Source organism: Lissotriton vulgaris, chromosome 1_2 (genome assembly GCF_964263255.1).
Source record: "Lissotriton vulgaris chromosome 1_2, aLisVul1.2, whole genome shotgun sequence".
NCBI classification, from domain to species: domain Eukaryota; kingdom Metazoa; phylum Chordata; class Amphibia; order Caudata; family Salamandridae; genus Lissotriton; species Lissotriton vulgaris.
In genome coordinates, this window is record NC_141686.1 from 328,179,663 (window position 1) to 328,468,020 (window position 288,358).

General features: G+C 47.3%; 1 protein-coding gene and 2 pseudogenes across 1 annotated transcript; 1 reads left to right on the forward strand and 2 right to left on the reverse strand.

Moving 5' to 3' along the window:
* The first annotated feature begins 72,630 nt into the window (after window positions 1-72,630).
* LOC147736649 (collagen alpha-1(XII) chain-like) lies at window positions 72,631-217,697 on the forward strand. Its single transcript, XM_086953797.1, has 6 exons — window positions 72,631-72,676; window positions 74,206-74,301; window positions 79,820-80,011; window positions 82,461-82,463; window positions 124,851-124,994; window positions 217,084-217,697. Exons 1-6 carry the CDS (start codon window positions 72,631-72,633, stop codon window positions 217,695-217,697), a joined length of 1,095 nt encoding a protein of 364 aa, XP_086809923.1.
* On the reverse strand, window positions 166,389-171,212 carry LOC147736650 (28S ribosomal RNA; annotated as a pseudogene).
* LOC147736651 (18S ribosomal RNA) lies at window positions 172,708-173,436 on the reverse strand (annotated as a pseudogene; the record flags this gene model as incomplete).
* Window positions 217,698-288,358: the final 70,661 nt, after the last annotated feature.

Genomic DNA, 288,358 nt, shown 5'->3' on the forward strand with positions numbered 1-288,358 from the left:
AGGTAACCTTAATTCATCAACAGTAGGTGGCTTCACTTATCTTAAGCACAAGCCACGCATATATCTGAAATGTATCATTTTGTTTATTGATGCTAACTGTACTTGTTTGGAATCCATTTTGATGCAAGTAAGCTGAATGTTTTTCCAGGCCTGAGTAACATGAATCTCACTTCATTAAGTGTGTTCCCAGTGCCTCCTTTTTTCTCTCCTCTGCAGGTGTCTTATCATTGCATCCATTAACTGCTAAGCCTTTTTTTGTCTTTTAGGTTTAGTTCACGTTCAGGCCTCCATAACATTTTTCACATAGGCGATGTAGGAAACTGGGTTTTTGTAGCAGTAGTCCCCTCACTTCTGTGCCTGGTTTTTGATGCGACTTTGACTGCAGTGCGCTGGATCCCTGCTTACCAGGTTCCCAGTGCCAGTGTTCTTTATCTAAGATATGTACCTTTTGTTTCCTATTTGGCACAACTTCAGTGCACCTTGTAAGTCCCTAGTTGATGGTACCCCTGGTGCCTAGGGCATTGGCATTGAAGAGACACACCAAGGGCTGGAGTATGAATGTTCCCACTGTAGGGTCCCCTCACCAAGGCCCCTCACTCTTCCATTGCAGCCTGCGTGCCTTTGGTGCAGACAAAACCGTAGAGTCGACACGGCATACATCCCTGTGTGCCATGTCCACAGAGGCTGCATGGGATATGGGTAAGACAACTCTCTCGCAGGCCTTAGCCCTAATGCAGAGAGCACCATATCCTATGAGGACATATCTGCATGAGCAGATATACCCCTGTAATATCCATGTTAATTCCTGGATATTGTAAGTAAACAGGAAAGCCATAGTGAGTGCATGGGCTGGACACTCATCAAGACAAGTTCCCCAGCTCCATAATGACGCCACTGAATTCTGTGATGTTTGGTGCCAACTATCTTGTTATAATAAACTGATTCCAGTGTCAGATTTATATAATTTTGTGTGAACAGGACACCTTAGAGGGGTCCCCTGAAACTTACCAACCCACTAGTGTGCGCCTGACTAGTCCCCACCAGCCTGCCATCTCTACATATGTTTGAAGTTTAAAATATTTATACAGCGCTCTGTGGCCAAACGGCTTCCTGGCGCTAGGAGATTGAGACAGTACCAACAGAGCAAGAGACCTGGGAGCAATTAGGATGGGAAAGCGGAGGAGAACAGGTGTGTTTTAAGGGCCTTACGGAAGTGCAGGTAAATACGGATAGACCTAATGGTCAAAGGGAGACTGTTCCAGAAGCGGGGGGCAAGGATGGAAAATCTAGTGCCACCTACTCTGGATTTACAAAAACGGGGGACAGTTAAGAGTGCTTGACTAGAGGAACGGAGGTTGCGGGAGGGGAGATAGTGAGTGATCATGGAATTGATAAAGGCGGGGGGCCGTGCGAGCATGAGCCATGAATACCATGCAACCCATCTTGAAGAGAGTCCTCTGCAAGATGGGAAGCCAATGGAGGGATCTCAGTAAGGGAGTGATATGACAGAATTTGGGAAGCCTATAGATAAGGTGGGCCGCCTGGTTCTGGAGTGACTGGAGACGCCGCAACTCGTAGGCGGGATGCCCACGTAGAGGCAGTTCCCATAGTCCACCCGTGAGAGAACCATGGCCAAAACGATAATTTGCAGTGCATCAAAAGAAAAAAAGCGCGAGATCTTTCTAATGATCCTGAGGGATAAAAAACAGGATGAGACGGTAGAGCTGACCTGGGGGCGGGGGGAGACTTCCTGACTGATTTTAATTCCCAGGGTTCTAACCGAGGCAGAAGGAACCGGGGGTGGGCCAAAGGTGGAAGGCCAGAAGGCAGAGGTCCAAGGACTCGAAGAGCCGACAGTCAGGACCAACTCTGTCTTGTCCGGATTAAGTTTTAAATGATTGTAATTCATCCAGTCAGCAATAAAGTTCAATGTGGTATGGAGTTTGAGGGTCGGGTCAGAGTCATGAGAGAGGTAAAAAACTAACTGAAGGTCATCAGCGTAATTGTATACGGAGACCTTCATGTTTAACAGAGAAACAATAAGTGGGTAAATGTAAAGGTTAAAAAGGAGAGGGGAGACGGAAGAACCTTGGGGAACCCCACATGGCACAGGGCAAGGGGGGGCAGAAAAACTGGAGAGACGAACTGCCTGTGTCCGACCTTGAAGAAAAGAGGCAATCCAAGAGAAGGCAGAGCCCCAAATGCCCGCTGCCATGACACGGTTGAGAAGGATGGAGTGGCCGACCGTGTCAAAAGCAGCGGACAGATCAAGGAGCACCAAGGCTTGGGGAGCATGTTGCTTACCCCTTGAGGTGAGAGTCTTGTGCTCCTGTGGATCAGAAACAAAGCCGGCTCTTGGCAAAGGTGCTTCACACCTCCACTCTGCAGGTACAGCATGGTAAGGCGGCGAGCCCAAAGGCTTCCCGTCCTCTGTTATGCGACCACTGGCAACTCCGGCTAGTGGAGTTGCCTGGCCCCCTGTCCATGCCCCACTTTTTGGTGGCAAGAAAGGTGGGTAAAATAGTGCAAACAAGAGGTCTGTCCATTCCCAGCTGGTGTCACCTCTAAGGTGCGCTGAACTGAAATTAACCCCCTATTTCACTTCCCTCCATCTTGAATTGAGGGCAAATAGCCAACCAGGATCAGAGAAGTGCCCACCCTCCATGTGGGGGTGAACACTTAGAGAGTGTAGTCCCCCTTAAGATTGGCTACTACCTGGCACTCCCTGTGAATGCCCCTAAGAAGAGCCGGAAACCAAGAAGTCGCACAAGCAGAGAAGCCTGCAGAGAACCACTGACTTGGTCCCAGCCCTACCGGCTTGTCTGCAGCCCTCGGTGATCCTGCACCAAAAGACGACTCCTCCTCAGCCCAGCATTTTCCAAAGCCCTATAGGACTGCCTGCCTTAGATTACGATCAAGATCTCCCCAGAACAGCAGATCTGTTCAAAAGTAACCATCTTCAAGCAAAGACTCTGAGACCTGAAGAACAACAAAACTCTCCTCCTCGTTCCACCTCTGCACCCAATGCTTCCGGTCCGAGTCCAAGTGACTCATTGATCCCAGTGAGGTTCCCCAGTGCTCCAGAGCCTGAGTCCACCCTGGGTTGACCCCTTTCGGACACCTCGATATGCCAAAAGACACCCCAGCGCCCATCAGCCCCAGGCCTTGGTGAAAAAGACCAAAAGTGTCTATACATCCCGAGCATCGCAACATACCTTTACAGTTATTGGTTTCTTCCGACCGGCCTCCTGGGCTGAGCTTGCAGACCTTTTCCGAATTGGCCTTTCTCCATTGCTTAACACTGGGGACCCAACGCTGTGTTGGCACCTGGCACCAGGACGACCCTATGCCACCAGTGGTGTAGTGTTGGTGCTGCTTTGGGCCCCATCCACTGCTTTCTTCAACCACTGGAGACTGCCCCCTCAAAGTTCTGCTACATACCTGTTAGCAGTCTCTGTCCAATTGCCTCATTCTTCATGAAGTTGTATAGGGCGCCCAACATCATATTTGCACCCTGCACACGGTGACCACTCTGCCATTGGTGGTGTAGTGTTGGTGCTGATCTCAACCTTGCCCAATACTGACCTTAACTCCCACAGACTGGTCTTGTAAGTCCATGCTACCTATAACGATGCTGAATGATTTCTTCTCTCCTGGGTTAACATTGCAAAATCTGAAAATTCTATGTCGGGACCGGAGGCTCCGATTATGCTTCTCATTTCTTTACTGATGAAATCTCAGCAGCCAATCAGATAACAGTAAAAGAAATAAACTCTACGATACCCATGAACACACCCTGGGTATCACATGACAACCATAGAGAATCCCCTATAAAAGGTTGATAAGAGAATACCATATCCTCTTTCTTTGCTGCTCCTCAGCCCGTTAAGTGCTTTACCATTGCACTTACATTATTTCATGCTTTGTTTGCATTGTGTTGCTGTTCCGTTATTGCTTGCTTTGTTTGCTCTTTGCTTCGTTGTTCGCTGTGTGGCGCTTGCAGCTCATTACGCGTGTTTCATTTAGACGCTCCAGTTCTCTGATTTCCTTTCCTTTTGGGAGCATGTGTCACCTCTATGGTTTCGGTGCTTTGCGCCCACGCTTATTTATATGTTGAGGAGTGGGAGTGCGGGGCAGGTGGACGCACGTATTGTTAGCTCGTTGTCCTCTTTCTATTGCGCTCAGGCGGTCGATACAGCGCATGCCCAGCGGGCATTTTCTTTATATTTTTTGCTGGTATTACGATTTCTTTAGAGCGGGAGCAGCGCTGTTTATGCTCTTTTGCCCACTAACCTGTCACAGCATTAGTTTTCGTCCAAATGTCCCCCATTACGAGTTTGGGCAGAATAATTGTGCATAGGCATTGCCTAGAGTGGTTCTTGACAAGCTCTCCCTCCACGATTAATTTGAATTTTTTTGCAGTTACTTTGTATCTGTGTTGTTGGCTTGCCTGGGATATATCCACTCACCCTTATCTTGCCTTCTGGCAATACACTTGGTTGCAGTGTTTGCACTTCCTCCTGTGGGCATTATTTACACTTCTAGTGTTACTATGGGTCAATATTATGATGAGGAAGGTTATTACTATGATGAAGGGGCCTCTGGGTTCATGGAACAAGAGTTGGTTGTTGCACTTGATGTGGGTGTCCAACATTCTGTTAATAAAGCGCTGGTTTGCGCTATTGAGCCTTTAAAATTCCATCTGTGCTCGTATGCTTTGGAGCAGGGCTGGCTACCTAATTCTTCTGGTCGTTCTCCCTCGACCGCTGCCAAGGTTGCAAATACTCATAATTCTGACTTTGCTAAGTTAGCCAAGGCTCTCTCTAATGACCATTCCTATCTTCATTCTTCCAAAGATACTCCGGTCTCACATTCTCGCCAGACAGACGATGGGGTCACTTCTTCTGGCACGTCTTTGGACCATGAAGCTTCTCCTCCTCCTGCTAAGAAGGCTTGTAAATAGCATTTTGTTGATGCACTTGCACATCCACAGCTCCTTACTTTGGATCATACAGAAATTGTGCACCCCAATTCGTCTTCCTGGCTCCCGTCTGCGGAGGTAGCGGATTATGTCCAGTCCCATATTCGACAACCTTTTACCAAAGATGTGAGGACGCGTCTGCGTTTTGAATGTCGTCAGCCAGATCTAGCTGATAAATTGGCGGAAACCCCTGAGGTGACTTACCTCAAGAAGTACGCTAAATACCCCAAAAAGGGCATTGATAGAGCATGGCGTTCTTGTCAGGACAAGTTGTAAGACTTGTTTGGTCTCCTGACAAAAATTTTGGAGCTGGTTTTCGGGCTAAGGAGTCCGCCTCTGCCATTGACCCAGATGAGTTGATTCGGTGGGCTCAAAGAGCCATCTGTCAATTGGGTGACGCCAATTGTGCCATGTCGTGTGAATGCAGATGATCTATTCTATTGAAGTTGGACCCAAAGGTAGCGGAATTGTCCTCTTCTCAGTCTTGGCTCAGGATTTACTGTTTGGTCAACCTTTTCTTAAAGAACTGACCAAATTTGTTGCGAATTTCAGTGGTCTAGATAAAGCGGAATCCTTCCTTCGACAAGCTTTTTGCCCAGTTTTTGGACGGGCCGGACGATATAGGGGATGATCATTCGGCCGTGGTTTTAACCAGGATGCCCAGAGTGGCTGTCAGTCCCATAGTAAAGGTTATCACGACTCCGGATATAACAACAACTCCTCCTATCCCACTCGCAGAGCATGCAACAAGCTCAGGAAAGGACGTTATGGTGGAAATCAAGGAGGACATCACGATTTCTCAACTTCAGGTGAGCTTGATCGCAGCTTCAGAAGTTTTGTTGGGGGGCAGAATTCAATTTTTTCTCCCCAGTTGACAACAGATTTAGAGCGATGCATGGATGTTAGACACTGTGAAGGGTTACAAGATAGAGTTCTTCAGTTTTCCCATTCAGACTCTACCTCCATCGCCCCTAGTTTTTTCCCATCAGGATCAGGCTGTCATTTCCATGGAAATAGATTCTCTTCTGCAAAAAGGGACCCTAATTCGACCCATCCGTCATCCTCAGGGCTTCAGCAGCAACATCTTTCTGGTTCAAAAGAAAGGGGGTGGGTCCAGACTACTTCTCAACCTCAGGGACTTCAATGGCCTGGACGTTTGTCGACACTTCAAGATGGAGGGCATCCATCTTCTTCAGGACCTTCTTCAGGAAGGGGACTGGATGGTCCGTCTAGATCTGAAGGATGCGTATCTGTCAGTTCCCATTTACGGTCCTCATCGTCGGTTTCTGCAATTCCAATGGGAGGTAGTTTGGTTCGAGTACAAGGTTCTCCCTTTCAGCCTCTCGTCGCCACCTTTGTGCTTCACGAACCTTCTGAGGCCTGTTGTGGAGTTCATCGAATAATTTATTTGGACGACATGCTCATCATGGCTCGTTGCCCTCGTCTGTTAATGAATCATTTGGCGTGGTCAATAGATCTTTCACAGTCTCTCGGATTTCTAGTGAATCCACAGAAGTCAGTTTTTGTCCTGTCTCAATCGATGGAGTTCCTGGGCTTTCTGATCAATTCCCTCTGTAGCCAGCTCCTTTCCTAATCAGAAGATCAGATCTATCAAGAGGGAATTGGGATTGATTTTCCACAAACAGATTGTATCATTGAGATCCGTGACCTGGATAGTCGGCCTGATAGTTTCCTCGATCCAAGCAATATTCCTGGGTCCTCTCCACTACCGAGCACTTCAGCGACTCAAAATCTGCCATCTCCAGAAAGACCTAAAATATTCTGATCAGATTCCTCTCTCGGAGGAGGCGAGGTGGGAGATGTTGTGGTGGTTAGAACACATGGAAGCTTGGAATGGTCGAGCCCTGTTGGGAGTGTCTCCGGAAGTCGTGATAGAGTTCGATGCCAGTCGGTGGGGATGGGAAGCCCGTTCCGGTCAGGTAACTACATGGGGCCGGTGGTCCCAGGACAAATTGTCTCTCCGTATCAATTGCTGGGGCTCCTAGGAGGGTCATTTGCGATTTGTTGTCTTTCACCACACACGATGAATTGTTGCATTCTTCTTCACATGGACAATGTGTCAGCGGAACGGCATATGAGCAAATTAGGGTGGACAAAATCCAAGATTTTAGCAGAAATCGCCAAGGATTTCGGGCACTTTTTTCTTCAGTGGAAAATCACAGTGATTGCGGAGTATCTTCAGGGGTGCAACAATCTGATTGCCGAATGGAATTCTCATCATCTCAGAGATTTCAGAGATTGGAAGCTTCATCCTCGTGTATTCAGGTCTCTAAATCAACTTTGGTGTCTGTGCCAGATCGATCTATTTGCCTGTTGACTGAAAAGGCAACTTCCAATTTTTTTCAGTTGGCGCCCGGATCTGGAAGCTCTGGCCACGGACGCATTTCAGCAGGACTAGCCGTCACAACTGTGTTTTGCCTTTCCCCCATTTGGATGGTTCCCAGGGTCCTAGCACGCACAAAGCATTATCAGTTAGAATTGATTCTGATCACTCCTCTTTGGAGGGCTCAGGCTTGGTTCCGGGTTCTTCTGGAGATGCTTCGTGCAGTGCTGCTCCTTGTTCCCCAAAGCTGGAATCTGTTGCTGGACACTGTCAACAACCTGCATCCATTGAAAGAATCGGGTCAACTCCTTCTAGTTGCCTGGTGGGTTTCGGGGATCGCTAGAAAATCCCAGGCCTTTCTCGAGACTCTACGAGAATTATCAGAGATGCTTGGTCTCCCAACCCATACAAACGTTATTCTACAGCCTGGAAACAATGGTGTAATTGGTGCGATCAATGGGAGGTGGATCCCGGTACAGTGGATGTCTCTGTGATTGTGAATTTTCTTGCATCCCTTGCTTCTTCCGGTCTTGCCTATAGAACAGTTAATAATGTTGGATCTGCCATTTCTGCAGGCCATATTACAGTTAATGACAAACCTGCTGGTGAGCATCCCTTAGTCTGCACGCTACTCAGGGGTATCAGGTTGGTAAAATCTCCTTGCCCTAAATACGTTGAATTATGGGATGTTTCTACTGTTTTACGATTCTTGGAGGCTGGGCCCTCCAATAAATATCTATCACACAAACAACTTTCTGCAAAATTAACCTTGTTATTATGTTTGGTTTCTTGTAAGCGCGTTTCTGATGTCTGTGCGCTGGATCTTGCAGGTCGTAGATTTTCACCAGAAGGTGTCGCTTTTGCTATCTCCAGACGCATTAAGTGTAATACTGCCTATATTACTTATACGAGTTTTCCTAATAATCCTAAACTTTGTGTGGTGCAATTTGTTAAGGATTATGAGGTAAATACTGCTGAATTTTCAACGGATAAGAGGGGTCAGTTGTTGATTGCTCTGCAAAAACTTTTTTGGCCAGTGACCCCGGCTACATTATCAAGATGCACAAAAACGAAATGGAAGGTGCACACAATTAGAGTCAATAGAAAATGGTGTATTAAAGTATCTTCTTCTTTATTTAATAGTATTCATCAGAAATTAGGCACAGCCAACGCGTTTCGTTCCATTTGCCTTTTAGGAACTTTGTCAGAGCTGTAAAAAGTTACAAACATATATATACATAAATATACATTTAAAATGACACATATAAACAGAAAAATAATCACAATAGACTAAATACAACTGGCCCAAATACACAGACTAACAGAACTTACTATTTACAAAACACTAGAGACAATATCAAACGGCAAAATTACAGATTTTAAAATACAGCAGCTCCACTAACTGTATAAAGTTTATAAAAAAGTGTTTAAAGCACTTATGTGAAGAGACCTTTATACAGAATTATTTACAAACATTTTCAGCAAGGGAGGGCTGAAGTGGATTGTTGTTAACAGCAATAAAGTCTCTGTTCATGAAAGACAAGTTTAGTAAGTAATCTTTAGAAAAGGGATATGCTTTTTGGAGAAAGGAAGATCACCTTACCAAGTTTACTTGTTTAGGATTCATCTAAAGGTATTAGTGTGATTCACAGTTTGTAAATCAGAACACAATGGCTTTTACGTAATTCAACGTTTGTAAATCAGAACTCAGTGGCTATTGCGTATCAAAAACGATCGGTTTGGATGGCATAGATGGCGCAAAGAAATCTCAACTATTCAGTAAGTGTTGTAAACTTACCGAGTTAGTGTAGTTAGAGCTGTCACCAACTTACCGAATGGGAGGGCAATCTTGAACATGCATCTAAAATTATGATGCAGATACTAATAAAGCATGCACGGGAGAAAGGAGACAAGTTACGGGACGATATTTGAAGCTCTCATGTTAGAAATTAATGGGATGGAACAGAAAGACCTAATTGAAAAAAACTTTGATATTCTGAAAAAGGTTATTAGTGAACATCAGGTATACCTAAAAGAGAAAAAATTAAGAAAGATACGCAGAGATGATAGGGATTACCAAGATGGACTAATATATACATTTGCCAAGAAATTTGACAACTCACAGGGCAATGATGACAAGAAAAGACAACGCGAAGAAAGGGCTGATAATGACGATGTGAGATCAGGAAGCAGTATAACTTCTGCATCTTCATGTAGCACAGCTTCCAATACAACACGGGATATCCCTTTAGCCGAGGGGGCCACTTCTTTTCAGAAGGAGTTGGCCAATTTACGTATCAGCAACAGGCTTCAGCAGAAGAGGGACGTAGCAAACCCCCAAAGAGACCAGGTAAAACAAGGAGGGGCGGCAGGAGGGGCAAGGGCAGGTACAGGAAAGAACCAGGTGAACTACACCACAAACAAACCCAATACTGGAACCAGACCAAAACAGTAAATGCTACCTGTACTGATATGTCTACCGATGATACTGACTGTAATTTGGACCTGAAGGTTATCAATCTGTCTAATAAAATAGTAAACAATGATGAAATCTCAGTGTTAAGTAAAGGCCTCAATTTCTGTCCCACTCAGGGTGGGGACCTGACTGATGTACATGTGGATCTGTATAAATTTACCAGAATACTTAAGCTTAGAGATTTTTTCTCTCGTCAGATGCCTAAGACAAATGTTAATATGGGAGGCGAAGGGGCAGGTTCACATACAGTTTCTGACATCAGAAATATACAGCTTTTACTTAACCTTGATGATGAGGAGACATACGACATGGCATCCATAATGAATGAACTAGGTATTCAACAGGATCTCAACACGGATAGCAATCTCAAACCTAGATCCAAATTTATCCCCTCCTATAACTATCATCCCAGTATTGATATTTTTCAGGAGCAAGTCATGAATGATCTATACAAACTAGAAACTAATGAGAAACGGTATTTCCCTTCCAATCATAATATCCCTGCTAGAGAAAGACTTGCCCTAAAAGGATTGAGTACAGATAATACAATTGTCATCAAAGAAGCCGACAAGGGCGGAAACGTGGTGGTGATGAACCACCATGATTATATGTCCGAAATCCAGAGACAATTAGACGATACCACCTGTTACCAACGCATTCCTGGTAATCCTGTAAATCGAATTGGCTGCATGATTACAGCTAAACTCACTGAATGGCGTGAAATTTGCCTGATAAATGAGAATGAATTTAGATATCTAAAGGTTGATAAACCCAGATATCCATGCATATACATCTTACCAAAGATTCACAAGGGGGGCATCTTTCCACCAGGACGCCCTATAATCTCTGGAATTGGCTCAGTAACTGAAAAACTTTCTGAATTTGTCGACTTGAATTTGCAAAAATATGTCACCAATCTCCCCTCTTATATCAGGGACAGCAAGGATATTCTGACGAAGTTTAATGGTTTACAATGGTCTAAAGAACTCTCCTTTGTTACTTTTGATGTAGAGAGCTTACATACATGCATCCAGAACCATCTTGGCATAACTGCTGTACGATCCTTCTTGGACAAAGAAAGAGCGGAGCTACATGATTACAACGAAATGCTCTTAGAAATGATCAACATTATACTTAACAACAATTACTTTTTGCACGACGGCACCTGGTACCATCAAACCTGTGGGACTGCCATGGGTTCAAAATTTGCGCCGTCGTACGCTTGTCTCTTCATGGGATGGTATGAGCGGGAACATGCATGGGGTAGATGTGCCTCCCCCTGGACCAAACACATAGTGTTCTGGGGGCGGTACATAGACGACATTATAGTCCTATGGTCAGGAACAGATGAACAACTGAAGTCCTTTCACTCATCCCTGAATGACAACAATTGTAATGTCAAACTGACAATGAAACAAGGAAAAAATGACATCGATTTTTTAGACATCCACTTTTACATTAAGGATAATGTCGTCCAAAGTACACTTTTCAGGAAGGAAACGGCTTGCAACGCTGTGTTGAGGGCAGAAAGTGAACATCCACAGTCTGTGCTCAATATTATCCCCTACGGGGAAATGGTAAGAATACGCAGAAACTGTAGTCAGGATGACACCTTTACCAATAACATACAGGAAGCTAGCAATAGATTCCTGAAGAGGGGTTACAAAAAGAACATTGTGCACACCTCAGCCGCAAGAGCAACCAGTCTGAACAGAGAAGATACCCTGTGCATAAGACAAAAAGATTCCAAACCCGTCTCAGAACGAAACTGCCCAGTAAGATTTGTCACTCAATATAATACCAATAGTAACAAGATATATAATATTCTCAAAAAGAACTGGGCCATTCTTAGAGGCATCCCGGGACTTTCAGATGTAATCAGTGACAACCCAAGAATAACTTACCGCAAAGGGAGATCCTTACGAGATACTCTTTGCAAGAGCTATGTGACAAATGTCAGACAGACATGGTTTCCACCAAAACCTGATGGCTTCTTTAATTGTGGCTCATGTAACGTATGTCCTTTTGGCCGCAACAAGACTCTTGAATTCACTTTCAATCTGTCCAAAATGTATAGGATTGATGAATTCATAAACTGCAATACACTAAATGTGATATACGTGTTGGGTTGCAGGTGCGAAAGCATATATGTTGGCAGTACAGTCCGTCCGTTAAAGGTTAGGATTCAAGAACACCGTAGGGCCATAATCAATAAGGATGTCCGATATCCCGTCAGTGCACATTACCATGATAAACATCCAGATGATCTGACCTTTTGGTTCCATGGAATTGACCATATTCCACAGGATAGTCGGGGAGGAGATAGAGAGCTAATACTCCGACAGAGGGAAGCAAAATGGATATGCCACTTGAGGGCCGTACAGATGGGGCATAACACTGACAGGGAACTTCATTATTTTTTAAACTGAATTTGAATATCTCCAAGTAAAAAAGTCTCAGATGCACCTGTAATGCGTATCAGTAATATGATAACGCATCTGAACTATATTTATCAGCAGTGTTTCCTTAATGGGTTTTGGTAGGTATTTACCTGTCTTTCACTCATCCAAAAAGGAATCTGTTGTATATAGACCCATTATGTTTACGAAGATGGTGTCTGTTTTTTCCTATTTCATTTTTTATGGGTTCTGTTCTACATAAACCAATTATGGACTACAAAAATATTCCGGATGTTCACAAATCATGTTACTAATTGAGATAACTACATGTTGCAATTCAAACTATTCTCATATTACTTATGATCTAGTTATTATAAAGTAACCCCGGGACTACCTATGATATTAAACATGGCATGATGTACGAATTTGTATATTCGACTTGCTGGGGTGGGCATTGACTAATGTGAGAGGCCTGAACCCCTGCCTACTAAAAGCTTACCCATTAACTTACTCATTGGCTTATTTAGCCGGTGTTCCATACTTTTGTGGCTTAAGTAGATAAACCAACCCCCACTTGTTTACAATCCCAAGAGAGCAATACTCTCCAGATGCCAGAACACTCAATTTATTTGTATTACATATGCCAAATAACCTTGCTATTCTGTTTGCAAATACAGAGATTGTCTTATATATATTAAGTCTTCTCTAATATATCTACTGGTTGTATCACATTACTAATTTTATCTTATCACTTCATCGATATTTCCTACAATAATGTGGCTTATAAATCAGGAGTCCTACACAGTCGAATTAGAATTTGAATCTTTTTCGTTTATTTCTTATTAATTCGCATTCTGTGGTGCGGTATATATTTGGAAGTAACAAGTGACTCTTATCCAATAAGGCGGGCCCAGCACGGAGCTAATATGCATTACATCACCAATTTAATCTTTCTATCTATACTCTTTATAATGGCGCAGGTTTTTGAACCAGTGGCTAACTCGATCACATTAAATTTCAAAGTTCTTCGATCTATAGCATTCTGCCTCTTTTCCAAGAATGGCGCGACCCTTATCTTAGAAGCCACACTGGGCCCTAACATGTGATAAGTACCTAAGGGGCGGGCGCGATACGGAGGTGGGAGGGATCACCTCTGTTTACTTCCGCATATTAAGCCCGATGGTGACCAGGTGTTCACTTCGGGACGCCACTCGTAACGGGACTGCGGAGCACGAGCACCCTACTACAGGTAGGAATTCTACGGGCTGAAAATGGAGGGTCACAACTTTGTCAGCACAGTATTCCATTTTAATTGGCTGTTCGCTGTATTGCGATGTAAAAACGCTATATGGTTGAATGGGTGGATTGCGGCTAATTACGTGATATTCTACCGGACAGCAAGTATCTTTTTAGAATATGGGATGGAGTGCTCATTATAATCGCATTTCTGTCTCTGGTCTTAGGTGCTCTGTGGTTATTGCCACGAACACCGAACTACATTGCGGACTGGTGGCGGTTACGTCTACATATCTCCTCCACCTCGGAGAACGACATTGCGGGGATCAAAGGGATTTTCTTGACGGGAACCACTAGGTACTAACTCTGATATAACTTGTGTTTTCAAAATGTTAGTTATTCTAGGCAGTCAATATATGGTCACAGAGACATATTGGTTTCTCTGCTCGCAATATTTGAATTGATGTGCAGTATCCTGGAAATTGAGAAAAGCCTACCCCTTGATTTTGATCATGCAAAGGGAATATGTGTTAAAGACTTATGTGGTTTGACATACTTAATATAGCCCTGGTATATTGTGAATAACAAATTGGCTGAGTAAATGTTGGTTCCACAAATAATTTCGCCCTAATAGTCTGTCGCAATAACTATTGAGAAATTCATTTCGCCCCCTTAGGCTGTCGCAATAACTATTGAGAAATTCATATACAGCCGGTACTAGGCCTCCTTGAATGCAAGTATACTTGGTTATTTGTTTGTTTATAATCATCCAGTGGGACTTATAATGGTCCTGCCTTGTTCCTTGGACCTTTTTATATTTCATATTATATATTTTGTTATTTTTCTACGTTATAGAATTTCTGTGGAATAAAGATTCAACCTTATACATCACCTGATCGTGAACTTGACTCTAGGTAAGGATCTTATATTTGGGATCTTGCCATACATACGTGAGACTAATGAGTATAATTTATTAACCACACCACTAGTATACACTGGTGGAATAGTACTAAATATACAAGTATGGTGAAAATTTACCCCATGTGGGGACATTTTTTTGTCAAAGTTAAAAGTACAATAGATGAGGTGTCGTACAATACTGTAAAAAACTCAGTTTCTCACTGGTCTGGTTGTGGTTGTATCTTTAAAATGTCTTGTTCTTCCTCATTACTTATTGTGGATTCTTATTCACTTACCTCTCTCTACACAGTTTTGGTGAACTTCGAATATGACCTTAAGATACCAGTTGGAATAACCCAAGCTTGCCCAGTGTGGGCATCATCTTCACAAGCCTAAAGGTATACTTATAGATGCGGTATGCTATGCAAACTAGGACAGAAAATGGGATCTATGTAATATTTTTCTCATTTCCCTTTTATATCATGCCATGCTAGGAACATGCACCTATAAACTTCTGACCGCCTTCGGGTACAATAGAGCCCTCAACATTTACCCGACTGTATATTATTAACAATTGCTAACAGTATATTTCTCCAAAATATTTAAAGCGATGATCTTATTATATATTCTTTTTTTACTTCATAAATTTGAACTACGCTTGTGTTCCACTTTAGGTTATGTGACTCTGACCCGCAATTGGTAGTCGCCACTGATCTTCACTTCTCTGTCCAAAATTGGTGACAGCTCTAACTACACTAACTCAGTAAGTTTACAACACTTACTGAATAGTTGAGATTTCTTTGCGCCATCTATGCCATCCAAACCGATGGTTTTTGATACGCAATAGCCACTGAGTTCTGATTTACAAACGGTGAATTACGTAAAAGCCATTGTGTTCTGATTTACAAACTGTGAATCACACTAATACCTTTAGATGAATCCTAAACAAGTAAACTTGGTAATGTGATCTTCCTTTCTCCAAAAAGCATATCCCTTTTCTAAAGATTACTTACTAAACTTGTCTTTCATGAACAGATACTTTATTGCTGTTAACAACAATCCACTTCAGCCCTCCCTTGCTGAAAATGTTTGTAAATAATTCTGTATAAAGGTCTCTTCACATAAGTGCTTTAAACACTTTTTTATAAACTTTATGCAGTTAGTGGAGCTGCTGTATTTTAAAATCTGTAATTTTGCCGTTTGATATAGTCTCTAATCTTTTGTAAATAGTAAGTTCTGTTAGTCTGTGTATTTGGGCCAGTTGTATTTAGTCTATTGTGATTATTTTTCTGTTTATAAGTGTCATTTTAAATGTATATTTATGTATATATATGTTTGTAACTTTTTACAGCCCTGACGAAGTTCCTAAAAGGCAAATGGAACGAAACGCGTTGGCTGTGCCTATGTCTGATGAATACTATTAAATAAAGAAGAAGATACTTTAATACACCATTTTCTATTGACTCTAATTGTGTGCACCTTCCATTTCGTTTTTGTGTATCTCTGACCTATACACCTAACGGTAGCAGGTGTAGGAAGAAGTTTGCACCATCCAGAATCAGGAACTAAAGGATCCGTAGTGCCTGACCTGGTCATCTGCCTTGGTCTTTTGAAATTTTACATTATCAAGATGGGTGAGATGGCTCATGGGTGAGGCAGGAATAGATGTTACAAAATTTGGTGCACATTCATCTCGTGGAGCTACGGCTTCCAAGGCTTTTTCTATGGGGGTTAGTTTACTAGACATTATGAATGCAGCTGATTGGTCTTCTGATTCTATGTTTAAGACATTTTATTATAAACCGAGTGTGGATATTGCATCTGTAGTGGTGGCGCAGCTTTGAACAAGCATAATCGGAGCCCCCGGTCCTGACATAGAATTAAACATTTGCGAACATACGTGACAAGAATTTTCAATTCTATTAACCCCTTAAGTGATTTCTGATGTCTGTACGCTGGATCTTGCAGGTCGTAGATTTTCACCAGAAGTATTCGCTTTTGCTATCTCCAAACGCACTAAGTGTAATACTGCCTCTATTACTTATCCGAGTTTTCCTAATAATCCTAAACTTTGTGTGGTGCAATGTATTAAGGATTATGAGGTAAGTACTGCTGAATTTCGACAGGATGTGAGGGGTCAGTTGTTGATTGCTCTGCAAAAACCTTTTCGCCCAGTGACCCCGGCTACATTATCAAGATGGGTGAGATGGCTCATGGGTGAGGCAGGAATAGATGTTACAACATTTGGTGCACATTCATCTCATGGAGCTACGGCTTCCAAGGCTTTTTCCATTGGGGTTGGTTTACTAGACATCATGAATGCAGCTGATTGGTCTTCTGATTCTATGTTTAAGACATTTTATTATAAACCGATTGTGGATATTGCATCTGTAGTGGCGGGGCTACTTTAAACAAGCATAACAAGTGGAGAAGTGTGGCTCAATGGTTAGAGCGGCAGACCCTGATGCAGAGGTCTAGCCCGGGACCAGGGTTCAATACCCCGCCTCGGCGGGTCTTGGGCTCAAAATTCCACGGACCTGATAATTCTCGCCTCGGTGCCTATTCCAATCATGGAGTCCCACTCTGCAACTCTGGGCAATAGCTTGCTTAATCTCCACAACGGCCCTCACAACGCTAAGGATGCCTGGCCTCCACCTTGGGGGTGCCCAGGAGTGGAGGCCTCACAGGGAAAGCCAGGATGGGTTCCACAGCGGTATTCGTACAAGCGCCTTGAGACCCTTGCGGGTGAGTAGTGCGCTATACAAGTATCAATTTACATAATCAAGCCTCCGGTCCTGACATAGAATTAAACATTTGCGAACATACGTGACAAGAATTTTCAATTCTATTAAGGACATGGAGGCGAGTATTATCCCACCCATTTCTGTATTATATATATGGTTGTTTACATTATCTGCCTTAACTGCATATGTATATTTTGTACTATATGTATATAGCCGAGATACCCGCCACCCCCTCTCAACACAATCCCCAAAAGGAGTGAAACCGGAAACAGTTCTTGAAGTTTTTGGAAGTGGGATGGAGTGACCATCCCGGCCGTATTTATTAAAACAAAATTAAAACATTAAACGTTTCATGTTATGTACAATTTCATTACCATATTGCGATGTTTGGCTAACCTTAACAGATTCTCTAATACAGAGGTTCTCCTAGCCGAACTAGCAACCTACAAAACATTTCTTGACATATTGAAATTGTACAACCTAACGTTTAAGGGCCAACGGCAAGGTCATAACCGGTGTCAAGATCCCTAACCGGACTTACCCCTCCCACTTGGGATGGGCGACAGCACGGAGGCGTACCTCAAGTGCAACTACTACCAATTTCCCTTGACTTGACGGGGGCACCTAAAACTCGACGCCAGTTAAAGGTCGTTCGAATACTCGTGTGAGGTATCTAGAAGGTATCGTGGCCCTTATCCCAACCCCACACAACTTACCGCATCTGCCGTCGCAGATGTCACTGGCCCCGGGAAATTCCCCAGGAGGGGGCTGTAACCCCTCCTACAAAGGAAGGGGCCTTGACCGCCTTTCCTTTACTTCCGGCGACCCATCCTTAGAAGGGACCGCCTCCCCATTGAGGGGCCAATGGCCACCTCTCCCGAGCGCTCCCATCCGTGTTGGGTGACGCCCACTCATAGGGATCTACTAATTAGTGCTCACCGATCATGACCTTACCGCCTACCAAAATAAATACGACAGTGCAAATTAACCTAAGGATACATTGGCCACTATGACCGAAAGAGCATACATCAAAATTCGACACTAACTGAATATCTTTAATGGCAAACATACTCAAAACGAACATTCTTTATTAACTCAAAATCAACATGGCACTACAACCTGGAAACGAAAACAAAACAAAATTAATCAACTTTATTATACACAACTGGCTGTCTTCAGGGGCTGGTGGGTGGGTCAAAATTGGCTCTTCGTTCTGTCCCGAGCTCACGTGCAGCGAGGAGGTGCAGCTTCAGAGCACAAGAACAAGAGGATGTCTTCTGGTCTTGCGTCCCTTTTTATCCGTCTTCAGGGCGGGCGTATACCCGCCCCTGCCTGCCCCTGAGGGCGTGGCTGGCTGCGTCGGTGTCTAGGCCAGCCCACTCTAGGGCGGGAACGAGCGCGCCCCAGCTACGCCGCTTCGGGCATACCAGCTGAGGCGCGCCTCCCGCCCAAAAATGGCTTCCCGGGGGGATCGAGGCACTCGGCCATAAGTTCGGGGGGACCGATTCGGTCGCCCCTTTCCATATAGCCGAGATACCCGCCACCCCCTCTCAACACAATCCCCAAAAGGAGTGAAACCGGAAACAGTTCTTGAAGTTTTTGGAAGTGGGATGGAGTGACCATCCCGGCCGTATTTATTAAAACAAAATTAAAACATTAAACGTTTCATGTTATGTACAATTTCATTACCATATTGCGATGTTTGGCTAACCTTAACAGATTCTCTAATACAGAGGTTCTCCTAGCCGAACTAGCAACCTACAAAACATTTCTTGACATATTGAAATTGTACAACCTAACGTTTAAGGGCCAACGGCAAGGTCATAACCGGTGTCAAGATCCCTAACCGGACTTACCCCTCCCACTTGGGATGGGCGACAGCACGGAGGCGTACCTCAAGTGCAACTACTACCAATTTCCCTTGACTTGACCGGGGCACCTAAAACTCGACGCCAGTTAAAGGTCGTTCGAATACTCGTGTGAGGTATCTAGAAGGTATCGTGGCCCTTATCCCAACCCCACACAACTTACCGCATCTGCCGTCGCAGATGTCACTGGCCCCGGGAAATTCCCCAGGAGGGGGCTGTAACCCCTCCTACAAAGGAAGGGGCCTTGACCGCCTTTCCTTTACTTCCGGCGACCCATCCTTAGAAGGGACCGCCTCCCCATTGAGGGGCCAATGGCCACCTCTCCCGAGCGCTCCCATCCGTGTTGGGTGACGCCCACTCATAGGGATCTACTAATTAGTGCTCACCGATCATGACCTTACCGCCACAGGCCCGGATAGTTGACCGGCTATCCGGGCCCCCCACCAAAACTCCTAGCTAAAGGTCAGGTTCCAACGTTTTTAACCATGCTAAGAAGTCTCCTATGAGTAACTCATTTCCCACCCGAGACAAATGCACACCATCCCCCATATACATACTGTCATCATTAATACAACCGTGCGAGATAGAATGCAATGTCCTGGAACGGAACAACCTACTCATTTTGTTATTAAGTTTCCTAACAGAATGGTTCAAAGCAGGGATCGAAATAGCCCCCCGCCACACTTTTCGTGGGATCATATGAGACCACGCAATTATGCACCCCGGAACTTTCCTCGCCAACCAACTTACGGTGGAAAGCATTGCCTCCAGGAGAAGTCGTCTACCGGTGGTGACCAAATCATTGCCCCCTAAATGTACTATGACTATAGACGGCGGTGACCTCATCCGCCCTAACAAACCCTCAAAGTAAGCTTGAAACTGGTCAATACAGAGACCGCCCCTTCCGTAGAAGGACATCCTGTACCCGTATTCCCCAGCTACGTGAATCATGTCACCTGCTTTGAATACGTCTGCGGCACGCCTCACGTATGAGTGGCCCACGACCCACACCTCCTTTCTCACAGCCGGTGATGTCTGACCGCTGGCCCGGTGTTGGGTCGACTGCATAGTCCGCCCCGCCTCGCAGGCTTGCGTAACTGAAAACCAAACAAAAGACAAGAAGCGTGAGTACATTGTTACAGCTTCACAACATGTGCAACCGCACATACCTCTTATAACAATTGGAGGACCAACGCCCCACTCGTTTTACTTGTTCCACATTAAGACCCCTGGCTGCAGCTTCAGTGGCAGCCCCTATCCGAAAGGAGTGGGTCCCAAACTCACCCGGGTCCAAGCCTGCTGCGGTAATTGACATCGCGAGCACCCGCTGAAACTGAAACTTTGTCAGTGGGGTGGCGTCCGCGTGTCTCAACATTGTCCCCCCCCATGATGCCACCCTTTGTGCTAGGTAATCCTCTAAACACCTCACCGGACACATGGAGGACCCTGGAATCCTGCGAATGACTATGCAGTCTCCCACCCCACTTTGATCGGTTTTTGACTTGACAAAGGATACCGTCATAGTCTCACCCCTGATCTGAACGTGTTCCCGGCACAAACCCCCCGCCACATCCCGCTTGCTCCTTGCCACCAGCTCACTTATCCTCATAGCCCCGTGAAATGCAAGCGTAAAAGCGGCTCGGAACAAACAGGCCTCGAACTGAGACGAGCATATGTCGGGGAGTGTGGCCAGCAACTGGGACAACCTATCCAGACCTATCGGGCGCCTCTCATCTACTCTGCGACCCTCAAGGCGTTGCCACCCACGCAGCGCTTTCTGTACAGAAAAAGACGCTGTCGGGTCCTGGATATTATGAGCCCTGGCAACAAAGGAGATGGCAGCACGATGCCTCTGGGCTGTAGCCACCGACTTCCCAGCCTTACGCAAGGACATCAGAAAATGTACTACCCAATCCTCATGCCCCCAAAGTCCCCCTCTCTCAGTCCCCAAAAAGGCCAAATAAGCCCGAAACGCCCCTTCGTATGCCTTCCTCGTCCTTGGTGCTAGACTCTCTCCCACGAGGTAACGAAGTTCGGGGCACCGAGAGACCAGAGAGCTTCGGGAAAGGGTGCTGGCTCGGGGTCCGCTGAGGGAAGGAAACCCGAGAAAGCCTGCATTTGAAAACGAGACAGTGCATCAGCAGCCTGATTCATGACCCCCGGGACATGTTTTGCTCTGAATACCACGTTCAGTTGCATACACAGTAAGACAATTTCTTTAAGCAGCCTCAAAATCATTTTACAACGTGCTGCCTGACTATTAATGCATTCTACAACGGTCATATTGTCAGACCAGAATATGACAGAATGATTTTTGAAACCATCGGGCCAGGATCTGAGGGCCACCAAAATAGGAAACAGCTCAAGGAAAGCAATATTACTCGTCAGCCCCTCATCGTACCACCATGTTGGCCACTTTTGTGCCGACCATTTTGTTCCGAATATGGCGCCGAAACCCATGCTTCCCGCTGAATCCGTCCATAGACCCAGCTCCTCAGAGGACAAGGCCGGTTTGTTCCAGACGACTCGACCATTGAAATCCGCCAAGAATGCTAACCAAATACGCATGTCTTGGCGGACCTCGGCCGATAACCTCGTGCGATGGTGACCCTCTTTTAGGCCGACCATCGCCTGTGCAATCGAACGGGAGAAGGGGCGGGCCATCGGGATCACCCTTAAGGCAAAATTCAACTTCCCCACCAATTGCTGCAATTGATGCAGCGTAACTTTAGATGCAGTGATACACATTTGCAGGGCTGTCTTGAATTTCGATACTTTGGAAGCTGGTAAACGAAAACAACCCTCACTAGAGTCCAACTCGATCCCGAGGAACTCGAGGCAAGTCGTGGGACCCACAGTTTTACCTGGTGCTAACGGCACGCCAAATTGATTCATTAAAACACAAAATTCAGTCAAGGCCCGGGCACATTCATCATCCCCAGCGGCCCCAAGGAACAGAAAATCATCAAGGTAATGCATCACATTCCGAAAACCTGTTTTCTTCGTGTAAACCCATTGCAGAAAACTACTGAATTTCTCGAAATAAGCACAAGATATCGAGCACCCCATTGGCATACACCTGTCCATGTAATACAAACCTTGAAACATGAATCCCAACAAACGTTGATCATCCGGGTATACCGGGAGCAAACGGAACGCTGACTCGATATCTGATTTCGCCATCAGCGTCCCGGGCCCCAGGCGATTCAAAATGGCTACGGCCTCATCGAATGATGCGTACCGCACCGAACACATTTCTGGATTAATTGCATCGTTTACAGAAAGGCCATGAGGGGCTGATAAATTGTGAATCAATCGAAACTCCCCCGGGTCCTTCTTGGGGACCACCCCTAAAGGAGAACAAACAAAGTTCGGTACCGGGGGGACAGGAAACGGGCCGGCAACCCGACCTCGGGCAACCTCTTTCCGGATCTTATCCTGTACTACAGTAGTATGCTGCAAGACGGAAAGTTGATTTTTGCACGACCCGACACCCTGAAAGCTACCCACCGGGATGCGGAAACCATATGAAAAACCGTTTCGTAGCACCCCAGCAGAAGTACGATCTGGGTATTCGCTGAGCCAGGGAATCATCGCCAGGGTATCAATCGGGGTTGGTAAAGGCGCCCCTCGGACTACATTAGACCTGTTTAGCGCCTCCTCTACCCCCATTTTCACCCGATTTGGCTCTGCACGAGGACTCAGGATGGGGTGCCCCACAACCACTACATTCGTGTTTGAACTTACAAGACCCCGGGGGCCTAGTACATTTGCTTCTGTTGAAATTGAAACAGAACCCCCTCTTCCCTGTATTGCCGGCGGGTCTCGGGTAATCGTCTGTACCCGTACCCGACCGAAAGGGCGTCCCCCCATTTTGGCGGGAGGACTCACTAACAGCACTCCCTACCAATGGCACTTTCAACATTCCCGACTCTTTCATCCTATTCCATGTTAAAGAATCGTAACAGTCCCAGGTTAAACTTTTGTTATGCTCCATTGCTTTCCTGAAAAGGTTGTCATAACAGAACCATTGGTTACCTTGGTGTGATGTCGAGTACCCCATAATTCGTGACTGATATACTGGAAATTCAGGGAGCAAATCAGGCCTACGTTCCCCTAAAATTGCCGTGAAAATTCCCCAAGCATTACCCCAGTTACCAATATTTTCATTCACTTTAAAGGCGGCCATTTTTGCGCGCCAAACACTCGGATGCATCAGATCCTTTTGACCCTTAACAGTTTCGACCTCATAGTGATCAACGAGCAGGGAGAAAATGTTAACGTATTCCCCCGCCCAAATCTTTTCCTTTATTGGCAAAGGAACATGTTGCCCCAATCTTTCTCTACGAGAGGGTGTCGACTCATCCCTTGCAATCGGCAATGGCCGCTTACCTGCACCGGACGCTGCTTCCGTCCCTCGTGGCTTGTCTATCGCCGCCTCCGGCGCGGGCACCTTGGCTGTATCCCGTTTCTCGCGCAACTGCTTTATGAGAGCTTGCGCTTCGGTAGCCATGGCGCCCCCATTACTGTCCCCCAACCATGCTGCTAACTGTGCCGCCAACTCGGGAGGCATATCTCCGGCAGACGTCGGGGTAACTATCACGGGAATCGGATTCCCCTCATCCGGTACCGGGGCCGGTACCGGGGCTGGCGCCTCGAGCGGAGAACAGGGAACCGGGACGTCTCCCTCGACCGGCCCCCTTCTCGGCCTCTTTGGCTTCCCTCCGGCCGGTGGACGCCCCGATCCCTCCTCGCCGTCTCGCTCCGCCAACCGCTTCTTAATTTCGGACATATCCTTCATGAGTGCCCGAACCAACTGGTCAGTCGACATTCTCTTTGCTCCTTTCTTGGGCATCCTTTCGACGAAGTATCTAAAAGACAAAGAGAGAGATTAAAACGCTCAAAATTGGCTCTTCGTTCTGTCCCGAGCTCACGTGCAGCGAGGAGGTGCAGCTTCAGAGCACAAGAACAAGAGGATGTCTTCTGGTCTTGCGTCCCTTTTTATCCGTCTTCAGGGCGGGCGTATACCCGCCCCTGCCTGCCCCTGAGGGCGTGGCTGGCTGCGTCGGTGTCTAGGCCAGCCCACTCTAGGGCGGGAACGAGCGCGCCCCAGCTACGCCGCTTCGGGCATACCAGCTGAGGCGCGCCTCCCGCCCAAAAATGGCTTCCCGGGGGGATCGAGGCACTCGGCCATAAGTTCGGGGGGACCGATTCGGTCGCCCCTTTCCATATTCCTTGTTTTTCACTCCCTTTTTACTGTACTTTATGCCATGTCAGAATGGTGTATTGCAACTCTATTTTCCTTTTCAGGTTCTGATCCCCAATGAGGGTCGTTGCTCTTTCTCCATGTGCTCTCTTATGGATACCTACAGGTTATGTTTTTTTCTGAAGATGCATGCATCAAGTCTTCTGTTTCCAGCCCGTTGGACTGCTGCTTTCAGTGCTCAGACTTCTTTTCTTTCCACGTTCTTCACAATTGTTGGACTGGTTTCCTCACTTTAACTGTTATGCTTACCAAAGAAAGAGGATATGATATTCTCCTATGGACCTTTTATAGGGGATTCTCTATGGTTGTCATGTGATACCCAGTGTGTGTTTATGGGTACTGTAGTGTTTATTTATTTTACTGTTATCTGATTGGCTGCTGAGATTTCTTCAGTAAAGAAATGAGAAGCATAATCCTCGCCTCTGGGTCCTTAATGGAATTACTTGTCACGTATGTCCGCAAATTTTGAATTGTCCACTTTGTATATTGAAAAGTATTTCTATTTCAAAATGTATTTACCTAAGACAATATTTTGTGATTCTGCAAAAACAAATATAACCAAGTATTTTTATAAATTGGCCTTGGAATTAGTAATTGAGTGAATGTCTCATTTATTGCCACCGTGTGTACAACAAATGCCTAAAACTACCCCTGATAAGCCTAACTTGGATTCCACTGAACTCTCTGCACACTATACCTGTATAGTACAAAGAGAGACAGCTTCCTACACTGGTGGCGCAGCAGTGGGATATACAACTTTGTGGTTGCTGAACCACTCTGACAATAAATTATCACAGGAATAAATCCCAAAATTGTCTTTAGGGAAATTTCATTTTTGCAAATTGACTGTTTTTGCAAATGTTAATATAATTGTCAGGGCCCTGATTAGGTCCCTTTTAGTACAACTGTTTTAAAAGTCCAAACTTAACTGTAGTTAGGAAAGTGTTGTTAGGCTCTTTTTCTTCTTTTAAAAAGGTTCCCAATCTAGCAGTACCTCAGAGGAACTGGTACAGGTGAATGAACCCGACTTCACACCTCACCACCTAAACATGAAACAGCTTGGAGGCTTTTGGAAAACCTACAGCCTCAAGACTGGATGAAAGCCTACCAAATCCCAGATCCAGGAGCTTTTGGCAGAGTATGACAAAGAGCATCGAGACGAAGACTCTGATTCCACAGAGGATCAACATACAGTAAACGGAAGTGATGGACAAAACCACAAGCCAGAGAAACACTTTCAGATGAAGAGCTTGTTCTGGAAAGACTAGCCAGGAGGGCAACAATAGAAGGACAACTCCTAGCTCTAGAGCGAGAGAGAAAAGAGTTGTGCCGAGGGCCCATCTCTGGTGGCAGCACAATAATAACTAGGGAGAAAGTAGATTCTTTTGACCTCAAAATCCCCAAAGGGATTATTCCAAAATTCTTTGAGGGTGATGATATCACCAAGAGGTTCATTGATTTTGAGAGGGCCTTTCTTAGCAGACAGGTCCACAGAAATGTGTGGGGTGCTATCCTGTGGAGAATGTTCTCAGGGAGGGCAGGGTTAGACTCCTAACACTGAAAGAGAAAAAGTCTGAATCAGATGATATCATGAAGGGTACCCTGATAGAGGCCTTTGGATTCACCACTGAAGAGAAGAGAATCCGGTTCAGGGAGGCTTGAAAATACCCAGAGCCAGGACTTGGTGGATTTTGTAGACTACTCTGTGAAATCACTAGCAAGTTGGTTAGCTGTGAACAATGTACATGACTTTGAAAGTTTTTATAATTCGATAATGAAGGAGCGTCTTTTAAGTATGTGTTACCAAGAGAAGTTGCATCAATTCCTAGTAGACCTGGGGCCAATCTCTCCCCAAGGGTTGGGGAAAAAGGCTGATCATTGGGTTAGAACCAGAGGGCCCAAAACTAGAGATAGTGGGGGTGACCAAAAGAAAGAGACCAATAAGACATCCCCAGAAGAGAGAGAGGATCACTCTTAAAAAAATAAAAGTAAGGAGGCCCCGTGTTAGATTAGGCCCATTGCTACGCGTATAACGCCATGTACAAGTTAACATTCGCTACAAAATTTTCTGTTCTCCTCCATTTTGTATGATGATCAAAACTAATCCTTTTGCTTTTTTCGAGAAATGCCCTTAGCTAAGTTTAGTTTCTGCAATAATGAACAGTTAGTACCAGTACATAGCATTCCCACCAGATAGAGGCCCCCTTCCCCTGTCTGGTACTTTGATCATAGCACAGGGTGAAACAGCCTGGGATTGGGCTGAGTTGTGCAAGAAATGGGAGCAAAAACATTTTTTGTGAGTCTTTCACTTTTTATCTGCAGCTGATTGCAAAATTCCAATGTGGGTTTGTTCTTGACTAAACATTTATTTATTTATTTATTTATTTAAACTTGTATTGCGCGCAGCTACCCTCAATGTGTTTCCCGGCGCCAGGGATAGATAAAAGAAAGAAAACCAGCAAAAGGCCCAAACCAGAACAAACAGTGAAGAGAGATCAATTAAACAGAAGGGTCTTCAGTTTTTTTCGAAAAGGAAGGAGATCAGTCTCGGCTTTCAGAGCCGACGGAAGAGCATTCCACATCTTTGGACCAAGATAAGAAAACGAGCGGCCGCCCATTTTGGCCAATTTAATTCTGGGGACCAGGAAATCGCCACTAGTGGAAGATCTTAAAGTGCGACCAGGCTTGTAGACTTGAACCAGGTTCTGCAGGTATTTAGGAGCAGAACCCTGCCGGATTTTAAAAAGAAGGCATAAGGTTTTAAATTTTACACAGTTTGGGACCTTAAGCCAATGAAGGTCACGCAGAGCCTGAGCTGCGGAAGATCTCTGGGGTACATTACACAGTAAACGAGTTGACGAGTTTTGCACCACCTGAAGCTTATTTATTGTGGCCTTATCGGCCCCAAGATAAAGCACATTCCCATAGTCAATGCGGGAGATCACAAGAGCCTGGATGACAGTTCTCTGAGTGGAGCAAGGCAGCATCCATAGGATCTTCTGCAACCATCTTAAGGTGGAGAAACAGATTGCAGCGACCTTTGTTACCTGCTGTCTCATAGAGAGCCTATCGTCGATGAGGAAACCGAGGTTGCGGGCTACGGGGGCTGGATTCGGCAGAGGACCCATATCACAGGGCCAATGCCGAGGGCCCCACAGATCTTTATTCTTGCCCAAGATAACAACCTCGGTCTTGTCGCCGTTGAGCTTGAACAGATGGTCGTGCATCCAAGCAGCAACGTGTGACAGGCCAGATTTCAAGGCAGAGACCTCATGGCCCTCACTGCTGGAGAGAGAGAACACAATCTGCGTGTCGTCGGCATACGAATAGATTGTCAAACCGGCGTCCTCCACGATGGTAGCAAGGGGTCTGATATAGATGTTAAACAGCAAAAGGCTGAGAATCGACCCCTGGGGGACGCCGTATGCCGATGAATAGACAGCAGATTCAGCTTCTGTCGAAAACTCCTGAAAGGTGCGCCCACCTAAAAAGGAGGCAATCCAGGCCAGAGCAGATCCAGCAACACCAAAGGAGCGGAGAGAGTCAAGAAGAATGGAATGAGACACGGTATCGAACGCTGCACTCAAATCCAAAAGGATGAGTGCAAAGGTCTCCCTGCGATCGATACCGTGCCGAAGCCTCTCCGTTACCCCGAGGAGTGCGGATTCAGTGGAATAATGAGCGCGAAACCCGGATTGGGACGCATAAAGATATCCCACGTTCTCGACAAACGAGTTAAGCTGGGTGTTCACATGTCGTTCCAAAATTTTAGAACATACAGGCAGCAGGGATATGGGCCTAAAATTGGCTAAGTTAGTGATGTCCGCGCCGGTCTTTTTCAACAAGGGAACGACCATGGCATGCTTCCACTCCTGTGCCAGAAGTCTCATTAGGACTCTCCGTGGCTCAAGGTCCAACAGTTTTAAGATTTTCATAGGCACAGGGTCCCGAGGGGAGCCTGACCTAATACTGTTCAGGCACGATAAAAAGGTGATGTCATCAAACAAAAGCCAATCGTTGATGAGCATTGAAGGGAAGGAAAGAGGACTGCTAGAGGTAGCCGCTGGTAAGGGATCAGCAGATGGCGGAGGGGTAATCAAGGATTCATGAATACGCTCCACCTTAGAAATAAAGAAATCTGCAATAGCATCACACTGTGGTTTATCCAGAGCCGGAGGAGAAGGTACTGTATCTGCTCCCGTTAGCCTCCTCACCACTGCAAAAAGTGTCCGCGGACAGTTCTGTGCCTGAGTAATCGTAGATGCCGTGAAGGTGGCCTTGGCCAATTTACAGTTAACGTGATAGCTCTTTAGTGCTTCTTTATAAGCTGCCTTACTAGGGGTTGAATAGGAGAGCCTCCATTTTCTTTCCAAGGTCTTGCACTTGGCTTGTTGTAATTTTAACTCTTCAGAGAACCAAGGTGCGGGAGGATGAAGGGATCTGTGGTTGTTAGATATAGGAGGAAGGAATGCAGTTACAGCATCCATTAACCACTGGGAGACTACAGCATTAGATTCTGGTCCAGATTTTTCCAGAATCGGAATAGATTCAGTAAGATGTTGATTGAATGCCACCATATTAAGCTTGTCCCACCGATAGGAAGGCTTGCTCTTACCAACACAGGGCTTAGCATTGGTTAAGGAGAGAGGTAACATAAAGTGTACCGCAAAATGGTCAGACCATTCTAGTTGGCGGGCCCTTTGGGAACAGTCATAAGGTAAATTAGAAATGATTGGATCTAACAAGTGGCCGGCCGAATGAGTAGCCCCAGAGTTGCGAAGTAAAAGATTGAAAACTTCAAGGTCAGACAATAACGACTGACTGAGAGTACCTTCGGCATCTTCAAGATTGATGTTAAGGTCACCAAGAATGGTGAAATTAGCCGTTTTTAGTAGTACAGGGGATATAATATCGGCCAATGACGATATCCAAGGGCCAGCATTGCCCGGAGGGCGGTATATCAAAAGACCGGAAAGCGTTAGTTGAGGGCCAATCCTTAGTTTAAATAGAGCGGCCTCACATCCAGGAAGGGAAAATGACTCCAACTTGCATTGGTAGATAGTTTTAAAAATAATAGCAATCCCCCCCACCCTTCCCGGAAGCCCTGTCCTGACGTACCATCACGTAGTTGTTAGGAACGGCTATGGCAATGTCAGGTCCAGAGCTTTCGTGGAGCCAGGTCTCAGTCAGAAACAATGCGTCTGGCGACTCTTCATTTATAAAATCAAACAAATTGAATTTATTTTTGGGAAGCGATCTACAATTAATACTCCAAAATTGGAGAGGAGGGGAAGTCTTAAGTTTCTTAGTGGCCTTCCTTTTGCCCCTGTAATGTGCCTTGGTAGTTTGTGTCTTAGAGAGCATCATTTTACCGGTAGAAAAGCCACAACCTGCACAGGTAAAATAATGAGTAGGCAAAGTACAGGAGGTACAGGAGACGGGTAGGCAGGATCGCATAGAAGTTAAAGCAAGAGCAGAATACGTCAGACGATTGGGAGACAGGTTGTGAGTTAACCAACCTTAGCTGGAGTGCGAGATGTCGATGAGCAGCCCGTCCTGCAGCCCGTCCTCAGCGCGGACGGGCGCAGACGGGCTGGACTCTGGCATGACTCCGGCAGTGATCCGGCGTTCCTGATGCACGTGACCGCTGCGCGTCAGCATGATCTCCTTATGAGGGGTCGAGCGTCCTTGGGCACTAGAGCGAGCACTGCCCGACCGGCGTGCTTCCTCACCTAAGATAGCCGCCAAACAATTGTATAATGTATCCATACTTGTTATTGTTCAGTTCCCTCTTTAGCACTCTTTTGAGTCTATACAGTTGTGGCCCGACTCTGAGCGTATCTGAATAAACAATTATTGGTATATATTTTCCACGGTCACTCCTACTCTTCAGGCTGAGAGGTGGTCGGTGGTACCCGGGAGGCCCTAAACGGGTCACTTCCTTCAGTTGGCACCCAAACAGGGACTCCTTTGGGGTTATGACCCATCCCTTTTCCACAGGTGGAGGGGAGGACGAGCACATCATTAGGTCAGAATGAAGGCTCAGGGATCCCTGCACGAAGAACTTGATACTGGCTGCAGCTGCCTATGTCCCACCGGAGGGTTACTGATACATCCGTGCGTGGTTTGAAGGATAGAGATATGACCACATTTAAAGAGCGTGATGGAGTAAGGACTCGTAGAAAAGAGACTTGCTCAGAACCAATCCGCTCCTTTAAATCACTAACAAATTATTAAATTTGTTTTGTGTAAAACTAATGCGCACCACACCAATACACAGGTTAGTGAAGCTTGCTTATGTATTTACTAACGATAATTACATGAACGAAGGACTAATATGGCTCTAAAATGGGAAAATGTTTACTGTGCATGCGTCAATTGCCTCTACGCAGTATGAGGAGCTTTCGCTTGGAGGAAAATTGTTGCTTTTGAGCAGAAGATACTAAAATGGAGTTGTGAAGACTCGCGTGCATGACATCTACTGGCTTGAACTAAATCGAGTGTTTTTTACTAAAGCTAACATGGGGAACAGCTTAATAAATAAACTGGTATAGAATAGAGGTGGGTGGTGTACAGTGAAACCATTTATTTTTAAAAGTAACATCTGTCTTTCTGACTTCATCACTAGTGCGTATTTGGGCCTGTCATGAATAACTGAAGTAAGTTGAGTCATGTGACGACGGCACATGGGCCCTGAAAGCTAACCTGGAATGATGATTCGGATGTTAAATGAAAGCCAAGGTCCCAAAGTGTCCTAGCTTGCGAATGGACGGTGAAAGTTCAACGACGCAGAATTGCATTCAGACTGTATACAATTTTGTTGCAAATAGAACATGAATGTGGCTGTGAAATAAAATTATGAATAAAAATTAAGGGGATGGGTTTGTGAACAATGGTTTAACTGGATTAAATACCATGTAAGCATGGTGTGAGGATCTCCCCCCTTGCCTGACCAATCAGATTTAGTATTTTTACGCTATTGAAACATTAATGGGTGGAACATGTAGAATGAAAGGTATAAATGAGATTGCTTCAGTTAATTAGTTAGCGTGATTTGGGATGCTGTTGCTGTGGGAGGTGCTGTTGCTGGGAAAGATGCTGTGTGATGCTGATGAAGAATCGAATGCAGAACCTTCTATCCTAATTTAATTGGGTTAGACAGAAGATCGTGGAAGAACCTCGAGGAGGAAGAGAGTGTCAGAGAGGAATGCGACGCAACCGTCGGTATTCTATAGAGGTCAACTATCCTGTCCTGAATCGTGTACTGAAGTCTTTGTCGACTGACCTATCCCAGGGGACCCTTACCTGCCCTTTGACCAGGGGGTGGGTCTTCACACCATTCTTGGTAACTATAACATTCTTGTTATTAGTAGATGTTCTTGTCTCTCTCTATACTCTTTTTTTCCTTAGACATCGTTCATTGAATAAGTCTGTGGTATATTTGTTTGATGATTTAATTGAATTTTCTCTCCTATGAATGATGGTGACTGCGCTGTGTGTTTGAAATGGTTCACATGCATTTAATTTAGATAAGATTTAAATCTGAGTCTGTGGTTATTTACATTGAAATAAAAGTATCATTATTTTATGTCATTTTCACCATCAACTAGTTCAACTAATGGTCCATTGACCAGAAATAAGAATGTTTTGATCTGTGATAGGTTAGTTAGGAGTTTAAATTAACTAATCTTGAACACTGTGGGAATTTATAAACTTGACCCCAGCGGATTTAAGCACTGTGAGTTTATGTGCCCAGGTGAGTATACGGTAGTGGAGTATCTGTTGTTGTTGTACCGTTGGATCCGTTTTCTGGTAGCATAGCTATGGTTATTATTGGCTAGTTTGGTTATTGTTAGATCTGGTGGTCTCTAGTTGGCAATGGTATTCACCTTTGTCCAAATAGGGACCCTTACTTCTAAGTCAGGATAAGGGGATTACACTCCTTAATAACCCCTTGGTAGTTTGGCACGAGCAGACAGGCTTATCTCAGAGGTAGTGTGTTAAGCATTTGTGAATATACACAGTAATACAGTGAAAACACTACAGATGGACACAGGTTTTATAAAAATAGGTATTCTTTATATAGACTTAACGCAAGACCACAAACAACAAACATCCACAATACTACACTTAAGAGTGCTTTAAGATGATAAAATGCTGCTTAGTTCAAGTTGATGATCAATGCGACACAGTTCTCAACAAAGTACATGGATGCGCAATGCCAAGTAAACAAAAGTCTCGCAAAAGGGAAGAGGCGTCGTTTCCGTGATCTGGGGGAGATGAGGCGTCGTGCCTCAATGATTGTGCAGAGTAGGGGATGCGTCGTGATCCTTACTGGTGCTGGGTTTATGCGTAGATTCTCGGCCTGCGGGCCCGTTGTGGTCCACAAGATGGCGCCTTGATGCGATGATCCGGTTGCGATGTGAGAAGATGGCACCCTTGAGGCGGCGATGCGATGCCGATGCGTAGACTCCCTGGCAGCCTTGTGACGACTCTGTACTTTGGAGCCGCGACAGGCCCTGCAACACGCTTCTCCGATGATGCGATGGCGACTCTCTCAATGGCGTCACGCTTCTCTGGTGATGGGACAGCAGGCAGCTTTCAGGACGACACACTTCTCTGGTGGTGCGATGATTTCAGCTGTGGCGGTGACACACTTCTTCTTGTTGCGTCGCACTTCCAGCTCCCAGCGACACGCAAATGCCTGGAGTTAAGAATTCCCAGCAAGGAAATTCCGAGTGGAGCTGGAGATTAAGGGCCAGATGTAGGAGGCCATTTACCGACCGGTAAATGGGTATTTGGTATGTAGGGGGCATTTTTACAGATTCGGTAAATTTACTGAATCAGTAAATTTACCGAATCTGTAAAATACTGAATCAGTATTTTTACCGATTCAGTAACGGCCAGATGTAGGTGGGACTCTTCAGAGTCCCTAAGGCCTTACAGAATCAGTATTTTATCACCCAATCCAATTGGGTGGTAAAATACTGATTCCAGGTGTGCATGCACACGTGTGCATGCACACCTAGCCATGTGACAGACAGACATGCCCTTAGGGCATGTCTGTGTGCCACATGGAAAACATGCCCGTCTTTGGGGTGCTAGAGGGTTTCAAAGTGACACCCCTTGCACCCTTGCTAAAATCGGTATTTACCGATTCTGTAATTACAGAATCGGTAATGCCTATTGATTCCTATGGGCTTCAAGGCCCATAGGAATCAATGGGCAATACCGATTCGGTATTTACAGAATTGGTAAATACCGAATCTTAACAATTCGGTATTTACAGATTCTGTAATACCTACATCTCCCCCCTTCATAATTACCGACTCTTAAATACCGAATCGGTAAAATTCGGTATTTAAGAGTCGGTAAATATGAATTACCTACATCTGGCCCATAGTCTTTTGTCCCTGAGACTTCAGCAGGAGGCAAGCACAGTTCAAGCCCTTGGAGAATATTCTGTAAATTATGAAAGTCCTTACAAATTTCCTTCTCCTTTCCATGGCAATGAAGCAACCATTGCAGGCCAACCCAGCAAACAGCGCACTGGCAGAGGGACAGTAAAACTCCTACAGCTTCCTTGGTTTTTCTCCTTGGCAAAAGGTTTCTTGTTCCAGAAGTGATCTAAAGTTCTTGGGACTGGGTCCCAATATTTATACCCCCAAATCCCCAAATCCTTTGTTCTCTGAAGACAGAAAGGCCTCTGCCTAGTCCAAACCAGTTCCTGAGCACTTTGTTTACATGACTCCTTCCTTCCTTTCACTGTGCAGGGCAGAGACATCCGACACCCCACGGGAGGTGGAGCCAGCTCAGGGGAGGGAAGGCACAGCTCTCGAGCACTTTGTTGACAAGATTCCTTCTCTCCTTTCACAGGGAAAAGACATCAGACAAGCCACAGGAGGTGGAGCCAGCATTATAGAGGGAAGGCCCAGCCCTATTCAGGTCCCAGATGCAAATCCCATCTAGATGCAGATCTCTCTATTCATCATCGGGCTGCCACAGCCTGTCTCCTGGAATCCCCCAGCCCTGTCACTCATAAACCCAGACAAGGAATACACAATCTAGCAGAGGCAGGCCTGGACAGTAAGGCAAGAAAATGCCTACTTTCTAAAAGTGGTATTTTCAAACGCAGAATATTAAAACCAACTTTACTAAAATATGTAATTTATCATTCTGAGTTCAGGTATATTAAATTCGAATTTCTACCATGTGCCCTGAGTCAGTTAGGATTATAAGAATTTAATAATCTAACTGCCCATTCCACCCTATAGAGAACAGGTAGGCTTGCAATAGTGAAACACAAACATGGCTGTAATTCACTATTAGGACATGCCACACACTTCAGAGTATGTCCTACCTTATACTTACAGTGCACCCTGCCCTTGGGCCTATCATAGGGGTGTCTGATGTGAAGAAAAGGGAAGGTTTAGGGACTGACAAGTGGGAGCACTTGCCCAGTCAGTATGAAAGTACCAGGCTGCACACAGGGCTTGCAATGGCAGGCCTGAGACACACTTTACAAGCTGCTTCTGTGGGTGGCACCACCAGTGCTGCAACCCCACCAGCAGCATTTGATTTACAAGCCCTGGGCACACATGGAGCACTGTACTAGGTGCTGACAGGTAAATCAAATAACCCAATCATGGAATCACCAATTGGTACATCAATTTAACATAGGGAGCACTTGCACTGTGGCACTGATTAGCAGTGGCACAGTTCCCCAAAAATATAACCAGCAAAAACAGAGGAGGCAATGCATCAAAAATGGAAGAGAGACTCACACCAATGATGCCACGTTTGACAGTGATAAATTTTGATTATTGATCATTGATTTATGTTTAACAAAAGAGTTAGCGTCTTGTTTTATGTAGTCCGGAAAACCCGGGGAAAGGAATAGCGGGTGGTGACAGTAGCCACACTGCAGTGAGGTTACTCGTCTGTTGGAATAATACTGAGAAGCTACACAAGGACTGGCAGTATTAAACTAGGGAGTGTTTCATATAGAAGTCGGTGTGAATGACAGCAGAGAGTTCGCTGGTGAAACGTTGGTCTTATTTCCTAGCAAGGGTAACGCTGAAGGGTTAGCAGGTTCTTCAAAGCTTGAATGAAGAGGAAACAGAGGTCTTTTACTCGCAGTGGAAGAGGAGCAATTCTGGGAATCCAGAAAAAGTTGAATTAGTGGAACAGACAGAGTAGTGAATGTTTTTACATTGTTACTAATGGATTTTTTTTTAAAGAAAAGTAAAGAAATAAGTTTTAGTATTCACTTGTGAAGTGACGGGAGGGTCAGTCGCCGGAGTGTGCTGATGTCACAGAGAGCCATGCTGGGATTGGTTGAAACAGCGTGCGTGAGACAGTAGCAGATTGCAAAGGAGGGGTCAGTAGTAAGGAGTAAAACTGATGTCACAAAAGGCTGCACTGCCATTGGTCAGACAATGAGCGTGAGCCTGATTTGATTAGATAGAAGCCTTGTTAGCATTGATTAAGAAGAAATTGTACGTTGGGTTATGATTTGATTGCTGGTGTGAGTCGCACAGATAGGAGAGTTCAATGTTTCACAGAATATTCTTTCATATATCGTTCATCAAGAATGTATGGAGAAAAGGGAATAATGTTGCAAATAAAATAAATTAAGAATTTCTTTAAGAAAGATAAGCCTGTATTGACTAGAGCGGGAATTCCTATTCCGCCACCAAAAACACCTGCTTCACTTATGACGATGGAAAGAGGATATCATACTTGTGTATGGTTGGAGAATTGGATGGAAAGTACAAACGGTGATAGAGTTCTAGCTTTTCCAGAACATGGTACGGTTAATGGGAGAATTCTTAAGAATTTGAGAATGAGAATGAATGATTTAGAAACGAGACCTAGGTTAACTCAGTACGAGGCTTTGGAAGAGTGGGAGTCATTTGAACGGGAGAAATGCAGAGGTGGAAAATATAGACAATTTTTTCCAGATATTTAGAAGTCACGCAAAGGTCAGATGAAGCAATGGAGAAGAGCTATGGTATCAGAAGGTTTATGCCCAGTATTAATGGCTGAGGGACAGTCAGGAAGCAAGTGTAAGGAGAAAACAAAACACATGGATTTGACAGGCTATGGAGAATTAGGTGATGAATTGTTGGAGGATATCTTAACTAAAAACCCTCCACCGTATCAAGAAGGACCCAGTAGAGTTACCCCAAGTGCAATGGTAATGGGAACACCTTTAATTCCCCATATTTTAGATGATACATCAGTTAATACGGTGTTTCTAGATAAAGAAAGAGAAGCATTGAATAAAACTAATGAGGAAATGGTACAGAAAATAAGTCAATTGAATTTAAATACTGAAGCTTTGACAGAACCAGTGACTATAGGTCCTGTTTTCCCATTATATGGAGATGAAGTGAGTTGCCCAAAACCTCAAGCTGTAGCAATTCTTTTGAATAATCCCAGAAAAGAGATAGTAATATCTGATGATGAAGCTAGTGAGTATGATTCAGTCATTTCCTTAATGGATCTTCCGATAAAGGAACCTTTAATTGAAACCTCCGAAAAGAATTACACCTGTAAATTCGAAAGAGAAAAGGTCTGTGCTACCTTTAGGAACCAGAAGCTCGACACCGGTCACTCCAGAAGATTTAGAAAGATGGCACAGGGAATAGAACAACAAAGCTCAACACCAAAGATTTTATATATTTACAGATTGAAAGTGGAGCTTGGAAAAGCTTCATTTTATGTGTGCCGCGCTTCATACTTATTTGGTGCTTAAGCAAGCTCATTAAGAAGCAGAAAAGCGATTTTAAATGCAATTTTAAAACACTTCCGTTTTTTTTTCACTAAAGTGTCTATTATTGTTTAATTGATCCCGTATCTTACCAGGACCATTGCCCACACACTTGCACTGCAATTGTGCCCCCACCGCTCTTTTAGCGGGCCGAGTTGACCGGTGAATCCTCGTGTAGCCGCCATCTTGGGTGTAGTTGGGGAGGTCTGCCTGTGACATACCGCTGAGCGCTCTAGTGCTCAGGCGGCCAAGTCAGGTGAGCCCTATTTAAGATGAGCACTTTGCGTGAGTCAGTCTTGGGAAAGCTTAATTTTATGTGTGCCGCGCTTCATACTTATTTGGTGCTTAAGCGAGCTCATTAATAAGCAGAAACGCGATTTTAAAATACTTCCGTTTTTTTTCACTATGTGTCTAATATTGTTTAATTGATCCCGTATCTTACCAGGACCATTGCCCACACACTTGCACTGCAATTGTGCCCCCACCGCTCTTTTAGCGGGCTGAGTTGACTGGTGAATCCTCGTGTAGCCGCCATCTTGGGGGTAGTTGGGGAGGTCTGCCTGTGACATAACATCTTAGTGGACCGGTTGGTGGCCGCAGGAATAGGAGGGACAGTCTTGGGTTGGCTCAGGAACTTTTTAAACAACAGATGCCAAATTACAGTTTGGGGAAAATTCCAGTCGGAAGCTAAGGTCATCAGCTACGGGGTCCCTCAGGGCTCGAGGTTAAGCCCTGTTCTTTTTAATCTATATATGGTACCCCTGATTGAGCTAATTGCATCATTTCATATTAGTACAATATCATATGCAGATGACACTCAGCTCATTCTGGTACTGGATGGGGAACTGCCTGGGGCGGAGGAAAACCTGAAAAATTGCCTAACAGCTACATTTAAATGGATGACTGAGAACCATCTCAAATGCAATTCCGGCAAGACGGAGATCTTGCCTTTCGGAAATCAAAATCTGTTTACCCCGAAAAACTGGTGGCCGGACGATGCTGAAGCCCCCCCCCGGATACCATCTTGTCTGCTCGAAACCTGGGCATTAAATTTGATGACCAACTGTGCTTTAAACAGCAAGCGGTGGCAGTAGCTGGTATGTGTTTCCACATAATTAAATCTCTGAGGAAGTTTTTTGATCTTCTTCCTCTGTCAGCCAGAAAATCAGTCGCAGTTGCCTTAATAACCTCGAGGCTGGATTACTGTAATAGCCTATATGCTGGAGTCAATAAGTCTGTACTCCATAGGCTACAGATGGTCCAACATGCTGCTGCCCGGCTGGTGCTACGTTGGCCCTGTAAGTCATCTGCGTCAGCTGCGCTTAAAGCGCTGCATTGGCTACCAATTGGCAAAAGGATCCTATTTAAGATCTTGCTGATCACATTTAGAGCCTTCCAACAGCAAGGGCCTAAATATCTGTGTAACGGTTTTAAACGGTACCATCCCACCTGTTGCCTGCGGTCTGCTAGTCAGAACCTGCTCATAATCCCCAGATTCAGACTGGCTACCAAAGGAGGAAAATCTCTCTTCGTTCTGGGTGCTAGGGCCTGGAACAAGCTTCCACCCTACCTTAGGTCATTGTCCCACGAACTCAGTTTAGGAAAGCTTTAAAAACTTGGGTGTTTTCTCTAACAGATGTGGCCTGCAGAGCATTGGTGTAAAGTGTAAAGCATTCTCCATCGAGTTGATCTCTTTCCCTCAACCTTGTCATCTGGTTGTCTGAGCACCAAGATACTCCTTGGAGTGATAGGTGCGCTATAAAAGTGTCCTTTACATTTACATTTACAGAAATGATAGCTGTAAATGTAGGAATATAAAGGTTAAATCTTTACAATGATGAGTAGTTGTTATTTGTATGTAGGAGTATAACCAGAAATAGAAAACGTGTTTCATGAGAGATTGACAGAGCTTGCTTCAGAGATTAGGGTCGATATAGGGAGATCAACATTATTACAGAAACCATATCGAGTGGAGTTTACTGACAAGGATTTGGAGAATATGAATACGTCTGGTAAAAGACTACAGATAAAAGAGTTAATGAACATTTTGCAGAAATGGGGAGACATTGACAAGTGGAGGACTAGGTGGACAAGAAAGAAGGAGGAAGCACAAGCAAAGGAAGCATCATCTGCATTCTTACTAAAAGAATCAGAAAAAGCAGAGAGATTGTGTCTCATGAGAGAGGTTCCTGGAGGTGGGTATGTTCATGTTCCATGGAACAGACAGGATATTTTGTTATTTACAAAGGATTCTCCTAGGTTGAGAGAAAAACCTGTTGATTGGAATAAACAGTTTGAAAGATTTGTGAAAGTTTTGAAGGTTCTGTTGAAAGACTTGGATAGTTTGTTTGATATTGTGGTACCTGCTGACTTATGGACAGAATGTAAGATCACAGTTGATTGGCCAAGTGAGAATGTGAAGAATTGGCTTGGTAGTTTAGTCTGCCCTGTTCCCATGATGCACTGGGCCAGGGACAGACTGATTTGCATATAGCCAGGTTCTGAGCTGGGATGGTGCAGTGAGCTAAATAACGGTGATGGATCAAGCCCTGATCTTTGGACTGGGTAAGAGTGGTCTGCTTAATTCAGACACTCTGTTCATCACCACCCCCTTTTCTGAATCGTCTTTGGCCACTATAGGTGTGGCAGGGTATACTCAGACATGAGTCCCTTGCTCACTGCACCATCAGGATTCAAGCAAGCCGGGCCGACGACGGCTGAAATGCCAGAAACCGGTCCCCGGAAGCTCGTCTCCTTTCTGGTGAAGAATTGGCTTGGTAGTTTAGTCTGCCCGGTTCCCATGAGGCACTGGGCCAGGGACAGACTGATTTGCATATAGCCAGGTTCTGAGCTGGGATGGAGCAGTGAGCTAAATAACGGTGATGGATCAAGCCCTGATCTTTGGACTGGGTAAGAGTGGTCTGCTTAATTCAGACACTCTGTTCATCACCACCCCCTTTTCTGAATCGTCTTTGGCCACTATAGGTGTGGCAGGGTATACTCAGACATGAGTACCTTGCTCACTGCACCATCAGGATTCAAGCAAGCCGGGCCGACGACGGCTGAAATGCCAGAAACCGGTCCCCGGAAGCTCGTCTCCTTTCTGGTGAAGAATTGGCTTGGTAGTTTAGTCTGCCCTGTTCCCATGATGCACTGGGCCAGGGACAGACTGATTTGCATATAGCCAGGTTCTGAGCTGGGATGGTGCAGTGAGCTAAATAACGGTGATGGATCAAGCCCTGATCTTTGGACTGGGTAAGAGTGGTCTGCTTAATTCAGACACTCTGTTCATCACCACCCCCTTTTCTGAATCATCTTTGGCCACTATAGGTGTGGCAGGGTATACTCAGACATGAGTCCCATGCTCACTGCACCATCAGGATTCAAGCAAGCCGGGCCGACGACGGCTGAAATGCCAGAAACCGGTCCCGGGAAGCTCGTCTCCTTTCTGGTGAAGAATTGGCTTGTTAGTTTAGTCTGCCCTGTTCCCATGATGCACTGGGCCAGGGACAGACTGATTTGCATATAGCCAGGTTCTGAGCTGGGATGGTGCAGTGAGCTAAATAACGGTGATGGATAAAGCCCTGATCTTTGGACTGGGTAAGAGTGGTCTGCTTAATTCAGACACTCTGTTCATCACCACCCCCTTTTCTGAATCGTCTTTGGCCACTATAGGTGTGGCAGGGTATACTCAGACATGAGTCCCTTGCTCACTGCACCATCAGAATTCAAGCAAGCCGGGCCGACGACGGCTGAAATGCCAGAAACTGGTCCCCGGAAGCTCGTCTCCTTTCTGGTGAAGAATTGGCTTGGTAGTTTAGTCTGCCCTGTTCCCATGATGCACTGGGCCAGGGACAGTTTGATTTGCATATAGCCAGGTTCTGAGCTGGGATGGTGCAGTGAGCTAAATAACAGTGATGGATCAAGCCCTGATCTTTGGACTGGGTAAGAGTGGTCTGCTTAATTCAGACACTCTGTTCATCACCACCCCCTTTTCTGAATCGTCTTTGGCCACTATAGGTGTGGCAGGGTATACTCAGACATGAGTCCCTTGCTCACTGCACCATCAGGATTCAAGCAAGCCGGGCCGACGACGGCTGAAATGCCAGAAACCGGTCCCCGGAAGCTCGTCTCCTTTCTGGTGAAGAATTGGCTTGGTTGTTTCGTCTGCCCTGTTCCCATGATGCAGTGGGCCAGGGACAGACTGATTTGCATATAGCCAGGTTCTGAGCTGGGATGGTGCAGTGAGCTAAATAATGGTGATGGATCAAGCCCTGATCTTTGGACTGGGTAAGAGTGGTCTGCTTAATTCAGACACTCTGTTCATCACCACCCCATTTTCTGAATCGTCTTTGGCCACTATAGGTGTGGCAGGGTATACTCAGACATGAGTCCCTTGCTCACTGCACCATCAGGATTCAAGCAAGCCGGGCCGACGACGGCTGAAATGCCAGAAACCGGTCCCCGGAAGCTCATCTCCTTTCTGGTGAAGAATTGGCTTGGTTGTTTAGTCTGCCCTGTTCCCATGATGCAGTGGGCCAGGGGCAGACTGATTTGCATATAGCCAGGTTCTGAGCTGGGATGGTGCAGTGAGCTAAATAATGGTGATGGATCAAGCCCTGATCTTTGGACTGGGTAAGAGTGGTCTGCTTAATTCAGACACTCTGTTCATCACCACCCCATTTTCTGAATCTTCTTTGGCCACTATAGGTGTGGCAGGGTATACTCAGACATGAGTCCCTTGCTCACTGCACCATCAGGATGCAAGCAAGCCGGGCCGACGACGGCTGAAATGCCAGAAACCGGTCCCCTGAAGCTCGTCTCCTTTCTGGTGAAGAATTGGCTTGGTAGTTTAGTCTGCCCTGTTCCCATGATGCACTGGGCCAGGGACAGACTGATTTGCATATAGCCAGGTTCTGAGCTGGGATGGTGCAGTGAGCTAAATAACGGTGATGGATCAAGCCCTGATCTTTGGACTGGGTAAGAGTGGTCTGCTCAATTCAGACACTCTGTTCATCACCACCCTCTATTTTGAATTGTCTTTGGCCACTATAGGTGTGGCAGGGTATACTCAGACATGAGTCCCTTGCTCACTGCACCATCAGGATTCAAGCAAGCCGGACCGACGACGGCTGAAATGCCAGAAACCGGTCCCCGGAAGCTCGTCTCCTTTCTATTGAAGAATTGGCTTGGTAGTTTAGTCTGCCCTGTTCCCATGATGCACTGGGCCAGGGACAGACTGATTTGCATATAGCCAGGTTCTGAGCTGGGATGGTGCAGTGAGCTAAATAACGGTGATGGATCAAGCCCTGATCTTTGGACTGGGTAAGAGTGGTCTGCTTAATTCAGACACTGTGTTCATCACCACCCCCTTTTCTGAATCATCTTTTGCCACTATAGGTGTGGCAGGGTATACTCAGACATGAGTCCCTTGCTCACTGCACCATCAGGATTCAAGCAAGCCGGGCCGACGACGGCTGAAATGCCAGAAACTGGTCCCCGGAAGCTCGCCTCCTTTCTGGTGAAGAATTGGCTTGGTAGTTTAGTCTGCCCTGTTCCCATGATGCACTGGGCCATGGACAGACTGATTTGCAAATAGCCAGGTTCTGAGCTGGGATGGTGCAGTGAGCTAAATAACGGTAATGGATCAAGCCCTGATCTTTGGACTGGGTAAGAGTGGTCTGCTTAATTGAGACACTCTGTTCATCACCACCCCCTTTTCTAAATCGTCTTTGGCCACTATAGGTGTGGCAGGGTATACTCAGACATGAGTCCCTTGCTCACTGCACCATCAGGATTCAAGCAAGCCGGGCCGACGACGGCTGAAATGCCAGAAACCGGTCCCCGGAAGCTCGTCTCCTTTCTGGTGAAGAATTGGCTTGGTAGTTTAGTCTGCCCTGTTCCCATGATGCACTGGGCCAGGGACAGACTGATTTGCATATAGCCAGGTTCTGAGCTGGGATGGTGCAGTGAGCTAAATAACGGTGATGGATCAAGCCCTGATTTTTGGACTGGGTAAGAGTGGTCTGCCTAATTCAGACAATCTGTTCATCACCACCCCCTTTTCTGAATCATCTTTGGCCACTATAGGTGTGGCAGGGTATACTCAGACATGAGTCCCTTGCTCACTGCACCATCAGGATTCAAGCAAGCCGGGCCGACGACGGCTGAAATGCCAGAAACCGGTCCCCGGAAGCTCGTCTCCTTTCTGGTGAAGAATTGGCTTGTTAGTTCAGTGTGCCCTGTTCCCATGATGCACTGGGCCAGGGACAGACAGATTTGCATATAGCCAGGTTCTGAGCTGGGATGGTGCAGTGAGCTAAATAATGGTGATGGATAAAGCCCTGATCTTTGGACAGGATAAGAGTGGTCTGCTTAATTCAGACACTCTGTTCATCACCACCCCCTTTTCTGAATCGTCTTTGGCCACTATAGGTGTGGCAGGGTACACTCAGACATGAGTCCCTTGCTCACTGCACCATCAGGATTCAAGCAAGCCGGGCCGACGACGGCTGAAATGCCAGAAACTGGTCCCCGGAAGCTCGTCTCCTTTCTGGTGAAGAATTGGCTTGGTAGTAAGTTTAGTCTGCCCTGTTCCCATGATGCACTGGGCCAGAGACAGTATGATTTGCATATAGCCAGGTTCTGAGCTGGGATGGTGCAGTGAGCTAAATAACGGTGATGGATCAAGCCCTGATCTTTGGACTGGGTAAGAATGGTCTGCTTAATTCAGACACTCTGTTCATCACCACCCCCTTTTCTGAATCGTCTTTGGCCACTATAGGTGTGGCAGGGTATACTCAGACATGAGTCCCTTGCTCACTGCACCATCAGGATTCAAGCAAGCCGGGCCGACGACGGCTGAAATGCCAGAAACCGGTCCCCGGAAGCTCGTCTCCTTTCTGGTGAAGAATTGGCTTGGTAGTTTAGTCTGCCCTGTTCCCATGATGCACTGGGCCAGGGACAGACTGATTTGCATATAGCCAGGTTCTGAGCTGGGAAGGTGCAGTGAGCTAAATAACGGTGATGGATCAAGCCCTTATCTTTGGACTGGGTAAGAGTGGTCTGCTTAATTCAGATACTCTGTTCATCACCACCCCCTTTTCTGAATCGTCTTTGGCCACTATAGGTGTGGCAGGGTATACTCAGACATAAGTCCCTTGCTCACTGCACCATCAGGATTCAAGCAAGCCGGGCCTACGACGGCTGAAATGCCAGAAACCGGTCCCCGGAAGCTCGTCTCCTTTCTGGTGAAGAATTGGCTTGGTAGTTTAGTCTGCCCTGTTCCCATGATGCACTGGGCCAGGGACAGACTGATTTGCATATAGGCAGGTTCTGAGCTCGGATGGTGCAGTGAGCTAAATAACGGTGATGGATCAAGCCCTGATCTTTGGACTTGGTAAGAGTGGTCTGCTTAATTCAGACACTCTGTTCATCACCACCCCCTTTTCTGAATCATCTTTGGCCACTATAGGTGTGGCAGGGTATACTCAGACATGAGTCCCTTGCTCACTGCACCATCAGGATTCAAGCAAGCCGGGCGGACGACGGCTGAAATGCCAGAAACCGGTCCCCGGAAGCTCGTCTCCTTTCTGGTGAAGAATTGGCTTGGTAGTTTAGTCTGCCCTGTTCCCATGATGCACTGGGCCAGGGACAGACTGATTTGCATATAGCCAGGTTCTGAGCTGGGATGGTGCAGTGAGCTAAATAACGGTGATGGATCAAGCCCTGATTTTTGGACTGGGTAAGAGTGGTCTGCCTAATTCAGACACTATGTTCATCACCACCCCATTTTCTGAATCTTCTTTGGCCACTATAGGTGTGGCAGGGTATACTCAGACATGAGTCCCTTGCTCACTGCACCATCAGGATGCAAGCAAGCCGGGCCGACGACGGCTGAAATGCCAGAAACCGGTCCCCTGAAGCTCGTCTCCTTTCTGGTGAAGAATTGGCTTGGTAGTTTAGTCTGCCCTGTTCCCATGATGCACTGGGCCAGGGACAGACTGATTTGCATATAGCCAGGTTCTGAGCTGGGATGGTGCAGTGAGCTAAATAACGGTGATGGATCAAGCCCTGATCTTTGGACTGGGTAAGAGTGGTCTGCTCAATTCAGACACTCTGTTCATCACCACCCTCTATTTTGAATTGTCTTTGGCCACTATAGGTGTGGCAGGGTATACTCAGACATGAGTCCCTTGCTCACTGCACCATCAGGATTCAAGCAAGCCGGACCGACGACGGCTGAAATGCCAGAAACCGGTCCCCGGAAGCTCGTCTCCTTTCTATTGAAGAATTGGCTTGGTAGTTTAGTCTGCCCTGTTCCCATGATGCACTGGGCCAGGGACAGACTGATTTGCATATAGCCAGGTTCTGAGCTGGGATGGTGCAGTGAGCTAAATAACGGTGATGGATCAAGCCCTGATCTTTGGACTGGGTAAGAGTGGTCTGCTTAATTCAGACACTGTGTTCATCACCACCCCCTTTTCTGAATCATCTTTTGCCACTATAGGTGTGGCAGGGTATACTCAGACATGAGTCCCTTGCTCACTGCACCATCAGGATTCAAGCAAGCCGGGCCGACGACGGCTGAAATGCCAGAAACTGGTCCCCGGAAGCTCGCCTCCTTTCTGGTGAAGAATTGGCTTGGTAGTTTAGTCTGCCCTGTTCCCATGATGCACTGGGCCATGGACAGACTGATTTGCAAATAGCCAGGTTCTGAGCTGGGATGGTGCAGTGAGCTAAATAACGGTAATGGATCAAGCCCTGATCTTTGGACTGGGTAAGAGTGGTCTGCTTAATTGAGACACTCTGTTCATCACCACCCCCTTTTCTGAATCGTCTTTGGCCACTATAGGTGTGGCAGGGTATACTCAGACATGAGTCCCTTGCTCACTGCACCATCAGGATTCAAGCAAGCCGGGCCGACGACGGCTGAAATGCCAGAAACCGGTCCCCGGAAGCTCGTCTCCTTTCTGGTGAAGAATTGGCTTGGTAGTTTAGTCTGCCCTGTTCCCATGATGCACTGGGCCAGGGACAGACTGATTTGCATATAGCCAGGTTCTGAGCTGGGATGGTGCAGTGAGCTAAATAACGGTGATGGATCAAGCCCTGATTTTTGGACTGGGTAAGAGTGGTCTGCCTAATTCAGACAATCTGTTCATCACCACCCCCTTTTCTGAATCATCTTTGGCCACTATAGGTGTGGCAGGGTATACTCAGACATGAGTCCCTTGCTCACTGCACCATCAGGATTCAAGCAAGCCGGGCCGACGACGGCTGAAATGCCAGAAACCGGTCCCCGGAAGCTCGTCTCCTTTCTGGTGAAGAATTGGCTTGTTAGTTCAGTGTGCCCTGTTCCCATGATGCACTGGGCCAGGGACAGACAGATTTGCATATAGCCAGGTTCTGAGCTGGGATGGTGCAGTGAGCTAAATAATGGTGATGGATAAAGCCCTGATCTTTGGACAGGATAAGAGTGGTCTGCTTAATTCAGATACTCTGTTCATCACCACCCCCTTTTCTGAATCGTCTTTGGCCACTATAGGTGTGGCAGGGTATACTCAGACATGAGTCCCTTGCTCACTGCACCATCAGGATTCAAGCAAGCCGGGCCGACGACGGCTGAAATGCCAGAAACTGGTCCCCGGAAGCTCGTCTCCTTTCTGGTGAAGAATTGGCTTGGTAGTAAGTTTAGTCTGCCCTGTTCCCATGATGCACTGGGCCAGAGACAGTATGATTTGCATATAGCCAGGTTCTGAGCTGGGATGGTGCAGTGAGCTAAATAACGGTGATGGATCAAGCCCTGATCTTTGGACTGGGTAAGAATGGTCTGCCTAATTCAGACACTCTGTTCATCACCACCCCCTTTTCTGAATCGTCTTTGGCCACTATAGGTGTGGCAGGGTATACTCAGACATGAGTCCCTTGCTCACTGCACCATCAGGATTCAAGCAAGCCGGGCCGACGACGGCTGAAATGCCAGAAACCGGTCCCCGGAAGCTCGTCTCCTTTCTGGTGAAGAATTGGCTTGGTAGTTTAGTCTGCCCTGTTCCCATGATGCACTGGGCCAGGGACAGACTGATTTGCATATAGCCAGGTTCTGAGCTGGGAAGGTGCAGTGAGCTAAATAACGGTGATGGATCAAGCCCTTATCTTTGGACTGGGTAAGAGTGGTCTGCTTAATTCAGATACTCTGTTCATCACCACCCCCTTTTCTGAATCGTCTTTGGCCACTATAGGTGTGGCAGGGTATACTCAGACATAAGTCCCTTGCTCACTGCACCATCAGGATTCAAGCAAGCCGGGCCTACGACGGCTGAAATGCCAGAAACCGGTCCCCGGAAGCTCGTCTCCTTTCTGGTGAAGAATTGGCTTGGTAGTTTAGTCTGCCCTGTTCCCATGATGCACTGGGCCAGGGACAGACTGATTTGCATATAGGCAGGTTCTGAGCTCGGATGGTGCAGTGAGCTAAATAACGGTGATGGATCAAGCCCTGATCTTTGGACTTGGTAAGAGTGGTCTGCTTAATTCAGACACTCTGTTCATCACCACCCCCTTTTCTGAATCATCTTTGGCCACTATAGGTGTGGCAGGGTATACTCAGACATGAGTCCCTTGCTCACTGCACCATCAGGATTCAAGCAAGCCGGGCGGACGACGGCTGAAATGCCAGAAACCGGTCCCCGGAAGCTCGTCTCCTTTCTGGTGAAGAATTGGCTTGGTAGTTTAGTCTGCCCTGTTCCCATGATGCACTGGGCCAGGGACAGACTGATTTGCATATAGCCAGGTTCTGAGCTGGGATGGTGCAGTGAGCTAAATAACGGTGATGGATCAAGCCCTGATTTTTGGACTGGGTAAGAGTGGTCTGCCTAATTCAGACAATCTGTTCATCACCACCCCCTTTTCTGAATCATCTTTGGCCACTATAGGTGTGGCAGGGTATACTCAGACATGAGTCCCTTGCTCACTGCACCATCAGGATTCAAGCAAGCCGGGCCGACGACGGCTGAAAAGCCAGAAACCGGTCCCCGGAAGCTCGTCTCCTTTCTGGTGAAGAATTGGCTTGTTAGTTCAGTGTGCCCTGTTCCCATGATGTACTGGGCCAGGGACAGACAGATTTGCATATTGCCAGGTTCTGAGCTGGGATGGTGCAGTGAGCTAAATAATGGTGATGGATAAAGCCCTGATCTTTGGACAGGATAAGAGTGGTCTGCTTAATTCAGACACTCTGTTCATCACCACCCCCTTTTCTGAATCGTTTTTGGCCACTATAGGTGTGGCAGGGTACACTCAGACATAAGTCCCTTGCTCACTGCACCATCAGGATTCAAGCAAGCCGGGCCGACGACGGCTGAAATGCCAGAAACTGGTCCCCGAAAGCTCGTCTCCTTTCTGGTGAAGAATTGGCTTGGTAGTAAGTTTAGTCTGCCCTGTTCCCATGATGCACTGGGCCAGAGACAGTATGATTTGCATATAGCCAGGTTCTGAGCTGGGATGGTGCAGTGAGCTAAATAACGGTGATGGATCAAGCCCTGATCTTTGGACTGGGTAAGAATGGTCTGCTTAATTCAGACACTCTGTTCATCACCACCCCCTTTTCTGAATCGTCTTTGGCCACTATAGGTGTGGCAGGGTATACTCAGACATGAGTCCCTTGCTCACTGCACCATCAGGATTCAAGCAAGCCGGGCCGACGACGGCTGAAAAGCCAGAAACCGGTCCCCGGAAGCTTGTCTCCTTTCTGGTGAAGAATTGGCTTGTTAGTTCAGTGTGCCCTGTTCCCATGATGTACTGGGCCAGGGACAGACAGATTTGCATATTGCCAGGTTCTGAGCTGGGATGGTGCAGTGAGCTAAATAATGGTGATGGATAAAGCCCTGATCTTTGGACAGGATAAGAGTGGTCTGCTTAATTCAGACACTCTGTTCATCACCACCCCCTTTTCTGAATCGTTTTTGGCCACTATAGGTGTGGCAGGGTACACTCAGACATAAGTCCCTTGCTCACTGCACCATCAGGATTCAAGCAAGCCGGGCCGACGACGGCTGAAATGCCAGAAACTGGTCCCCGAAAGCTCGTCTCCTTTCTGGTGAAGAATTGGCTTGGTAGTAAGTTTAGTCTGCCCTGTTCCCATGATGCACTGGGCCAGAGACAGTATGATTTGCATATAGCCAGGTTCTGAGCTGGGATGGTGCAGTGAGCTAAATAACGGTGATGGATCAAGCCCTGATCTTTGGACTGGGTAAGAATGGTCTGCTTAATTCAGACACTCTGTTCATCACCACCCCCTTTTCTGAATCGTCTTTGGCCACTATAGGTGTGGCAGGGTATACTCAGACATGAGTCCCTTGCTCACTGCACCATCAGGATTCAAGCAAGCCGGGCCGACGACGGCTGAAATGCCAGAAACCGGTCCCCGGAAGCTCGTCTCCTTTCTGGTGAAGAATTGGCTTGGTAGTTTAGTCTGCCCTGTTCCCATGATGCACTGGGCCAGGGACAGACTGATTTGCATATAGCCAGGTTCTGAGCTGGGAAGGTGCAGTGAGCTAAATAACGGTGATGGATCAAGCCCTTATCTTTGGACTGGGTAAGAGTGGTCTGCTTAATTCAGATACTCTGTTCATCACCACCCCCTTTTCTGAATCGTCTTTGGCCACTATAGGTGTGGCAGGGTATACTCAGACATAAGTCCCTTGCTCACTGCACCATCAGGATTCAAGCAAGCCGGGCCGACGACGGCTGAAATGCCAGAAACCGGTCCCCGGAAGCTCGTCTCCTTTCTGGTGAAGAATTGGCTTGGTAGTTTAGTCTGCCCTGTTCCCATGATGCACTGGGCCAGGGACAGACTGATTTGCATATAGCCAGGTTCTGAGCTGGGATGGTGCAGTGAGCTAAATAATGGTGATGGGTCAAGCCCTGATCTTTGGACTTGGTAAGAGTGGTCTGCTTAATTCAGACACTCTGTTCATCACCACCCCCTTTTCTGAATCATCTTTGGCCACTATAGGTGTGGCAGGGTATACTCAGACATGAGGCCCTTGCTCACTGCACCATCAGGATTCAAGCAAGCCGGGCCGACGACGGCTGAAATGCCAGAAACCGGTCCCCGGAAGCTCGTCTCCTTTCCGGTGAAGAATTGGCTTGTTAGTTTAGTCTTCCCTGTTCCCATGATGCACTGGGCCAGGGACAGACTGATTTGCATATGGCCAGGTTCTGAGCTGGGATGTTGCTGTGAGCTAAACAACGGTGATGGATCAAGCCCTGATCTTTGGACTGGGTAAGAGTGGTCTGCTCAATTCAGACACTCTGTTCATCACCACCCCTTTTTTTAATTGTCTTTGGCCACTATAGGTGTGGCAGGGTATACTCAGACATGAGTCCCTTGCTCACTGCACCATCAGGATTCAAGCAAGCCGAACCGACGACGGCTAAAATGCCAGAAACCGGTCCCCGGAAGCTTGTCTCCTTTCTATTGAAGACTTGGCTAGGTAGTTTAGTCTGCCCTGTTCCCATGATGCACTGGGCCAGGGACAGACTGATTTGCATATAGCCAGGTTCTGAGCTGGGATGGTGCAGTGAGCTAAATAACGGTGATGGATCAAGCCCTGATCTTTGGACTGGGTAAGAGTGGTCTGCTTAATTCAGACACTCTGTTCATCACCACCCCCTTTTCTGAATCGTCTTTGGCCACTATAGGTGTGGCAGGGTATACTCAGACATGAGTCCCTTGCTCACTGCACCATCAGGATTCAAGCAAGCCGGGCCGACGACAGCTGAAATGCCAGAAACCGGTCCCCGGAAGCTTGGTCTCCTTTCTGGTGAAAAATTGGCTTCGTAGTTTAGTCTGCCCTGTTCCCATGATGCACTGGGCCATGGACAGACTGATTTGCATATAGCCAGGTTCTGAGATGGGATGGTGCAGTGAGCTAAATAACGGTGATGGATCAAGCCCTGATCTTTGGACTGGGTAAGAGTGGTCTGCTTAATTCAGACACTCTGTTCATCACCACCCACTTTTCTGAATCGTCTTTGGCCACTATAGGTGTGGCAGGGTATACTCAGACATGAGTCCCTTGCTCACTGCACCATCAGGATTCAAGCAAGCCGGGCAGACGACTGCTGAAATGCCAGAAACCGGTCCCCGGAAGCTCGTCTCCTTTCTGGTGAAGAATTGGCTTGGTAGTTTAGTCTGCCCTGTTCCCATGATGCACTGGGCCAGGGACAGACTGATTTGCATATAGCCAGGTTCTGAGCTGTGATGGTGCAGTGAGCTAAATAACGGTGATGGATCAAGCCCTGATCTTTGAACTGGGTAAGAGTGGTCTGCTTAATTCAGACACTCTGTTCATCACCACCCCCTTTTCTGAATCGTCTTTGGCCACTATAGGTGTGGCAGGGTATACTCAGACATGAGTCCCTTGCTCACTGCACCATCAGGATTCAAGCAAGCCGGGCAGACTACGGCTGAAATGCCAGAAACCGGTCCCCGGAAGCTCGCCTCCTTTCTGGTGAAGAATTGGCTTGGTAGTTTAGTCTGCCCTGTTCCCATGATGCACTGGGCCAGGGACAGACTGATTTGCATATAGCCAGGTTCTGAGCTGTGAGGTAAATTGGAATTTTTATGGTCAATTGTGTCCCCTAACGTAGACCCCAACGGCTCCATGTACGTGCTTCAAGTACATGTAATTTCCCTCCATGACCAGATATGAAGACGCAAATACATTTGCGTCCAACGTTGACATGTCCTCTATCAGATCCACCCTGGATGGGTCGATAATTCTGTTCCTAAGTATGCCGTGTCACCGTCTTTACATGGTGCACTTTCACGTTTTCCTGGCTCTGTTGAGTTAGGCCCTGATTTCTGCCATCGAGCCCTTTCTGCCTTCTGCCTCAGAAAGCTACAGCCTGGATCTGCATCCGTGACCCTTGCCTTACTCCCTGCGCGGCGAGCGGTGCCCGGCTCGGCCTGCTTGCCTGCCAAGACAATTTAGCCTTCAAGTTATCTGCTCCGCTCCTCGACAATACATTCCTGTCTAGTGATTTAGGTAAACATCCCCCCAGCTGCAGAGCAAAGGGCCCGGCCTTTCTGTCTCCATGCAAGAAATTCATTGCTCCAGTTACCATGGTAGGCCCATGGCCCCTCGCATTACACACAGACACGTAGACACATATGCCCGCACTAGCAGTCAGTATAGAATAGCCTCTACCCGAAAGACCTTTCCTCCTAGATAATACAGTTCCTCAAACACAAGATATCAGATATGATTGGGTTTAGGTTGTTCTGACACGCCAGACATCTGTCTCCTCTTTTGGAACTATGTGTCAAGTCCCCTTCACCCTCCAGTTCCACGTCAATCACACGTTATGTTGCCTGCGCGCGCATCCAGCCATATATTTCTGCTGACACTGCAGGATTCCTCTATGAATCCACCCACTTGTGACACTTTCATTTGACGTTTCTAGCACACACCTCCGTGTACGCCCTCGTGCACGCCTTCTGTTACGCACATGTGTTCTTATCTCGTTTTCTTTCAGCTGTTACGCCTTCTGTATCCATCACCATTGTATGCATTAAGTATATATATTGTGCACTGTTAATAAAGCATTGTCTATCCCTTCCTGAACCTTTGTGGTGATGGAACATGATACCATGGTTCGAACCATTCCATTACATGGAATAAAACCCTTATAAACTCAGACTCCACGGACTCTGCCTCTCATTTTGATTGAGCTATTTTATTGAACTTATACCGCATAGAAATTCAGTATACGGTAAATCTTTATTTACCACATAATTTGGTGCCCGAATAGGAACCCCTCCCCAACCCCACGCGCCGGAGATGCTTCGCAGGTTCTGCCCCCGACTACAGCTGTGACGGACCCCATGCGCATCTGCAGGATTTCCTGTGTCTCCCTCAGGCCTACGGAGGTGACGGAGACTGCGGCCGACATCCAGACGAGGCGGTGAGGAGTGCGGAGGATCCCGACCAGAGCCCAGCCGAGAGAGCAGAGTCCGAGGTATCGAGAGGCCCACCAGTAGAGTCGAGGCGCATGCGTAGTGCGCAGCAGAAGCAGTGACGTCAGTCCAGTCCAGTCCAGTCGAGTTTCCGAGGCCTTCCGTTCCGTGCTTCCCGGTGAGTACCGTTGCTGGGGACGCATCTAGACGGGTGCATTTATTTGTATCCGGTCAAGACGGGTTTGGGTACACAGACCCGGTCTGCACTGTTTTAGCAGTGTATCTGTACTGTTTAGCAGTGCATCAAGTATACGGTGTTTGTTGTTCGTTTTAAAATGTTTCAATGTGTTTTAATGTCGTGGTATGAGTGATTGTTCGCATTTATTCCTACTGTGTTTATTGTGTATAGTGTCTAGATCGAGGCAGCAATGCCTTTATTTTCAAAATTACGTCAGATAGGAACTAGAAAAGGGATACTTGAGGAGGCTGTTCCCATCCCACCTAGGGACACTCCTGGTCATTTTATGTACCACAAGCACGGCTTAGATGCCGTATTATATCTCGACTTATGGGTGGATTACACCAAGGACTTGGCAGAGAATCAGAGATGGCCCGTTACAGGGACATGGGATGCCGAGTGCATCATGAGAGTAGAAGAAGCGTTGTGGAAGAAGAAAGCCAGACAGTCACAGAAAGATGCCATTGAATTATGGCGTAAAGAAGCACACAGACGGACAGAGAAAGCACTCAGGAAAGCAGAGAAAAGTAGAGAGGATTCTGAAAAAGCCAAAGAAAAAGAACTATTAGAGGAAGGAGAACGAGTTAGAATGGAACAACACGACAGACAGAGTAATGCCATTTTGACAGGACTGTATCCAGTCCTGGCCGAGGGCCTGCCCAAGGCGACCCCGGAAACCCCCCCGAAAGATCTGCCCCCTCCATTGGTTCCGACTAAATTACGTCATAAGACTGCAGCAGACATTTTCCTTTCTTCCTATTTAGACGATGTAGCTCCTGCTTACACCAATGTACCTGGCCATGTGCCACCTGCTAACAATAACCTACCACCTGATAATCATCAGCCCCCCGGTCCACAGCAGCAGACCCCTCCCGCACCCCTTCCTGCACCCGCACCCGTTGTTCCCCCCGGTATTCAACAACTGCATCCACTTAATCCTTTTGGGACTGGCACGGTCCAGGTTCCAACCCAGTTACAGCAGATACCGACCCTACAGCCAGGTTATGCCCAAGCCTCCGCCTCAGGAGGTGCTACAGGAGGTTATCGAACTCCACCACAGATACATCGAATGACAATGAGAGAATTTGCGATGGTTCGGACACCTAAAGGTGCCCCGGCCGAACAGCTTAGAAAAGAACTTACAGATTGCAGATATGACACAGTGCCTGGTAAAACAGGACCCATGTTGTTAGCGTCAGTACGTTTAAGACGTGTTACAGAGTATTTGCTATTACTACCAGAAATGCCAGAACATCTAGACAAAATGTATCATTTTATTAGAACAGGAGAAGGACTGGAGAGTGTGGGTGAAGCCATGTCACGCCAGAAAGTTGAGAACAAAGGTCTAATCATGCGGTTTTTGGTTAATTGTTTGATAAGAGAACAAGATCAGGCAGGTTTTCCACAAAGTGAGATGGATAGATTGACCAGATGGAGCCAGAATATTGCGGATGGTAAACATGATAGAGAGAAAAGTGTACATGCTATGGTTAGAAACATCCGTAAAGAAATAGTAGATATACATGCACGTCGAGAACCTGATGAGCCACTCGAATCAGACGACCCAACCTCCTCGCAGGAGGAGGATGATACAGAGGATCTAGCACAAACATCGTAAAAGTCAGATAAAAAGGTGATAGCATATGTAGGTAGAGAGAAACTTTCTAGACCACATCCTTTTGATAGGCCCTTCGATAGACCCATTCGTAAACAAGAGACGTTTGAAAACAAGAAACGTTACCTATGTCTGATACCAGAACGATGTACCCTCGAGCATGCATTCCAAATGACTGACAAAGTACTAAAAGAAAGGATAGGTTATCAAGAACTCAATACCCTACGTGATCAGGAACTAGCCCGGTCCGCAGTACAGTGGGCCGGAGATGACAGCATATATAAAGACGACTCAGTAGTGCAAACGTTTTTAAGTCTTACTCCAGAAGAACAGCGATTAGCTGGTATATACATGACCCAGCATCTCATTATACAGTATGAAAACCAAGCATCTGATCCAGGTCCGCTGTATAACTTATTGCAAGACTTACTCCTGAGACGATGGAGAGGTCTAGGTACCGATCTAAATGAAACGATTTTAGAACAACGTCACAAATATAGAACCTTCTTGACTCCACATCTTGTTCCACCCCCAGTCAGGCAATCATATAACTTTGACAAACAGAATCCCTTACGAGAAGTACACCCAGTCAGGAATACTGATGATACCCTTACACGTGTGTATGTATACACGCCCATCACTAAAATGGAATTATTGGAAATGAAGAAAATAGTGCCCAGCCATGATAAAGACCCTGCAGGTTTTCACCGTGAAATTAAAGACATGTTACTCATGGGAGATTACACCTATCCCGACATTATGAAAATATTGAAAGTATTATTGCCTGCCGGTATTTACGAGAAACTCAAAGAGAAAGAATGGGAGGTGGGAGACCAAAAGATTGATTGGGCTGCATTAGAAACCGAAGAAACTGGTCGAACCCCAGGTTTAGGTCTTGGGGATAAAACTAAAGCATTACCAGGATTGTTAGTACAGGTTTTGCCACGATTGTTAGCAACTAAAAAGGAGGACTGGGATGCTATCTCAGCCTGCAAACAGAAACCAGATGAAGACACTAGTGATTTTTATTCCCGATTTGAGAAATGTTTTATTATTAATAGTGGCCTGAAAGCAAGTAGCGAGTCATACCCACACCTTTTTGTATCCAAATTAGTCGAGAATTCATTGCCCCAGGTTAAGAACCGTGTACTGAAAGTCGAGAGCACATGGCAAGCTAATTCGCCTTCACAAATGTTACAAATGTTACAGTATCACCAGAACAGAATCAGGGAAGAACAACCCGTTCCACAGAGTGTTCAGCCTATGCAGGTTCCCCAACAGACCGTAGCGGTACCACAGCCACAGCCCATTGCCGCCACACAACATGCAACACAGCAGATGTACCAATATGCACAAACTGACTATCCCGATTATCAGCAATACACATGAAACAGCCTAGAGAGGGAGGTTGGCTTGCCTCTTATTGAGGTTCCTGTAGATCAAGAGGGTCCTTACGTACATAGTCAGGTATTAGGGAAGGATAGAAAGTTTTTGATTGACACAGGGGCAAGCAGGACGACAATTAGTCACGACGAGGTTCCAGGGGCACCCCTCTCAGGCTCACAGAATGTTTCCCTTGGATTTTCAGGAAAACCTATTGTTAATGAAGTGTCGAAACCAGTTCCCCTTGTAGTTGGTCCATTGTCCCGCACTACAGATTTATTGCTCACGAAATCATGTCCAGAAAACTTACTTGGAATTAAGACTCTGAAAGCTCTAGGAGCTGTAATTTGTTGTTCTCCGGAAGGAGTAAGGTTGTTCCTTCGTGATTTTAAGGGTCACTATGTGTTGAGAGATATTGACCCCAGGTTACAGAATGTTCCTGCACATTTATGGGCACAAGGCCCCACTGATGTAGGTTGTATGCACATTACTCCATATCGTGTCACACTCAAGCCAGGAGTAGTACTACCACGCATTCGACAATATAAGTTACCACCAGATGCTGTAGAGGCTTTACTGAAAATCATTGATGAGCTCATTGCACAAGGAGTGGTTGTAGAAACCGACTCCAATGTTTGTAATTCCCCTATCATTCCAATTCTTAAACGTACAGATCCAAATGCACCTCCAGTTTATCGATTAGTTATCGATTTACGGGAACTGAATAAATGCATTGTACCACAATATCCCGTGGTCCCCGACATTTCGTCTCTATTGACTGCTATTGATTCCGAAGCGACGTTCTTTACTGTAATAGATCTGAAGAACGCCTTCTTTAGTGTCCCCATTGATCCGGAAAGCCAATACCTTTTCGGATTCTGTTTAAATGGCCGAAGCTTCAAATTTGCACGCGCACCTCAAGGATTCACAAAAAGCCCCAGCATCTACAGTCAAGCCTTAAAACGACAACTAGACAGTATTCACATGCCACCCAACACTGCCCTACTTCAGTACGTCGATGATCTACTGATCACCGCCCGTAGCGAACCTGAATGTGAACAAGCGTCGCTGACAGTTTTGCTTTTCTTGGCGGACAAGGGACACAAGGTGTCTCCTTCGAAGCTACAATTCTGTGCTCAGCAAGTGGTGTACCTTGGGCACTTGCTGACCAAGTGGGGTAGGCGGACTCACTTCCTATTGCAGACAATGGATTCCACAATATGCATTCCTAGCTAAGCCACTCATACAGTTGACAACACAGGAGGCAGCGTCTTCGACTGTCCTCCCTTGGACTCAGGAACATACACAAGCCTTTGACGAATTAAAGAAAGCCTTATGTCAAGCACCAGTTTTAGCAACACCATGTTACAACAAGCCTTTTACACTTTTTGTCACAGAACGCGAAGGTACTGCGTTGTCAGTACTCACCCAGGATCAAGCAGGTTCACACAAACCGTGTGCTTATTTTTCTAGTACATTAGATCCAGTAGCCCAGGCTCTGCCTGCGTGCTTGAAATCTGTAGCAGCAACAGCTCTAGCGATTAGACAAAGTGATTCCATAGTATTAGGACACCAATTGACAGTACAAGTTCCACATGCCGTGGAAGTCCTTTTGAACAGAACACAGACTCAACATTTGACTATAGCACGACTGACAGGTTATGAATTGACATTGTTTCAGCCACACATAGAAATCAGGCGCTGCAATACATTGAATCCTGCTACACTTTTGCCATTAAGTGAGACAGACCCTTTAGCACATGATTGTGTTGAAGTCATTACCATTACGACGAAACCCAGACAAGACTTGACAGATATCGCATTACCAGATCCAGACCTGACACTTTATGTGGATGGTTCATGTATGAGAACAAGTACAGGAGAGTTAGTGGCCGCATATGCAGTCACGACGGAAACTGAAGTCATAGAAACACATCGTATTGACACCCTGTCAGCTCAAGCAGCAGAGCTCATCGCTCTGACCCAAGCCTGCATTCGAGCCAAGAATAAGAAAGCTAACATATACACAGATTCCCGTTATGCCTTCGGAGTTGTACACGACTTCGGAGTCCTCTGGCAAGAGAGAGGTTTCTTAACTTCTCACGGTGCCAAGATCCAGCACGGTCCCCTCATTCAAGCTCTGTTAGAAGCAATACATTTGCCTACAGCCATAGCCATCATGAAGTGCAAAGCACATACGAAAGTTACAGATACCATTTCCCAGGGTAATGACCTGGCAGATCGAACAGCCAAGCATACAGCTCAGACTCATACTCACACAACTGATATGACAAAGACAATAGTCCCGACACCGACACATTGCATGACAGTTAGGGATCCCGCCCTAGATGTAATTGACATACAGACACATGCTACACCAGAGGAAATCAAGAAATGGACTGAACTAGGAGGGATACAGACAGAACAGGGATGGATGACGAAGGGAAAAGCCACATGGTTTCTCCCTGACTCTATGGTTCAAGTTATCATTAACACAGCACATAGTCCTGCACATTTAGGAGAAAAGGCCATGCTAGACAGTATTCAAAACCTTTGGTTCAATAAGCATTTACGAGCAGCAGCAAAACAGAAAGTGCGTACTTGCATGATCTGTAGTCAGTTCAACCCAGGTAAAGGCATTCCCGTAGAGCAAGGTGGATTTCATCCTCCCGATCACCCTTTTGAAGTCCTCCAGATGGATTATATCCAGATGGAACGTTGTCGAGGATTCAAGTATGTCCTTGTGGTTGTATGTGCACTTTCCCGATGGACAGAAGCATATCCAGTTCCAGATTACACTGCTCCGACCACTGCCAAGCAGCTGGTACGTGAATTTTTCCCACGGTATGGTTTGCCCCGTATCGTGTACTCAGATAATGGTCAGCCATTCTCGTCCGAGCTTATGAAGCAGGTATCACTCCTGCTAGGATATCAGTGGAAGTTCCATTGTGTCCGACATCCCGAGGCAGCAGGTCTCGTAGAGAGACACAATCAGACCCTGAAAATGCGTCTCGCCAAGGTGTGTAAAGAGAAAGGCGTAGACTGGATAGTAGCTTTACTAGTTGCTCTTTTTTATATGAGAATGGTAGCCCATTCAAGAACAGGGCTATCCCCGTACGAGGTGGTCTTTGGCAGGCCGCCGAATATGTGGGGGACGCCTCTGCCTCGTAAGATCACAGATCTTGACTGTAATATGCTGACAGATTACCTTGCCTCCTTGATGTCTGCACTACAATCATGTCGTTCACAGGTAGCTGCAGCTTTTCCCGACAACACCGAGGTGAAGCCACACGAGATCGTCCCTGGAGACCTAGTGTTTATCCGGAATTTCGATAGGAGGAGTCCGCTGGAGCCCCGCTGGCAGGAGCCGAAGCTTGTTCTGTTGACCACAAGGACGGCAGTTAAGGTGGAGGGCCGCAAAGGCTGGCTCCACTCCAGTCACATCAAGAAATACCATGGACTTCCGCCAAAAACAGACTCCCAGCCCTGCCCCATTCCAGAGACTGATACTAAACTCCCCCTGTTAGAGAAAACTCCTCAGCAGGAGTACAAACTGAAATTGAGGTCTAGCAAGTCAGACAGTTTAATTGTTTAAGTCCTCCCCTAGGTGAAGCGGTTAGACAGGTTCCTGACATGTACCAGTTAGACCCCAATAGAGAGAGAGATAGACAGAAACAGATCAAGAAAGAGAAATATTGTAAATCTCTCCGCAGCCATTGTATTGTTACATTATTGATTATGTTTTTTCTGAGTCTTACGATTATTGCTACAAGTATATTATTACACATGTACTTTCCTATCTCCATACATGCACATTCTTCCTCAAATGACACTGTCGAGCATACTTTCAGTGAATTGCCCCCTCACGAGTTATCATACCGACTTGCGCTGCGCAACAATACTTTCATCAGTATGTTACATCATTCTCATCAGACTAGCAATGCTACCAATTGATGGATATGTGGCCGACTCCCTCCCTATCAGAAATACAAGGGAGTTCTGCCCCTCTTTCCGTACCCGTTTACACACAATGGTTCCTGTGGTGCATGGTTTAGTTTAATGAACTCTTTAAATTCTGATTCCATAGTTTACCAGGGCAATTGGGTATGGGGAAATCTGAACATAGTTATGCATAAAGCATGTTTCCCTGACAAGGAGGGTCTTCCACAAAGGACAGGGACCGATCTAGAAAACGAAGTGTATGGATTAGGTAATTTTACACTTAACCTCATGATTCTGAATGTCCAGTCCAATGCAAGACCAGACTTACCCGCTATGTCAGTATTACCAGTCAAAGGTGAATTATGTGTCAGAAAGAATAGTTCAGTACACCTAGGTCATAGTAAATGTACTACTGTGATTGAATTCAGTGATAAAGGCAAGTCTACATTCAAAGCTTCCCGTCATTCCTATTTCATTTGTGGTCATACAGCTTATGTCCGCTTACCTCTAGACTGGGATGGTACTTGTTACATTGCATTCCTTCTGCCACCTGTTTTCCTAGCCCCACCTGATTATCATAGGGACTCCCATCTAGTACACAATAGACCCAAGAGAGATCTCCCGATTGTCGACTATACTGAAACAGCATGGGAGCAATACACAGACTTTAATAAAGGTTTCTTTCCCTATTTAGGTACTGTCTCGAATAGTAAACTGATACGTAAATTAACCAGAACCCTTGAAGCAGTAGTGAATGAAACTACTTCCGCCCTAGGCAACCTAACAGAGGAACAGTCTGCTATGAGACTTGTTGTTCTTCAAAACTGTCTCGTTCTTGACGTCATCCTGGCCGATAGGGGTGGAGCTTGTAGGGTAATCGGATCGAGTTGCTGTGTTTTCATTCCAGAAAATGCACCATCAGTATATAGAGCCATAACCCGTCTCCATAAGATTGCAAGTCAGATACACCAGAACCCAGGCACCTGGACTTGGTCCGGTTGGCTCTGGAGCGTGTTATCAGCCTGGGGATGGAAAGTCCTATCCTTCCTCGGAATAGCCCTTCTCATAGTATTCAGTTGTTGCCTATGTTTACAGTGTGGGCCAACGATTTGCGGCTTGTGCGCCACATCATGTATTCCCCATCCCAGTCCACGTTCTAAATCCCGCCTGAAAAAGGAAGAGCAGATGATGTTATATGAACAAATAGATGGACTAATGAAGATTGATATATCATGAAGGGTCCGTAGGGGACAAGGAGGGAATGAGGTAAATTGGAATTTTTATGGTCAATTGTGTCCCCTAACGTAGACCCCAACGGCTCCATGTACGTGCTTCAAGTACATGTAATTTCCCTCCATGACCAGATATGAAGACGCAAATACATTTGCGTCCAACGTTGACATGTCCTCTATCAGATCCACCCTGGATGGGTCGATAATTCTGTTCCTAAGTATGCCGTGTCACCGTCTTTACATGGTGCACTTTCACGTTTTCCTGGCTCTGTTGAGTTAGGCCCTGATTTCTGCCATCGAGCCCTTTCTGCCTTCTGCCTCAGAAAGCTACAGCCTGGATCTGCATCCGTGACCCTTGCCTTACTCCCTGCGCGGCGAGCGGTGCCCGGCTCGGCCTGCTTGCCTGCCAAGACAATTTAGCCTTCAAGTTATCTGCTCCGCTCCTCGACAATACATTCCTGTCTAGTGATTTAGGTAAACATCCCCCCAGCTGCAGAGCAAAGGGCCCGGCCTTTCTGTCTCCGTGCAAGAAATTCATTGCTCCAGTTACCATGGTAGGCCCATGGCCCCTCGCATTACACGCAGACACGTAGACAAATATGCCCGCACTAGCAGTCAGTATAGAATAGCCTCTACCCGAAAGACCTTTCCTCCTAGATAATACAGTTCCTCAAACACAAGATATCAGATATGATTGGGTTTAGGTTGTTCTGACACGCCAGACTTCTGTCTCCTCTTTTGGAACTAAATGTCAAGTCCCATTCACCCTCCAGTTCCACGTCAATCACACGTCATGTTGCCTGCGCGCGCATCCAGCCATATATTTCTGCTGACACTGCAGGATTCCTCTATGAATCCACCCACTTGTGACACTTTCATGTGGCGTTTCTAGCACACACCTCCGTGTACGCCCTCGTGCACGCCTTCTGTTACGCACATGTGTTCTTATCTCGTTTTCTTTCAGCTGTTACGCCTTCTGTATCCATCACCATTGTATGCATTAACTATATATATTGTGCACTGTTAATAAAGCATTGTCTATCCCTTCCTGAACCTTCGTGGTGATGGAACATGATACCATGGTTCGAACCATTCCATTACATGGAATAAAACCCTTATAAACTCAGACTCCACGGACTCTGCCTCTCATTTTGATTGAGCTATTTTATTGAACTTATACCGCATAGAAATTCAGTATACGGTAAATCTTTATTTATCACAGGTGGGATGGTGAAGTGAGCTAAATAACAGTGATGGATCAAGCCCTGATCTTTGGACTGGGTAAGAGTGGTCTGCTTAATTCAGACACTCTGTTCATCACCACCCCCTTTTCTGAATCATCTTTGGCCACTATAGGTGTGGCAGGGTATACTCAGACATGAGTCCCTTGCTCACTGCACCATCAGGATTCAAGCAAGCCGGGCCGACGACGGCTGAAATGCCAGAAACCGGTCCCCGGAAGCTCGTCTCCTTTCTGGTGAAGAATTGGCTTGTTAGTTTAGTCTGCCCTGTTCCCATGATGCACTCGGCCAGGGACAGACTGATTTGCATATAGCCAGGTTCTGAGCTGGGATGGTGCAGTGAGCTAAATATTGGTGATGGATCAAGCCCTGATCTTTGGACTGGGTAAGAGTGGTCTGCTTAATTCAGACACTCTGTTCATCACCACCCCCTTTTTTGAATTGTCTTTGGCCACTATAGGTGTGGCAGGGTATACTCAGACATGAGTCCCTTGCTCACTGCACCATCAGGATTCAAGCAAGCCGGACCGACGACGGCTGAAATGCCAGAAACCGGTCCCCGGAAGCTCGTCTACTTTCTATTGAAGAATTGGCTTTGTAGTTTAGTCTGCCCTGTTCCCATGATGCACTGGGCCAGGGACAGACTGATTTGCATATAGCCAGGTTCTGAGCTGGGATGGTGCAGTGAGCTAAATAACGGCGATGGATCAAGCCCTGATCTTTGGACTGGGTAAGAGTGGTCAGCTTAATTCAGATACTCTGTTCATCACCACCCCCTTTTCTGAATCGTCTTTGGCCACTATAGGTGTGGCAGGGTATACTCAGACATGAGTCCCTTGCTCACTGCACCATCATGATTCAAGCAAGCCGGGCCGACGACGGCTGAAATGCCAGAAACCGGTCCCCGGAAGCTCGTCTCCTTTCTGGTGAAGAATTGGCTTGGTAGTTTAGTCTGCCCTGTTCCCATGATGCACTGGGCCAGGGACAGACTGATTTGCATATAGCCAGGTTCTGAGCTGGGATGGTGCAGTGAGCTAAATAACGGTGATGGATCAAGCCCTGATCTTTGGACTGGGTAAGAGTGGTCTGCTTAATTCAGACACTCTGCTCATCACCACCCCCTTTTCTGAATCGTCTTTTGCCACTATAGGTGTGGCAGGGTATACACAGACATGAGTCCCTTGCTCACTGCACCATCAGGATTCAAGCAAGCCGGGCCGACGACGGCTGAAATGCCAGAAACCGGTCCCCGGAAGCTCGTCTCCTTTCTGGTGAAGAATTGGCTTGGTAGTTTAGTCTGCCCTGTTCCCATGATGCACTGGGCCATGGACAGACTGATTTGCATATAGCCAGGTTCTGAGCTGGGATGGTGCAGTGAGCTAAATAACGGCGATGGATCAAGCCCTGATCTTTGGACTGGGTAAGAGTGGTCAGCTTAATTCAGATACTCTGTTCATCACCACCCCCTTTTCTGAATCGTCTTTGGCCACTATAGGTGTGGCAGGGTATACTCAGACATGAGTCCCTTGCTCACTGCATTATCAGGATTCGAGCAAGCCGGGCCGACGACGGCTGAAATGCCAGAAACCGGTCCCCCGAAGCTCGTCTCCTTTCTGGTGAAGAATTGGCTTGGTAGTTCAGTCTGCCCTGTTCCCATGATGCACTGGGCCAGGGACAGACTGATTTGCATATAGCCAGGTTCTGAGCTGGGATGGTGCAGTGAGCTAAATAACGGTGATGGATCAAGCCCTGATCTTTGGACTGGGTAAGAGTGGTCTGCTTAATTCAGACACTCTGTTCATCAGCACCCCCTTTTCTGAATCAAGTGAGGAGTACCCCAGAGACTTGAAGACAGGTGCATCATCAGAGTAGGTGATGAAGAAATATCACCAAGTAATTACTTTCCTGAAAGGGAAAATTCCTCCTAAAAAAAACTGATTGGGTAAAGATAGATAGAACAACTCAGGAGCCAAATAAGTCTGTACATGCATATGATGAACGGTCGTTACAAGTGCTTAAACAGTATAATGGTTTTGAGTCCATTGGAGATGAAGATATAAGACATTTTGTGTAATGGTTTGTGTATGGTTTGAAACGGGAGATTTGTCAGATGATTCAGCAGCACATGTTGTGCTGTCAAGGAAAAATGATCAACGACATTTTGAAATATGCCAAGTATTGCGGAGACGACATTGAGGAAAGGCATAGAAAGTTAAAATTATGTGGGCACAAGTGAAAGTGGCAGAATTGCAGGAGAATAAATTAAATGCCTAGACTGATAGTCAGGTGAAAGAGCAGAATCAGAATGATCAAGTAAGGAATGGTGATAGAGTGAGAGGAGGCGTGCGGAAAGCTTGGAAATTGGAGGAATGAGTGTAAGAATATTCAGCATAATAATGGGCAAAATCTAAATTTAAATCCACAGACGCAGAATGAAGTGATTTTTAATCAGCCGCAGCGGGTAGTTACTCCACAGTATCAGGTGCCCCAGCTCCCATGCCAATCTTTATGAACCATCAAAAACTACAGTGTGGACGCCGGATTCCCATTAGGAAGTGGTAAGAAAAATACTGTGGTTACACAATTTTTTTTACATAATGATAATGACAAGACGCACAATGTACAATGAAGGTGCCTGAGGGGGGATGAAGAGGAGTGTGTTCTTGGCGCATCCTTGCAGGTAGATCTGTCCGTTCCATTTATTGATGGGAAATTGGAAGTAGTATTTTGTTCATGCATAACAGTAATTAGGATAGTGTAGCTTACTTCTGAATTGTGCATGCCCGTCTGCAGTGTTAGTGTTCCATCTCTCATCAGGTGTGATTCCAGCTTCAAGGGGGAGCCTACGAGGACAAAAAACATTGAAAAAGACGGAAGAGGTATCAATAGCATATCACTCTTCACAGAGGGTCCAAGGTTGAAGGTTGTCACTCACTGTATTTTCTTCAGGATCATACTTTGCCAGTCCATGCTAGTACCTATAGAGAAACAATTGCGAAAAGGATTTAAAACATTTAAGTGATACAGACCTTATTATAAAGTCTGAATAGGAATGCTTACAATAATACATTAAAAAGCCTCTTTTAAAACAATTTCTAATTGTACAGTTGCACAACACTATTATTCATAAAAGTTTTTCACTTACGAAAAAAGGATAGTTATTAGGAGTAATCTAAATAACATATGAGAAAATCTTACTCAACTCAGCATAAGAGAATCATAAATAGAAGAGGAACAATAGCTTGTCTTATTAAGGGTATGTTCTTTCAAGAAGAGTAAAATACCTAGAATAATAAGCATGATAAGTTTGGAGATTATTTAAGTGTGAAGTAATATGTTCATTTGTTTTACAGTGTTCTAAAATATAAAACAACAAGCTCTAGAAGTAGAAGTAGAAAACACCTTAAGAAGAAGACCAGGCAGTCTCTTCTCTATCCCCATCCCCTTTCCCCTCTGGGAAATCCTTCACCCCCCTTTAGTTCTACTTAGGGGTGTGAAGAGGATGCCAGAGAGGGATTGGGAAAAGGCTTCATTCTGCTCATGTGAAGTTCTGATAGACTCTTGATACCTATAGAAACATTATCTATCAGTGGTGAAACCTTTCTCCCTTGAGAAGATGGCTGGGTTAGGAATGAGTGACATTGTCTACAGAAGTCTAAGCCCACACTTTTGCCTCTTGAAATAATAACAAATTTGCTGAGCCTTAGGTGTTGCAAGCTTGTATCTTTGATGAACCAAAAACCATGAATGATGGATATAAACTCTCTAAATTACTACATCAACTTGGACATTAAATCATATTTACACACCGCGTGCATTAAACTTTATTTGAAACATTGACTTAAAAGTCTGATAACTTCAAAACACTTCAATGCAAGCTCCCTCTTTCCGCTCTGTTTAGTGATCACTGCCGTGAACACACTTCAGCACCCTCCCATACTCTGCAGTAATCCCTGCAGTGCAAACCCCTCAGTGCCCTTACATACTCCGCAGTATAATCACTGTAGTGCACACCCCTTGAAGCCCTTACATACTCTAGAGTATAATCACTGCACTGCACACCCCTCAGCACCCTTGCATACTCTGCAGTATAATCATTGCAGTGCACACCCCTCGGCGCCCTTACATACTCTGCAGTATAATCACTGCAGTGCACACCCCTCGGCGCCCTTACATACTCTGCAGTATAATCACTGCAGTGCACACCCCTTGGAGCCTTTACATACTCTACAGTATAATCACTGCAGTGCACACCCCTCGGCGCCCTTACATACTCTGCAGTATAATCACTGCAGTGCACACCCATCGGCACCCTTACATACTCTGCAGTATAATCACTGCAGTGCACACCCCTCGGCGCCCTTACATACTCTGCAGTATAATCACTGCAGTGCACACCCCTTGGAGCCCTTACATACTCTGCAGTATAATCACTGCAGTGCACACCCATCGGCACCCTTACATACTCTGCAGTACAATCACTGCAGTGCACAACCCTCAGCACCCTTGCGTACTCTGCAGTATAATCACTGCAGTGCACACCCCTCAGCACCCTTGCGTACTCTGCAGTATAATCACTGCAGTGCACAACCCTCAGCACCCTTGCGTACTCTGCAGTATAATCACTGCAGTGCACAACCCTCAGCACCCTTGCGTATTCTGCAGTATAATCACTGCAGTGCACACCTCTTGGCGCCCTTACATACTCTGCAGTATAATCACTGCAGTGCACACCCCTTGCCGCCCTTACATACTCTGCAGTATAATAACAGCAGTGCACACCCCTTGGCGCCCTTACCTACTCTACAGTATAATCACTGCAGTGCACACCCCTTGGCGCCCTTACATACTCTGCAGTAATCACTGTAGTGCACACCCCTCGGCACTCCTACATACTCTACAGTATAATCACTGCAGTGCACACCCCTTGGCGCCCTTACATACTCTACAGTATAATCACTGCAGTGCACACCCCTTGGCGCCCGTACATACTCTACAGTATAATCACTGCAGTGCACACCCCTTGGCGCCCTTACATACTCTGCAGCATAATCACTGCTGTGCACACCCCTTGGCGCCCTTACATACTCTGCAGTATAATCACTGCAGTGCACACCCCTTGACACCCTTACATACTCTGCAGTATAATTACTGCAGTGCACACCCCTTGGCGCCCTTACATACTCTGCAGTATAATCACTGTAGTGCACACCCCTAGGTGCCCTTACATACTCTGCAGTAATCACTGTAGTGCACACCCCTCGGCACTCCTACATACTCTACAGTATAATCACTGCAGTGCACACCCCTTGGCGCCCTTACATACTCTGCAGTATAATAACTGCAGTACACACCCCTTGGTGCCCTTACCTACTCTACAGTATAATCACTGCAGTGCACACCCCTTGGCGCCCTTACATACTCTGCAGTATAATCACTGCAGTGCACACCCCTAGGTGCCCTTACATACTCTGCAGTAATCACTGTAGTGCACACCCCTCGGCACTCCTACATACTCTACAGTATAATCACTGCAGTGCACACCCCTTGGCGCCCTTACATACTCTACAGTATAATCACTGCAGTGCACACCCCTTGGCGCCCTTACATACTCTGCAGTATAATCACTGTAGTGCACATCCCTTGACACCCTTACATACTCTGCAGTATAATCACTGCAGTGCACACCACTTGGCGCCCTTGCATACACTGCAGTATAATCACTGTAGTGCACATCCCTTGACACCCTTACATACTCTACAGTATAATCACTGCAGTGCACACCCCTTGGCGCCCTTACATACTCTACAGTATAATCACTGCAGTGCACACCCCTTGGCGCCCTTACATACTCTGCAGTATAATCACTGTAGTGCACACCCCTCGGAGCCCTTACATACTCTGCAGTATTATCACTGCAGTGCACATCCCTCGGCGCTCTTACATACTCTGCAGTTTAATCACTGCAGTGCACATCCCTCGGCGCTCTTACATACTCTCCAGTATAATCACTGTAGTGCACACCCCTCGGAGCCCTTACATACTCTGCGGTATTATCACTGCAGTGCACATCCCTCGGCGCTCTTACATACTCTGCAGTTTAATCACTGCAGTGCACACCCCTTGGTGCCCTTACATACTCTACAGTATAATCACTGCAGTGCACACCCCTTGGCGCCCTTACATACTCTGCAGTATATTCACTGCAGTGCACACCACTTGGCGCCCTTACATACTCTGCAGTATAATCACTGCAGTGCACATCCCTCGGCGCTCTTACATACTCTGCAGTTTAATCACTGCAGTGCACATCCCTCGGCGCTCTTACATACTCTCCAGTATAATCACTGTATTGCATACCCCTTGGAGCCCTTACATACTCTGCAGTATGATCATTGCAGTGCACACCCCTCAGTGCTCTTACATACTCTGCAGTATAATTGCTGCAGTGCACAACCCTTGACACACTTACATACTCTGCAGTAATCGCTGTGGTGCACACCCCTCGGAGCCCTTACATACTCTGCAGTATAATCACTGCAGTGCACATCCCTCGGCGCTCTTACATACTCTCCAGTATAATCACTGTAGTGCACACCCCTTGCTGCCCTTACATACTCTGCAGTTTAATCACTGCAGTGCACATCCCTCGGCGCTCTTACATACTCTCCAGTATAATCACTGCGGTGCATGCCCCTCAGCACCCTTGCATACTCTACAGTATAATCACTGCAGTGCACACCCCTTGGAGCCCTTACATACTCTGCAGTATGATCATTGCAGTGCACACCCCTTGGCGCCTTAGCATTCTCTGCAGTATACTCACAGCAATGCACACCCCACGGTGCCCTTACATACTCTTTAGTAATCGCTGCAGTGCACACCCCTCAGCGCCCTTACATACTCTGCAGTATAATCACTGCAGTGTACATCCCTTGGCGCCCTTATTTCCGATGCAGTATAATCACTGAGGTGTACACCCCTCAGCACCCTTACATACTCTTTAATAATCACTGCTTTGTGCAAGGATGCTGAGGGGTGTGCATTGCAGAGTCATATACAGTAGTTTCTAAAGTTAAGAAACCATGGCGTACCACTCGCAGTCAGTGTCTTACATACTCTGCACTATAATCACTGCAGAGTATGTAAGTGTGCCAAGTGTGGTTCACTGCACTATTTTCTTAGCACAAAATGCATCCCTGCATCCAATTTTGGACGCAAGGGTGCATTATGTGCTAAGAAAATAGCGCCAAATGCCGGTCATGGAATTGAGCGGATTCTCATGGAATTTTAATGTAACTCAGTTGTATCCTGCAGAATTAATCTCTGCCAATTCCGCCAACTTCTATCTCTTAATTAAACTGACACAGTGAATGAACGTTATCACCTTTTTACTTAAAAAAATACTATTCTATATTTATAATCTTTTTATTATTTGTAGCACGCTTAAAGAAAATGAATTTGAGTTTGCCAATAAAATTATATAGAAAGGAACCAAGAGGCTCAAAGGTGGCTCATTTTTGCAGGTTCTCATCAATCATATAAGTCAGGAGCATAGAGGCAGGTTCTTTGAGGTGGTCTTCTTTACTCAAGGGGTGTGTTCTTTTTAAGGGTGGGATACTAGGGGAATGGATCAGAGTAAATTGTTCTGGTGGATCCAAAGAGTAAGAGGTAAGAGATTGGTCTGATCAGATCACTGGTGCGTTAGAGTGAGCCTGCCTGTGGGCGCGTCTGCTGAGAATGGCTTCAAGAGCAGCTCTTTGGTGAGGACCGACCAATGCTGAGTACGGTAGAAGGGATCTGACTTCATCTATGGACATCAATTAAGGGTCACAGCGACTGCACTAGCATGCTTGTGGTATCCTGCCCTTGATGCCTCTGTTTCAGGACCTTAAGGTGGCAGCAACTGAAAGTGAATGAGGACAATTAAACTTTATTATTCAGATATTAACATAAACACAAGGATCTTTATGTATGTCAGAAAATAACAAAACTCAAATACATTAGTCATACATCTAACATACAGGCGTATAGTTATTATATATCATCCAAGAACTGAACATTTGAATAGTTACAGAAATCACAGCACATAAGGTGCCCCCAGTTTTAATGGTGTGCAGACAAACATGTGTGAGCTGTATGATTCGTAGCTAATTTGAGTAATATACTTTCTAGATCAACTAGTAAACATATCCAAATCAACATATTGGCTTTAAAGGGCATGAGAGAGTCATGGGGCATATTTACAAGAAATGACGGAGAGGGAGCTGCAGCAAATCTTGCATCCCCACGGTCCGCCATTTCAAAAAGGCAGGGCTGTAAGTGTGGGCGTAGTTGGCGGAGTACCACTACATGTAATTCTGCGGAATTGATCAAAAACACCTTGAATTCCGCTCCACAACTCCATTCCGTCTCACCACAATTAATAAAACAGAAACCTCACATACCAGTGGTAAAGAGAAGCAACTCTAATATTATGAGCTAAAAATGCAAATAAATCATCTCACAAAAGTGAAAATGAGAAGGCAGCAAGCAGTGAGAGAGGTGATAATTTTGATTTCCTCACTAACCTAGGGAGAGAACCAAGCAGATGCCTTGAAAACAAAGAGCACATCTTGCTAAACGATTCAGTGGTGGCCCCATCCTCTTAGGACCACCCGAAGCACCGTTATGGGCAAACAATACAATTCCAACCAAAGGCCCTGCAAAGCATTACGGGACAATATTCTAGGGTGCAGTGCATATTATAGTATCCAATATCAAAACATTCCTCAAGGGGCAGGCTCTTAGGCTCAGCTGAGAGCTAATACTATAATATTCACTAAACTCTAGGACCTTGTCCCATAATGCTTTGCTGGGCCTTTGGTTGGCACTGTATTTTTGCCCATACCTTTGCTTGGGGCGGCCCTAGGAGGATGGGACAACAACCGAATTGTTCAGCATGATATACTCTTTGTGTTCAATGCATCTGCTTGCCCTCCCCTTAGGTAAGGGGTGACCCCAAAATTATCACCTCTCTTATTGCCTGATGTTTTTCAAAGTTCACTTTTGTGAATCAGTTATATGTTTTTTTGTAGCATGTAAAGATGAAGTTGATTTATCAAAGGGTTGTGGGTACAGTGGGTAACTCCATTGCGCAGCAGAGTGGGAATTATTGCATGAATTCCATGTTGTCAATGAAATGTGTAGATACCAAATCACTGCAACTTCCGCTAGTGGAGCGGAGTTCATTGCCCAGGGTTAATTTAAGGGTTTCTCATCTGCAGGAAGGAACACTTTCAAAGCAAAAACAAGGAGAAATAAAAGTATTTCTCCTCGTTGCGCCAATATAGCGCCTGTTTTTCAATGGCATTTGTTTTTGGCGCTGCCTCAGATTTACAGATCCTTGTACTTCTGGAGCAGCGTCAAAAGCAATGGTGTTGAGGTGGAAAGCCCAAAGCAACACCCATTGCACGCCCCTTTCACGCAGATACCTGTGTGAAAAGGTACCATGTTTACAAAGCGGTGTTAAGCCTCAAAAAGTGGCTTAATGCCTCTTTGTAAATATGGTGTAGGACATTGTGCCACTGGAACATCGGTGGAAGGGACATTCCGATGGTGTAATTCCTTTGTAAATATGTCCCATAGTGTTCCAAATTAGGTGAACGAGGATTAGCTCAGGGTCCTCACCAGTCTTTGGGGCATATTTACCTTTTTCTCTATTCACAGCACTTTCCCTTGCACAAATGCCTCTTTTCACTCTTTCTCTCTCTCCGTCCCTCCCTCTATGCCTCTCTCTCTCTCATTCTCTCCCCCACCCACCTCCCTCCTACGCACCACTGAGGATAGGTGTTGGTGATGCTGCTTCTTATCTTGACTCTCAGCATCTCTCCTTCTCAAACAAACTGCAGCAGTGACAAGATTGTATCTGATCCTCTGCACCTCCCTCCCCCACGGGAGGCACTTGCTAGGCCGTTTCCTGTGTCTGTTTTAGGTACAAACCACCTCTCTTCAAGCTCTTCTCTACACAGAGCCCTGTGGATTGCAGAGGATTAAATGGCTTCAACTAGTGCTCCGAGGAGGGGTGAACCTTCACCCTCAGGTAAGGCCGCCCTTTGAGATACTATGAGGATACAGCGTGACGGGGTCAGTTTTCCACTCACACTGGGATTTACTCAACAGTCATTGAATACACTGTGTTGTCTCTAACTGATAGTCAGTGTCTCATCTTGGCAGACACTGAGAGCAAAATCTCTAAATATGGCGCTCACTGAGACACACAGTCTAGTCATGGAGCTCACTGGGAGTCACTGACCATGAATGATGCACACTGATATTTACTGACTAGTCATGGATACACTGAACTGACCTGCTAGTGTTTTCGCACGCTGTTAGTCAGTGTCCCATCTTGGGAGTCACTGAGTCAAAGACTCTAATACTCGTTGAAACTCAGAAGCAAGTCATGGTGGACACTAGGAGTTACTGGGTACACCTGGTACACGCAGACAATCATGGTCAGGGTTTTGCACAAATAGAGTCACCGGCCAGACTGCAAACACGCTGAGAGTCAATGGTCAGTTTTGACACACATTGAAAATTGATAACTAGACCTGTCACACACAACAAATTGCTGTCTAGGTCAGCACACAATGAGAGCCAGTATTACACTTTTGTATACACCAGCAATCTGTGGTGGTCTTGGCAGATTCTGAAAGTCATTGACCAATGTTGGCACAGATGGGAGGCACTGGTTACCCTAGCGCACACTAAAGTACTCTAACAGTTGTGTTAAACGCTCAGTGTCTTGTCCTGGTACACACTCACTGCCATTGACTGGGCCTGACACACACACAGGGTCACTGACTAGTCCTGACACACACAGTGAGTAATTTACTGGACCTGGCACACACACAGAGTAACTTACTGGACCTGGCACACATACAGAGTCACTTACTGGACCTGGCAGACACAAAGAGTCACTTACTGGACATGACACACACACAGAGGCACTTACTGGACCTGGCACACACACAGAGTCACTTACTGGACCTGGCAGACACAAAGAGTCACTTACTGGACATGACACACACACAGAGGCACTTACTGGACCTGGCACACACACAGAGTAACTTACTGGACCTGGCAGACACAAAGAGTCACTTACTGGACATGACACACACACAGAGGCACTTACTGGACCTGGCACACACACAGAGTCACTTACTGGACCTGGCACACACACAGAGTAACTTACTGGACCTGGCAGACACAAAGAGTCACTTACTGGACATGACACACACACTGAGGCACTTACTGGACCGGGCACACACACAGAGTCACTTACTGGACATGACACACACACAGTCATTTACTGGACCTGGCACACACAGAGGCACTTGCTAGACCTGGCACACACAGAGGCACTTACTGGACCTGACACACACACAGAGTCACTTTCTGGACCTGGCGCACACACAGTGTCACTGACTGGACCTTGCACACACGCACAGTCACTGGCTAGTCCTGATATACAATCAAAGACACTTGTTATGACAGGGCCGTACACCTTCACTGATTTTGTACTTCAGGTATTGAAAGGTGAATAATAATCATGTATTATTTTATTTGCAGTTCTCTTAGAGCTCCGTCGCGTGAGGAGACAAGCTATTGCCCTGGGAGTGATGACAGCCGCGTGGACCTTCATAATCATTGTTCTTTACCGTCTAGGTAAGCAGCAGTGATCAGATCTTCATACACCGGACTGGTCTATGGCCCACCAACACAGCTACAAACATAGATAGTTTTGTTAGGAGCCGGTAGCAAGGATGTGGAATTGGATAATCTATTCCCATTCACAAACTAGGGATGTGCAGTTTCCCACCGACTGGTTTGCGAAAGGAAATGCAATTTTTTTTTACTGAGAGTTCAATTCATAGTATGACATACATATACAAAATAAAGTGCGTGGTGCTTGCAGTGCTCAAATTCGGTTGACATCATTACCACATACATAACTCATTCTAGATCACATCAAAACACATTGATTAAAAATACATAGAACAGGAATTAACAAAAAGGGAGTCGCAGTTTACACAATTTCCTTTAAAATTTCTCTTTTTTTTATCTTGCTTTTGCTGTAAACCAAATCACAGATTAATTTTATATGGAATTCCTGTGTTTCTCAAATGATGTAAGAGACCCTGATCTTAAAGTATATCGTCTCTCTAACTCTTTGACTTTATGGAGTTTAGCTCTCCAAGCTTGAAAGGGGGGTATAATATCGCTGCACCAATTTTGCAGAATTAAAGATCCTGCCTCTAGGGCTGAAATCAATAAACATTACTCTTGCATTTTTTTCATCGATATGTTTGGAGAGCATCCCAGGATAGAAATATAGTTATCAATAGTTAAAACTTGCCCTGTAGTCGTTCTGAGGTACTTCTCAATTTTTTCCCGTAGATGCTTGATCTTTGGGAAATCCCAGACCGTATGAGACCAAGTACCACCTCCCTTCCTGGAACAACAAAAACACCTCTCCTCAATCTGAGGGTGTATATTATGGAGAAGCGCAGGGGTCCTATATATTAACTATTTTGTGTAAAATTGCATTCTTCCAAAATTGGCGCCTCTGATTGTTGTTACATTAAGTTTATTCATTCTAATCCAAACTCCTCTAGAGATATGAAGGCATTCCTTTTTCTGCCATTCATCTTGAGCTTTTTCATAAACAATGGAGGATTTATTTTCATTGAAGATTTTCACCCAAGTGCTTACTGACCGCTTATCTGTTTTTTCTTGTAATGCTTCGCTTAATTCTGTTCTTATTTTTATCTCTCTAAGATCAATACTTTCTAAAAAATGCTTGATTTGGATATATGATAAATTGAGCATATCCCTGTAATAAAGTGCCCAATCTCTGAGTTAAGAAAGTCTCCTGCTTGTCTGTACCCCCATTCTTCTCCCATTTATTTAACACACCGGTTTTCAACAGACTGTCCTCCCTAATGTATAGGTCGGCCAGTCTTGTAGAACTATTTATCAAAGGGATATCATAACATTTTAACAATTGGGTTTTTTGTTTTAAAAGTCATTGGAGAACCCTGTACCGCACTTTCTTCAGGGTCTTTGTTATCCTCATTGGGTCTGTGATTTTATATTCATCTAACATTTTTGCCATAACTGGAGAGTTGAGCTGTGATTATTATGTGCAAACTTTGCGTGGAAGAACTCCCTTATGTTTGGGAGGGAGAGCCCTCCCTCCCCAGTTGAGTAGTTTAAAGTAGCTAGCACTGGTCTTGGTACCTTGTTGGACCTGGTGCTGCTTTGTAGAACTACCCGGCCTATTATTGATTTTTAGAAGTAGATTCTATTTTGCTACTAAATGTTTAACTTTTTGCACCAGGTCAAGATAGTTTAAATTATACAACTCCTCTACTCTTTCCGAAACGTGTATCCCCAGGTACCTCTTAGGTCGGGAGTAATATATTAGCCTAAAACTTGGTATTCGTGTATCAACCAAGGAATTATAAAGCAACATTTCTGTTTTGGCCCTATTTATTTTATAGCCACCTATCCCCTGAAAAAATCCCTAATATTTCCTTCTGGATACTCTCCATGGGTTTTAGAAATAAAACAATGTCATCGACGTATAGTTTTATATTGATCATGCCCTGTAGGGGAGCAGTATGTAATGCATTATGCCTAATGGCTATTGTCAGAGTTTCTATAAATAGGGCAAATAAAATTGGGGATAAGGGTCATCCTTGCCTTGTACCCCTACTTATTTCTGGAATTAATTGTTATTTGTGCCTGCGACCCCTTATATAAACTTCTACTTGAATAAAACTTTGTGGAAAGCCAAATTTATCAAGAAGAATTTTAAAAAGCCATACCTGTGCCGCTAAGTTGTTTTTATTAAAATAATCCAATGCTTCAATTAAAAATTTAAGGTTGGCTGATAGTTGTCTACCGGCCACAAAGCCACATTGGTCCATTTGGATCAAGGATCCCACAATTTTATTGAGCCTGTTTGGTGAGAAGCTTTGTAAAAATCTTATAGTCAACATTAAGAAGACTTATTGGCCTATAGGAGTTGATATTTTCCCTATTTTTATCCTTCTTCAGAATGATAACTACCACCGCTGTATGAAAGGAGGCCAGAGGTGAGCTCCCTTTTAGTATGTAGTTAGTTAGTTTAAGGAGTTGGACATTCAATATTAAGGGCGAACCTTTTGTATAGTTCTACTGGCAATCCATCCTCCCCAGACGCTTTGCAATTGGCTATTGAACTTATTGATGTTTCTAATTTTTCAATAGTGAATTCTGTTGTTATTGATCCTTTATGGTCTCTGCTCAAGGATGCAATTGATAATTTATCTAGAAAGCTTACAACATGGTCAGGCAGTGTGTGTTGGTCTATCTGATATATTTTCTCATAGTGTCTGAGAAAAGCCTCCCAATGTCCAAGGACCTGGATAAATGTTCTTTAGATTCCTCGTCTTTTAGGGATTCAATTCTGTTTGGGACCCGTTTCTCTTTTGCCTGCCATGCAAGTAATATCCCTGTATATTCGCTCTCCTCATATGTCTTTTGGAGGTGTGATATGTTAGCTGTATCACCTAGGTAGTAATAATACTCCTGCCTTTCTTGAAACAGCTCTTGTTTTGTTGCTGGGGTTTTAACTTTATTATACTCTCGTTTTGCTTGTACAAGCCTTAACTCAATCTGTAGGCTATTTTCCTTTATGACCCTTTCTTTGGGGATTTCTTTAGATGTAATTATCCCTCTTAGTGCAGCCTTAAAGGCGTCCCATACCATGCCTATCGAGGCGGTATCTGAATTGTTAATAAAAAAGCTACTAATTTCATTTACCTCTGGGCACCAGTGCTCTCTTTCTAAGTTGATTTTATTAAAATACCACCTCCTAGGCTTTTTTTAGGGCTCTGCCTCTGCTATTACCATTGTAACTAATACACGGTCTGAGAACACATGAGGGATCTAATTGATTGCTTTTCATCCGTTTGCCTACTATATCAGCTAGGATGTAGTCCATATGAAAACAAAAAAAAAACTAAAATATAAATACATTTTTAAAGATGACAATACCCTCTTAGTGTACCCACCCCCGAAAGGTAATGTAATTTGTGATTCAACGCATGTACAAAAAGTTGAATGGCTAATAGTACATTAGGTAGTAAAAGGACCTGTCTGATGAATATTAATTAGGAAGGTCACAATTTTCTATCACTTTCCTTAGCTGTCAATTCAGGGCCTAAGACCTGCCAGGAGATGCAGACCTCCCTTCTTGTATTTACATAGTGAAACACTTTTTCTTTAAAAAAAGGAGCCTTGTTTCATTAAAGGGGCTGGTGCTGCTTTAAAAAAATCTCATTTGAGAAGATCTCGGGGAGAGCAAGCGGTGGTCCCGTTGACCATTGCCTGTTCCCCCGTGATCGACTGACATGACTTTCAAAGGTCCCCTCAGAACCCTTTCCCCTTAGCAAAGCAGTTTTCACCTCCTTTGGGGTTTCTGGAACTGGTTAATGGTTTGTGACGGCATTTACAGTGAGAAACCATTGTGCGTACCATACCAAACTGTAGTTAGGAAGGAACACCCCTTGTACAGCCCTTCCTAATTGTGATTTGATATGTGTGGCAAAACCTATGCTGGTCCAACGGATTTAGTACATAGGAAATTGACATTTTGTGGTGACAAACCCTGTGATTATGTGAATTGTAGGGTTTGTGATCATAAAATGGCTTTGTATGTCTAACCCTGAATTGTGCTTCTGAACCATAGACTTGCAATAGCGCCCATCTGATTTCAGTATTTGAGTCCATTGCAAAGTTTCTGTTTCTGTTGTTTATAAGCCCTTATGTCTCTGAGGATTGGCTTCATAATCTGACTGTTATGTTCCAGATGTCTATGCATATAAATGAAATATGTGACATTGACTAGGCTTTTAATGTATGTATTTGGTATGTATATAGAGCTGACATAGCTGAAAGGCAGCAGAGCATTTAGAGTGTCAAAGCCAAAGATACAGCCGTCGTGTGACTGAAGAGTCAGCTGTTTATTAATAACAAATGCACACTGTACTGCATTGTGAGCTAAAGTTCTGTATAGAGTGGATATTTATTTTCTTTAAATTGGAGCACTTCTGGCTGTTATGGGATTGTTGTTCCATATTCTAGATGCATGGATGGAGAAGGCCTGTTGCCTTGTTGATTTTTCCATCTCTTCGTCTCCAGTCTGATAGTGTCCCTGGTGTAGGTCCACGGGAGATGGTTGGCTTACGAGCTAGATATGCGGGGTTACCATTCGTTAAGACTTTGTAGATGATACAGCTGGTTTTGATGATGCTACAGGGTGTGAGGTGCAATCAGTGGAGATCCATCAAGGTGGGGGTATTGGTCATAGTTCTTCAGGTCCATCATTGGCCATCCTGCTGCACTGCTGTGTGAAGAATGCTCTTAAGGAGAAGCTTGTGGAGTAGAGCATTGCTACCAAGCAGGTGAATGGTGGGTCTAAAGTTTCTTTCTCGTTAGTCTCAGTTAGTAGAAAGGGCTGGCCTCCGGACCTCTTCCTTTTCTTAGGAATGTGTTCCATGAAGGTGAGATCTGTGTCTAGAGTGAGATGGCATGAGGTGTAAATTTGTGTTTCAATCCATCCAGGTTCTTTGTCCTTGAGCCAGGCATGACTAGTTGTTGGATGTTGTTCTTGGGGAACAGCAGGATTTCTAGTTTGGTCAGATTGAACTTCAGGTAGGTGCTGTACATCCCGGTTTGAACGAAATACAAGAAACACATTAAGAATTGGGTGTTTGTCACAGGGGTGACCTTCAAATACAGCTGTGAGTCATGAGTGTAGTGGTGACCTTTCATGTTATCTGTGAGTAGAGCCAGAAGGGGTTCCCTGTTGGGGCTGAAGATGATGCAGGACAATATGAAACACTGAGGCACTCCACAGGTGAGCCACATCTTTGGGAACCATCAGGTGCCCATGTGAATGAACTCATGTCAGTTGGAAAGGCAGGCGGAGAACCAATGATCATGGTCATTCTCTTGTATTCTCTTTCTCACACATTACAATGATGGTGTAAAGTGCCTCTTAAGCGCTTGTTGTTATTACTAACAATGTAGACCTATGTAGGTCTTGCTGAAGAGTAGCTTTTCTTCTCGCTCACAGCTGTTTATTCTCCCATTCTGTACCCACTCTGTCTTTCCTGGTCCTTCTGTCTTGCAGTAGAGCGAGAAATATTTTACAATCCCAAAGCGAGGAGCTCTTCTGATCTCCAGTCTTATGCAAAGACCTGTGCTGGTCTTCAAAGAGCCTTTCAACATGAGGATCATTCATTCCAGACTTCTGTAGCCTCTCTTCTGAAACCCACTCAATGCCTCCGTCCAGCTGAAAAGGATCATATTCTATTTCAAAAAGGTATGTACTGGTAAAGTATCTGTAATGAGCTTTCATAACAAGGGAGGGATGTCGGTGTGCACCAGTGATGAGTGCATAACAAGGGAGGGATGTCAGTGTGCACCAGGGATGAGTGCATAACAAGGGAGGGATGTCAGTGTGCACCAGGGATGAGTACATAACAAGGGAGGGATGTCAGTGTGCACCAGGGACCAGTGCATAACAAGGGAGGGATGTCAGTGTGCACCAGGTATCAGTGTATAACAAGGGAGGGATGTCAGTGTGCACCAGGGATCAGTGCATAACAAGGGAGGGATGTCAGTGTGCACCAGGGATGAGTGCATTACAAGGGAGAGATGTCAGTGTGCACCAGGGATCAGTGCATAACAAGGGAGGGATGTCAGTGTGCACCAGGGATCCGTGCATAACAAGGTGGGGATGTCAGTGTGCACCAGGGATCAGTGCATAACAAGGGAGGGATGTCAGTGTGCACCAGGGATCAGTGCATAACAAGGGAGGGATGTCAGTGTGCACCAGCGATCAGTGCATTACAAGGTAGGGATGTCAGTGTGCACCAGGGATGAGTGCATTACAAGGGAGGGATGTCAGTGTGCACCAGGGATGAGTGCATTACAAGGGAGGGATGTCTGTGTGCACCAGGGATGAGTGCATTACAAGGGAGGGATGTCAGTGTGCACCAGGGATCAGTGCATAACAAGGGAGGGATGTCAGTGTGCACCAACGATCAGTGCATTACAAGGTAGGGATGTCAGTGTGCACCAGGGATGAGTGCATTACAAGGGAGGGATGTCAGTGTGCACCAGGGATCCGTGCATAACAAGGTAGGGATGTCAGTGTGCCCCAGGGATCAGTGCATTACAAGGGAGGGATGTCAGTGTGCACCAGGGATCAGTGCATCACAAGGAAGGGATGTCAGTGAGCACCAGGGACCAGTGAATAACAAGGGAGGGATGTCAGTGTGCACCAGGGATCAGTGCATTACAAGGGAGGGATGTCAGTGTGCACCAGGGATCAGTGCATTACAAGGAAGGGATGTCAGTGAGCACCAGGGACCAGTGAATAACAAGGGAGGGATGTCAGTGTGCACCAGGGATCAGTGCATAACAAGGGAGAGATGTCAGTGTGCCCAGGGATCAGTGGCTTATGAAGGTGTGAGGCGGAATCAGTAGAGCCGTGGGGTCATGGTAAGTTGGCTGCACACACAACACCAGAACCAGCCTGCAATGCAGAAGCATCATAATGAGATAATACTTTATATTATAGAAACTATAGAAATTCACAGAAAAGGGCAAAGGTTAAAGTGGAGATATAGGTAGGTCTTCTAATGATAACAAAAACTAATGTTAAAAAACTAAAAAACACTGATATTCACTAGATATACGTACCTGACATAACTATAACTTGCACCGCTATGATGCACTGCTTATGACGACATGTATAACATCACTGATGACATCTCCAATCCATGATGTATAAGTTACACTTGTGTCAGTGATGTATAACTGGTGAATTTCAGTGATTGGTTTTAAACGTCAGCTTTTTTATTATAGGAAGACTTGCAAATACCCCCATAGTATCCCTTATTTTTTCTGTTAATTTATATACTCCCATATCCTTGTACCCCTTAGTGCCCTCTGTAACACACGCAAAAAAAAAATACTTGTAAACCTAAACTTATTTATGTAGAATGTTTATAGAGTAAAATGTGTCTCATCAAAGCCCCTGTAGGCCAATATGAAGTCAGGAAATAAAGCGAGATCCTGAGAGCTGCCAACAAAGTGGAAGGTATTTAAAATCGATCCGATCTGAATGCTCCATAGATCTCAAACCCCTGTGCCTTGTTCGCTCTCCGTGCTCTCACCTGCCTTTGGCAGACCACCGGTCTAAAGGATTAAGGGCCAGCTGTACAAATGTTAGGAATGCCGTTTTCCAATTTGCGATTCTCTCAGTTCTCGCAAATAATAACTTGGGGCCTCATTTATGAAGGCGTTGCGCCACTGGTACGTCACTTTTTCCCATTTTAAAAGTGACGCACCGGCGGCGCAAGACCTTCATAAATAAGGCCCTTGGTGTTCCTAATGTATGAAAATCATTGAGTTTCATTTAGGGATTCCTTGTGGGTTGCAAATTGATCTACCTCATGCATATTAATGAGGGAGGTTGCAATTTGTGACCCATTAGGAATCACAGTCATCAGAGAGATGGTGGCCTGCAAGGGTTAGCAGACCACCATGTCTGCGATTGCTTTTTAATAAAGCAATTTTTTTAATGCACCCAGTCTTCCTTAAAGAAAAGCAAGATGCTTTTAAAAAGAAAAAGTGAACATTTGCAGGTTAATTGTTAAGAGTAGGCCATGGGACCACTGCCTGCTCTTAAAAAGCTCAAAGGGGAAAGGGTCCTATGGGGACCACTTCCAATTTGCAAATGGTTTACCACCTCCTTCAAGGAGCCGGTGAAATAGGAATGTTTTGCAACCGTAATTTACAAAACATTCATATATCCCTTTCAGACTCAGTATTTGGAAAGGACGATATAAACTTACCCTTCCAAATACCGAATTGCAAACACAAATTGGGATTTGGTAACTTGTTACGGAATCACAATTTGTGTAATTTTAATTTGTAAAATCATTTTTGCATTCAGAAATGGCTAAACCGTTCGTATCCGTTAGCATAAATGCTTTATATTCCTGTATTAGAGGCAAGTGGCTTTTATTTTAAAGGTAGGGTTGGAGGCGTTCCAGAATCAATGCCCAGAGATCTCCCACCAGTTGTTTCTTAATTCTGATAGTTCATGCTACTAATATGATTGTAGGGTCCAGGTACAAGTGAAGTGTCAGGCCACCTTTGTTAGCAGTGGGACCTTTCATCCTGGAGGACTTTTGGTTGGTAGAAATAGTCTTGATTTTGATCTGTAACTTCATAGAAAGCTAACGGAGTACCTTAATGGCTGCTGTTAGAAATTGGGTTCTTGGTTGACTGGGGTGAAATCCCGGGTAACAGTAACCACAATCCTACTCAGGGTAAGCCACAAACACACCCTAAATTAAACTGTGCTCACCCTCTGCTAGCTTGGCACAGAGCTGTCAGGCTTAACTTAGAGGCAGTGTGTAAGGTATTTGTGCAAAGCTTCAAACAGTAAAACTGTAAAAACACCACACAAAAAGATTCCACACAAAATTAGAAAGATCACTCTTAATTTAATAAATGAAAGAAGACCAAAACAATAAAAAATCAAAAGAGTAGAAGCATACCGTGAGAATACACCCCCCCTCTGTCCCCCCCCCACGGACCGGCTCCACTAGACCAGCCCCCCTAGCATTACCTGTTTCTGATGCTCACAATCATTTTCTTCTTTCCATATTGTCCCCCCAAAGTGATTGAAACGTCAGTGAGAGTTCTGCTCTGCCATTCATTGTTGGGGTGCAGTTTTCCCCATACTTGGTAAGCCTTCTTAGTTGGGCCTGGGGCTTTCGCCTCCACTTCGGTCCCCACGCTATAACTCTGGGCGTACGCTGAGTGTTACGTGTCTGTCTTGTCAGTGTGTGGTATCTTTGCATGAATCATGCTTAAACTAGTGCGTTCCACACCCACAATATAAGGGCGTTGACGGCCTCAGCATGCACTTGTTCTCAATGCACAGCATGTAATTCTTTGTTCTGTTCATTTTCTTTGTTTTATCTACTTCTTTAGATCAGTTTTTATCCTGAAGGTATATTATATATAAGTGTGATATTTTGAAGGGTGCAGCATAACTCACAGACACTCGTCACCGACCCTCACACGAATAGATTAGGGCGCTGGTCCTGATGAATTGGTATGATGTTTTCGACAGTAATTAGGCAAGAAAAACTTTGAGCTTCTCTTAAAACATCACCTTGTGCTTGATCGGACCATTGCATCCATTTCTAGCCGGCCTGATCTTAATCATAACAAGGGAGCACAGTTATTAAAATTGCCTTGGGTTTTCCAAGTTATTTTTACCTCATCTCTACACCAGTCTACTCATTATCACACCCACTCTACACCTCACTCTTCACATCGTCAAAAAATAAAAGAACTCCAGCAAAGAGCCCCCTGCGGGACCCGTTGGGCATTGCAGCGCCCAGCGAGGAGCTGCTCGATGATGAAGCGTGATACCCCTCAGGGCGTGGGTACAGAGGGCGGCCAGTGGCCACTCAGTACTGTATGCTGGAGTGTTTAGCGATCTGTGGGCCCATGGGGTGTGGGTACAGAGGGTGGCCAGTGGCCACTCCCGGAGCCACTCAGTACTGTACACTGGAGTGTTCATCGGTCTGTGGGGCCATGGGGGGTGGGTACTGAGGGCAGTCAGAGGTCTGTGTGGCTGTTGATGAGATGGCACAGAGAGCAGCCATGGACATCACCCAGATCCACTGTGCACTGTCCACTGCAGTGTTCAGAAGTCTGTGGGGCTGTGGGGGGTGGGCATAGTGTGTGGGACATTACACAGCTGGTTCTGGAGCCACAAGACAAAGGATCCACCCTGCACCAGAGTGCGATGCGGGATGTACAAAAGGTAGTAATGTGCAAACTTTTTGTTCATTAACTTATTAATATATGAAAATGTATTTCTATCGCACAAAACAGCTGCTGCAAAAGAGAGCGTTTTGGCACTAGGCCGAGAATCAATAATGACAAGGAAAGCACAGTCAACCCTTCTAGCTATCTATATTCCATTCAAAGGCAGGTTTTGAGGTTAGCCTTGAAGACTGGCTCTATTTCAAGGCAGCGAGGCTGGCCCCGCAAAGAGTTCCATAGTTTAGCTGCCTGGAAAGAGAAAGAACTACCCCTAATCCACTCCTGGGTATTGTAGGAATATTAAGTGCTATTCCTAAAATATTAATGCACTCTTTGTAATCTATTTAACAGTCGGATTGTTTGTCCCAAATACTGGACATTTGCATAATCAAGCCTAGAAGTTGCTAGGGCATGTACAATATATTTCCGTGCTTCAGCTGGAAGAAATTGTAAAATCTTTCTTAAGGCCTTTTAATGAGGCAAAGCCAACTGCAACAGCAGCTTGCACCTGTGGTTGGAGGAATAGTTCTGCGTCTAGTTTAACCCCCACATTTCTGGCTACTGAGGTTGGCATCAGGGCAACCATCAACTCTATAGGCCACTGACCCCAACACCACCCTCAGAGGAACACTCGTCTACAGACCCCGAGGACCCCGGCCACAGTTCAGCGACTCCATCGCCGACCTCGTCAGCACCCACGCACCTGCCTCCACAAACTACATCCTCTTCGGGGACCTGAACTTCCACCTCGCGAACAACAACGACGCCAACTCCGCCACCCTGATCGACAACTTCGACAACCTCGGTTTCAGACAACCCGTCACCGCTCCCACCCATGCCGCCGGCCACACGCTTTAACCCATCTTCTCCACAAGCACCCACGTCTCCTTCGAATGCACCACCGAACTCCACTGGACGGATCACTGATGCATCCATTTCACCTACAAGAAGCCCACCATGCACCACCACACCCAACAGCTGCCCCGCCGCTGCTGGAACAAAGTCACCGAAGACCAGCTGGCCACCACCCTCGCCCAGAACCCAACCACTGACCACACCAACCCAGACGCCACCACCCGCAACCTCAGACAGTGGATCAACAACTCCGCCAACACCCTCGCCCCGCTCAAGAAACCCTCCAACAGCCGCACCAGCAAGAAAGCCACCTGGTTCACCAAAGTACTCCAGACCTCCAAACGAGTATTACGGAAATTGGAGAAGAAATGACTCTACAAACGAACACCGGACAGCCATGCAGCCCACAAGGACGCCACCCGCAGACATCACCATCTCATCAGATTAGCCAAGAGATCGTCCTTCAAAACCTGCCTGGACAACAACGCACAAGACAGCAAAGAGCTCTTCAGCATCGTGAAGGAACTCTCCAAACCCAGCGCCAACGCCAACGACATCCCGCCCTCTCAAGAACTGTGCGACTCGCTAGCCACCTTCTTCCACCGCAAGATCGCTGACATCCACAACAGCTTCAACATCACCACGACCACCCCGACAACATCAGACTCCACCCCACCTATGAACACCACCGGCATAAACCGCCTGACCTCCTGGACCAAAGTAAACAACGACGAAACACGCAAGATCATGAAATCCATTCACTCCGGATCACCGTCAGACCCCGGCCCACACCACATATTCAACAAAGCAGACGAAGCCATCGCACCCCAACTACGGAAAGCAATCAACATCTCCTTCGAGACAGCTACATTCCCGGAAAGCTGGAAGCACGCCGAAATCAACGCCCTTCTCAAGAAGCCCAAGGCAGACCCCAAGGACCTCAAGAATTTCCAGCCCTTCTCCCTGTTCCCGTTCCCGGCGAAGGTTATCGAGAAAATCATCAACACACAACTGACACACCACCTCGAGGACAACGACATCCTAGACCCATCCCAGTCGGGATTCCGAAAAAAACAGAGCACCGAGACAGCCCTAATCGCCGCCACAGACGACATCAGGATCCAACTAGACAACGGGAAAACATCCCCCCAGCGCCTTGAGACCCTCATGGGTAAGTAGCGCACTTTATAAGTACAATGATTGATTGATTGATTGATTGATTCTTATAATGTCCAGAGGGGATACGTTTCCAAATATTAAAATTTCCGAATTACTTGAGTTTGTCTGAAGGCAACTACTTTGCATCACTCATCATTAATGGACCTGCACTTGTCTTTTTGAGTAAAGGCCCCCCTAGTGCTTTCTTTCAGACATTGAAATAGTTTCCTTGGATGAGTGACAAGTTAAATAAGGAGTTGACCAAGCCCTTTATGGAAGAATCTGCCCTGGACAGACCATGAGGAGGTCAGACTTCAAGGGAGATTCCTTCAGGGGTCTTTGGATGTCCATACGCCCTGGATGGAACCTGTATGGACACTGACAGTGCAGCGGGCTTGTAGAACGAAGAGATCTGGACTAGAAGGAGTCTTCCCGGTGCCCAAAGTGAAGTTCGATGCGGTCAGTCCGACGCGGTCAGAATGGCCAGATGGATGAAGAGGACACAGTTATATCTGAATTGAATTCTACGACAAATATAGGGACCCACCCTCAGGTAAGCCCTTAAGTTCCCTAAGTAAAGGGTTGGGATGTTTCAGAGGTCCCTCCCAGAGGACTTGACAGCGGGAAGGATACTCCCATGTCCTTTGTTCAGTTTCACACCAGAACAGGTGGCAACAGTTCCCCGAACTGGTTTGAGCTGGAGTATGCAAGGAGGGCACCAAGTGTACCCCTCAAGCAGTCTGAGTGGCTCTGGTAACCTCCTCACCCTGTCCCAATACGCTACACCCCGTCTGGGAGGTGGTCACACCTAATTGTGACAGAATATCTCTTGTTCTGCCTTTCCTTGCATGAGGTTGGCTCAGCAGCAGGAGGCCAGAATCATGTCTCAAGTCGGCAGCTGCCCTAGCTTGCTGTCTGGTTCTGGATGAATTTGAATTTAAAAGTATTTATTGAGCGCTCGTTCACCAGGCGGTTTCATGGCGCTGTTGAGGAAGATGATTCCTGAGTTAGATGGTAAAGCGGTTTAGATTTTGAAAGCCTGTGAAATCAGAAAAGTTTTCAGGGTGCTGCGAAACTCCAGGTAGGATGATGTTGATCTCATTAGGAGAGGTAAGGAGTTCCAAAATTGCGGAGCAAGGGAGAAGAACTTAGAGCCTCCCATTCTGCTCTTCTTGAACCTGGGCACCACCAAGAGGGACAAAGAGGTGGACGCAATTGTCTGCTGGGGGTGTAGGGTTCGATTTTGGACTTGATGAAAGCTGGAGCTGTTCCCGCTAAGGCCTGGAACGTAATGCATCCCACCTTAAAAAGGGCCCTTTCTCTAATAGGGAGCCAATGGAGGGATCTTAGAAGGGGGGTAGTGTGGTGTGATTTAGGTAAGCCGTAGATCAAGCGGGCAGCTTGGTTCTGCACCAGTTGGAGCCATCGGATGGCGTATGCGGGGGCGCCATTGTACAGAACGTTACCGTAATCTAAACGGGAAAGGACCATAGCCATCAGGATCAGTTTGAGGGCTGGAAAGGAAAAAAACCGTGAAATCTTTCGAATGGTGTGCAAAATAAAAAAACAGGATGAAACCACCGTGCTGATCTGGGAGTGTAAAGTAAGTTGTTGGTTGAAGGTAATCCCCAGTGTCTTAACATAGGGAGAAGGAGAAGGGGGGGGCCAAAAGAGGGGGGCCAGAAAATAGAAGACCAAGGGTTGAGTTTACCGCCAGTGAGGAGGAGCTCGGTTTTATAGAGGTTGAGCTTAAGACGGTTAAAGCTCATCCAATCCCTGATAAAGACCATCACCGACTGGAAATTATAAATAGAATCAGGAGAATCCGAGAGGTTAAAAATGAGCTGGAGGTCATCGGCGTAATTAAACACCGTGACCTCCATCCTCTGCAGGGCAAAAATAAGCGGAAAGATATACAAGTTGAAAAGAAGGGGAGAGATCCCTGGGGGACACCACATTGCACTTTGCGGGCCAGGGAGGAAAAATTCGCCAGATGGACTGCCTGAGAACGATCGCTCAAAAATGAGCTGAGCCAGGCCAGGGCCGAGCCTCCAATGCCTGCCGCCTCGACACGGGAGAGAAGGATGGTGTGGTCCACTGTGTCGAAGGCGGCCGACAAGTTGAGAAGAACCAGTGCCTGTGGAAGGTTAGCGTCTAGCCCCTCTCTAAGTGTGTCTATGACAGAGACCACCACTTTTTCGGTGGAATGGAGAGGACAGAATCCTGCTTGGCATGGTGCGAGATAACCGCTGTCCTCGATGAAAGAACTGAGGACTTTAGTGACGTGGCGTTCGAGGACTTTGGCCAAGTAAGGAAAAAGGGAGATGGGCCGGTAGTTTGTTAGTGCTGTTGTATCTGCGCCTGGTTTGGGATAATGGTGGCTGATTTGTGACAAGGGGGACAATTCCTGACTTGAGGGTCTCATTAAGAAAGGTAAGAGTAATGTTGGCCTTGATGTCTGCGATTTTGTTAATAAAGAAATTATTCAGCGAGTCACACAGGGGCTGGGAGGGTACCGGCTTGGAGGTGGTTCTGTCCGAAGAGGCCAGTTCAAAGACTGTGGTGAAAATTTCTCTGGGTTGGTTTTCTGCCCGGAGGATCTTGTTCGAGAAATAACTGGTTTTAGCGTCCAGGATGGCTTTCTTGTACTCAGCCTGGATGGAGGAGTACAATGATTTGGAGGTGGTGCAGTAGGTGCGTCTCCTAGCACGTTCTGCTCGGCGGACAGCCAGTTTCTTCTCCTTGCGCTCCGGGCTGAACCATTTGTTGACGTCATGGGCGCGTCTTACCCTAATGCGTCTTAGGGGGGACACCTGATCACAGGCATTGGACAGCCATTTATTTAGAGTTGTTACTTGTAGCGGTGTGGCCAGTTCCTCTATGGCTGGACTAGAGGCTAATAAAGAGGAGCAGAGCGATGGAATATCTACTTTGCCCCAGTTACGAGCCCAGGTGTTCTTGGGCAGGCGGGTTTTATGGTCCGATTTAATTCCAAAGAAAAGGAAATCAAGTGTTGGTCGGACCACAGACAGGGGGTGACAGTAGGAGCATGGATAGGGATATTGAGGGACCAAACTTGGTCCAAAATATGACCCTGAACGTGGGTTGGGGTATGAATATGTGAGATAAAATTCAGACTGTGGAGTGATTCCGTGAAATCTCTGGAGGGGGCGACTTCAGCCGGGTCAGATGGCCAAAAGTTGAAGTCTCCAAGTACCAGGACCGCCGAGTTGTTCACAGCTAAAGTAGCTAGTAAGTCCTGGAAAGCTGGAAGAAAGTGTGGCATGTTTTTGGGAGGGCGATACATCAAAACACACGTGATAGGTGTCTGGAAGGAGTTAGAACGTACAACTAGTAGTCCACTGCTGGGATTGGTGGGTGGGGTATTGATTGAAAATATAAGTCAGAGCGGATAATCAGAGCCATTCCCCCCCTGCTTTGCTAGGAGGTCGATCTGCCCGAAGAGCATAGTACGAAGAGGGCAGGGCCGTAAGCAAGTTGGGCAGGGAGTCCTGGCAAAATCAGGTTTCCGTGAGGAACAGTAGGTTAGGTTTCTGGGTGTCCAAGAAAATGAACAGGTCGAGATGGTGTTTTACAGCCGACCGAGTGTTTAATAAGAAGGCAGAGATGGTCGGAATATCACTTGCTTGAGAAGTGGAAGAGGTGGGGCAGGTGGAAGCTCGGACTAGTGAAGGCAAATTGGGTGGTAGAGACGGTAGGGGGTGAGCACTTAAAATCCCGGCATCCATGATATGATCCAACGCTGCTTGATTCAAGTCCCAAGGGCCTTGGTGTGCACACTGTGTTTCGGGGTGATAAGAAACAAAATGGGCATAGTGCTGTGCCCCTAGCCCCATCCGGTCGCGGACGGGCACAGACGGGCTCGCCTTAGGCGCGCCTTCGGCGCGCAGGAGGCGTGCCCGCTGCGCTCGTCCGCTGCGCGTCCGATAAATGCACATAGTTATAGGGTAGAGGAGGGGCGTGGCCTCACATCAGTGGGCGTGGCCTGTGGGCTTGTGGAGTGATGGCGGCAATGATTTACCCAACCCGCGGCAGCGCTTCCATCTGCTGCGCGGGAATATCCAGCAAGACTTTAGGGGAAAGGTGCCCAGAATGAGTAAGCAGCCAGGTAAAAACAATGAGTAGTACAAAATACAATTTTTAAAATAGCGAGCGTCTCTCCCGGCTTCCGCCTCAGGAGTGTCAATGTCCTCTAGCGCGAGCTAGTATTCAGCGTGGCTTAAATAGGTTAAAAAAGGGGCGTGGCCTCGCGTCAGTGGGCGTGGCCTGTGGGCTTATGGAGTGATGGCGGCAATGATTTACCCAACCCGCGGCAGCGCTTACATCTGCTGCGCGGGAATATCCAGCAAGACTTTAGGGGAAAGGTGCCCAGAATGAGTAAGCAGCCAGGTAAAAACAATGAGTGGTGCAAAATACAATTTTTAAAATAGCGAGCGTCTCTCCCGGCTTCCGCCTCAGGAGTGTCAATGTCCTCTACTGGTACCAGGAGCACTGAGGGCCCCCTGAAGGAGATTTACAGTGCATGGAATCATGCCACCCACACCATTTACGGTGTGGGTGTATGATTCCAACACGTGTGATACCAAACATGACAGGGTTTGTTACAGCCAGTTTAGAGATGGTCATCGTGTAATGACGCATGGCCACTCTATATATCGTAAGGGCTGATGCACTGACAACCCAGGAGAATGGACTCTGAAGGTTGCAGGGGTGTCCTGCTCATGCTGGGGCACTCTCACACTTAAAACCGAGCACCCTGCCTTTGGGACTGAAAGGCCTAGTAAAGGGGTGACTTAGAGGTTTTAAGTGCAGTGATGTTAGATATAAGGATTGGTACGTATTTCATGAGAGGTGCAAGCACCAACTCACACAGGCTACAACGGCAGGCCTGTAGTCCAAGTTTGAAGTGTCCCTCATGGGTGGCATAATAGATGCTGCAGCTATGGGGACCCCTGGTGTACTAGGCCCCAGGTACCTTAGTACTATTTTAGGGAGGAAGCACAGTGACTGGTGCCCTGATTAGCAGGATTCCAGTCAGACTAGCCAGAAAAACAGTATGACACCAGCAAAAGGGGGGGAGAGGGTCACCATGAAAGCAGACCCTACTTTCCTACACACAGAGAAAGTGAGTTCAATCATGGTGAGAACTATATACCTGTATTAGCTGAAGAAGATATATGCGGAGCCAACGGATTTCATTAAAGGATATCTGACCGCCTACTGTGAGTGGCACGGACATTAATGACTTGCAAGGAACGGGGCTATCTCAGGGGTCTCCGGCCCTTCGCAAATAGACATACAAGAAGGGCGGGCCCTTGAGTGAGATAGTCTCCATTTTGATCTTGCCCTCATTTGTTTCACACGCCACAGTCCAATAGAGAACCCATTTCAGTGACATAACCCCAGAGAAAGGCTCTCTCTGTGGCCATCTCGGAGTAACACGCCAATGTAGCAGCAGAGTGAGAGCTGACCTCAGCAGTAAAATACCAAAGACAACCATGTGCTCGTTTCAGTCAAAATCTTTAAAGCACACTGTGTGTGCTGGCAGTCATGGACAACATCAAAACTACACGGAGACCTGGTGTGTGCGCGGTAACATGGATCGGCATTCTTCCGCCGTCAAGGACACTGATACTCCTTCACTGCTATGCAGCCAGGCCACTTGATGCCTTAATCAGTGAAATATGGGCAAAACAGACAAGCAGCAATCTTGCTTCACGTCTGAGGCCAAGAGGGTGGCCAAACCCAGTGGAGCGGCGATGTCGGATTCAGAGCAGGTTGTTCAGCCCAATGGTTCTGCGGCGTTGGCTTCCACACTGGTGGCGATACAGCAGAGCCTTCAATCTGTAGATGCCAAAATTGATGCGCTCAACCTACGCATTGACCACATGGCGACTAAACTGGACAAGCAGTTGTCCAGGATAACGAAGGCTGAGCAACATATATCCAAAGCGGGGGACACGCTCCGCAGCACTTAAGAAAAATGCCTGAATGTGGAGAAGGATTTGGAGGTGATTCAAACCAAGAATGAAGATCTCGAAACTAGATCTAGAAGGAACAACCTGCGGATTATGATGTTTCCAGAAACCACCAACACATGAAATATAGAGCTCTATGTAAAGAGCTTGTTGAAGGAGATCTTTGATACCACGCAGTTCTCAGATGTGCTGGTGGTTGAAAGAGCACACAGATCCCTGATTGCAAGCCCTCCACATGGCGCCCCTCCATGTCCCATTATTGTGCGCCTTCTCAATTACCGGGACAGGGATGCGGTGTTTCGCCAGCACAGAGAATGGCAGGAAAACCAATACCAGGGAAATGCCCTCTTCTTTTTACCGGATTTTACAGCTTCAGTGCATGCTGCTCGCAGGGAATGCCTTCAAGTAAAAAATAAATTGCAAAAGGAGGGCCTCAAGTATGCTATGTTGTACCCAGCCAAATTAAGGATCGACTACAGGGGCACACAAAAGATATGCAAACTACAAGAGTGTCAATGGAATATGGACCCGGCGGCCCTCCCAGGAGGACTAAGCAGCCCATTGTGGGATACCCCAGCAGGTGGCTTTATGAAATGAAATGAAATGAATGAAATGAAATGAATGAAATGAAATGAAATTAGATTTGTAAAGCGAGTGGTTGCCCTTGAGCGTCCCAGCGCATGGCTGGGCGAGCTCCCTGCTGGCTGACGTGATTAGTGTTGGCTGTACCAAATACAAGATCCTGCTGGAATAGAGTCCCCACCGGTTATGTCCAAATGATCTGTAAGTACTATATTGAGCTGGCACAGTGCTGCCATGGTTGGTCAAGAGACACTGGTGAAGGGCTCGAGGCAGGTGAGACACTATGGATCGTGCACAGCCCACTTTGCTGCTGGACTCACAAACGAATAGTGGTGAGTCAGCACCCCGGTTGCCTCCGTCCACCAGGAGGTTACCCGGGGAACTAACTGCCCCCACTTGGATGAACCCCACTCGAATTCTGTTCCATGCAGGACTTACGTCTTGATTATGGTATTGTTTTTAATTGCACTGCATTTGGGAAGCCCAATTAACCAGGCATGCTGCCTTAATGTTGAGTAAATACCAACAAGTAAGTATAGTTTTCAGAAGTTTAATGGTACAAATGAAGCACCGCCTGCATGCACATCCACTGTCAAGGAAGATCGACGGTAACTGACTCCAAACACAGTTGGAACCAACAGTACATTAACTACACACTGAGGATGTCTCGAGTGATGCACAATTGAATAACAACATCACTCGAGACCAGATTGAAATAACAACAATAGCACGAGTCGGCGCGAGTCCACGCAGAGAATTGCACGAGAAGAACCTCGCACTCAGCATGTACTCGCGCTGACCCGTGCAGTACAACACAACACACCTTCCCCCCTTATGAAAAAAAAGCACTGTACATTATACTTTTTTCATAATAAAAGCAACAAAATCAGATAACCACTTTGGTTTCTTAGTGACTCTTTTTGGTAAAGAAACAGTAGCATCTTGACTGGTGGAACTGTTATCTGAACACGCAGTCATGGTGGGAGTAGAATCCTGATTGGAAAAACCACTACTTGAACAGCAAGGTAAGACATCTGTAACATGGGAGTCCTCATCCAAAAAAGAGAAATCAGGATGTTCAGGAACAGGTTCATTACAATAAACATCCTTATTTGCCTTGAGGATAGCAATTCTACTCAGATTCCAAACCTTATTGTTGGATAGTCTCACAGAGTTTTTCAAAACTTCTGAAACTTCAAAAGGACCCATAAATGAGCTTTCACCTTTCTTGACCTTCCATGGTTTCTTGACCTTTACCATCATGCCTACTTCTATCTTGGGGTCTTTTCTTGAACCACATTTCTCATCAAAGTATTTTTTGTTTGAGGAATGAGTGCGAATGAGGTTTTCCTTGACTAAACTCAAATCCACCTTGGAAGGAGTGGATTTCACTAACCATGAGGGGTTCACTTTTGTCCTAGGAACTCTCCCTCTCATGATCTCAAAAGGAGAATACCCAGTCATAGCCAAAATCAAACCAACTTAGAACTGAGGGACCTTTCTTTGAAACATACAATTTTGCAATGCACTTTCTGTTCTTAAATCTGAAAACTAAAGTCCTGAATCCTAGAATATCTATCCTTCCACCAGAATATCCTTCAGGATTAATGTCACTTTCCTCTAAGTGGCTCCCAAGTCTAGGTACAAACAATTTTTTCCAGACAGATTCACACACTATGGAATAAGGTGAACCAGAATCTGCATACATGTTAATCTTTACACCTCCGATAACCATGTCACACAATGGCTTTTTCTTGATGGAATGGTCATTTACATTTAAAACAGCAGAATCTTTTATGTTTAAAACAAATAAACAGTCATTGGAGTCATTAGTGAAATCATCCTCATCACTATTCTCATTCAACTCAATACATTTGACTTTTTGGTTGACATTACCCCTTCTGCAGGCAGAAGTAAAATGTCCTTTCAAACCACAATTGGAACATTTTTGTTTTAAGCCAGGGCAAGTTTTGTCATTAGCCAAATGTGATTTGCTGTTGCACCTAAAACATTTGAGATTACTCCTTGATGCTTCAGGATTTACTTTAGAAGGGAATACTTGTTTCTTCTTGAAAGTATCTCTATTTTTACCATCATATTTTTGATTAATTTTTGCAACAACATTCTTACTGACGGAGGCATCATTCCCCTTAACCTGTAATGCACTTCTACAAGAAAGCTCAGCCTTTCTAACGATTGACAATACAAAATCTAGGTTCTCATCACCGTTAATCCAAAGTCTTTCTTGTATGGTCTCATTTTTAGAGTGCATGACTACTTGATCTCTTATAAGGTCTTCTTGTAAGTTTCCAAATTTGCAATCTAAAGCTAAAGTTTTCAGAGATGAAACAAAATTATCTACAGTCTCATCACATAACTGTTTTCTCTGGAAAAACTTAAACCTAGAAATTCCTATGCAGACTTTGGGAGAACAATACTTATCAAAATCATAAACAGCTTTGTCAAATACATTCATGTCACCATTAGCTTGTGAAATAGGGAGTTGATTGAAAGCTTTTAATCCTTCAGGACCCAAACTGTGTAAAAAAATGCCCTTTTTTTCTGGTGCTTTCATTTTACCATTTGCATCCAAAGTCTCAATATAATTTAAAAAGTAAGCTTTCCATTCAATCCAAGGCATACAAGGGGCACTACCAGCAGACCAATAACTTTGTGGAGGGGAAAGAGTATAACCTTGGGCACACATAGTGATAAAAATAAATGGTAGTTTTACACTGAAAATTATCAGCTAGTAAAAGCACAGTAAGCAATTAGTCTTAGTAGAAAAAAAAATAATTAAATAAAGTACTTGAATAAAAGCACAGTAAGCAATTAGTCTTAGTAGAAAAAATAATTAAATAAAGTACTTGAATGTTGATGAAAAAAAAATAGTCAAACGAATCCTGGAAATTCAGAATAATGTTCCTGTGTTCAGATGAAGATTTCTAAAAGTCTTCTTGTACTTCAGATCACCATACGTTTTTTTTTAAGCTTTCCAAGCCTCCAAACCGTTTATTTTGTAAAGATCTCCTTCTTATAAACGAAGAGGTAGAAGAAAAAAAAAACGAAGTCACCTTGTCAGTTTCATCAAAACAAGGAAACCAATGAAAAACGGGGTCTCAGTTTTCGTGAGAAATAGAGCAATAGCTTCCATTTTGTTATTGTCCAATCCGTGTGGAGAAAGATTTCACAAATGCGATGGGTAAACAAAGTCGCGCACAGATGAAATAAACCCTTTGCTCCTCGGTCGGAAATTCAGTTTCACTCGGCAATTCAGCTCTTCAAGTGATTGAAATAAATCCTTCGTTCCTCGGTCGGAAATTCAGTTTCACTCGGCAATTCAGCTCCTCAAGTGATTGGTGATCGCCCAAATAAAGGTATAAATTAAAACGAAGACGTTTTAGAAGTAAGTGGATTTCCGAAAAAATACGTAAATAAGTATAAATCCGGGCAGGAAGTGCTTCTTTCGGGTTCAATGCTCCATCCTTCGTCGCCAGATTTGTTGAGTAAATACCAACAAGTAAGTATAGTTTTCAGAAGTTTAATGGTACAAATGAAGCACCGCCTGCATGCACATCCACTGTCAAAGAAGATCGACGGTAACTGACTCCAAACACAGTTGGAACCAACAGTACATTAACTACATACTGAGGATGTCTCGAGTGATGCACAATTGAATAACAACATCACTCGAGACCAGATTGAAATAACAACAATAGCACGAGTCGGCGCGAGTCCACGCAGAGAATTGCACGAGAAGAACCTCGCACTCAGCATGTACTCGCGCTGACCCGTGCAGTACAACACAACACTTAAGCATGATTGGTATGCTGAAGTGCGAGGGGGATGGGAGTTTTGTTCATTTTTTATTAAATGTCTACAAATGTATGTTTACTGAAACTGCCAGATATGATGACATGCTCAGAATGGGCACACACACACAATGGCTAAAGCAGATGGTTAAAACACCACAAGCTGAACCATTACATCTGATAACATGCAACATATGGGGGCTCAATAATCCGAAAAAGATTAGATTAGTGCTAGCCTATCTGGAACGGCATACGGTCCAAATAGCATTGCTACAGGAGAAACATCTCAGGGGTAGAACTGCTGAGAAGGCGGGGGCCAGGCGGGTGGGGTACTGAGTGGCCTCTTACGCTAACCATGCAAGGGGGTCATGCTATTTATCAGAAAGGGGGTTTCATTTGAGGCAACATACTCGGAGATTGATAAACACGTCCGCTATGAGATAGTACAAGCTGTACTCTGTCGCATAATGTTGACTATCATTAACACCTATGACCCCAACGTGGACGACTCAGATTTCTATGCGCACATTTGACAGCGGCTGAGGGCGTTGCAGCCCTTGGCGACTAAATGGGGCGGAGACCCAAACCTATACTTGGACCCGGAAATGAACAGGTCAGCTAAAGGGGAGGGGTGAGAGAGGGAAACAGTTGGTGCAGATGATGGCAGTGAAAATGACGACTTTGGCATCTGAGCGGTCCATTGTTCCTGGTCTTGCTTAGATTACTGTCTGGGAACAAGGGAGCTGAACACTTGGGTGCAAGATATACGCCACTTGCCCAAAACACTATCAGATCACGCACTTTCTGGCGGTGTCTATCCCAATACACGCCCCTCGATAGTTCCAGTGACGCCTACACCCGACTGAGCTCTTAGACTCAGTTATCCGGGACACCATGAGGAAAGCAATAGTGGAATACTACACCATAAATACAGATTCAGTTGATATCGCTGGGGTTCTCTGGGATGCATTCAAAGCCACCATTTGTGGGGTATGCACGAGAAAGTGCACAGGGATCTTAAGGGACAACCACACCCAGTTAAAGAAACTGGAACATATGGCCGCGATACCCGCCACCCCCTCTCAACACACTCCCCAAGGATGGGAAACCGGAAACAGTTCTTGAACTTTTTGGAAGGCGGGAAGGGAGTTACCCTTCCCGGCCGTATTTATTAAAATATGAAACAAAATTAAAACATTAAAATAACAGTTTCATATTATGTACAATTTCATTACCACATTGCGATGTTTGGCTAACCTTAACATATTCTCTAATACAAAGGTTCTCCTAGCCGAACTAACATCCTACAAAACATTAACTTGAAATTTTGAAATTGTACATCCTAACGTTTAAGGGCCAACGGCAAGGTCGTAACCGGTGTCAAGATCCCTAAACCCGAAAATCCCCCTCACTTGTGAGAGGCGACCGCACAGAGGTGTACCTCAAGTGCAACTACCAATTCCCTTGACTTGACGGGGGCCCCAATAAACTCGACGCCACTTAAAGGTCGTTCGAGGACTCGTGTGAGGTATCTAGAAGGTAGCATAGACCCCCTCCCAAACCCCACACAACTTACCACATCTGCCGTCGCAGATATCCTGGCCCCGGGAAATTCCCCAGGAGGGGGCTGTAGCCCCTCCTACCCAGGAAGGGGCCTTGACCGCCTTTCCTTTCCTTTCGGCGTCCCATCCTTAGAAGGGACCGCCTACCCGTTGAGGGGCCAATGGCCACCTCCCTCGAGCGCTCCCATCCGTAATGGGTGACGCCCACTCATAGGGATCTACTAATTAGTGCTCACCGATCATGACCTTACCGCCCGACCAAAAAATAAATACGACAATTTAACTAAATAACTCAATTAAAAAACAACCATAAACCATTTCACGTATGATTACTGATCAATACTTAGTGCAGAATTACTTTATTTGAAGAACATATTGTAGCTGACCATTCTTTATTGCATACTAAGAATAACACGACAATCACAACAACCTGCAAGAAATAGCATTACCATATCAAACTTTATTCAAAACAACTGGCTGTCCTCAGGGGCTGGTGGGTGGGTTCAAAATTGGCTCTTCGTTCCGTCTCGAGCTCACGTGCAGCGAGGGGGTGCAGCTTCAGAGCACAGGAACAAGAGGATGCGTTCTTGGCTTGTTGCTCCTTTTATCCGTCTTCAGGGCGGGCGTAAACCCGCCCCTGCCTGCCCTTAGGGCGTGGCCAGCCGCGTCAGTGTCTAGGCCAGCCCACTCGAGGGCGGGAAACAGCGCGCCCCGGCTACGCCGCTTCGGGCATACCAGCCGAGGCTCGCCTCCCGCCCAAAAATGGCTTCCCGGGGGGCTCGTGGTACTCGGCCATACGTTCGGGGGGACCGAATGGTCGCCCCTTTCCATATGGCCGCGATACCCGCCACCCCCTCTCAACACACTCCCCAAGGATGGGAAACCGGAAACAGTTCTTGAACTTTTTGGAAGGCGGGAAGGGAGTTACCCTTCCCGGCCGTATTTATTAAAATATGAAACAAAATTAAAACATTAAAATAACAGTTTCATATTATGTACAATTTCATTACCACATTGCGATGTTTGGCTAACCTTAACATATTCTCTAATACAAAGGTTCTCCTAGCCGAACTAACATCCTACAAAACATTAACTTGAAATTTTGAAATTGTACATCCTAACGTTTAAGGGCCAATGGCAAGGTCGTAACCGGTGTCAAGATCCCTAAACCCGAAAATCCCCCTCACTTGTGAGGGGCGACCGCACAGAGGTGTACCTCAAGTGCAACTACCAATTTCCCTTGACTTGACGGGGGCCCCAATAAACTCGACGCCACTTAAAGGTCGTTCGAGGACTCGTGTGAGGTATCTAGAAGGTAGCGTAGACCCCCTCCCAAACCCCACACAACTTACCACATCTGCCGTCGCAGATATATTGGCCCCGGGAAATTCCCCAGGAGGGGGCTGTAGCCCCTCCTACCCAGGAAGGGGCCTTGACCGCCTTTCCTTTCCTTTCGGCGTCCCATCCTTAGAAGGGACCGCCTACCCGTTGAGGGGCCAATGGCCACCTCCCTCGAGCGCTCCCATCCGTAATGGGTGACGCCCACTCATAGGGATCTACTAATTAGTGCTCACCGATCATGACCTTACCGCCACAGGCCGGATAGTTGACCGGCTATCCGGACCCCCCACACACTCCTACCTAAAGGTCATGTCTTAAAGTCCCCAGCCAAGCTATCAGGTCTCCTATGAGTAACTCGTTCCCCACCCGGGACAAATGAATACCATCACCCAAATACATACTGTCCCCTTTAATACAACCATGCGAAATAGAATGCAGTGTACTTGAACGGAACAATCGACTCACTTTATTATTAATCTTCCTTACTGAATGATTCAGAGCAGAAACTGAAAGAGCCCCCCGCCACACTTGTCGCGGTATCATATGGGACCATGCGATTGTGCACCCTGGAACTCTTCTCGCTAACCAACTTACAGTGGAAAGCATTGCCTCAAGAAGTAGTCGTCTACCAGTGGACACCAAATCGTTGCCCCCAAGATGTACTATGACTATAGACGGCGGTGACCTCGTCCGCCCTAACAAACCCCCAAAAAATGATTGAAACTGGTCAATACAGAGCCCGCCCTTTCCGTAGAAGGACACACTGTACCCGTATTCCCCAGCCACGTGAATCATGTCACCTGCTTTGAATACGTCCGCGGCCCGCCTCACGTATGAGTGGCCCACGACCCACACCTCCTTTTTCACAGCCGGTGATGTCTGACCGCTGACCCGGTGTTGGGTCGACTGCCCAGTCCGCCCCGCCTCGTAGGCTTGCGCAACTGAAAACCAAAGAAAAACAAGAAGCGTGAGTACATCATTACAGCTTCACAACATGTGCAACCGCACATACCTTTTATAACAGTTCGAGGACCAACGCCCCACACGTTTAACTTGTTCGACATTCAGACCCCTGGCTGTAGCCTCTGTAGCAGCCCCTATCCGAAAGGAATGGGTCCCAAACTCGCCGGGGTTCAAGCCCGCAGCGGAGATTGACATCGCAAGCACCCGCTGAAACTGAAACCTCGTCAGTGGGGTGGTGTCAGCGTGTCGCAACAATGTCCCCCCCCATGATGCCACCCTTTGCGCTAAATATTCTTCTACGCAACTTACCGGGCACATGGAGGACCCGGGAATCCTTTGTATGATTATGCAGTCCCCCATCGCACCCTGGTCGGTCTTGGACCTGACAAACGAGATGGACATTGTCTCCCCTCTGACCTGAACGTGCTCTTGGCACAGTCCCCCGGTCACATCCCGCTTGTTCCTCGCCACTAGTTCGCTTACCCGCATAGCCCCATGGAATGCCAGCACAAAAGCGGCTCTGAATAACACTGTTTCATACTGGGATGAACACGTTGGAGGGAGTACAGATAATAGCAGGGCCAGCCTATCCAGACCTATCGGGCGCCTTTCATCTACTCTGCGACCCTCAAGGCGGTGCCACCCACGTAGCGCTTTCTGTACAACGAAAGACGCTGTCGGGTCCTGGATCCCATAAGCCCTAGCCATAAAGGAAATGGCTGCCCGATGCCTCTGGGCAGTAGCCACAGATTTGCCTGCCTGATGTAAAGACAGCAGGAAATTTACTACCCACTCCTCCTGGCCCCAAAGCTCCCCTCCAGTGGTCCCCAAAAAGGCCAAATAGGAACGGAACGCCCCTTCATATGCCTTCCTTGTCCTGGGTGCTAAACTCTCTCCCATGAGGTTTCGTAGTTCGGGGCACCGAGAGACCAGAGAGCTTCGGGAAAGGGTGCCGCCACCGGGTCCGCTGTGGGCAGAAAACCCCAGAAGGCCTGCATACGGAAACGAGAAAGTGCATCAGCCGCTTGGTTCATCACCCCCGGCACATGTCTTGCCTTAAATAGGACATTCAATTGCATACACAACAAGACAATTTCTTTCAGCAGCCTCAGGATCCATTTGCATCGTGCCGCCTGGCTATTGATACACTCAACCACGGTCATGTTATCAGACCAGAATACCACAGAGTGATCTCTAAACCCCTCAGGCCAAGTTTTCAGGGCCACCAGAATGGGGTACAGTTCAAGAAAAGCAATATTACTCGTCAGCCCATCCTCATGCCACCATGACGGCCATTTTTGAGCCGACCATTGCGTGCCAAAGATGGCACCAAAACCAATGCTCCCTGCCGAATCCGTCCACAGCCCCAGCTCCTCGGAGGACACCGCCGGTTTGTTCCAGACAACTCGACCATTGAAATCCGCCAGAAATGCCAACCAAATGCGCATGTCCTGGCGAACCTCGGCCGAGAGCCTCGTGCGATGGTGACCCTCCTTTAGGCCGACCATGGCCTGAGCGATCGAGCGGGAAAAGGGGCGGGCCATTGGTATTACTCTCAGGGCAAAATTCAGCTGTCCCACCAATTGTTGTAAATGCTGCAACTTAACCTTGGACTGACTAATACACGTCTCCAGGGATGCCCTGAACCTAAGCACTTTTCCACTTGGTAAACGAAAACAACCCTCCTCCGAGTCGAGCTCGATCCCCAGAAACTCGAGGCAAGTCGAAGGACCCACCGTCTTACCGGGTGCCAATGGCACACCAAAATGGTTCATTAAGACACAAAATTCATTCAAAGCCTGACCACATTCCGGATCCCCGGCTGCCCCTAGAAACAAAAAGTCATCGAGATAATGCATCACCTGATGAAACCCCGACTTCCTTGTGAAGACCCATTGCAGGAAACAACTGAACTGCTCGAAATAGGAACAAGATATAGAGCACCCCATTGGCATACATCTGTCCATGTAATAGTGTCCCTGAAACGTGAAACCAAGAAGCCGCTGATCGTCTGGATGTACCGGGAGCAACCGGAACGCTGACTCGATATCAGATTTCGCCATCAGCGCACCGGGCCCTAGGCGATTCAAAATGGCTACGGCCTCATCGAAAGATGCATACCGTACTGAACACAATGCCGGGTCTATCGCATCATTTACGGAAAGACCACGTGGGGCTGATAAATTGTGTATCAGCCGAAACTCACCCGGGTCCTTCTTGGGGACCACCCCTAAGGGGGAACAAACAAAGTTAGCAACCGGTGGCACATTAAACAGGCCGGCGACTCGACCCCGAGCCACCTCTTTCCCAATCTTCTCCTGTACCACGGTCGTGTGCTGCAAGACTGATATTTGGTTTTTACATTTCGCTAAACCCTGAAACTCCCCCACTGGGATGCGGAAACCATATGAAAACCCGTTCCGCAACACCCCAGCGGAAGCGTGGTCCGGGTATTCGCTGAGCCAAGGAATCATTGCCATGGAATCAATCGGAGTAGGTAAAGGCGCCCCTCGGACTATTTCAGACCTGTTTGGCGCCTCCTCTACCCCCGTTATCACCCGTTTTGGCTCTGCACATGGACTCAGGATGGGACGCTTGCCCACACCCGCTACATTCGTGCCTAAATTTGCATGACCCCTGGGGCCTCGTACATTTACCCCTGTTGAAATTCCAACAACTCCCCTTTTTACCTGTGGTGCCGTTCGGCCTGGACTGGTATTCGTTACTCGAGCCTGATCGAAAGGAGGTCCCAGTATATTGGCGGGAGGACTCCCCCACACTACTCCCTACTAATGGCAAATTCAACATACCAGTATCTGCCATTTTTGACCATGACACAGAATCGTAACAATCCCAAGTTAAGTTTTTATCATGTTCTTTCGCTTTTCTGAAAATATTATCATAACAGAACCACTGATTGCCTCCATGTGACACGGAATACCCCATGATCCGTGACTGATAAATCGGCAATTCAGACAGTAATTCGGGCCTACGTTCGCCCAGGATGGATGTAAAAATCCCCCACGCCTTGCCCCAATTGCCAATGTTCTCATTTACCTTGAAGGCGGCCATCTTCGCGCGCCAAACACTCGGATGCATGAGCTCCTTTTGGCTCTTAACATATTCCATCTCATAATGATCGGTAAGCAACGAGAAGATGTTTACATACTCATCAGCCCATATCTTCTCCTTAATAGCTAGAGGGACATGTTGACCCAACTTTTCCCTTCTTGACGGGGCAGACTCATCCCTCGCAATCGGCAATGGCCGCTTACCTGAACCGGAAGCTGTATCTGCGGCTGAGCCTATCCCAGGTGGCTTTCCTCCTGCCGCGGCCGGCGTGATGGCTGGTGATGCTGCCTTCGCCGCCTCCCTCGTTTCGCGCAGTTGCCTCATCAAAACCCGTGCATCGTCAGCCGTGGCGCCCTCGTTATTTTTACCCAACCACGCTGCTAGTTGTGCTGCCAGCTCGGGTGGCATATCCTCCCCGGACACGGGGGTGACCACCACGGGAATCGGATTCCCCTCCGCCGGCACCGGAGTTGACTCTTCGAGTGGGGTACAGGGAACCGGGATGACCCCTCCAGCTGCTCCCCTTCAGGGCCTCTTGCCTTTTCCCCCCGGAGCTGCTCCAGCCAACGGACGTTTCGGTCCCTCCCCCCCATCCTTCTCCGCCATTCGCTTCTTTAGGTCGGTCACCTCTTTCATGAGAACACGCAGCATCTGGTCGGTAGTCATTCGCTTTCCAACTTTCTTAGGCATTCCCCAGCAGAGTATCTGTAAGACAAACAAGAAAGATTACCAGATTCAAAATTGGCTCTTCGTTCCGTCTCGAGCTCACGTGCAGCGAGGGGGTGCAGCTTCAGAGCACAGGAACAAGAGGATGCGTTCTTGGCTTGTTGCTCCTTTTATCCGTCTTCAGGGCGGGCGTAAACCCGCCCCTGCCTGCCCTTAGGGCGTGGCCAGCCGCGTCAGTGTCTAGGCCAGCCCACTCGAGGGCGGGAAACAGCGCGCCCCGGCTACGCCGCTTCGGGCATACCAGCCGAGGCTCGCCTCCCGCCCAAAAATGGCTTCCCGGGGGGCTCGTGGTACTCGGCCATACGTTCGGGGGGACCGAATGGTCGCCCCTTTCCATATGGCCGCGATACCCGCCACCCCCTCTCAACACACTCCCCAAGGATGGGAAACCGGAAACAGTTCTTGAACTTTTTGGAAGGCGGGAAGGGAGTTACCCTTCCCGGCCGTATTTATTAAAATATGAAACAAAATTAAAACATTAAAATAACAGTTTCATATTATGTACAATTTCATTACCACATTGCGATGTTTGGCTAACCTTAACATATTCTCTAATACAAAGGTTCTCCTAGCCGAACTAACATCCTACAAAACATTAACTTGAAATTATGGGAGAGACCCAAAGGCAAGCAACCTGGAACACATAAGGAACCAAATCTCTGAGTATGAGACTATGGCAGAGCAGAAGTTGCGCCATCGACCCCGTAGGAACATGCCACATGCGTATGGGGAAGCTGACAGACCAGGAAACATTTGGCCATGTCATTGAGATCACCATGGGCGCAGTCAGATGTGACCGAAGTAGATAAAGTGGAAAGGCCCAATGGAACACCCTGCTATGACACCTCCTCCATTGGTGTGGAATTCTCCGATTTATTTGCTCAATTAAATAGTCCCCGTGAGGGAGCAACAGAGGCCGAGATCTCAGGATATCTGAAAGATATTGCCCTGGCATGGTTATCAAGGGTGATGAACAATTGAACACAAGAGTCCGCTGCACTCCAATAGGTAAGTAAGATAATCTGATAAGTACTCGGAGAAAGTTCGGTCTTTTATGGTGATCAGGGTAAAGCCCCTACTCTACTGGAGGGGCAAGAAGATATTAGAACATGGAGGACCTTGCAGGCGCAAGGTGGGTAACCTGAGCACTTCTCTGTGCTAAAAAATGATGCTAACGTAAAGTGGAAGATTAAAAATGCTGGGTTGAAAGCTCGATGAAATTTCCCCAAGTGAACACTACATGATAGAAAATGGAAAGATCACCCGACGTGCATTACATAAGAAAAGCTTAAAAAATAAGGAAAGATCAATCAAGGTGGTATCGGTGTTAAAATTAGAATGTGAGGTCGAGACCGAGGGTCGTGCAAACCGAGAGGCGAGAAGTGATGACTAAAGGATGGTGCCCAAAGTAAGTGTATCACCAAAGAAAGCGTTACCAATATGTGTGGTAGCGATAGCAGTGGATGCTTCCACTTTACGTTAGCATCGTTTTCTTTTCAACTCTAGCCTTTCACCTGTTTACTCTTTTTTCAAACACTCGGCCCCTGACTCATCAAACCTTCTTTTTCTTACTTTTCCATAGAAATAGTCTAACCCCCTGACGAAGAGCAACCTGCTCGAAATGCATTGGGGATGTGGATTACTGTGAAACCATTATGATGCTATGAATTTTTTTGAACATTTGAAACTCATTGTGTAAAAATATTCTCAAACCTTATTTCATCAAAACGTATACCTTTTGAATTGAGGAATTTCATGCATCATGTTACAAAGTGATTAAAACTTTGAACATTCAAACAAATTTGTATACACTTGCTTTTTTTAGCACATAGGAGTGCTCAGGTTTCCCACCTTGCGCCTGCAAGGTCCTTCATTGTTATCAAGGGGCCAGAGAGAATACCTGATGCAACCCGTCACAGTGGAGGAAATTAGGGAAATAATAAGTATGCACCGGAACAACAAGGCCCCGGGCCAGGATGGCTTGTCGGGTGAATTCTATAAAGGATACATGGATCTCTTAGCCCCGTACTTGCTTATGATGTTTGAAGAAGCATACGATAAGCAAGTGCTCCCCCCGTCACTTTGGGAAGCCTTTTTGATAATGATTTTAAAGCCCATAAGCGCCCAAACCAATGCTCCTCATATCGGCTGCTGTCATTAGTTAGCATAGACATGAAAATACTGGCCAAACTATTAGCGACCAGAGTGCAGCCACTGCTCACCAACATGATTATACCAGACCAGTCTGGCTTACTCCCTACCTGCTCAACTGCGCAGAAACTAAATACCGTCTTTGCTTTATTTCATCAGCTCGACCCCTCTTTGAAAGCCCCAACAGTCCTGCTGGACGGCGCGAAAGCACTCGGTTCAGTTGAATGGTCCTTCATGTTTACTATCTTACTCAGGATGGGGTTGCCCCGAGCCTTCCTCCACTGGGTTTGCTTACTATATACTGCCCGTGGCTCGACTCAGGGTGAATGGGGTTACATTTGAGGCAATACCCATACACAGGGGAATGAGACAGTGCTGCCCACTGTTGCTGATCTTCTTCACTCTGTCGTTAGAACCTCTGGCGTGTATTATATGCCTGTGACATGCGGGGGCCGTAGCCTCCAACCATTAGCGATTTTGATGTACGCAGATGACATGCCCATTTATGTTCAGGAACCAGACATTTATCTGGACCCAATGATTTGGGAATATATTCATTTTGAGTGGATGTCGGGCCTGAGCATAAACTGGACGAAGTCCTTTGTGGTGCCCCTCACTCCCTTTAAGATACCCTGTGAGCTGGAGTTACCCCGTTGTGACACAGCGATCCAGTAAAGTATCTGGGGATCTGAATTCACAGGGACCCTGAAGGGGTGGTTAGCTATAACTACGGTAGTACGATTTCCCTACTGGAAGAAAGGGTCTGCAGATGGTCACATCCGCCACTCGCCCTTGCCGATAGTGTCGCCATCATGAAAATTATAGAATTGCCAAATTTTCTCAATATATTCAATACTATTCAAATGACCCTTGCACAGGAGTTCTTTAAATCGCTTAGCTTCCTCTAAATATCATTGACCTGGGCAGGTAAACAGACTAGGATTGCATGGAGGATGCTCACTCTCCCATTTGAGCAGGAGGACTTTGCAGCCCCGGATATGTGGGTATACTACTTATGCACTCAAGATCAGTGCGCACTCTATTGGGTCTCTCCCCCTGACTTCACACCACACCTAGCAATAGAACACGATGCTGCACACTCAGTATCACTCAGAGCCTTGATCCCACACGCTATGAAGACCAACAGATCAACGGAAATCTCCTCTATCCCGTCCACCACTAAGGCATCGCAGCAGCTGGGTCATAGAGGGCGCAGAACTCTGCTGTATGCGAAGACACTACCGTTAGCTCCCCACACAGCAATGTCAGTCACGGCGGAACCCAAGGCGCTAAGCATACTAGCTAAGATGAAGTTGTAGACAATGGGTGATGTGTTCCCGGATGGGAAATGTATGGAATGGACAACATTTTGCATGCCTGCGGCTGCGCAAATCCATGCTTGGACTGTGCCCACAGTTCCCGGGGGAACCCTCGGCTTTGTCAGCACTCAGTTACTTCTGTTCACTCCAACTAGACAGTAACTAGTCACCAGGATATCCAACGCATTACACCTGGACGGAGCTCAGTCCAGCAACTCCATTGGGGACAAATGGAATGACATCCTAGATCCACGCCTCATCCCAGAAGAATGGAAGTTCTGCTGCGCACAAACAGGGGAGCTCATCTCTAATGGGAATTTGTGCATTATTCACTGTAGGTTTCTCCATCAGATGTACCACACACCACTCAGACTTCAGAGACATAGCCTTAGGGAGGATGATAGTTGTAGTTGATGTGGCTCCCCAGGGGCTGATTTTCTACATTTAGCTTGGGGCTGCCCCCGGATAATCCACTACGGGGAGCAGGTCACACACATCCTTACTGAGGTGGTATCTGAAACAGATCAATGCACTCCAAAAATATGTCTACTTAGATATGTGAAAGCACTGAAAACGGCTTGTCCTAAGCGCTTGGCGGTTCGTCTCCTACTGGCTAAAAGAGGGGTTGCAAAACATTAGGGGTAAAGAACATATCCTAAGTTAGAGGGGTGGTATAAGGACATAGCGTATTGAAAAGACCAAATGAAAACATATGCAGAGGAATTGCCGAGCGCCTCCAGACCAAAAACATCTGGGCACCGATAACAACGTACCTCCTTGCCCTTCTGGAGTGATCCCCGGCTGAACAAAGACTGTAGTATACTGTGATGAGCAATATTGGTTCCATGTGAAAAGTGTATCACCATATGTCATGTTATCTGCGAATGTATCAATATCAGTGGGCAATTAATGTCAACTGTTTTGTTATGTGCATTTAACTGAAATACAATAAAAAAAATTACAAATTTAGAAACACAAGCCGTGGCAGCAGCAACAGACATGGTAAACGAAAAGGTGCAGCTTTGGGACCAGCGAGGCACAAGGGACTCATTCATTCATTCAAGTTTCTTTATTTCGGCTTAGTTGCCATAAAAGAGTCACAACACATTCATTACATTTAAAAAGACATTTTAGCATAAAACTTTAAACCCATCAGCTAAAATACGTTTCATAATAAAAAGCGATCGAAACACAAGCATCATTAGGATACTAGAAAGTACCCCCACTAGATACTAGAGGGTAGACTAATTCTGTCTATAAGGATAGTCTTCATTTACAGCTGATGCCCCTTTTTTTCCTTAGGAAAAAAATTGAATGTAGAAATCTGCTAACACTGAATATTATTGGTTGGTTTGTGTTAGTTGTAAGAATTCTCAAAGCCTGTGCACATGATCTCACGCCCAACAATAGGCATAGTGGTTTGATCCATCTTTTTCTGGCCAATACATAAGCAGGACAGAAAAAGAAAATATGAGACTCATTTTCAATCTGTTGACATTCGCACATGGAACAAATTTAATCTGTCACTAGGAATGGGGTATTTGACCTCCTTGCCCAAAGTGCCAAAGTTGTTTTTTATTAAAAGATTCCCATACCTTAATTTTAGGAATAAGGTTTTGGCAATTGGGGGCTCTGTCTCATCCATAAAGGTCTCGAATGATGGCTCTTCTTTAAAAGTAAGAAAGTTTGTTACTAAGGTCCCAGCAGTTGAAGCACTTATGGTCATGTTAACAATAAAGGTCCAAAAGGCCCTTTTTAAAATTAGTTTCGGGTTAGGCGGAAGTTGCTCGGGGTTCTCCCAGAAGTGTTTTAAACCTATTTTGCTGAACCAATTTTTAACGTGCTTAAACCATGGGATGGCTTTTGAATTGTCTAACTCCATAATTTCTTTTAGCCCGTCTCTGTAATCGTGTAATTCAAGCACCCGCCATAGTCTAACCCATAACATCAGTGGGCGAATTATAGTGTAGTGATCTGTTCTTTTAATGTTTAGATCAAATTGGAGGGGCACTAAAGGAGTGCCTCTTGGGACCCTTACCAGGCTTCTCATAAAATTATTGTCCAGGGCGCTAAAGGTATCCTTGGACCCTGGTCCCCAAATTTCTGCGCCATATAGCACTGCTGGTTGTACCTTAAATTTGAAAAGTTCAATCGCCGGGGACACAGCTTTGCTAGAACTCAGGCTTTGTTCCCTAAGGATTGGCTTTACATTCTGGGTGAATGCCAGCTTACTCTTTTCCATTTGTGCTCTCCAGTAAAATTTGGAACCAAGTGTTACCCCTAGGTATGAGAAATGAGGGACCGATTCTAGTTTTGCTCCTTTCAATATTAGACAACCTTTATCAGTTTTTGTTGGATTTAGGGCCATACATTTGGTCTTTTTCCCGTTTATCTCCAGTCCCTTCTTGCTACAATATTCACAAAAAGAGTTCAATAGTGCCTGGAGACCTTTTTTAGTTTGGGAAATCAGAATAGTGTCGTCAGCAAATAATAAGGATGTTACCCTTTCTCCGTTCAGTTTTGATGAATCATTTTTGCATCCCTATAGATGTAACGGGATGTCGTTCACGAAAAGGGAAAAGAGAGTGGGGGCCAATACGCAGCCTTGGCGAACGCCACGCTCGATAGGAATTTTTTGGGTTAGTTCCCCATTTGGGCCCCATCGAATTTTAGCAAAATTCCCTTCGTGTAGCTCTTTTATCGGAACTAATAGACTGTTTGGCAACCCTACTGCACTCAGCGTTTTCCATAAAAAATTGCGTGGCTCTAAATCAAATGCTGCCCTTAAATCAACAAAAGCAACATTTAAATGACCCTTTTTAATTTGTACATACTTCCAATAAAGGCAACAAAATCTAAAAATCTGATCTATTGTGCTTACTTTGCATCGGAAACCAGCTTGGAATTTAGTAAGAATTGCATTTTCCTCCATCCAGACACTGACACGAGTTAAGATGTGTCGTGAATAGATTTTCTGAAGGATATCCATCAGGCTGATTGGCCGATAATTGCAAGGATCCATCCTGTCCACTTTTCTAAAAATTAAAACAATTTCAGCTCCCCTTCAGCTTTCGGGTAAATCTAAGGTAAGGGATAACTTGTTGCACAAATAGTTTATATATGGTGCCCATACTTTTAGATCATGCATATATAAATCCCCTGGAATCTTATCTAGGCCTGGGGCTTTGCCAGGCTTTATTTGGCTAATTGCCAACTCAGTTTCGCCTAGTGTGAAGTCCAGACAGTCTGTGGGAAGTTCATAGCATGGGACATCCATATCCAAGTTGGCATCATCATACTTTTTATAGAGGTTAGTAAAGTGGTTAATCCAGGTTAACTCGTCCAGATAGACGTCCTTAACCACTCTCCCTACATGATTTCCATTGGCTACTAGCCTCCAGAAAGCTGCATTGTCACCTGTTTTGGCAGCCAGCAGCATGTCAGCCCATTTTTCTTCCTCCCAAGCTATTTTGGAAGCCTTTTGTACTAACTTGTAGTTGTTCCTTGCAATTTGTATGTCAGGTGCTGGCTTAGATTTAATTGCTAATAAAAGAGCCCTTTTGGATTCTCTACAGGTTCTGTCATACCAAGGTTTGCTATGGGACAGATTCTGTATCTTTTGTGGGTTCTTCTTGGGCATTTTAGTAACTAACATTTTTTATTCATTTATTGTGTAGTGACATAAAATGGATTAAAAAAAAAATTTCCTCGTCTGCCATAAAACCTATGTATGGGCCAAAGGTCCTTGCGAAGAGTATATATATTTCTGCAAGAATCTCACCATGGTCCAATATAAATGGCCATTTGAGTGCTCGGCTGTTATTGCTGATATGGGTCTCAATATTGTCACCATTGCTTCCGTCTGCTGGGGGTAAGGAAACTGCTCCCTCAAACAGGGAAGCTTCCATTAAGAGGCTTAAAGGAAAGTGATCACTTTCTAGCCTGTCCTTTACCTCAAGATCTAAAATATTCGGCCAGATGGATATAGAAGCAATCACAAAGTCTAAATTACTTTTGCAATTTTTTCTACTATAGGTTGGTTTTTTCAAGCTGTCAGATGGTAACCGGCCATTGCAAGCCCTGAGACAATACTCTGTACATAATTTTGTCATTTGGAGTGCCAAAACCGAACATTTTACTGGTTTGGCATTCTCCAAGGCGAGGATTTTGTTGGCTAGGTCTTCCTCTTCAAAAATATCGCTAAGTCCCAAGACTGGTTCGTAGTTGCAATTTAAGTCACCAGCCAAAATAATGTGGTCCTCCCTACCATCTAGTCTACTTAAAAAGCAGTCTAGTTTAGTTAATATTGGTGATTCACTTGATGAGGGTGATGGCCTATTATAGACATTTATTAGGAGAAAATGTGTCCCTTCGCGTGTAGTAATTTTTAACGCTAATATGTCAAGAGAATGTGCATCCACCACCTCAATTTGTTCCCTTAAATTTACTTTCACCCAGATTAGTAATCCACCCGAGGGCCTTCCACTTCTGGATGGGATAGCACCGATTCCAAAAGACTTATACCCTAGTCTGTGTGGTGTGACTACTGCCCAAGTTTCCTGTAGCATACAAAAGTCAAAAGTATCAATGAAACTGGCCCATTCTGGGTCCCTTAGGTTTTTTGAGACTCCGGCTATGTTCCAGGAGACTAATTTTACTGGCTCCCTTGTTCTAGCTAGAATCTCGGGGACTACTTTTGGTGGCACCCTAATTCTGGATAGGGTCTTGAATTGAGCTACCAAAGGTACTTCCTCAGTTGTTAACATTCTTTTCGGGTTATTTTGAGCCGCTCCTAATACATTTGAATGTTTACAGCTCTCACCCTGGATAATTCCATCCCTCGCTACCAAATTGACCAAAGGTGAAAACCCGGGATTCCCCATCACATCAGCTCCATTGTCAGCACCCTCTACACTGAGAGTACATATTTCACTTTCCTCACCCCCCCCCCCATCTCAGGAAACATCAATCACAATCGTCTAGGCCACTAAATATATCAAATCTATTTGTGGTCTCCAGAGGTGTGAATGGTTTTAAATGATCCATTCTCCTGTTCTTAATGTTGTTGGATCTAGCTGGTACATAATTCCACCCGTGGGGATCTGGAATCGACAAAGGATAGGGCACGTATTGAGGGTTCCTAACACTCTGTGTGGTCGGAGGATAAGGCGCATATTGAGGGTTCCTGACACTCTGTGTGGTCGGAGGATAGATGTTCAAATGAGTTTGTGTTGTCATATGGTGTGGTGGTTGGTGCTGAGTTGGAAACACCACTGATCTAGGGGAAAAGTACGTTAGTGGTCTAGGAATTATGCAGTTGTTGGTACTACCTGGTGGCCAATTTAATATAAATTGGACGGCATTTGGGTCCCTAAAGTTCACTACCACCACATCACCCTCGATGTCCTTGGGTCTGCCCCCCATCCACTGAAGACGGCGAACGTGAACGATTTCGCCACTGATGTGATTTGCAATTGGCCTGAATAGGCTCAGCCAATGCATAATCTTATTCTTCAATTGTGCAAAACCCTCCCGCTTATTCGGTTCCAACACAGGCACCCCTGTAAGGACTACAACAAAAGGTACTGCCTCCGGCGGGAGTTCGGGAAGGGGAGCCCGTTTGGGTCTCCCCCAGATGTGCCTAGTACCTTCCGCCTCCCTTGTTGGTCTCCCCACTAGTGTGTTCACCATGCCCTTAGATGGTTTGCTAGCTGGAATAGCCGGGATCTGATCAGGTTTATCTTGTAACAAATTGGAAGGTGGGTTGTGTTGTTTAGTAATTTTATTTTCTGGATGCTTCGAAGTAGATGGGTTCGTGTTTAAAGCAGAGATTTGGGTAGTTGTAGTAGGTTGGGTTGGTAATGTAGTATTTTGTATTACATTACTTGCAGCTGACTTAATGGTAGCTTCCTTACTTCCCAATACCTGCTCAATTTTCCCCAATCTGTCTTCAACTTTGTTCAATCTCTCTAAAATTGCTACAGAGTAGCTTCTAATTAAACTCTCTATGCTGTGCAGTGTAACGAGGCCCTGAACTGCTTGGGACACATTGTCAGCCACACTGATGTCTAAACTAACCTCCTTATCTATAGGCATGTTAGGTGAGGGTAGAGGTGTAATGTTAATTTCCTTTGTTGCGGCTATTGAGTCCTTAGCACTTTCAACGGAAATCTTTGCCTTTTTTCCAAAATCAGAGTGGCTCAGCTTTAATTGTTTTGAATCCCCCCATTTTCCGTTGTTTTTTATTCGGGGGTGGACCATATGTTCTAGGCGGAGGCATTGTTTTTTTAACCCTATGTCGTGTTGTTTTACCTAACAAAGGGGCAAAAGCAGTTGATGCCTTCGTTAAACTAGGAGTACTAGTATGGTTGATAGAGGGAGGGCCATTCTTATCCAGCTTGGGGCAATTATTTGGTGTAAGCGGGGTATCACTCAATACCAGGGGCTGGCTTTCCGGTAGAGGTACAATATCATTAACATTCTGACTGCCCTCATCAATGGAAATAACAGGTAAAGGTGATAATATCACTGACCTGTTTTTCATGCTTTCAACGGAACGACGGCGTTCGGCTCGTCGCTCTGCCAAAGCAATTTCCTTAGGGATGTCGGCAGCAGACTTTGTAAAGTAATTGTCCAAGGTTCTGTTTAACAAATCCCCTTGCTTATCTGACATGGCTAGATCTGTACTTAACGATGTAAAGGACATTTATCACAAACTAGCCGGTATGAATAGATAATGGAGCAGTATAGTCTCTTTAGCAATACCACTGGAATGGCTGGCGACCAAGGGGCTATGCCCACTCCAGTCTCTTCGGGCCTCTGAGGGACACAGAGGGCCCGCCCTTTGCCCGGGCAGAGCCTCGGGTGCTCCCGCGCGCTACCGCACAGCGGTAAGTGCAGCTTGATTATATAGGGCTAGTCCTTATGGTAGAGGAGGGCGGGGCGGTCAGGGAGAGCAGCCCAGGTGGATCGGGTGCGGGTTTACCGGGGCTCCTGGGAAACAGAGTCCCGGTCCCGTAGCTCGCAGCCCTGCAGTTCTTGTCTACGCCCACAGCAGCTTCCAGGTGGCGAGGGGCAGTACAGGCGATGCGGGACCCGCGAAGCGGGTTCCGCGAGGTGTGAGGTCCAAAGTCCAAAGTCCCAGCAAACAATCCACTCAGGCAGCAAGATGATGCAAAAACGTCCCACGCACTAGCTGGAGCCCAGGTGCTTTATTGCGATGCTGATCAATAGGGCGGGGCGGTCAGGGAGAGCAGCCCAGGTGGATCGGGCGCGGGTTTACCGGGGCTCCTGGGAAACAGAGTCCCGGTCCTGTAGCTCACAGCCCTGCAGTTCTTGTCCACGCCCACAGCAGCTTCCAGGTGGCGAGGGGCAGTACAGGCGATGCGGGACCCGCGAAGTGGGTTCCGTGAGGTGTGAGGTCCAAAGTCCGAAGTCCCAGCAAACAATCCACTCAGGCAGCAAGATGATGCAAAAACGTCCCACGCACTAGCTGGAGCCCAGGTGCTTTATTGCGATGCTGATCAATAGGGCGGGGCGGTCAGGGAGAGCAGCCCAGGTGGATCGGGCGCGGGTTTACCGGGGCTCCTGGGAAACAGAGTCCCGGTCCCGTAGCTCGCAGGCCTGCAGTTCTTGTCCACGCCCACAGCAGCTTCCAGGTGGCGAGGGGCAGTACAGGCGATGCGGGACCCGCGAAGCGGGTTCCGCGAGGTGTGAGGTCCGAAGTCTGAAGTCCCAGCAAACAATCCATTCAGGCAGCAAGATGATGCAAAAACGTCCCAAAGTGCAGGAGAGTTGGAGAAACCCCGAGCGAGCAGAGGAGCCCACTGAAGCCAAAAGAAAGGCCCTCAAGAGGACCCACAGGCCGAAGGCACAGGAGTCGCAAGAGGACCTCAAGCAGCTCACCAAAGATGCAGGCCCACGGTGGAGAAGATGTGGTGAGGAACAAGATCTTTTCAGGAAGAGATGCTGGAGGCTGGAGCTTCTTGTAGCTCGAAGAGCACTGGAGGACCGAGTCAACAAGCCTAGGCAACGGCAAGTTGATGTGATGCACCGGGGTTTTTTTCCAGCGGTTCCGACCAGGGATATGGAGAAGTGTGGCTCACTGGTTAGAGCAGGCAGACCCTGAAGCAGAGGTCAGACCCGGGACCAGGGTTCAATTCCCGACGCGGCAGGGTCTTGAGCTCAAATGTCCATGGACTCGATAATTCTCGCTTCGGTGCCTGACCTAATCATGGGTTCACACTCTGCAACTCTGGGCATTAAGCTTGCTTAATCTCCACAGCGGCCCCCCTGCGGCGGGATGCCTGGCTTTCACCTTGGGGATGCCCTGTAGGGGCTATCTCACAGGGAAAAAAGCCAGGACGGGTTCCCAAGGCAAGCGCGGAGATACCCCTTCAGGGGTCGATTCAGGCGCTATATAAGAAACATAATAATAATAATATTGGGCTCAAACTTGCTGCGTAGTCAGGACAGGCCTCGAGGAAGTTGCAGAACCACCACCTGTGTTCCCGAGACTTTCGGAGTCTGTAGGTCATCAGGAGCAGCAGACTGGTCAGCTTTGTTGCAGTACCTGCAAATGCAGGGGAGTGACTCCTTCACTCCAAGAAAGATTACTTCGGATGTCTTTGATGCCCAGAGGTCTGGAGAAGAACCTGGATGATGCACAGGCACAGACAAAGTGGAAGACTGGCAGGAGGACGAGACCAGGAGCAGCAGGAGTCTTCCTTGATGCAGTCTCGGTTCAAGGCGAAGTCCAATGAAGTCCAAGACGGCTGAAGTTGAAGTGGTTTCAGATTTGAATCTTGTCCCATGACGAATATGAAGAGCCACCCACAGGTAAGCCCTTAAGTACCCTAGGGAAAGTGTTGGGATGAGTCAGAGATCCCTCCCAGAGGAGGGGCTGTACAGAGGGGAGGACACTCTCATGTCCTTTGTCCAGTTTTGTGCAAGAGCAGGAGCCAATGGCTCCATGGACTGGCTCAAACTGGAGTATGGAAGGTGGGCACCAAATGTGCCCTTCTAAGCAGTCTGGTGGCACTGGCAATTGCCCCAGCCCAGCCCAGTACACTAAGTCCTGTCTGGGAGTGTAGTGTGGCCTAAGGCCTGCTCTGCACACATGTTAAGTTAGCATGGTTTATTAGAAGCTTAAACGCCATTTTACCTTTTGCCACTTTTGCACAGGACACTGCATATAACTGTTTTTGTAAATTAGGCTTCGTGAACGTCTACACATGAGAAAAGGTTTGTTTTCGACATCTCTAGACTTACATCGTGCCCCTAGTCTGCACAGTGAGTGCTGAAGCCATCAAGGTTATCATAACATGGTAGCTGTTGTTCGACATGATCGAGCAACGCTTTTTAGACAACAATATGGCAGCTGTGAGCCAACTGCGATTCTGACACCCTTATTATTGCACAGTTGCCATGATTTCACTCACTTGGAAGATTTTCAGTTTCCAGGGATGCAGAGAGCTTTTGCTGATCCTGATGTGATTTACTCTTACTGAGCGGAAAGGTAAAGGGGTCCTCAAACAAGCCTAAGAGACCTTCTTTAGTTTTATAAACATAGTTCCTATATAGGGAGGGTGTAAAAACTAATATGATTTCTCCATTTGTATTTTATGGAATTGCAACAATGCTGACCATATTATTTCTAATCATATGTCTGCTCATGTTGGCTAAGATACTGCACCTGAGATCATGTCGTTAAAATAAATATTTTAACCTTACCCGTGTCTCTAATTTAATCCTGTTGTGGACTGGTATGAGAGTATAACGAAAGAGTGTTCTCACTTCCCACCATTCCTGAGTTTGTTCTAAGTCGCATGTTCTAGGTTGTCTAATCATTGGTTACTTTGCTATAGGACGAAGAGCTAATGTGACACTGATGCTAGCTGGTTGGGGTTTTTCTAGGTACTCCCTGGAGAGACCTGGTATCGTTGTGTTGCTTGCAATTGTAATTGTATTGTAGCGCTTCGCCTCGCTTCCACGTGTTGCTTGCAATTGTAATTGTATTGTAGCGCTTCGCCTCGCTTCCACTGCATTGATTTTAACATTAATGCGCGTTTACCCCCGGCGCTGTGCTCTGCCCTCCCCTCCGCTGCCATTTTGTTTATTGTTTCTTGTTGTTGTCCTCGTAAGCCCGCCCCGCCTCCCAGCTGAGACGCCCTCCCACTGAGTATTTACAGCGCTCCCGTACCTGGAAGCGCTGTGATCCCCTCACTGCTGCTTACTGAGAGGTCGCTCCCCTAGTCTCCCTGGAGAGACCTGGTATCGTTGTGTTGCTTGCAATTGTAATTGTATTGTAGCGCTTCGCCTCGCTTCCACGTGTTGCTTGCAATTGTAATTGTATTGTAGCGCTTCGCCTCGCATCCACTGCATTGATTTTAACATTAGTGCGCGAATACCCCCGGCGCTGTGCTCTGCCCTCCCCTCCGCTGCCATTTTGTTTATTGTTTCTTGTTGTTGTCCTCGTAAGCCCGCCCCGCCTCCCAGCTGAGACGCCCTCCCACTGAGTATTTACAGCGCTCCCGTACCTGGAAGCGCTGTGATCCCCTCACTGCTGCTTACTGAGAGGTCGCTCCCCTAGTCTCCCTGGAGAGACCTGGTATCGTTGTGTTGCTTGCAATTGTAATTGTATTGTAGCGCTTCGCCTCGCTTCCACGTGTTGCTTGCAATTGTAATTGTATTGTAGCGCTTCGCCTCGCTTCCACTGCATTGATTTTAACATTAGTGCGCGTTTACCCCCGGCGCTGTGCTCTGCCCTCCCCTCCGCTGCCATTTTGTTTATTGTTTCTTGTTGTTGTCCTCGTAAGCCCGCCCCGCCTCCCAGCTGAGATGCCCTCGCCCCTCCCCCTTTCCACTTTCCATTTATGACCTATGACCCATCGCGCAGCGTCCACGCGCAGCGGTCGCGCCCCAGTCGCGCCGAAGGTGCGCCAAAGGTAAGCCCGTCTACGCCCATCCGTGCCTGGACCGCGCCCAGCGCCATACCCCCTGTTCCTCTCATTGCCCACCCCTCCCGCATTACTTACGATGCCACCACCCTCCTAGCCCTTAACCCCGGCCGTTCCCCCTACTGCGCCCAAGCCACTCCTGGACACACCCATGGACCCTTCTCCTGCAACTCCTGCAAGTTCGACGGCACCAAGAACAACCCCTCATCTACGAACACAAAGCAGATATCTGACCCCAAACACCTACAATGCATCCTGCTCAACACCCGCTCGGTCCACAAACACACCATCGACCTCTGGAATCTACTAGACACCATCTCTCCGGACGTCGCCTTCCTAACAGAAACATGGATGAACGCCTCCTCAGCCCCAGACATCACCATTGCCATCCCGGAAGGCTATAAGATCATTCGCAAGGACCGTACCGGCCAAACAGGAGGAGGCATCGCTATCGTCCATAAGAAAACCATCCACATCTCAACCAGCTCAGACGTCAATCTCGCCAACACCGAACACCTTCACTTCCAGATCCACATCGATCCCAAGACCACACTCAGAGGCACCCTCCTTTACAGGCCACCAGGACCCCGCGCTCATATTAGTGAAGACATCACGGAATTCATCACTCCACACGCGCTCCCCTCCGAGGATTACATCCTTTTGGGAGACTTCAACTTTCACCTTGAAAAGAACAACGACCGCAACACCAACACCCTTTTGGACAACCTCGCCAACCTCGGACTTAAACAACTTGTCACTACCCCCACCCACATCGCAGGTCACACACTCGACCCTATCTTCACCTCCAGCAAACATGTCTCCTTCAGCCACACAACAACTCTCCTCTGGACGGACCACAGCTGCGTTCACTTCACCTACACCAAGTCCACATCCAACAACCACCCCCAACCCACTCTCCGAAGAAACTGGAACAAAATCACCATCAACCAGATCTCCTCATCGCTTCTTCAAAACCCCCCCGCCCACTCCTCAAACCCCGATCAAGCAGCCACCAACCTTACCCAATGGCTATCCAACAGCGCCGACATCCTAGCACCACTGAAAAAACGACAAATCAAACTAGGCAGCAAAAAGACCTCCTGGTTCAACGATGATCTCAAGAAATCCAAGAAACACTGTCGCTCCCTTGAAAAGATCTGGAAAAAAGACCCAAACACTAGCACCAAGGACGCCTTCAAAAACGCCACCCGCATACACCACCAACTGATCCGGAACGCCAAGAAAGCCGCTTTCAAGGACCGACTAGATAGCAACGCCCACAACAGCAAGGAATTATTCAACATCGTCAAGGAATTTACCAACCCCTCAGCCAACTCCAACGACATCACCCCCTCTCAAGCCCTCTGCGACTCCCTAGCCTCATTCTTCCCCAACAAAATTGCAGACATCCACAACAGCTTCGACAACCAACCCGAAGTCCAACCCACCAAACCCTCTGCAGGACCCCCACCCCCCTTGAACATCCTCAACGACTGGAACCCAATCTCCTCTGAGGACACCATCCGTCTGATGAACTCTATCCACTCAGGATCCCCCACAGACCCATGCCCTCACCACATCTTCAACAAAGCAGACTCCATTATAGCACCGCACCTCCGAGACGTCATCAACTGCTCCCTCAACTCCGCAACCTTCCCGGAAAGCTGGAAACACGCCGAACTCAACGCCCTCCTGAAGAAACCCACAGCTGACCCCTCCGAACTCAAAAACTACCGCCCTATCTCACTCCTTCCATTCCCGGCCAAAGTCATCGAGAAAGCGGTCAACAACCAGCTCGCCGCCTTCCTCGAAACCAACAAATCCCTCGACTCATCACAGTCCGGCTTCCGAACCAAGCACAGCACTGAAACGGCCCTCATCGCAGCAACAGATGACATTCGAACTCTACTGGACAATGGAGACACAGTCGCCCTCATCCTCCTCGTCGGAATCCAAGGAAAAGCACTGGAATGGATCACCTCGTTCCTCACCGGAAGAACCCAGAGAGTCCGCCTTCCACCATTCAAGTCAGAGGCCACTGAAGTCATCTGCGGCGTACCACAAGGATCTTCACTCAGCCCCACCCTATTCAACGTATACATGAGCCCCCTTGCGGTCATCGCACGCCAACACAACCTCAACATCATCTCCTACGCCGATGACACTCAACTGATCCTATCACTCACCAGAGACCCTAACACTGCCAAAATCAACCTGCATGAAGGAATGAAAGAAGTAGCCGAATGGATGAAGCACAGCTGTCTGAAACTGAACTCAGATAAAACAGAAGTCCTCATCCTAGGCACCCCCCCCCTCCGCCTGGGATGACTCTTGGTGGCCTGAGGCCCTTGGAAAAGCACCCACCCCGACGGATCACGCACGTAACCTGGGCGTCATCCTGGATTCCTCACTCTTGATGAACAGTAAAGTCAAGGCCGTTTCTTCATCTTGCTTCAACATTCTTCGCATGCTCAAAAAAACATTTCGCTGGATCCCCACCGAAACTAAAAAAACGGTCACCCACGCACTGGTCACGAGCCGCCTGGACTACGGAAACACCCTCTACGCCGGCACTACCGAAAACTCCAGAAAAAAACTCCAACGCATCCAGAACGCCTCAGCCAGGCTCATATTAGACATCCCGCGTAAAGAACACATCTCTGGTCACCTGAAAAACCTCCAATGGCTCCCCGTCAATAAGAGGATTACTTTCCGCCTCCTAACCCACGCACACAAAGCACTCTACGAACTTGGACCCGAATGCCTCAACACATGACTGTCCTTCTACACCCCCTCCCGCCAGCTACGATCCTCCAACCAAGCCCTGGCCACTGTACCTCGCATCAACAAAACCACCATGGGAGGTAGATCCTTCTCCTAGCTGGCAGCTAAAACCTGGAACTCACTTCCCACCCACCTTCGCCTTACTCAGAACCACCTAGCATTCAGAAAGCAACTCAAAACATGGATATTCGACAAGTAATTCCCCACCCTTCTTCAAGCGCCTTGAGACCCTCTGGGTATGTAGCGCGCTATATAAATCTATTGACTTGACTTGACTTGACTTGGTACACCACAATTCACTAATGTCCTGGGTCTCTGTGCACAGTTCTATGTATGAGCAGGATCCTTGCTACAGGAGGTGGTCACACCTCTCTGTGACAGGACACCTTTTGTTCTACCTTTCCCTGCTCAAGCTCAGCTCAGCAGCAGGAGGGCAGAATCGTGCCTGAGGTCGGCAGCAGCACTAGCTTGCTGTTAGACCCTGAAAGGCTGGTAATGGAAATACAGGGAGACACCCAAGCGGAGCCCCCCGGTACATGGGATCCTACATCCAACACTGGAATCAGTGTTCGGGGCAGTATTCAAACATGTTTGATACCCAGCATGACTGGTTTCGGTGCAACCAGTATATAGTTAGTCATCTGGTATTTGACTTGATGTTCACTATGTGTATTAAATGGCTGACTGCACTTACAAAGCCTGGAGAATAGACTCCAGGGATTGTAGGGGGCACCCTCACACTTATAACCTAGCACCCTCCCTTCAGGGCTGAATGGCCTGCTTTAGGGGTGGCATAGGTTTTTAGTGCATTGACCACAGATATTAGGAACATTATATCTGTTGTGAGTGGTGCTAGCACCGACGTACACAGGCTGCAATGGCAGGCCTGTAGTCACAGTTTAAGTGGACTCCCATGGGTGTCACAATGCTTGCTGCAGCCCACGGGAGACCCCTGGTGCACCTATGCCCTGGGTACCTCAGTTCCATATACAAGGGACTTACATGGGTACACCAGTAGGAGCCAACTGGGAAGGTGCCAAAGTACTTACCATTGTCAAATTTAGGTAGGACGCACAGTGCCTGGGGTCCTGATTGGCAGGATCCCAATCAGACTTATCACAAAACAGAGCAACACCAGCAAAAAGTGGGGGTGACCATGACAGCAGATCCTACCTTCCTTCCGGCAAAGTAGCTGTTCTGGACATATTCTGGTTGCAGACGGGTGTAGATGGGCTTGCCATTAGTGCGCTGTGCTAAGGAGTTCATTTTATGGGTAAAGAAGTTCTAGTAACCCCGCCCCAACTTCAAGAACTAGATCATGTACTGCTCAAATATATCCTGAGGGCATGGCTTATATGTACTGAGACAGTTAATGCTGGTGCATTAATCTCATTAGCTGAAAATGGCAGCTCTGCAAGCAACCTTTTTAAAGAATGGGTTGTTTTCTTTATTTTGTTTTCTGGAAGGAAGTGGGTACATATTTACATTTATTTCATTTTATTTAAATATCAGTATTTATTAACCTAAATATTGTATAATTAAATAACAAATATGCACTAAATATGTTATTAATAATTTACATTTCATTATATTTGTATCTATTTAAAATCATTTCATTTCATTTAATATTTTTTCCTATGGGATTTAATTTTCTATGGAAGGGTGTTACAATACCAGTGGTTGGCCATCAGTAGTGCTGGATATACTACAAAAGTGTAAGTTATTACAAAAGTGGAGTTTTGGCATACGCGCAACCGTATTTTAAAGGTGTTGGGCCCCCCTTAAAATTTTAGACGCACCGTTTTTATGGTATTTTTACATATGTACTTCCAATGTTTTAATGTTTTGACTTATTGTAACTGTATATGTGTACTGTTTTCTTTTATGGCCAAATGGCCGAAATAAAGATTGGAAAGAGAAAGAATACCACAAAGTAGGTAACTTACTCAAGAGTGTAAACCTATTTCCTGCATTGTGAGGGGGACTTTCTGCCCAGGTGAAGAGAGGTGTAGTAGCCGAAGAAGTGTCTTATGGCAAAGATGCACGGCAACAAGACATCTCTACTCTCAATATAATAATAGCGCTAATATTAATATCACCAGAATATCAACTTATATACACTCAAATATAATTATATCTGCTTCGCTGTCGCGGTGTGAGGTGTAGACATTGCATCTCGTACCCTCTTTGCTGATGAAAGATTTCTAGAATTGTAGCCACATTGCTGGCCTAGAATGATGTCCCGGTCTCCTTCACTCTTCCTGTCTATTTCCCTCTCACTCTATCTCTCTCTTGATTCCTCCATCTCTCTCACTCTTCATCCTCCTTCTCTCTATCTCTACCTCAACCTCTCTTTCTCTATATCTTTCGGTCTTTCTAGCTTCTTTTTTTCTCTCATTCTGCCTCTAGTTCTCCTCCACTCTCGTCTTCTTTCTCTCTGAAGTTTCTTCTTCTCTCTTCTTTTTTCTGTTTCTCTCGATAACCTTTTCTCTATCCTTTCCCTCCCACCTTGTGCCTGTGGACAATATGGCCAGGATTAAAAAAAACACATTGGGGCTGATTTACAAAAGTATTTATGAAGAATGGAATGTATAATGGAATAATACTAAAAGAGTAATATTTTACATACTTTATTTTTCCTTCAATCTTTTTCAGTTTTGCTCTCACTCTCTTCCACTTCCCCCTCTATCTCTCTATTTCTTGATCTACCTGTATCCCTCTTTCTATTGCTTCCTCTATATTTCACCCCTTTCTTTCACTCTATCTGAATTTCACTCATTCTCCCTTATCACTTCCTGTTTACCCTTTCTCTTGCTCTGTGTCGTTCATGTTCTCCTAGTCTTTCTCTCAACGTTTTGTCTCTCTCTCTCTCTTTCGTTCTCTCTCTCTCTCTACCTCTCTCTGCCTGTAGCTCTCTTTCTTCCGAGCCCTTTAATTTCATCTCTCACATTCTCTCTCTCTCGCTCTCTCTCTATCTCTCCCTCTTTAAATCAGTCCTCTCCTTTTTCCACTGCAACAGTGACCCAGTGTGACCAACATAACACACAAGAAGGACTTGGTGGACAGAACTACACCTGTGTAAGACACAAGCCTGGAACAGAAGATTACTCTTCCTGGATAGGTTTATCGCCCTACCTGAGACAGACACTATGTTTCCGTGCAGGTAGGTTGACTTTATTTCAAAATTTTAAATCGTTTGTTGATTTCAAAAATATAGTACCAGATATTAAACTTTGAAGCACCTTCACAGGAGCATTGTTAGGTTTAAATATATTTTCTTGCCAGGTCACCTGCCTTTTATTTATCAAAAAACCCATTGAAATGAGAGAAATGTCCAGAACAAAAGATCTCAGAGAAATGTGAGCTAGTTGGCAAAGTAAGATTGTAATAAAGTAAGGGAAATATTCGATCTGATTGGAAAACCGATAACATGGCATAACAGAAACAATGAATATATAATGGTGAAACACTGTAAACCCATGACTCAGAGATATCCAATGTAGGTCCAAGAGGGCTGGACCCATACCTTAGGATAACTACATGAGATACCGTTACATACACTCAAAGCATTATACCATAGGATAACTACATGAGATACCTTTACATACACTCACACCATTATACCATAGGATAACTACATAAGATACCTTTACATACACTCAAACCATCATACCACAGGATAAATACATGCGATACCTTTACATACACTCACACCATTATACCATAGGATAACTACATGAGATACCTTTATTTATTTATTTAATCGCTTGTATAGCGCTGGAATTCGAACCCGGAGGGGTATCTCCGCGCTTGTGTTCGTTACCAAAGCTATGTTCAAATAAAAGACAATCAGGGCCGGAAGAGAAAGTATCTACATGGTCAGGAACAAATGTCAATCAATCAATCAATGACACTTGTAAAGCGCGCTACATACCCGTAGGGTCTCAAGGCGCTGGGGGGGGGGAGTGGGTGCCGCTACTGCTCGAACAGCCAGGTCTTCAGCTTCTTCCTGAAGGAGAGGTGGTCTTGGGTCAGGCGCAGGTCGGTCGGGAGGGAGTTCCAGGTCTTGGCAGCCAGGTAGGAGAAGGACCTTCCTCCTGTAGTCGCTCTTCGGATGCGGGGGACGGTGGCGAGGGCGTGGTTGGCTGATCGGAGGTGGCGTTTGGGAGCGTAGAAGTTGACTCGGCTGTTGAGGTAGCTCGGGCCTTGGTTGTGTAGGGCTTTGTGTGCGTGGGTGAGGAGGCGGAAGGTGATTCTTTTGTTGACGGGGAGCCAGTGAAGGTCTCTCAGATGTCCGGAGATGTGACTGGTTCGTGGGATGTCGAGGATGAGTCTGGCTGAGGCGTTCTGGATCCGCTGGAGTCTCTTCTGGAGCTTGGCGGTGGTACCGGCGTAGAGGGCGTTGCCGTAGTCCAGTCGGCTGGTGACGAGGGCCTGGGTGACGATCTTCCTGGTCTCGGTGGGGATCCACCAGAAGATCTTCCGTAGCATGCGTAGGATGTTGAAGCACGCCGAGGAGACGTTGTTGACTTGCCTGGTCATGGAGAGGGAGGAGTCCAGGATGAAGCCCAGGTTGCGTGCATGGTCTGTCGGTTTGGGTGCGGTGCCCAGGGCGGGAGGCCACCAGGAGTCGTCCCAGGCGGAGGGTGAGGGGCCCAGGATGAGGACCTCCGTCTTGTCCGAGTTCAGTTTCAGGCGGCTGGTCGCCATCCACTCGGCTACCTCTTTCATCCCTTCGTGCAGGTTGGCTCTGGCGGCGGTGGGGTCGTTGGTCAGGGAGAGGATCAGCTGGGTGTCGTCGGCGTCGGAGATTATGCTGAGGTTGTGTTTGCGTACGATGGCCGCGAGGGGGCTCATGTAGACGTTGAAGAGGGTGGGGCTCAGAGATGATCCTTGAGGGACGCCACAGATGACTTCGGAGGCCTCTGACTTGTACGGTGGTAGGCGGACTCTCTGTGTTCTTCCGTCGAGTAAGGAGATGATCCATTCCAGCGCCTTGTCCTGGATTCCGATGTTGCTGAGGCGCCGTACTAGGGTGCGGTGGCAGACCGTGTCGAATGCCGCGGAGAGGTCTAGGAGGATGAGGGCCGCTGTTTCTCCATTGTCCATCAGGGCTCGGATGTCATCGGTGGCGGCGATGAGGGCGGTCTCGGTGCTGTGATTGGCTCGGAAGCCGGACTGTGAGGGGTCGAGGGATCCGTTCGTCTCGAGGAAGGCGGCCATCTGCTTGTTGACGGTCTTCTCGATGACTTTGGCTGGAAACGGGAGGAGTGAGATGGGGCGGTAGTTCTTGAGGTCGGTGGGGTCCGCTGTTGGTTTCTTGAGTAGAGCGCTGAGTTCGGCGTGTTTCCAGCTCTCAGGGAAGATGGTGGTGTCGAAGGATGTGTTGATGATGTCTCGCAGGTGGGGTGCGATGACAGCGTCGGCCTTGTTGAAGACGTGGTGAGGGCAGGGGTCGGTCGGTGATCCGGAGTGGATGGAGTTCATCGTGCGGATGGTGTCTTCGGTGCTGATCGGGGTCCAGGCGTGGAGGGTGGTGGTGGGGGGTGGTTGTTCGGTCATGGTGTGCGTTGGTTGGTTGTTGAAGCTGTTGTGTATGTCCGCGATCTTGTTGTGGAAGTATGAAGCCAGGGAGTTGCAGAGGTCTTGCGATGGGGTGATGTCGTTGTTTCCTGCGCTGGGGTTGGAAAGCTCTTTCACGATGTTGAAGAGTTCCTTGCAGTTGTGTGCGTTGTTGTCCAACCTGTCCTTGAATGCTGTTTTCTTGGCGGCGCGGATCAGCTGGTGGTGTTTCCGGGTGGCCAGCTTGAAGGAGGTCCTGTTGTCCGGTGTCGGTTCCCTTCTCCAGACTTTCTCGAGGGCTCGGCAGTTCTTCTTGGAGCTCTTGAGTTCGTCGGTGAACCATGGAGCCTTCTTGCTGCCGGGTCTGCTAGGCGGGGTCCTCAGTGGGGCGAGTTCGTCCGCGCAGTTGCTGATCCACTTTGTGAGGTTGTCGGCGGCCTGGCTGGGGTCCGCTGAGCTGGCAGGAGGGTGCTGGCTCAGGGAGGTGGCGAGCTGGTCTGCTGTGATCTTGTTACAGCTTCTGCGGGCGGCCTGTTGTTGGTGGTGGTGGATCGTCGTTCTCTTGAAGGTGAAGTGGACGCAGCTGTGGTCCGTCCATTGAAGCTCTGTGGCGTGGCTGAAGTCGATGTCTGTGCTGGAAGAGAAGACTGCGTCGAGTGTGTGTCCGGCGAGGTGGGTGGGGGTGGACACCAGTTGCTTCAGTCCCAGGTTGGCGAGGTTGTCGAGCAGGGTGCTGGTGTTGTGGTCGTTGTTGTTCTCCAGATGGAAGTTGAGGTCTCCCAGGAGGATGTAGTCGGCGGAGGGGAGGGCATGCCGGCTGACGAAGTCGGCGATGTCCTCGCTGAATTGTGTGCGTGGTCCAGGGGGTCGGTAGATCAGGGTGCCTCTGAGGGTGGTGTTCGGGTTGGTGTGGATCTGGAAATGCAGGTGTTCGGCGCTGGTCAGGGTGTTGTCGGTGCTGGTCGTGAGACGGATGGTGTTCCTGTGGATGATGGCGATGCCTCCTCCCATCTGGTTGGCGTTTCGGTCCCTCCGGACGATCTTGTAGCCCTCTGGGATAGCGATGGCGATGTCGGGAGCTGAAGAGGCGTTCATCCAGGTCTCCGTGAGGAAGCCAACGTCAGGGGCTGTGGCGTCTAGAAGGTTCCAGAGTTCGATGGCGTGTCTGTGGACGGAGCGGGTGTTGAGCAGGATGCACTTGAGGTGGGTGCTGCTGGTGTTCGACTTGGCGGGTGCTGGTGCGAGGCTGGTCCGGATGCAGGAGAACTTGCAGGCGTGGCAGCTGAAAGGTCCGTGGGTGCGTCGTGGTGTGGCTTGGTGGCATTCTGGGAGTCGGCCGGTGTTGAGTGCGGTAAGGGTGGCGGCGGAGTACGTCAGGCGGGTTGGTCGGGCTCTTCGGGGGCCAGGGGTCCTGGCACTGGGCGCGGTCCAGGCGCGGACGGGCGTAGACGGGCTTACCTTTGGCGTGCCTTCGGCGCACAATCGGCGCGCCCGCTGCGCTTGACCGCTGCGCGTTCGCACGGTCGCCATTTAAGGCGAAGTGCGCGGGTGGGCGGAGCAGCTGGGAGGCGGGATCGGGGAGGGAACAGAAGAGAAAGGGGCGGGGCTAATGGAGGTGGCGGGAAGCGGGAGCAGGGAGGGAGAGCGGAGGGCGGCGAGGTAGGCGGGCAAACAGGAAGGAGACAGGCACAATGCACAATTAGGGGGTCAACACACTAAGAGGAAACGGCACAGAAAAATACAGGCAACAATTCAGGTCAAAACGGGGGAAAACAGTTAAGCTGACGATCTTACGGCACACAAAGAAACAAGCACAAATGTCGGGCAAAAATTCAGGTCAAAACGGGGGAAAACAGTTAAGCTGACGATCTTACGGCACACAAAGAAACAAGCACAAATGTCGGGCAAAAACGGGTGAAAACCAACGGGGATCGCTCAAGGCGGCAGCGAGGCCGGCGCTGAGGCAGAGGCAGGCACTGGGGGCACACGCAGCAGCTGGTGGCCGTGCGGCGCGGGGGTGTCCCACAAGAATGTGTCTGTAAACATTTCCTAAAGGTGGCTAAATTAGAGTTTTGCCTAAGAGCGAGGGGCAGGGAGTACCAGAGGGTAGAGCCTCTGTAGGATAGAGCTCGGCCTCCCTGTCTTTCCTTTTTAATACGTGGTACATGAAGCAAAGATTGATTCTGAGAGCGCAGAGAGCGGGCTGGCTCATAAGGTCTACATTTTTCTGATAGGTACTTTGGACCAGTGCCAAACAGGCATTTATGAATTGTGCAGCATATCTTGAATTCCACCCTACATACACTCAAACCATTATACCATAGGATAACTACGTGAGATACCTTTACATACACTCAAACCATTATACCATAGGATAACTACGTGAGATACCTTTACATACACTCAAACTATTATACCATAGGATAACTACGTGAGATACCTTTACATACACGATAACCATTATATCAAAGGATAACTACATGTAATACCTTTACATACACTGACACCATTATACCATAGGATAACTACATAAGATGCCTTTACATACACTCAAACCATTATACCACAGGATAAATACATGCGATACCTTTACATACACTCACACCATTATACCATAGGATAACTACATGAGATAAGTTAACATACACTCAAAGTCAAGTCAAGTCAAAAGATTTATATAGCGCGCTACATACCCAGAGGGTCTCAAGGCGCTTGAAGAAGGGTGGGTAGTTACTTGTCGAATATCCACGTTTTGAGTTGCTTTCTGAATGCTAGGTGGTTCTGAGTAAGGCGAAGGTGAGTGGGAAGTGAGTTCCAAGTTTTAGCTGCTAGGAAGGAGAAGGATCTACCTCCCATGGTGGTTTTGTTGATGCGAGGTACAGTGGCAAGGGCTTGGTTGGAGGATCGTAGCTGGCGGGAGGGGGTGTAGAAGGATAGTCGTGTGTTGAGGCATTCGGGACCGATTTCGTAGAGTGCTTTGTGTGCGTGGGTTAGGAGCCGGAAAGTGATCCTCTTATTGACGGGGAGCCAGTGGAGGTTTTTCAGGTGATCAGAGATGTGTTCTTTACGCGGGATGTCTAATATGAGCCTGGCTGAGGCTCATATTAGGACAACTACATGTAATACCTTTTTATGCACTCAAACCATTATACCATAGGATAACTACATGAAATACTTTTATTTATTTATTTAATCGCTTGTATAGCGCTGGAATTCGACCCCCGGAGGGGTATCTCCGCGCTTGTGTTCGTTACAAAAGCTATGTTCAAATAAAAGACAATCAGGGCCGGAAGAGAAAGTATCTACATGGTCAGGAACAAATGTGTCTGTAAACATTTCCTAAAGGTGGCTAAATTAGAGTTTTGCCTAAGAGCGAGGGGCAGGGAGTACCAGAGGGTAGGGCCTCTGTAGGATAGAGCTCGGCCTCCCTGTCTTTCCTTTTTAATACGTGGTACCTGAAGCAAAGATTGATTCTGAGAGCGCAGAGAGAGGGCTGGCTCATAAGGTCTACATTTTTCTGATAGGTACTTTGGACCAGTGCCAAACAGGCATTTATGAATTGTGCAGCATATCTTGAATTCCACCCTACATACACTCAAACCATTATACCATAGGATAACTACGTGAGACACCTTTACATACACTCAAACCATTATACCATAGGATAACTACGTGAGATACCTTTACATACACTCAAACCATTATACCATAGGATAACTACATGAGATACCTTTACATACACTGAAACCATTATACCATAGGATAACTACGTGAGATACCTTTACATACACTCAAACCATTATACCATAGGATAACTACGAGAGATACCTTTACATACACTCAAACCATTATACCATAGGATAACTACGTGAGATACCTTTACATACACTCAAACCATTATACCATAGGATAACTACATGAGATGCTTTTACATACATTGAAACCATTATACCACAGGATAACTACATGAGATGCCTTAACATACACTCAAACAATTCTATCATAGGATAACTACATGAGATACTTTTACATATACTCAAACCATTATACCATAGGATAACTACATGAGATACCTTTACATACACTGAACCCATTATACCATAGGATAACTACGTGAGATACCTTTACATACACTCAAACCATTATACCATAGGATAACTACGTGAGATACCTTTACATACACTCAAACCATTATACCATAGGATAACTACATGAGATACCTTTACATACATTGAAACCATTATACCACAGGATAACTACATGAGATACCTTAACATACACTCAAACAATTCTATCATAGGATAACTACATGAGATACCTTTACATACACTCTAACCATTATACCAAAGGAAAACGACATGCAATACTTTTGCGCACACTCAAACCATTATACCATAGGATAACTACGTGAGATACCTTTACATACACTCAAACCATTATACCATAGGATAACTACGTGAGATACCTTTACATACACTCAAACCATTATACCATAGGATAACTACGTGAGATACCTTTACATAAACTCTAACCATTATACCAAAGGATAACTACATATAATACCTTTACATGCACTCAAACCATTATACCATAGGATCTCTACATGAGAATCCTTTACATACACTCAAACAATTCTATCATAGGATAACTACATGAGATACCTTTACATACACTCAAACCAATATACCATAGGATAACTACATGAGATACCTTTACATACACTCCAACCATTATACCTTGGGATAACTACATGAAATACCTTTACATACACTCCAACCATTATACCTTGGGATAACTACATGAGATACCTTTACATACACTCCAACCATTATACCATAGGATAACTACATGAGATACCTTTACATACACTCAAACAATTCTATCGTAGGATAACTACATGAGATACCTTTACATAAACTCTAACCATTATACCAAAGGATAACTACATGAGATACCTTTACATACACTCAAACCATTATACCATAAGATAACTACATGAGATACCCTTACATGCACACAAACCATTATACCATAGGATAACTACATGAGATACCTTTGCATACACTCAAACCATCATACCATAGGATAACTACATGAGATACCTTTACATACACTCAAACCATTATACCATAGGATAACTACAAGAGATACCTTTGCATACAGTCAAACCATTATACCACAGGATAACTACATGAGATAACTTAACATACACTCACACAATTCTATCATAGGATAATTACATGAGATACCTTCACATACATTCAAACGATTATACCATAGGATAACTACATGAGATACCATTACATACACTCAAACCATTATACCACAGGATAACTACATGAGATACCTTAACATACACTCAAATATTTCTATCATAGGATTACTACATGAGATACCTTTACATAAATTCTAACCATTATACCAAAGGATAACTACATGTAATACCTTTACATGCACTCAAACCATTATACCGTAGGATCTCTACATGAGATACCTTTACATATACTCATACTATTATATCATAGGATAACTACATGAGATACCTTAACATACACTTAAACAATTCTATTATAGGATAACTACATGAGATACATTAACATACACTCAAGCAATTATACCATAGGATAACTACATGAGATACCTTTACATACACTCTAACCATTATACCATAGGATAACTACATGAGATACCTCTACATACACTCAATCCATTGTACCATAGGATAACTACATGAGATACCTTTACATACACTCAAACCATTATACCATAGGATAACTACATGAGATACCTTTACATACACTCACAACATTATACCATAGGATAACTACATGAGATGCCTTTACATACACTCAAACCATTATACCATAGGATAACTACATGAGATACCTTTACATACACTCAAACCATTATACCATAGGATAACTACATGAGATACCTTTACATACATTGAAACCATTATACCATAGGATAACTACATGTAATACATTTACATGCACTCAAACCATTATACCATAGGATTTCTACATGAGATACCTTTACATACACTCACACCGTTATACCATAGGATAACTACATGAGATACCTTTACATACACTCAAACCATTATACCATAGGATAACTACATGAGATACCTTTACATTCACTCAAACCATTATACCATAGGATAACTACATGAGATACCTTTGCATACAGTCAAACCATTATACCACAGGATAACTACATGAGATACCTTAACATACACTCACACAATTTTATCATAGGATAATTACATGAGATACCTTTACATACACTCAAACGATTATACCATAGGATAACTACATGAGATAGCATTACATACACTAAAACCATTGTACCACAGGATAACTACATGAGATACCTTAACATACACTCAAATAATTCTATCATAGGAAAACTACATGAGATACATTTACATAAATTCTAACCATTATACCAAAGGATAACTACATTCACTCAAACCAATATACCATAGGATAACTACATTAGATACCTTTACATACACTCAAACCATTATACCATGGGATAACTTCATGAGATACCATTGCATACACTCAAATAATTATATCATAGGATAACTACATGAGATACCTTTACATGCACTGAAACCATTATACCTTAGGATAACTACATGAGATGCCTTAACATACACTCAAACAATTCTATTATAGGATAACTACATGAGATACCTTAACATACACTCAAACACTTATACCATAGGATAACTACATGAGATACCTTTACATACACTCAAACCATTATACCATTAGATAACTACATACGATACCTTTACATGCACTCAAACCATTATACCATACGGTAACTACTTGAGATACCTTTACATACACTCAAAATATTATATCACATGATAACTACATGAGATATCTTAACATACACTCAAACAATTCTATCATAGGATAACTACTTGAGATACCTTTGCATACACTCAAGCTATTATACCATAGGATAACTACATGAGATACCTTTACATACACTCAAACCATTATACCATAGGATAACTACATGAGATACCTTTACATACACTCAAACCATTATACCACAGGAAAACTACATGAGATACCTTAACATACACTCCAACCATTATACCATAGGATAACTACATGAGATACCTTTACATACACTCAAACCATTATACCACAGGATAACTACATGAGATACCTTTACATACACTCAAACAATTATATCATAAGATAACTACGTGAGATACCTTTACATACACTCAAACTATTATACCATAGGATAACTACATGAGATACCTTTACATACACTGAAACCATTATACCATAGGATAACTACGAGAGATACCTTTACATACACTCAAACCATTATACCATAGGATAACTACGTGAGATACCTTTACATACACGATAACCATTATATCAAAGGATAACTACATGTAATACCTTTACATACACTGACACCATTATACCATAGGATAACTACATAAGATACCTTTACATACACTCAAACCATTATACCACAGGATAAATACATGCGATACCTTTACATACACTCACACCATTATACCATAGGATAACTACATGAGATAAGTTAACATACACTCAAACCATTATACCAAAGGACAACTACATGTAATACATTTTTATGCACTCAAACCATTATACCATAGGATAACTACATGAAATACTTTTATTTATTTATGTAATCGCTTGTATAGCGCTGGAATTCGACCCCCGGAGGGGTATCTCCGCGCTTGTGTTCGTTACAAAAGCTATGTTCAAATAAAAGACAATCAGGGCCGGAAGAGAAAGTATCTACATGGTCAGGAACAAATGTGTCTGTAAACATTTCCTAAAGGTGGCTAAATTAGAGTTTTGCCTAAGAGCGAGGGGCAGGGAGTACCAGAGGGTAGGGCCTCTGTAGGATAGAGCTCAGCCTCCCTGTCTTTCCTTTTTAATACGTGGTACCTGAAGCAAAGATTGATTCTGAGAGCGCAGAGAGGGGGCTGGCTCATAAGGTCTACATTTTTCTGATAGGTACTTTGGACCAGTGCCAAACAGGCATTTATGAATTGTGCAGCATATCTTGAATTCCACCCTACATACACTCAAACCATTATACCATAGGATAACTACGTGAGACACCTTTACATACACTCAAACCATTATACCATAGGATAACTACGTGAGATACCTTTACATACACTCAAACCATTATACCATAGGATAACTACATGAGATACCTTTACATACACTGAAACCATTATACTATAGGATAACTACGTGAGATACCTTTACATACACTCAAACCATTATACCATAGGATAACTACGAGAGATACCTTTACATACACTCAAACCATTATACCATAGGATAACTACGTGAGATACCTTTACATACACTCAAACCATTATACCATAGGATAACTACATGAGATGCTTTTACATACATTGAAACCATTATACCACAGGATAACTACATGAGATGCCTTAACATACACTCAAACAATTCTATCATAGGATAACTACATGAGATACTTTTACATATACTCAAACCATTATACCATAGGATAACTACATGAGATACCTTTACATACACTGAACCCATTATACCATAGGATAACTACGTGAGATACCTTTACATACACTCAAACCATTATACCATAGGATAACTACGTGAGATACCTTTACATACACTCAAACCATTATACCATAGGATAACTACATGAGATACCTTTACATACATTGAAACCATTATACCACAGGATAACTACATGAGATACCTTAACATACACTCAAACAATTCTATCATAGGATAACTACATGAGATACCTTTACATACACTCTAACCATTATACCAAAGGAAAACGACATGCAATACTTTTGCGCACACTCAAACCATTATACCATAGGATAACTACGTGAGATACCTTTACATACACTCAAACCATTATACCATAGGATAACTACGTGAGATACCTTTACATACACTCAAACCATTATACCATAGGATAACTACGTGAGATACCTTTACATAAACTCTAACCATTATACCAAAGGATAACTACATATAATACCTTTACATGCACTCAAACCATTATACCATAGGATCTCTACATGAGAATCCTTTACATACACTCAAACAATTCTATCATAGGATAACTACATGAGATACCTTTACATACACTCAAACCATTATACCATAGGATAACTACATGAGATACCTTTACATACACTCCAACCATTATACCTTGGGATAACTACATGAAATACCTTTACATACACTCCAACCATTATACCTTGGGATAACTACATGAGATACCTTTACATACACTCCAACCATTATACCATAGGATAACTACATGAGATACCTTTACATACACTCAAACAATTCTATCGTAGGATAACTACATGAGATACCTTTACATAAACTCTAACCATTATACCAAAGGATAACTACATGAGATACCTTTACATACACTCAAACCATTATACCATAAGATAACTACATGAGATACCCTTACATGCACACAAACCATTATACCATAGGATAACTACATGAGATACCTTTACATACACTCAAACCATCATACCATAGGATAACTACATGAGATACCTTTACATACACTCAAACCATTATACCATAGGATAACTACAAGAGATACCTTTGCATACAGTCAAACCATTATACCACAGGATAACTACATGAGATAACTTAACATACACTCACACAATTCTATCATAGGATAATTACATGAGATACCTTCACATACATTCAAACGATTATACCATAGGATAACTACATGAGATACCATTACATACACTCAAACCATTATACCACAGGATAACTACATGAGATACCTTAACATACACTCAAATATTTCTATCATAGGATTACTACATGAGATACCTTTACATAAATTCTAACCATTATACCAAAGGATAACTACATGTAATACCTTTACATGCACTCAAACCATTATACCGTAGGATCTCTACATGAGATACCTTTACATATACTCATACTATTATATCATAGGATAACTACATGAGATACCTTAACATACACTTAAACAATTCTATTATAGGATAACTACATGAGATACATTAACATACACTCAAGCAAATATACCATAGGATAACTACATGAGATACCTTTACATACACTCAAACCATTATACCATAGGATAACTACATGAGATACCTTTACATACACTCACAACATTATACCATAGGATAACTACATGAGATGCCTTTACATACACTCAAACCATTATACCATAGGATAACTACATGAGATACCTTTACATACACTCAAACCATTATACCATAGGATAACTACATGAGATACCTTTACATACATTTAAACCATTATACCATAGGATAACTACATGTAATACATTTACATGCACTCAAACCATTATACCATAGGATTTCTACATGAGATACCTTTACATACACTCACACCATTATACCATAGGATAACTACATGAGATACCTTTACATACACTCAAACCATTATACCATAGGATAACTACATGAGATACCTTTACATACACTCAAACCATTATACCATAGGATAACTACATGAGATACCTTTGCATACAGTCAAACCATTATACCACAGGATAACTACATGAGATACCTTAACATACACTCACACAATTTTATCATAGGATAATTACATGAGATACCTTTACATACACTCAAACGATTATACCATAGGATAACTACATGAGATAGCATTACATACACTAAAACCATTGTACCACAGGATAACTACATGAGATACCTTAACATACACTCAAATAATTCTATCATAGGAAAACTACATGAGATACATTTACATAAATTCTAACCATTATACCAAAGGATAACTACATTCACTCAAACCAATATACCATAGGATAACTACATTAGATACCTTTACATACACTCAAACCATTATACCATGGGATAACTTCATGAGATACCATTGCATACACTCAAATAATTATATCATAGGAAAACTACATGAGATACCTTTACATGCACTGAAACCATTATACCTTAGGATAACTACATGAGATGCCTTAACATACACTCAAACAATTCTATTATAGGATAACTACATGAGATACCTTAACATACACTCAAACACTTATACCATAGGATAACTACATGAGATACCTTTACATACACTCAAACCATTATACCATTAGATAACTACATACGATACCTTTACATGCACTCAAACCATTATACCATACGGTAACTACTTGAGATACCTTTACATACACTCAAAATATTATATCACATGATAACTACATGAGATATCTTAACATACACTCAAACAATTCTATCATAGGATAACTACTTGAGATACCTTTGCATACACTCAAGCTATTATACCATAGGATAACTACATGAGATACCTTTACATACACTCAAACCATTATACCATAGGATAACTACATGAGATACCTTTACATACACTCAAACCATTATACCACAGGAAAACTACATGAGATACCTTAACATACACTCCAACCATTATACCATAGGATAACTACATGAGATACCTTTACATACACTCAAACCATTATACCACAGGATAACTACATGAGATACCTTTACATACACTCAAACAATTATATCATAAGATAACTACATGAAATACCTTTACATGCACTCAAACAATTCTATCATAGGATAACTACATGAGAATCCTTTACATACGCTCACACAATTCTCTCATAGGATAACTACATGAGATACCTTTACATACACTCAAACCATTATACCACAGGATAAATACATGAGATACCCTTACATGCACACAAACCATTATACCTTAGGATAACTACATGAGATACCTTAACATACACTCAAACCATTATACCAAAGGATAAGTACATGGCATACCTTAACATACACTCAAACTATTATACCATAGGATAAGTACATGAGATACATTAACATACACTCAAACAAGTCTATCATAGGATAACTACAGGAGATACCTTTAAATGCACTGAAAACATTATACCTTAGGATAACTTCATGAGATCTCAAATGCAACATAAAGCCTGGTGGGCCTTGCCGGAGACAAAACAGATTTTCTCAGCATTGCTGAACAAGAGACCGCTGGAGTCATACTAAGAAGAATCGGCCACTCGCTGTAATTTGACATTGTCAATAGAGATGTACCTGTTTTCCTTGCAACTAGTAAGTGGTGGTAAAATGACTGTTCTTGTACCCTGCACGCCAAGCACAGGAAATGGTGCACGGTATGAGGGGCCAAATTCCTTCTTGTTCTCCACTTTCTCACGGACCAGGTCACCAACTCCGGGTAGCCAGCCAACTAACAGAATCTGAAGAGCAGCATCAGATGTGAAGGGCAAATGTTCCTTTGCAAGACTGTCTCTGGTCTTTTGTAGATTCTGTAAAACAGCAGGATGTTCATCTACGTCAAAGGATGCGGCAGACACTGCCAGGTCTAGAACCTCAAGATCCGGAACAAACATTTCAAGCCAAAGAGCATTTCGTATGGGGTCCGCCCACCCAGAGACCTTCTGGGGAGAATATTAAGTGCACGCTGCACGCTATAGAGATGGGCTAGCCAGTTCTGGCCTGTACCTAAAACCTTAGCTGTCAAGGATTGCTTTAAGTCACAGTTCATTCGCTCCATAACACTATTGCCCTCAGGCCTGTATGGAGATGAAATTTATCTTGGAACCCCAATGAACGCACAGCATCCTTGTATGCCTTAGAGTCAAACGCTGGACCCTGGTACGAATGAAAGGTCCCACTTGCAAAAATTCCCACAAAGACACGCAAATCCATAATGACAGTGCGGGCACCAGCACTCCTTTCCGGCCACACCCAAACAAAGCGTGTGCACGAATCAACTGCAACTAAGATGTACTTATACGCAGTATCAGAGGAGAAAGGACCGCAGTGATCTAAATTAACACACCCAAGTGGTTTATTAGATATGCACAACTGTGTCTGGGGCAAGCGCGCAGCAGTTGAAGGTTTTATCTGCTGGCATATGTCACAATGAAGGACATAATCACACGTCTGTTTGTTCAATCCTCACCACCAGAAATGCTGTTGTACGAGAGATAGAGTAGCTGACAGGCCGGCGTGAGCCGAGGCCATGCCCTTGTGTGCCGCTGTTATCAAAGACTGCCTGCGGTCCGAGTTGGGAATAAACCTGTCACCAACGTCGTTAATTCTCACATAGGGAACTTTATCAGGACTTGAAAGATAAAAGTATTTAGTAGGGAAACTTCTCGGGAAATTACCTCCCTTCTCTGTTGCGGCAATAGCTGCCAAGATGTCATCATCAATCTTACCTTTGGAACGTGTAACTGCTGTTACTAAGTATGTCGCAACTGCGGTCTTCGCTGTTTCATCAGCAAGACAGTTACCAATAGCGTGTACCCCCACGCCTTGGTGACCAAGAGTATGAATTACAAACGCGAGTGGCAGCCATTCTTTAAGCTCGGCCACTCGAACCCATAGCATTTTGTGTTTAATCGTGCTACCTTTGGAATCACGATAGTCATTCTGAGTCCAAAAGAATAAATTGTCATTGTAAGACTGAACACAGTAGTAAGAGTCACTTACGATAAGGATAAGAGTAGTCACACTAGGGTCAGCGTACTACAGTGCAAGCATCAGAGCACGTAGCTCAGCCAATTGGGCGGTACAGTCCCCTAATGTCTGTGTATGCATGACATCGGACTTGAAATCTCCATTCACCATAATACCCACCACTATTCCGCAGGCTCCAGAATACGCATGCTTTGACTCCGTCACTAGCTGCGCCGGTCCGTCTGTGTAAATGATACAATGGAAATGGGCGCATGGTCAGAGGAGCCGGGTGAACAAATTCATACTGCATGTACTCTTGAGTCTGCAAAGAAGAATCAAAAATAAAGGTGACATCTGGAGACGTCAAAGATGTCGCCCATTGTATCTACCAAGGATACAAAGCTTTCAAATTTGGTACACTGGCCTTCGTCACTGCATCCAAGGCAGGATACAGTGTAACAACCAACATGCGTTTCCCCTGCGACAGTGTCCGTTCTTTCAGAATCGCCATCTGCACTGCAGTCAAAACTTTCTCGACTGTGGAAAATTGCATTTCAGCCAAAGTGTTCAAGTGTGACTTGTAAGCAATAGGGACTGTGTCACCCTCATTAAAAGTCAGATATGTGAAACCCACCGCCCCAGGTATGGTTCTTATTACCAGGTTGGTGTGGTTATCATGAGTCAGTAAATACTTAGATTCAAGAAGATCAGACTGCAAAGATTGCAGCATTTCAGAATGTTCAGGCAGCCAGCAAGATTTGATAAAAGGAGGTATTACCAAGGCGTAAAGAGGCTTGATACGCTGGGCATATTCGGGAATGTAAGTACGCCAGAAATTTTGAAAACCCAGTAAACATTGTAGTTTTTTCAGAGTTGTAGGAGCGCACAACTGTGCGCATTTCTCCAGGAAGTGAGGTGCTAAACCTCGACCTTCATTGTTAAGCTCATAGCCCAGGAACAACACTGTGTACTCTGCAATGTGTGATTTTGCAAAGTTAAATTTGTAACTGAAGTCCACAAACATACAAATGATGCAGTCAACGCGACACAGATGCGACCATAATTTGTCGTCTGTGAGATAAATGTCATCAACATACCGACACGCATCAGGGTCGAGTCTCTCCAAAAGAGAGACAATGCGGACGGAAAAGACGCCAGGACTGTTCTTATAGCCCATAGCTAATCTCCAGAACTGTTTTTGTTTTCCGCCACTGGTAAAAGCGGTCCATTGACAACTAATAGAGAACAGGTTATGGCTAAAGAAGCCATTGGATATGTCAAGTGTGGTCTTAAACCTTTTACGCATGATACGCATAACTAATGGTTAGAATCCTGTGTTTTTCAACAGGAGTCGTATTAGGAAATACCGCTTCCAGTTGTTCAAACTTCTCAGCAAGCCAGAAAGGCATATAATCCTAATCTTGGGGGTGCTTGCCCATAACCAAATTCACCATGACGGGATTAATTTTGATCCCGGCTGGTCCAACAGGACATGCTGCAGTGCCAGGTGCCCCCACCTGGAGGTTGTGGGTCACATATTGTGCCAGAGCCCAGTGCACTCTAACCAAAGAAGTATAGAGCACACGCAACTTCTCAATAGTGACTGTTTATAACGCAGATGTGGAGTATAGCTGGCCAAGACCGGCCACGTGGCCCCTGGAATGGACAAAGAGCCTAACCGAACCCTCTTTAAGGATGGGGGAAGGGCGCCATCAATCAATCAATCATAGACATTTATAGAGCGCTCTACATACCCGGAGGGTCTCAAGGCGCTAGGGGGGGGGGGGGTGCTGATACTGCTCGAACAGTCAGGTCTTGAGCTTCTTCCTGAAGGCGAGGTGGTCTTGGGTCAGGCGCAAGTCAGTCGGGAGGGAGTTCCAGGTCTTTGTGGCCAGGTAGGAGAAGGACCTTCCTCCTGTCGTCGCTCTTCGGATGCGGGGGACGGCGGCGAGGGCGTGACTGGCTGATCGGAGGTGACGTTTGGGAGCGTAGAAGTTGATGCGGTTGTTGAGGTAGCTCGGGCCTTGATCGTGCAGGGCTTTGTGTGCGTGGGTGAGGAGACGGAAGGTGATTCTCTTGTTGACCGGAAGCCAGTGCAGGTCTCTCAGGTGTCCGGAGATGTGGCTGTGTCGTGGGACGTCGAGGATGAGTCTGGCTGAGGCGTTCTGGATCCGTTGGAGTCTCTTCTGGAGCTTGGCGGTGGTTCCGGCATAGAGGGCATTGCCGTAGTCCAGTCGGCTGGTGACGAGGGCCTGGGTGACCGTCTTCCTGGTCTCGGTGGGGATCCACCGGAAGATCTTACGTAGCATGCGCAGGATGTTGAAGCATGACGAGGAGACGGCGTTGACTTGTTTGGTCATGGATAGGGAGGAGTCCAGGATGAAGCCCAGGTTGCGTGCGTGTTCTGTCGGTTTGGGTGCGGTGCCCAGGGCGGGGGGCCACCAGGAGTCGTCCCAGGCGGATGGCGAGGTTCCCAGGATGAGGACTTCCGTCTTGTCCGAGTTCAGCTCCGGATCCGGAGTGGATCGAGTTCATCATGCGGACGGTGTCTTTGGTGCTGATCGGGGTCCAGGCGCGGAGGGTGGTGGTGGGGGGCGTTGGTTTGGTCGAGACGGTCATGGCGTTCGTCGGTTGGGTGCTGAAGCTGTTGTGTATGTCCGCGATCTTGTTGTGGAAGTAGGAGGCGAGGGAGTTGCAGAGTTCTTGCGATGGGGTGATGTCGTTGTTTCCGGCTTCGGGGTTGGAGAGCTCTTTCACGATGTTGAAGAGTTCCTTGCTGTTGTGTGCGTTGTTATCCAGCCGGTCCTTGAATGCAGTTTTCTTGGTGGCGCGGATCAGTTGGTGGTGTTTCCGGGTGGCGAGCTTGAGGGTGGTCATGGTGTCTGGTGTTGGCTCCCTTCTCCAGGCTTTCTCGAGGGCTCGGCAGTTCTTCTTAGAGCTCTTGAGTTCGTCGGTGAACCATGGGGCCTTCTTGCTGCTGGGTCTGCTGGGCGGGGTCCTCAGTGGGGCGAGTTCGTCCGCGCAGTTGCTGATCCACTTCGTGAGGTTGTCGGCGGCCTGGCTGGGGTTCGCTGAGCTGGCCGGAGGGTGCTGGCTCAAGGAAGCGGTGAGCTGGTCGGCTGTGATCTTGTTCCAGCTGCTATGGGCAACCTGTTGCTGGTGGTGGTGGATCGTCATTCTTTTGAAGGTGAAGTGTACGCAGCTGTGGTCCGTCCAGTGGAGTTCGGTGGCGTGGGTGAAGGCGATGTCTTTGCTGGATGAGAAGACGGCGTCGAGTGTGTGTCCGGCGAGGTGGGTGGGGGTGGACACCAGCTGCTTGAGTCCGAGGTTGGCGAGGTTGTCGAGCAGGGTGGAGGTGTTGCGGTCGTTGTTGTTCTCCAGGTGGAAGTTGAGGTCCCCCAGGAGGATGTAGTCAGCGGAGCGGAGGGTATGCGGGCTGATGAAGTCGGCGATGTCCTCGCTGAATTGGGTGCGTGGCCCCGGGGGTCGGTAGATCAGGGTGCCTCTGAGGGTGGTCTTCGGGTCGGTGTGGATCTGGAAGTGTAGGTGTTCGGCGGTGGTCAGGATGTCGTCGGTGCTGGTCGTGATGCGGATGGTGTTCCTGTGGATGATGGCGATGCCTCCTCCCATCTGGTTGGCGGTGCGGTCCCTCCGGGTGATCTTGTAGCCCTCTGGGATAGCGATGGCGATGTCGGGCGCTGAAGAGGCGTTCATCCAGGTCTCCGTGAGGAAGGCAACGTCAGGAGCTGTGGTGTCGATGAGGTTCCAGAGTTGAATGGCGTGTCTGGGGACGGAGCGGGTGTTGAGCAGGATGCACTTGAGGATGTTGCTGCTGGTGTTCGTCTTGGCGGGTGCTGGTGCGAGGCAGGTCCGGATGCAGGTGAACTTGCAGGCGGTGCAGCAGAAGGGTCCGTGGGTGCGTCTCGGGGTGGCTCGGTAGCATCCCGGGACTCTGCCGGTGTTGAGTGCGTTGAGGGTGGCGTTGTCGTAAGTACGGCGGGTGGGCTGGGATCTGCGGGGGCCAGGGGTCCTGGCGCTGGGCCAAACGTGATGATGCCAAGCATTATTAGGGATTTCAAGTGCCCTATATGGGATGTAGTGTAGAGGCACGGCTGTGGGAGTATAGACTTGAAACAAACCGGTACCTGCGTCAACTGTAGGAAAGGTAACCCATGAGTAGAAGAGCTCAAATGGGTATGCTGCTTCAGCACTCACCCAAAAAACAACCGCCAAGCCATCCACTGTGATGCCATACATCTGCAAGTGAGTGCGGACAGCCACCCTACTATGTTGAGGGATGTCAACGTCAGCCATAAGGACATGGAAAAGAACAGGAACAATGCAAAGTAATGTAGCACAACTGGGTAGTAATTCAATAGAAACCTTTTTTAAATTATCAAGCTTGAAAAGACCTATTTAACTGTAGGTAGGTTTATCCGTCATCACTGTCAAACGGAAACAATAGTGAGGGAGTGTTCGACTGATATAAGCACTACTCGAGAGTCTCAAAAATAAGACAACTATATTGGGCGCCATGTTGCAGAGATTCTGCTCATACACAGAACTGTGCACACACAGAGACCCAAGACATACATCAGTGAATTGTGGTGGACCAAAAAACTCACCTCAGTACCTAGAACCCCTAACCCACTAGCATCAGTGTCACAGTAGCTTTTCGTCCTATAGCAAAGTAACCAATGATTAGACAACCCAGAACATGCGACTTAGGTTACTCTCAGGAATGGTGGGAATCAAGAACACTCTTTTGTTTGCTATTCTCATAATAGTCCACAACATGGGTAAAAAAGTGACACTGTAAAGTTTAAAATGTTTATTTTAACAAAGTGCTCTAAGATGCAGTACATTTGCTAACATAAGAAGGCACATCATTAAAAATAATACGATCAGCATTGTTACAATTGCATAAAACATAAAAGGAAAATCATATTATAACAATGGTGGAAACAGGTCCTCGAGTGCCTTGTATGCCACCCTCCCTAGCTAGGAACTATGTTTTATAAAATATAGAAGGTCTCTTAGGCTTGAATAGGGGACCCCATACCTCCAAGATCAGCTAAGGTGAATCACATCAGGATCTGCCAAAGCTCTCGCTCTCTGGTAACAGATTTTTCTCCAAGTGTCTAAAATCATGTATGGACTGTAATATTAAAGGAGCCAGAATTTCAGCTAACTGCAGCTGCGCGCATGTTGTCTCTAGAGCACGAGCCAATCAGCCCGAACAACACCTAACATTGTTATGCTAACCTTGGAGGCTTCAGCACTCACTGTGCAGACTAAGATCGAAATGTAAGTCTAGGGAAAATAAGACATTCTCATGTGAAGAAATTCACGCAGCCTAACTTACACCAACATACATGTAGTGTTGTGTGCAAAAGCAGCAAAAAGGTAAAATGGCATTTAAACTTCTTATAAGCCTATGCTAACTTAGCAATGTGCATGAGATACCTTAACATACACTCAAACAATTCTATCATAGGATAACTTCTTCAATCAATGGGGGTGTGGAGAAGGACATTTCTGATCCATCCGGTTTCCTTTGGTTCAAATCTGTCAATCAGTGGGGGGGGGGTGGATCACTTGTCCTGCATTGATGATCTGTTTCTCAAAATTGCTGACATAGAGTCCGGCCACACTAGGCGCGACGTCAAGTCAAGTCAAGTCAGTAGATTTATATAGCGCGCTACATACCCAGAGGGTCTCAAGGCGCTTGAAGAGGGGTGGGGAATTACTTCTCGAATATCCAGGTTTTAAGTTGCTTTCTGAATGCTAGGTGGTTGTGAGTGAGTCGAAGGTGCATGGGAAGTGAGTTCCAGGTTTTGGCCGCTAGGTAGGAGAATGATCTACCTCCCATGGTGGTTTTGTTGACGCGGGGAACAACAGCGAGGGCTTGGTTGGAAGAGCGCAGCTGGCGGGGGGGTGTAGAAGGAGAGACGTGTATTGAGGCAATCGGGTCCAAGTTCGTAAAGAGCTTTGTGTGCGTGGGTGAGGAGGCGGAAAGTTATCCTCTTATTGACGGGGAGCCAGTGAAGGTTTTTCAGGTGACCAGAAATGTGTTCTTTACGCGGTATGTCTATTATGAGTCTGGCTGATGCGTTCTGGATGCGTTGGAGTTTTTTCTGAAGTTTTGCGGTGGTGCTGGCGTAAAGGGTGTTTCCGTAATCCAGGCGGCTTGTGACCAGTGCGTGGGTGACCGTTTTTCTAGTTTCGGTGGGGATCCAGCGAAATGTTTTTTTGAGCATGCGGAGAATGTTGAAGCAAGAGACGGCGTTGATTTGTCTGGTCATCGAGAGTGAGGAATCCCGGATGACGCCTAGGTTCCGTGCGTGATCCTTCGGGATGGGTGCTTTTCCAAGGGCCTCTGGCCACCAAGAGTCGTCCAAGGCGGAGGGGGTGGTACCTAAGATAAGGACTTCTGTTTTGTCTGAATTCAGTTTCAGACGGCTATTCTTCATCCATTCGGCTACCTTTTTTATTCCTTCATGTAGGTTGTTTTTGGCGATGTTTGGGTCTTTGGTCAGTGAGAGGATCAGTTGTGTGTCATCTGCGTAGGAGATGATGTTGAGGTTGTGTTGGCGAGCGATGGTCGCGAGGGGGCTCATGTAAACGTTGAAGAGGGTGGGGCTGAGTGAAGATCCTTGTGGTACGCCGCAGATGACTTCTGTGGCCTCTGACTTGAATGGAGGGAGGCGTACTCTCTGAGTTCTTCCGGCAAGGAATGAGGTGATCTATTCCAGTGCTTTTCCTTGGATTCCGATGTTTTTGAGTCGTTGTAACAGGGTGTTATGACAGACTGTGTTGAAGGCTGCGGAGAGGTCGAGGAGGATTAGGGCGACTGTGTCTCCATTGTCCAGTAGAGTACGGATGTCGTCTGTTGCTGCGATGAGTGCGGTCTCAGTACTGTGTTTGGCTCGGAAGCCGGACTGTGAGGAGTCGAGGGATTTGTTGGCTTCGAGGAAGGCGGCGAGCTGGTTGTTGACAGCTTTCTCGATGACTTTGGCCGGGAATGGAAGGAGCGAGATGGGGCGGTAATTTTTGAGTTCGGTGGGGTCAGCTGTGGGTTTTTTCAGAAGGGCGCTGAGTTCGGCGTGTTTCCAGCTTTCTGGGAAGGTGCCGGAGTTGAGGGAGCAGTTGATGACGTCTCGGAGGTGTGGTGCTATGATGGAGTCTGCTTTGTTGAAAATGTGGTGAGGGCAAGGGTCTGTGGGGGATCCTGAGTGGATGGAGTTCATCAGGCGGATGGTGTCCTCAGTGGAGATAGGGTTCCAGTCATTAAGGATGTTCAAGGGGGGTGAAGGTACGGCAGTGGGTTGTGTGGGTTGGTCTTCGGGTTCGTTGACAAAGCTGTTGTGGATGTCTGCGATTTTGTCGTGGAAGAACGAAGCTAGGGAGTCGCAAATGGTTTGAGAGGGGGTGATGTCGTTGGAGTTGGCAGTGGGGTTGGTAAACTCTTTGACGATGTTGAATAGTTCCTTGCTGTTGTGGGCGTTTTTGTCTAGTCGGTCTTTGAAAGCGGTTTTCTTGGCAGTCCGGATTAATTGGTGGTGTATTCTGGTGGCGTTTTTGAAGGCGTCCCTGGTGTTGGTGTTTGGGTCTTTTTTCCAGGCTCTCTCAAGGGAGCGACAGAGTTTCTTGGATTTCTTAAGATCCTCGTTGAACCAGGGGGCGTTTTTGCTGTCTGGTTTGATTTGACGTTTTTTCAAAGGTGCTAGGTTGTCGGCGGTGTTGCTTAGCCATTGAGTGAGGTTAATGGCTGCTTGGTTGGGGTTCGATGAGTGGGCAGGGGGTTTTTGAAGAAGCGATGTGGAGATCTGGTTGATGGTGATTTTGTTCCAGTTTCTTCGCAGGGAAGGTTGAGGATGGTTGTGGGTTGTGGTCTTTTTGTAGACAAAGTGAACACAGCTGTGGTCCGTCCATTGGAGAGCTGTGGTGTGACTGAAGGAAATATGTTTGCTGGAGGTAAAGATAGGGTCGAGAGTGTGTCCTGCGTGGTGTGTGGGGGTATTAACAAGTTGTTTGAGTCCGAGGTTGGCGAGATTGTCTAGAAGGGTGGTGGTGTTATTGTCGTTGTTCTTTTCCAGGTGAAAATTGAGGTCTCCCAATAGAATGTAGTCCTCGGAGGGGAGGGCGTGTGGGGTGATAAAGTCAGTGATGTCGTCACTGAATTGTGCCCTGGGTCCTGGAGGCCGGTAGAGGAGGGTGCCCCTGAGTGTGGTCTTGGGGTTGGTGTGGATCTGGAAGTGGAGGTGTTCGGCGCTGGCCAGGTCGACGTCTGAACTGGTTGAGCTGAACTGCTGCCCATTGAAGTTCCATGGCGTTGTCTATACATGGTATTCTCATATTCTTAAATTTTAGAAAAGATCTCCCTACAGACTCGCTGGGTACCCACGGAAGCACGTAATAACACGTGCAGAGGTATGTGTACTGCATGCTAGATTAAGCGCTCTAAAATAATGTGTTTGGGCACAAAACGGGTTTCATAAAATATCGCACAGGCTAATATCGAGCAGCAAAATAATTAAAGGTTTTGGCTAATATCCTTTATAAAACGCTCTGTATGTGTACATAGATGAATAGTCGCCAGTAAGGGGCATACTTGTGAAAGCACAATAGGAGATAATGCATATTGGTTGTGATAAAACAATGTCGAATATGGGCATTTTCTCTTGAAATACAATTTTGAATACTTTGTGATTTATGAGGAACTACACCTAATGAATGAGGGATAATGGTTCTAAACTAAACTGGCAATTGTAAATATTAGAAACTGTAAAAATGAGTTTTTTGATTACAATAAAAGGTAGGGCTTGGGTATGTGGTTACTCTAGATAGGACAATGGCTAAGCATTGTATGGCGATTTAATTCACTCCCAGCACAGAGCTGGCAGTTTATTTAATATGTATGTAAAACATGTCCCCAAAACCTTCCCCCAAGTTGAAACACTTTTTATTTCTTAGGCACAATTGACTCCAACAAAGAAGGGATTAATACGTCGCCTTCTCACCCTTACACCCCGGTCCTGAAGAAAGCACAACGATCATTTTGACAAATAAGGGCTGAAACATGTCGACCTTTTAACCAAGAAAATAGGTAGTGTAGAGAACCCTAGTAACTCTCTAAACGCATACCAAGAATATTTTCACCATTACTAACTCGAATCCAGAACATTAAATGTATCCTCTGGCTGTCCGAGTTATTTTAAAATTCTCCACCTTTCACTAATCACTGGACACTACTGCACATAACCTTGGATGACTACCTCCGGGTGGAGGCTGCATACAAAACAACCCTGTGATTATGCAGACACTCGAGCATCATAGCGGAGAATCAAGATATACCCTATTTACGACTCCATCTCGAGTGCATGAGGGTTTTTTACCAAGGGACGTACCGAACACCTGAGGAATCCAGGTTGGCAGGACAAGTGATTCACCCCCCCACTGATTGACAAATATCATAGGATAACTACATGAGATACTTTAACATACACTCAAACAATTTTATCATAGGATTACTACATGAGATACCTTTACATACACTCAAACCATTATACCATAGGATAACTACATGAGATACCTTTACATACACTCAAACCATTATACCATTGGATAACTACATGAGATACATTAACATACAGTCAAACCATTATACCACAGGATAACTACATGAGATACCTTTACATACCGTCAAACAATTCTATCATAGGATAACTACATGAGATACCGTTACATACACTCAAACCATTATACCATTGGATAACTACATGAGATACCTTTACATACACTCAAACCATTATACCATAGGAGAACTACATGAGATACCTTTACATATACTCAAACCATTATACCATAGGATAACTACATGAGATACCTTTACATCTTGCCGCCATCAGCCTGATAACGAGGCCACGCCCACTATCCTGAGGCCACGCCCACTGGTAACATATAAGTCGCACTAATAGTGACAGCTCGCATTCAGTCTACGAGACAGCTCCTGAGGCGGAAGCCGGGAGGATCGCTTAGCGTTTTTTAAACTTTGTGAATCCTGTTTATAATTGTTTTTACCTGTTGTAGCACTTTCCTCTGGGCACTCCCCCTCCTTCAACTCGACAGCAATTACCCCGCGCAGCTGACGTAAACGCTGCCGCGGGTACTAACTCATTCTTGCCGCCATCAGCCTGATAACGAGGCCACGCCCACTATCCTGAGGCCACGCCCTCTAACCCGAAGCCACACCCACCCCCTTCGCCCCCTAAGGATGTGCCTCAGTCGGACGCGCAGCGGATGCATGCTGAGGGCGCGCTGCCAGCGCGCCCGAGGCGCACCAAAGGCAAGCCCGTCTGCGCCCGTCCGCGCCAGACCGAGCCCTGAGCCCAGGACCTCTGCAACTCTAACACCATCTCCATTGAGGTACACCGAAGAAACCCTCCTCCAACTCGGGAACATCTTACCCACTCCTTGCCGCCACATTATCTCTTTAGAGGAAGGACAATCCTGTTGCCCGATTTGCCCATACAGGCTGACGCCACGAATCCCCTCGAAAACACGATGGATTAAGATGACTCTACTCAATTGCAGGTCCCTCCCGAAACACCGAGCAGAAATCAACCTGCTCTTGCTGGAATTTGAACTCGAGGTTCTTTTTCTCACTGAAACTTGGATCAATTCCACTTCAGACCCTGACATAGTTCAAACACTCCCCCCAGGTTACCTAATCAAACATCAGGACAGACTCTCCGGCATAGGGGGCGGAATCGCGATTATTTACAGAAATAACCTGTCCTGTCACCTCAAGGACAGCCCAATTCGGGACTGTGAAAACTTCCGTTTCTCCATCCACTTATCCCCGTCAAAAACCCTCTCGGGAATCCTCGTTTATCGCCCTCCAGGACAGCAAAGTCTTTTTTGCGAATCCCTAGTGGAAACGACTTCCTCTCTTAGCTGTCTATCCCCCAACGTTACGGTCTTAGGAGACCTAAATCTCCATTTCGATGACCCATCAAACAAAATAGCGGAGGACCTTAAGGAAGACCTAGCCTCCCTTAACATGCACTTAAAATGCAATCAGTCCACCCACTCTAAGGGCCACTTGCTGGACCCCATATTCACCAACCTCCCGAGCCTAGTAGTGAACAAACCCCTTCCCATCCCTTGGTCAGACCACCATTTAATCCCTTTTAAGCTTCAACTCGCAAACGAAGCTCAGGACAGACCACCTCCCCAAGCACCATCCCGCCCTTGGCAAAAACTTGACACGGCAGTTTGGACCCACGAACTAGCCTCCACTACATCTGAGCTCGACCCAAATCCCTCCCGAGCAGAAGTCCAACTCCGCTCCTGGATCGAACAATCCCTTGACGCAATCCTCCCCGTTAAACCCCTTCCCAGTAAAAAGGGAACTTTTAAATCCCCCTGGTTCACCCCAGAACTACGTGAACTCAGAAAAAGGTGTAAAAAGCTCGAGCGACTTTGGAGAAAAGACTGGGATAACAAAAGTAAAAATGAATACAGGTCAGCCATGAAGGAGTACAAAACCTGCATAAAAAACCCCCAGGCTACATTTTTCGAGGGAAAAATACTAGCTGCAGCTAACTCCGCCAAAGAAACCTATCGTATTGTTCGTCTTCTGACAAAAACCTCGGAACCACTGCCCATATCAGATCCATCCGGCACTAGATGCAATCAGCTAGCTGAGTTTTTCTCAACAAAAATCAATAATATCCTCAAAACCCGCCCCACCCACAGTACCTCCCCTCACCCCCCGATGCCTCTCACTTGTCCGGAGGCTCCACGTCTCGAGGCGTTCTCCCAGGTGTCCACAGAACTGTTTCTAACCACCCTTCATACAGTGAAGAGTGGGGCTCCCACAGACCCAGCACCCATGAGCAAACTAAAACTGGTCGCTTCTATGGTCTCCTCCCCTTCACCAACCTTATCAATACGTCTTTTGCTCAAGGCATCGTTCCAACCAACTGGAAAAAAGCCACAGTCCGTGCACTTCTCAAAAAGCCCCACCTCGATCCCGCTGACCTGTCTAACTTTAGACCTATCTCCCTCCTCCCGGCCATCAGCAAAGTGGCTGAGACAATTGTCAATCGACGACTTTCCCTCTTCTTAGAATCCAACAACCTTCTCCGCCAATCCCAGACAGGATTTAGACCAGGACAGGAAACGGACACTGCACTCCTAGCCGTGGTCGAAGAGGAAAGAACCATCCTAGATGCGGGAGGATCAGTGGCAGTGATCCTCGTGGACTTGAGCGCCGCCTTCAACACGGTGGATCATGCCATCCTCATCCACCGTCTTAGCATGGCAGGAATCTCCGGTTCCGTCCTGTCTTGGATCAAATCCTTCCTAGAAGGCAGAACCTTCCAGGTGACCGACGGCTTAGTTAATTCCAGAGCTCTCCCCCTCCAGTGTGGGGTCCCCCAGGGCTCCTCCCTGAGCCCAACACTTTTTAACGTATATTTATTTATTTATTATTTATTTATTTTTAATATTTCTAAAGCGCTGCTTATACCCGTAGGCGTCTTGGCGCTATGAACCAGTTATTTGTGAATGACTCTGAGCAGGAGTGATTATTGGGTGAACAACCAGGTTTTCAAGAGTTTACGGAATTGAAGAAGAGTGGGGCTTTGTTTGATATTGAGTGGCAGGGTGTTCCATAGCTTGGGGGCAGCTACCAGGAAGCGCCGATCGCCCCAGGTGACAGTTTTGGTGCGGGGGGTGACTAATTGATTGAGAGTGGCTGACCTTAGGGCTCTGGGGGTTTGTGCATTTGTAATTGATCTTTTAGAAACTGGGGGCCTTGATTGTTGAGTGCCTTGAATACAATACAGAGGGATTTGAATTGGATTCTTTTCTGCACAGTGAGCCAGTGAAAGTCCTTTATGCTGTTGGAGATGGATTCGAATTTGGTTTTGCCAGCGAGCAGGCGGGCTGCCGCGTTTTGAATAGTCTGCAGTTTGGTGATGACTCTAGATTGAGCGTTTAGAAAGAGACCATTGCAGTAGTCCAGGGAGGACAAGACAAGAGAGGTGACCAGTGTCTTGATGGCTGAGTCAGGAAGGAAAGGATGTATTTTCCTGATCATCTTGAGTTTCAGGTGTGCAGAAGACACCATTTTATTGGCATGGTCCATGAAATTTAGGGCATCATCGAAGATGATGCCAAGGTTCCTGACTTTGGTGGCAGGCGTGGGAGGCGTGCCGAAGGTCTCAGGCCACCAGCTTGAAGGCCAGGCTGGCAGAAGTGTTCCAAAAATGAGTACCTCGGTTTTGTCAGAATTCAACTTTAAACAGTTGGTAGACATCCAGTCTCCTATATCTAAGAGTCCTTTATTGAATTGTTCGGCCACTTGATCTCCATCCCCTTTGATTGCCAACACTAGTTGGGTATTATCGGCGTAGGAGGTTAGGCTCATCCCATGAGCTTTGATGGTTTTATCAAGGTCCGACACATCGATATTAAACAGTGTCGGACTCAGGGATGAGCCTTGAGGAACGCCGCATGGGGCTGAGAGTTGGGCCGATTGAAAGGGTCCTAGGATGACAGCCTGCATTCTTTTGGCAAGGAAGGACGCAATTAGGTTTTTGGCAGTGTGACAAATTCCAAAACCCTCGACCCGGTCGACCAAGATGGTGTGGTCAACCATGTCGAAGGCTGCAGATAGGTCTAGCAAAACTAGAATGGCTGTGCCTCCCTGGTCCCTAATTACCCTGATGTCGTCAGCAGCCTTGATCAGGGCTGTCTCTGTCCCATGGAATTTCCTAAATCCGAACTGGGTGTTATCCAAGAGATGATGTTTTTCTATAAAGTCGGAGATCTGGGAATTCATTGTTTTTTCAATCACCTTCGCCATGAAAGGGAGGCTTGCGATGCGATAGTTTTTTAACTCACTTTTATCAAGGGATGGTTTTTTTAACAGGGGTTTTAGTAACGTATTTTTAAGGGGATCTGGGTAGTTGCCTGATAGGAGAATGGAGTTGCAGACCTGGGTAAGTACTGGTATGATAGCCTCCATTACCGGCCGAAGTACTGAGAGTGGGCAGGGGTCCAGAGGTGATCCTGATTTGATGGAGGACAATGTGGCTTTTATTTGATCTGGGGTGACTGGTTGAAAGCTGGGAAATATGTTGGCTGGGGACGGGATGGGGAGATTGACTATACGCGAAGGTGAATTAGCAGCAAAACCCTGGTAAATATCGTCTACTTTGGTGTAGAAAAAGGAAGCAAGAGCATCACATAACGATTGCGATGGAGGGGGGGTAAGATCAGGGGCGTTACCTGATAGTACTTTGGTAATTTGGAACAGTTGTCTGCTGGAATTTTTGGCGTTCTCGATTTGGTTACTGTAATAATCTTTTTTTGCTTTTGTTATCATGGCTTTATAGAGAGCCAGTGCTTCTTTGTAGGTAATTTTGCTGACTGTATCATAATCCTTTCTCCATTGTCGTTCCTTATTGCGATTTATTTGTTTTTGTGCCCTTAATTTGTCGTTGTACCAGGGGGCAGTTGGTTTAGATCTGTTTCTGGACCGTTCTTTGGTAGGGGCTGATTGGTTTGTAGCCTGGCCCACCCAGGTGTAAAACTGCTGGAGAGCTAAATTGGGCTCTGGAGACAGTGTGGGACGGGTGTGTTCCAGTGTTAGTTTTAATTGGTCATGGTTCATGTTTTTTCAATCTTTAAAGGATTGTTTAGGCGTGGGGAGTGGTCTGTTACCGCACTGATTGTGCGTAATTATTTTTGCAAAGATTGCGTAGTGGTCCGTCCAGGGCATGGGCAAGATGTTTGTTATTTGCATGCCTTCTAGATTAGAGAAAATGGGGTCCAAAATGTGGCCTGCTTGGTGGGTGGGGGACATGACACGTTGTTTCAGTCCTAGAGTTTCAAGATCAGAAATAAGGGTAGCAGAGTCAGTTAGGTGAATAAGGTCCAGGTGAAAATTTAAGTCGCCTAGGATTGTAAAAGCACTTTCTGTGGCTACAGATTCCATCATGGAATTGATACTGGATAGGAACGCCGCTTTGGATCCTGGGGGTCGATATATCAGAATCCCCTTAAAATTGAACTGGGGGGAAGAATTAATGGCAAATTGCATAGCTTCACACGAGTTAGATGGAATAGGGGTTATTCTGACAGGATAGGAATCTCTGGTTATTACGGCCAGTCCACCTCCTCTTTGTTTGGGCCTATCCTGACAGTTGGCTTTGTATCCATCTGGTACTGCGATAGCCAGATCAGGCTGTGAGGTATCGTCAGTCCAGGTTTCTGTGAGAAATAGTACATCTAATTTGAAATCGGTGATGAGATCAAAGACCTCCTGCCTATGCTTTCCAAGAGAGCGTTCATTGATGAGGGCTATAGATATGCTGACTCCTTCCTCCTGAATATTGGTTGCAGAATTGGGGTTAGAAAGAGGAGGAATGGTATAATTACAGTGAGGACATGGGGTGGCGAGGTTCTTATGGATCTCTGAGAGATTAATATCTAAGCAGCTAGAACTTATGGGTGGCCTGAGAGCAAGGAGATTTTGGCTGGAGTACTTTATGCCGGCTTCTGACCTTTGTGGGACAGGGGTTGTGGCCCTAGGCCCGGTCCCGGCGCGGACGGGCGCAGACGGGCTTGCCTCTGGCGAGCCTCCGGCGCGCCGCCGGCGCGCCTGCTGCGCACGCCCGCTGCGCGGACGTGGAGTACCTCCTGTCTTATACAACCTGGGGGCGGGAAAGGCGGGTGGGCTGGATTGACTAGAGCGCAGCCCTTACCTCCTCAAGATGGCGGGTGAGGTGGGTCAGGTCACGTGACTGTGACCGAGTTGGGTAGCGCTGTTGTCGGTGACTGCAGCAATCGCGCTATGCACCGCGCGCTCGTCACAAAGGTAAAGACAGTTTTTTACAACCAGTTCTGTATTTAAAAATACACAAAATGAGAGTCCTATGCACGGACAATCACGATCTCGGCAAGCGTTTTAAAAGCGTTTTAAAAGCAAAGAAAAGTAGGAGAGTCCCCCGGCTTCCGCCTCAGGGGAGAGCAATTTATCAAATAAAAGGTTTGCCTGTGAGAAAAGATTCGCCCCTTAAGTAGTCTAAGAGGGCGGGAGGGCTGGATTGACTAGAGCGCAGCCCTTACCTCCTCAAGATGGCGGGTGAGGTGGGTCAGGTCACGTGACTGTGACCGAGTTGGGCAGCGCTGTTGTCGGTGACTGCAGCAATCGCGCTATGCACCGCGCGCTCGTCACAAAGGTAAAGACAGTTTTTTACAACCAGTTCTGTATTTAAAAATACACAAAATGAGAGTCCTATGCACGGACAATCACGATCTCGGCAAGCGTTTTAAAAGCGTTTTAAAAGCAAAGAAAAGTAGGAGAGTCCCCCGGCTTCTGCCTCAGGGGAGAGCAATTTATCAAATAAAAGGTTTGCCTGTGAGAAAAGATTCGCCCCTTAAGTAGTCTAAGAGGGCGGGAGGGCTGGATTGACTAGAGGGCAGCCCTTACCTCCTCAAGATGGCGGGTGAGGTGGGTCAGGTCACGTGACTGTGACCGAGTTGGGCAGCGCTGTTGTCGGTGACTGCAGCAATCGCGCTATGCACCGCGCGCTCGTCACAAAGGTAAAGACAGTTTTTTACAACCAGTTCTGTATTTAAAAATACACAAAATGAGAGTCCTATGCACGGACAATCACGATCTCGGCAAGCGTTTTAAAAGCGTTTTAAAAGCAAAGAAAAGTAGGAGAGTCCCCCGGCTTCCGCCTCAGGGGAGAGCAATTTATCAAATAAAAGGTCTCCCCTCGAAGACATCGTAACTCCATTCGGCATAAAAACTGTTATGTACGCCGAAGATACCCAGATGGTCGTCTCTATCAACCAGTCGACCAAATGCCTGACCAACTTCTTATCCTGCCTCCAGGACATCTCTCAATGGATGTGCGATTCTCGTCTGAAACTTATCGGAGAGAAATCTGAGATCCTTCTTTTGGGGGACCCACGCAGACTCCCCCCTTCCCTCACCTGGCCACCTTGCATGGGATCACCCCTACCCCCAAGACCGAAGTTAAGAGCCTTGGTATCTGGATGGACCAGGACCTCAACTTTAAAGTCCAGGCGAGAAAAACCACCGGCACATGCTTTGGCCTCATACAGATAGCTCGAAAAATTCTCCAATTAATCCCATTTCGGTCCAGGAAAGGAAATGCAGGGTCTAGTTAATTCTAGACTGGACTACGGAAATGCCCTATACTTAGGTGCTCCTTCATCGGTCATCAAGAGACTGCAATGTGCCCAAAACGCCGCGGCCAGACTCCTGACCGGGACCAAATCCAGATGCTCTGCCAAACCTGCCCTAAGATCATTACACTGGCTTCCGATCCAGGAAAGGATCACCTTTAAAACCCTTTGCATCTCACATAAAATACTTCAAGGCAGAGGCCCGCCTATCCTGAGATCTCTCATCAAACCATATCACTCCAACAGACAGCTTAGGTCAGACTCCCTCTCCCTGGCCAGTGTCCCCAGAATAAGAAAGGCCCGCTCAGGGGGGCGACTGTTCACATATAATGCTCCAAAGCTGTGGAATTCCCTCCCACTCCCCATCCGAAGAGAAACCAACCTACTGGCCTTCCATAGGCGATTAAAGACTTGGCTCTTCCCATAAAACCCTCCCCACAACTTCTCCCCTCTGATCGCTGCAGGTTGATTGACAGCGCTGGGATGCCCCAGGGTAGCTATGCGCTTTACAAATCCGAAATCAAATCAAATCAAATCATACACTCAAACAATTCTATCTTAGGATAACTACATGAGAGACCTTTACATACACTCGAACCATTATATCATGGGATAACTACATGAGATACTTTTACATACACGCAAGCCATTATACTATAGGGTAACTACATGAGATACCTTTACATACACTCAAACAATCCTATAATAGGATAAATACATGCGATACCTTTACATACTCTCAAGCCATTATATCATACGATAACTATATGAAATGCATTTACATTAGAGGTGGGCAAAATATTCTGTTCCACCCACGGACTTGGCAGAATTTTTGCCACTTCGGGTTACTCTTTAACACAGAGTTCTGTCCAAATTCCGGCAATGGCTATCAGGCAGACCTTTTTCTCCTTTGAGGCTCCAGAATATGCGAGCTGGTGAGAGTGAGTGAGATTTGGCATCCCCTGGTACAATTTTTTAACGTAGGTGATTGCCGGCGTTTGCGAGCAGTTGTGGTCAGAGGGCTACCTTTGGAGTAGATTTGATGCCACTCAAGTAGATTTTCTACTGAGCACCAGCAACATCACTACGAATAACCGAGCGCTCTTTTGCAGTTTGTGCTGATTTTTAGCGCTACTCACGTTACCAGTGGTAAATTATAGTGCAAGCTGCATATTTTACACCTATTGGCAGAATTCTGCGGAATGTCATGGAGTTTTTTATAACTCTGCGAGTTGTGCCCACCCTGGAGATGTGTGGTGCAGCGGCCAGGGCAGCTGACGTTGGAGCAAAGAGCTCACGGTTCGATACCTGGCTCCAGCGGCAGCTCAGCCTAGCACCATGTGACCCTGGACAATAGCTTACTTAATTTCCACGACGGCCCCCAGCGCCTTGGGACCCATAAGGGTGAGTAGTTTGTGCTTTACAAATACTGAATTCACGATTTTATTTTACCCCTAATTTGCATACACTGAAACAAAGACCTAGTGGGGATCCAGCTGGGATTCAAGGTATTGGGTTTTACATTTTTGCAATAAACATTTTTACAATACACACATTTCCAATTGGCGGAACAGGGCTATAAATTGATTTGGCCGGAATCACAATGTTTTTGTGCTAAAACTGGAATAGGATCATATGTTTCCAGGCTTCTATGTCAGAAAGCTAGCAACAAGGTCACATCCCCTCTCCTTAGACACTTTAGGATCACTGTACCTTACACTGGGAGCTTTTCATAACTACTGTAATGTAATGTAAAATACATTTCTATAGCGCTTCTACCACTCCAAGGAGCATCTTGGCGCTTAATATCAACCCAGATGGAAAAGGTTAGTTAGCTGAAACAATTCAAGAGAACTTACATCCTTTACACTAAGGCTTTACAGGCAGCATCAGTAAGCGTGAAAACCCAGGTCTTCAGGGCTTTCCTGAAAAGAGATTCTGATGAGATTTGCCGGAGCAGAGGTGGCAATTTATTCCATGCTCTGAAGCCCAAAACAGCCAGAGATTTTCCACCTTTGGTGGCAAGCCTGAATTTTGGAATAACTAGTAAGTTCTGGTTGGAAGATCTCAAACTCCGAATGGGTAGGTAGCGTTTAAAGCCTTTAGAAAGATACCTAGGCCCTTGTGAATGGAAAGCTCTAAAAGTAATAACTACAATTTTAAATAAAATGCGTTTATGTATTGGGAGCCAATGAAGAGCTTTGAGTGCAGCTGAAGCAGATGATTTTCTGGGCCAACCAAGAACCAGGCGAGCGGTGGCATGCTGGACCATCTGCAGCCTGTGGAGCACGGCTTTATTTGCTCCCGCATACAGGCTATTGCAGTAGTCCAGTCTTGATGTTATAAGCGCCACCGCTACCGTTTTCCTTGTTGACAGTGGGAGAAGGTCAAAGAATTTCCTGAGCATTCTGATGATATGGAAGCAAGTGCCAGCCACACTAGTTGCTTGTTGCTTAAATGACAGTAAGTCATCAAACTTGACACCTAAGTTACTGTCAGAGGAGATGGTATTGGGAGGGGCTTCATCATCTTCAGGCCACCACTGCTTAGGGGAAAACAGGTTTTGGGGACCAAACGGTAACATTTCAGTTTTCCCTGAATTACATTTGAGATGGTTGATCTTCATCCCCTCAAATGTAGCAGTCAGGCATTTTTTAAGGTTTTCTTCAGCTTCAGGCAGCTCCCTGTCAAGTACCGGGATGAGCTGCGTATCATCAGCATAAGATATTGTGCTGATCTGGTAAGAGGAGATAAGCTCGATCAGGGGGACCATATATAGATTGAAAAGTACAGGGCTCAAGCTAGAGCCCTGAGGTACCCCTGTACTGATGGATTTTTCTTCAGAGTTGAATTCTCCCAATACCGTGACTTGACGTCTTTGGCTAAGGACGTTTTTGAACCAGTCCAGCACTACTCCTCCTATCCCTGAGCTGAGTAGACGGTCAATCAAGATTGTATGTGAGACCGTATCGAAGGCCGCCGATAGATCGAGTAATATCAAGACGACCTTCTTCCCCTGGTCCATAGCAATTCGCAGGGTCTCTGTTGAGAACAGGAGGGCAGATTCTGTAGAGAGTTTGGACCTAAAGCCTGATTGGTTGGTGTGCAAGATGTTATTGTCTTCTAGGAATTTTGTGAGTTGTCTGTTGACAAAAGATTCGGTCAATTTAAACACCACTGGCAGCAGTGAAATAGGACGCAGATTAGAGAGAATAGTAGGGTCAGACAAAGGTTTTTTCTGAAGAGGTTTGACGGCAGCTAATTTCCAGTCACAGGGAATCTCAGCAGTGGCGAGTGACGAATTGATAATGCTATTAATAATAGGATTTACCTCATTGACCAATGCTCTTAAAAACATAGGAGGACAAGGGTCAAAAGGAGATCCCGATTTGCTAGACAAAATGGCCTGATGTGACTCCTCTAAAGAAATGGGCGAAAAAACATTAAAATAGGACATATTGGGATTGTTCTCCCTGTTTAATTCCGTCCTTTCCTTATCAGAGGAAATCAGTATCGGTTGGGGAAAGTCCTTGACAATATCTAAAATTTTCTTTTCGAAGTAGTCAGCAATAGAATTGCAGAGGGGCAGAGAAGGGGGGATTTCCTGTACGAGTGCTCTAGGGTTTGTAAAGCTGTTGACAATCCTAAATATGTCTTTTTGTCCATTTCCAGAGGAGGCTATTGCCTCTAGGAAGTAAGCTTTTTTCGCTGATTTAATTGAGGCGTGCTACTTTATAGATACTACGGGCATCAGCCTCGTAATTCCTACGCCACCTGCGTTCCAATGATCTTACTTTACCTAACTCTAATTTCAGGGCTGAGGAGAACCAAGGGGCACTCTTTTTGTTTTTAATACCACCTGAACTTTTCAGATTCATTGGGTCTGACTGCTTACTTAATGCTGTGATCCATTCACAGAAATGCTGGTTGTCTATCGAGGTGTGCCCAGATAGTATGAGTTTACTCTCTATGGCTTTCTCCAGAAGGTCTGGCTGGGCAAGTAACTTTTTCCAGTCGGGTTTATGACTTCCCACTATTCTTTTTTTGTTTTTTTCTGGAACATTATGTTTTAATACAAGGTCAAAAGGAATGAGTTTGTGGTCTGACCAGATTTGGGTAGAGGGGGGTTTAATGGTCAGAATGTCTGAGTTGGAACAAATACAATCCAATATATGGCCTGCTCTGTGTGTGGGTTCCTGAGTCGACAGAGTTAAACCAAGGACATTGATTATATCCATGAAGCACATTACCACTGGTTCTTTAGCTGAGTCTAAATGGAGATTGAGATCCCCTAGCAACGTAAAATGGGCAAATCTGAGCGTAAGATCGCTCAGTACATCCCCAATGCTCTCCAGGAATTCTTGAGGTTGTCCCGGAGGGCGGGATACCAGGGCGCCAGAAAACGTCAAGGAGTCATGAATATTTAAACAAAAGGCCATAGCCTCTGCCCCCTTGATGTCTGGCAATTCATAAGTAGTGCATATTATGGTGTCACGATGGATAATCGCCAATACCCCTCCCCGTTGCTCCTGTCTGTCCAAACGTTGAATTAGAAACCCTTGCGGGAGGGCCACTGCTATGTCTGGATTACACCAGGCCTTTAGCCAGGTTTCTGTAATGAGGAGCCAGTCTAAATCCCCTTCAGTGATCAAATCGTGAATATGTTGTGCATTCTTGCACATTGATCTTGCATTAATAAGCCCCACTCATAAAATGATGGGTCGTGGCTTCCCATTGGATGCTAGCTCTGGGCAAAATGTTAAAATGAAATGTTGGCAGCAGACCGGACAGTCCCATGTATCAGGTTTAAGAACATCATGGCAGCGAGTGGAGAAATTATTCAAGGAAAGAAGATAGGCTCTAGACAAGCCAGAGCCTCTACTTAGTGGGACATTACGCATGGCCCTTGGCGCTTCCTTAGCGCTGACGGGCGCAGACGGGCAGGACTCTGGCATGACTCTGGCATGACTCTGGCATGACTCTGGCATGACTCTGGCATGACTCCGGCGTGGGTCCGGCGCATCCGCAAAACGCGTCCGCTACGCGGAGAAAGGCCGTCCCCTTTTATACACAACTAGAGCTCAGCAGAGCGCTTACCACCCCCAATATGGCCGCTGCGGGAAACTTCGTCTACTCGGTACCGATCTCTCAGCGTCTATGCTCAGCTGAGAGTTGCCCGAGTAGTGGAAGGGGGAAGAGGGATGTCTTGCAGGTAAAAAAGATTCGAAAATCAAGCTAAAAGTGCCACACACAAAATAAAACCTGGGCACCTGTCAAGCTATGACGAGGTGCCCTGCAGATGTCAGCAAAGACCTGTGAAAAGCGGGATAAAACATGCAATGACTGGGAAACCCAGCATTTATGGTTACAGATTGTATTTAATTCTAGGTTTAAAGAAAACAATGCTTAAATTCTGTAGCGTTTTATATCACGTATGATTAGACTTTTACATTTGTGATTAATCACACCTTTTACCCAGCTCAGTAATCTAGATTTGATTTAATCCTGGCTTCTGTATATTTTTCGAACATTTCTTTAAACTTCAATAAAGATGCTTTTACTTCACTGTGACTGTATCATTACGTTGCTTGTGGAGTCCCCCAAGGTTCCTCACTTTCCCCTCTTTTGTTTAATTTATACATCTACCCTCTAATTTTTATGTTACAGCAGCTCGAGGTCAAGGTGTTTAACTACGCCGATGACCTCCAGCTAATTTTCAACCTTTCCCATTCCCCTTCCTCTTCCCTGAACGTCCAGTCCGTCATGTTGTTCATCCAGGACTGGATGAACTGCAACCACCTCAAACTCAATCCAGACAAGACGGAGTTAGTCTTGACCGGAGGTGGTTGCAGTCCCTGGTCCCCCTCCCACTGGCCTTCCTCACTTGGTGTCCCTCCGCTTCCTGTTCCCAAGGTCAAAAACCTTGGCATTCTTCTCAATTCTTCACTTTCCGTTCACTCACAGGTTTCCTCAGTTGTTTCCTCCTGTTTTTTTTCCCTTAGAACTATTAGGAAGATCTCTCGCTTTTTCTCTCTGCCTGCGTTAAAAGTCATAGTGATGGCCATGGTGCTCTCGCGCCTTGATTATGGTAATATCATCTACAATGGCGCCCCAGCCTACGCCATTCGCCGTTTGCAGCTAGTGCAGAACCAGGCTGCCCGCCTGATCCACGGCCTGCCTAAATTCCATCGGGTTACCCCCCTAATGCAGGCACTGCACTGGCTGCCGGTGAAAGAGCGTGCCCTGTTCAAACTCGGCTGTACCACATTCCAGGCCAAAATGGGCACCGCCCCGGAGTTCATCTGCTCCGCCATCAAACCCTACTCACCTGGCAGAGAGCTCCGCTCCTCCCATCAGGCCCTGCTGACCATCCCCCGTTTCCGTAAGAAAAAGGCCGGAGGAACAAAGTTTGCAGTCCTCGCTCCTGCGTTCTGGAACTCCCTCCCGACCGAACTTCGACTGACTTCCTCCTACATAGAGTTCCGGAAGGGTCTTAAAACTCTGCTCTTTGCCCAAGCCTACAAGGTCTGATCCCCTCCGCTCCTGCCATCCCCCTCGCAATCCTAAAGCGCCAAGAAACCGCTTGGTAGTAGAGCGCTATATAAATGTTTTTAAATAAATTCAAATTACATTTTGTTCCTAGTTCTGGTTTAGCTGGTGACATTGAGAACTAGAAGTTTGAAGAATTTCTAACATTGGTGTCTGATAACATAGCCAAGGACAATGTCAGCATCAAATTATCTTGAAGACTGTAACTAATCGAGCTCTAAACATTACTGAACTTGATGCCAGACCAATAGGAATCCGCTTAATTCCATGTGGGAGACTACTGTGCCTTGTTCAACAAAGGTAGCATTTCCTGTTTGTTAACTAGGGGATTCCAATCCACCCAGATATCACTATTCAAGCCCCTCAAATCCACACACATCCTGTCGGAGCCATCAGTGTGCACTATACTATGGAAGAAAGCTACTCCAATGCTTCTTTCGATTCAATCGGTCCTATTTTGCCTCACTGATCAATTTTAACCTTCAGTGATTTGATATAAAAGGTCCATTCTAGACCACAAGTGTTTCCTCAACACAACCTGGAGAAATCTTTCAGGATTCCTAATTAAACTATGATACGCAGGGATTATGTTAATCTAAATCTCCTAACTTTGAACCCGTCAGACTGGAATGATCCGCCTTTGGGCTGCAGTCAATTCCAGAACCTACGTAAAATTGGCACACATATACATCCTCACCGAGTGTTCCCTGTTTTGATCTATATCCTATTAATTAATCAGTAGGTTTTGGAACTCTAGAGAGTGTTAGAATTGGGGTCTCTAGTTGGCAGAGGTAGGTACCTTTTACCAAATAGGGACCCTTGCTTCTAGTCAAGGAAAGGGGGGTACACTCTTGGATAACCCCTGCTCACCCCCTTGGTAGCTTGGCACGAGCAGATAGGCTTATCTCAGAGGCAGTGTGTAAAGCATTTGTGAACACATACAGTAATACAGCAAAAACACTGCAAATGGGCACCACACAAGTTTAGAAAAATAAAAATCCACAATACTGTAATCAGTAGGGGTGGGCAGAAAACTCTGTTCTGCTCTGCGGCCAGCAACCTGACTCCCCTGCCCGGTACCTGCTTCTGAAAGCAGCCAGGCAGGGGAGAACCTGGACCCTCAGCTGGCTTGCAGGACAGGGGGCTCCCGCACCCTAGGACACTGGGATGGAGCACGAGCTCGGGCCCGGTCCCACCTTCTGAACCCTAGCCAAGCCAGGGAAAGTCTACCTGGGCCCGGTGGACCCCCGTACCCAGCGCCCGGACCCTCGGCTGGCTTGCAGGATGGGGCCTCCCACACCATGGGATGGAGCACAAGCCTCGGGCCCGGTCCCAGCTTCCGAACTATAGCCAGGCCGGGAAGAGGCTCCCTGAGCCCCCGTGGACCCCCTTCCCCAACGCCCGGACCCTCAGCTAGCTTGCAGGACAGGAGGCTCCCACACCCTGGGACGGAGCTCAAGTCCCAGGCCCGGGCCCAGTTTCCGAACCCTAGCCAGGCACGGGAGAGCCTCCCCGGGCCCCGATGAATGCCCGAACGCTCGGCTGGCTTGCAGGACAGGGGGCTCCCCCACCCTGGGACACTGGGATGGAGCACGAGTCCCGGGCATGGTCCTAGCTTCCGAACCCTAGCCAGGCCGGGGAGAGCCTCCCCGGGACCCGGTTGACCCCGTCCCTAGCACCCGCACCCTCGGCAGACTTGTATCATCAGTAGGGTAAAACTAACCTGTCTCAAAACGGTCTAAACCCAGCTCATGTTCCCTATTAGTGGGTGAATAATCCAACGCTTGGTGAATTCTGCTTCACAATGATAGGAAGAGCCGACATCGAAGGATCAAAAAGCAACGTCACTATGAACGCTTGGCCGCCACAAGCCAGTTATCCATGTGGTAACTTTTTGGACTCCTCCTGCTTGAAACCCAAAAAGTCAGAAGGATCATGAGGCCCCGCTTTCACGGTCTGCATTCATACTGAAAATCTAGATCAAGCGAGCCTTTGCCCTTCTGCTCAGTGGGAGGTTTCTTTCCTCCCTGAGCTCGCCTTAGGACACCTGCGTTATCGTTTGACAAGTTTACTGCCCTAGTCAAACTCCCCACCTGCCACTGTCCCCAAAGAGAGTCGCGCCCAGCGGGCGCAGGGCGCTTGGAGCCTGAAGCGAGAGCCCCAAAGGGCTCGCCTCACCGGGTAATTGAAAAAACAATAAGAGTAGTGGTATTACACCGGCGTCCCGAGGGCCTCCCACTTATCCTACACCTCTCATGTCTCTTCACAGTACCAGACTAGAGTCAAGCACAACAGGGACTTCTTTCCGTGCTGATTCTGCCAAGCCAGCTCTTTTGGCTATGGTTTCACGAGATAGTAGGTAGGGACGGTGGGAATCTCATTCATCCGTTCATGCGCGTCACTAATTAGATGACGAGGCATTTGGCTATTTCTGTACCACCTCGTGGTGGCTAATTCTGAGTTATTATGCTACCCATCAGCATCAAATCGGTTTTGCTTCCAACAATACAACATTCTTTCGCTCCGGAATACAGCCACAGTGAACGCTGTCCTCACTGGAACTGGTATCACGTATAGGCCAGAGATAGTACACCCTGCAGTACTATTCCAACAACGAACAGTCCAGAGAAATGAAAGTATGATTAGCAGGACATCAATAATCAATGTGCGGTAATTATGTGTATGTAATTATTTGAGACCTATTCATCATTCAAGAGATTTCAATACGTATGATGTACATAACTATATCATAAATTGTTACTAGCACATATTTATTAAAATACACATCTACAATTTGCACATCTAACTAGAAAATGCACATCTATAAAATTCTCAAAATTCACATCTATAAAATGCGTAAACAGAAATCTACTGTGGCAAAAACTAAAGAGAATGAAAATCCCTTCAACACTGCTTAACCAACTAATTCTTTTGCACAGCGATACCTAGGTCCAGGTTAAACTGGGAGCCGGGGACTTCTTAACTAAGAAAAACCCAACCAGCACAGGAGTAAAGCAAGGATGCGTGTTAGTGCCAACTCTGTTCAATCTTTTTATGGCCGAACTATCAACCGCACTAAACGAAAATAACTCCCATGTACCAAAATTAGGGGGCTTCCAGCTGTCCAATCTATTCTATGCTGACGACCTGGTGCTAATTAGCCAGACCCCGATAGGCCTACAGCGGCTCCTTGACATCACCTCGCAATATTCCAGAACAAATAAACTCAGCATCAATTATGACAAAACAAAAGTCATGTGACTTAACCATTGCAAAAAGAAATTAACACCAAGTTGGTTCATGGATACAAGGAAACTGGATGTTACAAATAAATACCGCTATCTGGGAGTAATCATAGATCACAGGGGCAGCTTCATATCACAACGAGAGGAAATAAAAAAGAGTGGCCTAATGACAACTGTATCTTTAAGAAACTTGAAAAACAAGATCGCCGGGCCAAACCTCTCCCCACTAATAAAGCTGATCCAACCCAAACTGATTCCATCTATTACCTATGGAAGCGAAGCAATGAGAGGCAGGGATGCCGAAACAGTAGACGGAGTAATAACAAGAGCGATGCGCATGATTTTTGGCCTCCCGCGGTACACCTCACTGGCGCAAATCCGACTCGAATTTGGGTTGGTAAAAGAAGAGCTGGCTCGCAAGGGAGTATACCTTAAAAGTTGGTACAAAATCAGTAGGGGAGAGGCAAATACCCTTAACGCACTTCTTTGGAAAGATCTACAAAGTAAAGACCACAGCCCAGCAAGGCTTTTTCTGGAGGACGCAATAAAACAACTGGGGGTGCGACAACTGTGGGATCTACAAGGTAACCTGGCATGCTTCAAAAAAGCAGTAAACAACACTGTCAGGAAAGAATCTCTCTTACAAGACAAAGCTTCACTAACGGAGCGAGCACACGGCTGGCTAACTGTAAAAACTTACAATAAACAAACATATCTTTTGACCAGCTTTACCAAAAAAACACAAGAGTCATTTCTAAAATATCGGCTTGGAGTATTGCCCGCAGCAGACCACATGGCCCCCTGGCTGCATCCCCCAAAACCAGTAAAATGCCGCCTGTGCAGGAACGATGAGGAAAACATCTTACACCTCATCACGATCTGCAAGGAGCTGCAGCAGGAACGCAGGAACTTGCTGAGACCACTATTCAACAAAAAAAGGATCAGGTCCTGCAGGCAAGCGGTCCTGGCTTGCTTTTCAGGTGATGAATTCCAAACGGTTGGTCGACTGGTAAAATATATCGAAGCCGCAGAAGCCAGAATCCACATAAAGAAAGAATAAATGGAAAAAGAAAGCGCATTTCCAACACACCAAGAGCTAAATTACTGGGATTATGCAGAGGCACAGCTGGCTCACAGGTATAAATATGGACAGACCACTAAAAAGCACTAGTATACGGGCAAAAGGACGGCCTGCCACTAACAAGGAATGTGGACTACAATGCACCCAGAAAGGGAAATGGGGTCAGGTTAACAATAAGAAACCTCCCCCGAGGACTCGCTGTAATGACTTAGTGGCGGGCGAACATTTCTCCCTAACAATTTCTTTTAAACTTTAATTTTTAGTACTGTTTAATCTGTGTTTTTAACTGCTTTTATTGCTGCTGGTTTTTGTAATGGTTTTTATTAACTGTATCTTTACATCTATAAAATGGACATCTATACTAAATCTTGTGTCAACTATAAACTAATGTGTTAAAACAATATGCTTTATAAGGGTGACATGTGTGCTGCAATAAAGTGTACATCTTAGTATAAGCTTAATACTCAATTGTCCATGAATACTTGGCACATTTTAAGAGTGTTCATTAAAGTAGTCAGGCAAACATTTTTCCCGAATGGGAATGAAATTTGCAGACCTAGATCAGCTGGGACAACATCATTACATTGAGGCCAAATACCACGATATCCAACTATAAAGCCATGAAATTTTACAGTGTTACATTTGGTGAGATCTTTGATTTGCTGTGACAGATCCTGATAGTATTTAACTTTACTCTCAAACGCTAATTCAAGGGAATTCTGTGAGTTTTCATAACAAATTGAAACATCAATCACTACAGCGGTACCATTTTTGGTAAACACTACATCTGGTTTTCGTAGTTCACCTTGATTATTCTTAACAGGAGGTTCCCTATATGCCATCCAACCACACCTTTTTGCTCTATCAATGAGCAATTCCAGAATTTTATTGTCTTTTTATCCTAATAATGTCCTTGGTGTTAGGACATGGTTTTAGGACATGCGCCTGAAAGATGTGGAATTGTTTCGCAAACATCATTACAATACCCACATGTAGCAAATGTACGCTTTCTTCCACTAGTGATGATTTCTCTAGTATAATAAACATTTGCTCTTAACATCAGCGCAGCTGTGTACTGATTTTCTTTCATTTTGTTATGCTTGCTGATCCAGAAATTTGAGGTTGGATTACTTTCTAAGCATTTTATACCATCACCTTGGACAGGGAGATTTGCCCATTTCTCAAATTCTTCTTTTCTCCAATCATATGTTGCTAACAAATTCAAAGCATAACTCAGAAACCTACTGTCTAAAATGTTGAGTTTGTGCGTTTTGATGATGTTATCAGTTTTTTCATTTATTACTTCTCCTGTATACATGAATGAATGAGCTATGTACAGATCTGGAGCTGCCCTGAGATACAATAAACTGTTGACTTTATTTAGACCAATTGTTGTACATAGTTTTGGTATACTGAGGCCCCAAAATGATCTTTTCGAATATAGGAGACCATCACATGTGTATGCCGGAAGGTGTAGAAAATGTATGACATACTTTTTTATTGTTTGATCCAGAACATATAAAGTTTTAGCTTCTGTTCCAGTCATTTCCAATTTAAATTACAGTTTAGGGACCAAGTACTGACACAGAATTGCTATTTTGTGCGTGGGCGTAAGTGGTAGATTATCAAGTTTTTGAGCACAATTGACAAGAGCCTCATTAATTTTGTTGTTGCCTGCATGGGCAGTGTGTGGATCAAAGAGAGTCATAGTTACTCCTGCCGTTTACCTGCGCTTCATTGAATTTCTTCACTTTGACATTCAGAGCACTGGGCAGAAATCACATCGCATCAACACCCCCCTCGGGCCTTCGCGAGGCTTTGTTTTAATTAAACAGTCGGATTCCCCTGGTCTGAACCAGTTCTAAGTCAGCTGCTAGGCGTTTGCCGAGGCAGAACGCCGGCCCGCGCTCCGGAGAGGGGTCACAGGGAGAGGCAACCACCGCAACTGGGGTGATCCACAGGAAAGGCCCGGCTCGCATCCAGAGTCCCCGGTGGAAGGCGCCTCGTCCAGCCACGGCGCACGCCCAGCCCCGCTTTGCGCCCCGGCACAACCGACCCAGCCCTTAGAGCCAATCCTCATCCTGAAGTTATGGATCTGACTTGCCGACTTCCCTTACCTACATTGTTCCAACATGCTAGAGGCTGTTCACCTTGGAGACGTGCTGTGGATATTGGTACAGCCCGGCACGAGATTTACACCATCTCCCCACGGATTTTCAAGGACCAGAGAGAGCTCACCAGACGCTGCCAGAACCGCAACGCTTTCCAAAGCTTGGGCCCCTCTCTAAGGTTGAAGCCATTCCAGGGTACCCTGCCCTTCACCAAGAAAAGAGAATCCCCCCCGGGTGCCCTCCGGCTTCTCCGGGATCGTTTGCATTACCGCATTGGACCCGCAAGGGCGCCTCTCTCTGCCACTCTGGGTTCGGGGATCTGAACCTGACTCCCTTTCGATTGGCTGAGGGCAACAGAGGCCAACGCCCCTCCCTTCTGAACGGCGCTTGCCCATCTCTTAAGACCCATGTTCAACTGCTGTTCACTTGGAACCCTTCTCCACTTCAGCCTTCAAAGTTCTTGTTTGAATATTTGCTACTACCACCAAGATCTACACCTGTGGCGTCTCCACCCAGGCCCTCGCCCGGGCTTCTGTGCTCATCGCAGCGGCCCTTCTACTCATCACAGCTTAGCTCCCGTGGCTCTCAGTGACGGCGATGGCCGGGTATCGGCCTGATGCTCAAGCGCCATTTTCAAAGCTAGTTGATTCGGCTGGTGAGTTGTTACACACTCCTTAGCGGATTCCGACTTCCATGGCCACCGTCCTACTGACTATATCAACCAGCACCTTTTCTGGGGTCTGATCAGTGTTGGCATTGGGCACCTTAACCCGGCATTCCATTCATACTGCAGCGCCAGTTCTGCTTACCAAAAGTGGCCCACTAGGCACTCGAATTCCATACCCGGCTCCACGCCTCTCAGCTCGGCCACACGCACCGGGTCGAACCGGGTACCTGGCAACAAAGGAGGGTCGCCCCAACTGCACATCAGCCGTCTGTCGCCGGACGGCCAGAGCCGTGCCAGCTGGCTGGCAATCAGCTCACCACTGTCCTCGCCTGGGTCGGAGGAGCAGGAAGGGAAGAGCCAGGCGGCACCCCATCCTGCACACCTCACACCGAGAGGAGCTGGGGTCCCTTCACAGACCCTCTGCCCCTTCTCTTCCAGGCCGCTCTGCCGCATGAGAAGGGCCGCTCCTCGGTCACACGGAACCCGGTCAGGCTGGACTCGGGCACAGGAGGGCCCAGCCAGCTCCAGGGCCTTTTCGAGGGAGGGGTGGTACCAGCCTACGGATGCACTGCCATTCAGTTTCCTCCCCACCGCTGGAGGGGTTGTGCTGAGTGAGCTTTGGTTCTGTCTCAGTCACACATTGGCCGAGCATTGGTCGTGCCTTCCCCAGGTGGAAGAGGCCCACCGAAGTCCCAGTCCTCACCAAAGCACCCCATGCGGCCGCGGACCGCTCTGCCGGCCGGGGCATGCCAGGGCAGGGCTGGGCCCTGTGCCTATGGTGCATACTTGCTGGAGGTTGCTGAGGGCTTCAGGCTGGCGCCATCGGTCACTCGGGCCGCTCCGCCGTTAATGACTCTTCCGCAGGTTCACCTACAGAAACTTTGTTATGAATTTACTTCCTCTAGATAGTCAAGTTTTATCATCTTCTCGGCGCTAAACCTGGGCTGTTGCCGACCCAGGTGGGGCCGATCCGAGGACCTCACTAAACCATCCAATTGGTAGTAGCGACGGGCAGTGTGTACAAAGGGCAGGGACTTAATCAACGCGAGCTAATGACCCGCACTTACTGGGAATTCCTCGTTCATGGGAAATAATTGCAATCCCCAATCCCTATCACGAATGGGGTTCAGCGGATTACCCGCACCTGTCGGCGAAGGTAGACACATGCTGATCCGTTCAGTGTAGTGCGCATGCAGACCGGAGATCTATGGGCATCACAGACCTGTTATTGCTCAATCTTGTGTGGCTGAACGCCACTTGTCCCTCTAAGAAGTCAGACGCGGACCGCTGGGGGTCGCGTAACTAGTTAGCATGGAGGAGTCTCGCTCGTTATCGGAATTAACCAGACAAATCGCTCCACCAACTAGTAAGAATGGCCATGCACCACCACCCACAGAATCGAGAAAGAGCTATCAATCTGTCAATCCTTTCCGTGTCCGGGCCGGGGGAGGTTTCCCAAGTTGAGTCAAATTAAGCCGCAGGCTCCATTCCTGGTGGTGCCCTTCCGTCAATTCCTTTAAGTTTCAGCTTTGCAACCATAATCCCCCTGAGGTAATATAAATTTTATGGTCATGTTGTGTTCCCTAGCGCGTACCCCACCGACTCCATGTACGAGTTAAAGTGCATGTAACTTCCCTCCTGTACCAGCTATGAAGACGCAAATACATTTGCGTCCAACGTTAACTTGTCCTCTTTCGGACCCACCATGAATGGGTTAGATGGTCCGTTCCTAAGTATGCTATGCCAACGTCTTTTTGAAGTGTACTCCTACGTTTTTCAGCCTGGCTGAAAGTAGGCCCTGAATCTCTGCCACCGAGCCTCTTTTCTGGCTTCTGACTGCGAGGGCCCCTGCCCAAGCAGCCCCCGTACCCGTGAACTCTGACTTACTTCTAGCGCGGCCCTCCGTGCTCAGCTCAGCCTGCTGCCTGCCAAGATTGACTATAACCTTCGAGTTATCTGTTTTCCTCCCCGAAGATACATTCCAGCCTGCTAGTTTCAGTAAACATCCTTCCTCAGCTGCAGGGCTAAAGGGCCGACCTGTCTCTATGCAAGTAATTCATAGCCTCTGTTGCCATGCTTCCATGGAAGGCCCCATGCCCCCACGCTTCTCATACAGACACTCAGGCGCTTATACACGCACTCACAGCAAGTATAGAATAGCTTCTGCTCTAGAGACCTTTCTGCCCAGATAGCTTAGTTCCTAAACATCAGATATCAGATATGATAGAAGCACAAGTTGATCTGACATGCCAGACTTCTGTCTCTTTCCGTCAGTGTAAATGTCAAGTCCCCTGCACCCCGTCAATCACACGTCATGCAGCTGCGCGCGCACCCAAGCTTCCGATTTCTGCTGACATTGCAACATTCTGTTAGCACCACCCCTTGGTGCCACCCACTTGCGTCACCTATCAGTGACGTTTCTAGCACACACCTCTAGTTCACGCCTAGTTTACGCCTAGTTTACGCCTCTTGATGATGTACTAGTACCACGTGTATACTGTTATCTTGTTTTCTCTCAGCTGTTACGCCTCTTACATTGAACATTATGATGTAAATCAAGTATATAAGCTATGTATTGTCAATAAACGAGAGCGCGCTCATCTATCCCTTCTGACACCCTGTGTGGTGGTCAGAACATGATATCCTGATTCCTTTATGAGGAATAAAACCCTTAGAAACTCTTACACCACGGACTCTGTTTTCCTTCATTCTGATTGAGTTATTACTAATCAAGTACTTACCTGCATAGAAATTAAGAGAGTAAATTAATTATTTACGTCATTTTGGCGCCCGAATAGGGACCCCTCCCCCACCTCACGCGCCGGTTGGCGCGTTGCATACTGTGTCCCCTGCCATCAGTTAGATGGAATACACGTGTACTGGCAGGATTTCCTGCATCTCCCTCTGATCCACGGAGGTGACTAAGACTGCAATCAGTGCCCAGACGAGGCGGTGAGGAGTGCGGAGGATCCCGACCAGAGCCCAGCCGAAAGAAGCAAGGTCCGAGGTGTGAAGAGGCCCACCAGTTTTCCGAAGTTTTCCGAAGTTTTCCGAAGTTTTCCGAAGTTTTCCGAAGTTCCGAACCGAGTCCAGTCGAGTTTTCCGAGGCCTTCTGTTTTCCGTGCTTCCCGGTGAGTACCATTGCTGGGTCGTATCTAGACGGGTTTGGGTACGCAAGTCCGGTCTGCACTGTTTTTAGGCAGTGTATCTGTACTGTTTAGCAGTATATCTAGTATTCCGAATTTCTGAAATTCTGCACTGTTACAACAGTGTATCTGTACTGTTGAGCAGTACATCTAGTGTAGAGGGGTAGTCATCTATGTTTTAAATGTTTTTGTAATTAATGTCGTGGTATGAATGTGATTGTTTTTGTGCATTATTGTGTTTCTTGTATAAATAGTTACAGTCGACATTAAGTATCAAGGATCAAGCATTTCAGTATCAAGTAGGCACAATGCCGTTTTTTAACAAATTAAAGCAGATAGGAACTAGGAAAGGGATGTTAGAGGAAGAGATTCCAATCCCCCCTAGGGACACTCCAGGTAATTTTATGTACAATAAACATGGCATAGACGCCATTCTGTATCTAGAGTTATGGACCGATTATACCAAGCACCTAGAGGAAAGATACCGATGGCCAGTTAACGGAACATGGGATGCCGAGTGCATCATAAAGGTAGAAGAAATATTACGGAAAAAGAAAGCTAGACAATCTCAGAAAGACGCCATAGAATTTTGGCGTAAGGAATCACGTAAGCGTGCTGAAAGAGCACTCCGTAGAGAAGACAGACTTCAAGAATCAGAAAAGGCCCAAGAAAACGAATTAGTTACTGAGGGAATTCGAGTAAAATTAGAACAAATAGATCGCACCCAAAATAGCCAAGTGAACAACATGTATCTTTTGGCCGAAGGTACCCCTGACGCCATCTCAGAAATACCGAAAAATTTGCCGTTACCATTGGTTCCAACTAAAGTAATGCACAAGACTACTAAAGACATATTCCTAAATTCCTATCTAGATGATGTAGCACCAGCTTACACCAATCTGCCTGTTCGCGCCCTGCCTGCAGACAGGGACGGGGGTGGTACTCCACCCCCAGGTCACGTTCCGCCGGTACCGCAACAGACTTCTCCTGTTCCGCCAGCCCGCCACTTCCCCTACTCAAAACTGACCTACCGAAACCACGTTTGCCTGATCCACCTAAACGACAAGTTCACGTTCAGATACAGACTCCGCGGAGAGATAATGCCCAAGCATCCGCCTCAGGAGGTGCGACAGCGGGTCTACAGACCCCGCCACCGACACACAGATTGCATTTAAAGGACACACAGAATCCTTTCCAGTCTCCCCACTACTCATCCCGGCTTGAGGCATTGAAAGATAGGATGTCATTCTGCAGATATGATCCAGTACCCGGAACAGACGATCTAATGGTATTAGCATCACTGCGCTTAAGATCTGCCACCGATAGCTTGTTATGCTGTGTGGGAATGCAGGAAGCCCTCGACAGACTATACAAATTCATACAGACAGGGAAAGACCCCGACAGTGTCCAAGCTGCCATGTATAAACAGAAAGTTGACATTCAAAAACAGATATTACGATTCTTCATTAATTGTGTAATAAGAGAACGAGACAGGCCTGGAACAGATCAGAGTGAATTAGACGTATTGAACAAGTGGGGCCAAAATATAGCAGAAGCAAAACATGACAAGGGGACTTGCATAGCCGCTATGTCCCAGAAAATTAGAAAGGCAATATTAACTGCGCATCAGGAAGCAACTGATAAAACTTCCTCCGAGGAAGAAAATGAAGATGAGACATCAGGAAAGTCTACAGACACTATAGCATATGTAGGTAGGGGAAACTACCTTAGGAAAGGTGTCCGTCCGGAGAGCAAGAGAGTTTTCTTCTCTGCCTTAACGAATCCGAATTCTGCTGAGCATCAGTTCCAGGAGACTGATAAAAGGCTTCGAGATCGAGTTGGGTACCATGTACTCAATTCTATGGATGAACAGGAACTAGCCCGTTCAGCTGTATCATGGGCCGAGAATGCCGACATATATAATGATGATACCGTAGCACAGACATTTTTGAACCTCTCCCCCGACGAACAGAAATTAGCAGGTGTATACATGATTCAGCACCTTCTCATTAAATACAGAAAACATTATTCCGATCCAGGTCCCTTACACGAGACACTAGAAGCACTACTGATGGATAGATGGAGAGGCTTAAGTACCAAATTAATTCAAATAATTCTAGAACAACGACGCAGATATGATACCTTTGTAAGTTCTGAATATGTTCCCGCCCCACCTCCAGAGAGGAAAATGTACCATATGCAGTGCGGGGGTGGTATTGAAAGTCAGAACCCCTTACGAGAAGTGCACCCTGTTATGGGTGAGGACAAGGTTTTGAAACGCGTGTATGTACACACGCCTCTGACTAAATTGGAACTGTTAGAAATGAAGAAATTAGTCCCGTGCCATGATAAAGACCCTGCAGGTTTTCATAGAGAGCTTAAAGATATGTTACTGATGGGAGACTACACGTATGATGATATCATGAAAATGTTGAAAGTATTACTGCCTACGGGGATATTCGAGAAACTGAAAGAAAAGGAATGGGAGGTGGGAGACACAAAGATTGCCTGGGCAGAAATAGAAGAAGAAGAGAAAAAACGGGTTCCAGGGTTAGGCCTTGGGGACAAAACTAAAGCATTACCAGGTTTGATAGTACAGGTTTTGCCCAGATTATTGACAACTAGAAAAGAAGATTGGGACGCAATCTCGTCCTGTAAACAGAAACAAGATGAAGATACTAGCGACTTTTATTCAAGATTCGAGAAATGTTTTATTATCAATAGTGGCCTCCAGCCAAGTAGCGAGTCGTACCCACATCTTTTTGTATCAAAGTTAGTCGAGAATTCCCTACCGTTAGTTAAAAATAGAGTGTATAAAGTCGAGAGTACATGGCAAGCAAATACGCCATCCCAGATGTTACAAATGTTACAATATCACCAGAATAGAATTAGGGAAGAACAAGATCAGGAACAGAAACGTATGAAAGACACGAAAATGAAAATGTTAGTAGCTCAGACGGTCCCATCCGACAGTCACAGAAAAGGTACGACCCAGACAAGTCACACTGCAGCTCCTGTTAAAGGGACATGCAATTATTGCAAGCAGCCAGGTCACTACGTACACGAATGCTCAGTTCTGAAACATAACATAGCGACAGGTAAAACTAAAGAAAGACCGCATCCGCCTAGACAAGACCATAACCAGCATCAGTCTACACAGAATACACAGCCTATGCATGCATCCGCACAGACAGCACAGACCGTAGCAGTACCACAGCCACAGCCCATTGCTGCAACTCAACAAGTTTCACAACAGATGTACCAGTATGCCCAGTCTGCTTACCCCGAATATTCCCGATATACATGAAACAGCCTAGAGAGGGAAGGTGGCTTGCCTCTTATCGAGATTCCTGTAGATCAAGAAGGTCCTTATGTACACAGTCAAGTATTGGGGAAAGACAGAAAGTTTTTAATTGACACAGGGGCAAGTCGCACTACAATAAGTCATGACGAAGTTCCAGGGGCACCCCTCTCAGGCTCACAAAATGTTTCCCTTGGTTTTTCAGGACAGCCTATTGTAAATGAAGTATCAGAACCAGTTCCCCTGGCTGTGGGTCCATTATCACGCGTTACAGACCTGTTACTAACAAAATCATGTCCGGAAAATCTGTTAGGAATTAAAACATTGAAGGCTCTAGGAGCTATAATCTGCTGCTCCCCGGAGGGAGTTAGACTCTTTCTGCGGGATTTCAAGGGTCATTACGTTCTTCGTGAGTTTGACGTCAGATTGAAAAATGTACCTGATTACTTGTGGGCAAAAGGCCCAACTGATGTAGGATGTATGCACATTACACCATACCGCGTTACACTCAAGGCAGGTGTTGTATTACCCAGAATCAGACAATACAAGTTACCACCCGATGCTGTAGTGGCTTTACTGAAAATCATTGAAGAGCTCATTGCCCAAGGAGTGGTCGTCGAAACCGACTCCAATATCTGTAATTCACCCATCATTCCGATTCTTAAACGTACTGACCCCAATGCCCCGCCAGTATATCGGCTGGTGATTGATCTTCGAGAATTGAATAAATGCATTATCCCACAGTATCCTGTGGTCCCCGATATATCATCTCTCTTGACTGCTATTGATTCAGAAGCAACGTTCTTTACTGTAATTGATCTCAAGAACGCCTTCTTCAGCGTGCCTATTGATCCAGAGAGCCAATATCTCTTCGGATTCTGTTTAAATGGACGCAGTTTCAAATTTTCGCGCGCACCTCAAGGATTCACAGAAAGCCCCAGCATCTATAGTCAAGCACTGAAGAGACAACTAGATTGTATTCAAATGCCAGTTAACACCGCTTTACTGCAATACGTCGATGATCTGCTGATCACCGCACGAAGTGAGCCCGAATGTGAACAAGCATCACTAACAGTTTTACATTTCCTGGCCGACAAGGGACACAAGGTGTCTCCTTCGAAGCTACAATTCTGTGTTCAGCAAGTTGTGTACTTGGGTCACTTGCTGTCCAAAGTGGGGAGACAGCTCACTCCCGATCGCATTCAGTTAATTGCAAATATGCCACAACCCCAGACACAAAAGGAAGTGCGGGCCTTCATAGGCCTCACCTCGTACTGCAGACAATGGATTCCCCAGTATGCATTTCTAGCTAAACCACTCATCCAGTTAACGACACAGGAGGCAGCGACTTCGACTGCCCTCCCTTGGACTCAGGAACATACACAAGCTTTTGAAGAATTAAAGAAAGCCTTATGCCAAGCACCAGTTTTAGCAACACCATGTTACAGCAAACCGTTTACACTTTTTGTTACAGAACGTGATGGCACAGCGTTGTCTGTCCTCACTCAAGATCAAGCAGGTTCACATAAGCCTTGTGCTTATTTTTCTAGTACATTGGATTCAGTAGCCCAAGCACTCCCTGCGTGCTTAAAGTCAGTAGCAGCAACAGCGTTAGCAATAAGACAAAGTGATTCAATTGTTTTAGGTCATCAGTTAACAGTTCAAGTACCACATTCTGTAGAGGTTTTGTTAAACAGAACCCAGACTCAACACTTAACTATAGCACGACTGACAGGTTATGAATTAACACTATTCCAGCCACACATAGAAATCAGACGTTGCAGCATCCTGAATCCAGCAACACTGTTACCTACAGTCATGACAGATCCAGCTCCACATGATTGTATAGAAATCATTAATGCAGTAACAAAGCCTAGACGAGACTTAACAGATGTCCCGTTGACAAATCCAGACCTGACACTTTATGTGGACGGTTCATGCATGAGAACAAGTACAGGAGAATTAGTGGCCGCGTATGCCGTGACCACTGAAACTGAAATTAAAGAAACACATCGTATTGACACACTGTCTGCTCAAGCAGCAGAGCTCATCGCTCTGACCCGAGCTTGCATTCTAGCCAAGAACAGAAATGTTAACATATACACAGATTCCCGCTATGCCTTCGGAGTTGTGCACGACTTCGGAGTCCTCTGGCAAGAACGAGGTTTTCTGACTTCCCATGGGGCCAAGATACAGCATGGCCCCCTCATTCAAGCACTGTTAGAAGCAATACATTTGCCCTCGGGCATATCAGTCATGAAGTGTAAGGCACATACTAAAGTCACAGATTCTGTTTCCCAGGGTAACGACCTGGCAGACCAGACAGCGAAACATACAGCACTGACTCACACCCAGACTACTGATGTGACAAAGACAATAGTACAGACACAGTGTATGGCAGTTAGAGATCCCGCCCTAGACGTAATTGATATCCAGACACATGCTACTCCAGAGGAGATAAAGAAATGGACTGAACTAGGAGGGATTCAGACAGATCAAGGTTGGGTGACGAAGGGAAAATCTATATGGTTTCTCCCCGACTCAATGGTTCAGGTCATGATAAATACAGCACATAGCCCGGCCCATCTAGGAGAGAAGGCGATGTTAGACAGTTTACAGAATCTCTGGTACAACAAACACTTACGAGCAGCAGCAAAACAGAAAGTGCGTACTTGCATGATCTGTTGTCAGTTCAATCCAGGTAAAAGCGTCCCTGTTGAGCAAGGTGGATTCCATCCTCCCGATCACCCTTTTGAAGTCCTCCAGATGGATTATATCCAGATGAATAGCTGTAGAGGATTTAAGTATGTCCTTGTAATTGTTTGTGCTCTGTCCCGCTGGACCGAAGCATACCCAGTCCCAGACTACACTGCTCCGACCACTGCCAGACAGTTGGTTCGTGAATTCTTCCCACGGTACGGTTTGCCCCGTGTCGTGTATTCAGATAACGGACAGCCGTTCTCGTCCGAGTTGATGAGACAAGTTTCCCTCTTGCTAGGATATCAGTGGAGGTTCCACTGTGTCCGACATCCCGAAGCAGCTGGCCTTGTAGAAAGGCATAATCAGACACTAAAAATCCGTCTTGCCAAAATCTGTCAAGAAAAATGGGTCGACTGGATAGTCGCCCTGCCCGTGGCACTATTCTACATGAGAATGGTCGCCCACTCAAGATCAGGGCTATCCCCGTACGAAGTGGTCTTTGGCAGACCACCGAATATGTGGGGGACGCCCATTCCGAAAAAGATCACTGATGTTGATTGTAACATGTTGACAGATTACCTTGCCTCCTTGATGTCTGCACTCCAATCATGTCGTTCACAGGTTGCCGCAGCGTTCCCTGACAATACCGATGTAAAGGCGCATGAGGTCCGTCCAGGGGACCTGGTACTCGTCCGGAATTTCGACCGGAAAAGTCCGCTGGAGCCCCGCTGGAAGTCTCCGAAGACCGTTCTGCTTACCACCAGGACCGCTGTGAAAATCGAGGGGAGAAAGGGGTGGGTCCACACGAGTCACATCAAACTATGCAATGAACTAAAAAACGGACTGAAACAGGACTCTGACTCGTCCACCCCCACCAAAGACTGTGTTGAAGCACAAGACGTTACCGTCCCTAAAAGAGAAAAGACTCCCCAAGAACTCTACCGAATGAAACTCCGATCTAGCAAGTCAGACAGTTTAATTGTTTAAGTCCTCCCCTAGGTGAATCGGTTAAATAGTTTCTGACATGTATCCCCTAGATCGAGATAGAGAGAGAGAGAGAGAAGAAAAGAAACGTACATACTGTAAATCACTGCGTAGTCACTGCATAGTGACGTTGTTAATAATGTTTTTTCTAAGTATTCTAATTATTATTGCCAGCATTCTGCTACCTATATATTGGCCTATTTTCAGGCGTGAACAATCTGCTTACAATGTCTCTGCTGAACACACTTTTAGTGAACTTCCTGCACATGAACTCTCTTACAGACTTGCGCTGCGCAACAATACATTCATTAGTATGTTACACCATTCCCATCAGACAAATAATGCTACAGACTGTTGGATATGTGGCCGACTCCCTCCCTACCAGAATTACAAGGGAGCTCTGCCCCTCTTTCCGTACCCCTTCACTCACAATGGCTCCTGTGGAGCATGGTTTAAAATAATTAATTCCTTAGATCCTGATATTGCTGTTTTCGATGGGGGCTGGGTTTGGGGAAACTTGAACTTAGTCCTGCTCAACGTCTGCTATCCTGATAAAGAGGGACTTCCCACTCGAATAGGAACTGATCTAGAAAACGAAGTATATGGATTAGGTAATTACACAATTAGCCTTATGATCCTTACTGTTGAATCTGAAGCTGCTCCAGTTTTGCCCCATATGTTAGTATTACCAGTCACAGGTGAATTATGTGTTAGCAAGAAAGGTTCAGTACACGTAGGTCATAGTAAATGCACTACTGTGGTCGAGTTCAGTGACCATGGTAAATCATCCTTTAAAGCTACCAGTCATTCTTACTTTGTTTGTGGTCATACCGCATACATTAGCCTACCTCCAGATTGGGATGGTACCTGTTACATTGCATTCCTTCTGCCACCTGTTTTTCTAGCTCCCCCTGATTACCATAGAAATACGAATATAACACCGAATAGACCCAAAAGAGATATTCCCCTTGTCGACTACACAGAAACGGCATGGGAACAGTACACTGATTTCAATAAAGGATTCTTTTTCTTCCTAGGACCTGTCCAAAACAGTAAATTAATACGCAGATTAACGAGAACACTTGAAGCAGTAGTGAATGAAACTGCCTCCGCTCTAGGTAACTTAACAGAGGAGCAGTCTGCTATACGGACTGTTGTCCTTCAAAATCGTCTTGTGATTGACGTCATCTTGGCAGATAGAGGTGGAGCCTGTAAGGTCATCGGGTCAAGTTGCTGTGTTTTCATTCCACAAAATGCACCATCTGTCTATCAAGCTATCACCCGTCTACATAAAATTGCAAATCAGATACATCAGAGTCCAGGCACCTGGACTTGGTCCGGTTGGTTCTGGACTACGTTAACAGCTTGGGGATGGAAGATCTTATCCTTCCTAGGCATTGGCCTTGTTATAGTATTCAGCTGCTGCCTGTGCCTGCAGTGTGGGCCAGCGATATGTGGACTGTGTGCCACATCCTGCATTGAGCATTCCAGTTGCCTCTCAAACAGTCAAAGAAAGAAAGACGAACACATAATGTTACAAGAACAAACCGATCGATTTATGAGGATCGATATATCATGAAAGGTCCGTAGGGAACAAGGAGGGAATGAGGTAATATAAATTTTATGGTCATGTTGTGTTCCCTAGCGCGTACCCCACCGACTCCATGTACGAGTTAAAGTGCATGTAACTTCCCTCCTGTACCAGCTATGAAGACGCAAATACATTTGCGTCCAACGTTAACTTGTCCTCTTTCGGACCCACCATGAATGGGTTAGATGGTCCGTTCCTAAGTATGCTATGCCAACGTCTTTTTGAAGTGTACTCCTACGTTTTTCAGCCTGGCTGAAAGTAGGCCCTGAATCTCTGCCACCGAGCCTCTTTTCTGGCTTCTGACTGCGAGGGCCCCTGCCCAAGCAGCCCCCGTACCCGTGAACTCTGACTTACTTCTAGCGCGGCCCTCCGTGCTCAGCTCAGCCTGCTGCCTGCCAAGATTGACTATAACCTTCGAGTTATCTGTTTTCCTCCCCGAAGATACATTCCAGCCTGCTAGTTTCAGTAAACATCCTTCCTCAGCTGCAGGGCTAAAGGGCCGACCTGTCTCTATGCAAGTAATTCATAGCCTCTGTTGCCATGCTTCCATGGAAGGCCCCATGCCCCCACGCTTCTCATACAGACACTCAGGCGCTTATACACGCACTCACAGCAAGTATAGAATAGCTTCTGCTCTAGAGACCTTTCTGCCCAGATAGCTTAGTTCCTAAACATCAGATATCAGATATGATAGAAGCACAAGTTGATCTGACATGCCAGACTTCTGTCTCTTTCCGTCAGTGTAAATGTCAAGTCCCCTGCACCCCGTCAATCACACGTCATGCAGCTGCGCGCGCACCCAAGCTTCCGATTTCTGCTGACATTGCAACATTCTGTTAGCACCACCCCTTGGTGCCACCCACTTGCGTCACCTATCAGTGACGTTTCTAGCACACACCTCTAGTTCACGCCTAGTTTACGCCTAGTTTACGCCTCTTGACCATGTACTAGTACCACGTGTATACTGTTATCTTGTTTTCTCTCAGCTGTTACGCCTCTTACATTGAACATTATGATGTAAATCAAGTATATAAGCTATGTATTGTCAATAAACGAGAGCGCGCTCATCTATCCCTTCTGACACCCTGTGTGGTGGTCAGAACATGATATCCTGATTCCTTTATGAGGAATAAAACCCTTAGAAACTCTTACACCACGGACTCTGTTTTCCTTCATTCTGATTGAGTTATTACTAATCAAGTACTTACCTGCATAGAAATTAAGAGAGTAAATTAATTATTTACGTCACCCCCGGAACCCAAAGACTTTGGTTTCCCCGAAGCTGCTCGGCGGGTCATGGGAATAACGCCGCCAGGTCGCTAGTGAGAATTGTTTATGGTCGGAACAATGACGGTATTTGATCGTCTTCGAACCTCCGACTTTCGTTCTTGAATAATGAAAACATTCTTGACAAATGCTTTTGCTTTGGTTCGTCTAGCGCCGGCCCAAGAATTTCACCTCTTGCGGAGCAATATGAATGCCCCCGGCCGTCCCTCTTAATCATGGCCCCAGTTACGAAAACCAACAAAATAGAACTGTAGTCCTATTCCATTATTCCCAGATGAAGTATCCAAGTAACAGATGGAGCGATCATGGAACCATAACTGATTTAATGAGCCATTCGCAGTTTCACTGTACCGGTCGTGTGTACTTACATGTGCATGGCTTAATCTTTGAGAAAAGCATATGCTACTGGCAGGATCAACTAGGTAGCTGCACCTGCTGACGTGGTGGGGCCGCATGCCCATCTCCCCGACCGGCAACCTTAACGCAGCTCTCCCTCTCGGGAGCCTGCCAAGGGAAGGAGCCCACCCACCTGGGCAGGAGGGCTCACTGTAGGGGTGTGGAGAGGAGCGGTCGCAAGGGCACCGGCAGGCCCAGCCGTCTCCCCCGGGAGGGAGAGGCAGGCCGAGGCGCAGCCTGAGTTAGACAGAGGGGTGCCGGAGCCTAGCGGCGGCAGCACCCCTTGGAACAGTCGTTCCGAGCTGCTGTGGAAATGTGCTGGGCAGAGAGGGGTGATGGCATGGTACATTGGGTCTTCGGACCTGCTGGGCAGCAGTATCCAAGGGCCTGGCACCACCGATCCCTTCTGCTTGAGTCAGACCACTGGGGGGCATGAGCTGCTGGGGCTGCTCGGCCTTCGCTCGGTCCATGCGGGGTGGAAGCGCTTTGCTTGAAACAACAGCTGAGGCTGGCCAAGCAGTCCTTCCCTAAACAGACTGAGAGTGTCCAATTGATCAGAGTACGGCTGGGGCATCCCCTTGGCAGGCCACCCTGCGCAGGGGGTATGCTGGCTTAGCATCCCTGCCTGCTCCCAGGTCAAGCAGGCTCAGAGAAAAAGGACCATCGGGAAGGAACTGAGTGCTGCCTTCCTCTGTCTCAGCATCACCGGACCTCACTGAGGTCTGGCTGAGGAAACTCAGAGAAAAAGGACCATTGGAAAGGGGCTGAGAGGCAGGTGCGTACCCAGTCCCCTGGGGGCCCCGGCAGGCAGGCCGGGGTTCTGCCTTCCCCTGTTTCAGAATTGACGGACCTCACGGAGGTCTGATCCACCCTCTCCCTAGTAATCCAGAGGAAAATTACCCCCTTTCTTGTAATCCATGCACACAAGGTGACAGAGGAGACCCAAGGCGTGAAAGTACCGACCTCCGGAGCACCAGACCCGGGGCCCGGCAGGGACCCTGGACCCAGCCAGGGCTCCCAGGCCCAGAGGCATAGGGGAAGCCAGGCCCGCCGGACACGATCCCAGGCACCCAGCCAAGCGGCGGGACTGAGGACGGAGCCCGGGGTTGGGAGGCCACCCTCCCAGGGGCCGCAGGGAGCCCCTGAACCCAGCCGAGCAAGGGGAGGCTCCGACGGGCCTTTGGCAGGGCAGCAGGCCGGGGGACGGCCCAGCCCTAGTAATCAGAAATAAGTCTTTAAAATGGTAGAAAATAGCTTAGTTTAATGTAGATGGTAAATGCAATCCTTAACTCTCGAAGTTTCTTTGGTGTGTCACACAATGCACACAAAAGGGTCGATGGGAAGTTGATGCGTAGTTCCTTACACTCAGAGGAGTCGATGCGTTGGTTCCTTACTGCTGCGCAGGGGAGGTGATGCATCACTTCCTTACTGTGTGGGGAGTTGATGCGTCGTTTCTTACTGCGGCCCAGTGACGATGCGAGAAGATAGCGAATCAATGCGATGATCCGGTGCGATGTGACAAAATGGCATCTTTGATGCGATGAGAAAACGTTGAATGTGATGCGTGCACGCCCCACGGACGTGCGGCAAATTCGGTAACTTCTGAGATGCGACAGGCCCTGTGACACGCTTCTCCGGTGATGCGATGGCGATATCTGCGGCGGTGACACGCTTCTACGGTGATGCGACACGCTTCGTCGGTAATGCAACGGCGAACAGCTGTGGCGGCGGCATGCTTCTTTGGCAATGCAATGGTAACTGCGGCAGCGGCGACACACTTCTCCTCGTTACGTCACGCTTCCAGCTCCCAGCGACCCGCAGTCTTCTCAGAAGGTCCAAGCAACAGTTGGCGCCTCTCTGCAGGTAGAATTCCCAGCAAGGAAATTCAGGGGAGCTGGTGGTGAAGTCTTGTATCCCTGAGACTTCTTGCAGGAGGCAAACACACTTCAAGCCCTTGGAGATTCTTCTTCAGGATGATGAAAAGTTCACAAAGTTCTCTTCCCCTTTCCTTAGCAAATGAAGTAACCACTGCAGGCCAACCCCAGAAATAGCAAACAGCACAAGGGACAGTCTCCTCCTTCAGCTTTCTAGGGGGCATATTAGCAACTAAGTGGTGAAGAGAGGTGTTAGCCGCCTTAGCTTAACGCCTCTCTTCGCCACTTCGGAAACGCTAGGCTGCACCATATTACCAAGGATATGGTGCAGCCAAGCGTTTCCCCCTGCGAAGGTGATACGTTTTCCAACTTAACGCCAGCGCAGGCAGGGAAGGTTTGTTTATGTACAGGAAGGAGTTCCTTCCTGCACATAAACGAATCTTTATGCAGCACACATGTAAGTTACAAATTAGCATTTTTAAAAAGAGGTTTGTTTATGTACAGGAAGGGACACCTTCCTGTACATAAACAGACTTTGGCATTTTGCTTTTTCCATGTGTACTGCACAAGGCCGCACACATGGAAAATGCAAAAACGAGGAGAAATGAAGCATTTCTCCTCGTTTCGCCACCTTAAGAACAGGTCAGACCTGTTCTTAAATTCGGTGCTGCCATCTATTATCGCCAAGCTTGATAATAGGTGGCAGCGCCGAAGTGCATGGGTGTTGCGGTGAAACGCCCACCGCAACACCCACTGCACACCCCCTTTCACAATGAGTTTATCGTGAAAGGGACCCTATTACCAAGGCAGTGTTAAGTCAATTAACATGTCATTAAGCCACATTAATTGACTTAACACTGCCTTGATAATAGGGCGATGCAGATATCGCTGCATTATCGGCCGAAAAGTGCCGATAACACGGCGATAAGGGGCTTGTTAATATGCCCCCTGGTTCTTCTCTGTGCCAAAGTTTGCCTTGGTTCCCAGCAGTGATCTAAAGTTCTGGGGTCTGAGCCCCAATATTTATACCACTAAATCCTCTGTCCTCTGAAGGCAGAGGTTGCCTGTGCCAGCCAAAATCAGTTTGGTGCGGCTTCCTGGCAGGAGGTGGAGACAGCATTGTTGAAAGGAGACCGGGCCCAGGTAGCTGAAAGGAAATCTCCTCCCCCTACTCTCTATTCTATGAAGGCTCTGGTCAGTGAAAGGAAATCCCTGCCCCCCTACTCTCTATTCAATGCAGGCCCTATTCAGCCAAGCCTTGACCCATCAGACTGCTGGAGCCAAAGCCCTCTCCAGCCCCCTGTCACTCACAAACCAGACATAGAATACACAAACCTAGGAAAGGCATGCTGGATGGTTAGGCAAGAAAAGACCTACTTTCTAAAAGTGGTATTTTCAAACACAGAATGTAAAAATTACCATCACTAAAAGATGTATTTTAACATTCTGAGTTCAAGCATAGTAAACTCGAATTTCTACCTAGTTCCCTGTGTCAGTTAGGATTATAAGATGTTATAATCAAAATGCCCATTCTGGCCTATGGGAACAGGTAGCCTTGCAATAGTGAAAAACGAAATAGGGTGTAATTCACACACATCAGGGCATGTCCTACCTTTCACATACAATGCACTGTGCCCATGAGGGTACCCTGGACCTACCTTAGGGGTGACTAACACATAAAAAAGGGAAGGTTTAGGGACTGGCAAGTCGACATGGCAGCCCCAAACTGCACACATGCTCTGCAATGGCAGGTCTATGCCACATTTTACAAGCTGCTTCTGTGGGTGGCACAACCAGTGCTGCAAGCCCACCAGCCGTATTTGATTCACAGGTCCTGGGCAGACATGGTACACTGTACTAGGGTCTGACAAGTACATCAAATAGCCAATTATGGAGTCACTAATCGATTACAACAATTTACAATGGGAGCACTTGTACTTTGGCACTGAAAAGCAGTGGCAAAGTGCCCAAAGCATCTAGACGAGCAAAAACATAGCAAAAACATAGAAGGCAACAGCAAAAAAATGGAAGGGATACCCACACCAATGGTGCCAGGTCTAAAAAGTGTCCCCTCTGTCCCAGCTGAAATGCGGGGAGTACTACCCACCCCTTGGGAGTTCTCTTCACTTCAGTGTGGCGTGTTCTGTACCTGGGCTGTGTTCCACCGTGAAGTCTATCCCCTGTAGTGAAATGGACACCTCAACAGCTTGAGATTGGCATCCCTATCTCATCAACCATCTATGGGGCCTGTGGTCTGTCTGAACCTGGAAGTGAGTCCCAAACAAGTATGGTCTCAACTTCTTCAGTGCCCAGACCACAGCAAATGCCTCACGCTCAATTGCACTCCACCTCTGTTCCCGTGGAAGTAACCTCCTACTTATGAAAGCTACAGGTTGATCTAGGCCCTCCTCATTTATCTGTGAAAGAACAGCCCCCACACCATGCTCTAAAGAGTCTGTCTGTACAATGAATTTGTTAGGGAAGTTGGGCCCCAGAAGCACAAGCGTCATGCACATGGCAGTCTTCAGGCCATCAAAAACATTTTCACAGGTGTTAGTCCAGTTCATTTTCTTGGGCTGCTTTCTGGAAGTCAGCTCTGTCAAGGGTGCAGCAATGCTGTCAAACCCCTTGACAAACCTCCTGTAGTATCCAGTGAGTCCTAAAAAGACTCTGACATCTGCCTGGGTCTTGGGGGGTTCCCAATCCAAGATAGTCTTAATCTTGGGCTGTAGGGGCACCATCTGGCTGCTCCCAACCTGGCGTCCCAAGTACACCACATAACCCTGCTCGATCTGGCACTTACTCGCCTTGATCGTGAGGCCTGCTCTCTGCAGTGCCATCAGCACTTCCCAAAGGTAGCGCAGATGTTCCTCCCAACTGGCGCTGAACACTGCAATGTCATCCAGGTAAGCGGTACTGAAATCTTCCAGTCCAGCCAACACCTGGTTGACCAACCTCTGAAAGGTGGCAGGGGCATTCTTCATCCCAAAGGGCATAACCCGGAATTGGTAGTGCCCATCTGGTGTGGAGAATGCAGACCTCTTTTTTGCCCCATCAGTTTAGGCAATCTGCCAGTACCCAGATGTTAGATCAAACGTGTTGAGGTACCGGGCAGCCCCTAACCGATCAATGAGCTCATCAGCTCTGGGGATGGGGTGCGCGTCAGTCCTGGTGACTAAATTAAGCCCTCGGTCGTCCACAAAGAACTGGAGTTCAGGCGTGGCACCCGGTGCAGCAGCCTTTAGGACCAAGATCACTGGGCTGGCCCAAGGGCTGATAGAGGACTCAATCACCCCCAATGCAAACATCTTGGAGACCTCCTCCTTGATGCAAGCTCTCACCCTTTCAGTCACTCTGTAAATTTTGTTCTTAACAGGAGGGCTGTCCCCAGTGTCTACATCATGAACACACCAATCAGTGACACTGGGAATCATGGAGAATAGATCAGAAAACTGTCCCAACAACTGGCGACAGTCATTCTGCTACTCAGGGTTCAAGGTGGAAAACAGGTTCACTCCATCCACTGACCCATTTTGCTCTGTTGCAGACAGGAGGTCAGGAAGAAGCTCAGTCTCCTCCTCTGTTAGAAATGGGATCTCTGGTTGTCTAAGGCTTGCGCCAAAGCCAAACATAGACCACTCCAGTCAGAGCAAGCGAGTTACACGCCAAAGATAACCCTTGCTCACCCCCTTGGTAGCTTGGCACGAGCAGTAAGGCCTATCCCGGAGGCAATGTGTAAAGCATTTAAGCACGCACACAGCAACAACAACATCCCAGGCACCCTTCAAAAGAAACTCCACACAAGGTTAGATCAAAAATAGCCTTTGTATTCTCAAAAAACATTAGAATAGTAAACACATAATGGACACTGTGCCAATTGGCACTGGGCAATATTTACAAGGGATTATGTACACCTGACAGGGCCACATGGACCACTGTCAGAACTATCACAAAGTGAACTTAGTAAAAGAAAAATAGATCATACAACGTACAACAAGTAAACACTGGTAATCACTGTACCCTGCATCAGTCTGTGACATAAACTACATTATGCACAGTATCACACAAGTCTAAATACATTAGACCCTAACCTCCTAAGTATAACTCACATTAGGGGCGTAAATCACACAGTGAAGCATAATCTCACTAACACAAACAATAATATGCAAAACAACCTCATAATCATAAACCATATTTAGAGGTATCAAACAGGGTGCGTAAAACATACTAAATGCTTTACATTTTCTAGCACCACATCACATTTAGCACAGAAATCAAATTAGGGCCCTGCGCCCTATAAATGTAACAATCCCCCTGGCCAACTGGCCATCTCAAAAGGGGGACCCAAATGCCCCATGTCCAAGAGTCAGGGCTGCTGCCTAGGCAGCAAAGTCAAGGGTGCGCCATCTGCGCAAACCTAAAGTTGCAGCTGGCACTAAGTGCTGCGCAGCTGTGCAGGAAAAGATGGGGCGAAGGAGTGCGTCTCACTCCTGGCTTAACCATGTCCCCTAAAATGAAAGACCTAAACGGTGCAGCTGCCCACTACTTGCTGGGCAGCTGTAAAACATTCAAATGAGGCCTGGGCTCTCAGTGGCCTTCAGAGACAAATGCGCCAAATGTTGGAGCCACCTAGGCTCTAAAAATAATGTTCCCTGGAGCAAACGGGCTCCTGAAATATTTATGCGCCCAAAATCAGGAATGAGAACTTTCCCCCCAGCACTGTGGAGCACGCTGGTGCTTTAAATAACAATGCATATGGTGGGGCCACACGGGGCCCTTAAAATAATGAGCAAAACGTTGGAGCCATCTAGGCTCTAAACACAAAAGCTGGGGGCCCCTCTGGCCCTGTAAATAATGATGGCCTCAAAGTGAAAGAACTTGTATCCAATGTGGAGCGGCCCGCTGCAAGCCGGGGCTGCTCGAAACGCATCACATGGTGCTGTGCCTTTATCCGGCAGCACCAATAGTCCCCACGGAGCCCCCTAGCCCTTTCTTACTCACCAGGCTGCTCGCTGGGGACTCCTCTCCTTGGGGACGGCAGCACTTCTCCTGCGGGGCTTCCCGGGACTCCTGGGAGCCTCACACTGCCGTTGGCGGCCTTGGCCGCCATTTCCGTATAACCCGGTCCCCCACCTGGGATCCAGGGCTCTCCTCCATCTGGCCGCAACCGCGGGGCTCTTTCCTCCAAATGGGAGCCCCGCATCAGCATGCTGTGTTGCCACTTCCGCTTCCGTCCGGCGGCCCTGCCCACAACCAGGCGGGCCGAGGAGTCGGCGGCGATCTCGCCTGCATTCGAGGGGTCGGCTCCCTCCTAAGTAAAAATAAAGCCATCAGCTAGAGCTTTCGTGGGACAGCTCGTGATCGACTCCTAGACGTCCTCGACCTCTTCGTGTCCACGTGGCTGCGGAGACAAGCTGCACCTCTTCACCTGTTTGCACCCGACAACGCCTGGTCCCTTCCTGGTTCCTCGCCAGTCACTGGCTAGTGACTTTGAATATTGTCACCTCTGCTTTCAGGTCTTCACCTCTTCAGATCCACCCTTGGATCCACCGGAACTCTTCTAGATTGACCGCCTACAGCATCTTCATCCTCAGGCTCCATTGAACTACACAACGAAACCCGACGCACTTTGAACCCTATGCACCCGCTTCCTGTGGGTGAGGTAACGCTGGCACTCCGGTGCTCCTGTTGAGAAAAACATCTCTAGTGTCTAGGTTTTAAGTTGTTAGGTTCTGGTCCATCTGGAAGGTTCCCTTTGCAGTAACCCATTGAAAATCTATGGGTGCCCATGTGTAACTTAAAACACTGCCTACGCACTCCGTGGGCCTCCTGGTCACTAACTATTGTTAGCTCCTGGTAGTCCCAGCGATTGCCAAGACCCTAGGTCTTCTTCCTTTTAGATACGTGGTTCTTATATCACTATTTTGTGGAGAAGTGTGGCTCAATGGTTAGAGCGGCAGACCCTGATGCAGAGGTCTAGCCCGGGAGCAGGGTTCAATTCCCCGCCTCGGCGGGTCTTGGGCTAAAAATTCATGGACCTGATAATTCTTACCTCGGTGCCTATTCCAATCATGGAGTCCCACTCTGCAACTCTGGGAAATAGCTTGCTTAATCTCCACAATGGCCCCCACAACGCAAAGGATGCCTGGCCTCCACCTTGGGGGTGCCCAGGAGTGGACGCCTCACAGGGAAAGCCAGGATGGGTTCCACAGCGGTATTCGTACAAGCGCCTTGAGACCCTTGCGGGGGAGTAGTGCGCTATACAAGTATCAATTTACATTACATTACGTTACATTACATTACTATTTCAGTATATGGTTTGAGTGGCCACCAGGGCCTATCCATATTGTGCAACTTTTGTATATTTAAACACTGTTTTGTTTTAACGCATTTGCTTCTGTGCTCATAAAGAGTATAGGGAATACTTGTAGTAAATAAATATATATATATATATTTTCAATATATATCTGTGTGGTGTCCTTTCATTTGGTATTCAAGGAGAGTGTGTATGGTAAAACAGCTTGCTTCACATGACTTTACAGAGTTTAGTCTAAGACTGCTTTGTCCATGCTACCCCTAGGATAATTGGTCTATAAGGTTGACTTACAACCAATCATCATAAGGGTTGTTTGGACTGATACAAGGTGGTCACTAGAACTAGTAAACATCATATATCAGGCCAATTTCTCACACCTACTGTAGGGCTTATGGAAACTGGGTTACTGAATGCCCGGTATTAGCCCAGAATATTCAGCCAGGAAAAACTAGGCCCCGAACTCAAAGGGAAAGAAATATGGGACCTCCTAGGCAGAGGCGTGCACCAGATCCTAATGTTCGACCCCGTATGGGTCCGTTCCAGGGTACAGTTAACATATTTGACAACGGGTATGAGGCCACTAGGACATACTTTAACGATGATTATGATGAGACCGATGAGACAGGTTTCTGCCAGCCATAGGAAAGCCAGGAAAGAGGTAATGTAAGAGTGCCGATTCCTGTGGATCAGCGAGGTCCTTATGTCTGGACTTCAGTTGCAGAGGATAAAAAGAAGTTTCTTCGAGACACCGGGGCTACTAGATCCTCTGTTGCGCACACCTTGATACCGGAGGCACCCCTTTCTGGCTCTCTCGATGTCTCTGTGGGTTTTTCTGGGGTCCCTGTCACCAAGCCCATCTCTAAGCCTCTCCCGCTGGATCTCGGTCCAACTCATATGGATGCTCCTTTGATCCTCACGACTGGATGTAGTGAAAATTTGCTGGGCATGGATTTGTTAAAGGCTTTACATGCTACAATTTCTTGTAGTCCTGATGGCGTGTCCCTTACCATATCACCAGATTCCTCCACCACTATGTTCCTCTCTGGACCCCTCCCTCCCTTTCTGCAGGCCTTACCCTCATCACTTTGGGCCACTTCTGACACTGATGTAGGACTTCTCGGCATTGCTCCGCATACTGTCCGTATCCAGCAAGGTGCCCAACTGCCCCGGCTTCGCGAGAATCGCCTTCCCCAGGAAGGTGAGGCTGCCCTATTATCTATAATAGCAGATCTCATGAAGCCGGGAGTAGTTGAGGAGACACGTGGTAATGAGTGTAACAGCCCAATTATTCCAGTTCTTAACAAATGTATTGATCCCTCTCCCGCGGCCCCCAATATTTATCGGGTTGTCATCGATCTGCGGGCTCTCAACAAAATTACGGTCTCACAAGTATCCCATTGTCCCTGATATCACAGTCCTCTTGACCATGGTCCCAGCGACCGCCACTCATTTTTCTGTTATTGGCCTAAAGAATGCGTTTTTCAGCATTCCCAAACATCTGGACAGTAGACATCTTTTTGGTTTCTTCCTTGGAGGGCGGAGTTTCCGGTTCTGCTGCGCCCCCTAAGGTTTTACTGAAAGCTTCAGCACCTATAGTCAGGCTCTCAAGAATCAGTTGGACTTCCTGACGCTCCCAGCAGGAGCCACTCTGTTGCAATATGTACATGACCTCTTAATAGCAGCCACGTCTGCTCCACTTTGTGAACAAGCAACAGTACATCTTCTTCACCACCTTGCCTCCCACAATCATAAGGTTACCTTGAACAAATTGCAATTTTGTCGAGAGAAAGTGACCTACCTCGGCCATCTCATCTCGAAGGAGGGAAGACAACTTACTGCTGACCAAGTGTCCCTTATTACCTCCATGCCTCCCCTTTTGACACAGAAACCAGTACGTGCCTTTATAAGCCTCACTTCCTATTGCAGACAATGGATCCCTAACTTCTCGGCCATTGTCAAACCTCTTTTAGCTCTCACTACTAAAGATATGCCAGAGAGAGGTTTTCCATGGACAACTGAGCATGTGGCTGCCTTTCAGACACTCAAAGATGCCTTTTGTACAGCTCCAGTGTTAGGCACCCCAGACTATGGCAAACAAGTTTTCCTTTTTGTCCATGAGACACATGGCTGCGCTTGCTCGGTCTTGACTCATATTTTTGGAGACAAAAATCTCCCTTGTGCTTATTTCTCGGCTACACTTGATCCAGTAGCCTGAGCATTCCCTGGATGTTTTTGCGCTCCTGCTGCTGCTGCACTTATGGTCCGCCAAAGTGCAGGTATTGTTATGTCTACACCCTTGACCTTAATGGTCCCACATGCAGTAGATACCTTGCTCAAGAACACCAAAACACAACACCTTACCAGTGCACGACTTACAGGTTATGAGCTCAGTCTTTTTTTCAGTCACATTGACATTAGGAGATGTAATATTCCAAACCCAGCTACACTACTGCCGACTGAGATACAAGGAAAACATTCTGACCCTCATGACTGCATATTATGGACTGAAGAAGAGACAAAGGGTTGTGTGGACCTACAAGACACCCCGCTAACAGGCTCTGAGGGAACACTATACATAGATGGTTCATGTCTTAAAAGATCAGATGGAACTACATCTGCTGCATATGCCCTCACCACTCTTGTTACAGTAGTTAATGGGCTTGACACGAGCTTGTGAAATCAGTAAAAACATGACTGTTAATATCTATACAGACAGTCAGTACGCCTTTGGGGTGGCTCACAATTTTGGTAGAATCTGGAAAGAAAGACATTTTCTCACCTCACATGGGACCAGATTACAGCATGGCCCCCTGATACACAGACTTCTAGACGCCTTACAATTACCTAGAAAAGTTGCAGTGATTAAATGTAAAGCCCACCAGAAAGTGACTTATAATGTAGGGGAAGGCAACACCCTTGCAGACCAAACAGCAAGACAGATTGCTCTAAGTAAATGAGATGGAATGTTTGTGACAGGACCAGCAAGAGGGGTGGTGAAAGGAGGAATGTTGGAAAATACTAGTCAGAGTGTGGTCGAGATTCAATCTCATGCCACTACAAAAGAACTGCACACATGGGAGGAATATCTGGCAAAGAAAGAGATAGCGGGATGTTGGGTGCGTATATCCGAAGGGAGGAAATGGATGTTACCAGACAGTCATCCCCAGTTGTCACTATGGCCCATGGCCCTGCCCATATCAGTGCAAAGGGAATATGCAAGTTACTAGAGCCAACATGGTACAATGAAAAAATACCCCTATATGCTGACCGAGTGGTTAAGTCATGTATGATCTGCCTTATGCACAATCCAGGAAAAGGTACAGTTAACCCCGCTGGTGGCTTCTCCCCACCTACATTTCCTTTTGAGGCCATGCAGATGGATTATATCCACATGGACAGGTGTGCGAATTCGAAATATGTCCTTGTAGTGGTCTGTGCCTTCAGCAGATGGGTGGAGGTCTACCCCACCAAGGATTGCACATCTATTACAACGGCCAATGTTTTGTTGAAAGAATACTTTCCCCGATTTGGGTTGCCCCATTTGATTTGGAGTGACAATGGCCAACATTTTACAGCCAATGTGTTCCAGTTTGTGTGTTCCGGGCTTGGTGTCAGACAAAAGTTTCATGCTGCTAATCACCCCCAGTCAGCGGGATTTATTTATTTATTTTATTTTATTTATTTATGTGACTTTTAAAGCGCTACAATTACCCGTGGGTGTCTCGGCGCTAAGAGCTATGTATAGTACCAGTATCTTACGGACAAGTAAGTTCTGAGTCTAAAAAGCTGAGGGCTCATTGAGAAAACAACCAAGTCTTAAGTTGCTTTCGGAAAGTGAGCAAAGTGGGGCTAGATTTTATGTTGAGAGGAAGGGAGTTCCATAATCTTGCTGCTGCAACACTTAAGCGTCTGTCTCCCCAGTTTACTTTTCTTGTTCTGGGGGTTTGAAGCAGGTGGGCCGTGTTGGAACGAAGCGTTCTGCGAGTTGGGAGGGGCTTTAAGGAGTTTCTGAGAAATTTGGGTCCCATGTTGTTTATTGCCTTGTACACAATGCACAAGGACTTAAACTTAGTACGACTTCTGACCGGGAGCCAGTGTAGTTGGGCCAAATGTTTTGTAACAGAGGCAAATTTTGGAATGCCAAGTAGAACTCTGGCAGAAGCGTTCTGAATCATTTGTAATTTGGAAATGACTTTTCCTGCGCGTTGAGGAAAAGGGCGTTACAGTAATCGGTGCGAGAAAACACCAAAGTTGAGATGAGCGTTTTACCTGTTGTGATGGGGAGGTATGGCAAAAGCTTCTTAATTTTTCGCAGGATGTTAAATGACGATGAAACAACAGAATTCACATGGTGATGAAAAAGGAGTTTGTCATCGAATGTAACTCCCAAGTTCCTCACTTTGCTAACCGGTTCAGGTGGAGTGCCCATCTCTTCCGGCCACCACAGGGGGGACCAGGCAGGCTGGACCTTGCCGAACAGCATTACCTCGGTCTTAGCAGAGTTCAGTTTTAAGCAGTTGGAGGCCATCCAACTGCTAATGGCTCGCATACCGTCCCTAAAGTTGGCCGCTATCGTGGATCCGTTTTTGTGAATAGATAATACCAGCTGGGTATCATCGGCGTATGTAGTCAGGTTGATGTTATACGCTTTTATTACCCTCGCCAAGTCCGACACATAAATGTTAAAAAAGGTCGGACTTAGCGAGGAGCCCTGAGGGACACCGCAAGGGAGTTTGAATGTTGGTGAGGTGAATGGACCCATCTTCACTGCCTGTTTGCGGTCGGCCAGGAAGGAAGCTATGAGGTCCTTGGCCTTGTGTTTGATACCAATGGCCTCGACACGGCCGATCAGAGTAGAGTGATCGACCGTGTCGAAAGCCGCTGATAGGTCTAACAGAATCAAAATAGCCCGACCATCGTTGTCCATTGTAGCTCTGATTTCATCAGCGGCCTTGATCAGAGCCGTTTCTGTCCCATGACCTTGTCGGAAACCGAACTGGGTGTCATCTAGTAGGTCATTGGCTTGAATGTAGTCAGATAGTTGTTCATTCATGACAGATTCAAAGATCTTAGCTGGAAAAGGCAATGAAGCGATGGGACGGTAGCTGGAGGACTCAGATGGATCAAGTGAGGGCTTTTTGAGTAATGGTTTTATTATAGTATTTTTCCAGATGTTCGGGTATATACCAGATGAGAACATGGTGTTACAGATGTGAGTCAATGGTGAAAAAATAGTGTCTGGAATGGAATGAAGTACAGAGGGATGACAAGGATCCAGAGGGGAGCCTGATTTGGTTGACAAGATAAGTTTGTGAATACGGTGTGAGTGTACCTGGGTGAATTCCATGAAAGTAGCTGAGTTCAGCTCTGGTTGAGTGTTCGTAGGCACCATAATGTTTGGATTGGGAATGAAGTCCTTAAATATAGAGGTGACCTTATCTGAGAAATAGTCAGCTAATTTATTACATAGGCTTTGTGAAGTTTCGGTAGGAGGGTGAGCTGGTTCTGCGAGGTGGTTCACTACATCAAAAAGCTTTTTCATGCTGCATTTCGCCTGGTCTATTTGGGTGGTGTAGTAGATGTTTTTTTCCCTGGCTATTTTCTGCTTATAATCAAGGAGTGCAGCTTTGTAGGTTGTTTTATCTGGTGTGTTGTAGTGTTTGCGCCAGTTACGTTCTAAGTTGCGGCAATATTGACGTTGTAGCCTAAGTTGTTCTGTGAACCATGGAGCCGAAGGAGTTTTTCTGTTACGTTTGGAGGTTCTGGGCGGAGCTAGAGTTTGAAACGTCCTTTCCAGAATGGAGGTGTAAGTGGCGGCCGCAATATTTGGGTCCGTTTCCCCCTCTGTGTGTACGAAAGCATCGGTGATAATCAGATCAAGATGGTTGTAATCTAAGTTTCGCCAATCTCTGGTGGTTAAAAGAGAATCGTGTGAAGCATTTTTACCTGACTTTGATTTGATTTTGATATCGAAAAATATAGCGGAATGGTCAGACCAAATAAGAGGTGGTACTCTGTTCACGGTAATGAAAGGGTTGTTAGAGAAAATACCGTCAAGCGTGTGCCCTGCCTCATGTGTGGGAGTCATTATCAGTTGTTCTAGTTCTACAGCAGATAGGTCCGCGATGAGCTGGGCCGTGTCTTTGGATTGGTGGAGAAATACAATGGGGTACTTAATTTAAAATTGGCCAAAATAGTGGCGGAAACAGGCGTTACCTGGGTAGATGCCCTACCCCTTGCTCTCTTGTCAGTAAGGACGACTGCCCACTCAAGGATAGGATTATCTCTCTACGAATTGGTATTCGGTAGACCAGCTAATGTATGGGGCATACCAAGGCCAAAGAAATTGTCTGATGTTGAGTTCCCAGTATTGACTGACTACCTGTACCAGTTAACCAATTCTTTTCGTACTCTTTATCATCAGGTACACGCTGCTATCCCCGACAACAGCAAAGGTCCAGGTCACACCATTTAACCAGGTGACTGGGTTGTGATCCGAAATTTTCAGCGTACCAAGTGTCTGGAGCCCCACTGGTCGCACCCCCGACAGGTTCTTCTGGCCACCCATTCTGATGTAAAAGTTGAAGGGAGAAAGAACTGGATACATGCTACCAATTGTAAAAGGGTGCATCTCCCCTTCCCGTACGTCCAAAGGGTGAAAGAAGGACTGCCGGATTGCGACACAGAAGTAGTACCGACCTTTGTCCCTTTCAGTGATGCTCAGCTTCATTACACCACTACGGAAGCCGAAACTGATTGAATCTTAGGGGTCCAGTCATCCCTACTCTGCAGGACCAGAGGAAGGAACAAGAAGCTCTCTTTCCAGACCACTACAATACCTTCTTCCACTCGCTACAACTTGAGGCCAAGAAAAGGGGCTGGCCCTTGACTCTGTCTGGTGTCTAATAGGCTGTAGGGCTATAATATCTCCGGCTGAGACCGGTGCTGGTATGCTGGACCAATGGGAAGTCCGTAGGACTCTTGTTATCCACACCCAGTGAAGCAACCACATATCACAGGCAACCACTAGTGACAACAAGCTGAGCACAAAGGCAGCGGTGCAAGGGTCTGAAGCGCACAAGAAATATGTCAAACTTCTGAAAAATAAATGCTTCCTTTCTACGATAGTTATACTTTTTGCTCTCCTCATCCTGCTGGTTGTGGGATGGTTTCTGTTATTGACCTCTCCCCAAGCTCCTCTGGCTATGACACTGACACCGATTTTGGAAAAGGAGGTGGTGATGGACAGATTTTCTGAATGATGCAGAATACTCCTACCCAGTCGAGAGATCAGGGCTTGATCCATCACCGTTTTTTAGCTCACTGCACCATCCCAGCTCAGAACCTGGCTACATGCAAATGAGTCTGTTCCTGTCCCAGTGCCTGATGGGAACAGGGCAAACCAAACTGCCAAGCCAATTCTTATACTGGGAAGGAAACAAGCTTCCGGGACCGGTTTCTGGCATTTCAGCCGTCGTCGACCCGGCTTGCTTGAATCCTGATGGTGCAATGAGCAAGGGACTCACGTCTGAGTATACCCTCCCACACTTAGTGTGGACAAAATCGATTTTGGAAACGGAGGTGGTGATGGACAGAGTTTCTGAATGATGCAGTATACTCCTACCAAGTCAAGAGATCAGGGCTTGATCCATCACCGTTTTTTAGCTCACTGCACCATCCCAGCTCAGAACATGGCTACATGCAAATTAGTCTGTTCCTGTCCCAGTGCATGATGGGAACAGGGCAAACCAAACTACCAAGCCAATTCTTATACTGGGAAGGAAACAAGCTTCCGGGGACCGGTTTCTGGCATTTCAGCCGTCGTCGGCCCGGCTTGCTTGAATCCTGATGGTGCAATGAGCAAGGGACTCACGTCTGAGTATACCCTCCCACACTTAGTGTGGACAAAATCGATTTTGGAAAAGGAGGTTGTGATGGACAGAGTTTCTGAATGATGTAGAATACTCCTACCCAGTCAAGAGATCAGGGCTTGATCCATCACCGATTTTTAGCTCACTGCACCATCCCAGCTCAGAACCTGGCTACATGCAAATTAGTCTGTTCCTGTCCCAGTGCATGATGGGAACAGGGCAAACCAAACTGCCAAGCCAATTCTTATACTGGGAAGTAAACAAGCTTCCGGGGACCGGTTTCTGGCATTTCAGCCGTCGTCGGCCCGGCTTGCTTGAATCCTGATGGTGCAATGAGCAAGGGACTCACGTCTGAGTATACCCTCCCACACTTAGTGTGGACAAAATCGATTTTGGAAAAGGAGGTGGTGATGGACAGAGTTTCTGAATGATGCAGAATACTCCTACCCAGTCAAGAGATCAGGGCTTGATCCATCACCGTTTTTTAGCTCACTGCACCATCCCAGCTCAGAACCTGGCTACATGCAAATTAGTCTGTTCCTGTCCCAGTGCATGATGGGAACAGGGCAAACCAAACTACCAAGCCAATTCTTATACTGGGAAGGAAACAAGCTTCCGGGGACCGGTTTCTGGCATTTCAGCCGTCGTCGGCCCGGCTTGCTTGAATCCTGATGGTGCAATGAGCAAGGGACTCACGTCTGAGTATACCCTCCCACACTTAGTGTGGACAAAATCGATTTTGGAAAAGGAGGTGGTGATGGACAGAGTTTCTGAATGATGCAGTATACTCCTACCCAGTCAAGAGATCAGGGCTTGATCCATCACCGTTTTTTAGCTCACTGCACCATCCCAGCTCAGAACCTGGCTACATGCAAATTAGTCTGTTCCTGTCCCAGTGCATGATGGGAACAGGGCAAACCAAACTACCAAGCCAATTCTTATACTGGGAAGGAAACAAGCTTCCGGGGACCGGTTTCTGGCATTTCAGCCGTCGTCGGCCCGGCTTGCTTGAATCCTGATGGTGCAATGAGCAAGGGACTCACGTCTGAGTATACCCTCCCACACTTAGTGTGGACAAAATCGATTTTGGAAAAGGAGGTGGTGATGGACAGAGTTTCTGAATGATGCAGAATACTCCTACCCAGTCAAGAGATCAGGGCTTGATCCATCACCGATTTTTAGCTCACTGCACCATCCCAGCTCAGAACCTGGCTACATGCAAATTAGTCTGTTCCTGTCCCAGTGCATGATGGGAACAGGGCAAACCAAACTGCCAAGCCAATTCTTATACTGGGAAGGAAACAAGCTTCCGGGGACCGGTTTCTGGCATTTCAGCCGTCGTCGGCCCGGCTTGCTTGAATCCTGATGGTGCAATGAGCAAGGGACTCACGTCTGAGTATACCCTCCCACACTTAGTGTGGACAAAATCGATTTTGGAAAAGGAGGTGGTGATGGACAGAGTTTCTGAATGATGCAGAATACTCCTACCCAGTCAAGAGATCAGGGCTTGATCCATCACCGTTTTTTAGCTCACTGCACCATCCCAGCTCAGAACCTGGCTACATGCAAATTAGTCTGTTCCTGTCCCAGTGCATGATGGGAACAGGGCAAACCAAACTACCAAGCCAATTCTTATACTGGGAAGGAAACAAGCTTCCGGGGACCGGTTTCTGGCATTTCAGCCGTCGTCGGCCCGGCTTGCTTGAATCCTGATGGTGCAATGAGCAAGGGACTCACGTCTGAGTATACCCTCCCACACTTAGTGTGGACAAAATCGATTTTGGAAAAGGAGGTGGTGATGGACAGAGTTTCTAAATGATGCAGAATACTCCTACCCAGTCAAGAGATCAGGGCTTGATCCATCACCGTTTTTTAGCTCACTGCACCATCCCAGCTCAGAACCTGGCTACATGCAAATTAGTCTGTTCCTGTCCCAGTGCATGATGGGAACAGGGCAAACCAAACTACCAAGCCATTTCTTATACTGGGAAGGAAACAAGCTTCCGGGGACCGGTTTCTGGCATTTCAGCCGTCGTCGGCCCGGCTTGCTTGAATCCTGATGGTGCAATGAGCAAGGGACTCACGTCTGAGTATACCCTCCCACACTTAGTGTGGACAAAATCCATTATGGAAAAGGAGGTGGTGATGGACAGAGTTTCTGAATGATGCAGAATACTCCTACCCAGTCAAGAGATCAGGGCTTGATCCATCACCGTTTTTTAGCTCACTGCACCATCCCAGCTCAGAACCTGGCTACATGCAAATTAGTCTGTTCCTGTCCCAGTGCATGATGGGAACAGGGCAAACCAAACTACCAAGCCAATTCCTATACTGGGAAGGAAACAAGCTTCCCGGGACCGGTTTCTGGCATTTCAGCCGTCGTCTGCCCGGCTTGCTTGAATCCTGATGGTGCAATGAGCAAGGGACTCACGTCTGAGTATTCCCTCCCACACTTAGTGTGGACAAAATCGATTTTGGAAAAGGAGGTGGTGATGGACAGAGTTTCTGAATGATGCAGAATACTCCTACCCAGTCAAGAGATCAGGGCTTGATCCATCACCGTTTTTTAGCTCACTGCACCATCCCAGCTCAGAACCTGTCTACATGCAAATTAGTCTGTTCCTGTCCCAGTGCATGATGGGAACAGGGCAAACCAAACTACCAAGCCTATTCTTATACTGGGAAGGAAACAAGCTTCCGGGGACCGGTTTCTGGCATTTCAGCTGTCGTCGGCCCGGCTTGCTTGAATCCTGATGGTGCAATGAGCAAGGGACTCACGTCTGAGTATACCCTCCCACACTTAGTGTGGACAAAATCGATTTTGGAAAAGGAGGTGGTGATGGACAGAGTTTCTGAATGATGCAGAATACTCCTACCCAGTCAAGAGATCAGGGCTTGATCCATCACCGTTTTTTAGCTCACTGCACCATCCCAGCTCAGAACCTGTCTACATGCAAATTAGTCTGTTCCTGTCCCAGTGCATGATGGGAACAGGGCAAACCAAACTACCAAGCCAATTCTTATACTGGGAAGGAAACAAGCTTCCGGGGACCGGTTTCTGGCATTTCAGCAGTCGTCGGCCCGGCTTGCTTGAATCCTGATGGTGCAATGAGCAAGGGACTCACGTCTGAGTATACCCTCCCACACTTAGTGTGGACAAAATCGATTATGGAAAAGGAGGTGGTGATGGACAGAGTTTCTGAATGATGCAGAATACTCCTACCCAGTCAAGAGATCAGGGCTTGATCCATCACCGTTTTTTAGCTCACTGCACCATCCCAGCTCAGAACCTGGCTACATGCAAATTAGTCTGCCGGGGACCGGTTTCTGGCATTTGACACTGACACCTGCAGAACATCTCCACGCCACCTTGTAACCCCATGAACTACCACGACGCCTGGAATTCATGAACAATACTTTTGTACAATTATTGCACCAGCATCAGCTTGTGATTAATACCTCGCACTGTTGGGTATGTGGGCTCATGCCACACTCTATGATGCACACTGTCCCCTATTTCGTCTATCCATTTTCTGTTTTTGAGTCCTGGCTGGCTTGGAGGATGCTCGTCACCGATGCATATACGATCAATGGAACAAGAGCTCCATCATTGGTGATTTTTATGACACTTTCACCCAAAACAGAACAGGCAATGTCAGTAATCCTTTCTGCCCTACTACGACATCTGACATCTTGAACATCTCTCGTGCTGAACGCAATGAGATTGTTATGTTCAACACCTCAAGTAGAATAATCTTCTCCTGCTTTCGGTCCAGACGCAAAGTTCCCACCAAATTGCAGGCTTTTAATGTGATCAACACGCATGGCCAAGTGTGCATAAATGGACTGGGGACCCGGGAGGTAGGAGTCAGTGACTGCTCAATAGTCATTACACTGAATATTACGTCACGACCACTCCTAATCGCTTCTCTAAATACCAATTTTGTTTGTGGACAGTCTGCTTATACCTGGCTTCCACGAAATTGGTCAGGTGTGTGTTATTTGGCCTTTCTTCTTCCTCCTACCTTTACTGCTGTTGGGACACATCACTTCACCAATCCCCACCTCCACCATTGTATGCCTAGGGGAGTAATTGAGGCCCATGACACTGCAGGACAGGAGGCAGGGGACTTCTTCAAAGAATTCCTGCCGTTCTTGTGTCCTATGGTCAACATCCGCAACATACGACACCTTACCCGAGTGGTGGAGGCAATCATTAATGAAACAGCAGGGGCAGATTAGGAAACATCACTGCAGAGCTTCAGGCTGACCACCTGATGACACTACAACATCGAATGGTACTTGAAATCATCCTTGCTGATCGTGGTGGTGTATGTAAACTAATTGGCTCCAGCTGCTGTATTTCCTCTGAGATTCATCAACAACAAAATGACTGGTCCCTCATGGGCTGGATTTGGGGCCTCCTTTCCAGATGGGGATGGGGGATCCTCATTTTTTTGCCTTAGGAACAGCAGTCATCATCTCATGCTGCCTGTGTATCCAGTGCTTGCCTATGCTTTGTGCTATGTGTACACAGGCCCTTAAAAGTTCCCCGGTCAATACACGTGACATCAACGTAAGAATAATGCTTTAACAAGAGATTGGTGACCTAATGCAAATAGACATTTCCTAAGAACATGTTTTGCCACTCAATGGCAAAAGGAGGGGCTGAAGTAAATACGTTTTTACTAGGTCCTATTAATTTCATTACATTCCTCCATTTCTTGCCATCTCGTGACAAAACCCTGCCTACAGCCTCCATTTCTGCTTACGCTAAAAAAACGATCACATACCCAAGCCCCCTGTTCTTTGCAGTTAACCAATTCATCAACAGAAAGCCATGAGACACCTACGCCCTGTGTAAACAAGCTTGTTTTACATCTTCTACTCCCTGCTTGGTAAACATCCTTGACGCCGTGATCATGTCATCTGGACAATGGTCTGACTGACCGAGCCTTGATCAATCTGGTTGAACAATGGTCTGACTGCTCGAGCCTTGATCAAGCTGATTGAACAATGGTCTGAATGCGGAGCCTTGATCAGGTCATAAACTACAAACACCGCCTTGATCAGGTCATCAACTACAAACACAGCCCTGATTGAACAATGGACTGAATGCCAAAAGAGTGGAATAAAAATGAATGTAAGGCTTGTTTGCTGTGGAGTAAAGCAGCAGCCTCCTGGGTTTTGTCTCTGACTAGATTGGGACTCTGTTCCATAGCCCGGGCTATTGCAATAAAGGTGGTTATCTCTGCAGACGAAGGTTTCCGGGTTCACTTTATTATATAAGGAGGGTAAGAGTAGACTCAGGTGATTCCTGCACCACCAAGCCCCCACTCCTCCTTGAGGTTGGCTTTTCTTGGTTCTACGCATCCAATAGTCTACAAAAGAAAGACACATATTCCACCCATGTGGTAGACTCCAGTTTCTTGCAATTCCTAAACCGTTGTCTGTACATCTCTGGGGTCATACCGTCTTTGGACATGAAATGAATTGAAAATAGTTATTTTATAGCGCATGGCTACCCGGAAGCATCCCAGCGCTTAAAGCCGTGGTGACAAGAGGTCTGAGAATGAAAGAAGGAATCTGATTATTTAGTTAGTTTCCGGGAAAAAGCCATGTTTTTATTTTCTTGTGGAATGTGAGGAAATTGGGTTCCTGACGAAGGGAGAGGGGCAAAGAGTTCCATAACTTTGAGGTATTATAAGAGAAAAGGCGACCACCAGAGCGAGCCTTATTGATTCTGTTGACTTCTGCCAGATTGAGATCATTGGAACGCAGGTTCCTGGGCATTTTGTATGGTTTAATCAGGTTAGTAAGGATCGGGGGCCTTTGCCTTGGAGATTTTTATGGGCAATACAAAGGGCCTTGAAGTGCATCCGTTCTCTTATCGGTAGCCAATGGAGTGATCTAAGCGCTGCTTTGGCTGAGGAGCTCACAGAGGCCGGGGCTCCCAGATAGAGCGCGTTACCATAGTCAAGCCTAGTACTTTAAATGAAAGATCCTTGTCTAACCAGAATCCTAAACGCTTGATCACGTTTCTTGGGGTGGGACCAGTGCCCATAGAAGGGGGCCATAAAGTGGGGGAATTAAATGATGCCTTCTTGCCCAGTAACATCAGTTCGGTCTTCTTGTTGTTAAGTTTGAGCAGAGACTGGCCCATCCACTTTGCTACCTCCTCAAGACTGTCACTCAAACTCGTGTGGGACAAATCTGCCTGGTTCAGAGAGACCACGAGCTGCGTGTCATCAGCATAGCTGATTAATTCAATTCCGTAGGGGGCCACTATCTCAGCTAGGGGGGACATATACACATTAAAAAGTGTGGGGCTAAGGGAGGAGCCCTGTTGGACCCCACACTGCAAGAGTATCGGCGATGAATGGCAATCCCCTTCAAATGCCTTAAAATACCTTTCCTGAAGAAAAGATTCAAGCCATGAGAGGGCTTTTCCCGAGACTCCGATTTTGTTTAGACGGGCTAAAAGGATACAGTGATTTACCGTATCAAAGGCGGCGCTGAGGTCTAGGAAGATAATGGCCACATTTCCACCTGTGTCCAGAATCCTCCTAGACTCTTCAACCACCTTAAGAAGTGCCGTCTCCGTCCCTTGTCCAGGGCGGAAGCCTGTTTGAGAAGGATGGAGTAGATTAAAGGCTTCCAGAAATGAAGACAGTTGGCGGTTTACAAATCTTTCTGCCAGTTTACTGATACCTGGGAGAAGGGAGATGGGGCGGTAGTTGGATAGGTCTCCAGGGTCCAGGTTAGTTTTTTTTAACAATGGTTTGACCATGGCCATTTTCCAGTCCTGTGGGACTGTGCCTGCTTCGATCGAGGAGTTGATCAGATTGATGACTGGAGTGGCGATAATGGGCAGGACTGATTTCAGGATGTTAATTGGAACAGGATCAAGCGGCGAGCCACTTTTTATTGCATTGAGGAGGGGGGTAACAATTCCTCAGTGAGCGGGGTGAAGGAAGCGAGTTCAGGAGTAGTGCCTTGAGAGGGAGGTTTAGTTGATGATAATGGTTCGGAGATGGGGATGGGTGGGAGACCAAGAAGAATCTTTTGGATTTTAGTGTGGAAGAAAAATGCGAGTTCTTCACAGCGGGCCTCATGCATTTGGGGCAAGAGGGGGGTTTCAAAAGAGTTTTAACAATTCTGAAAATCTCTTTCGATCAGTTAGGAGATGCAATAATTTTCTCTGCGTAAAATGCTGTGCTGCCTTTAGCGCAGATTTATAGGCTTTAATGGAGGCCCTGTATTTAGTTTTTATCTCTGACATTAGGGCTCCTTTCATGTGGCCATAGGACACGTGATCCTCTGTAGGTAAATTTAACATTACAGATTCATAAGCCCTGAATCATTGACCAATATCCTCATGTTTGTGGAAATCCTTAACTACTTATTTGGGGATGTCGGCCCTTGTTTCTACAGGCACCAGTGGTGCGCTGCCACCAGAGAGAGGAACCTATAGACTTTTACAATTCCCTCAACACTCTCTCATGTTCAAAATGCATTTTATTTTCTTCGAAGGCTAACTTCTTCATTACTAATTCCATCCCAACTTCTATTTTCTTGCCCTCTATGTACTTCTGACCATCTATTTTGAGCATGGCTAGCTCCAACGTATACACTTTCTCCCTCTCTGTGTCCTCCAGCCCTCAAGGGGACATGCCCTTGGAAGAAACACTGCTGCCCGCCCTGGAAGGTACTTTCTCCCCGGTTGGGCCCAATGGCCCCTCAAGCTGCCCATCTAAATTCTCTGCCTCCCTCACCGGCTCTTCAGGATGCTCACTGGCATTCCTAGATTCTATATAAACAACAAGGAGCTTTTGAGGGGCAATTTTGGCAGGGTATGCTCAGACGTGAGTCCCTTGCTCACTTTGCCACTGGATTCAAGCAGGCCTGGCTGAAGACGGCTGTAATGCCAGAAACCGGTCCTAGGAAGCTTGTTTCCGGTCCAGGGAAGGCATGGCTGGGCAGTTCGGGCTGGACTGTTCCCATGAGGCACAGGGTCAGACTGATTTGCATATGGCGATATCTGAACTGGGGTGGCAGAGTGGGCTAAAGAACGGTGAAGGATTTAACCCAGATCTGTTGACTGGGTGTGAGTGTTTGATTGGTTCAGATGCTCCGTCCATCACCACCCCCCTTTGTACCGCTTTGTTCGCCATAATTTGGCAGGGTATGCTCAGACGTGAGTCCGTTGCTCACTTTGCCACTGGATTCAAGCAAGCCTGGCTGAAGACGGCTGTAATGCCAGAAACCGGACCTAGGAAGCTTGTTTCCGGTCCAGGGAAGGCATGGCTTGGCAGTTCGGGCTGGACTGTTCCCATGAGGCACAGGGTCAGACTGATTTGCATATGGGCATGTCTGAACTGGGGTGGCAGAGTGGGCTAAAGAACGGTGAAGGATTTAACCCAGATCTGTTGACTGGGTGTGAGTGTTTAGTTGGTTCAGATGCTCCGTCCATCACCCCCCCTTTTGTACCGCTTTGTTCGACATAATTTGGCAGGGTATGCTCAGACGTGAGTTCCTTGATCACTTTGCCACTGGATTCAAGCAAGCCTGGCTGAAGACGGCTGTAATGCCAGAAACCGGTCCTAGGAAGCTTGTTTCCGGTCCAGGGAAGGCATGACTTGGCAGTTCGGGCTGGACTGTTCACATGAGGCACAGGGTCAGACTGATTTGCATATGGCCATGTCTGAACTGGGGTGGCAGAGTGGGCTAAAGAACGGTGAAGAATTTAACCCAGATCTGTTGACTGGGTAGGAGTGTTTGATTGGTTCATCACCACCCCCTTTTCATCTCATGTCCTAGCATGCCTTCATCTCATGTCAGAGCATGCCTTCATCTCACGTCCCAGCATGCCTTCATCCCAGCATGCCTTCATCTCATGTCCCAGCATGCCTTCATCCCAGCAAGCCTTCATCTCATATCCCAGCATGCCTTCATCTCATGTCCCAGCATGCCTTCATCTAATGTCCCAGCATGCCCTCATCTCATGTCCCAGCATGCCTTCATCTCATGTCCCAGCATGTTTTCATCTCACGTCCCAGCATGCCTTCATCTTATGTCCCAGCATGCCTTCATCTCATGTCCCTGCATGCCTTCATCTCATGTCCTAGCATGCCTTCATCTCATGTCCCAGCATTCCTTCATCTCACGTCCCAGCATGCCTTCATCTTATGTCCCAGCATGCCTTCATCTCATGTCCCAGCATGCCTTCATCTCATGTCCCAGCATGCCTTCATCTCATGTCCCAGCATTCCTTCATCTCATGTCCCAGCATGCCTTCATCTCATGTCCCAGCATGCCTTCATCTCATGTCCCAGCATGCATTCATCTCACATCCCGGCATGCCTTCATCTCACGTCCCAGCATGCCTTCATCTCATGTCCCAGCTTGCCTCCATCTCATGCCCCAGTATGCCTTCATCTCATGTCCCAGTATGTCTTCATTATGTGTTGAAACATGAGATGTGTCTAAATATTCTTTTTTTTTTAATGGAGTTTTATATAGCGGGAACTTGACCCGAAGGTATCAGGTATCAGAGAGCTTTACACGAGCACCAGTTGCTGTGAGGAGACATTCATTTATACTTTTCAGGTTTAGCATCTGATGGGGAAATGTTTGGATGGTTTGTGAGAGGATACCGCCCCTTGGGGTTTGCTGCTACCACTAATTGATTTATGCTTGTACCTGATAGATCTTCAGTAGAGCATTGGTATGTGTCAGGCAGTATTTGTTACCAACCAGTAAAAGGAAAGACCACAGACCACATTCAGACTGCAGCAAAGTTATTGACCTGTCATATACCTGGTACCCTATAAATTTATAGGAAGTAAGGTCAAGGTCCTATCTAGGGGCGGCAGGCGCAGTAGGGGCAATGCGGCGCTTAGCGTTAGACTAGCAGCAGTACCTCTACTTGGGGCTGGTGTATTGACTCACAGGCAGGCCGCCAAGCAAGCTGGACCAAGTACCTAGGTCACGCGCATTAGACAGAGGTGTCCAGTGGAATCCCATAATTGGGAACTGCACCAGGACATGAAACTGCACAGGTTAGGTTCCGACATAATGTTTCTGCACCAGTGATATTGTGAACTGCGACAGGCATTTCCCTAAGGCCTCTTGTTTAGACGCACCAGTAGCTGGGCAGGAGCGTACTTTGGGGAGGATGGTTAGAAAGGTATATTAGGCTGTGGTGGCCAACCTGGCAAGACATTTTCACACTCTTCTCTAACGGGAGCCCCTTTGGAGAAACTGTGGGTGGTGCTTGCTATTTGGGCAGAGGACAGGAGGTTCAACGAGCTTTCCAGGTTCCCCAGGGCTTATCCAAATGATCAATGCACAGGAGGATGAAGGGTGATCACAATGGCCTCACTGTTGTCATCATTGAACACGTGGAGAAGTGTGGCTCAAATGGTTAGAGCGGCAGACCCTGATGCAGAGATCTGGCCCGGGACCAGGGTTCAATACCTGCCTTGGCGGGGCTTGGCCTCAATTTCCTCGGACCTGATAATTCTTGCCTATTCTAATCATGGGTCCAACTCTGCGGCTCTGGGCAATAGCTTGCTTAATCTCCACAACGGCCCCAAAAGCGCTGGGATGCCTGTTTTCACCCTGGGGGTGCTCAGGAGTAGACACTCACAGGGAAAACCAGGAAGGGTTCCTAAGCGGACAGCGCCGGGACACTACCTCAGGGAAGTAGCTGTGCGCTCTATAAATGCCGGTACATTTACATTTACAACTACAAGGTACTACAGATAGGGAGCACATCAGCTACCCAGCAGATGTGTTCCACAAGAGGATCTGATACACATGATTGCAAGGCCTTATTGACGCTTGTCATAACAGTCCAGAGCACCAGACAGCGGATGAGTAATAGGCCAAGTCCCTTGTCGATTTATGCTTCCTTTTATTTGCCTGGGATTGTTGCTTGCAATGTCATTCAAATTTCGCAACCAGAAACGGAAAAGGCAAAGAAAGAAATACCTATAATTGTGCATGGGGCAATCAGCAGCGAAGTAAGCTAAGATTCAACATAATCCTGGTACACCTTTGGGAAAAACTCAGGGTTATGGGCTACACATGAATAGTCAGCTGGGGCGTGAGTTTGTCACAGAATGGGCCTGAGGACATGTAAAGTTACGAAATTACAGGCAATCATTAATGGAACCCGAGGGAACCCGTTGCGGCACCAGATGCCGGTGGCTTACAGTGGCGTTTAATGACGTGCATTTTAGCTTTTGTGGTTTGGGTTGTGCAGTGATTCAATAGCATTTTTTGCAAACTTTCATTTCTTCAATTACCAGGAACAAAGGTCTGGGTGACTGGCCATTCGGACGTCTTGAGCGTGTCACAGTGGGCAGGAAATGGAGGCATGGCCTTACTGCCTCAGAGATAATTTGGCTGGGATACCCAGGCATGCGCTGGAACTTCTTGCTGAAGAAGCTGCAGCAGGGACGGGGGATTCTCTCCTCCCCATGTGCTGGTCATACACCTGGGAGGGAATGATCTGACTTTTCTGGGGAGAAGGGTACTGCTGCAAGAAATGAAGTCAACAATGTGTAAGTTGAGCAACCAGCAGTGGACATGTGCTTTATGGTGGTCGGAGACAACCCCCCGGCTGGTGTGGCAAAGGGCATGGTAAGAGGAGGTCATGGAGGCCTCGCGCAGGAGGATTAACAGCGCTATGCGTAAATTCACCGAGCAGAGGGGGTTTGGCTTCATCCGACATGGTTTGCTGCACGCCAAGTCCACAGGGTGTTTTGAAGAAGATGGGGTACACCTGTCTAGAGTGGGAATGGATTTGTTCTTGCTGGTTCTGGGGGAGGCCCTAGAATCTGCAGTGTGTAGATAAAGATGCCTACCTTGGTCCAGGACCCTCGTTGTAACAGTGGCCACACCCAGAGCTGTGGCGGAGTTACAGGGCGATCCGAAGGCTGAAAGGCACATGGGGTACCCTCTGCAGGAGCACAACAAGGCTGCAAAGGCCAAATATCCCCAGGGAGGTCCTCGCGTTGGACCCAGGAGGAGCGACGGCACCCCGTTAGTCCTACAGGCGGTTGTGGACCTGAGCAACCGGGGGTTGCCTGGAACGCTCCTCCCCATTTGGGGAGCATGAGTAATGGGGTGGACTGGCGGTCCACTGGTAGGAGGGTTTATCCCCTTCCCAAAACTGGTAAACAAAGATTGGCTATGGCCACGGTGTAATTTGGCTTATCAGGTGGGCAGGTGGCAGGGGCTGCCTGCCCTTGGATCGCCAGTAAGATAACCCACCAAGTTAGCATATTTGTTATGCAAATAAACATGCAGCAATTTTTTCCACGAAAAAAGTTGTCTTGTCTGTTTATTTCTCCAGGAGATTGCTGAATGTGAGTTGGGGAGTGTAGCTGATATTGGCACTATGTTGGCAGCCCGTGGTCCACGAAGGGGACCCTGCTAGGAGGGCGGCCGCTCTAGTGCCACATGAGAGCACACGAGTCAGTACAGTGTTGGGGTACCCCTAGGGGTCCGCACACCCGCCTCATATCCAGGCAGAAGTGGGCAGGGGGCGAGGTATAAATACCTCTCCTACCCACCTGGTGTCCTCTTTCCCACGACCCTTGACGCTGTTTCCTTCCCTACCGCTTACCCGGCGTAATTGCAAGGTGTAGGGTGAGAGAGGTTTTTTTAACCTATTTTGTGTTACAGGCAGAGTTACAGGGCGATCCGAAGGCTGAAAGGTACATGGGGTACCCTCTGTAGGAGCACAACAAGGGTGCAAAGACCAAATATCCCCAGGGAGCTCCTCGCGTTGGACCCTGGAGGAGCGACGGCGCCCCGTTAGGCCTACGGGCGGTTGTGGACCTGAGCAACCAGGGGTTGTCTGGAATGCTCCGCCCCCTTTGGAGGCGTGAGTAATGGGGTGGACAGGCGGTCCACCGGTGGGAGGGTTTATCCCCTTCCCCAAAACTGGTGAACACTGATTGGCTATGGCTATGGTGTAATTTTGCTCATCAGGTGGCAGGCGTCGAGGGGCTGCCTGCCCTTGGATCGCCCGTAAGATAACACACCGTGTTGGCATATTTGTTATGCAAATAAACCTGCAGCAATTTTCTCCAAGAAAAAAGGTGTCATGTGGGTTTATTTCTCCCGGAGATTGCTGAATGGGGGCATGGGGAGTGGTGCTGATATGGGCACTATATGCCGTCTATTGGTGACTCTAGAGATGATTCATGTATCTGTTCTGAAACATTTAAGAATATCTACCGCAAAAGTCTGCACATTGGTGAAGGCAAAGAGATCACTGGAAAAAGAACATTGCATATAAAGCAAGAAGGCGTCTCATTGAGGCTAACGGAGGCATAAACACATGTGTTGCATCTGTGCCCCAATCCCTAGGATGGACTTTCAAGTGTGGGAGCTCAGCAGCAGATCAGAGCAATCAGGAGCTAACGACGATCCTCTCAGGGTGAGCAGAACTATAGAAACAGGCAGGTTATGTAGTTCATATTACAACATATATATCGGATGGTCTGACACACAAAGTACGCTCAGTGTATCCTAACAGGGTGCTCTATAACAACTTCAAACCATGTGTATCTAAAAAAAGGGGGTCATCCCCATGATGATCAAGGAGGGATGCCCATCAGTCACCACACGGAACCGCCCTTCATCATTTGGGATTCCACCAAGACCACTACTGGGATAGCCAATCCACTATCACGGTCGGGGGTCCTGGTGTAGGAAGGAGCTCCACCGCCGATCAGTGAGGTCTAACTAAGGTCTTGGTTCCCAAGTTCTGAGGATAAAAATATCAAAACTTGGGGACTGATGTTGCAGTGCTCAAAAAGTGTGAATGTAAGAAAAAACTAGTGAATGTAAAATAGGATAGGGGGGTACTTATAACTTTATTCCGGTGTTACCCAACCTTCCAATGTTAAAAAGTAGTTGTTATTGACAGTCAAAAATATAGAGACCGTCTGGATGTTCTATGTGGTCGACATGTTTCAGCAAACTAAAGACATATTCGTCGTTGCTTTCTTCGGAACCATATTAACTAATAGCTACTGCAAATTAAGTGATAGTGAATACAACTGAATAAACTGGTTGAAAGTATGTGATATTCTAGAGCGGAGGTGCGATTTGTTGACCAAGTTGCCCCCAGTAGTACCAGAAAGATTGTGCTACAGTCCCAGCTTCCACAATCGTCCAAACTGAGCGTAGGGTTGTGTGTGTGTATGTGTTGGGGGTTGTAGGAGAACATAAAATGATATTCAGAAATTTCTGCCTTAAGCATTCGCAACTCCGGACAAGGCTGATGCATAAGGTCTGGATGGCCATTTCGAAAAGTGGGGAGGAGTCTTCCCACCTCTGGCAGCTCATCCTGGCAGACCCCATAATAAGCGCTTACTAACTGCTGAATAGCGAAAGAACTTAGAAGTGTTCATACACTCTCTTAGAAGGATGCCATTAGTGAATTATGCAATTGTGTTGCTGCTGCGTTAAATATGGATCAGCCGCATATGCCACATAATCCATCATCTGCTGCATAACCTGCAGGTATAACAACAAAAATATTGTTTTTAGCTCTAACGGTTCAAAAGTAACTAAAAATGCAGCAACGTGTTGCTGCGTGTGGAAGGCTTTTTGCAAAGCTTGACTGATCACCTTTATTTTGCTTATTGCTATGTTTCTTTGCTAAACTAGTACAAATGGGTTGCAGCCTACGCATGGACTGTTTTAGCAAGTGCAAAAATGACAAAATAATGAAGTAATACTATCAAAAAATGTGCCACTTTATGCTGCATTATTTGCCTTTTCTTGACACATGATTTAGTCAACCCTGCCGCATAATTTGGCTGCATAATTCCAGTGGGTTGGAGCATGACCTAAAAGCTAAACACAGATCTCACCAGCAGATACTCTGTGATCAGCCTTTCTATTATTGGAGCATATGAATGCAAGTTACATAGATGTGCATGCGACAGGCACTATGCTCACTGAGCTGTCTTGCAGGGGTAAATTTGTAATCCGTACGCCACACAAAGATATCTGAAGAAGCTTAATTCTCTTCTCTATGGTGAGCTATTTCATATGATTGGAACCTGTAATCTGCAGGTTCACACAGTTTAAACAGTGCACTCTCTTTCTGCATACAATGCAAAACAACCCCCACTGTGAATTGCGTAGCAAGCCTTTCTAAAATCATTCAGCACAAGTTCTATTTTACTAATATAAGCTTTGCTAAGACGGTTGGTATGCTTGAAAAGTACTCATCAGATTTTGTATTTACAAATTTGGAAACATTTCAAATAAAAACGAAATGTTAGTGCTCATGAAGTAATCAACAAACCATTTTCAAATCATCCTCAGGTCATCAGGAATAATCTCATCTTGTGACGTAATCAGATACTCATCCTCAACTCATCAAGAACAATCTTGTTTTAAGTAATCAGGTACTCATGTTCGAGTCATCTGCAAGTCATCAAGCCCAGGTTTCAAAGCTTTGCTGATGACTTCAAGAGGATGATGGTGCGAAAATGACTTCTAAGGTAGTTGGATGATTATCCAATGATTCTGGGATGGCTTCTAAAGTAATCCTGTTCTACCTGGCGTTTTGCTTGTGAGAAAGTGTTACTCAGTCGTTGAATGTCACTCATAATTACTCTGAAATTATGAAAATGTCACACATAAGCAATCTTAAACCTTGGCCGCTATGGGCAGATGTTGTCCGCTTCTCTCTGACACGTCTCTGTTTTTCTTTCCACAGAATGCTCTGGTCGGACGGATATAAAGGCGGACGTGGTGTTTTCAGTCCACACTTCTCTCATTGTACTGCTTAACAGTTTTCCTTTCACGAGGCTTTTCTTGAAGGCGGTGGTGAGAAGCTTCCACGTGTCCCCGGACTCCGTGCGGTTCAGCCTGGTCCAGTTCAGCTCTGATGCCCGGATAGAGGTCCCCTTCAGCGACTCCCTCAACGTCAGCGTCCTGTTTGGCTCTCTGGGGATCTTGCGATGGATGGGCGCTCGTGCTCATACTGGGCGCGCCCTCTCCTTCGTCAGACGGGAGGTGCTGGTCGAGAGCGGAGGGGCCAGAGCCCACGTGCCCAGGGTCCTGGTCCTCATCACAGATAGGGGGTCAACAGATGATGTCACAGGTCCGGCCCTGGAGCTCCAGCGCGCGGGGGTGGAGGTCTTTGCTGTCGGTGCGCGGAGAGCGCGGCTCTCTGAGCTGGAGGCCATCGCCAGCCCCCCGGCTGCGGCCCACGTGTTCACAAGGAAGTCCTATCGAGAGCTTCCGCAAATCCTGCCGGAGCTGACAGAGTCCATCTGCCTCAGGGTCCAGTACAAACTGGAAACTATGCAACACAACCTGCGGGTATAAAAGGGAGACACTCCCGCTTCTTCCAAGGAACACAAGGTGGGGGTCCAGGTAGAGCTCTGTAGTTTAGAATAAAAGCGATAGAACACACTTCACAGCTGATATTTACCCTTTCATGACGAGGCGCAGGGACAAGGGTAAATCACAAGAGCCTCCCTTGGGTGTCCTTCACTTTCTCCACCGCCGGAAATCCCGCCCTCGGACTTCCGGCAGTGGGGAAAGGAGGCAGGTGGTGGTGCCAGAAGGAATAATGGAAGGCAGTTGTCTCTCACTTCCTCGCATTTAAAAAACAGTGTGCGTGTGTTTTAAAAGGGATCTTAGCGCCTTTTTCAAATTTCAGGGAGTTTGTAGAACACTAAGGGCCTCATTTATGAAAAGTGACGCATCGCTGCGCCCAAGGAGTTACAGATACGTCAGTATTTCTGACGTATCTGTGTGGCACAAAAGTGATGCATTGCTGGAGTGTGTCACAAAAGAGACGCAACTCCAGCAATGTGTCCTTTCACATGGGGCAAGCTCCATGTGAAATGGCCTGCGTCAGTCTTACGCCTGCTGTGAGGCAGGCATAAGATTTGGACGCATTTGATTTGTGTCCTAGAAGTGGCACTGTGAAATCTTATAGTGCGTCACTTCCATGACCATTTCTTGCGTCAATACACCCGCCTTGCATACATTATACCTGTCGCAGGTATAATGTGGCGCAGGGGTTTACAAAGTGACGCATCTACCTAGATGCCTCACTTTGTGAATATGGTGCAACAAGGCGCATTTTTTTACGCCACTGGTGCAGCACAAAAATTGACGCACCGGCGGCGTAAAAGTGACGCACAGGCTCATAAATGAGGCCCTAAAGGTTTAGGATGTCTGGAGAAAGTTGGTAGGAAATCTTACCCCAAGAGCACATTTAGCGAGCGTGAGTGGCTGTTTGCACTGCTATTCGTGTTCTGTTGCATTTCGCAATATTTCTTGAGGCAAAATGCAGCCTCTCGTTCATTTTGGACGCAAGGGGCATTTTACTCTAAGAAAATAGCACTAAATGAAGAATTACTTTTCTTGTGTCATTTTGCATAATCCTGTGGAATCTTTTAGGTAATTGTGTGACTTCACAGCATTGAGATACACAAGTTATGCCCACCCCTAATGTCAGCACCGAGAATACAAAATGAAACTTAGTCAGAACAACTTAACTTGGCACCTTACCTGTGACCCCTAATAGTGATTGTCCAATCCGGAACCAGAATCTCCTGACTCATCAACTGCATCTCCTGATTTGTGCTCCTTGTTGTTTACCAGCAGATAATGCCCCCTCCTTACTCCCCCCACTGAGAAATTGAAATAGAATAAAATGACCCAATTTAGGATTTTAAGTGTCTTTGTAAAAATGGGCCTATCTGGCGGCCGAACACTTTTACCACCCTGTTATGTCTTGTTTCCTGATTGGTAGCGTATTCTACTTCTTTGTAATTTACCTTTGAGTTTCCCACTCTCATTTTTGTAGTGCTTCTGCCATTTTATATTGTTTTGCAATCCACCTATATTTCTGCTTTGTTGCATTTCAGTGTCTATTTCAAAATATGCGCCAGCTGAAGGCTGTTTAATAAAGAATTAAGCAAAATCTTCAAGTGTCCATCTTTATTATGAAATGGTGACACCTATCGTTATTTGCATGTATTGAAAGTTCTGGTGCATCGTGTGCGTCTTCTTTACATGGTTTACGTCACTTCACAGTGAGCGGGAAACTAGCTCAAGATGTCCAGGTTTTTTTTGGTACCACTCTTTCAGACTCGGATCATCCATGGGATTGTGGGCATTGGTTATGCAACATCTAACCTGGGCTCCTATAGGAATTCTATAACGCATATTAGCAAGCCCATTATCGCTGTTTTAGTGGCAGTTTTCTGCTGCTAAAACTGCAATAATTTTAACGAGGTTCCTTGCTAATATGCCCCAGAGTTCTACCTGTTGTCATCACAAACATTACATCGGCCAGTTCCATCAGGGCCAGACTGGGGAACCAGAAGCAGTCATAGCAAAAATCCTGAAACCAGCCTGCCCCCTTCATCTCTCTCTGTCTCTGTCTGTCTGCAGCTATCCACGCTCCCTCTCCTCTCTCACTGAACCCATTCCCCCTCCTCCCCCCTCTCCCTTCATCTCTCACTCTGTCTAATTGTCCTAACCTATCCAAACTCACTCTTCTCTCTCTCTGATCTCTTTCTCTCTACCTACCCACACTCCCTTCAACTCTCACTCTGTCTGTCGGTTTGCACCTGTCCATTATCTCTCTCCTCTCTCGTCTCACTCTTCGATCTCATTCTCTCTGTCTCCCTCCCTTCCCCCCTGCTCCCTTCATCTCTCACTCTGTCTGTTTGCCGATGTCCATTATCTCTCTCCTCTCTCGTCTCTCTCCCTTCACCCCTGCTCCCTTCATCTCTCACGCTCTGTCTTTCTATCTTTTTCTGCCTTTCTCACTCTCTTCTCTAGAGTCAAAGTTTGATGAAGAAATATAAGTCCTAGTCCCCAAAAATGAACGGTGGTGCCCACTATCTGTAAACACCTGCACAAATTAACCACCACAGATCCTCCACTGTCTATAACAGGAATAAGATGGTTTCCATGCTCTGCTGTCTGCTGCAGGAGCCATATCCTTGGGAGGGACTATTGTGTTTTACAAGTCAGCCAATGAGTGTGCCGCCTGATCATAACATGGCCGCTGTAAGTGCACACTTCTTTAACCTGATGCAGCAGTCATGGCTTTGACTTCCAGATCCCGAGGCCCTGTTAGATGTGAGCAGCACAAGGGGCGCTTTGAGAACTGTATGTGTGCATGAGAGCCATGCAGGAGAGCCATGCAAGAGAGTCATGCAAGAGAGGCATGCAGGAGAGTCATGCAGGACAGTCATGCAGGAGAGTCATGCATGTAGGAGGACCATGCAGGAGAGTCATGCATGAGAGTCATGAAGGAGAGTCATACATGAGAGTCATACAGGAGAGTCATGCAGGGGAGTAATCCAGGAGAGGCATGCAGGAGGGCCATGCAGGAGAGTAATGTAGGAGAGTCATACAGGAGAGTCATGCAGGAGAGTCATGCAGGAGCGTCATGCAGCAGAGCCATGCAGGAGAGAGATGCAGGAGAATCATGTACGAGAGTCATGCAGGAGAATAATGCAGGACAACCTCGCCAACCTCGGACTCAAGCAACTGGTGAACACCCCCACCCACTACGCCGGCCAAACGCTTGACCCCGTCTTCTCCTCCAGCAAGCACATCTACTTCAGCCACTCCACCGGACTACACTGGACAGACCACAGCTGCGTCCACTTCGACTTCAGGAGAACCACGACCCACCTCCACCCACAACAAGCTCCCCGCAGAAACTGGAGCAAGATCACCACCGACCAGCTCACCACTACCCTCAGCCAGAACCAGCCCACCAAAGCGACAGACCCCGACGAGGCAGCCCGCAACCTCACACTGTGGCTCACCAACTGCGCCGATGAACTCGCACCACTGAAGGACCCCCCACCTGCAGACCCAGCAGCATGAAAGCCTCATGGTTCACCACCGACCTCAAAAACTCCAAGAAAACCTGCCGCACCCTCGAGAAAGCCTGGCGCCACGACCAGACAACACAACACATGGCCGCCCTCAAGAACGCTACCCGCAAACACCATCAGCTGATCCGCTCCACCAAGAAGACAGCATTCAAAGAAAGACTTGACAACAACACCCACAACAGCAAGGAGCTGTTCAGCAGCGTCAAAGAGCTCTCCAATCCCAGCGCCTGCAAAACCGACATCACTCCCTCGCAAGACCTCTGCGGCGCTCTCGCATCGTTCTTCCACGGCAAGACATTCACAACAGCTTCGACGCACATACCACGAACCCGACCACCGAACCAGCACCCCCAACCACCACTCTCTGCACCCAGACCCCAGTCAACACCGAAGACACCACCCGCCTGATGAACACCATCCACTCCGGATCCCCCTCCGACCCCTGCCCTCACCACATCTTCAACAAAGCCGACTGCATCATCGCACCCCAACTCCGGAACATCATCAACAGCTCCTTCGCATCCGCTACCTTCCCGGAGAGCTGGAAACATGCCGAGCTGAGCGCCCTCCTCAAGAAACCCACCGCGGACCCCACGGACCTGAAGAACTTCCGCCCCATCTCGCTCCTCCCCTTTCCAGCCAAAGTCATCGAGAAGGCCGTCAACAGACAACTCCCCGCCTTCCTCGAGACCAAAGGTTCCCTCGACCCCTCACAGTCCGGCTTCCGAGCAAACCACAGCACCGAGACCGCCCTCATCGCAGCCACCGACGACATCAGGTCCCTGCTCGACAACGGAGAAACGGCTGCACTCATCCTCCTTGACCTCTCAGCAGCCTTCGACACCGTCTGCCACCGCACCCTGATACAGCGCCTCAGCAACACAGGAATCCAAGGAACGGCCCTGGAGAGGATCATCTCATTCCTCGCCAGAAGAACCCAGAGAGTCCGCCTCCCCCCGTTCAGATCCGCGGCCACCAAAGTCATCTACGGCGTCCCGCAAGGATCCTCACTCAGCCCTACCCTCTTCAACGTCTACATGAGCCCGCTCGCAGCCATCGCCCGCCAACACAACCTCAACATCATCTCCTACGCCGATGACACCCAGCTGATCCTCTCCCTCACCAACAACCCCACCACCGCCAAAGCCAACCTCCAGGAAGGAATGAGAGACGTCGCAGAATGGATGAAGATCAGCCGTCTGAAACTGAACTCAGACAAGACGGAAGTCCTCATCCTCGGACCATCCCCCTCCACGTGGGACGACTCCTGGTGGCCCCCGGTCCTGGGCAGCGCACCCAAACCAACGGACCACGCATGCAACCTGGGCTTCATGCTGGACTCCTCACTCACGATGACCAAGCAAGTGAACGCAGTCTCATCATCCTACTTCAACACCCTGCGCATGCTCCGAAAGATCTTCCGATGGATCCCCACAGAAACCAGGAAGACGGTCACCCAGGCCCTCGTCACCAGCCGCCTGGACTACGGGAACACCCTCTACGCAGGAACTACAGCCAAACTCCAGAAAGACTCCAGCAAATTCAGAACGCCTCAGTGTGACTCATCCTGGACATCCCTCGCCGCAGCCACATCTCTGCCCACCTGAAAGACCTGCACTGGCTCCCCGTCAACAAGAGGATTACGTTCAGACTCCTCACCCATGCACACAAGGCTCTCCACGACATGGGCCCGAAGTACCTCAACAGCCGCCTCTCTTTCTACACACCCACCCGCCAGCTCTCATCCGCCAGCCTCGCCCTTGCCTCCGTCCCACGAATTCGGAAATCCACCGACGGTGGAAGATCCTTCTCCTACCTGGCAGTCAAGACATGGAACTTTCTCCCCACTCACCTACGGCTGACCCTGGATCACCTCTCCTTCAGGAAACAACTCAAATGTTAAATGTTAAATGTCGTATACTTGTAAAGCGCACAGCTGCCCCAGCAAAGGGGTGTCCTGGCACTGTATACCGCTGGGAAACCCATTCTGGCTTTCCCTGTGAGATGGTCTCACCTGGGCATCTCCAAGGCGAAGACAAGCATCCGCGGCGCTGATGGGGCCGTTAGTAGAGATTAAGCAAGCTATTGCCCAGAGTTGCTGAGTGGGACCCATGGTTGGAGTAGGCACTGAGACGAGAATTATCGAGTCCGCTGACCATAGCCCAAGACCCTGCCGCATCAGGAATCGAACCCTGGTCCCGGGCCGACCTCTGCTTCCAGGTCTGCCGCCTCTAACCAGTGAGCCACACCACTCCACTGTCATATGGTTACTGTGTTTCTATATATTGTGTTAAGTTAGCATGAGTTTATTAAATGTTTAAACTACATATTTTCCTTCGGCTTCAGTTTGCACACAACACCTAATTGTTATTGTAGCTTTCAACCTAGACGAAAGATGTGATTTATTTGAGAATAATATGTTATTGCTCTGATATCAGTCGTGCTTGGTACAACTGTCTGCACACTGAGAACTGCACCCTCTAAGAATAACCTAACACAAGGTTGCTGAAAGCCTGATCCTCGCACTACATTAGACATAACACAAATAATGTTGCTGCCAACATTGGGCTCTACGCAGGTTTAAGATAGAGTTACAGGGAATGAATCAACACACTTGATGCTTCGCATGCAGAGAGCTGGTAGCTGTAGATGTGATCTACTCCTACTGAAATTTAGAGGTATGGGCCCGCCCTGCTAGAACCCAAATGAGACCTTCTTAGATATAATATAATATGCTAAATAGGGTGCGCGAAATATAGGTGATACAGATTTCTATAGATTTTGCATTATAATATGCTATCACCGTTCGCTTATTATGGACTAGTGACTATGCTGCTAACTCTGGTTTTTATAATATGTATGTTGATATTATATAAGATACTGCGTTTGAGAACTTTGCATTGAAAAATAAACATTTCAAACTTGCACGTGTGTTCTTTGCCTCCCAGTTTCGGTTAGTAATGATTATATAACGAAAGAGTGTTCATGTGTTCCACGATACCTGAGGTACCCTAAGTTCATGTTCTGGATTGTCTAAGTCATTGGGAAGTTATTACTACCGATGAGACACTGTAGCTAGCTTGGTAAGGGGATTTCTGAAACTAAAGTGAGTTTTGGGTCACCCTAACTCACCCAGGTTCTAGATCTCTGTGCACAGTTCTGTGGGAGAACGGAAACCCTGCTACATGGCGCCCATACGTTGTTGGCCTTATATCATGACACTCGAGTAGTATATCATTCAAACCTTAACCCCTTCATTCCCGTTACCGGAAAACGGCGGTGTCGGAAAAACCTACCTATTTTTGAAATAGGTCTTTTCAAGCTTGAATCTATCTAAAACGGTTTCTTTGAATTAATACCCAGTTGTGCTACAAAGTATTCTTTGTTTTTTCGAGTTCCTGTGCTACCATGGCGCAAGCCGTGGACATCCCGCAGCATAGTCGAATTGCGGTGCGGGACCACTTGCAGGCTTATATTGTCCCTGTGGAAGGCTTGACTGTGGTTCTGGTGGTGAGTGCGGAACATGCTTACCCGTACGAACTGTTTTATTCCTGGGTGACATTTCCGGCGGTGGACGCTAATTCTGGATAGTTCCATTCATACACTGCTTCAGCTGTACCGGTTGCGTATGCTCCGTACAGGGCACTGGAAGTTCCTATTGATGCTTGGCAGCATGGAGTTTGGTTTGGTGGCGCCCTACCACACGCTTTAACCGCTCCGAGGTTAGGTCCTTTGTCCATTCCGGGCACACCTTGGCCCGCTTTGGCTGGATTCACTCCTCACCCTAATCGCGCCACTTGTAACGTGGCTGATCTGCGGCGGCTTCATGAAGTCGCAGTGGAAGTGATTAGAGCGCTTGTTCATTACACTAGCCGTAATGTTCAGGAAATAGCCCCTAGGGGTGCGCAGCTTCGTGCAGAACAGGCTGGTTTGAAAATCAATCCTATCATGGTGAATTCCGTGATGGGCAAAAAGCCCCAGGACAAGGATGATTTTCCGTTCTGGCTTGCTGAGAAATTCGGCCAGCTGGAAGCTGTGTTTCCCAACACAAGTCCTGGTGATAAACACAGGATTCTTACACTAAGTTTACCGAAAGATTTGGCACCTGAACTTGTTGACTGTGAGACCTGGGGTAAGACTTTTGCAGCGGTCTATTCGAGGTGCTATGGTACCCCGTCTGTGACCAATCTGGGTGCTGTCCTTAAACGTGTTCAGGATGAACACGGACCGGAGTCGGCGGTTGAATTGGATATGCGCCTGTGTGGCACCTTTGATGTAGTTTGCGATCTGATCCTTGCGAATGTCAAGGGGGATGCAGTGAACTTTCAGGTTGCTAACGCATTGGCGTTAGTTCCAGAGGCCGAGAGACCCCGTCGGTTTGCAAGGATTATTGTGGCTGCTTATAAAACGGTTGGTCGCAATGCGAAGGGGCTTAAAGCTTTTCCTGATAAGGAGAAAAAGCAGCCCCAGGGTCAGTCTTCGGATACTAGTGGTCAACCTAAGTCCAAAAAACAAAATTGGCCTAAAAAGCAGAATCAGGGTAAGCAACAACAACAACAAACACAGGTTTCTGCTCCTGCGTCTCCGTTGCCTGCGCAGTCAGATCGGGTTTATGATTTGCGTGATCGCGCGATGATTAAGTCACCTGAAAGGTTTCAGGCTTCTGACCAACGCTCTCCTCGTTCCTTTCAGGACTCATCAGCTCTGTCAACCGGTGGTGGAGGGGGCGGCAGGGGCCGGGGTGGCCAGCAAGGACGTGGTCAGCCCCGCCCGCGTAACGGTGGAGATCAGCAGGAAGGCGCTACGCCCAAGAGACCACAGTTTGCAACGAAGAAAGTCGCCGCACTGACAGCGCATCGTTATGCCCCAGATAGTGAGAACGCGGCTTCGGAATCTGACGTGGGCTCTGACCTTGCTGGACAGCGCAGCAGAGATTACCATAGTGAGAGAGGCCCTCCGTCCACTGTTGAAGGTGACAGCGACTGCCAATTATGTTGTGATTGAGACTGCTGATACGCATGTTGCTCCCCCTGAACGTCTTTTTGAAATTGTCCTGTTAATAGTGACATGCAGCGAACTGTAAAAGGGGTATTTTGGGAAAATCTCTCATCTACGTATGACATTTTGCTTTCGGAGGCTGACTGGCCCCCACCTTTTGTTCTCGCAGCTCCGCGAGGGGAGGAGGTGATCCTCCCCAGTTTCGCGCACACTGTATCGAGAGTGGAAGCGCTGCATTTTACAGAAGAGTGGGCTCTGGCGCTTGCGCCGGCTGTGTACCGCAATCAGTGTGGCTGGGATAAATTGTCTCCAAGCCACGAGATTCCGTTACGGTCTCAGCCGCAGCCTCAACCTCAATATCCCATACGGCGTGAAGCCAAAGCTTCAGTCGCGGCTATCCTTGAACAATTGGAATATCAAGGTGTAATTGAAACGTGTGTGTCACCGATGAATAACCCCCTTTTTACTGTAAACAAGCCGGACGGCTCATATCGTTTGGTTTTGGATTATAGGCATTTAAACTCGCATTGCCGTAACTGCGCAGTACAGAATACTCATGGCTCTGCTTTAGTGAATAGTCTTGAGCGTAAACGGTTCAAAACCACGCTTGACATTTCCAATGGTTTTTATGCCCATAGATTAGATGGTCTAAGTTCCCAATGGACCAGTTTTACATGCGGCGGTGTGCAAAAAATGTTTTGGCGTCTCCCAATGGGCTATAAGAATAGTCCTGGGGTATTCTCCGCCCGCATTGTCTCTCTTCTTGAGGGCATCGACCCAGTTGCTTGTTCGTATGTGGATGACATTTATCTCAGGCCGTAGAAGCATTATTCTCTGATTTGAAATACTATGCTGCCTTCGATGCTGAGGATCTGTATTTAGATTCTATTAATTATGGTGATTTGTTTTGTTTTCAACATTATGGTAATCATTTTTTGCATAAAACAAATTCCAGGAGGGTTACTGTAAATTATACACAATGGGAACATTGCCCTGCTCCATTAGGAGGCAGCCCAATACGTTTCTGAAAAAATACACTTATTTCACAGATTTTAATCAATCAAATCCTGAGTCATTATATTTCAAAATGACACAAAAGTCCATGTCCAAAGTTAGACTTACTGGTACAAAATTGCTGTATTCGAAGTAATTTCTAGACAGGTTGGCTGTAGATGGCTACGAGTTTTAGAAAGGAACAATTGACCTTAAATCGGTTTGGGGTACCAAAGATTGGCAGGTACAAGGCACTGAGGCTTTGCACCGTGCATGTCTCATCCCGAATCACATGTTGTTTCTAAATTCATCCATTTTCCAAACAACATGCTTTGGATTGGCTACTTCAAAAAAAATTAAATACACCAACCATCCCAGATTTAGAGGAATATTCAGGTTGGGGTAATTATACTGAATTGTCCATTCATGAGTTGCAAGCTCTATTGCAAAATTCATCCTTTAACGTTTCCAGTTTGGATTCCAAGGGTTGGCTGATGTGGCATAGGAGTGCTGATTCTTGCCAACGTCGTTTTCTGGGTTTGGTTGAAGGGTTCACAGAAGTCAGACCTGATCCCCGTTTTGAAGAAGATTATACTGTCACAACTTATTCTGTGGGGAAGCTGTGTCAGAATTGGTTACAACATTCCACATTAGCTGCAGTTAAACTACATCTGTCTCAATTAACTGAAAATGTGGATTTGAACGATTTTATAAAAAGCCCAGCTAAAGGTAGATGTAAACGATGGATTTATGCGATTTACAATGAAATTTGGAAAGTTTCTCAAATTGAGGCTGCAAAATGCCTAAGAGCAATTGATCAAGCAAATTTAGAAAAAGTGGTTGCAGTTGTCGATAACAGTATTAACACGCTTTCTTCCCGAATTTACACGTTGAACAATATTGTGTCTTCTGTTGTTGACATTGTACATGATAAAGTGTCCGTGTTGTATCATGGTCAAAATCAATTGCGTTCTGTAATGCAGTTTGCTTGGACACTACAGACTCTGAAGGCTGGTCGAGTGCCTTGGAGTTATATGAACGTCTCATCACTATTTGCCCCATTTAATTTGACTGAAAAACAGCGCATGCTTTCCATGCGAGATGCATAATTTTCTATGTTACACATTGAAAAATTAGAATCCTTGCCCTTTTCTGTGGCTGAGGTAACTGCTGCTACATGGCTTATCCATGGTATTATTACCTTACCTTTTGCTCTGTATAAATTTACAAATTGTATGAGATATATTGCTATAGGGCGATATGAACCATTAGGCAGTGCTTTCCTCCATGAGACATGGTCTTTACCATACACATACATATGTCTAAAGGAGGGGAATGAAGTGAATCTGAAAGGTGAAGAATGTACACAGTCGCCTGACCGCTCACTAATATGCAGACACATCCAGTTGCATGGTTCTTGTAATCAGGACAAGCCTAATTTAGCCTGTATTTTGAAAGGGACACCGGTTCCTGCAATAGTTCCCACCTTCACTTTATTGTCTAACGGTAGTTATTTACTTTTGAATAACGAAATGTGTTGTGGGTTAATGGTCGGTATCGCCTATGTGGTTACTGTATCAGAACGTGTGGTGTGTTGCAAGAATGTGTTATATCCACCCACGCATGGGAATTCAGATGTTTCCATTTGGCCACGAATACCAACCTTGAGAGCCGAGTTCAATGGTTTGAGCCGAATAAGAGCCCTATTGTCTCAGAAAGAAGTGGCCCTGAGCTCGGCCCGCGAAACTTATGTCCTTCACATAGCTAACACATGCACAGAGGTGCAGGCACTTTTAAATACTGATTTGCCGTTTCATTTCTGCAAGCTGGTTCATCAAATCTTCAATGCCTCCTCCACAACCGGCCTAGCACATTTTTTTAAATTGGTTAGCAGTGGTCTCGTGACTACGTTTGAAAAAGTATTTGGTATTATCCCTGCGTTCTTTCATTCTATATTCGCAAGCTTGTTTGGCGGATTCCCAGTTTTGCTGACTTTGGCTGCAGGCGTTCTGGTGATATTTTGCTTTATAAAACATGGATGCCCATCCTGCGCAAGGAAACGCTCAGCCCCTACTGATGCAGTTTCGCAACCGGATGCTTGATTACTATGGCTCCTTGCCGCTTGCGACCTTAAGCACGGCTTTTGGATTATCGTTCCGATTTTCCTATTTCACATGTGTCCAGCCTGTGTTTCATTGCCTGAGCTGTGATTTCGAATAGGCCATTGATTTGTGTCTCTGCTTACCGACTTCTCCTGACGTCGATTTTGATCAGCTAATGAGCCCCGTAGTTGCTCACGAGTTGGTTTGTTCTGGCCAAAGGGTTATGGCCGTGGCAGCGATGCATGGACTAATGGGTCAGTGGGACATATCCGCAGCAGCGCATGACTTTCTGGCGCATAGCATTATCGAGAACCCACTGAGTTGTCATCTGATGTTGCTAGAGGATTCAGTGCTGGAGGAGCACGTCTGTTCTTTCCCATTGCTTAATTGGATGGCTGAACTGTTTTCGGATGATGACAGTGATTTCATGTTGGAAGCTGTAGCTACCTATTTTGCATATTCATTCAACCCATGAGTGACTTTGAAGACTTTCATTATTATGGCACGTGACTTTTTAGTAATTCTGAATGGTGCTTTTTTTATTACGAACATTCGACTTTCATTTGTTCTAGGCCTGTGTACTTGTAGTTGGCCTTAAGTTCGAATTTTTATATTTTTGTGTGGCCACTATAGGCATTCATAAATTTTTTTTATTATTGAAAACATATATACATTTACATACATTTAGCTTGGCTCAATATTGTTGAACTCTGCTTTCATGTTTTGCCTCTCATATAGTATTGGCTTGTATTTTCTTCCTTTTTTAACCGTCCTCGGATCATTGGGGGGGTGTCATATGGTTACTGCGTTTCTATATATTGTGTTAAGTTAGCATGAGTTTATTAAATGTTTAAACTACATATTTTCCTTCGGCTTCAGTTTGCACACGACACCTAATTGTTATTGTAGCTTTCAACCTAGACGAAAGATGTGATTTATTTGAGAATAATATGTTATTGCTCTGATATCAGTCGTGCTTGGTACAACTGTCTGCACACTGAGAACTGCACCCTCTAAGAATAACCTAAGACAAGGTTGCTGAAAGCCTGATCCTCGCACTACATTAGACATAACACAAATAATGTTGCTGCCAACATTGGGCTCTACGCGGGTTTAAGATAGAGTTACAGGGAATGAATCAACACACTTGATGCTTCGCATGTAGAGAGCTGGTAGCTGTTGATGTGATCTACTCCTACTGAAATTTAGAGGTATGGGCCCGCCCTGCTAGAACCCAAATGAGACCTTCTTAGATATAATATAATATGCTAAATAGGGTGCGCGAAATATAGGTGATACAGATTTCTATAGATTTTGCATTATAATATGCTATCACCGTTCGCTTATTAGGACTAGTGACTATGCTGCTAACTCTGGTTTTTATAATATGTATGTTGATATTATATAAGATACTGCGTTTGAGAACTTTGCATTGAAAAATAAACATTTCAAACCTGCATGTGTGTTCTTTGCCTCCCAGTTTCGGTTAGTAATGATTATATAACGAAAGAGTGTTCATGTGTTCCACGATACCTGAGGTACCCTAAGTTCATGTTCTGGATTTTCTAAGTCATTGGGAAGTTATTACTACCGATGAGACACTGTAGCTAGCTTGGTAAGGGGATTTCTGAAACTAAGGTGAGTTTTGGGTCACCCTAACTCACCCAGGTTCTAGATCTCTGTGCACAGTTCTGTGGGAGAACGGAAACCCTGCTACACCACAAGACCTGGCTGTTCGAGCAGTAGAGACCCCCCCCCACCTCCCCTCAGCGCCTTGAGACCCTTACGGGTGAGTAGCGCGCTATACACATTTCTGTGATTGATTGATTGATGGAGAGTCATACATGAGAGCCATGCATGCAGGAGGGCCATGCATGAGAGTCATGCAGGAGAGTCATGCAGGCAAGTCATGCAAGCAGGAAAGTCATGCAGGAGAGTTATGCAGGAGAGCCACACAGAAGAGGCATGCAGGCAAGTCATGCATGCAGGAGGCCATGCAGGACAGCCATGTAGGAGAGTCATGCAGGACAGTCATGCAGGAGAGTCTTCCTGGAGGGCCATACAGGAGTCTTTCAGGAGAGTCATGCAGGAGAGCTATGCAGGAGAGTCATGTAGGACAGTCTTACAGGAGAGCCATACAGGAGAGTCATGTATGCAGGAGGTCCAGGTGGGAGAGTCATGTATGCAGAAGAGCCATGCAGGCAAGTCATCCAGCTTGGTTTCTGCTTCCTCTAACCGAGTGTCTGGGTCCTCTCCAGCGGCCAGCACAAATGGTGATTCCAAGCCTGAACTACCTGAGGTCACTCCGCAGATGGTGGACTTGTTTGGCTGATCTGGGCCTGGATGGTGGGGAGTGGTGCACTTGCAATGCAGCCCAGGTTTGACTTTTGGGGGGCCTGTCCTGTAAGAAGAGGGGAGATGTCACCATTTGATCACTATTATTGGGGCTCCCAGGGGGGTGTCATTGGCTCTTTCACACTGGGCAGGGGGAGTGCCGGGGGGCTTTGGGTCCCATTGGGTTGGCGCATGTCTCACTACCCATTTTGGCAAGGTTGATGGTTCTTTTAGTTTGGATGGGGTCTAGTTTCAGGGAACCTATCCTGGGGTGTGGGAGTTGCTGGAGTTGGGGTGCAGGGGGGAAGGGTGAGACTAAGCATGTCGCCATGGGAGGTAGGACCCCCCCCAAGCACCTTGAGACCCTCCAGGTAAGTAGTGCGCTCTATAAATGTCTTTGATTGATTGATTGATTGATTAGGAGGTACAGCATTTTCTTCGCCTTGTCATGGCTACCGCCGTAGGTATTAAATGTCTTTCTTGGAACATTAGGGGGATGCACACGATGACTCGTCGTCACAAAATACAAGCTTATCTTCGAAGACGTGGGGTGCAATAGCATTGTTGCAGGAAACGCACTAAGATAAGCAGGAGGGACTGACGTTACAACGGAGGTGGCAGGGACAGGTGTTCTGTACCACATACTCGGCTTATGCACGGGGCTCGTTGATTTGGGTTAGGGTGGGGGTACCGTCTCGGAGAACTGACCAGGTGATTGACCCTGAAGGTAGATATGTTGTGGTCACAGGGCAACTAGATGGCAGGGACATTGTTCTAGGCAGCGTATATGCCCCCAACACAGATCAGGCTTCCTTTTTTGCACACCTCTCTGGGAAATTGGCTCCCTTGTTGACTGGCTCGGTGCTCGGGTGGCGACTTCAATTGCATCACTGATGTCTCCTTGGATCGCTCTTACCCCCCTCTCTCGGATTACCCGAGCCATAGGCTGGCTGTGGTGTGGCGGGACTGGCAACAACAGTGGGGGTTAACTGATACTTGAAGGTCGCACCACCCGTTTGACAGGGACTATTCTTACTTCTCATCCCGACATGACTTACATGTTCTGCTGGGCGATGGTACATAGTGAATACTTAGCTAGGACATCGTCTGATCATAACCAACTATTGATAATCCTGGCTACAATGACTAGGGGATCGCCCTGCCATTCCCACTTGGCGGCTCCGACATGACACATTAGAGGATCCAGTGTTCCGTGCTGCTATTAGGTCCGCCATGGACGAATATTTTAGGCTTAACGCCAACACAGCATCTTCTCTGGTGGTCGAATGGGACGCTTTTAAGTCAGTAGTTCGGGGCGCTGCATAGGCGAGGTAGTGGGAGTGTGCAACGTGTTGCTGCAAGACGTACTTAAGGCAGAACAGTGGGTACTTGACTCGGAGAGGGAGCGCCCAAAGTGTCCAGACAGACAGGCAGGGTTACACTGAAGCTCGGGAAGAACTAGCAGTTCACATTGAGAGATTGCGCTGCTTCGATTATAAGGCCTACACAGTTGAGGCACACGTGGAGCGTGATAAGGCTGGGGCATTGCTAGCTTGGCTGGCCAATCCGGCGAGTAGAGGGACCATGATACTTGAATTGAGGGGTCAGGGGATGAGGTGTTTCACACCCAAAAGCGTATGAACGATTATTTCTTACAGTATTATACCAGAGCAGGTTGTATCCCAGGATCCCGGGGGATGAGGAGTTTCTGCCTAAGGCGGAGTTGCCACAGCTTGAGGCCCGAGGACGCCGAAGCTCTGGGTCGGGACATTGAAATGGGTGAAGTACGCAGCGCCATAAAGCAAATAGCCAGGAACAAAACCCTGGGCACCGATGGGCTTACGGATGTTTTGGCTCCCTGTTTGGTGGTGCTCTATAACAAGGCGCGTCAGGAGGGTGCCCTCCCTGCCTCCACGTGTGAAGCCCTTCTCAAGCCAGGCAAACCTGCTTGGGACCATTCCTCGTACAGGCCCCTAGCGATGCTCAATCTTGATTACAAGATCTTAAGCCGAATTTTGGGCAGTCGTTTGATGCCCCATATGACGAAACTGATCCATACGGACCAAGCCGGATTTATTCCTTCTCTAAATACCGCGATGAATGTGCGCAGACTCATGCGCATTTTGAGTCCGACTCCTATGATAAGGATGAGTCCTGCATTTTTGCGGTCGAGATTGAAAAGGCCTTCGATAGCCTGCAGTGGTCCTACCTTTTTAAGGTCTTGCGGGAATTTGGACTGGGAGAATGCTTTATACAGTGGACGGCGCTGCTATGCAGTGCTTCTGCTGCCAGGGTGAGGACAGGGGGCTTGATTTCTGCTGCCTGTACAGTAGCTCGGGGGATAAGGCAGGGGTGCCCATTGTCCTCGTTATTGTTTGCCCTGGCGATGGAGCCCAGGGCTGCTCATGCCTGGGTAGGGCAGTATTTCCCTGGGCTCTTGGTGAAGGGACGAATGCAACATATAGCATTGTATGCGGACAATCTCCTCATGTTCCTACCAGATGCTGGAGATGCCCTACACTGGAGACCTTGGTGAGGGTGGCAGGACTCCAGGTGAATTGGACCAAGTCGTGTTTGTTTCCTACTAGACCAGACATGATAGATCATCCGAGGGCAGGGGATGTCCCGTGGGAATGCCAGTGTTTGCCATACTTTTGGACTCAGATCTATCATGCTCCTGCCGATCTTTTGGAGGGCAATGTGGGGTGGGCGGTGCGCGGAGCGAAAACCTTTTTTGATTTTTGGGGGTCTCTTCCATTATCTGTTGCCGGCATGGTTGCCTTGGTGAAGATGGTCATCCTGCCCAGGTTTCTCTATTTGTTTGGGACCCTTCCCGTTTGGATCCCGAGTAAGCTCTTTGCTCAGCTGAATACTTTAATTACAGGATTTATATGGGGAGCTGGGAGACGGAGGGTTGCTTTGACCACCCTGCAGAGGCCCAGGGCAGAGGGGGCCTTGCGTTGCCGGACCTAGAGGCCTATTATCACGCCGCACAGCTTCAATGGTTTATGAAGTGGGTGGTGGGCCATATTAGGCACCCGGAGGACAGGGTGGGTCAGATCCGAGTTGGCACCTGTTGTCCTGTGTGCTGCTACGAGCACCATCGAGAGGCGACTTAATGCCACAGGATTTGTGGATGGTGCGACAGTGCTGGGCACGCCTGGCCAGGAGGGCACACGTTAAGACTCCTTATGTGCCTGAAATCCCACTGAGGATGTGTGAGGTGTTACCTCACGGGGGAGATTGGAGCCAGTTGCTAGCCTGCGAAGAGGCGGGAGTTACGGCAATAGGTGACCTTTATGAAGGTGGTAATCTTCTCCCTTTTAATGACCTCAGGGAGCAATATGATCTCCTGTGCGGGGACTTTCTCTTGCATGCGTCCCTGACAGCGGCTATCAGGAAGAACTGGCGAAAGGGACTGTTGGAGCCAGATACGCCTCTCGCTTGTCAATATGTAGTGATGGCGGCGGGCACCTTTAAAGCGGTGACCTGCCTCTACAGCCGGATCACTCAAGATCTGCACCAACCCTTGATGGCATTGCGGCTCAAGTGGGAGGCGGATCTGGGGGAGCTCATTGCAGAAAAACCTTGGGAGGTGATTGTAGAGGGCCGTGGAAATGTTCTCGGAATGCGCGCTTCTAGCTCATCCAATTCTATGTTTTCCATAGGGCTTACCTCACGCCTAGTAAAATTGCTGAATATTTTGGGGTGCCGGCCGCTTGTCCCTGATGTGACCAGGATGGGGCGAATTTTCTCCACATGCTCTGGGACTGTCTGCAGGTGGGAGACTTCTGGAGAGGGGTGACGACTGCTTTGCTGACTGTGACAGAGAGGGAGCTAATGGTGACACCAGGGGTCTGCTTGTTGCATTGGTTCACACACACTGCCAAGACTTAGGTCACCAGCAGGTTCATTGACCTGGGGCTGGTCTTGGCTAAGAGGGAAATTACTTCTCACTGGAAGGCGAGGCAGGGGCCTAGTCTAGTGCGTTGGAATAGGGAGCTGGTGACATGGGCAGAAAGTGAAGGGAACTATACATTAAATATGGCTCAGCGTAATGGAAGCGAGAAGTCACTGGAAATGGCCCGGGCATGGGTGGCACTCCTGGAGCTGACCAAGCATCCGACTGTCGAAGACGAGGATGCCCTTGATGAAAGGGATGTGGCACAGGCCCCTTGAGAGACCCTTCCCGCCTTCAGGACTACAGTGCGAGAGGAGGCCACTTGGACCATGATAGGAAGCTTCCCCCTGTGTTGTTGATCCACTCACAGCCGCGCCCTGCGAGGCAGGCAGACTGATAGGTGATGCAGGACTCATATTTTCCTTCTTGAATATCTTAGTGACCGGCGGGTGGTTGGGTGGGGGGTTCCTGTTGGGAGGGCTTCAAAAGTGAAAGAGGTGGGAGGGTGTTGGGGGTTCTTCTTGTTGCTCCACACCATTCGACTGGATCAAGCATGCAGACAGACTGCGCTGTATCACGGATGCCTGCTGGGAAGGTGGGTGAGACTCTGTAGTCAGTTTGTCATGGTATCCGTTGTGTATTTCATGCTGATTTCCATCACTGAGCATTCAGTGGACGGCAGGATTGAATGTCTGTTTTCATGAAAATAAATAAAAGTCTGTTTTAAAAAAATGCAGGCAAGTCATGCATGCACAACAGGCGTGCAGGAGAGTCATGCAGAAGAGCCATACAGGAGAGTTATGCAGACAAGTCTTGCATGCAGGAAGGCCATGCAGGAGAGCCATGCAGGAGAGCCATACAGGAGAGCCATACAGGAGTCATGCTGGAGAGTCATGCAGGACAGCCATATAGGAGAGTCATGCATGCAGGAGGGCCATGCAGGATAGTCATATAGGGGAGCCATGCTTTAGATTAATGTGGGAGAGCCATCATAACATAACGTGTATTTGTAAAGCTCACGTTCACCACTACGGGTATCTTGGCGATGAATAACAGATGTTGGTTGAGCCATGCAGGAAAGTCATGCAGGAGAGCCATGTAGGAGAGTCATACAGGAGAGTCATATAGAAGAGTCATATAGGAGAGCCATGCAGGAGAGTCATGCATGCAGGAGTGCCATGCAGGAGAGTCACGCAGCAGAGACATGCAGGAGAGTCATGCATGAGAGTCATGCAGGAGAGACATGCAAGAGAGCCATACAGGAGAGACATGCAAAAGAGCCATGCATGCAGGAGAGCCATGCAGGAGCGCCATGCAGGAGAGACATGCAGGAGAGTCATGCAGGAGAGACATGCAAGAGAATCATGCATGAGAGTCGTGCAGGAGAGACATGCATGGGTCATGCAGGAGAGTCATGCAGGAGAGACATGCAATAGAATCACGCATGAGAGTCATGCAGGAGAGACATGCAGGGGTCATGCAGGAGAGTCATGCAGGAGAGACATGCATGCAGGAGTGTGATGCAGGAGAGTCATGAAGTAGAGCCATGCAGGAGAGTCACTCAGGAGAATAATGCAGGAGAACAATACAGGACAGTCACGCAGGAGAGTCGTACATGCAGGAGAGTCATGCATGCAGAAGGGCCATGCCGGAGAGTCATGCAGGAGAGCCATGAAGGAGAGTCGTACAGGAGAGCCAATCAGGAGTCATGCAGGAGAGTCATACAGGAGAGTCATGCAGGAGAGCCATGCAGGAGAGTCATGCAGGCAAGTCATGCATGCAGGAGAGTCTTGCAGGAGAGTCATGCATGAGAAACATGCAGGCGTGACATGCAGAAGAGTCATGGAGGAGGGCCGTGCAGGAGACAGCGAGAACACAGCACAGCAGATAGGGAGTAGAGAGCACAGATGGGAGAAGTGACTGAGAGAACACGGCACAGGAGATAGGGAGTAGAGAGCACAGCTGGGCGAAGAAACAGAGAGAACACAGCACAGCAGATTGGGAATAGAGAGCACAGCTGGCAGAAGTGACAGAGACAACACAGCACAGGAGATAGAGAGTAGAGAGCACAGACGGGAGTAGCGACAGAGAGAACACAGCAGATAAGGATAGAGAGAAAAGCTAGGAGAAGTGACAGAGAGAACACTGCACAGGAGATAGTGAGTAGAGAGCACAGCTGGGAGAAGCGACAGAGACAACACAGCAGATACGAGTAGAGAGCACAGCTGGGCGAAGAAACAGAGAGAACACAGCACAGCAGATTGGGAATAGAGAGCACAGCTGGCAGAAGTGACAGAGACAACACAGCACAGGAGATAGAGAGTACAGAGCACAGCTGGAAGAAGTGACAGAGAGAACACAGCACAGCAGATAGGGAGTAGAGAGCAGAGCTGGAAGAAGCGACAGAGAACACACCACACAGGAGACACGGAGTAGAGAGCCCAGCTGGGACAAGTAACAAAGAGAACACCGCACAGGAGATAGGGAGTAGAGAGCCCAGCTGGGAGAAGCGACAGAGAGAACACAGCAGATAGGAGTATAGAGCCCAGCTGGAAGAAGCGAAAGAGAGAACACTGCACAGGAGACAGGGAGTAGAGAGCACAGCTAGGAGAAGCGACAGAGAGAACACAGCACAGCCGATAGGAGTAGAGAGCACAACTGGAAGAAGCGGCAGAGAGAACACCGCAAAGGAGATAGGGAGTAGAGAGAACAGCTGGGAGAAGTGACAGAGATAACACAGCACAATCGAGAGGGAGTCGAGAGCACAGCTGGGAGGAGCGACAGAGAGAACAACAGCACGGGAGATAGGGAGTAGGGAGCACAGCTGAGAGAAATGACAGAGAGAACACCGTACAGGAGATAGGAGTAGAGCGCAAAGCAGGAAGAAACAACAGAGAGAAGACAGCTCAACACATAGGAAGTAGAGAGCACAGCTGGGAGAAGTGGAATAGAGAGCACAGCAGCTAGGTAGTAGAGAGCACAGCTGAGAGAAGCGACAGAGAGAACACAGCACAGCAGATAGGAGTAGAGAGCACAGCTGAGAGAAGCGACAGAGAGAACACCACACAGAAGATAGGAGTAGAGCGCACAGCTGGAACAAGCAGCAGAGAGAACACAGCACAGGAGATAGGGAGTAGAGAGCACAGCTGGGAGAAACGACAAAGAGAACACAGCAGATTGGGAGTAGAGAGCACAGCTGGGAGTAGCGACAGAGAGAACACCACACAGGAGATAGGGAGTAGAGAGCACTGCTGGGAGAAGCGACAGAGAGAACACAGCACAACAGATAGGAGTAGAGCGCACTGCTGGAAGAAGCGACAGAGAGAACACAGCACAGGAGATAGGGAGTAGAAAGCACAGCTAGGAGACCCAACAGAGAGAACACAGCACAGCAGATAGGAGTAGAGAGCACAGCTGGAAGAAGCGACAGAGAGAACACTGCAAAGGATATAGTGAGTAGAGTGCACAGCTGGAAGAAGCAACAGACAGAACACAGCATAGGAGATAGGGAGTAGAGAGCACAGCTCGGAGAAGTGACAGAGAGAACACAGCAAAGCAGATAGGAGTAGAGAGCACTGCTGGAAGAAATGACAGAGAGAACACCGCACAGGAGATAGGGAGTAGAGAGCACAGACTGGAGAAGCGACAGAGAGAACACAGCAGATAGGGATAGAGAGAAAAGCTAGGAGAAGTGACAGAGAGAACACTGCACAGGAGATTGTGAGTAGAGAGCACAGCTGGGAGAAGCGACAGAGACAACACAGCAGATACGAGTAGAGAGCACAGCTGGGAGAAGTGACAGAGAGAACACAGCACACCAGCTGGGGAGTAGAGAGCACAGCTGGGAGAAGTCAAAGAGAGGAAACAGCACAGCAGATAGTAAGTAGAGAGCACAGCTTCGAGAAATGACAAAGAGAAGACAGCACAGCAGATAGAAAGTTGAGAGCACAGCTTCGAGAATTGACAGAGAGAACACAGCACAGAAGAAAGGGAGTAGAGAGCACAGTTGGGAGAAACGACAGAGAGAACACAGCACAGAAGATAGGGAGTAGAGCACATTGGGCGAGGCGACAGAGAGAACACAGCACAGCAGATCGAAGTAGAGAGCACTGCTGGAAGAAGCAACAGAGAGAACATAGGGAGTAGAGAGTACCGCTGGGAGAAGCGACAGAGAGAACACAGCACAGCAGATAGGAGTAGAGAGCACAGCTGGAAGAAGGGACAGAGTGAACACTGCACAGGAGATAGCGAGTAGAGAGCACAGCTGGTAGAAGCGATATAGAGAACACAGCACAGCAGATAGGAGTAGAGAGCACAGATGGCAGAAGAGGCAGAGAGAACACCGCACAGGAGATAGGGAGTAAAGAGCACAGCTGGGAGAAGTGACAGAGAGAACACGGCACAGCAGATAGGGAGAAGAGAGCACAGCTGGGAGAAGTGACAGAGCGAACACTGCACAGGAGATAGGGTGTAGAGAGCACAGCTGGAAGAAGCGACAGAGAGAACACCGCACAGGTGATAGGGAGTAAAGAGCAAAGCTGGGAGAAGTGACAGAGAGAACACCGCACAGGAGATAGGGTGTAGAGAGCACAGCTGGGAGAACTGACAGAGAGAATACAGCACAGCAGATAGGAGTAGAGAACAGAGCTGGAAGAAGCGACAGAGAGAACACCGCACAGGAAATAGGTTGTAGAGAGCACAGCTGGAAGAAGCGACAGAGAGAACACCGCACAGGAGATAAGGAGTAGAGAGCACATCTGGAAGAAGCGACAGAGAGAACACCACCCAGGAGAAAGAGAGTAGAGAGCACAGCTGGGAGAAGTGACAGAGGGAACACAGCAGTCAGGGAGTAGAAAGCACAGCTGGGAGAAGTGACAGAGAGAACAACGCATAGGAGATAGGGAGTAGAGAGCACAGCTGGGAGAAATGAAAAAGAGAACACAGCACAGGAGATAGGAGTAGAGAGCACAGATGGAAGAGGTGACAGAGAGAACACCGCACAGGACATAGGGAGTAGAGAGCACAGCTGGGAGAAACGACAGAGAGAACACGGCACAGGAGATAGGAGTAGAGCGCACATCTGGAAGAAGTGACAGAGCGAATACAGCACAGAAGATAGGGAGTAGAGAGCACAGCTGGGAGACACGACAGAGATAATACAGCACAGGAGATAGGGAGTAGAGAGCACAGCTGGGAGACACGGCAGAGAACACAGCAGATAGGGAGTAGAGAGCACAGCTGAGAGAAGCGACAGAGAGAACACCACACAGTAGGTAGGAGTAGAGAGCACAGCTGGAAGAAGCGACAGAGGCAACACGGCACAGGAGATAAGGAGTAGAAAGCACAACTGGAAGAAGCAACAGAGAGAACACCGCACAATAGATAGAAGGTAGGGAGCACAGCTGGAAGAAGTGAAAGAGAGAACGCAGCACAGAAGATAGGGAGTAGAGAGCACATCGGGCGAGGCGACAGAGAGAACACAGCACAGCAGATAGGAGTAGAGAGCACTGCTGGAAGAAGCAACAGAGAGAACACTGCACAGGAGATAGGGAGTAGAGAGTACGGCTGGGAGAAGCGACAGAGAGAACACAGCACAGCCGATAGGAGTAGAGAGCACAGCTGGAAGAAGCGACAGAGAGAACACTGAACAGGAGATAGGGAGTAGAGAGTACAGTTGGGAGAAGCGACAGAGAGAACACAGCACAGCAGATAGGAGTAGAGAGCAGAGCTGAAAGGAGCAACAGAGTGAACACTGCACCGGAGATAGGGAGTAGAGATCACAGCTGGTAGAAGCGATAGAGTGAACACAGCACAGCCGATAGGAGTAGAGAGCACAGCTGGCAGAAGAGGCAGACAGAACACCGCACAGGAGTGGAGAACCGGGCCTTATGGGCCGGGCGGCGCAGGGCACGCCTAAATCCCCGAGTTCACCTGCCTTGTACAAAACAGAGACACGGGACACTCCGTTGAGCGTGGAAGCCAGGTTTATTAGCTGCAGCTAAGCACAGTTATCCTAGATGTTACACGCAAAGGTGGGTTCTAAGGAGACTGCCACTTCAATCCGTGGCGCACAGTCTTTTATAGTAACATATTTACAATCATTCACTTCAATTGCAGACAAAACAGACCAATGAGAAAAGTTGGAAAACAAGCTATCAGGTATCTCAGGTACTCCTCTTCCTCAGACTCCGTGTGCTACCCCTCCCAACAATTTAAGCAGTAATGGTGTCTACAATCCCCTTCTTGCAGGTGGCAGGACATGCTTGTGTACCTCAAAGGACAGTTGTGCAACAAGAGAATACAAGGAGAGAATAGCGAAGGCCAGTCGGATAAGATAATGTAAGGAAAGAAAAGGAGAAGGCAAATAGTCAGTCGAGACAGGGATCAATCGAGCCAGACATGGATTAACGAACTTAACCAAACCCTGACATCGGGTTTCGCAAACTAGCGCAATGAAGTTACTTTTTAACTAGAAGGACACGTAGCAGCTGGGAAAGCAAAAACACACCGTTCGCCGTGCTGCCTGAGTGAGGGCAACACAAAATGGCGACGGACACAAAATGGCGGCTAGATACGGGACAAAGTCAGAAATCGCAGAACCTCAAACCCTCCTTTTGCCATTACTCAGACAACCATCAAGGACTCAAGTTAGTCTGTGCCGATATCAATGGCCATGAGGTAATCGAGCTGTTGCTGTAACATCATTCTAATATTCTCTGTTTTCTGTGACATGGGCTTCGGGACACACATAGTTGCACAAAGACCACATATTGCAGGTCCACACTGTACACAGAAACAACAAGAGAAAATGATGGCCAAAATCATTCCAAGAAATGTTCGTATCTTCTATCCCCATGTGGACAGTAGTCCCCAAAACCGTCCCATTACAGACCAATCTCCCGTGTCCTGATGTATAGACTCAGAGATGACATGTAGCTTAGAGATAGCTTGGTATACTGTAGGGGCATTATTAGGAATGTAAACACAGCAACTAGACCCGATCAATTTACAGACTCCTCCACGATCTGCAAGGATAATATCCAAAACTATCCGATTTTGTAATGTCATAAGACGATCCGCCTGAAGCTCGGCTGTCAAATAACTCAAGGCTCCAGAGGTTTCATTTATTGTAGCCTCGTTAACACGAGCTAGTCGTCTGATGTCTCTGCTATTAGTTATCGGACCCCAAAAAGGGAGAAATCCTTTAATGAAATCTCCTGCTTCCTGTCCAGCTGTGCCTGTCTGATCAATAATTCCTCTACCATGTCTTTTCCTGAAATGACCTGAAGGAAATGTATACGTTGGGGGAAGAAGAAAAGCTACATAACAAGTTCCCGAAAAATAACTAGGAAGCCAAGTATAGGCTCTATTGTGACAAATGAAATATGTGCCTTGCGATGGCACCAGTGGTGAGGGAATCTGAGGCGTTTAGACATAAGTGTGAGAGCAAACACTCTTCTCCTGTTGATTTTTAGGATTCTGACCATTAATTTGTAAACAGAAATTACCTCGATGAGGTACTGTCCAAATTGGTGGAGAGCTCCTCCGCTTAGCCTTTTCTGTGAGGCTAATAACATATCGTGTTATATTCCAACCATTGTATGCTCTTTTCTCATCCATGGGAATTTTACTAATCTGGGCAATTTTAGCCATCATCACTATTCCCTTAATCAAAGAACTGTGACTAAAATCTGCTCCACCACCATATGGACTACCAGGAGGATATCGTAACTGGTTCTGATAGATGTTAGAGAACATGGCCAAATAAGCCCAAGTGGAGCCTTCATAAGAAAATGGAAAAACTAAATATGGCATACCTCTCTCTATATTATGAGGCATAAGCCCACAGACCCAACAATCAGTAGTATTAATTACCAATTGATGCAGGTGTAGTAACTGAATAAACGAATTGTGAAGTATTCAGATCTCCTAGTCTGTTCGTGTTCTGAAAGTGGATAGAACTTGTGTGAGGAGGCAGTAGTAGAAGAAGATAAAGGGTCAGAGGTTGGGACAGGTGTTTGCTGTATGCAATAAACAACCCAGCTTACACAGGCTACTGAAATACTTGAACATATTAGAATACATAAAATTATACCACATGGACTAATCTCTAGTCCCTTACATTTTTGTTTCATTTTTACAATTTTTTCATCATTTCCCACTTCAGCATCCATTACTCTAAAATCGTTGCTCACGATAATCTTCCTAGATCACTTAGCTGTGATTATTAGCCATCCTATGACACTGCAAGTCCTGTGGAACCTAGGTCACTATTCAGGTCACAGCTTAAGACTCCTACCGTGACCCTGCAACTTGATGGATGGTGGGAAAAAAACACACAATAATGTCTCTCACAAAAATGTGTAATCAGAAAAATCAGAAAAAGGAAAGTTCAATTGTCATCGATTTTTCTTGGTCGCAAATTATATCGAGTCTTATTAGGGATCGTCTGGTCTTTAAACAAAACTTCTGGATCCGCTGTATTCAAACGTAGATGCAATGGTACAGCCTCTTGTAACACGTTGTCGTCTTCTTTCTCACAGTTCGTTTGGTCCAGGCGTGCACTACTAAATGGTACAAATCTAGGTACTTTCTCACTTTCACTATCGCCTATGCCTTTACGAGTCCACTGATCAAAAGGTAAAGCCAACGGAACTTTCTTACAGTGCACGCCATGGACCCAGTTCTTTTCCCCAACAACTTTAACTGACGTACGTGTCACCAGAAGGACTTGACGCGGTGGACCCCAACGAGGTTCCAAATTCTTTTTCCGCTGAAAATTCTTGAGGCAGACCCAGTCACCGGGTTGGATGGAGTGACCTGGATCTGTGGAGACCTCCTGCAAAGCGTTTTGAACCTGTTGGTGAAGAACACATAATTTAGTGGTGAGGTCATGCAAATAGTCAATCAGCATTGGGTATGTTATGTTATGTTATGTTATGTTATGTTATGTTATGTTATGTTATGTTATGTTATGTTATTAAGGTATTTATTGAGCGCGCTATCACCTATTGGTTTCTTGGCGCTATGGTCAACAGTAACATAAGCGTGGATGAGGAGTGGAGAGTTATTAAAGTGCTTGTCTGAAGAGCCAGGTCTTCAAGGCTTTCCGGAAGGAAAGAAGGTCTTGGCAGTTTCGAATCTCCAAAGGGAAGGTGTTCCATAGGCGAGGGGCAAGTGTTGCGAACCTACGGCCTCCCGCGCGCTTAAGTTTGAAATGAGGCGTCAGCAGGACGCTCTGATGGAGTGAGCGTAGGTTTCGCAATGGTATGTATCTGATGATTAATTGGTCGATGAATTGAGGGCTTTTACAGTACAGAGATTTAAACATCAGACATCCAGTTTTACAGGCACAACGCTGAGTGACTGGGAGCCAGTGCAATTTCCTAAGTAGGGGAGTGGCTGCCTGCCGCCTTGGCTGATTTAGGATTAGCCTCGCAGCATAGTTCTGTACCATCTGGAGACGTTTAGATAAGTAGTTAGGAAGACCTAGATAAATAGCATTTGCGTAGTCCAAATGGGACAGAACGGTGGAGATCACGACCTGGGTGATTGCCTCGGGCGTGAGTATGCGACGGACCTTCCGAATTTTTTTTAGCTGAAAGAAACACTTGGAGACCACCTGGCCTACTTGTGCTTTCAGTGAGAGTTCGCAGTCAACGATGACTCCGAGTGTTTTGGCCGATGAAGAGGGTGTCGGAGCTGGACCTAAATCCGGAGGCCAATAATGTGGGCCCCAGTGCTTGGCGCTGTCCCCAGTAAGAACCAACTCGGTTTTCCCTGGGTTCAGTTTCAGCTGATTTTGGTCCATCCAAGATTTGATGAATCGCATGGTTGTCTGAAAGTGCAGGATGGAGTTTTCAGTATTGTCGATGGTGAAAGGTAGTTGCAAGTCATCGGCGTAGTTGAAAACCCTCACCTGTTCGTCTCTAAGAGTCTGAATCAAAGGAAGTATGTATAAGTTGAATAGGTGAGGTGATAAGGAGGAGCCCTGTGGCACTCCACATGTGATGGGTTGTTTGGCACCTGTTAGGTCTCCAAGACGTACTGCTTGACTGCGGTTTTTCAGAAAGGACCTCAACCAGCAGTCCGCCGTGTCCCGTATGCCGGCCTGTCCGACACGATCGATCAAGATGTTGTGGTCGACCGTGTCGAATGCGGCCGACAAGTCCAGGAGCACCAAGGCCTATGGGGAGCGTCTATCAGCGCAGTCTCGCAGCGTATCCAGAACTGTAGTGACTACTGCCTCAGTTGAGTGTGCCGGCCGAAAACTTGCCTGATGAGAATCAAGGCAGGAGGACTCCTCAAAGAAGTTGGAGATGCATTTAGCCACATGAGCCTCCAGGACTTTAGCCAGGTAAGGCAGTAAGGAGATGGGTCTGTAATTAGGCTTTACACTCTGGGTCAGCCCCGGGTTTTTTTAGAAGCGGGATGACCGTGGCCTCTTTAAACGCTAGAGGGACTACGCCGGAGGTCAAGGAGTCCTTCAGGAGTGAAAGGGCAGGGGCAGGGTGTGTGGAGAAACACTCTTTCAAGATGTGGGGAAGGCAGCTATCTGAGGGTGCGCCAGATTTTACTCTTGTCAGTAGCTCCTGAAGTGGGTCCAGGGTTATGGGTGAAAACCTGCTAAGGATGGCATTATTAGACTTGATTGTCGTACCAGTGGTGAGAAGGGAAGACGGTTGGAGAATGCTAGCTTTGATATCTGTGATTTTATCAGTGAAGTAGATGTTAAGTGAATCACAGAGAGACTGAGTGGGTGTTATCTTGGGGCGGACGTTGTCCAGATTTGTCAATTCATTAAGGATAGAGAAGATATCCTTGGATTTATTTGAGGATTCTAAGATTTGGGATGAGAAATAAGCCGCCTTGGCAGCGGAGATGGCAATCATGTACTCCTTCCTGGCCCTTATATAGTTCAGTTTTAACTCAGGATTATATTTGCGGCGCCATTGGCGTTCTAACTGTCGCAGAGCCAATTTCATGATTTTTAGATCGGAGGAGAACCATCTGTTAGCATTAGCCCGACGTGCCAGTCTGACTTTTTTATAAGGGGCATGAAGATCACTGGCCGCTTGTAACCAGCCAGTCAGAGTGGATACTGAAGAGTTAATCTCGCTCTGAGATGGTGGGATGGTATTAGCCAGAGACTGTAAAAAAGCAGTTTTATCCATTGCGTTCCAGTTCCTGGCTAACCCGCCAGCAGCTGGTGCGGTAGTTGTAGCAGGGATAGTACATAGTTTGAATTTAAGGAAGATATGGTCTGACCAGATGCATGGCACAATGGTAGGAGTAGTTACGCAGGTGGTGTTAAACCATACCTGGTCTAAGATGTGACCCCTGCAATGGGTACGGGAAAGCACTAGTTGAGTGAAATTCAAGTCGGTCATAAGATCAGTCAGTTCGGCCGATTGGGGGCCCTCGTGGGTATCTTTATACCAGTAGTTTAGGTCTCCTACTAGAAAGACCCTAGCATATTCGAGTGCCAAATTAGCAATTTGATCACTCAGGGACATAGGGAACGATGGCATCGAGTTTGGGGGTCTATATAAGAGGACACAAGCTATCGTCATGAAATGAAATGAAATGAAAATGGGATTTCTATAGCGCATGGCTGCCCGGGAGCGTCCCAGCGCTGGGATTGCAATTAACAACTGAGGGGAGAAGCAGAGGAGAATAAGGGAAGGGTTATTGCGGGAAAAGGTGAGTCTTAAGTAGCTTCCGGAATTTCATGTGGTTAGGTTCGGCACGTAGCAGGGTTGGCAAGGCGTTCCATAGAGTTGCGGCTGTTACCGAGAAGCGACGCCCTCCAGTGCGGGCTTTCTTGACTCTGTGGACAGTAGCCAGGTTACCTTGGCAGGAACGTAGGGACCTGTTGGGTTTATATGGATAGAGCATGGCCTTAAGCATCGAGGGCCCTTGGTTTTGCATAGCTCTGTGGGTGGTACACAAGGCCTTGAATTTGACCCTTTCACGGATCGGCAGCCAATGGAGTGCCTTTAGGGCAGGTTTGGCTGATACTCTCCGGGGTGTACCTGTCAGAATCCTTGCAGCGACATTTTGTGTTCTCTGAAGAATATTGATAGTGGATTCTGGGGCCGCCAAGAAGAGGGCATTGCAGTAGTCTAATCTGGATAAGATTAGACCTTGAATGAGCACTTTTTGTGACTGTGCGGGGAGTAGTGGGAGAATCTTCCTGGCTGAACGAAGTAAGCCCACACAGGTACCAGCTGTTTTTTTGCCTGCGTTTTCAAAGAAAGGTCTTGTTCCAGCCAGAAGCCCAGACTTTTGAGTTCAGTCTTGGGTTGAGGAAGGGGTCCTAAGCATGATGGCCACATGGCGGTGGGAAGGGATGACATTTTATGTCCCAGCAGCATAAGCTCGGTTTTAGAGCCATTTAGTTTCAGCCTTGAGTTAGACATCCAGTCATGGATTCCTTCTAGACAGTCATGGAGATTTTTGAGTTTGTCACCTTCTAAGGAGAATGATACAACCATTTGGGTGTCATCAGCGTATATGACGGCTTTTATCCCAAAGGGAGTGACCACATCCTCCAGGGGGGCCATGTATGTGTTAAATAGTGTAGGGCTCAATGAAGAGCCCTGGGGAACCCCACACTGGTGGGGGAAAAGGTCCGATCGCACATTCCCTTCACAGACCTGAAAGGTTCTGTCCTTAAGGAAGGATGAAAGCCAACAAAGTGCCGTGTCCCTCACTCCTAGGTTAAGTAGTCGCTGGATCAGGATCTTATGGTCCACAGTGTCAAATGCAGCGCTTAGATCCAGGAGGATCAGTAAAACCGATCCTCCTGAATCCAAGATGCATCTGGCTTCCTCGACCACTTTCAGAAGAGCGGTCTCGGTCCCCTGACCTGGACGAAAACCTGTTTGTGAGGGGCGAAGGAGATTGTTGGATTCAAGGAAAGCCGACAATTGCTGATTGACCACCTTCTCTGCGATCTTACTTATGCCTGGTAAGAGAGAGATTGGGCGGAGGTTGGAAAGATCTGAAGGATCATGACCTGTTTTTTTCTGTAAAGCTTTGACTATTGCATGTTTCTAATTAGGGGGGACCACTCCTTGGCTAAGAGAAGCGGTAATAAGGTTGGTGGCCAGGTGTGAGATGGTAGGTCCAACTTGTTTGAGGATACGAAGGGGGCTGGGTCATTAGGTGAGCCACTTTTCATGCCTGAAAGAGCTTTCAGAAAGTCTTCATTGGACAGCTGGTTGAAACTATCTAGAGTCGGGACGGTTGTGGGGGGTAACAAGGCGGGAGGGGGGTTGTTATCAGCTTTAGGTGGGAGGGTTAGTAGGATGTTTGTAATTTTGTTTTGAATGAAGGATGCTATTTGGTTGCATCTAGCGACTGTGGGTTGCTGAGTTGAGGGGGGATTGGTAATTTTAAGTAGCTCTTTGACTATTTTATAAGTCTCCCGAGACGAGTTAGATGCAGCTTTGGTTTTTTCTTCAAAGAAGGAAGCTTGGGCTGATTTTCGGGCTAATTTGTAGGTCCTCATTGCTTTTTTGTATTCTTCCTTGATATGGGGGTCCCATTTTTTCCTCCATTTCCGCTCTTGGATTTTACAAATTTTTCTTAGGTTCCTAAGTTCTTGTGAATACCATGGGGATTTGAAGGTCTTACTTTTTTTCTTTAGATTTTTCTTGGGAGCGACTACATCCAGAGTGGAGGTCAGCCATCTAGTGAAGTTTTCATCTGCTTTTACAGGGTCAGGGTCTGCGGGAGGGGCAGAGAGTGTTAATTCCTGGGTCCAGCGCTCACATGAGAGTCTGGACCATATTCTATCCTGTTCTCTGGAAATCGGGATTTGGGGAGTGATTAAAATAGTTTGCCAAGTAAATGGGATGAGGGAGAGATCAGACCATGGAAGAGGGAGTGAGGGTAGGACTTCTATTTTAGACAGGTTGGTCTAAAAGGTGACCCTTGGTATGTGTTGCCTCTGAGTTTAGTAGGTGAAGGTCAAGTGCCTTTAATTCTGAAGTGAGGTCCCCTGCGATTTTGTCTGTGGTGTCCTCGAAATGGAGATTTAAATCTCCAAGCAAGATGAAGTTGGAGGTCGAGGTACAGGAGGAGATTGTGGACTCTAGCAATGAACCGATGAAATTTCCTAGACTGCCGGGTGGTCGGTATATGAGGGTACCCGAAAGGGATTTATTAGGGGTTATTTGGAGGGAGAAGTGGACGCTTTCGCAGTCCTCGATTCCTCCCTCTTGTAGCCTGCATAAGAAGGTGTTTCTGTATACAATCGCTAAACCACCTCCTTTTCCCTTCATTCTGTTCTGGTGCTGTATAAGGTAACCGTGGGGTAGCATGTTGACAATGTCAGCCTCGGAATGAGACGTCAACCAAGTTTCCGTGAGGAAAAGTATGTCCAATTTAATGTCTTGGATCAGTAATTTGATCTCTAAAGAATGTTTGGATGCAGATCTACAGTTCAGCAAAGCAAGGCTAACAGAATTAGGTGAGTGGCGATCATGCCAGGGGTGGTAATTTTCAGCACTAGGTTGTCTGTGTTTTCTAACGGGAAGCTGGTCAAGGTAGTAACGACCAGATTAGAGCGGATAATTGCCGCAACTCCACCCCCCCTTTACCCGTGGCACCGTCTGCGTGAATAATATAATAGTTCGGTGGGAGGGCCGCTATTATATCAGGGCGGAATCAGGAGTTAGCCACGTCTCCGTGAGTAAAAGGATGTCTGGTTTCTCCATGTCCAGGAGCAGGAAAATATCCTGCTGGTGTTTGACAAGGAAACGGGTGTTTAGGTAGAGAATAGTAAGCGAGGGGAGAAGTGGGACAGACTGAACCTGGTTGTTTGCAGGGGTTGTCAAATGACAGCCTTGACTCAGAATGCCATACTTACAGAGTCGACTAAGAGTCTCCCTCGATAGAAGGCCCTGGGCGTTGTTTCTAAAGTCCATTAGGTCGGACCTGGATGTCAGAATTCTTTTTAGGTCGAGGAACTTCCCAAACATTTGCTGGGCGTCCAAAAACAACCTCTTACGGACTCAAACCTAAACGAGAATGCACAGTAGTTCTCGTAGACAAAAGTGCTAATGGTAGGGCATCAGGCCACGCTAGGCCTGTGCTCGCCTGTATCTTTGCCAATTTGAGCTTGAGAGTGCCATTATAGCACTCCACCAATCCTGCTGACTGGGGATGGTTTGCCGCATGGAATTTCTGTTTAATACCAAGACCTGTACATACTTTCTGCATAATTTGGCCTACAAATTCACTCCCATTGTCAGACCAGAAAATGCGCGGCAAACCAAACCTCGGGAAAAACTCCTTCAAAAGGACTTTAGCAGTAGACAAAGCAGTATTGTCCTTTAGGGGGTAGGCCTCTATCCATCTGGAAAAGGCACACACCACCACCAGAACATACTTGAGGTTATTACAACGATCCATATGAATGTAATCGATTTGTAACACCTCAAAAGGATACGTAGGGGGATACGTAGGGTGAGCAAAATGGCCTGCTGGAGTTGGGGTTCCCTTTCCCGGATTATACATTAAACAAACAATACAATGCTTCACCACATTTTCTGCACATTTAGGAATTCCTTCATTCTGCCACACCGGAGCCAAAACCTTACAAATGCCCTTTTCACTAATGTGGGCTGGACCATGCGCCATAGTAACTACAGGTAGTGCATAGACATCTGGTAACAACCATCGCTGGTGTTCTGACAGTTCCGTTCAACATCCAGTCGCATCCAACATTCCCGTACTCTCTCTCCACTTACTCAATTCTTTCTCAGTAGCTTCTTCCTTAATCATTCTCACACTTTCTATTGTATCCTCACACATTCCTCCTTCTCTGATCCATCTTGCAGGGCCCGCAACACACATACGACTCGTAACATCTCTTGCCGTCTCTTTCGCTGTCTCATCTGCAAAAGCATTCCCGTGCCCTACATCATCAGTAATCTTTTTATGAGCACTACACTTGATGATTGCTATTTGAGTAGGCAAAGTAAGTGATTCAAGAAGGTCAGTCACCAGCTGACCATGCTGTATCTTAGTCCCATGAGAGGTAAAGAATCCTCTTTCCCTTCACAAATGGCCGAAACTATGGGCCACACCGAAAGCGTATTGGCTATCGGTGTAAACGTTCACTCTTTTTCCTTTGGCCAATATACATGCTCTTGTCAAAGTGATTAATTCAGCTGCTTGGGCTGAATTTTGTGGAATGCGTGCTGTTTCCACTACCGTGTGCAAAGTAGTAACAGCATAAGCTGTAGTCGTCTCACCATTTGGAAGCTTGAAGCAAGACCCATCTACCCATAGGATCCCATCAGGATCCACAAGAGGTGTGTCTTTTAAATCTATTCTCCCTTTCGTTTCCTCATCTGTTCTGAGAAAACAATCATGCTGCTCTTGAATGCCTGTCTTCTCTGGTATGGACAACAATGCTGCTGGATTCAGAGTGTTACACCGCTTGATGTGTATGTGACTAGCTAACAACGTTAGTTCATATCCAGACAAGCGAGCACTCGTGAGGTGTTGTGTCTTTGTTCTATTCAAGAGAGTATCTACTGCATGTGGTACCATAACAACAAGAGTGCTGTCTAATACCAATCTAGCAGATTGACGAATAGAAATTGCTGCTGCTGCTGTAGCTCTGAGACAACCAGGCAATGCCTTAGCTACTGGATCCAACTTAGCCGAAAAATAGGCACATGGCCGTTGTTTGTCTCCAAATTGTTGCGTTAAAACTGACAACGCACAACCTTCTCTTTCGTGAACGTAAAGTGTAAAAGGCTTACTGTAATCCCGAGTACCTAACACAGGGGCAGAACACAGGCCAGAGCGTAAGTCAGAAAAACTCTTCTGACATTCGTCAGTCCAAGGGAGATGTTGTGGCGTATCTTTCAACGTAAGTGCCAGCAAAGGTTTAGCCAACAAAGAAAAATTTGGAATCCATTGCCTACAATAGGAGGTAATGCCCAGAAAGGCACGTACCTCTCTCTATGTAGATGGCTCAGACATTTGCGCAATCGCCTGAATTCGTTCTGGGGTCAATCGTCTTCCCTCCTAATGACCTAAATAGGTAACCTCTTGGCGGCAATATTGCAACTTAGAAGGCGACACCTTGTGATGTAAGTCGGACAAATGTTGCAACAAAGAAACAGTCACATCCTTACAAACACCTTCCGAATTAGCAGCAACTAGCAAATCGTCAACTTATTGAATCAAAGTGGCACCTGGAGGTAAAATGAAAGTATCAAGCTAAGATTTCAAAGCCTGACTCTAAATGGAGGGACTTTCACAATAGCCTTGTGGAGCACGCTTAAAGCGAAAACTTCGGCCTCCGAGAGAGAAGCCAAAAATATCTCTACTCTCCTCAGCAATAGGAATGCTAAAGAAAGCATTCTTTAGATCGATAACAGAAAACCATGCCGCTGAGGCAGGGATCATAGTAAGCAAGGCAGTGATATCTGGAACAACAGGATACTGGGGGACAACAATCTTGTTGACCTCCCGAAGATCAATCACAAAATGATACACAGGAGGCTGAGAGGGATCTGTGCGTTTAAGGACTGGCAGAACAGGACTGTTACAAACATTACCTCTTGTTTCTTCGACCACATCCTTCTGAACCAAATCATGAATAATAGCCATCAAAGCTCGTTCACCATCATTAGAAAACTTGTATTGAGGAATACGTGGCAACTTAACATCTGGCTTAATAGTAACCACATAAGGAGGAATCCGCAACAAACCAACATCATTAGGACCTGTAGCCCAAAGTGTAGCAGGAAGGGACTGCAACTCAGGCGGAAAATTATCTTTCGATAAATATATGGGAGAAACCAATTTCTCATCCAAAGTGAGACGCACACCAGAGGGGGAACAATACAACGTTGCATGAAGATGTTTCAATAAATCCAACCCTAACAATTTTTCTCCACAACCAGTCGTTAAAATAGGTGGAGCTTCCAAATCGTGAGGACCAATCGAAAGAGGCAAAGGACAGGAAACCGGGTTAGTAACTGGGGCACCAGAAAATCCTACAGAAACGTTTGTTAAGCCAGACAAAGGTGCCCCAGGGAGTTTGGAATGAATGATAGAACTTCTCATTGCATCAGTATCCAAAAGAAATGGCTCTGCAACACCCAATGCAACTACTTCCACATAAGGTCCATTCTGATCAACCGGAACTGATACAACTCCCTTACTTTGTCCATGGCTGTCCTAACTAGAATGAAAATCCTGTACCTCACTCTCAACACAATCATTATCACTATAGTATTGCGCAGACTGCACATTCCGTTGATCAAAATAATTGGAAGAATTCTGAGGAGCAAAGGAACGCTGTCCTTGAGGCAACGCATCTCGCCCTCTACCCCTAGATATTGACTGAAAACCACCACGGCCTCGTGATCCTTGAGATCCACCATTACGCGGCAATAAAACCGGACAACTATTCTTAAAATGACCTTCCTCTATACAATAGGCACACTGATTAGGACGAAGCAAGGGTCGCGGAGCAAAAGGCTCAGGTTTCTGCAGCAACCTCTGAAACTGAGGAGGTTGTTGAAATTGGCCCTGTGTAGAACGTGGAGGATAAGCCTGCTGAAGAAGAACCGTCGTTTTTAAATCTCTAGATTTCTTCTCAGCCTTATCTTTCTCCTCTTTTTCTCTATTCTCATAGTACTGAGCAGTGGCCTATATCTGTGCAGACGAAGAAACAGCCCAAGAACTTTCCGACTTCTTCAATTTAAGCGACAATTCTGGAAGTAAATTAAATATAAATGTATCCACAAAAAATTGCTGTCCACCCTCAGTACTCATATCCTGACCACTATGATTGATAAATGTCTCCTCACACCGAGTAAAGAAATCGGAGACACTCTCATCCTTCTTCTGCTTACATGCAGCCAACTTGTCCCAATTAACACGTAAGGCAGGCATCATCGTTTTCATTAAAGCGATGATTCTACCAGGCAATTGCGTGATCAAATCATCTGGCTTAGCACCACCCACTTGTGCTGTATCTGCAGCAGTTATAGCAGCCCAATTACCTCCTAGAGCTTGGTCATGATAATCTTTACGAGTCCGAGCCCACAATGCTTGTGGAACCACATTCCCCATTAACATATCAATATCGGCCATATTCATAACACATGCATCAACAGTTTGGGACAGCTCCTCATAATATCCCACTAGATTTTTACGTGGGTCCGGCAAAGACTGTTTAAGTGCCAAAACTTCAGCTCGTTTCCAAGGAACATGTACCCATATACGCTGGAAATGAGCAGGGACCGCTGGAAGATTGCCAACTTGTTGAACCGCGTCTCTCCATACTGGAGGAACTTCTTGCATAGGATAATTCTTCGTTCTCTGTCTAACTGCAGGATCAGGTTCAGAAATAGTCTGAGAAGAATACAAAGACCTGAAAGTAACAAGCATTTTTATAGCACCCTCGACTTCAGGACCCACAATGAGTCCTTTATCAAACTTGTCCTGTATATCCAATAAACCAATACAGGGAGAGGCAATCGAGTAGGAGCTGGAGCTCCTGGCTGAACAACAGGTTGTTGCACGGGCAGCAACAATGCGGGTGCATTAGCACCTGGCGCATAAGGCGGAGGTGATCTCAACAAATGAGACATCAAGGGATCTTCATCAAGGTCTTTATGCTGCGGAGGCAACACGGGATAGCACCTATCAATTTCCATCCGATGCTGTCTATCTAATACTTCAGTCACTCGATCAGTCTCATCGTCTTTAAACTGCTGAGCAGCCTGTATAATTGTAATTTCTTTCATTTTCCTATCTCTCTTTGCTTGTTTAATTTCTCTCTGTTTGGCTTCCTTACGCGAAAGGCGGAAAGAGTCAAACATTGCCGGCCGGGCTTTCTTTTTAAAGAGAATTGTTTCCAAATTATCTAATATATCAGGCTCGAAGCTACCATATTGTGGCCATCGTAAAATCTCATCTTTTTTTTCTTGTATGGGATCCATGCCTCATTAAAGGCAATGGGGCCAACACCATGTTTAGAATAGAGCTCATAAGTGGGAGTTCCAACCGGAGGAATCGGACATGAATCCTCAAGCCGGGAATCCCTAGTACAGCAAAAGCAACAAAGTTTCCTAAACCCACTCAGACAAGGCATGTTAAGCACACTGATCCCGCTTACCAACGTCAAGGAGTGAAAGCAAAGAACACAGTACAAACGTACTCACCCCTCGGCTTCGGCTATTGCAACAGTCGAATTAACAAAAGTAAAAAACAAAACAAAGAAGTGGGCGCTACCCACGAATACTTAACTAAATGGTCTTCTCACGCCAACAGAGGTCTGTCTAAACGTCTCGCAATACCAGTCATCACCAGAGCGTCCAAGGCAGGGCGGTCGTCAGGGCAGCAGTCGTCAACAGCCGTCGGAAAGGAGTACCCGCGCTGCAAAAGACCTTCGGTCCACTTCGACATACAGGGGTCGCTGAGGTGGTTCGCGAGTCCTCCGGAATTTTCTGGCGAGGCTTCTCACGACCCTCGGGCTGAACCACTACCACTGAAACCGCCCCACGTTGGGCGCCAGTTGGAGAACCGGGCCTTATGGGCCGGGCGGCGCAGGGCACGCCTAAATCCCGAAAGTTCACCTGCCTTGTACAAAACAGAGACACAGGACACTCCGTTGAGCGTGGAAGCCAGGTTTATTAGCTGCAGATAAGCACAGTTATCCTAGAAGTTACACGCAAAGGTGGGTTCTAAGGACACTGCCACTTCAATCCGTGGCACACAGTCTTTTATAGTAACATATTTACAATCATTCACTTCTATTGCAGACAAAAGAGACCAATGAGAAAAGTTGGAAAACAAGCTATCAGGTATCTCAGGTACACCCCTTCCTCAGAATCCCTGTGCTACCCCTCCCAACAATTTAATCAGTAATGGTGTCTACAATCCCCTTCTTGCAGGTGGCAGGACATACTTGTGTACCTCAAAGGACAGTTGTGTAACAAGAGAATACAAGGAGAGAATAGAGAAGGCCAGTCGGATAAGATAATGTAAGGAAAGAATAGGAGAAGGCAAATAGTCAGTCGAGACAGGGATTAATCGAGCCAGACATGGATTAACGAACTTAACCAAACCCTGACATCGGGTTTCGCAAACTAGCGCAATGGAGTTACTTTTTAACTAGAAGGACACACAGCAGCTGGGAAAGCAAAAACACACCGATCGGAGGGGTGCCTGAGTGACGGCAACACAAAATGGCGACGGACACAAAATGGCGGCTAGATACGGGACGAAGTCAGAAATCGCAGAACCTCAGGAGATAGGGAGAAGAGAGAACAGCTGGGAGAAGTGACAGAGCGAACACTGCACAGGAGATAGGGTGTAGAGAGCACAGCTGGAACAAGCGACAGAGAGAACACGGCACAGGTGATAGGGAGTAGAGAGCACAGCTGGGAGAAGTGACAGAGAGAACAACGCACAGGAGATAGGGTGTAGAGAGCACAGCTGGGAGAACTGACAGAGAGAATACAGCACAGCAGATAGGAGTAGAGAACAGAGCTGGAAGAAGGGACAGAGAGAATACCGCACAGGAAATAGGTTGTAGAGAGCACAGCTGGAAGAAGCGACAGAGAGACCAGCGCACAGGAGATAAGGAGTAGAGAGCACATCTGGAAGAAGCGACCGAGAGAACACCACCCAGGAGAAAGGGAGTAGAGAGCACAGCTGGGAGAAGTGACAGAGGGAACACAGCAGTCAGGGAGTAGAGAGCACAGCTGGGAGAAGTGACAGAGAGAACAACGCATAGGAGATAGCGAGTAGAGAGCACAGCTGGGAGAAATGACAGGGAGAACACAGCACAGGAGATAGGAGTAGAGAGCACAGATGGAAGAAGTGACAGAGAGAACACCGCACAGGACATAGGGAGTAGACAGAACATCTGGGAGAAACAAAAGAGAGAACACAGAACAGGAGATAGGAGTAGAGCGCACAGCTGGAAGAAGTGACAGAGAGAATACAGCACAGGAGATAGGGAGTGGAGAGCACAGCTGGGAGACACGACAGAGAGAATAACGCACAGGAGATAGGGAGTAGAGAGCACAGCTGGGAGACACGACAGAGAACAAAGCAGATAGGGAGTAGAGAGCACAGCTGAGAGAAGTGACAGAGAGAACACCACAAAGTAGGTAGGAGTAGAGAGCACAGCTGGAAGAAGCGACAGAGGCAACACGGCACAGGAGATAGGGAGTAGAAAGCCCAGCTGGAAGAAGCAACAGAGAGAACACCGCACAATAGAGAGAGAGTAGAGAGCACAGCTGGAAGAAGTGAAAGAGAGAACACTGCACAGGAGATAGGGAGTAGAGAGCACAGCTGGGAGAAGTGAAAGAGAGAACACTGCACAGGAGATAGGGAGTAGAGAGTACAGCTGGGAGAACCGACAGAGAGAATACAGCAGATTGGAACTAGAGAGCACAGCTGGGAGAAGTGAAAGAGAGAACACTGCACAGGAGATAGGGAGTAGAGAGCACAGCTGGGAGAGCTGACAGAGAGAATACAGCAGATCGGGAGTAGAGAGCACAGCTGGGAGAAGTGAAAGAGAGAACACTGCACAGGAGATGGGGAGTAGAGAGCACAGTTGTGAGAACCGATAGAGAGAACACAGCACAGCAGATAGGAGTAGAGAGCACAGCTGGAAGAAGTGACAGAGAGAACACCACACAGGACATAGGAAGTAGAGAGCACAGTTGGGAGAACAGACAGAGAGAACACAGCACAGCAGATAGGAGTAGAGAGCACAGCTGGAAGAAGTGACAGAGAATACACCACACACGAGATAGGTAGTAGAGAGCAAAGCTGGGAGAAGCGACAGAGAGAACACAGCACAGGAGATAGGAGTAGAGCGCACAGCTGGAAGAAGTAACAGAGAGAACACAGCACAGGAGATAGGGAGTAGAGAGCACAGCTGGGAGACACGACAGCGAGAACACATCAGATAGGGAGTAGAGGGCACAGCTGCAACAAGCGACAGAGGAAACATCGCACAGGAGACAGGGAGTAGAGGGCACAGCTGAAAGAAGCAACAGAGAGAACCTCACAAAATAGAGAGTAGAGAGCACAACTGGAAGAATTGAAAGAGAGAAGACTGCACAGGAGATAGGGAGTAGAGAGCACAGCTGGGAGAACCGACAGAGAGAATACAGCAGATCGGGAGTAGAGAGCACAGCTGGGAGAAGTGAAAGAGAGAACACCGCACAGGAGATAGGGAGTAGAGAGCACAGCTGGAAGAACTGACAGAGAGAAATCAGCAGATCGGGTGTAGAGAGCCCAGCTGGGAGAAGTGACAGAGAGAACACCGCACAGGAGATAGGGTGTAGAGAGCACAGCTGGGAGAACTGACAGAGAGAAATCAGCAGATGGGGTGTAGAGAGCACAGCTGGGAGAAGTGACAGAGAGAACACCGCACAGGAGATAGGGTGTAGAGAGCACAGCTGGGAGAACTGACAGAGAGAATACAGCACAGCAGATAGGAGTAGAGAGCACAACTGGAAGGAGCAACAGAGTGAACACTGCACAGGAGATAGGGAGTAGAGAGCAGAGCTGGTAAAAGCAACAGAGAGAACACAGCACAGCAGATAGGAGTAGAGAGCACAGCTGGCAGAAGAGGCAGAGAGAACACCGCACAGGAGATAGGGAGTGGAGAGCACAGCTGGGAGAAGTGACAGAGAGAACACCGCACAGGAGATAGGGAGTAGAGAGCACAGATGGGAGAAGTGACAGAGAGAACACCGAACAGGAGATAGGGTGTAGAGAGCACAGCTGAGAGAACTGACTGAGAGAATACAGCACAGCAGATAGGAGCAGAGAACAGAGCTGGAAGAAGTGACAGAGAGAACACCGCACAGGAGATAGGTTGTAAAGAGCACAGCTGGAAGAAGCGACAGAGAGAACACCGCACAGGAGAAAGGGAGTAGAGAGTACAGTTGGGAGAAGCGACAGAGGGAACACAGCAGTCAGGGAGTAGAGAGCACATCTGGGAGAAGTGACAGAGAGAACAACGTATAGGAGATATGGAGTAGAGAGCACAGGTGAAAGAAGCAACAGAGAGAACACCGTAAAATAGATAGAGAGTAGAGAGCACAGCTGGAAGAAGTGAAAGAGAGAACACCGCACAGGTGATAGGGAGTAGAGAGCACAGCTGGGAGAACCGACAGAGAGAAATCAGCAGATCGGGAGTAGAGAGCAAAGGTGGGAGAAGTTACAGAGAGAACACCGCACAGGAGATAGGGTGCAGAGAGAACAGCTGGAAGAAGCATCATAGAGAACACCCCACAGGAGATAGGGAGTAGAGAGCACAGCTGGGAGAAGTGGCAGAGAGAACACCGCACAGGAGATATGGTGTAGAGAGCACAGCGGGGAGAAAGGACCGAGAGAACAAAGCACAGGAGATAGGAGTAGAGCGCACAGCTGGAAGAAGTGACAGAGAGAATACAGCACAGGAGATAGGGAGTCGAGAGCACAGCTGGGAGACACGACAGAGAGAACACAGCAGATAGGGAGTAGAGAGCACAGCTGAGAGAAGCGACAGAGGGAACACAGCAGTCAGGGAGTAGAGAGCACAGCTGGCAGAAGAGGCAGAGAGAACACCGCACAGGAGATAGGGAGTAGAGAGCACAGCTGGACGAAGTGACAGAGAGAACACCGCACAGTAAATAAGAAGTAGAGAGCACAGCTGGAAGAAGCGACAGAGAGAACACCACACAGGAGAAAGTGAGTAGAGTGTACAGCTGGCAGAAGCGACAGAGGGAACACCGCACAGGAGAAAGGGAGTAGAGAGTACAGCTGGCAGAAGCAATGGAGGGAACACACCAGTCAGGGAGTAGAGAGCACAGCTGGGAGAAGTGACATAGAGAACAGCGCATAGGAGATAGGGAGTAGAGAGCACAGCTGGGAGAAATGACAGAGAGAACACAGCAGAGCAGATAGGAGTAGAGAGCACAGCTGGAAGAAGTGACAGAGAGAACACCGCACAGGACATAGGGAGTAGGGAGCACAGTTGGGAGAAGCGACAGAGAGAAAAACTCACAGCAGATAGAAGTAGAGAGCACAGCTGGAAGAAGTGACAGAGAGTATACCACACAGGAGATAGGTAGTAGAGAGTACAGCTGGGAGAAACGACAGAGAGAACACAGCACAGGAGATAGGAGTAGAGCGCACAGCTGGAAGAAGTGACAGAGAGAACACAGCACATGAGATAGGGAGTAGAGAGCACAGCTGGGAGACATGACAGAGAGAACACAGCACATAGGGAGTAGAGAGCACAGCTGAGAGAAGCGACAGAGAGAACACCACACAGGAGGTAGGAGTAGAGCACACAGCTGGAAGAAGCGACAGAGGAAACACGGCACAGGAGAGAGGGAGTAGAGAGAACCGCTGGAAGAAGCATCAGAGACAACACTGCACAATAGATAGAGAGTAGAGAGCACAGCTGGATGAAGCATCATAGAGAACACTGCACAGGAGATAAGGAGTAGAGAGCACAGCTGGGAGAAGTGACAGAGAGAACACCGCACAGGAGATAGGGTGTAGAGAGCACAGCTGGGAGAAAGGACCGAGAGAACACAGCACAGGAGATAGGAGTAGAGCGCACAGCTGGAAGAAGTGACAGAGAGAATACAGCACAGGAGATAGGGAGTCGAGAGCACAGCTGGGAGACACGACAGAGAGAACACAGCAGATAGGGAGTAGAGAGCACAGCTGAGAGAAGTGACAGAGGGAACACAGCATTCAGGAAGTAGAGAGCACAGCTGGCAGAAGAGGCAGAGAGAACACCGCACAGGAGATAGGGAGTAGAGAGCACAGCTGTGAGAAGTGACTGCGAGAACACCGCACAGGAGATAGGGAGTAGGGAGCACAGCTGGGAGAAGTGACAGAGAGAACACCTCACAGGAGATAGGGAGTAGAAAGCACAGCTGGGAGAAGTGACAGAGAGAACACCGCACAGGAAATAGGGTGTAGGGAGCACAGCTGGGAGAACTGACAGAGAGAATACAGCACGGCAGATAGGAGTAGAGAACAGAGCTGGAAGAAGCGACCAAGAGAACACCGCACAGGAGATAGGTTGTAGAGAGCACAGCTAGATGAAGTGACAGAGAGAACACCGCACAGGAGATAAGAAGTAGAGAGCACAGCTGGAAGAAGTGACAAAGAGAACACCACACAGGAGAAAGTGAGTAGAGAGTACAGCTGGCAGAAGCGACAGAGGAAACACCGCACAGGTGAAAGGGAGTAGAGAGTACAGCTGGCAGAAGCAACAGAGGGAACACAGCAGTCAGGGAGTAGAGAGCACAGCTGGGAGAAGTGACAGAGAGAACTGCGCATAGGAGATAGGGAGTAGAGAGCACAGCTGGGAGAAATGACAGAGAGAACACAGGAGAGCAGATAGGAGTAGAGAGAACAGCTGGAAGAAGTGACAGAGAGAACACCGCACAGCAGATAGAAGTAGAGAGCACAGCTGGAAGAAGTGACAGAGAGTATACCACACAGGAGATAGGTAGTAGAGAGCAAAGCAGGGAGAAGCGACAGAGAGAACACAGCACAGGAGATAGGAGTAGAGCGCACAGCTGGAAGAAGTAACAGAGAGAACACATCACAGGAGATAGGGAGTAGAGAGCACAGCTGGGAGACACGACAGAGAGAACACAGCAGATAGGGAGTAGAGGGCACAGCTGCAACAAGCGACAGAGGAAACATCGCACAGGAGACAGGGAGTAGAGAGCACAGCTGAAAGAAGCAACAGAGAGAACCTCACAAAATAGAGAGTAGAGAGCACAACTGGAAGAATTGAAAGAGAGAAGACTGCACAGCAGATAGGGAGTAGAGAGCACAGCTGGGAGAACCGACAGAGAGAATACAGCAGATCGGGAGTAGAGAGCACAGCTGCGAGAAGTGAAAGAGAGAACACCGCACAGGAGATAGGGAGTAGAGAGCACAGCTGGAAGAACTGACAGAGAGAAATCAGCAGATCGGGTGTAGAGAGCCCAGCTGGGAGAAGTGACAGAGAGAACACCGCACAGGAGATAGGGTGTAGAGAGCACAGCTGGGAGAACTGACAGAGAGAAATCAGCAGATGGGGTGTAGAGAGCACAGCTGGGAGAAGTGACAGAGAGAACACCGCACAGGAGATAGGGTGTAGAGAGCACAGCTGGGAGAACTGACAGAGAGAATACAGCACAGCAGATAGGAGTAGAGAGCACAACTGGAAGGAGCAACAGAGTGAACACTGCACAGGAGATAGGGAGTAGAGAGCAGAGCTGGTAAAAGCGACAGAGAGAACACAGCACAGCAGATAGGAGTAGAGAGCACAGCTGGCAGAAGAGGCAGAGAGAACACCGCACAGGAGATAGGGAGTGGAGAGCACAGCTGGGAGAAGTGACAGAGAGAAAACCGCACAGGAGATAGGGAGTAGAGAGCACAGATGGGAGAAGTGACAGAGAGAACACCGAACAGGAGATAGGGTGTAGAGAGCACAGCTGGGAGAACTGACTGAGAGAAGCACAGCAGATAGGAGCAGAGAACAGAGCTGGAAGAAGTGACAGAGAGAACAAAGCACAGGAGATAGGTTGTAAAGAGCACAGCTGGAAGAAGTGACAGAGAGAACACCGCACAGGAGAAAGGGAGTAGAGAGTACAGTTGGGAGAAGCGACAGAGGGAACACAGCAGTCAGGGAGTAGAGAGCACATCTGGGAGAATTGACAGAGAGAACAACGTATAGGGGATAGGGAGTAGAGAGCACAGGTGAAAGAAGCAACAGAGAGAACACCGTAAAATAGATAGAGAGTAGAGAGCACAGCTGGAAGAAGTGAAAGAGAGAACACTGCACAGGAGATAGGGAGTACAGAGCACAGCTGGGAGAACCGATAGAGAAAATACAGCAGTTCGGGAGTAGAGAGCACAGCTGCGAGAAGTGAAAGAGAGAACACCGCACAGGTGATAGGGAGTAGAGAGCACAGCTGGGAGAACCGACAGAGAGAAATGAGCAGATCGGGAGTAGAGAGCACAGCTGGGAGAAGTTACAGAGAGAACACCGCACAGGAGATAGGGTGCAGAGAGAACAGCTGGAAGAAGCATCATAGAGAACACCGCACAGGAGATAGGGAGTAGAGAGCACAGCTGGGAGAAGTGACAGAGAGAACACCGCACAGGAGATAGGGTGTAGAGAGCACAGCTGGGAGAAAGGACCAAGAGAACAAAGCACAGGAGATAGGAGTAGAGCGCACAGTTGGAAGAAGTGACAGAGAGAATACAGCACAGGAGATAGGGAGTCGAGAGCACAGCTGGGAGACACGACAGAGAGAACACAGCAGATAGGGAGTAGAGAGCACAGCTGAGAGAAGCGACAGAGGGAACACAGCAGTCAGGGAGTAGAGAGCAAAGCTGGCAGAAGAGGCAGAGAGAACACCGCACAGGAGATAGGGAGTAGAGAGCACAGCTGGGAGAAGTGACTGCGAGAACACCGCACAGGAGATAGGGAGTAGGGAGCACAGCTGGGAGAAGTGACAGAGAGAACACTGCACAGGAGATAGGGTGTAGAGAGCACAGCTGGGAGGACTGACAGAGAGAATACAGCACAGCAGATAGGAGTAGAGAACAGAGCTGGAAGAAGCGACCAAGAGAACACCGCACAGGAGATAGGTTGTAGAGAGCACAGCTGGACGAAGTGACAGAGAGAACACCGCACAGGAGATAAGAAGTAGAGAGCACAGCTGGAAGAAGCGACAGAGAGAACACCACACAGGAGAAAGTGAGTAGAGAGTACAGCTGGCAGAAGCGACAGAGGGAACACCGCACAGGAGAAAGGGAGTAGAGAGTACAGCTGGCAGAAGCAACAGAGGGAACACAGCAGTCAGGGAGTAGAGAGCACAGCTGGGAGAAGTGACAGACAGAACAGCACATTTGAGATAGGGAGTAGAGAGCACAGCTGGGAGAAATGACAGAGAGAACACAGCAGAGCAGATAGGAGTAGAGAGCACAGCTGGAAGAAGTGACAGAGAGAACACCGCACAGGACATAGGGAGGAGGGAACACAGTTGGAAGAAGCGACAGAGAGAAAAACGCACAGCAGATAGAAGTAGAGAGCACAGCTGGAAGAAGTGACAGAGAGTATACCACACAGGAGATAGGTAGTAGAGAGCACAGCTGGGAGAAACGACAGAGAGAACACAACACAGGAGATAGGAGTAGAGCGTACAGCTGGAAGAAGTGACAGAGAGAACACAGCACATGAGATAGGGAGTAGAGAGCACAGCTGGGAGACATGACAGAGAGAACACAGCACATAGGGAGTAGAGAGCACAGCTGAGAGAAGCGACAGAGAGAACACCACACAGGAGGTAGGAGTAGAGCACACAGCTGGAAGAAGCGACAGAGGAAACACAGCACAGGAGATAGGGAGTAGAGAGCACCGCTGGAAGAAGCAACAGAGACAACACTGCACAATAGATAGAGAGTAGAGAGCACAGATGGATGAAGCATCATAGAGAACACCGCACAGGAGATAGGGAGTAGAGAGCACAGCTGGGAGAAGTGACAGAGAGAACACCGCACATGAGATAGGGTGTAGAGAGCACTGCTGGGAGAAAGGACCGAGAAAACACAGCACAGGAGATAGTAGTAGAGCGCACAGCTGGAAGAAGTGACAGAGAGAATACAGCACAGGAGATAGGGAGTCGAGAGCACAGCTGGGAGACATGGCAGAGAGAACACAGCAGATAGGGAGTAGAGAGCACAGCTGAGAGAAGCGACAGAGGGAACACAGCATTCAGGAAGTAGAGAGCACAGCTGAGGGAACACAGCATTCAGGAAGTAGAGAGCACAGCTGGCAGAAGAGGCAGAGAGAACACTGCACAGGAGATAGGGAGTAGAGAGCACAGCTGTGAGAAGTGACTGCGAGAACACCGCACAGGAGATAGGGAGTAGGGAGCACAGCTGGGAGAAGTGACAGAGAGAACACCGCACAGGAGATAGGGAGTAGAGAGCACAGCTGGCAGAAGTGACAGAGAGAACACCGCACAGGAGATAGGGTGTAGAGAGCACAGCTGGGAGAACTGACAGAGAGAATACAGCACAGCAGATAGGAGTAGAGAACAGAGCTGGAAGAAGCGACCAAGAGAACACCGCACAGGAGATAGGTTGTAGAGAGCACAGCTGGACGAAGTGACAGAGAGAACACCGCACAGGAGATAAGAAGTAGAGAGCACAGCTGGAAGAAGTGACAAAGAGAACACCACACAGGAGAAAGTGAGTAGAGAGTACAGCTGGCAGAAGCGAAAGAGGGAACATCGCACAGGAGAAAGGGAGTAGAGAGTACAGCTGGCAGAAGCAACAGAGGGAACACAGCAGTCAGGGAGTAGAGAGCACAGCTGGGAGAAGTGACAGAGAGAACAGCGCATAGGAGATAGGGAGTAGAGAGCACAGCTGGGAGAAATGACAGAGAGAACACAGGAGAGCAGATAGGAGTAGAGAGAACAGCTGGAAGAAGTGACAGAGAGAACACCGCACAGCAGATAGAAGTAGAGAGCACAGCTGGAAGAAGTGACAGAGAGTATACCACACAGGAGATAGGTAGTAGAGAGCACAGCTGGGAGAAACGACAGAGCGAACACAGCACAGGAGATAGGAGTAGAGCGCACAGCTGGAAGAAGTGACAGAGAGAACACAGCACATGAGATAGGGACTAGAGAGCACAGCTGGGAGACATGACAGAGAGAACACAGCACATAGGGAGTAGAGAGCACAGCTGAGAGAAGCGACAGAGAGAACACCACACAGGAGGTAGGAGTAGAGCACACAGATTGAAGAAGCGACAGACGAAACACGGCACAGGAGATAGGGAGTAGAGAGCACCGCTGGAAGAAGCAACAGAGACAACACTGCACAATAGATAGAGAGTAGAGAGCACAGAAGTGAAAGAGAGAACACTGCACAGAATATAGGGAGTAGAGAGCACAGCTGGGAGAAACGAAAGAGAGAATACAGCAGATTGGGAGTAGAGATCACAGCTGGAAGAAGTGAAAGGGAGAACACTGCACAGGAGACAGGGAGTAGAGAGCACAGCTGGGAGAAGTGAAAGAGAGTACACTGAACATGAGATAGGGAGTAGAGAGCACAGCTGGGAGAACCGACAAAGAGAATACAGCAGATCGGGAGTAGAGAGCACAGCTGGGAGAAGTGAAAGAGAGAACACTGCACATTAGATAGGGAGTAGAGAGCACAGCTGGTAGAAGTGAAAGAGAGAACACAGCACAACAGATAGTAGTAGAGAGAACAGCTGGAAGACGTGACAGAGAGTACACCACAGAGGAGATAGGTAGTAGAGAGCACAGCTGGGAGAAGCGACAGAGAGAACACAGCACAGGAGATAGGAGTAGAGCGCACATCTGGAAGAAGTGACAGAGAGAACACAGCACAGGAGATTGGGAGTAGAGAGCACAACTGGGAGACACAACAGAGAGAATACAGCAGATAGGGAGTAGAGAGCACAGCTGAGAGAAGCGACAGAGAGAACACCACACAGGAGGTAGGAGTAGAGCGCACAGCTGGAAGAAGCGACAGAGGCAACACGGCACAGGAGACAGGGAGTAGAGAGCACAGCTAGAAGAAGCAACAGAGAGATCACCGCACAATAGAAAGAGAGCAGAGAGCACAGCTGGAAGAAGTTAAAGAGATAACACTGCACCGGAGACAGGGAGTAGAGAGCACAGCTGGGAAGATCCGACAGAGAGAATACAGCAGATCGGGTGTATAGAGCACAGCTGGGAGAAGTGACAGAGAGAACACCGCACAGGAGATAGGGAGTAGAGAGCACAGCTGGGAGAGCCGACAGAGAGAATACAGCAGATCGGGAGTAGAGAGCACAGCTGGGAGAAGTGAAAGGGAGAACACCGCACAGGAGATGGGGAGTAGAGAGCACAGCTGGTAGAAGTGAAAGAGAGAACACAGCACTGCAGATAGGAGTGGAGAGCACAGCTGGAAGAAGTGGCAGAGAGAACACCACACAGGACATAGGGAGTAGAGAGCACAGTTGGGAGAACCGACAGAGAGAACACAGCACAGCCGATAGGAGTAGAGAGCACAGCTGGAAGAAGTGACAGAGAGTGCACCACACAGGAGATAGGTAGTAGAGAGCAAAGCTGGGAGAAGCGACAGAGAGAACACAGCACAGGTGATAGGAGTAGAGCGCACAGCTGGAAGAAGTAACAGAGAGAACACAGCACAGGAGATAGGGAGTAGAGAGCACAGCTGGGAGACACGACAGAGAGAACACATCAGATAGGGTGTAGAGAGCACTGCTGAGAGAAGCGACCGAGAGAACACCACACAGGAGGTAGGAGTAGAGCGCACAGCTGCAACAAGCGACAGAGGCAACACCGCACAGGAGACAGGGAGTAGAGAGCACAGCTGAAAGAAGCAACAGAGAGAACATCACAAAATAGATAGAGAGTAGAGAGCACAACTGGAAGAAGTGAAAGAGAGAAGACTGCACAGGAGATAGGGAGTAGAGAGCACAGCTGGGAGAACCGACAGAGAGAATACAGCAGATCGGGAGTAGAGAGCACAGCTGGGAGAAGTGAAAGAAAGAACACCGCACAGGAGATAGGGAGTAGAAAGCACAGCTGGAAGAACCGACAGAGAGAAACCAGCAGATCTGGTGTAGAGAGCCCAGCTGGGAGAAGTGACAGAGAGAACACCGCACAGGAGATAGGGTTTAGAGAGCACAGCTGGGAGAACTGACAGAGAGAATACAGCGCAGCAGATAGGAGTAGAGAGCACAGCTGGACGGAGCAACAGAGTGAACACTGCACAGGAGATAGGGAGTAGAGAGCAGAGCTGGTAGACGCGACAGAGAGAACACAGCACAGCAGATAGGAGTAGAGAGCACAGCTGGCAGAAGAGTCAGAGAGAACACCGCACAGGAAATAGGGAGTGGAGAGCACAGCTGGGAGAAGTGACAGAAAGAACACTGCACAGGAGCTAGGGAGTAGAGAGCACAGCTCGGAGAAGTGACAGAGAGAACACCGCACAGGAGATAGGGTATAGAGAGCACAGTTGGAAGAAGATACAGAGAGAAATCAGCAGATCGGGGGTAGAGAGCACAGCTGGGAGAAGTGACAGAGAGAACACCACACAGGAGATAGGGTGTAGAGAGCACAGCTGAAAGAACTGACACAGAGAATACAGCACAGCAGATAGGAGTAGAGAGCACAGCTGGGAGGAGAACAGAGTGAACACTGCACAGGAGATAGGGAGTACAGACCAGAGCTGGTAGAAGTGACAGAGAGAACACAGCACAGCAGATAGGAGTAGCGAGGACAGATGGCAGAAGAGGCAGAGAGAACCCCGCACAGGAAATAGGGATTGGAGAGCACAGCTGGGAGAAGTGACAGAGAGAACACCGCACAGGGAATAGGGAGTAGAGAGCACAGCTGGTAGAAGTGACAGAGAGAACACCGCACAGGAGATAGGGTGTAGAGAGCACAGCTGGAAGAAGTGACAGAGAGAACACAGCACAGGAGATAGGGAGTAGAGAGCACAGCTGGGAGACACGACAGAGAGCACACAGCAGATATGGAGTAGAGAGCACAGCTGATAGAAGCGACAGAGAGAACACCACACAAGAGGTAGGAGTAGAGCGCACAGCTGGAAGAAGCAACAGAGGCAACAAGGCAGAGGAGACATGGAGTAGAGAGAACAGCTGGAAGAAGCAACAGAGAGAACACCGCACCATAGATAGAGAGCACAGCTGGGAGAAGTGAAAGAGAGAACACTACACAGGAGATAGGGAGTAGAGAGCACAGCTGGGAGAAGTGACAGAGAGAACACCGCACAGGAGATAGGGAGTAGAGAGTACAGCTGGGAGAACCGACAGAGAGAATACTGCACAGGAGATAGGGAGTAGAGAGTACAGCTGGGAGAACCGACAGAGAGAATACAGCAGATTGGAAGTAAAGAGCACAGCTGGGAGAAGTGAAAGAGAGAACACTGCACAGGAGATAGGGAGTAGAGAGTACAGCTGGGAGAACCGACAGAGAGAATACAGCAGATTGGAAGTAGAGAGCACAGCTGGGAGAAGTGAAAGAGAGAACACTGCACAGGAGATAGGGAGTAGAGAGCACAGCTGAAGGAACCGACAGAGAGAACACCGCACAGGAGATAGGGAGTAGAGAGCACAGCTGGGAGAACCGACAGAGAGAACACAGCACAGGAGATAGGAGTAGAGAGCACAGCTGGAAGAAGTGACAGAGAGAACACAGTACAGGAGATAGGGAGTAGAGAGCACAGCTGGGAGACACGACAGAGAGAACATAGTAGATAGGGAGTAGAGAGCACAGCTGATAGAAGCGACAGAAAGAACACAACACAGGAGGTAGGAGTAGAGAGCACAGCTGAAACAAGCAACAGAGGCAACACGGCACAGGAGATAGGGAGTAGAGAACACAGCTGGGAGAACCGACAGTGAGAATACAGCAGATTGGAAGTAGAGAGCACAGCTGGGAGAAGTGAAAGAGAGAACACTGCACAGGTGATAGGTAGTAGAGAGCACAGCTGGGAGAACCGACAGAGAGAACACCGCACAGGAGATAGGGAGTAGAGAGCACAGTTGGGAGAACCGACAGAGAGAACACAGCACAGGAGATAGGAGTAGAGAGCACAGCTGGAAGAAGTGACAGAGAGAACACAGTACAGGAGATAGGGAGTAAAGAGCACAGCTGGGAGACACGACAGAGAGAACATAGCAGATAGGGAGTAGAGAGCACAGCTGAGAGAAGCGACAGAAAGAACACCACACAGGAGGTAGGAGTAGAGCGCACAGCTGGAAGAAGCGACAGAGGCAACACGGCACAGGAGATAGGGAGTAGAGATCACAGCTGGGAGAAGCGACAGAGAGAACACCACACAGGAGGTAGGATTAGAGCGCACACCTGGAAGAAGTGACAGAGAGAACACAGCACAGGACATAGGGAGTAGAGAGCAAAGCTGGGAGACACGACAGAGAGAATACAGCAGATTAGAAGTAGAGAACACAGCTGAGAGAAGCGACAGAGAGAACACAGCACAGGACATAGGGAGTAGAGAGCACAGCTGGGAGACACGACAGAGAGAAAATAGCAGATTGGGAGTAGAGAGCACAGCTGAGAGAATCGACAGAGAGAACACCACACAGGAGGTAGGAGTAGAGCGCACAGCTGGAACAAGCGATAGAGGCAACACGGCACAGGAGATAGGGAGTAGAGAACACAGCTGGGAGAAACAACAGAGAGAACACAGCACAGGAGGTAGGATTAGAGCGCACAGCTGGAAGAAGTGACAGAGAGAACACAGCACAGGACATAGGGAGTAGAGAGCACAGCTGGGAGACACGACAAAGAGAATACAGCAGATTGGAAGTAGAGAACACAGCTGAGAGAAGCGACAGAGAGAACACAGCACAGGAGATAGGAGTAGAGCGCACAGCTGCAAGAAGTGACAGAGAGAACACAGCACAGGACATAGGGAGTAGAGAGCACAGCTGGGAGACACGACAGAGAGAAAATAGCAGACTGGGAGTAGAGAGCACAGCTGAGAGAATCGACAGAGAGAACACCACACAGGAGGTAGGAGTAGAGCGCACAGCTGGAACAAGCGATAGAGGCAACACGGCAAAGGAGATAGGGAGTAGAGAACACAGCTGGGAGAAGCGACAGAGAGAACACAGCACAGGAGATACGAGTAGAGAGTACAGTTGGGAGAAGCAACAGAGGGAACACAGCACAGGAGATCGGAGTAGAACGCAAAGCTGGAAGAAGTGACAGAGAGAACACAGCACAGAGATAGGGAGTAGAGAGCACAGCTGGGAGACACAACAGAGAGAACACAGCAGATAGGAAGTATAGAGCACAGCTGAGAGAAGTGACAGAGAGTACACCACAGAGGAGGTAGGAGTAGAGCGCACAGCTGGAAGAAGCGACAGAGGCAACACAGCACAGGAGATAGGGAGTAGAGAGTACAGCTGGGAGAACCGACAGAGAGAATACAGCATATTGGAAGTAGAGAGCACAGCTGGGAGAACCGACAGAGAGAACACCGCACAGGAGATAGGGAATAGAGAGCACAGCAGGGAGAAGCGACAGAGAGAACACAGCACAGCAGATAGGAGTAGAAAGCACAGCTGGCAGAAGAGACAGAGAGAACACCGCCCAGGAGATGGGGAGTAGAGAGCACAGCTGGGAGAAGCGACAGAGAGAACACAGCACAGCAGATAGGAGTAGAGAGCACAGCTGGAAGAAGCGACAGAGAGAACACCGCCCAGGAGATGGGGAGTATAGAGCACAGCTGGGAGAAGTGAAAGAGAGAACCCAGCAGAGCAGATAGGAGTAGAGAGCACAGCTGGCAGAAGAGACAGAGAGAACACAGAAGATAGGGAGTAGAGAGCACAGATGGGAGAAGTGAAAGAGAGAACACCGCACAGGAGATAGGGAATATCGAGTACAGCTGGGAGAAGCGACAGAGAGAACACACCACAGCAGATAGGAGTAGAGAGCACAGCTGGAAGAAGTGACAGTGAGAACACCGCACAGGACATAGAGAGTAGAGAGCACAGTTGGAAGAAGCGACAGAGAGAACACTGCACAGGATATAGGGAGTGGAGAGTACAGCTGGAAGAAGCAACAGAGATCACACCACACATGAGATAGGAAGTAGAGAGCACTGCTGACAGAAGCGACAGAGAGACCACCGCCCAGAAGATAGGGAGTAGAGAGCACAGCGGGAGAAGTGAAAGAGAGAACACAGCACAGGAGATAGGGAGTAGAGAGCACAGCTGGGATAAGCGACAGAGAGAACACAGCACAGCAGCTAGGGAGTAGAGAGCACAGCTGGGGGAAGCGACAGAGAGAACACAGCACAGCAGATAGGAGTAGAGAGCAAAGCTTGGAGAAGTGACGGAGAGAACACCGCACAGGAGATTGGGAGTAGAGGGCACAGCTCGCAGAAGCGACAGAGAGAAAACAGCACAGCAGATAGGAGTAGAGATCACAGCTCGAACAACCAAAAAAGAGAACACTTCACAGGAGATAGGGAGTAGAGAGCACAGCTGGGAGAAGCGACAGAGACAACACAGCACAGCAGATAGGAGTAAAGAGCACAGCTAGCAGAAGAGACAGAGAGAACATGGCACAGCAGATAGGAAGGAGAGAGCACACCTGGGAGAAGCGACAGAGAGAACACAGCAGATAGGGAGTAGAGAGCACAGCTGGGAGAAGTGACATAGAGAACCCCGCACAGGAGATAGGGAGTAGAGAGCACAGCAGGGAGAAGCGACAGAGAGAACACAGCACAACGGATAGGAGTAGAGAGCCAAGCTGGCCGAAGCGACAGACAGACCACCCCACAGGAAATAGGGAGTAGAGAGCACAGCTGGGAAAAGCGACAGAGAGAACACAGCACAACAGATAGGAGTAGAGAGTACAGCTTGCCAAAGTGACAGAGAGAACACAGCACAGGAGATAGGGAGTATAGAGCACAACTGAAAGAAACGACTGAGAGAACACCACACAGAAGATAGCGAGTAGAGAGCACAGCTGGGAGAAGTGACAGAGGGAACACAGCACAGCAGATAGGAGTAGAGAGCACAGCTGAAAGAAGCGACAGAGAAAACACTGCACATATGAAAGGGAGTAGAGAGCACAGCTGGGAGACACGACAGAGAGAAAATAGCAGACTGGGAGTAGAGAGCACAGCTGAGAGAATCGACAGAGAGAACACCACACAGGAGGTAGGAGTAGAGCGCACAGCTGGAACAAGCGATAGAGGCAACACGGCAAAGGAGATAGGGAGTAGAGAACACAGCTGGGAGAAGCGACAGAGAGAACACAGCACAGGAGATACGAGTAGAGAGTACAGTTGGGAGAAGCGACAGAGGGAACACAGCACAGGAGATCGGAGTAGAACGCAAAGCTGGAAGAAGTGACAGAGAGAACACAGCACAGAGATAGGGAGTTGAGAGCACAGCTGGGAGACACGACAGAGAGAACACAGCAGATAGGAAGTATAGAGCACAGCTGAGAGAAGTGACAGAGAGTACACCACAGAGGAGGTAGGAGTAGAGCGCACAGCTGGAAGAAGCGACAGAGGCAACACAGCACAGGAGATAGGGAGTAGAGAGTACAGCTGGGAGAACCGACAGAGAGAATACAGCATATTGGAAGTAGAGAGCACAGCTGGGAGAACCGACAGAGAGAACACCGCACAGGAGATAGGGAATAGAGAGCACAGCAGGGAGAAGCGACAGAGAGAACACAGCACAGCAGATAGGAGTAGAAAGCACAGCTGGCAAAAGAGACAGAGAGAACACCGCCCAGGAGATGGGGAGTAGAGAGCACAGCTGGGAGAAGCGACAGAGAGAACACAGCACAGCAGATAGGAGTAGAGAGCACAGCTGGAAGAAGCGACAGAGAGAACACCGCCCAGGAGATGGGGAGTAGAGAGCACAGCTGGGAGAAGTGAAAGAGAGAACCCAGCAGAGCAGATAGGAGTAGAGAGCACAGCTGGCAGAAGAGACAGAGAGAACCCAGCACAGCAGATAGGAGTAGAGAGCACAGCTAGGAGAAGCGACAGAGAGAACACAGAAGATAGGGAGTAGAGAGCACAGATGGGAGAAGTGAAAGAGAGAACACCGCACAGGAGATAGGGAATATCGAGTACAGCTGGGAGAAGCGACAGAGAGAACACACCACAGCAGATAGGAGTAGAGAGCACAGCTGGAAGAAGTGACAGTGAGAACACCGCACAGGACATAGAGAGTAGAGAGCACAGTTGGAAGAAGCGACAGAGAGAACACTGCACAGGATATAGGGAGTGGAGAGTACAGCTGGAAGAAGCAACCGAGAGCACACCACACATGAGATAGGAAGTAGAGAGCACTGCTGACAGAAGCGACAGAGAGACCACCGCCCAGAAGATAGGGAGTAGAGAGCACAGCGGGAGAAGTGAAAGAGAGAACACAGCACAGGAGATAGGGAGTAGAGAGCACAGCTGGGATAAGCGACAGAGAGAACACAGCACAGCAGCTAGGGAGTAGAGAGCACAGCTGGGGGAAGCGACAGAGAGAACACAGCACAGCAGATAGGAGTAGAGAGCAAAGCTTGGAGAAGTGACGGAGAGAACACCGCACAGGAGATTGGGAGTAGAGGGCACAGCTCGCAGAAGCGACAGAGAGAAAACAGCACAGCAGATAGGAGTAGAAATCACAGCTCGAACAACCAAAAGAGAGAACACTTCACAGGAGATAGGGAGTAGAGAGCACAGCTGGGAGAAGCGACAGAGACAACACAGCACAGCACATAGGAGTAAAGAGCACAGCTAGCAGAAGAGACAGAGAGAACATGGCACAGCAGATAGGAAGGAGAGAGCACACCTGGGAGAAGCGACAGAGAGAACACAGCAGATAGGGAGTAGAGAGCACAGCTGGGAGAAGTGACATAGAGAACCCCGCACAGGAGATAGGGAGTAGAGAGCACAGCAGGGAGAAGCGACAGAGAGAACACAGCACAACGGATAGGAGTAGAGAGCCAAGCTGGCCGAAGCGACAGACAGACCACCCCACAGGAAATAGGGAGTAGAGAGCACAGCTGGGAAAAGCAACAGAGAGAACACAGCACAACAGATAGGAGTAGAGAGTACAGCTTATCAAAGTGACAGAGAGAACACAGCACAGGAGATAGGGAGTATAGAGCACAACTGAAAGAAACGACTGAGAGAACACCACACAGAAGATAGCGAGTAGAGAGCACAGCTGGGAGAAGTGACAGAGGGAACACAGCACAGCAGATAGGAGTAGAGAGCACAGCTGGAAGAAGTGACAGAGAAAACACTGCACATATGAAAGGGAGTAGAGAGCACAGCTGGGAGAAGCAACAGAGAGAACACAGCACAGGAGAGAGGGAGTAGAGATCACAGCTGAAAGAAGCGACAGAGAGAACACCGCACAGCTGATAGGGAGTGGAGAGCACAGCTGGGAGAAGTGGCAATGGAGAACACAGCACAGGAGATAGGGAGTAGAGAGCACAGCTGAGAGAAGTGACAGAGAGAACACAGCAGCTAGGGAGTAGAGAGCACAGCTATGAGAAGTGACAGAGAGAACACAGCACAGCAGATAGGAGTAGAGAGCACAGCTGAAAGAAGCCACAGAGAGAACACCATAAAGGACATAGGGAGTAGAGATCGCAGTTTGAAGAAGCGACAGACACAACACTGCACAGGAGATAGGGAGTAGAGAGCACACCTGGGAGAAGCTACAGAGAGAATACAGTACAGCAGAAAGGGAGTAGAGAGCACAGCTGGGAGACACGACAAAGAGAATACAGCAGATTGGAAGTAGAGAACACAGCTGAGAGAAGCGACAGACAGAACACAGCACAGGAGATAGGAGTAGAGCGCACAGCTGGAAGAAGTGACAGAGAGAACACAGCACAGTACATATGGAGTAGAGAGCACAGCTGGGAGACACGACAGAGAGAAAATAGCAGATTGGGAGTAGAGAGCACAGCTGAGAGAATCGACAGAGAGAACACCACACAGGAGGTAGGAGTAGAGCGCACAGCTGGAACAAGCGATATAGGCAACACGGCACAGGAGATAGGGAGTAGAGAACACAGCTGGGAGAAGTGACAGAGAGAACACAGCACAGGAGATACGAGTAGAGAGTACAGTTGGGAGAAGCGACAGAGGGAACACAGCACAGGAGATCGGAGTAGAATGCAAAGCTGGAAGAAGTGACAGAGAGAACACAGCACAGAGATAGGGAGTAGAGAGCACAGCTGGGAGACACGACAGAGAGAACACAGCAGATAGGAAGTATAGAGCACAGCTGAGAGAAGTGACAGAGAGTACACCACAGAGGAGGTAGGAGTAGAGCGCACAGCTGGAAGAAGCGACAGAGGCAACACAGCACAGGAGATAGGGAGTAGAGAGCACAGCTGGAAGAAGCAACAGAGAGAACACCGCACAGGCGATAGGGAGTAGAGAGTACAGCTGGGAGAACCGACAGAGAGAATACAGCATATTGGAAGTAGAGAGCACAGCTGGGAGAAGTGAAAGAGAGAACACTGCACAGGAGATAGGGAGTAGAGAGCACAGCTGGGAGAACCGACAGAGAGAACACCGCACAGGAGATAGGGAATAGAGAGCACAGCAGGGAGAAGCGACAGAGAGAACACAGCACAGCAGATAGGAGTAGAGAGCACAGCTGGCAGAAGAGACAGAGAGAACACCGCCCAGGAGATGGGGAGTAGAGAGCACAGCTGGGAGAAGCGACAAAGAGAACACAGCACAGCAGATAGGAGTAGAGAGCACAGCTGGAAGAAGCGACAGAGAGAACACCGCCCAGAAGATGGGGAGTAGAGAGCACAGCTGGGAGAAGTGAAAGAGAGAACCCAGCAGAGCAGATAGGAGTAGAGAGCACAGCTGGCAGAAGAGACAGAGAGAACCCAGCACAGCAGATAGGAGTAGAGAGCACAGCTAGGAGAAGTGACAGAGAGAACACAGAAGATAGGGAGTAGAGAGCACAGATGGGAGAAGTGAAAGAGAGAACACCGCACAGGAGATAGGGAATATCGAGTACAGCTGGGAGAAGCGACAGAGAGAACACACCACAGCAGATAGGAGTAGAGAGCACAGCTGGAAGAAGTGACAGTGAGAACACCGCACAGGACATAGAGAGTAGAGAGCACAGTTGGAAGAAGCGACAGAGAGAACACTGCACAGGATATAGGGAGTGGAGAGTACAGCTGGAAGAAGCAACAGAGAGCACACCACACATGAGATAGGAAGTAGAGAGCACTGCTGACAGAAGCGACAGAGAGACCACCGCCCAGAAGATAGGGAGTAGAGAGCACAGCGGGAGAAGTGAAAGAGAGAACACAGCACAGGAGATAGGGAGTAGAGAGCACAGCTGGGATAAGCGACAGAGAGAACACAGCACAGCAGCTAGGGAGTAGAGAGCACAGCTGGGGGAAGCAACAGAGAGAACACAGCACAGCAGATAGGAGTAGAGAGCAAAGCTTGGAGAAGTGACGGAGAGAACACCGCACAGGAGATTGGGAGTAGAGGGCACAGCTCGCAGAAGCGACAGAGAGAAAACAGCACAGCAGATAGGAGTAGAGATCACAGCTCGAACAACCAAAAGAGAGAACACTTCACAGGAGATAGGGAGTAGAGAGCACAGCTGGGAGAAGCGACAGAGACAACACAGCACAGCACATAGGAGTAAAGAGCACAGCTAGCAAAAGAGACAGAGAGAACATGGCACAGCAGATAGGAAGTAGAGAGCACAGCTGGGAGAAGTGACATAGAGAACCCCGCACAGGAGATAGGGAGTAGAGAGCACAGCAGGGAGAAGCGACAGAGAGAACACAGCACAACGGATAGGAGTAGAGAGCCAAGCTGGCCGAAGCGACAGACAGACCACCCCACAGGAAATAGGGAGTAGAGAGCACAGCTGGGAAAAGCGACAGAGAGAACACAGCACAACAGATAGGAGTAGAGAGTACAGCTTGCCAAAGCGACAGAGAGAACACAGCACAGGAGATAGGGAGTATAGAGCACAACTGAAAGAAACGACTGAGAGAACACCACACAGAAGATAGCGAGTAGAGAGCACAGCTGGGAGAAGTGACAGAGGGAACACAGCACAGCAGATAGGAGTAGAGAGCACAGCTGGAAGAAGCGACAGAGAAAACACTGCACATATGAAAGGGAGTAGAGAGCACAGCTGGGAGAAGCAACAGAGAGAACACAGCACAGGAGAGAGGGAGTAGAGATCACAGCTGAAAGAAGCGACAGAGAGAACACTGCACAGCTGATAGGGAGTGGAGAGCACAGCTGGGAGAAGTGGCAATGGAGAACACAGCACAGGAGATAGGGAGTAGAGAGCACAGCTGAGAGAAGCGACAGAGAGAACACAGCAGCTAGGGAGTAGAGAGCACAGCTATGAGAAGTGACAGAGAGAACACAGCACAGCAGATAGGAGTAGAGAGCACAGCTGAAAGAAGCCACAGAGAGAACACCATAAAGGACATAGGGAGTAGAGATCGCAGTTGGAAGAAGCGACAGACACAACACTGCACAGGAGATAGGGAGTAGAGAGCACAGCTGGGAGAAGCTACAGAGAGAATACAGTACAGCAGAAAGGGAGTAGAGAGCACAGCTGGGAGACACGACAGAGAGAATACAGCAGATTGGAAGTAGAGAACACAGCTGAGAGAAGCGACAGACAGAACACAGCACAGGAGATAGCAGTAGAGCGCACAGCTGGAAGAAGTGACAGAGAGAACACAGCACAGTACATAGGGAGTAGAGAGCACAGCTGGGAGACACGACAGAGAGAAAATAGCAGACTGGGAGTAGAGAGCACAGCTGAGAGAATCGACAGAGAGAACACCACACAGGAGGTAGGAGTAGAGCGCACAGCTGGAACAAGCGATAGAGGCAACACGGCAAAGGAGATAGGGAGTAGAGAACACAGCTGGGAGAAGCGACAGAGAGAACACAGCACAGGAGATACGAGTAGAGAGTACAGTTGGGAGAAGCGACAGAGGGAACACAGCACAGGAGATCGGAGTAGAACGCAAAGCTGGAAGAAGTGACAGAGAGAACACAGCACAGAGATAGGGAGTAGAGAGCACAGCTGGGAGACACGACAGAGAGAACACAGCAGATAGGAAGTATAGAGCACAGCTGAGAGAAGTGACAGAGAGTACACCACAGAGGAGGTAGGAGTAGAGCGCACAGCTGGAAGAAGCGACAGAGGCAACACAGCACAGGAGATAGGGAGTAGAGAGTACAGCTGGGAGAACCGACAGAGAGAATACAGCATATTGGAAGTAGAGAGCACAGCTGGGAGAACCGACAGAGAGAACACCGCACAGGAGATAGGGAATAGAGAGCACAGCAGGGAGAAGCGACAGAGAGAACACAGCACAGCAGATAGGAGTAGAAAGCACAGCTGGCAGAAGAGACAGAGAGAACACCGCCCAGGAGATGGGGAGTAGAGAGCACAGCTGGGAGAAGCGACAGAGAGAACACAGCACAGCAGATAGGAGTAGAGAGCACAGCTGGAAGAAGCGACAGAGAGAACACCGCCCAGGAGATGGGGAGTAGAGAGCACAGCTGGGAGAAGTGAAAGAGAGAACCCAGCAGAGCAGATAGGAGTAGAGAGCACAGCTGGCAGAAGAGACAGAGAGAACCCAGCACAGCAGATAGGAGTAGAGAGCACAGCTAGGAGAAGCGACAGAGAGAACACAGAAGATAGGGAGTAGAGAGCACAGATGGGAGAAGTGAAAGAGAGAACACCGCACAGGAGATAGGGAATATCGAGTACAGCTGGGAGAAGCGACAGAGAGAACACACCACAGCAGATAGGAGTAGAGAGCACAGCTGGAAGAAGTGACAGTGAGAACACCGCACAGGACATAGAGAGTAGAGAGCACAGTTGGAAGAAGCGACAGAGAGAACACTGCACAGGATATAGGGAATGGAGAGTACAGCTGGAAGAAGCAACAGAGAGCACACCACACATGAGATAGGAAGTAGAGAGCACTGCTGACAGAAGCGACAGAGAGACCACCGCCCAGAAGATAGGGAGTAGAGAGCACAGCGGGAGAAGTGAAAGAGAGAACACAGCACAGGAGATAGGGAGTAGAGAGCACAGCTGGGATAAGCGACAGAGAGAACACAGCACAGCAGCTAGGGAGTAGAGAGCACAGCTGGGGGAAGCGACAGAGAGAACACAGCACAGCAGATAGGAGTAGAGAGCAAAGCTTGGAGAAGTGACGGAGAGAACACCGCACAGGAGATTGGGAGTAGAGGGCACAGCTCGCAGAAGCGACAGAGAGAAAACAGCACAGCAGATAGGAGTAGAGATCACAGCTCGAACAACCAAAAGAGAGAACACTTCACAGGAGATAGGGAGTAGAGAGCACAGCTGGGAGAAGCGACAGAGACAACACAGCACAGCACATAGGAGTAAAGAGCACAGCTAGCAGAAGAGACAGAGAGAACATGGCACAGCAGATAGGAAGGAGAGAGCACACCTGGGAGAAGCGACAGAGAGAACACAGCAGATAGGGAGTAGAGAGCACAGCTGGGAGAAGTGACATAGAGAACCCCGCACAGGAGATAGGGAGTAGAGAGCACAGCAGGGAGAAGCGACAGAGAGAACACAGCACAACGGATAGGAGTAGAGAGCCAAGCTGGCCGAAGCGACAGACAGACCACCCCACAGGAAATAGGGAGTAGAGAGCACAGCTGGGAAAAGCGACAGAGAGAACACAGCACAACAGATAGGAGTAGAGAGTACAGCTTGCCAAAGTGACAGAGAGAACACAGCACAGGAGATAGGGAGTATAGAACACAACTGAAAGAAACGACTGAGAGAACACCACACAGAAGATAGCGAGTAGAGAGCACAGCTGGGAGAAGTGACAGAGGGAACACAGCACAGCAGATAGGAGTAGAGAGCACAGCTGGAAGAAGCGACAGAGAAAACACTGCACATATGAAAGGGAGTAGAGAGCACAGCTGGGAGAAGCAACAGAGAGAACACAGCACAGGAGAGAGGGAGTAGAGATCACAGCTGAAAGAAGCGACAGAGAGAACACCGCACAGCTGATAGGGAGTGGAGAGCACAGCTGGGAGAAGTGGCAATGGAGAACACAGCACAGGAGATAGGGAGTAGAGAGCACAGCTGAGAGAAGCGACAGAGAGAACACAGCAGCTAGGGAGTAGAGAGCACAGCTATGAGAAGTGACAGAGAGAACACAGCACAGCAGATAGGAGTAGAGAGCACAGCTGAAAGAAGCCACAGAGAGAACACCATAAAGGACATAGGGAGTAGAGATCGCAGTTGGAAGAAGCGACAGACACAACACTGCACAGGAGATAGGGAGTAGAGAGCACAGCTGGGAGAAGCTACAGAGAGAATACAGTACAGCAGAAAGGGAGTAGAGAGCACAGCTGGGAGACACGACAAAGAGAATACAGCAGATTGGAAGTAGAGAACACAGCTGAGAGAAGCGACAGACAGAACACAGCACAGGAGATAGGAGTAGAGCGCACAGCTGGAAGAAGTGACAGAGAGAACACAGCACAGTATATATGGAGTAGAGAGCACAGCTGGGAGACACGACAGAGAGAAAATAGCAGATTGGGAGTAGATAGCACAGCTGAGAGAAGTGACAGAGAGTACACCACAGAGGAGGTAGGAGTAGAGCGCACAGCTGGAAGAAGCGACAGAGGCAACACAGCACAGGCGATAGGGAGTAGAGAGTACAGCTGGGAGAACCGACAGAGAGAATACAGCATATTGGAAGTAGAGAGCACAGCTGGGAGAAGTGAAAGAGAGAACACTGCACAGGAGATAGGGAGTAGAGAGCACAGCTGGGAGAACCGACAGAGAGAACACCGCACAGGAGATAGGGAATAGAGAGCACAGCAGGGAGAAGCGACAGAGAGAACACAGCACAGCAGATAGGAGTAGAGAGCACAGCTGGCAGAAGAGACAGAGAGAACACCGCCCAGGAGATGGGGAGTAGAGAGCACAGCTGGGAGAAGCGACAAAGAGAACACAGCACAGCAGATAGGAGTAGAGAGCACAGCTGGAAGAAGCGACAGAGAGAACACCGCCCAGAAGATGGGGAGTAGAGAGCACAGCTGGGAGAAGTGAAAGAGAGAACCCAGCAGAGCAGATAGGAGTAGAGAGCACAGCTGGCAGAAGAGACAGAGAGAACCCAGCACAGCAGATAGGAGTAGAGAGCACAGCTAGGAGAAGCGACAGAGAGAACACAGAAGATAGGGAGTAGAGAGCACAGATGGGAGAAGTGAAAGAGAGAACACCGCACAGGAGATAGGGAATATCGAGTACAGCTGGGAGAAGCGACAGAGAGAACACACCACAGCAGATAGGAGTAGAGAGCACAGCTGGAAGAAGTGACAGTGAGAACACCGCACAGGACATAGAGAGTAGAGAGCACAGTTGGAAGAAGCGACAGAGAGAACACTGCACAGGATATAGGGAGTGGAGAGTACAGCTGGAAGAAGCAACAGAGAGCACACCACACATGAGATAGGAAGTAGAGAGCACTGCTGACAGAAGCGACAGAGAGACCACCGCCCAGAAGATAGGGAGTAGAGAGCACAGCGGGAGAAGTGAAAGAGAGAACACAGCACAGGAGATAGGGAGTAGAGAGCACAGCTGGGATAAGCGACAGAGAGAACACAGCACAGCAGCTAGGGAGTAGAGAGCAAAGCTTGGAGAAGTGACGGAGAGAACACCGCACAGGAGATTGGGAGTAGAGGGCACAGCTCGCAGAAGCGACAGAGAGAAAACAGCACAGCAGATAGGAGTAGAGATCACAGCTCGAACAACCAAAAGAGAGAACACTTCACAGGAGATAGGGAGTAGAGAGCACAGCTGGGAGAAGCGACAGAGACAACACAGCACAGCACATAGGAGTAAAGAGCACAGCTAGCAGAAGAGACAGAGAGAACATGGCACAGCAGATAGGAAGGAGAGAGCACACCTGGGAGAAGCGACAGAGAGAACACAGCAGATAGGGAGTAGAGAGCACAGCTGGGAGAAGTGACATAGAGAACCCCGCACAGGAGATAGGGAGTAGAGAGCACAGCAGGGAGAAGCGACAGAGAGAACACAGCACAACGGATAGGAGTAGAGAGCCAAGCTGGCCGAAGCGACAGACAGACCACCCCACAGGAAATAGGGAGTAGAGAGCACAGCTGGGAAAAGCGACAGAGAGAACACAGCACAACAGATAGGAGTAGAGAGTACAGCTTGCCAAAGTGACAGAGAGAACACAGCACAGGAGATAGGGAGTATAGAACACAACTGAAAGAAACGACTGAGAGAACACCACACAGAAGATAGCGAGTAGAGAGCACAGCTGGGAGAAGTGACAGAGGGAACACAGCACAGCAGATAGGAGTAGAGAGCACAGCTGGAAGAAGCGACAGAGAAAACACTGCACATATGAAAGGGAGTAGAGAGCACAGCTGGGAGAAGCAACAGAGAGAACACAGCACAGGAGAGAGGGAGTAGAGATCACAGCTGAAAGAAGCGACAGAGAGAACACCGCACAGCTGATAGGGAGTGGAGAGCACAGCTGGGAGAAGTGGCAATGGAGAACACAGCACAGGAGATAGGGAGTAGAGAGCACAGCTGAGAGAAGCGACAGAGAGAACACAGCAGCTAGGGAGTAGAGAGCACAGCTATGAGAAGTGACAGAGAGAACACAGCACAGCAGATAGGAGTAGAGAGCACAGCTGAAAGAAGCCACAGAGAGAACACCATAAAGGACATAGGGAGTAGAGATCGCAGTTGGAAGAAGCGACAGACACAACACTGCACAGGAGATAGGGAGTAGAGAGCACAGCTGGGAGAAGCTACAGAGAGAATACAGTACAGCAGAAAGGGAGTAGAGAGCACAGCTGGGAGACACGACAAAGAGAATACAGCAGATTGGAAGTAGAGAACACAGCTGAGAGAAGCGACAGACAGAACACAGCACAGGAGATAGGAGTAGAGCGCACAGCTGGAAGAAGTGACAGAGAGAACACAGCACAGTACATATGGAGTAGAGAGCACAGCTGGGAGACACGACAGAGAGAAAATAGCAGATTGGGAGTAGAGAGCACAGCTGAGAGAATCGACAGAGAGAACACCACACAGGAGGTAGGAGTAGAGCGCACAGCTGGAACAAGCGATATAGGCAACACGGCACAGGAGATAGGGAGTAGAGAACACAGCTGGGAGAAGTGACAGAGAGAACACAGCACAGGAGATACGAGTAGAGAGTACAGTTGGGAGAAGCGACAGAGGGAACACAGCACAGGAGATCGGAGTAGAATGCAAAGCTGGAAGAAGTGACAGAGAGAACACAGCACAGAGATAGGGAGTAGAGAGCACAGCTGGGAGACACGACAGAGAGAACACAGCAGATAGGAAGTATAGAGCACAGCTGAGAGAAGTGACAGAGAGTACACCACAGAGGAGGTAGGAGTAGAGCGCACAGCTGGAAGAAGCGACAGAGGCAACACAGCACAGGAGATAGGGAGTAGAGAGCACAGCTGGAAGAAGCAACAGAGAGAACACCGCACAGGCGATAGGGAGTAGAGAGTACAGCTGGGAGAACCGACAGAGAGAATACAGCATATTGGAAGTAGAGAGCACAGCTGGGAGAAGTGAAAGAGAGAACACTGCACAGGAGATAGGGAGTAGAGAGCACAGCTGGGAGAACCGACAGAGAGAACACCGCACAGGAGATAGGGAATAGAGAGCACAGCAGGGAGAAGCGACAGAGAGAACACAGCACAGCAGATAGGAGTAGAGAGCACAGCTGGCAGAAGAGACAGAGAGAACACCGCCCAGGAGATGGTGAGTAGAGAGCACAGCTGGGAGAAGCGACAAAGAGAACACAGCACAGCAGATAGGAGTAGAGAACACAGCTGGAAGAAGCGACAGAGAGAACACCGCCCAGAAGATGGGGAGTAGAGAGCACAGCTGGGAGAAGTGAAAGAGAGAACCCAGCAGAGCAGATAGGAGTAGAGAGCACAGCTGGCACAAGAGACAGAGAGAACCCAGCACAGCAGATAGGAGTAGAGAGCACAGCTAGGAGAAGTGACAGAGAGAACACAGAAGATAGGGAGTAGAGAGCACAGATGGGAGAAGTGAAAGAGAGAACACCGCACAGGAGATAGGGAATATCGAGTACAGCTGGGAGAAGCGACAGAGAGAACACACCACAGCAGATAGGAGTAGAGAGCACAGCTGGAAGAAGTGACAGTGAGAACACCGCACAGGACATAGAGAGTAGAGAGCACAGTTGGAAGAAGCGACAGAGAGAACACTGCACAGGATATAGGGAGTGGAGAGTACAGCTGGAAGAAGCAACAGAGAGCACACCACACATGAGATAGGAAGTAGAGAGCACTGCTGACAGAAGCGACAGAGAGACCACCGCCCAGAAGATAGGGAGTAGAGAGCACAGCGGGAGAAGTGAAAGAGAGAACACAGCACAGGAGATAGGGAGTAGAGAGCACAGCTGGGATAAGCGACAGAGAGAACACAGCACAGCAGCTAGGGAGTAGAGAGCACAGCTGGGGGAAGCAACAGAGAGAACACAGCACAGCAGATAGGAGTAGAGAGCAAAGCTTGGAGAAGTGACGGAGAGAACACCGCACAGGAGATTGGGAGTAGAGGGCACAGCTCGCAGAAAAGACAGAGAGAAAACAGCACAGCAGATAGGAGTAGAGATCACAGCTCGAACAACCAAAAGAGAGAACACTTCACAGGAGATAGGGAGTAGAGAGCACAGCTGGGAGAAGCGACAGAGACAACACAGCACAGCACATAGGAGTAAAGAGCACAGCTAGCAAAAGAGACAGAGAGAACATGGCACAGCAGATAGGAAGTAGAGAGCACAGCTGGGAGAAGTGACATAGAGAACCCCGCACAGGAGATAGGGAGTAGAGAGCACAGCAGGGAGAAGCGACAGAGAGAACACAGCACAACGGATAGGAGTAGAGAGCCAAGCTGGCCGAAGCGACAGACAGACCACCCCACAGGAAATAGGGAGTAGAGAGCACAGCTGGGAAAAGCGACAGAGAGAACACAGCACAACAGATAGGAGTAGAGAGTACAGCTTGCCAAAGCGACAGAGAGAACACAGCACAGGAGATAGGGAGTATAGAGCACAACTGAAAGAAACGACTGAGAGAACACCACACAGAAGATAGCGAGTAGAGAGCACAGCTGGGAGAAGTGACAGAGGGAACACAGCACAGCAGATAGGAGTAGAGAGCACAGCTGGAAGAAGCGACAGAGAAAACACTGCACATATGAAAGGGAGTAGAGAGCACAGCTGGGAGAAGCAACAGAGAGAACACAGCGCAGGAGAGAGGGAGTAGAGATCACAGCTGAAAGAAGCGACAGAGAGAACACTGCACAGCTGATAGGGAGTGGAGAGCACAGCTGGGAGAAGTGGCAATGGAGAACACAGCACAGGAGATAGGGAGTAGAGAGCACAGCTGAGAGAAGCGACAGAGAGAACACAGCAGCTAGGGAGTAGAGAGCACAGCTATGAGAAGTGACAGAGAGAACACAGCACAGCAGATAGGAGTAGAGAGCACAGCTGAAAGAAGCCACAGAGAGAACACCATAAAGGACATAGGGAGTAGAGATCGCAGTTGGAAGAAGCGACAGACACAACACTGCACAGGAGATAGGGAGTAGAGAGCACAGCTGGGAGAAGCTACAGAGAGAATACAGTACAGCAGAAAGGGAGTAGAGAGCACAGCTGGGAGACACGACAGAGAGAATACAGCAGATTGGAAGTAGAGAACACAGCTGAGAGAAGCGACAGACAGAACACAGCACAGGAGATAGCAGTAGAGCGCACAGCTGGAAGAAGTGACAGAGAGAACACAGCACAGTACATAGGGAGTAGAGAGCACAGCTGGGAGACACGACAGAGAGAAAATAGCAGATTGGGAGTAGAGAGCACAGCTGAGAGAATCGACAGAGAGAACACCACACAGGAGGTAGGAGTAGAGCGCACAGCTGGAACAAGCGATATAGGCAACACGGCACAGGAGATAGGGAGTAGAGAACACAGCTGGGAGAAGCGACAGAGAGAACACAGCACAGGAGATACGAGTAGAGAGTACAGTTGGGAGAAGCGACAGAGGGAACACAGCACAGGAGATCGGAGTAGAATGCAAAGCTGGAAGAAGTGACAGAGAGAACACAGCACAGAGATAGGGAGTAGAGAGCACAGCTGGGAGACACGACAGAGAGAACACAGCAGATAGGAAGTATAGAGCACAGCTGAGAGAAGTGACAGAGAGTACACCACAGAGGAGGTAGGAGTAGAGCGCACAGCTGGAAGAAGCGACAGAGGCAACACAGCACAGGAGATAGGGAGTAGAGAGCAAAACTGGAAGAAGCAACAGAGAGAACACCGCACAGGCGATAGGGAGTAGAGAGTACAGCTGGGAGAACCGACAGAGAGAATACAGCATATTGGAAGTAGAGAGCACAGCTGGGAGAAGTGAAAGAGAGAACACTGCACAGGAGATAGGGAGTAGAGAGCACAGCTGGGAGAACCGACAGAGAGAACACAGCACAGCAGATAGGAGTAGAGAGTACAGCTGGCAGAAGAGACAGAGAGAACACCGCCCAGGAGATGGGGAGTAGAGAGCACAGCTGGGAGAAGCGACAAAGAGAACACAGCACAGCAGATAGGAGTAGAGAGCACAGCTGGAAGAAGCGACAGAGAGAACACCGCCCAGAAGATGGGGAGTAGAGAGCACAGCTGGGAGAAGTGGAAGAGAGAACCCAGCAGAGCAGATAGGAGTAGAGAGCACAGCTGGCAGAAGAGACAGAGAGAACCCAGCACAGCAGATAGGAGTAGAGAGCACAGCTAGGAGAAGCGACAGAGAGAACACAGAAGATAGGGAGTAGAGAGCACAGATGGGAGAAGTGAAAGAGAGAACACCGCACAGGAGATAGGGAATATCGAGTACAGCTGGGAGAAGCGACAGAGAGAACACACCACAGCAGATAGGAGTAGAGAGCACAGCTGGAAGAAGTGACAGTGAGAACACTGCACAGGACATAGAGAGTAGAGAGCACAGTTGGAAGAAGCGACAGAGAGAACACTGCACAGGATATAGGGAGTGGAGAGTACAGCTGGAAGAAGC

Excerpts from the sequence above, each read along its gene's own strand:
- LOC147736649 (XM_086953797.1), top strand. The coding sequence starts at position 72,631 with ATGGCTTCAACTAGTGCTCCGAGGAGGGGTGAACCTTCACCCTCAG. Across the intron at positions 74,302-79,819 it reads CATTGTTCTTTACCGTCTAG|TAGAGCGAGAAATATTTTAC; the intron begins GTAAGCAGCAGT and ends TCTGTCTTGCAG. Across the intron at positions 124,995-217,083 it reads GACACTATGTTTCCGTGCAG|AATGCTCTGGTCGGACGGAT; the intron begins GTAGGTTGACTT and ends TTCTTTCCACAG.